This window comes from Epinephelus fuscoguttatus, linkage group LG18, assembly GCF_011397635.1.
Source record: "Epinephelus fuscoguttatus linkage group LG18, E.fuscoguttatus.final_Chr_v1".
Lineage (NCBI taxonomy): Eukaryota > Metazoa > Chordata > Actinopteri > Perciformes > Serranidae > Epinephelus > Epinephelus fuscoguttatus.
This window is the reverse complement of record NC_064769.1, coordinates 11,455,433-11,720,089: the sequence shown is the minus strand read 5'-3', so window position 1 is coordinate 11,720,089 and position 264,657 is coordinate 11,455,433. Positions and strand designations below refer to the sequence as shown.

At 40.4% G+C, this 264,657-nt stretch overlaps 2 protein-coding genes across 2 annotated transcripts; both read right to left on the bottom strand.

Annotated features, from left to right (window-relative positions):
- Window positions 1–6,032: 6,032 nt before the first annotated feature.
- Window positions 6,033–26,865, bottom strand: aif1l (allograft inflammatory factor 1-like). Its single transcript, XM_049604344.1, has 6 exons — window positions 26,712–26,865; window positions 26,469–26,530; window positions 22,613–22,679; window positions 15,306–15,347; window positions 11,601–11,766; window positions 6,033–8,850 (listed from the first exon to the last, which is right to left on the bottom strand). The coding sequence occupies exons 1-6, from the start codon at window positions 26,728–26,730 to the stop codon at window positions 8,763–8,765; spliced, it is 444 nt and encodes a 147-aa protein (XP_049460301.1). The 5' UTR covers window positions 26,731–26,865; the 3' UTR covers window positions 6,033–8,762.
- A 43,022-nt stretch (window positions 26,866–69,887) lies between these two features.
- lamc3 (laminin, gamma 3) lies at window positions 69,888–224,299 on the bottom strand. The gene is made up of 28 exons (XM_049604419.1): window positions 223,719–224,299; window positions 213,368–213,672; window positions 184,063–184,193; window positions 176,438–176,604; window positions 156,860–157,048; window positions 155,668–155,785; window positions 149,160–149,258; window positions 148,157–148,293; window positions 145,300–145,419; window positions 133,582–133,780; window positions 111,866–111,975; window positions 108,661–108,888; window positions 92,666–92,854; window positions 92,111–92,356; window positions 89,396–89,549; window positions 89,153–89,295; window positions 88,814–88,992; window positions 84,916–85,096; window positions 83,589–83,833; window positions 80,382–80,458; window positions 79,910–80,044; window positions 76,694–76,913; window positions 76,081–76,227; window positions 74,126–74,228; window positions 73,076–73,269; window positions 71,189–71,329; window positions 70,972–71,071; window positions 69,888–70,455 (listed from the first exon to the last, which is right to left on the bottom strand). The coding sequence occupies exons 1-28, from the start codon at window positions 224,104–224,106 to the stop codon at window positions 70,193–70,195; spliced, it is 4,908 nt and encodes a 1,635-aa protein (XP_049460376.1). The 5' UTR covers window positions 224,107–224,299; the 3' UTR covers window positions 69,888–70,192.
- Between the last annotated feature and the right edge of the window lie 40,358 nt (window positions 224,300–264,657).

The following is a 264,657-nucleotide window of genomic DNA, read 5'->3' as shown; positions in this document are numbered from 1 at the left end:
TTCAGGTTTTTCTTCAAAGCTACAAATATAAGTCATTGAGACTCCCAGAGAGACTGGGGTGAAAATTGCATGCCCCCCCCCCCACCATAAATTAGTTGTTAGATTTTAAAACTTTGATTTTTGAAAGGTAGGAATTGAAGACGAAATCCTGAGTTGAAAACATCCCAGGTTTTTCACGCCTGTCATGCACGTTGGGAAGTTAGGGCAAACAGTTTATTTTTTGGCAAAACTTTAAATGAGACACATAGAATAATGTGATTTTGATGAAATATCACATTTACAGCTTAGATTTATTTTTTATTTTTTTCCTGATGTAGCCAATGTCCCACATAATGTATTCAAGCAAGGACCATCATAAATTTAAAAATACAAAAACTGTGTTTCAACAGTTTCTGGCTATAATAAGTGGTGTAATTTTGGTGGGTCTAGATATTATCTTTAAAATAAGTGGTAAAATTAATACAAATACAGCCATTTAAAGTTGTAAGCCCCTCCCCTAAGCCAAAATAAAAAAAAAAACACAAGTCCCTTACCCCTGTTTTTGAACCATCCCGTCTCGTCTCATAAATAACGAACAGTGCCTAAGCAGTTGCAAAAATATGACAGGTGCCATGTTGATCACAAAGATGTTCTTGTCCAACCCATTTTGCCACTGAAATGCTAAATCACCTATTTGCTGTCACTAATCAAATTTTATTGTCTTCAACTTAATTGTATCAATCCTTAGATTTGTGAAAAGTTTTGGTCACAAAACTTTGTAAATGTCTTAGGCCCCCCTTTTCATTGTGTTATTGTGTTGTAGTCATTGTGCAATTCCTTCCCCCGATACTATTAGATTCTGTAACCTGATGGGTTCGAAATGCAGTTTTGGGCTCCTATTCATAACTTGGGGATACATTTTGTTATACTATTCTGTGCTATTTCAGGAATCTGCTCATGGTTTGGGAATACAAATGAGAGCGAACATTTGGTAGGATTATTAGAAGTGAGGACATTCACTCTCATCTGCCTCTAGAGACTGAGATTTGCACCACTTTAGTATTCATGGGAACGTCATTTTAAGGCAAATCTGGATATTAAAGTTATTAAATGGAAATATAGAACTAAAGTTAAGAAACTATTCATGATAGAATATGAAACTGATGACATCGATTCCCATGATGCCATTTCATATGTGATCCACACACCTGAAAACTTCTATACACTCGACAGGAAATAGTAAAAGTCAAAGGCAGCTGAGAGTTGTCTAGTGTGAATGATGGTTCTTGAGTTTGACCGGAGCCACTAGTACTGTATCTCATGACTTGGGAGACTGAGAATGGAACAGGTTGTGAATAACAATGAGCTCGTCAGGATGTGAAGAGCTGCTCAGTGACAGTGATGGATGACCAAAGCATCCCAAATCATACCCCAATGCACAACGAAGCACAAGCATCATGTACTTTAAAATATATCCTGAAAAACTGCAAAAATCTTTATTTAATTCTAACCTTAAGTATAACCTTAAATACAGGCTGAACAAATACAGGTTTCACGCTGTCAGTGAGCGATTATTAAAGAAAGAAAGGCCTGGTGAACAGTTACCATGACTCCCTGGAGAGGTCTGGTAGGAATTAACAGTTAGTACCAAAAGTCCTTGTCAGTGACGCTTGGTGTAGGTTTTGTGTCTCTGTGCTTGCTTCATTAAAGAATACTGATCAGACTGAACTTTCTATACATAGTTTTACCATTTTAGGGCACAAGAAGTCATTTAATGCACATACAGCACAGTGGATATAGTTAAGCATGTTTAGCTCTATTTCTGTGCTTATTTATTGAGTGGGAATATTAGAAATGATGGTCAGGAAATGTTTGTCCATGAGTGTGTTTTTATCTCCTCACAGCTCTAACCAGAAACCTGCAGATGGTTGTACCTAAAGTCCTCTCAGTGGCGACCTCTTGTGTTTTTTGTCAATCTTGTCAGCTCTTCTTAGCTGTGAAATAATAAAATGAGTTGCCCAAGATAAGAAAAGCTGCTAACTGACAGTGAATCTGAGGTTTGTGTATTTAAAGTGACCGCATATGTTCTGCTACATTTGCTTGTGCAGTTTGTTTTCAGCATTTACTTTAGGAAGTAGGTAAAGGGTTAAATGACAATTGAAGCTTATCCAAAAAGAAGACACCTTTATCTTAACAACTGTTCATAACAAACAAAAATTGTATGTTAACCAATGGAATGTATTGTCAGAAACTGAATATAATTTGTATATTTTTATATCACAACCTGAAATTAGAATCGTGTTTCATCACCTCAGAATGAGCCATTTATATCTACATAGGTAGCGGGTCCTTGTCAGTGGAGATTGCCATGTTGTACCGCCATGTTTCTACAGTATCTCAGAACAGACAAACCAAATGCTAAGCACTTTCAGCTCCTGGCAATCTGCAGTCCTCATTTTTAGATGCCACTAAATCTCCTCAAATCGTACACACTTTTTTCTGTATTCTGATGAATTTGTGTGCCCTAATTTGTGCCTTTCCTGCATCAAATTATGATGGACAAATGCACATGTTCTAAATGTTGAGGGGGACGTGTCCTGTGTCTCCCTGTGATCTATGCCTATGCTGAAATGATATGCAACAATCATACAGGAGGTATGTGAAGAGTAATTAGTGCTAAAGAATAGAAATTATTTGTTCAAATCTCAGACAGTGAGGGTACATAAACCATCATATACACTAAAATACACTTGCTTTAGATGATATAAATACATATGTGATCTTGAAGAAGCACCTTTTGAATATCTACTCAAAACTTGTAAAAGTGTGACTGTGTTAATAATGTACGAACAAAAGTTTTAGGGTGTGCCTCAAGGTGCAGTATATAATAGTCTTAGCTACAAGGCAACACTGTTTTTAAATGTCCAACAATGTGCTTGGGTGATGCATGTTACACTTGTCACTGTCTGCTGCTTTAGTACATTAACAGCTCAGTAATCGAGGCTTTGTTTTAATAACCCTACATTCAACTCAATAGTGTCTTTCATTATATCATCACTGCCTCCTTTATATACACATCTTTCAGACTCCACATCTTTAGTTTGTATTATAAGCTTTCTGTTTTAAAAAAAAACTAGGTCTTGGACAGAGCCGAGATAATAATGACAAATTCTGGGATGTTCATTCAAGATTACACGTTAATCAATGGAGTGTCCCCTTAAATATATGACACTAAATTGGGCTGTGGTGTGCTTTTATATTTTTATGGCACATACTACTTGAGCAATAGCTTGTGCAATATATCTGGGATTTCTAATCGACCTCAATTTAAACTGACATTTGCTTGTGCTTTTATATTATATATTAATATTATAATTGTATCATAGTTGTCTGGTGATGATGATCTTAATGATCTTTTTTGAATCGCTCCCAGTCCACTACCAGTTTTATGATTCTTGTAACTGATCCTTTGAGTTCCTTATTCACTGTGTAGTTGTGTTGTTTTTGTCTTGCTGTGTTTTTGCGAATGTTTCCTGTTCTCAGGCCTCTCTTGAAAAAGAGATCTTAATCTTAATGAGACTGCCAGATTAAATAAAGATTAAATAAATAAAAATGGAAAAAATGAAAGATGTAATCTTTATTATTGAATTTGGGCTGTTTATATCCAGATATCAATCAGGTCTAATGGCATTCTCAACATTACCAGCCCACCGGCTTATTGTTCCTAGCTGGAAATCCCCCTGCCCTCCATCTCATTCAAGCTGGATTCATGAAATAATAATGTCAAATGTCAAACTACAGAGAGTCAAATGCACAGTCAATGACCCCTTAACAATGTTTGTGTAACAAATGTTGAAAGTACGGTTTCTCGTTTGTCATGAATCCATTTAAGGCAGTGCTTTCCCTCCAGTTTTCTCTTTTTTTTTTCCACTTCCAGCTCACTCATGTCCTGCCTTTGAGCTCCCAGTAGATGGCAGCCTCTATGTAAGACAGCAGATACTAAGGAGGAGGCTGTCCTGTCCTCAAATGCACTGTAGTGATGCATTCACAGTATCCATGTCAGCCAATGAACATTGACGTTCAGTTTCTGATTACTGGTCTTGATTCAGCCATAGTTATAATCAAGATAAATCAAAACAACTCAGTCAATGACATAAAAAAGCACACTGACTGATAATGTACAGAGAAATTAAAAAAAAAGCATTTGAGTGAGAGGGACCAGAGTGAAATGGTCTCAATGTGGCAACACTGCAGCAGAAATTAATGAGGTTTTCTTTTAGCCTGACACACAACTTACATTTTAGATCTGAAAAACTGGATGAAATACAACAAATGTTGCAAAAGAAATCTGATGCTACTTAACTGTAGAAAACACAGTGTAAGCAGCAATTCAGGGTTCAGGCCCTCTCTCGGCCAGCAGATGGAAGCAGCTCAATTGCCAAAAATCGAAGCCACAAGCAGCAGCAAACAGGGTTTCAGCTTCACTAGGCTGAGCAAAGTCACTTCAGTTTAGTTCTGTCTAACGACAACTACACACTTGTCTCGCTATTACAGTGTATGCAGCATTTCACTAACAGCATACTCCAAATCTTGCCATTTGCCCCATCTCTAATTGGAACTGGATGAAACTTGGTCTGTTCGTTCAGAGGTTAATTCCAGTTGTGTCCACTGAGTTTAATCAGGATCTCTCATAGAAACTTGAGTTATGACCTTTTTCCCACTCAGCCCTGCCCTTGACAAGTTTTTTTCAATAATGGCGGCCATGTTTTTTGACCAGTGTTGCTCATTTATGAGAGAAATGTGTATCTCTGTCTCACAAGGCCGTAAACCTATTTTGGTTTTGATTGAGTCAAAATTAAGAAAATCTATTCATATTACTATTTTACATGCTATGCAAATTAGCAAATTAGCTGTCCAAGAGCCTTCTTTGCAGAGCACATTGAGATGTAGATATGTTTCAAATTTTAAGTCAATCAGACTCACATAGGCTCAAAGCTTTAACTTTTTCGACTCTCAATTATGGCGCCACCATCTGGTCTATTCCCTTCACATCTGATGTGAAGCATTAGGACATCATTTTCAGTTATGGTGCCAAGTTTCATGTCTCTAGCTTATTCTAGGTCTCAGTAATTTGAGCAAAGACATTGTATAGCATATAATGCTAACTAGGCCACGCCCACATTCACCAATCATTATCACACTCAAAATGGTTTGGTACACCAAACCAAAACACGTACTGAAGCTATCTACCAAGATTTATGATGACTGGAGAGAGATTTAATGAGTTATGGCCAATTTACTCCTAAGTCCCGCCTTTTGCGAAGACTTCCTCATTGATGGCGGCCATGTTTTTTGCTCAGTTATGATAGAAATATGTCTCTCAGTCCCATAAGCCAGGAAATTTAATGACTGAGTCAAAGTTAAGAAGTGTTTTTACTGTTTTTTTTACATTAAGCAAATTTGCAAAACATCCATCATGGTGGACTTATATGGTCCAGGAGGCTTTTTTGTAGACCACATTGAGCTGTTTATATGTGCCAAGAGGTGCTGACTTTTTAAAATAGCATTTCTGGGCATTAATTATAGCGCCACCATGTTTTGTCTAATATTTCTTGGGGAGCACTTGCACATCATTTCCAGTTATTGGGCCAAGTTCCATAATTCTAGCTCGTTCCAGCTCATGGCAGCTTCAGCCGCGGCATAAGACAACAATAAATAAATAAACCTTACATGTACCCTGAGGTCAGTATCATAATCACTGGCTGGATGCTTAATTTTTTCTTACATGAGCATCCCAGCCGTCCAACTCTATTATTTCTTACACTATGCCCACATAAGCTCCTGGCAGTTTACTACATGCAACGGTGATTATCATTTTAATTACAGAGGTGCTTATTATAATCCTACTGGATCTGCCTGTTAGCATGCTTGTTAAGGTATTGCTTACACTATTCCACACCTGAGCACCTGCTCTCCCACTGACATGTTATCTAGAATGACCTTTAAAGCCAATGAAACAACACCAAACAACAGACTGTTTGCACTGGCAGCTATTGACTTTTTTCATGAAAACATTTTATTGCTCAAGAGTATGTATGCATACAACTGTGTGTACATTAAGAGACATGAAGAGTTAATGAGAAAATATAGAATGAAAGCATTATTACAACATCCAACATGTTGTCACAGCCAAGGATTCACACACTATTTATCTCTGCCTGTGAGTGAACTGGGAGATGATCATGCAAAACTGAGACTGAGATTTTCTCATTTGCTAAACTGATAATTCATGGGTTTTACCTTTGTATTTATCAGCGCTAATAGCTAAGGATGTGTTGGAATGTTATCTCTTAAAACAAATGGATTTTTGTATGATGAAAAACTCCCCCTTTCTTGATAGACTGCCAATCTTTCTAACTATGGTGTTCTGTGTAAGCCAAGGCCACTGACTTAACGTTACAGGGTAACTTTGGTATTTTTCAACCTGGACCCAATTTTCCAGTGTTTTTGTGTCTAAATGAGTAATGGAGACAAGAATTTTTGAGATTGGTCCAGTCATGAGCAATACTGCTGCAGCCTGCAGTAAAATCCTTTTTGCTTCACCAGAAATAGCTCAGAAATTGCTATTGACAACCCTACCAGACTCCATTTAAATAAACTGCAATTCTATTGTTGCAAAATACACTTCATTCAAAGTCAACACAAACAGAATTAAACTCACAAATACCCTCTTGGTTCATCTTTCCACTGTTCGTTTCTGGTTAAACAAAAGGAGTTTGTTGTCAGACATGTAGAATAATAATCTGATCCTATTGGTGGCAAAAATAACCACTTTTTGTGAGCGTAAATTGACAGTGCCCAATTGCCCCAAGTGATGGCATTGCAGCCGGTTTTGCTGCAGTCAGGGTCTTGCTCATACTCAATCAATTTCATAAACCATTCCTCTCATTAGTCATTTAAACACAAAACATGGGAATACAGGGTCCAGGTTGAAAAAAACAAAAAAAACAAACAGTTACTCTTTAAATAGCATTACTGCATCTATGACTTAATCTCTCTCTCAATGTAGTATGTCATCTCCTGCTATTAACATAATAGTGTAATGTGTTCTGAACAAACACTGGCATTTACTAGTGAAATAAAAAAATATTCAACCACAATTTAACACTACTCTATACCTATTAAACTTGTCATTTTTTCACCCAAACTCAAAATTAGTCAAGAGTTTAACGGAGATCTCAATTACAGCAATAAACATTAAAAACTTAACAGGCCAGTGTAAGAAGAATTTTAATTCCTTTGGTGTCTGCAAACAATGTGCATCTTAACAACATTAAAAGATGTAGTACACCTATGAGACTGAAAACAAAATAACATTATAGTTTCAAACATGTTAAGTGGGTTAAAAATACTACAAGTACCAAATTCACAGTAAGTAGCGTGAGTTATGGGAACACTGAGGCACAAATTACAGAATTCACAGGACGATGAACCCAGTTCAACAGAGAGGGATGGTTAGCTGATGAAAAAAGACTAAGAATCAAAGACAAACTGGTAACACATGTATGCATTGCAAGACAAGTACAGGGTAACCTAATCAGTCAAATCATCCCATAAGCAGGTTGCTGGGACATCGACAAATAATAGTAAGAAAAGGGAAACAACTACATTTTAAAAAATCCACCTTGTGAACATCACTCACTCAGAATGTTGTGGAAACACCATATCAATACAATTCAACAAACATCATCAAAACTATCTCACCAAATAAAATTATTTCACGGTTTCTGGAATTAGTAAGCTAAGCGGACTGCTCGAACTGAACACCTGTGTGCACTCCCTCCTTTTTCAATCTGTGTGTTTAAGCTCTACAGTATCTGCATGTTAAGGCACTTGGAAAGAATATGATTGTACTGTGTGTGAGTATATTATGTACATCTGTTACGCTTGTGTGCCTGTAAATCACACTCCTTCCAAAATTAACATGTGCTTAACCTTACAGATCTAAAAATGGAGTCAGATTTGCTGTTCTTGAAGCCGAAACTGAAAGTCCCGTCATCAACATATTCTCTTATTCACTCGCACTAGCTGAGAGAGGAATATTAAAACGCATAGCAGTACAGTCATCTACAAAAAAAAATGCTTTTCCGATTATGAGGTGGCCATGATAACCTAGTTACTGATTCCAGATCAGTATTTTGGCTTTGAGGGCTGATGACTTTGACCCAGAGGAAATGGGCCGGGCCTCTAATCTCTGGCACCTGATCTAAAGCGAGACGTGGACCAAGATTAGCCTGGCAGGAATCCATCCAAGACCACTGAGGACAGTGCAAAAATGTGTTGGAAAAAAATGCTTCTTTTCCTTGTGCTTCTCCAAAAGCATCCTACTCTTAGAATGATAAAAATGAACGCGTCCCAAAAATTAAACAAGGAAAAACAACCTCTGGAGAATTTGGAGTTTTCCCTTAAAATATAACCATGAAACACTTACTACAAAATTGAATTTATCAAGGAGGTTACGTGTACAACTACCAATGCTACATTTCAATTAAAAGGATAAAAGATGAATAAGAATATTCACAGTCAAACATCATTTAGTGAGTTGTGGGGTTCAGTCTTCCAAATGACAAACACCTTGCACACACCGTATATCACAAAATCACATCCTCGATCACTGGTCCCACACTAATACAACACTCCACATGTTAAGAGAATGACTCGATTTCACGCAACCGCCGATGGTCCCTCTGCTTCACAAGCAGTCTGGAGGCTGACACCTAGAGTTAAGGCAGGCTTGCAATGTCCCGCTTTGGAGGGGGTCCTTCTGGCTTGCAGGGAGAGCCATTGGCTTTGTCCTCAAAGATCAAGACTCTGTGGAGAGAGCATTAAATAGCAGTGTGTTAAAATGTAAATTAGGAAGACAGGCGGCAGTAAAAGATAGTAAACAAGAAAAGTATAAACACCACAAGCAGGATGTGTAAGTGAGAAGGGATAATCGGATCCTGCGGGATACAGAGAGCAACACTTAAAGTCAGGGTATGAGCTACAGCTGAGCGGTAAGTGAAAGGAAAGGAATGAAGGGACCACAAAGGGGAGTTAGGGGAATAGTGGTTTAGACTGTAAACAGCAGAGTCAACGATCTGACAGGAGCTATTCAGAGCGAATGCCTGTCTTTAATTTCCTTTTTTGGAAAACTCTGCAAAGCTCCGCTAAGCTCATAAGGAGCAATGATCCTGGCGATGAAACCGGCACTCAGCAACTCAAACTGTGGCACATCTCTCTGGCAACCGCTCACATTCCCCTGTTTCTTGACACTTCTGATATCTGCTGCTCACAGCTGCAGGAATTAGGCATTTTCACGAAAATGACGTTATCCACTTATGTAGGTCAGCAAAAATGATTGAGCTCACGTCCATATATTGTATGAAAGGGTTCCTTCAACTCAAAGCAAGTTAGAATTAAGACTTTTTATGACTTTTGGAATAAAATTGAAGACCAGTATCAAATAAAACATAAAATAATAATCAAGTGGGCGTGATATCGAAACAGACTTGTCATATTAGGTAGGACCATTTTTTAACCATTGAACTCTTTAGCAGAAATGGTGTTGACTTGTTACTGTTCACTAGCACTCGGTAAATACAATAAAACATTGTGGTGGTTGTGTTGTTAATGTGCTAACTGGCTAACTAATGTCTAAAACCTGTCCTGTTGGTCCTCTGGTTTCCGTTGTTTAATGACAAATACAGATTAGTTATTTCCTCTCACGCGGGTGCAGAATGTAAATGCTGGTTGGCTGAGACACAGGCAATGTAAGATGTAGCAACAGCCTTTGTTGCCACTAATTGTTTGATGTTGGTTTGTGTGGTGTGTGTGGGCCTTTACAGTCATCAGTCATCTACTACTGATTAAATGAAATATCCAATAACAAGTCAAATGGCCTGTTTTGTAAATAAATCTTTCACTGCACAGTCAGGACTAACTTGTTGTGACTGCCTCCATTAAAATGAATAATATTTAAGGATGATTTCAGCATATTGCCATGTTAGGCTAATCTGCTCTATATAGACAGAAGAGCTTAAAGTGACTAGCAGACTTAATCTTGTTAATGTGTACAAACCATAGACTGTACAGTGCAACACACAATATATACTCATTTAATCTGTACAAAGATGGAAACATACACGTTTGCACAGTGATATTAAGTGAGTAGGTAGAACTCCTGTGATTATCTTAATTTCATGTAAAAAGTGGAATTAAGTTCTGTGCAAACCGTAAAAACAACAGCTTTGCAGTCAAGATCCCTCACAGCTGTTGCTGCTTGTTAACCAATCACTAGTATAAAATATGAAATCTGTTCGGCCCATCTGCCATTCAAAATCTTGTTTAAACAAATGAGACTGACTGTGCATCCTTGCGCACTTGTGTACTGCACAAACTGGGCCCGATGCGGGGAGCCTGACCTCAATCATTTTCCTCTAATTGTAACTACATCAATTGTTGTCGTGCCAAATGCTTTGAATAACACTATTCTGGAGCTCATTGTATCCCCAACCTCTCCCTCCCCTCTCCTCTCTCGAGAGACAAAAACAGCGGCACACAAGAGAGGCGTTGTAGACCTTTGCAGTTATCAGAGAGTGGGGAGCTGCAGTTGGAAAGGGCGCGATACTCTGTGTAGGTAGATAAACCTTCATCCTGTGACCAGTGTTTCCTTCTATAATCATAACGAGAAATATGTACATACATATTACATGTGCTACAAAATGTTAGTGGCCAGCAAAAGCTAATGATCTGTTCAAACATACCATTCTCCTGGTGAATTTAATTACTAATGTCAGATTTTTCTGGAGTATTAAGAATATCTTACTAGAATGCCACCATGAGGACAAGTGAGGTCGGGTTGAATGAGGTATTTATAAACAGCGGCTGGGGGATTATGGGATACACTTTTGAAAAATGGTTGAGGGCAAAGGAGGAAAAGTTATGCGTTTTCTCTGCTTGGTGTTTTTGGGATTATGAGGATTTGTCTACTGAAGGGTCCAGCCAGCTTAGTCCAGCAGAGCTGACATGCAGCAGCCAATACACTCTTTCTCCTGCAGTCTGACCCACTGCAAGGCTGCTTTAAGGGGCTTACACTGCCGACACTAACCCCTTTCAAAACAGCAGGAAATATGCCACCTTATCCACCAGGGTCTATTGAAAAAATTGCCCATTTAAGGGGAAATAATTTCTATTGAAAGAAGATGAATTCTGTTGACAGTTTCTGTGTTTAAGTCGGTCCCACGTGACTGTCCGTGGTTAATCAGCCTATAATCAGTTACCTAAGCACATGATCCCAGCTCAGGATAAGGATGGGTTGCCTATGGATAGGCTTCATAGATAGGTTTTGGTGCCATGGAGATTAACGACTAATGCAGCATGTGGGTAATGACATCATTGCTAGTCATCCCAGAACCTGATGGATGAAACAATTGGCTGACACAGCATACGATTCATATCCTCCCTCTCAGACATGGGAGCACACATGCCATGAGCCAGCAGGTGATTCATAGACACAGCTAACTGTAAAAACAGGTGAAGGGTCTTGTCACACACACACACACGCACAGAGGTTTACTTACAGTTTGAGCACAGCTGAACGCTTGCCCAGCATCATCTTGACAAAGTCCCTGTAGTTGATAGTGTTGCTGCTGCTGCCGCCCGTCACCTCGACAATCATCTTTTTCAACTCCAAATGGGTCTTGGGCACCCCAAGCTTCTCCATCATCCGCTTCAGACCCATCAAATCTGAGAGAAAGTACATTTGACAATTAGATTCATGCTTAAGAGAGAGAATATGGATTATTTTTATGCATTTGTCAGAGTGTAAGTCTGTATTTCTCACAAAAATAAGTATTTAAGCAACTGGAAGAAACAAGTTAAGGGTCACTCCAACAGTTAAACACATGTTCAGGATACTCATGACAAGCACCACTACTGAGCCTGTTAAAACAGCTGTATAATGTCTTATGCTGCACTGGAGGGAGTTTTACAAAGTCTGAAAAGACAACCCTGATGAGTTATGTCAGTTTGGGACCTATACATTTTAACAGAAAGCCTTCGTTACATATGGTGTAGGGTTTGCAAGATTGGAGCATTTTAGAGGCAAATAGATACTTATGTAAGATGATTTGAGTTACATTATGAGAAAGCCAGGATCCGGTGTGTTCGGAGCTTCACCCATACTAGGGACTGAAAGTCACAGTATCTCAGGTGCTTTTGATTCATCGCAACTAAATTGCTAGAAAATATTCAGGGTTTAACATTAAGAATTTACAGATTGCCTGAGGCAAGTAAAATATTTGCCATGTTGGGCTAGTAAATCTAGGAACTCACTTGCCCGATCAGGCAAGTGGTAAAAAAGATTCAAACACATTGGTCCTCATTTATCAAGATAGCACAGATCCTTGCGCAAAAATCATCTTATGATAGGGTTTGTGTGTGATTCATAAAATCACCAGTGATGTCCAGCCTTCAGTCAGAGTGGAGCCAGGCAGATTCTAGCTGTGATATAGAGCACTTGTCCACATGGCAGCTATACATTTTAAGTGATTAATATGTGGCTGCAAATAAATAGATGTCAGTCAGAATATGGTCTAATCCAAATTCTCCAACTCAGCCAGATTTATAATGCATGCTGACTCAAACTTGTATACATGAGTTGAGACCTGACATGAGAGTTGATCGTGGCCTCTGCTTACATCCACACTGATAAATGCTGAGCTTTGCATTAAACTGACTGTGTGCCCAGTTTTCTGTCATAGGTGTGTTTCATAAATGAGGGCCATTGTTTATATTTGGAGATCATGATGGAGGTAGCTAAAGAGTGAGACATCTTGCTTCCTTCTCATCTCTTTGACAGTTGCACATGTGCAGTACCAATTTGTATTTGTTATTTGATAACTGCTAATAAAAAAATAATATTGTCCACCTTGCTTCTATTCTCCTATCCTATCCTAATTAACTTAATTTCAAATGATGGAGTTTCCAACATCCTTCAATGTAGACCTTTGTATAATTAGGAAATATAGCTAGCAAAATAGGACTCTACAGTTACACTAGCAGATCTGTGAGGCTATACTTAGGCATAGTGTTGCTTTAAGCTAAATGCTAATGACATGATGCTAACATGCTCGCAATGACAATACCAGCATGCTGATCTTTGGCAAGTATAGTGTCTTTACTGCTGTCTCTCTAACTGATACTTCTGTACTGATACTGGCTATTTTGATTGCTTAAGTGTGTTCACACTGAGAAGTTTGGCAAAATGCAGCACACTATGAGTACCCAGATGGGGCACTGGTAAGAAACACAAAGTTGAGCGTGGAACGTTGGACACTTCTCAACCTCAATGGCTGCCATGTTACCTACGTAGCAGAAGGGGCGCGACCAAAAACATGGAGCATTGTACAAATGTAAGTTGAGTTAAACATGTATGGGGCATCGGTGGCTTAGTGGTAGAGCAGGCGCCCCATGTACAAGGCTGTTGCTGCGGCGACCCGGGTTCGAGTCCAGCCTGTGGCCCTTTGCTGCATGTCTCTCTCTCTCTCTCTCTCTCTCTCTCTCTCTCTCTCCCTCCCTCCTTCCCTCCCCTTCACGCTTCACTGTCATGTCAATTAAAGGCAAAAAATGCCCTAAAAAAATATCTTAGCGTTAAACATGTATTTTTAACTACCACTGTACTGTTGTCTCATAGAAGCCATCAGTTTGCTTATTGGGTTGATTCTGCAATAATTTGGTACCACAATCGTTAATGCAAATGCTAACGTTAGCTTCTTAGCTAGCTAACAGCGACACATTTTATCATCAGGCATTGATGTTACATGTGTTGTGATGTAAGCAGGGCATAAAATTAACACCCGCCAAGCACCAATGGCGGGTAAAAAATGAGTTTGGCACGTAAAACAAAAACACACACCCGCCAGTGGCTGATGGAAAATTTTGAATTGCATGTGGGATTTTTATGTGCTTCGACCATTTCTGCCAGCTGTGTCAGACTATTTTGACCCTTGCAGCTTATTGTACGTGTGCCGGGAACGCATGACGTCAGCAACTGGAGCAAGATGTGGCGACACATTCCTGCCGTGAAGCCTCCGCCAGAAAAGAGGAAAAACGAAGATGAACATGTTGGACTTGGACAAGAAGAACAGACAGTTAAACGGAGTACAAATGTCGCATGGCATTTTATTGAAAAATGGAAACTAGACGAGGCTGGCCAGCCGCGGTCATGGCTGACCTACGACCCCCACACCAACACGATGAGAAACACAGAGGACAGGGTTGGATTTTCCTAAAGTTGGATTTTCATACTAAAAACGTAAGGTAATTATTTTTAGTCAAACAAGGCATGATTTTTTTATTTGGCTGGTGAAAAATATGTTTGGCTGGTAAATTTTTGGAGGTCACTAGCCAATGGCAGATGAGGTAAAAAGTTAATTTTACGCCCTGGATGTAAGTTATATTTGGTGTTTTTGCATGTTTGGTTGCAATTTACCGAGCAGACGAAGAAAAGGTGTCAAATCTTGTGACTGTCATTTCCAGTAAGTGCACAACAGCCATCTTTGATTTAGGACAACACTGCCCTGTCAAAATTTGCGCACTACACGAGTAATTGCATAATGTACGCAGTGTACTATATCTAAGTGTACTAATGGAAGTATTTGATTGAAAACACAGCACATGTTCACGTATTAGCATGTGTGTTTATGGCATGCTAACATTTAGAAATGAACACTAAACACAATATTACTATATGGTATTTGGTTCTACAACAACAAAACATTGAACACAAAAAGTTCAGACATCGACAAAGTCCTTAAAATGTATACTCTGGACAGCATCTGTATTTTCATGTCATTGCAATCCATTCAGTAGTTGCTGAAATATACCAGATAAGACCATAGTGGTGGAACAAGCAACTGACATTGCCATCTGCTTTTTAAATCTACTGACGTGGACAAAAAAAACCAAACAAGCTGACATAAAGGACAATTAGCAGCTTCTTTCAGGACCTGCAGACAGACACCAGATCTGCTGTCTGACTCTCACACCACAGTTCGTCTCACATCTGCTCAAGAACTAAAGACCTTTCACACTGGTGTACAGTATGGTTTCACTTTACATACAGGACACAAACATGACACATGAGCCCGTTCGAGCCCCGCACTCACACTGGTCAGACAATACACACAGTATTAATTACTGCTCCCTCATGTCGACACTGACATGGGTCAGCTCACAGTTGTTATCCGGGGTGCAGTTGGTGTGTTAGTGCGACTATTACTCACCAATCTCTCCTTGGTCATTCAGGTCAAACTCTGCGTACTTATCTGCAAAACAAACACACGTGAGAGATCATTAATAACAGCTCACACTAGGGTTACACACAATAGTCGACTATCAAAACCATGAGTCAACACTGTGCATCATTGTAGATGAATTATTCATCTGTGGTTTTAGCATGGTGCATTAATAAAGCAGGTGCAATGCATCTACAGCAGATACGCAGCTGGGGGCGCTGTGGGGAAAAATATGATACATCTCCTGTGATTTATCAACTAGTTGACTTCTTTTTGGGAGTGGTCGATGACCACTAAAATGCAGCAGTCATGAATGTCCTAGCTCACACACCACATCCCGTATATATTTTAACAAACTCCCATCCCCAGCTGGCATCTTACATGTCAGCAAAACTGTTAACACACATGTCTGGTGAGCTCACCGTCTTACACTGTGCTGACAGCTGACCTGGCAGAAGCACAGACAAAAACAGCTGATAATGACAGGTGTGCTTTTGTGTGTGTGTTAAACGTGTCTGTCAGTGGAAAGCAGGCGAGGAAAGGGCAGCTGAGTGGGCTTGACGTGCAAGACGGATTAGAGCGAGGGGGTCAGGAAGTTAAAAGAGAACTTAAAGTTCAAACTCAGCAATCAGGAAAGAAAACAAAGAGGCCTGGGCTGAACGATGTGAGGCTCAGATAAGAGTTTTTCCTCACAGTCACTCACTAAAATAAATCTGGTCCTTCTAGCCTCAAAATATGCAGACAAACCACTGATACTGGCTGAACATATAACATCTATTATCTATTTAGCTACATAGTTATTGAAGCTGTCTCATACCTTTTGCATACCAAACTCAAGACATTTTCACAAACACTGGACTTCCCAAAACAGAGTACCTTTTTATTAACAAAGAGCAATGTACATGCAGTCATTCAAGTTGAAGGAATAGTTTGATAATTTGGAAAAATATGCTTATTCTCTTTCTTACTGAGAATTGGATGAGAGGATCAATACCACTCTCATATCTGCTTGTTAAGTATTAGGTTGGAGCCAGGAGGCAGTTAGCTTAGCTTGGCATAAAGACTAGAAGCAGGGGGCAACCATGGATGTATTAAGACACCTGGATACAGCAATGGTGACGGGCTCCATTCAGTTCTATCAAAGATGCTTAGTGGCGCATGAAGCCAAAATCGCTCTATGACCGCAGTATGAAATTACCCGGACAATCAGCGCTGCTTCCACATCATTGGGCCTGTAGAGCAGGTACACTAGAGACTTATGGCTGCTGAGCATGGCTGAGTGCGGCCAAGTGGCTCCGCTAACTTGAATGCGGATTAAATCATTTAATCTTGCGGCTCTTTTAGACTTTCTAAATGTTACTGAATCAAATGGATTAAATAATGATAGTGGAAGGAGTTGTTTCGTAGGGGTTGTGACGCTCAAAAAATGTATCCACTGATTTATAGATGTTTCTTTCCCAATGTAAGGCCACTATGAAAATTGGCCTCAAAGCCAAGAACACTTCCTGGGGGCAACAGCTAGACTGGTTGTGTCTGATGGTTGAAAAAATAACCCACAGATACAATAGTGTACGAGATCTTCTCATCTAACTCTTTGAAAGAAACTGAATGGGTGTATTTCCTGAATATCAAAGCATTCCTTTAACCACAAATACATTATTTATCACAGAAGACTTGAGTTATTCTATAACGGTACTTTAACGGTACTTTGTACTTTTGACTCTGTAAGTGGATTTGATATAATGTTGAACTATTAAACTCCAACTCAATTAAAAATCCTATTTTCCTTTTAGAGGACGACTCTGGTGTATTACTTTGTCATGTGTTTGCAGTCCATTCATGTTCTTATCCGTAGATACTATTTGACAAATAGTTTGTCTGCAGTTATCAGACCCTTAAATTTAATGCTTTGTAAGACCTCTTTAAAATTATTTTAAACCAAATTTAACACTATTAATTGGACAAATCATCTTTTTCCTCTTCAAGAATCACGGGTAATTATTAGGGCTGTCCCAAATACCATTTTTTAACATTCGGACCTTCGGCAGAATTTGTAACAACTATTCGAATATTCGTTCCCGGGAGACTGGGGGGGCGGTGGCAGCGGACTCCGGGGTTTTTTTTGGACCTAACTGTATTGCGGAGTTTTGCACAGCGGTGACCGGATCTTTGCTCTCAAACCACAAAAAAATGTGATGGCACAACAGTCTCCTTCAGTACATTATTCTATGCTTTCTTTTGATTTTCACATTGGCTAGTCATCCTGTTTAATTTGTCTTCTGATTAAATCGGAACTGTTGAAACAAGTTGTAGGAAGCCTCTGCAAGTAATTGGTTGCTGGCAGACACTCTGTGCTGCAATAAAATGGTTAATCAGCAGTGCTGTGCACTGTAGAGCCAATGCGCTGCTGGTTCTGCCGGCCTGAATAGAATATAATGTCTATAGCCTTACTGTTGTGTACAGCCTTTACAGACTGAGCTGAGTAGTGATGCGTGGGTCGACCCGTAACCCGTGGGACCCGCAAATGGACCTGCGGGTCGGGCAGCAGTGATCATCTGTTAAATCGGTCTGTAAATGATATTTTGACATTAATAGCTATTACTGTCATGGCATCTGAAGGTACTGATGCGTTGAGCAGGTGACAGCCCGTGGCCGTTTTCAAAACACACTTGTGTCACGCATTCCAAAAGAAACTTGTTGAAACTTTAAACAGTAATTTATTGTACAAAACGGGGGAAACAAACGTTGACAAAAACAGTTCCATAATTCATATTAAATTCAAAAGATAACGAAAAAACAGCTACAAGTTAGAGGGAATAGTGATAAAATGGTAAAACTTGGCATTGATCCACAGCCTCAGACGGATGCGCTCAAGCGTGCCTTGCGCACAAGCTCCGTTGGTAGGCTATACTATATTTTCACATTTTTAATAATGCAATTTAAAAGTTTTGATTTTTATTGATAACCTACATTTACCAACAACAAAAAGACTACATTTAGCACAAAAAAAAGAGTAAATTAAAAAACCAATATCGAATACCAAATTTTCATAATAAATACCTACCCATAAAAACGAATATTCGAATATCTGAATATTTGGGTACAGCCCTAGTAATTATTAAGGTATGAATAAGGTTCCATTCAGAGGTAAGTATTATGTAGGAATATGGTAATCAGATTGAGCTAGGTTAATCTACATCTTCCCAAAAGGTAAGTGCAAGTATAAAGTAAAAAGACAGTTAGGTTCAGTGGTTTCAAGGTTTGTAACATCAGAAATGTGAACTATCACGCAGAAGAGCTTGATTCATTTTGACAAAAATACATGGATAATGGACATTAGATAAAAATGTTTTTTGGCAATTAAGACCTCACAAATTCAAATGTAAGAATATTCAATTACTTTTAGGGTCTAAACTGATGATTCAAATTCTGATTCAACCTTTGGGCAGTCCTGGTAAATATTAACGCCTGCATTGTCGTTCACATATAAAAGCTCATTATGAACATCCTACTGAAGCGGCTGCTGCTATGAAAAAAAAAAAGCAGACTTTTCCCGCTTCTTTCTAAATTTCACCATTCTCTTTTGTTCTGAAGACCACTTTAGTCAGATTACACTCTGCTATTTCTGTCTCACACTGGAAGCTCTGTGTGGGAGTGTGCTTGGGGGGTTGAGAGAGAGGACTGTGTTAACTGTGTGAACCCGGGGGAAAAGGAAGGGGACAATGCTAACCCTGTTCATAAACTCTGAGGAGGGGGCCTCCACACACACACACACACACACACACACACACAGAGCAGTTCTTGAGTGGGACACTTGTCGTAGAGCAGCCTGTTGATCATCTGCAGCCACAAAAAATGTCTCTACTGAACAAAACTCGTCTTCAGTGTATCCTCCTGACCTACATTCCTTTAGTAACGGATGTGACACAGTAACAGTGCCATCAAATAACCAGCCATTTTCTTCTTTAACTTAGCTGTTTTTTTGGTCACTCACAGAGAGGTTTGTGGTTTAAGCTCAGTTTAACTTGAGCTTTTGGCAGCTATCATTTGAAGGAACCTTTCCATTGTGAAAACAAACCTTACTGATAAAACAGTGGAAACAGATAATGACTGCCCTTTGGGCAACAGATAAAGAATTTCCTCACTCTTTTAACAGACCCTGACCCTACGGACAGATAAAAGCTTCAGTGCAGACTTGTATTCATCCTAATAACAACTTGATTTCTATGCCCCAAACCTATTTGAAGCATTTTCTCTTTAAGATGTGGGAATATGCAAACAATGTAAAACTTAGATATGAACAGGTTTTTGGATAAGTGCAAATACTGCAGTGCTGACCTGTTCGAGAAAGTGGCTGAAGGAATGAAAGAGGGAGGCTGTGTTTGCAAAGTCCAACAAGTCTGCCACCAGTAGGAAACTTTAAATTAATAACCTGGATATACACAAAGAAGCAAAATGGCACAAGCATCTCCAGCCATATTTTGATGTGATAAACATGTTAGGACAAATTAATGGGAGTATGCACGGTAGGGGTGTAAATCACTACTTTCATCACAATACAATACTGTATTGATTCTTTGGACAACTGTACAATATTTACTGATATCAAAAGTCTGCCACGATACAGTTTCAATTAAATTCAATTAAGGGGCCTGAGTATGAGACATTAGACAATATCAGTAAATATCCTCATTGTCTTTTACTTGGCTGCTTGCCATTGTCTGCCTGGCACTAGGCCACTTGCATTGCTTGAATGTTTAGGGAGCAGGCAAGCTTGGAGGAATATGGTGACAAAGGCCATGGGAATTTCAAAATAAAGCTACATGTTAAAGACTAGACGTATCAATGTTTTCACTTTGCATTGATGTTGATCATTGAATTGATATATTGATCCAGTTCGATGTATTGTTACACCCCTAAATGGGAAATAGAACTATTGGTGAAATATTCATTTTCGTTAGCCACATAAACAGCTTCGTTGTCACTGTCTTTTTCAGAGTAAAGGCAAGAACGGAAATATTTTGCGCATGTAAACACAGACACTGATCGCAGTAAACAGCCATTGATGATAACAGCCCAGCTTCAAACCAACTCTTTAGTGAAATAAGTGTCCATAATTATGGTGATTATCAGACTAACTTCAGACTGGTGTCTGAGCTGCAGAGCAGTGGTAACTTCTTCCCCAAACATCAGGATGGTTTTTTTGTCTCTACATTTATCAACTTGTACAAGTGCAACATTCTCCGCCTTTGTGACGTGCTGCTCTGACTTAGTCTCGCCACCAGACAATCAGAGATCTCCGCTTTCTGATAGTCTGGAGACGTTTCTAAAGTGTGTTTAACACACCGCAGAAAACAGACGGCAACAAAGCAACATTTTTGAAAAGGACACGCCCTCCCGGAAATGTGCGCTTCCCCTTTTCTTGTTCACAAGCAAACACACAGAGAGCTTGAAAATGGATGCGGAGAGATTTAACTCCGTTTTATCAAATGTGTGCTCAGTCCACAAGATTGTGGAAATGAAGGACTTACAGTGACTTTGTTTACAACTTTTAACGCAGTCGGACTATGTTTACGAGCACAAGAGTTCAGCGAGCCACCGAAGGACCGCCCTGCAGATTTACTATTGGTTCTGCAATGTAGGGAGTTTTTTTAAACTCTGAAATTGTATCCGCCCATCAGGGAGAAAAACATCAGTCTTTAGTTGAGCAAAACGTCTAAAGACTGACTTGTGAGTCTAGCTCTGACTAAATACTGCAAAGTGAACATATGCTGCTGAGCTGAAGGCAACATGGCTACAAAGCCACCAATTGCCCACAGTTTCAAAATTACATACATCAATTCCAGCAGCGCACTAGGTGAAGAAATAGAACAAAGTAAAGATATCAGATGGTTAAACAACTGGTGCAAAGACAGTATCTTCACAAAGTACGGGAATGATTAGAGGGAATGTAAAGCACACTCAGGGTGAGATGGTTAGCGGTATTCTCATTTTGGTATTTGTTGTATACACAGGGTAATACTGGTTCTCAGGTTTTTTCTTGTTATTTTTTTTAAATAAATCAAATCAAATCACCCCCCCCCCCGCAAAAAAAAAACCCCCTGAATTTTCAAGATTAAAGTATACATTTATATTTTTAAATTTTGATTTTGACATGAGATATACTATTTGTTTGCATCTTATTTCACCTGTTAGTAAACCACTGCAAACACAAAACTCAAAAAAAAGATAAGAGTTTTTTTTAGGATATTTAGTTAGTGTAATTTCCAGTTTGTTAAGTTGTACTAATATTGCCTGAATCCAGCTTCAATAAGCCTAATATTATCTTTCATAAAAATTTAATGACTGTTCTCCATATTTCAGATGAGGTGGGGCTCCTCCACGGTAAGAAGCTGCAGGAAACACTTATCTCAGTAAAATTATTGTATTACTGTGATAGTTTACAAAGTTATATAAAATCAGTCTTTAAATCATTCTTTTTTGATGGTTGATTTTGTGAGAAACACGTTGACAAGAATTGCTCATATAATAGCTAATCAAAATGACTAATTCAAAACAAGCAAGTCATGTTAAAGTAGGGCATGTTTGTGACTTTTTTTTTGGTCATGATGTGAGTGGTGGGTGGATAAAAGCACCGTGTGTGGATCTCAGCGTCACTGGGACAGTAACAGAAGGGAAACGATGATCCTCTCAGGACCTGGGTGTCAGGTCCCCTTTCTGTTTATATATTACTGCTCCATTTCCTCCAGCGAGCATAGATTGTAACTAGGACACTGGAGCATGTTTCACATTTCAAGACATATGCCCTCTATTCCCACAATCATCCTTATGTTATTCTGCATGGGAAATCACAGGGAAAAAAAGACTCAAGAGTACACTACATGCACTCTGAACACACATGTGATATTTGAGCAATAGGGAGGAGATCTTTGGCAAATCGTGCAATTTTGTTCCCGTGATTTTCTCCCAGTAACAGTGATTTTTTCTATTCTCAGGAGCTATGAGTTTACCCAGCAAAGTTCGGAATATTGTAACAACAAGCAGAGGAACGCCCCAGCACATTCCTCCAAGGCCACTGAGGACTTGGCCTCGCAAACCTCTTAGAAAATATCTGCAGTCTGTCTTTCCCACAGAGAAAAACAAAATGCTAAAGACCCATGTGTGTGGAGACTGCCAACAAATAAACAAATACCGAGGCTCAGACAAAAGCCAGGAAAAAAGGAACACACCCTCAGAAAGACAGCTGAATACTTGCAGATACTGAAAACTACTGAGGGGAGGACTGGTTTGCTTACTTTTGAGACCCTCCAGTTTCTCAGGCAGGTCCTCTTCATCCCTGTATTTCTGGTCTTCCAGGTATTCCTAAGAAGGAGAGAAAGTGATAAACAAACTGAAGGTGATCAGAGAAAAACTGAAACCAATTACATCAGTTTGGAGCTGATTTTGAAACTTTGCTGAGAAAGTTCCAGCAGCGTTACACAACAGACATCAAAGAGGACAGAAGCCCACGCACAAATTAGAGCATTAACTACACTAATCTGATTGTGTTCTGTCAAAAGCATCAAAAACTTCCAACTTGAGAGTGATGACTCATACTCTTAAGATGTTCTGCCCCTGCATTGTCATTACTTATCACTGTGTTTATTAAGTGGAACACCTCGCAAGGGTGTTAAAGGAAAGAGCCTGAAGGGAGCTGTTCTAATGAAATTATAATGACGCAGTCTGCCATGTGGGAGTCAGCTTCAATCGACACGGAGAGAAGAGAGAAAGAGCAAGAAACAGAGAGTGAGGTTGTTCTCTGCATTGACCTCTATGTGTCTGTCAGGCTTGCAATTAAGGGTGAAGAGGATAAACACCACAACTGGATGTTTATCATTGGGGACGGCTGACTCAGACGTGCTGAATCACTACTGCAACCCCCACCCACTCAGGAATGTCCTCTCACAGTCACAGCGTATCTTGCAAGTATGCAAGTATAAAAAGCACCAGAAATACGAGTGTTATCACGACAAAGAATGTTTCACAATAAAGAGGTGAGAAACAGAGATAACTGTATCACCTCTTGCAGAAGGTTCAGATTTTCAGAGTATTTTAGGGCTGTAACTAACAAGTATGTTCATTATGACATTATCAGACAATTTCTTATTCATTGTTTAGTCAGTAATATGTCACATCATGACAGTTACTCAGAGCCCTGGCTGACGTCTTCAGCTTAAAATTCATACATTTTTTCCTATGGTCTAAGACATTCCACAAATTTTAGTAAAACATGAACAACTCTTTCCCAAAAACTAGAGTGCTATAACTCTACTTCATAGACAATGAATTGGGAAAGATGTTAGAATGACACAAGCCCTTTTACACAGAGATTGTGCTTTAGTGCCACTACGAAGTCCCTTATTTATGTCTCCTTTGCACTTTTACACAGAACCAAACAACAGCAGCATCATGCTGCTCCAGTGTGTGATTATAGACCGCATGACAGTATCGCTAAGGCAAAAGATGCATGATGGGCGTGACATGCAACACAACAGCGTCAGTCTCTAGTGTGACATATAGTATAACATTGGCAATGGTTTATAAACCATAACCATAACCTCCTGGACCTCATTGTTTTCCCAATTTGCGGACCTTTTCTGTCAATGTTTTTCTTTCTTGAGTTAGCTGCTAACTGCTATCAGCTTTTTTTTCTGAATTGCCTGCGGTGGGTTGCATGCATAACCTGTTGTTGAAACGTCAAACTCATGCCACCTATGATCCTGTCCTGCCTGCTGTCCCTTTTATACAGGAGTCATTTCAGTGCTGTTACTACCTCCGATGCCACCTTAAGGCAAGACAATTCTGTCTCCCATGCTATATTCTATTAAAAAATAGCAAGGCGGCATAACAGTGTGTAATTTCTGCCTTGAAGAGGCAGCGTAAAAGGAGCTACTGAGAGCACCCCTGAGGAAATGTTTTAGCTGTGTGTATGAATGAAATGCTCTTTAGTACACTAAAACTGTATGTGAGATTTTTAAGCATGTCCGAAACTAGGGCTGCAACTAACGATTATTTTCATTGTCGACTAATCTGTCAATTATTTCTTCGATTAGTCGACTAATCATTTTATCGAAAAATGTGTTAAAATGTTGAAAAATGTCGGTCTGTCTCTTCCAAACCCCAAAATAATGTCATCTAATGTCTTGTTTCATACTCACACCAAAGGGTTTTAGTTCACTGTCATGGGGGAGTGTGTAAAGCTGCCAATATTTGACCATAAGAAGCTGCAATAAGAGTATTTTGGGGTACTTTTACAGTACTTTTCTATGAAAAATTACTCAAACCGATTAGTCAACTACTAAAATAGTCACCGCAGCCCTATCCAAAACCTTAGTATGAAACCAATAGTACATGACTGCATACTATTTCTGGTGAAATATTACAGTACGTAAGCACTACCCCAGCACAAATATGCTATAATGCAATGCGGTAGAGGGCAACGTTCACAACGGTCCACACTTTATGCTTGATGATATCACAAGTTTGAGACTTCTGTGGTTTCTGGGTTTGTGTGTGAGAGAGAGAGAATCTCATGTTCACATACTGATTGGACTTTCTTAGGCCATGGAAACATGTTGAAATTCTTAATTTAGATGGTGTTCCCTTTTAAAGGAACAGTGTGTAATATTTAGGGGAATTTAGCAGTGAGGACTGTAGATTCCAACCAGCTGAAACTTCTCCGGGTTAGGATTCCTTCAGTGTGCACCGACATGGATTTTTTTTTTTCTCTTTTAAACAGAAGCCGAATTACCCGCAGGGATCTCTTCCTCTCCAAAAGGGACCAAATGATTAAAACACTGAATAAAGCATGTTGGTGAAGATTCTCAGTCATCCAGGTCATGATAATCTTAAGTGCTCACCTCCCATCCCATCTTCAGTTCAGAACTGAAGAAGCTTCTTGGATGGGAGATGAAATGTCTTCAAGACTTAAGACCATTTAAGCAGTTTCACATTAAAAATTTGGTGTTTTCCTGCCGCTTTCATATGGGCTCCCATATGGCGGCTGACACAAAAATACGAATGGCCCATCCACAGCCACTGTCTGTTTTGGGCTACTGTGGAAACATGGCAATTTCCGTAGACCAGGACCTCCTCCATGTGTAGAAATAAATGGCTCATTTTAAGGAAACAAAAACACAACAGTTCTTATCATCGGGTAATTGTATTATATTCCTGTTCTAATATATCTCCCTAAATCCTCCATACTGGACCTTTAAAATGTCATGAATTTGGGGCATTTTTACTTAAAAAAAACATTGACTGGTACCTTGTTTATAAGATGAGATTTTCATAGATGAATTCCCACCCTAGATAAATAACATTGCTGGGGTTAAAAGTTCATTCCCACAGCATCCACTTGTGCAAATGCACCCAAGTTATTATAATGTAATGGATGTCAGTGTATAAAAATCCAGGATTTAATCACTGTCCAACTGTTATTTCTAGCCGCTTTAGGAATTAAGGGCCATTTCTCTAATGAACAAATGAGGGATATCAAAAACTAGATAAATCTCCATGGAGGAACAGAGAGTGTTTTCAGCACTGTGCACAGAGATGTGACAGGAGCTCCGGGCTGCCCTCTTGCCGCGACCTGGTTTTCATGTGAGAGCCATGGCAAGCCAACGTAAAGGAGGTAAACAGAGATTATACAGACATCTAGTTAATCTGAGGGAGCTACTACTGAGTTATCTGCCCAGGCGAGGCCTAATGTGAGACAAAGAGCTCATTCAGGCACCTGTTTTCCCGTCGAAACACCAGGCAGAGGGGCCACAATACACGCTTCAAATGCGTTTTGCCATGGCCCAACAGATCGATGTGACCGGGTCGGGAGGGAAACACTCGTGTGTGACAGCATGCAGCCATTCAACAAGTGCCACGAGACTGCAGGGGGAAATCAATAAAACTCATCAACTGCATCGCTATGAGCAACCCCGATAAATACATGTGTGTGTGGCGTTTGGGCGGGATTCATTATCCACAGAAACGCATCAGAGTGGCCGCACGTTCACAAACAAGGCCAACGCCAAGTCAAGTGTGTGCGTGCTCGTTACATTCACATTCCCCTGGGGTGTCGTTAGTCACGCTGACGGCAAATAAAGCCAACATGCGTACCTTGTTTATTTCGTCCAATTTTGTCTTCTGCTGCTCCTTTAACAGTCCAAAGGCTTTCCCTCCTGAGAACAGAAAAGCACGTTAATTTAATAGCAAGCAGGTTAATACCGACACGAGCTTATGTTGGACGGTGGCCGGGGTCGGCCTGCTGATGCTCTATTGTAAAGACTCAAAGCTTTAGCTAGCGGCACACATATGACCGAGAAAATAGACAAAGCATTCCTCTGTGATTAAATTTATTACCTTGTACATTTGTAGGCATCCTGGAATTTATCTGTCGGGAATAAATCCACAAAATGACAAATATCCGAGCCGAGAGGCTGCCGCAACCGTCCACCGGGGCGATACTCCTGTTCTCCGTTACAGATTGGGCTCAGTGGGCCACTTGGTACCGGCGTCAAGACTGACGCAGTAAGAGTGGAGACTTCCGGTCAAGCTTTTCAAAATAAACGATTGACCCCTTTTTACATAACGGCTTTGATGTAGTAGCCTTTCTGTACATATTGAAGGAATGAAGTTGCTGTCGGTGCACTTACACGCAGTTTAAAAAAAACAATCTACAGAAAGACATAAAGAGACACAATAGCTTAAAACAGAGACAACAAATATGAACATATAATAAGGGCCCCAAATGGAGGAGGGCCCCTGAAAAGCCTCAAGTGTTTTTTTCCTCTAAATATTCAGTGCCATAACTAAATTAAAATTGTCTGAATAAATTGGTTGACAGACTGAAAAAAAAAAAAAAATAATAGTGGAAGCTCTCTGAGGCCCCTCTCACCCCTTACAGGCACAGAATAGTTTATTCCGCCCCTGCACCATATTCATCTCTAAATGCAGACAAGTGAGTGCCTCTTAATGTCTTTCCCCCAAATAAGGGAAAAAAGAAAGAAAACAAAAAGAGAAAGAGAAAGAAACTGACTTTGTAAAAAACAAAAATCAAAGCATGCAGGAGAGAGACATTGGTCAGGAGATGAAAGGTGGGGGCCCACAGAGACTGCTTATGCATAGCGCACAGAAGTTGGTGCTATGCCCCTGTCTGTAGTGTTTCTGTAAATTGTGGGGAAAAGGAAAAAAGGAAGGGATAAATATTAAATGGATTAATACATACAACATGCTTTTACAGTGCAGGATGTTGATGTCGAATTGTAGCACACATTGTGTGTTCATGAATAGTACCTTGAGTACATAATTTAAGCAGAGGCTGTGGTTTCTAATAGGGCTGCAACATTATTTTCCCCATTACTGGTTCATCTCTCAATTGAATGGAGTAACTGTTTAGTAAATAAAATGTCAGAAATAGTAATAATAAAAATGGCCATTGCATTTAAGATGCGGTCTTCAGGTAGTTTGTTTTGTTCGACCAACAGTACCAAACCCAAATATAGGCCTATTCAATTAGCAAAAGACAATTTAAGAATCAAAATATGGCAAAGTTGGAACCGTACAATATTTCAAATTTTCCATGATTAAACACAAAGACAGAAATAAGAATGACTTTGGCCAGAGCTTATTTACAAAATCAGGTGACATGTTACTGATGTATTTTACTTTAAATAAGAATTAATTAAGAATATTTTAAGTTTTGTTTTGTTCAAATTTATGTTGCATGTTTCATGTCTTTTTATACTTTGATTAATAAATAGACACATGTTTGAAATAAGTGCTATCATTGTACATGTCACAATTCAAAGCTCATGAAAATACAAGTGAAGTGAACATACTACCTACTGTTTATTTATACAGTTTATTTGTTTATACTTTATTCCTGAATGTATCATATGTCCTCATATGATACTGCAATAGTTGTGAGCACCACAGTGCCAGAATTATTTTGTATCTTTCATCAGTACCTGTCCATTGCCACATTAGAGATGGCTGCCACATTGGACTAAAACAAACAATACATTTCACCTGTGCTTTTAAAAATTCAAAACAAAAAGTGAAGCTTTTATTTTGAATACTGAAACATCTAAAATCCGGTATCACTGTGTAGCGACACTATCCTCCTCATCAGTGAATGATGCTCTGGAGTGAAGTGGGGCGCTTCTTGCTCTCGTGCACCATCATGTGGCCTCAGAGGAGACTGCACACCATGAGGCAGTGAGTCACACGGTATCAGTGGATCTGGATCAACACTTTACTGAGGTAAAAGCATTTCAGTGTGCAGAAATACATTTCCAAACAATAAAAGACAGCCATAGAGCTCATACTCATCTTCCAACAAAATGTGACAATCCACAATTAAAAGTCTCTTTGAGCCTCTTTTCCCGAGCAGTAAATGCCCAATAAACACTGTGATATGATGCCATATGCAACAAAACTGAAATTCATGATCATGTTGCATGCAGATAATTCATATTGTCTTTGTCCAAAGTATTCCATTGTCTGCGTATGATTGGGTGTGAAATAATTACGCCTCAGCTGAGGCTTTATGCCTGTTAATGTGATGTCATTTCAGCCTCATAAAGACCCTCTTGGCTCATACAACAAAACAATTCGGGGATTCATTTGTTTACTGGATGGAGGGAATTTCCAAAGCGTTATGGGATGATATCATGACTGCAGAGCCATTAAGATCCACCTGCTTGTTACAAAGCATAGCCTTGTTAACAGAGCTCTACAATAAAGTGCATACAAGCCTTGTTATACATTTAAAAGACACCTAAAAATAATTTAACATCTAGCCTTATTAGTAATAATTAGATTTCATTTTTTGTTTTCATGATTAGCAGTTATACACGGTGTCCCAAATTACTATATTTAAACCTAATTTATCCCGGTGAAAATAAAATGTAGGCAACACACCATATGAAAAAATGAAGATGCATTATGAGGTGTTTTTTCTCACCATAATGTGAAAAAATACGCAATCTTTCTTGTTTTAAAAGAGCAGTTTATTGACATTGTGAATTATACAGCGATTGTTTTTTAAACATTCTTCCCAAGTCATTATTAATCATGGTCTATTATCGTTTAGAGTTAGTTTGTCGCCCCCTTGCGGTCATTTGTTGTAAATACCTCCAGTTATGTTGCATCCAGATAAAGGCAATCAGGCAGTTCAGCATCACTTTTTCTTTGGGTTACACATGCCTATACATGCAAATACTGCAGAGCTATTATATTTGGTATTAGGGGGAGCTTCCCCTCAGAAGTCATCTTCAGTGTTTTACACGTGTATCTCTGTTTGTCTGTTCTGGATACTCATAGAGATGCAGTTTTATTGCTATTGAGCAGCTAGTGTGTGTACATGTGTAAACTGCATTATGTTTACTTTATACATTTGTAATACATATTTGGATTCCAACAGTATATGTGAGACATTTTCCACACTCTGTTTCAGTTTGTTTTATCAGTAAAATTCAATTAAAACTCACTCTAGCCTCAGGTCTCTATCGGAATATGACTCATACTGGAGCATTAGACAAGCACTGAAAATTAATAATAATACACCTGATAACGGTTTAATTTATGTCTAGTAAATTCCTAGATTTATTAGATTTGAAATTACATGACAGGTTTGCACACAGGCCACTATGTAAGTAAATGTCACCATAAGCAGAAAAATCTTACATGTAACTGTATAATCATCATAATGTTTGTTGTTAGACAGCGACCTCTAATAGCTGTCGTTATTATGACGGGAGCAAAGAAACAAGTCAGGTGACATAGTTTAAAGAGTGACAGTACTGGAGGTGAAATTTGTTTTCCTAGGATGAGTGATGTTCTTACCCTAACTCTAACCAGTCTCACTCCTCATGCATAAACCTCACCAACCCAACCAATGAAGGCAACAAACAGAGGGAGAATAGGACAGGTCATGCCTTCCCCATCCTAGAAAAAAAGGCATTCTTTTGATCCTCTTAGGTGCTGCCACCTTGTGTTGGTGACGTCATTTGGAGCCACAGTCTGCGCAGAAGTGATCGGGGACACAGCCATGATATCAAGGTCCCTCTCATACACCCACCTGACTCAACTGTGACTCAATCACAGCTGTCATTCTCACACACCCTTTTGTAATAGCGTCAAACAAGGAATTCAAACCAAACTTCTCTTAAGTATTAACACTTGAACACACATCAGCATGTTAATCATTTTTGGGAAAAATTTCTTTAACCTGTGCTGCCCCATTCGCTAAAAGGGGAAGAAGGGGACCCAGGTTTATGATCTATACTGCAGGCAGCCACCAGGAAGCCAGATGTTTGTCTTCACTTTTGGGAAGTTGTTATGTCATCCACGTCCTAAATAAATTTGGAGATCAAACTGTCAGCGTTAGTAAGAAACAATTCTCATGCTGTATTTTTTCAGTCAGGGAGCTGTGGTGTTGGTGAGTGATGTCAAATGTTACAGCTTCTCTAACTAAATTGTTGTCATGATGTGTGTGCTAGCTACTATATTATATTATCATATTATAATAAGCCATAAGCCCATATTATTATAATATATTTAATCTTAATAATATGGGTCCTTGACTAAATCACTGAGGCAAACTGAAAGGCAATGTAGCATATGGTCCTATTGGCTTAAGGATATTTAGATAACTATGACAGGCCATATGACTGAGTCCAGCCAATTACAATCAGAGACAAAGTGGTTGTAATGACAATCTGGTTAGCAATAATCATTCAAACCGTCACTTTATTTGAGCTATATGATGCTGGACAGAGCCATGATCTGTTTGGAGACCAATAATGAGGAAAATGAACATGTATATTTAGAAAAAAAAATGTTATGTGTTTTTTTTAAGCATTTTTCAGTCAAAGGTGAAACAGCACAGATATGATGGGTTTTTGTGGGATTTGCCTTGCCCACCAATGCAAAATTGGAATGCTGTCACAATGACATAATGATCCTTCCTTCTTTTTACTTCTTTTTCGTATCCTTGTGAGACACCAAAAGTCAGTGTTGACTTATTTTAACTCATATACATAAGTTAACTTGCATGACTTAACTTTTGTCATGCACACAACGTAGGCTACTTAAAATCCTTCATGTATCCTTCTCTATGTTACGTAATAAAAGTACTTATTTCAACTCAAACAGGTTGTTCTCATGCTTTGTTTGTACATACACCTCTGAAAAGCACAGCACCATATTTCATATGTAACTCATGTAACCAATGCACCAACAGGAGTAAAAAAAAAAGGTGCAGTATTTAGCCCGAAAAAGTCTGTGTGATGAGGCAGGTTGGGGTGGTGGATGGGTCAAACAACACAGGACTTTCCCCCAGGAGACTGGTATTTGGGACCACATGAAACCATGTGAACTTTGAGTTTTTTTAAGGAACATCATCGCAATGTTTCTCTTTTGAAGAAAAAGAAACATGAACTTTATAAGGAGCTACACCTTGTATAAATAAATCAAAACCTACATGGCTGGATGATGTGGGAATTTAATTTGAAAGAACAGACACAGGAAGTGGCCACGCTCAGCAGTCAGACCGGAGTTATGTTAATTTACAAGGCTGGTACCTGCGGTTATTCCACAGGCTAGCTAATAACATGTCGGGCAGGATATCCAAAGTGTGGGATTATTTTGAGAAGGTGAAGGATGAACCCAAGGTGATATGTAAACTCTGCAGGCAACCGTTTGCCTATCATTCGTCGACTACAAACATGACAGATCGTTTGAAATATGGAAGTAGCTACGTGCCCATTAGCCACTTAGCACAATCATTACTGCTTTGCCGACAGCGTCATTAACAGGCCTATATTAATGAAGGTTCATTAGTATGGTTTATATTTCTCTGTAATGTAGCACAGTGTTGACAATGCTACTGATACTATTCTTTCTCACACCTTGAACTCAAACCATTGTGTTGCCCCGCCCAAAATATATCATTTAAAAATTAAATTAATGTTGTAAACATGCAGGTGACTAGTTGACTAATGGCCCTACATGATGACAATTAGTCAACTAGGATAATTCTTAGTTGAGAGCAGCCCTAATTGATAGCGATAACAACTGATAACATCCATTTAATGGGCTATGACTTGAAACAGGTATTTAAAAAAAGGTTAATAGGATCAATTCGCACATTCAAAACGTCTTTGCTATCGGTGCTGAAGCCTAAGTCTAAGTCCTATGTGAAAAAATAGGTCAGCTGTGTCAATGCTATTCTGTTGTTCAGTTTATTGTTGTCATTATTTATATACAGCAGCAGCATACAGTGAATGAAATGTCATTACCCACGAATCCAGGTGCAGTAAAAGCAATGTACTTTACTGTGAATACATATGTGTTTAAAATATATAGAGGCTCACTATAAACACTGTAAAAGAAACACACAAAACAACACACACTATACTCATTAAATAGAACACAATGTCAGCACCATCACAGGACACAAGAAGATGCATTATGCATAACAGCGTATTATATAGTTATCACGGAAGAGGCTGTGTGTGTGTCTGTCTAAAGGATACTTCTCTCAGTGCCACTGAACAGCCACTGCACACTTGATGGGTCTGGTAGAAGCCCTTTTGCTTCAGGTTGATTGGATTTTTTTCCTAATGGGGTTCTCATCTCCAGTGTCTTTGGGGGTGTCATGTTCATTAATTGTTTAATAATGCAGACATTGTGTAAGCCTTTTAAAGTGTTACTGTGGGCTATTCTGCCCTATTAGCCCTTTAAAGATAAGCTCGACTTGTCACTGCTAATTCACAGTTTCAGGGCATACTTGTTATTTTTTAAAGGCGAAACATTTTGGAGTGGTGCAGCCTTACCTGATTCATTAGATGGCAGTCATTTGCATGTGATAATTCAGGAGTAATATTAGAACCACACTTACCAACACCACAATTAAAATTTAACAGCTTTAAACCCAGAGAAAAGATTTTTCTATAAATGGCTTTGCTCCTGTGAATACTCGCACAGAATAATAAGCTAGCTGAGGGCAAGGCCTTTATCAGGACTCAGCACATTTCTGAATTTATTTCTTCAGAAATACGACTTCACAGAAACAAAACAGACCTGGCTTTAGAAAAATATTGTGCAATCGGAAGTCATGTCTCTGTGTGATTATGGAGACATTTTTATTCACATGCTATATTTTATAGTCTGTCAGAAAACAGGCACAGAGGTGTATCTCTTTTCAGTGTGGCTGCACAACAAAACAAAAACGTGTTTTGAGTTTTTTATGGGAGTATACTTGAAAGCCAGTTTATTCAGTTTTCCACAGTGCATTTAGTTTTATTACAGGAGACATTTTTTACACTCTCCATTCTGGTTTACATGAAAAGGTCTACTAGTCTTTATAATAGCTAAAAAGATTAGACTGCATCATATTAATCTACGAGACTCAACTACTGAAGATATCTGCTGGTTTTTTACACTCATTAATTCAGTGCTAGATCATAGGACTGCTGGTTTTAAATAAATCATGACCTTGGTAAAACCACAGACTCGTAGTAAATTGAAGTGACTGCAAAACACTTTCAAATTATAATATGTTGCCCTCCCATTGATTTTCAAGCGATTTCATATTTTTGTTGATGTTGAGAGATGGGCGGCCGACTCACGTTTTCTCCTTGAATATTTGGAAGTACATGTTGCAGACAGTTTGAGTCACTCACTTTTCTGCTTATTCATGATTCAGTCCGATTCTTAGTAGGGGAGAGTGGGGTCAGTTGGAACAGGGGCACAGTTGGGAAAGTGCCTTTTTTTGGCAAGTTAGAAAGCACCTATGCCATTTGCCACACTCAGCCATACCCTCTACACTTTTAACCTCAAATGAGCTCTTCTGACTATTCTCCACATTTCATTCACTGTTTTGAAATCTACAGTGTTAAAGGGCCAGTGTGTAAAATGGGTTGAAAACAGTGACATCAGTGGTCAAATTCTAGATTGCAGGGCTCACTCGCTCACCCCTCCCGTCGGGTAAATGACGGTGGCCTCATAGGGACAAAAAGCCTTGCGCACGAGTTTTTCAGGAGTAGATCTATCTAGCGACGAGGTGAATATTTATTTAGAAATCTAAACCATGTTACGATATTGTAATGAATCCCTCACGAGCAGGAGACCAGAGGAGCGTTCGGGAAAAAGGCCAGTTTATTTGAGCACTCCAAAAACTCCGGTAACACTCCAGGGGGTAAAAGACTCCGTCCCAAACTCTGACTCTTCTAGCGTAACAGACACACTTCATACACACATACTCATTTACCATACTGAGTGGGGACCCCCTCCCCCCTCTGCTCCACCAATCTCCAGCCCGCACACTGACTGACAGTGTAGCCTGTAAACAGAGCTCAGCTGTTTATTTAGCCTAGTGATATCTCCGAACTATAGTCGCTGCAATGGACGACTTTGAATGCGATTTTGAAGAGTTTCTTGTAGCGGACACAGACCCAGAGCCATACCTGTTTGAGCCAGAGCATACAGATGAGGAACTCCATGTGTTTGATGCTGAGCGGGCGAGAAGAGAGGCTGAATGCACACTTTTCCTCGCAGATGACGGTTCGGGTTCATTCTCTCCTGTTGCGTGGTGGCTCGGGCTGCCTTACATACATGGCGGCACAAGATGGCGACCTCTCTAAAGCAAGGCCCTTGCTATATATATATATATATATATATATATATATATATATATATATATATATATATATATAAAAGCATAATTATAAGGCTACGAAAAGCAAACAAATTTTATTTTATAGCGATTATACACTTGTATAAACATATTAATGGGTAGAATATTCAGATTCAGATTCAGATTGACAATAAACCATGCCAAATATTACACACTGGCCCTTTAAAGTGTACTTTTGGCTCTTCTTCATTTTCATTCTACTAAAGCTGATTTTCAGGCCTTTCAGTGGATGCTAGCGTTAGCTGATAGATTTTTTGTCGGTAGCTGCACAGGAGTCCAGAGTGTGTCTGCTCTCCCTGGGATAGTTAGGAGAGTAACCCTGGGGCCACTGGGACACTATTGTTTACAGCTCCTACCTTGTTGCAAATCAATAAAAAGAAGACAAAAACAAGACATAGGTTTTTTTTTCCTTATTGGAATAATTTAATTAACTTGGATTAACCTATAGCCCATGTTCACTTTAAGTCATGTTTAGCCTGAGATTTAAACTGCTAAGATGAATTAATATGTTCATAAATTGTTTTCATGAACTTGGATCATAGCCCATGGTCTCTGTCTTAAGGTACATTTAGCCAATTAAAAGATTTAGAGTGCTAAAATCAATTAATATGTTAATAAAATATTTTTGAATGAACTTGTTTTAGGTGATAGCCCGTGGTCTCTGTTTTAAGGTGTGTTTAACCTACGAAGAGATTTTGACTGCTAAGCTGATTTAATTGGCCTTGTAAAAAAATGCATGAACTTCATATAAACCAACATTTCAAACCCTAAGCATATACTGAATGTGCAGAATTTAACCATTTCACTTTTAACTCTAAAGTTGGTGTTGTTGATATTTATTTTGTGTGTGCAAATTTAGAAAAACAAACTCAATACCCCACATAAACCTACAGTATTGACTACATATAGCCCAGGGTAACTACACTGAGCTGTCACTGAAATAAAGACTAGATGAAAACCAAATTCCATGTCACGGTAATGAATGAAAATTTTTTGCACAAGTGTTTTCTTTTTCTGAAAGAAATGTATGTATGTATTTAAATGTATGAAAATTTGGGAAAATGCACTTTGAAGTTTGGGTTGTGAACTAAAAAACGTGAATCACCTGTATGTGTTTAGAGATCAAATTATTTCAATTATTGTTTATACTAGCATGCTAATTGGAGTAATAGAAGGTTATTTGTGTTAATGCAAAAGTGTCCCACTCAACCCCTCTCTCCCCTATGTAGTGTGTAGTCCCAAAATAAAATATAACTCAGACCAAACAGTATGCAGACTAAATAGGGTAGATCTTTGCGTGTGTTGCTGGACAATATTCTTCAGCGATGCATGATGCATTGCACAAAGGAAACTAAGGTGCTCCTCACAGCTGTACATTTGTATTTTTTGGAACTTGTGGTTGGTGCTGAGACAGCCAGACACTGAAAACAAACAAAAAGTGAAGTTTAATTGGCCTGACAGCACTGTGAGGCTGTATTTACTGCTTAATGCTAACATCAGTATGCTAACATGCTCACAATGACAATGCTAGCATGCTGATGTATAGCAGGTAGGCTATAATAGTTAACATGTTCACCAGATGGATTTAGTGTTCAAGCATGCTAATCCTGGCAAAATGGCAAAGTATCTTATTTGGAACAAATGCAAAACAACAACCAAAACTTAGGAAATGAAGAATAGAGAGATTGTTGGCTTTTCATGAGATTTTTAGATGATAAGAAAATGATACATTAACAGCAGTCTTTCTCTTTAATCTATCAATTTACGACTTGAAGCTTCTGTCTGCTACAGTTCACAGTACGAGACAAGCTCCACAACTGGCGAGTTTCACATGCTCCTTGTTGTTCTTTGAAAGTCCCCCGAGACCCTCAGGTCAGCAATGAACATCTGGTGGTTCAAAGCGTTAACAGAGGGTGAGGACCACAGAGAAAGAGCTGCAGCAGCATGAAGAGACAGCAGAGGCTGGTGTTTCAGTGCAAGAGCCAAGTTTTGAAAAACAGACTAATTGGGTTCGGCAGGCTTTTGTGTGAGGAGGTGGGACATTCTTGTCTGCAGTTTGATGTCATACAGGTTTAGGACAATCAGACCTAATGATCTGACAGAAGGTGGGTGGGAGAGAGAGAGAAGGGCAGGCAGCAAGTGCGCCAGTAGAAATGAGTTTTTAGAGAACAGAGATCTTAGGTCAGCAAAGGTTTCATAAGAATGTAGAAGTGAGAGGAAGGAATCTGGAGGAGAAAATGAGAAGTGAATAGAAGGGGAGGTGAGTATGTTTAACTGGGTTATGATGAGGTGAGAAAAGCAGGGTAGCAGGGAGGGGAGTGAAGACAGGAAAGCACAGTATATATCCTTTAGAAGAAAATCTAATGACTGAAAGTAAAACGATGTACAATGTAAAGAAAATACAGGACCCAATGTGTTGCTGATTTTTGGCAATTAAATCATTATCAGAGCACAGAAGAGCAAGAACTGCGAGTCAAACACACCACATGAGGGCAGCATTGATTCACACCGCTGTTGCCACCACCCTGACAGTGGAGCCATGTTTATACTGAATGCAGTACATTATTTCAAAAGCAGATGGTCGAGGGAATAAATCACAAAATCTTTAAAACATGTAAAAGACCAACAAAAAGTAAGTAAAGGAGAAATCAGGATAAGACTGAAGAACACAGACAAAGAAAAACAATAGTGATACTTCATACATCATAATGGCACCCAAACTTCTTCACCCTATATCTGTTACAGGTGTTTATATGTGGTACCACAGAAGATTAATGTGTAATATAAGCTGAATGCTGAAAACCAAAGAGGTAAATATTCAAGTAAAAGTCAGTGATATTGGCGTCACCAGACTACACTTTGTCATAAGGAGCATAAAGGCAGGCTAATGCTGCAGTAGTCAGCTCTGAGTCTCTTAAGCATATATACTTGATAGAGTAAGAGACTTAGTTCACTAAGTTTCCTGCTGAGCTGCTGAGCTTACAAAGATGAATGTCAGAAAATACAGCTAAATTCTTTTCCTAAATCACATCACAAAATCCACATCAAGTCCATCATAAAATAAAAAAATAAAAAAAATTGAACAGAGGAGAAAAAAAACCCTTTAAGATATTACTCCTTCTCCACCGAAACAGCGTATTTAAAAGATTAGTTTCAACTTCACTTCAAGAGCCTCTGTGATAATATATGCCTATTTATGTTTCACAACTCAACTGTTGAGCATTTCAAGTGTTGAGTGTTGTTGACTGAAGAAAAACAGACTGTTCTCATTTCTCAGCAGATATAGGGTAAATGTACAACAGATAATTAGACTAATTTTCTTAATATCATGTCATTAAGTCCTTCGCTATCAGTAAACAATGCAGGAAATTAACAAATAGGCCTTGCTGTTTAATTAGACAGCAATTAAGTGCTAAACAATGACTGATGCACTGCCTTAAAGTAATTATTAGTGTTACCAATATTCATTAACTCTATCTTTGATTGGATCATGTAATCATTTTAAAGCATGAAATTATGATAATCTAAATCATTATGATGTTGCCACTTATTAAACTGAGCTGGCGAGTGTGCCATCGTATTTTTAGGCTCCAGAGATGGCAATGGCAGTTTGTTGGTTGGCCAATTGGTCCACCACTTTGGTATGGACAGAAATATCTCAACAACTATTGGAATGACTGCCCAAATCATGAAATGTATTAACTTTCTGAGACCTCAGCTTCTGTTCTGTATACATCTTTAATGTCTACTAGCTATTTGGGATCAGTAGGACCTGCTAAGCATAAAAGCAAAACATTGTCTTTGAACAGGAAGTAACTTTGGGGAAAAAAAAAGATTATTTAGAAACTCTGCATGAATTTTCCTTGATCCATACTCCAAGCTAGGAATGACCTTTTGTCTGTGACACCTAAGTGGTCCCAATATCCTCAAATAAGACGATTATAAAAGCTTTTTACTGTTGCTAAAATTGGTAAAATCTGTTGTCATATCAAACTTAAAACATTATTTATCATAAATAAACAAGTTTCAGCCATAAAATGTGATCAGGTTTTGTACCTTGTCCACTTTTGTGTCGGGATCAGCTGCAGACTGACTTGGCAGAGAAGGCTGCCATCTTGTTTTTACATGGATGAGTGTATTGTGCTTTTGCTACCACTAGATGGCACAAAACAGTGTCCTCAAATGAGGACAACAGATCTAAATGAAGTAGAACTAAGTATAAGATGCAGCAAACCCAGAATGTGATGTCCTCATATGAGGATGCAGGGTCCCAGGAGGTTAAGTTACTTGTTCCCAGATGATATACATATATATTATCCAATACTTAAGTTTATGACTAAATACCTGCAAAACTGGTATTCCAACCATCCTTAGGTGTGGACTCATGTCACATGACTTGGACTTGAGTCAGAATCGAGTCACAAATTCGATGACTTTAGACCTGACTTGACAAAACCAAAAAAAGACTTGCAACTTGACTTGGACATGCGCGCTTTAATACTTGATACCTTCCCCCAAACCCAAAGATAAAAAGTATGTTATTTAAAAAGTGTGTAACAAATCATTTCCTGAATCAGCTGACACCACTCATTCTTAGCGGGTCAATATTTAATTCCCCAGATGATCCCCTTTGTTTGCGCTAACTGTGCACCAGTTGGACTACAAAAACTCTGCGGTAGTCGACAAAAATGGAACTGCAGTATGTAAAGTATGACGGTTGAAAATCACACGCGAAGATGTGAGAACTTCCGACAAACTTGTTTTAAATAAATACAAATTTTAAAAACGTGTGTTATCATTACTCTATTGTTAAAATGGCATTTGGTGAAGAGCCAATCATGACTTGTTTAGGACATGAAACTCAAAGTATAGGGACTTGGGACTTGACTTGGGACTTGTCAGTCTTGACTTAAGACTCGAGTGCAAGGACTTGAGACTTACTTTTGACTTGCAAAACAATGACTTGGTCCTACCTCTGGTACTAAATTAGCAAAGGTTAGCATGCTAACAAGCTAAACTAATGGTAAATATTATGCATGCTACACATGGCATGTTAGGACAGCCTCACAGAGCCACTTTAGTGTAATATTATCTCAGTTATAAAATATCCATCCATTCATTCATCCACTTATTTTCTTGCTGCTTGTCCAGGTTAAAGTGACAATTGGAACAGCAGAGCAGCCCTGAAAACCCCATTATGTCAGCTTCTATATAATAATTGTTTATTCTGGCTCCCATCAAAATCATTTATTATGTCTCCATCTCTGCCCTAGAGAGCTCATTTTTCTGCCTCTCTGACAGGATTTCCCATATGCAACGTGTCTTTGTGGGTGTTCTAAACACATGTTTACGGTGGAAATGTCACCAAATATTTGATAAATACATGGCTATTATTACCTTATCAGATTACAGTCTCACACACGTTTATGAACATATTGATGAATTAGGACCATTGCGAAGAGGCTGCAGCTGGACCCGAAGGTCTTTCTGTATGACTCAACCCTTCACCCCATCAAGCAGAGTGAAAGCAGCCACCCTCTGGAAGAATCTTATTTTATCTGCTTGCGTGCGCAATCCGTTGGCCACTTCCCAAAGCTTGTGAGGTGAGTATCAGATTTAAGATTGACCTGTAAAATGAGAGTTTTATTTTGTGCCTCAGCTCCCTGTGCACAACTGCACTCCCATACAAAGTCTCTGTTACTGCAGCCGATGCCCTTAACTGAGGTCAGTCTTGTGATCCTTCTTACCATTCCTTGTGAATAAAGCACCTTTTTGTTCAGGCGTTTCTTGAATTGCAACCTTATCGTGGTGGAGCGGGCGTGTGTCTCTGTGACCCTGGGAGCAATGTTTTCAGGAACATGAGCTCCTGTTAGGGACATCTGAGGAGAAGAGGAGTCTGTGAAGAAAATTGTGCCCAGAATAAACACACCAGGGTTACGGACAGAGATCAGTGACCTCTATAGCTTGAGAGGACAGAGGGGCTAAACGTGCACCACTGTAGACACAAAAATGTTAAAACATTTTCTGTATTTCCTTTCGTCCTTAATTGTAAATCATGCTCAGATTAAAGTCTTTGTCCAAATTGTGACCTTGATTATACACTATGTGCTAATGTTACCATTGTAATGTGCCACCTAGGAGTCGGCTGGCATAATCTGCGTCAGTATAACAGCCAAGATGACCTTGTATGGTCTTGTATGAATTTATTCAACAATTCTCTTGAAAAGAACAGCATGCAAAGAGCATAATACAATGACTGTCCAATGCATTCAAAACAGAAAAGAAAGGCAATGACGGCAGTAAAACCTGAAGGCTTGTTTTTATTGCAGTTCTTTTGAAGATTGTCATTGTACGGTGATCAACAAGCACAGTCATAAAAAGACAGAATACGAGCTTCAGCTAGCGTCACTGTTGTTTTTCCTCTTTAAGTATCTTCTTATTCTTTGTGGAAATTTTTGGTTTCAGTGAAGTTTGTACAAAGCTTTTTGAGTCTGTCCTTCTCCTGTGACACAAGTATCTAAATACCCAAAGAATCATAAAACAGTTTAAGTCCCATGAAAGGAAGAAAAATGAATCCTGAATGAGAGACCTGACACACAATAAGACTAAATTCAAACAAGGACCCCTGAACATCTGCTATTATTTGCTGCCCTCAAGGTAGCCTGCTCCCGGACAGCAATTGTCCAACCACAGCTGAGCAAACATTATGAGGCAGACTAGCTTTTCCAAAAGAAAATGCATGAGGAATGGATTTGATAGTCTGTTTTTTTTTGCTATAAGGTAAGATACACTCATTACGATCTAACTAGCTTACTACCCACAGTAGTAACTAGGGTTGGGCTGATGGACAATGCCATCGTCCATCGGCAGTGGCTGTCAGCATTGACCATTGAGCCCGACTTTGAGATTTAAAAGCTCCCACAACCCCCTGTCCACACCAACATCAGGGCAGAAGTTTGCTGTGGCACTAACGGAATTCATTGAGTGATTAAAAAGTTCTGATTTATCTACCAGATGAATTGTAGGCTGCCAGATAGGCAAAGTGGTACTCTTTTTAGTTTAGGATACAAGCAGCCGAAATGAGTTTCCTCCGTGGGGTGGCTGTGCTCAGCCTTAGAGATAGGGTAAGGAGTTCGGACATCTGGAGAGAGCTCGGAGTAGAGCCGCTGCTCCTTTGGGTCAAAAGGGGTCAGTTAAGATGGTTCAGGCATCTGATCAGGATGTCCCACTGGTCGGAGGCCCTGGGGCAGACCCAGGACACTCTGGAGGGATTACATATCTGATCTGGCCTTGGAACGCCTTGGGGTCCCCCTGGAGGAGCTGGAAAGTGTTGCAGGGGAGAGGGACGTCTGGGGTGCTTTGCATGGCCTACTGCCACTACAACCCGGCCCCAGATAAGCATTTGAAAGTGGATAGATGTATAGACTGTGAAGATTTCAAGCTAAAGTTTAAGTTTATTTGCACATTGTAATATAAAAGAACAGAGAAAAAGTAAAATAAAAACAGTTTACATGTGCAGGTGAGGTAGAAACCCAGAAAGGGCTTTTCATGGTAGGCTACCTCACCTAAAGGGGCGAATAAAATATACATAGATTAAAAAAAGCAACATGATGCAAAGTAAAATGTCAATTAAGACACATATTTTCCACACAATCACCACTACTGAGGAGATATAAACATAAAATCAAGATGTTTAACTGTTGACATCTTCATATGTCAATTCCGCAGACATCGCCCAAACAGAGTTCAACTATTCAGTGTGTAGTGTGACATAAAGCCTACTGTTTGAATAAGAACGTGAGCTTAGCAGAACTCAGAAAGAAATAATAGTCTAATATTACCATATCTTCAGCATGGACTTTATATTTTGGACATGTAGCTTTAGCCTCAGAGTTTTAGTGTTATATCATTTACCATGTATAGCCACAAAGTGTAGCCTACCATATATTTACAAGATTTTCTTTTTTCAGTCGAGTTTGCTGGACACATTAAAACATTTTTAACCAACTCATGGAGCTAATGTTAGCTTAGTTAGCTAGCTAAAGCTGATAAAATCTGCCAGCCAACAGGTGTAATTTTAGCAGAAACTGATGGTTTCTGGTCATCTAAAGTAAGTTTAAATTTATAAAAGCAAAGCATGCACCTGTACAACTATTAGAAAAGAGATTTTTTTTGTGATGTGTGACCATTTACAAGGTCTACAACCCTCACGTACAGTGCATATGAAACAGTACAAATGTGACAACAATATGGAAATTGAGTTGTTTGTACATTTCATTATGCAGCTGAAATAAGGTACCAGAATGAATGGTTTCCACATGGCCACCCTCTCTCCCTCTCAGCTGTGCCCTGACATGCCACTCTCTCCAGCTGCTTGGGCACGCCAGGCAAATAAAGAAAAGATACACATGAGGTGAATAAAAAGGGTAATACCCACTTCAAATGCCACTTCCCACTAATCCCTACATGCACTCAACCTTCACACAGTGAAAGTATACCGCTGACACTTGGACACTGACACTACCCACTCAGCTTTCCGGAACTTTACTATGGAGGAGTAGCAAGAGACTGAAAATGAGATTATTCACTCAGGGAAAAAAAGGAGACAAGACACTGCATCTGTCTGCACTTTAGCCCAGCATATGTCCTTCTCCACAGATACAAGTGCTTTATAAAACCAGTCTCCCATCCAATCAGGTAGCACTGTTGGCTGCTGACTTCAACTATTGAATATGGTCCACAAAAGATCCACCCTCGCTCATCCCCTGCATGATATTCTGTATGATGCACAATCACATTGAAGATTACACGTGTCTCTAACTGTCCCCGTCATTTCTCCATGTCTCTGTTGTCAGGTAAAACCTTCAAAATCATTGGATCAAATCAAAACAAAACAGTAACCTTGTTATAAACTTGATAAGAATGTGTTTTTGATGTCATTTACTAAGTTCTGAAAGGGTTTCATTAACCAAAGTTCTGCATATCCGTCAACATGATGAGGCACAGTGTTTGAAGAAAAAAAATCGAAAGAATTAATTGAGCAAAATGATGCCATTCGAAATGTGCTAATTGTATCAGAGCATCAGAAACTGATAAAGCAAATGATAATGGACTGTGACTGGAGGTGTTGAAACAGAATTTAAATGTGGTGCTGACAGCATGATGTGCAGTTGAGAATTAACTGTGGCTTTGCAATTACCGCAGTGTGAATCCCTTGAAAAGATAGTTACCTATAGACTGAATTAACAGGCGACTGTCTCCTCAACACTGCTGGACCCACCAGTGAATTCATTATTATTACCTCATGGGTCACCTGCAGAGACCTGAGGTAGATCCTTGTTTGATTTAAATATCTGTTCATAAATTTTGGCTGCGAGCTTTAGATCTCACTCCACTGATTTATAATTTATTTTTACAAACCTGATCATTAATCAGGTGGTTGAAAAAATAAAGGCATTTGTGAGGAATATTGAGGTTTGGCATTGCAGGCCTGTGTCTTTGGAGGAAGCTCAGCCACCCTTTGAGCCAATTCATAGTTTCTGTGTCTGCATGTCTGTGAGAGTCCACTTCGGTCCCTGTGACATACACGTCAATATCCATCGATGTCCACAGAGTTTGCACGGACTGATCATGCGGACTTGGCTATAGTAAGCATGCCAACTGTGCATGCTCCAATCTCTTGTTCCACACCCTAGTCCAGTCTACGCCACACCACAGTCAAGCCAGCCACAGCCGCTGCACCATGGTGAAGTTAGTTTACAGCTGGGGCATCGGTGGCTTAGTGGTAGAGCAGGCGCCTCATGTACAAGGCTGTTGCCGCAGCGGCCGGGGTTCGACTCCAGCCTGTGGCCCTTTGCCGCATGTCTCTCCCTCTCTCTCCCCCCTTCACGCTCATCTGTCCTATCGATTAAAGGCTTAAGAATGCCCAAAAAAATTAGTTTACAGCTGTCTGTTTGTCAGATATTCACTCTGGACCTGGCATTGTCTTCTTAGTTTCAGTTTCACCTGACATTGGCAGTAGGAAGACGGTACACTCACTTCCCAGCACTCCTGTTTACTACTGTGGGCTGATGCAGGCCCTCAATTGTACTATGAATAGAATTTCATGTGCGTCAGCGTGTCTACAGGTGCTTTTAGATGTTCAATGAGGAATGTGCGTCTGAGCCTTTAGTTACTGTTGCTACAACTGTCAAGTTCTCTGCATGCAGTTTTATAATGACAATTGTGGCAGATTTATCACAACAAATTCTTAGTAAGTTCTGAAACAATGGGCCTTTGATTTGGACATTAAATCTATTAATTTGCTTGATGTTTTCGTAACACCTGCATTAGCTTGGGGCTGCCTATTGGGGGCAGCGTAAACAAGCTGTAAACACAACACTGACATGTTCCCACCTTTTAAATTGAAATAATGAACTTGTCAGCTCGCAGTTTCTAACATCCAGCAAATATGGAGCAACATTCATTTAGGGTAATGTTTCTGGTGGAAAAAAGTTTTTTTTTTGTAAAAATGTTTTTTGTGAAAATGTCCTTGACTAACAGGCCTACAGGTTAACAAGAAAACTGTATTAAAACAATTAGACATTTGCCTGTTCATTTTTTGTTAAAAAAAACTTTAAAAACCTTAAAAATGTTAAAAGCTTGGAATTCTTAGAAATTGACATGCATTTCATTGCTGAATAACTGTTTTAAACAAATATCACTATTGTGGTTACTTAATTGTTTGTGTTGATATAAGAAGGGATACATTGTTAGGTTCCTTTTTTCTTTTTTCTTCTCTTGCCATTACCTGCAGCTGCTGTGTCAGCCTGATTACTGATAAGTGACACCTGTGTGTGTGATCCATTCACTTTGTTGCTTGCGCACGCTGAGGAAGGGTTTCACCCAAAATGTTCGTGTGGCAATAAACACTATAATTGGAGTGCTGTCCTGTACCTTTTGTACACAATTGGTGGAAAAAAGTCCAATATTCACTCTTCTTTTAGCTCTGTTTTGTTCTCCACCAACTCAACAAAGCACAACAGTTGTCTCTTTCTTCTAAAAGCTCCTACTTGTTCACCCGCTAGTGGCTAACACTGCGTTTCCTGTTTGGTGCTGATGAGATTGATGAGAGTGAACCTAAAAAGTAGCGGGCTGTAAAAATATAACAGTTAGCTAGAAGGGGCAGAAATGCTTCCTTGGGCTGCAGGAAACTGCAAAGTTGGGTGACACTTATCTGGTTCTTCATTATTAGCAACCCCTATCACATTACACGTGAATTTGATGTATTGTTATAAGAATATTGACCATAGCAGCTTTAACTTTCTGACATTACAAAACCTGACTGTCCCGTAGACATTGTACATTTGTCAGAATAAAATTCTTGTTATTATAAATTTGAACAATTAAAGTTCATTGCAGAGTCATGATCATTATAAAAACATTCATTCATTTCTGGTACAAGGTTGAAGGTGTGCTGGAGCCTATCCCAGCTGTCATTAGATGAGAGGCAGGGTACACCTTTGACAGGTTGCCATAGAGATAGGCGACCATCCATGCGCACATTCAAACCAACAGGCAATTGGGAGTAACCAATTAACCTAACATGTATGTCTTTGGATTGGGGGAGGAAGCTGGAGTACCCAGAGAAAATCCATGCTGACACGGGTAGAACATGCAAACTCCGCAGGGCTCCTGCCTGGGTTGGAACCAGGAACCCTTTCGCTGTGAGACAACAGTGCTAACCACTGCACCATGCAACCCTTCATAAATAGAGCTGATGGAAAAATGATTTCTATTCATCAGCAAATACTGAAAGACAAGTACACTCTGTGCACTTCCTCTATTCAGTATGTACAAAATTAAGGAAGACAGCACACATAAAGTTCTCAATCACAGTGAAACACTTCTACAAAAAAGCACCTATTAGTTGTGTAAAACACATAATGAACCAGTTGGGCTTTTGTCTTTTGAAGGCTGAGACCTTCACAGCTCTGCATGGGCTGTCTTTTTCTGAGAAGTGGAGTTATTGAGGCTATACAAGTTCCCCTGACAGCAATAGTCCAGCTAATAAACGCTAGATAACGTAAACTGCACTTACCTGTCGAGGAGAAAAACAACTTGGCTTCAGTTTTCATTCTCTCTAACTCTCTCAGGTTTCTTCCTCTCACAACACAACTTCCAAAGTGTATTGTTGTTTATGACCCAACTCTATCATTGACAATTTGCAAGGCATATACTGGGGGACTCGATACTGAATGCCACTCCATCATATTTTGCATTACAGACATGTCCTTGGGATGGTTTTTCTGAGCCTTTCTAACAGTGGGAATTTTACAACCCAGAAAAATACACTGAGCTTAATATATAAATCACACCATTTCTTTTACTGCTGAAACAGTCCCAGTGAAAACTGTCCATAGAGAGACCCATGGATACATTTTTCAAATAGTATTTTTCTACTTTTTGAGCGCTGAAAAATGGCATCCGTTTCATTGTCACTGCTTTGCCAGATTCAAAACTATCTCCATGGCTAGATTTTACTTGAGGAGAGAAAATATTCTTGTGAATTAACCCTTAAACAAAAAAAAGACACAACAGACAAATTCCAGTCATGATCCAGCCTGCAGTATAGCACTGAGTCAGCCCTCCTCAGGGTGTCTAATGATCTGCTGATGTCTGTCGATTCTGGTAATTGTGCCATTTTATTGTGTTTGACCTCTCTTGCCGCTCTTGACAAGCTGCAATATACTTTTTTCATGCAGTGCCACAAGCATGTGTCATGATTTGCCTCCAATTTATAAGACAGATACATTTCTGTTAGAACTGGAAACTCTTCTCATTCCTTTATGTCTGTGCCGCAGCACACAACACAACATTGCTTATCATCATTTCACTGACTATACACAGCTGTGGGCTTATTTGAAACAGGATGATACTTTGGAGAAAAGATTCAGCTTTGAATGCCAAAAAGTTTCTGTCTAAATGAGAGTCCCTACTGTTTGTGGCCCTTCAGACTCCACTATACTGCTGTGCCTTTGCTCTCAAATGTACAACAGACACCCACTGCCAGCATTGGACAATGAACACTATTTTAAGTAGCAGTTTATACATCAGATATATTGCAAAATAAAAAAAATCGCTCTTGATTAGATTTCTAGAGACAGTTCTTAAAAACTTTGTGTCTTCCCATACATGATTTTAAAGGGACAATTCACCCCAAAATCGATTTGCTATTTATCAGTTCAGATTGTATGCTGTGAGCGTGTTCTCACTCCAAATAACCGCAGCGTTGTCAGTGAACGTCACATCAGACACAGACGCACAGAGGCCCACTTCTTGGCAGTATATGCACCAGGCAGCTGCCAGTAACTAAAATAATATAAATAGCGAGAAACTCCATGTAGGGTGGGTTGGAGGGGAGGTGGATATGTCCAACAAACTCAGGACTTTCACCCGGGAACCCATTTTTTGTTTCCCATGTGAATTTTTAGTCTGAATATGTTTTTTATTTGCCTAAACCTAACTACAGAGTTTTGTTGCCCAAACTTAAGGAAACAAACGCAAAAAACAAATTGTTTTACATACATTGTAAGTTTCTTGGAAAAAAAAAACTGTATGCATGCAGCAGAAACTGTTCACGTCATGTAATAAAGGGAGGTGTATTTTGAAAAGACACAATGCATGTAACAAGAGTAAATTGATGCGCCGTCCCTGAACATCCAAAACTGACGCCGAATGGTCAGTGGTATTTGCCATTCTGGGGTGAGAACATGTTGAAAAAATACATTTGAAAAACTCAACAGCAATGTCTCCTTCCAGATATCATGAGTTGGTTACTCTAGATAATCCACAGACCTTGCTGTGAGCAGTTTCATGTAGGAACTATTTTCTTTATACTGAACTACCGCCACCAACCGTATCACTGCGCAGAAGGAAGCGTAAACTTACTGCTAGCTCATGCCATCAATGTTTACATCTCACGCTGTCACAACGCAAGCCTCTCATCCATGAGTAGATGCACGCTTCCTTTTGCACAGTGATACGGTAGACAGGTGTAGTTCGGTAGGAGGAAAAAACTGCTCACAACAAAGTATGTGGATTATGTTGAGTCACCGGGTCATGATTTCTGGAAAGAGACATTGCTGTTGAGTTTTTCAAATGTTTTTTTTTTTTTCTTTGGTGCTTTGAGCACCACAGGCCGAGTGCCATGTAGTTCCATTATACCGAAGAGAAGACAGACGTCTCTACAGCCGATATCTTCAACACTTGGAAACTCACACCAAAAAAATCTGGACTGATAAATGGCAGTACAATTGAGAAGAAAAATACGTATTTTTAATTTGGGGGTAAACTGTCCCTTTAAGATTTTTGTCACTCTCTATGCCATTATCCTATTAGCTTCTCTTCAGTCTTGTTACAACTTCTTTGATTTTTAGTTCCCATGCCTCTCCGTGTTTATGTTAAGATTTATTAAGATATATTTTACTTGCCAATATATCAAATGCAGAATAATCATGCAAAAGTACATCAGAATTCAGGAAGAGACTAAAGAGCTATTCATTTTGTAGCACTGGCACCCCAAATAAAGGGTGGTAGGTGTAATTTGGCAGCAGAAGACTTGGACAGGGATGATGAGAAACACAACAGCTGCAGGCAGCATCCCATACCGAAAAAAGTGGAGTTTTTATTAACAAAAATAAAAGAGAAGCAGATGCCTAAAACAAACCCCGGGAACTGCAACAAAAACAACTTAAAAGTGAAGTGGAAACAATCACACTCCTTCCAGCGTGCCTCTTTCTCATGAACTACAGAGCACTGACTGGCATTTCACCTTAAAGCCTCATCTAAACTGGGTCGTACCATCTGCTCAGGTGAACATGGGGTGACCTAAACAGGTGTAAGCTTTCACAGAATGAACAAAATGACAAATCAGTTCTTTAAGTGACTGATGACATCTAAATTTAGCTATAAACATACACAAATACATCAAAGTGAACAAACCTCCGTAGAATATCCTCTCAATGCAGAACAGTTTTTCTTCAGGGTTAGACTGTGTCCAGTCGCTCATTTAAAGGTCAAAAAGATACATGTCTGTTTTCAATCATCAGTCTTCCTCGCCACCTGTGCAACATAAATATATGCACTTTAAAAAACCTTTGTTCAATATCCATAATAAAGATAACATACAACAAATTTTATAATTAGCCTCCAACTATGCCTGATCTTTCCCCAGCAGGTGCTTCTGTTTCTAAGACACCTTCAAATGTATTTTAGAGTACAGAAACTCTAGCAGAGAGGGCTGACTAAAAAAGCTGTGCCACCTCTGAGAGTTCCCAAATTTCAAGTGGCTATCACACAAGTGAATCTCTCTCAAGAACAATTATATTTGCATGACTGCTTTTACAAACGAAAAAAAAAGCCCTTTCTCTCTGTGACGTCCATGATATCCTTTATATTTATCGCAGCAACCCCACCGAACTAAAAATGAATTCCATTTAAACTGATGAAAAATAAATGAGAAAATATGCGATAAGAGACAAAGAGCAGTGATAAATCTGTAAAACAGACGTAAACAGCAGGAACAGCGTCTAGACCTTTGCTTTATCGTCTACCTATCTGTTTTAGGGGCTAATTATTACACATCAGTCAGCCTGAGCTTTCGTATTCAAACAATGTGTAAAAGCATATCTATTTTCCACATGAGCTTGAGCAAAGAATAATACAAAAACATGCCAGAATCAAATTCATAATTTGACAGCTCTCTAAGAGAATTTTGAGACCTAAAAAGATTTCAGGCGAGAACAGTTAAAGATATAATTCATGTCATTAGCTTATATCATCATCCACTAAATCTGTGTCCTCACATATTTCTGTATTTAAAGGTTCTCAGTGTTTTGTAGTCTAACTTGCTGATGAATACTTAATAAAGAATCTTTTATAATAATTGGAAATTAGACATACGTTTTAAATACCAAATAACTCCCAAGTTATTGCCTGCACAATTAGTTTTTAATGAAGAAAACTGTTTTTGTGCCTCTAGCCATGGCTGTAGCCCACAGGCATTATGTGTGTGGGTTGTCGGTCTGTCCATCTGCCCATTTCATTTTCGTGAATGCAATATCTCAAGACAGCCTTGAGGGATTTTTTTTTCTTCAAATTTGGCACAAACGTCCATCTGGACTCAACAAAAACTAATTCGATTTTGGTGGTCAAATTCAACTTGTCAAGGTCACTGTGGCCTCATCTGTCTCATTCTCATAACAGTAATATCTCAAGAACTCCTTGAAGGAATTTTCTCAAATTTGACACAAACGTCCACTTGGACTCATGAATGAAGTGATAGAATTTGGTGGTAGATTGTCAAAGGTCAAGGTCACTGTGACCTTATTTCTGTCTCATTCTCATGAAATGCGATATCTCAAGAACTCAGTGAGGGAATCTTCTCAAATTTGGCACAAACATCCACTTAAGCATGCACTGATTAGAATTTAGTGGTCAAAGGTCAAAATCACTGTGGCCTTACAAAACATGTTTTTGGCTATAACTTAAAAATGAATATGCTAATTATGTTAAAATCTCACACAAATGTGTAATGAAATAAAATGACAAAGTGCTGACATTTTATATCTAAAAGGTCAAAGGCCAACATTTTCTGGCCATTACTCAATGTCATAACTCAGTAACAGATGGGGATACATTTGATCTGATACTGAATTGGTGACACTAATCCTGGGAACCCACCTTGAAACTATGCTGATTGTATAGAAGGGAAGATACAGTATATAGGGAAAATGTGTGTGAAGCATTCATGTTTTCATAGGCATGGATCTAAACTGTTACTGCAACTTGACTGGTTTGCAGAGGCATATAACCCCGAGGTTGTGATTCTAGTAAGCTACATTTATTAAGGCATTATGGATGTGTTTTTCTATAGCTAATCTTAAAGCTGCACTAATCTAATGTGTTTTTGTTAATGTGTTAATGTTTTTGTTTAAGTGTGACTCACAGTGACAAACTGTAGATTCTACAGTTTGCTCAGTTAGCCTAACAATTCAACGTCTTTTTAGCTCATTCTTTTGGTTTTAGGGCCTGCAACTAATGTTTTTTGGGTTAACTCTCACCGCTCTCATGAACCCCAATTCCAGACAGCATACTTTATAAGTGAAAATGCACTGATAAACCCACTGCATGCTACCAGTCTAGCATCAGACAGACAAGTTGGTGACTAGCCAGTGAACATAGTGGAGCACAGTAGAGCGGCAGTGGAGCGGCAGTAGCTCAGACTTGGGTTTGGAACCGGAGGGTCACCTGTTCAAGTCCCCATCTGGACCAAAAATATGGAGCGTGGACTGGTAGCTGGAGAGGTGCCAGTTCACTGGGCACTGCTGAGGTGCCCCTGAGTAAGGCACCGAACCCCCCAACTGCTCCGAGCGCCTGTCATGGGCAGCCCCACTCTGACATCTCTCCACTTAGTGCATGTATAGGTCCAGTTTGTGCATGTGTGTTTGGACCTGTGTGTAATTGACAACAGAGTGTAAAATTGAATTTCCCCTCAGGGGGATTAATAAAGTATATAAAATAAATAAATAAAAAAAATTTAGCTGCTAAATAGACAGATATTTCCCTCAGGTGTTGGTGGAGACTGAAACAGAGGTAAAGGAGAGTGAATGTTGGACCAACATTTCCCAGGTGGCCAGAGACATGACTCTTATTGACTGATAATGTGTCTCCTGAATGTGTAAATTGTAAACTGTGTGCTAACATTATTGCCATATCAATTCTATAATGTGATAGTATGTCAGTGTTGTGTTTATAGCTTGTTGTGGTACCCCCAAAGGTCCAAAAAATAAATTCATGGAAGGTTAAGTGCAGAGGCTAGGCCCACTTCATTTTGGCACCATATTTAAGTTGTTTACCACAAAAGATTTTGCCTGATTTTAATATTTTAATCTAAATCCTGTTTCATCTGCCCATTCTTTTTAACATTATTCTCTCTCCACTGAAGACACACTTATCACCTTTCATCAACAACATGGCTTTCATAGTTCATTTGAGCTCCGATAAAGCTTAACAATTCCCAACAGGACCCACAGTACGTTCGTTTTTCAATGAGAAATGCAACAGGACTCAAGACACGAGGTGTGGTTTTAAATGAGGTTACAATTATTTCATCATGCAAAAGCCTTTTCTCTATAGTTTCAACTTGAATGATTCCACATGTTGCAATGCGGGAAGCAGATGTGTTTTCAGTCTTGTCACACCACAGTCTGACTCCTTCATTAATAGGATCATTAATGGCTTTCTAATACATTGAATCATTATATTTAAGGAAACAATATTCATGCTTTTGACAACTCTGTCACTTTGTTCCAGTTTAAAGAGCACACATATATTAACAGTTTGGCACAGATTATCATAGCAGATGATAATTAAACGTGGGTGATTTACTGTGGCATGTGTTGAGTACAGATGCTCTGTGGTATTACTGAGGCATATTGTAGTATTTTTAGTACCATGGCAATAAAACAGTTTTATGAAGCAGAAAAAGTGCTGCAGGATATAGAGATATACCTGACAGAAGGTTTAAAATAATTTCTTAATTTATGCACAAATCACAATGTAGTGATGAATTGAAAAGCAATCACAGTGGCACCCCTGGTCGAAATTTTATTTACTGTGACTAGGTAAGTGAGTAGAAGATGAAGTGATCTCCAAAAGGCATGAAGTTAAGGATGCAAGCAAGATTAGTGTACCATTTGTGTTTTGCACAATTTTAGAGTGAAAAAAGGGTGAAATGAGCACCATGCAAACATTTGGGCACCCCAAGACATTTGAGCTCTCAGACAACTTTCACTCTCAGACCATAATTAGCTTGTTAGGGCTCTTGCGTGTTCACAATCATAGTGAGGAAAGGACAGGTGATGCAAATTTCAAAGCTTTTAAATATTCTGACTCCTTCTTTCAACAGTCAGCAACCATGGGCTCCTCTAAACAGCTGCCTTAGCACTATGAAAACTAAAATAATTGATGCCCACAAAGCAGGAGAAGACCATAAGAAGATAGCAAAGTGCTTTCATGTGGCTGTTTCCTCAGTTCATTGTGTAATTAAGAAATGGCAGTTAAGAAGAGCTGTGGAGGTCAAGTTGAGGTCTGGAAGACCTAGAAAACTTTCTCAGAGAGCTGCTTGTAGGATTGTTAGAAAGGCAAATCAAAAGCCCTGTTTGACTGCAAAAGACCTGCAGAAAGATTTAGCAGACTCTGAAGTGGTGGTGCACTGTGCTACTGTGCAGCGACACCTGTACAAATGTGACTGTCATGGAAGAGTCATCAGAGGAAAACCTGTCCTGGGTCCTCAACACAGAATTCAGTGTCAGAAGTTTGCAAAGGAACATCTACACAAGCCTGATGCTTTTTGGGAACAAGTCCTGTGGACTGATGAAGTTAAAATAAAACTTTTGGACGCAATGAGTGAAGGTATGTTTGGAGAAGAAAGGGTGCAGGATTTTATAAAAAAAAAAAAACACCTGTCCAGCTGTTTAACACGGGGGTGGTTTGATCATGCTTTGGGCTTGTGCTGCAGCCAGTGGCACAGGGAACATTTCACAGGTAGAGGGAAGAATGGATTCAGTTAAATTCCTGCAAACTCTGGAGGCAAACATCACACCTGTAAAAAAGCTGAAGATGAAGAGAGGATGGCTTCTACAACAGGACAATGATCCTAAACACACCTCAAAATCCCCAGTGGACTACCTCAAGAGGCGCAAGCTGAAGGTTTTTCCATGCACCTCACAGTCCCCTGACCTAAACATCATTAAAAATCTGTGGATAATTGGAGATCAAAAAGTTATGTAATTGGAAATGGGATGCAGAGTTCATTAAGTATCTGGGAGTCATACTGCCGAAGGATCTTTCAAAAATGTTTGATCTCAACTATGGACCCCTAAATTCAAAGATAAAATCAGACATACAAAGGTGGAATGATGTTCCCTTTCTAGGTTTGATTTCTCGGATAGAATCAATTAGGTTGAATATCTTGCCAAGACTACTTTACCTCTTCCAGTGTCTGCCAATTTTTAGAATGGGACAGGCGGATATCGAGATTTGTTTGGCGAGGGAAAAAGGCCAGGATTAAATATAGAACTTTGCAATTGAAAAAAGAAAAGGGTGGAATGGGCCTTCCCTACCTAAGAGAGTGTTATCATGCAGCCCAGTTGAGACCATTAATTTGTTTACTCTCACCAATATACACTGCAGGCTGGAAAGATATAGAAGGTACAAGGGTGAAAGGAACACCAGTAGCAGCCCTGCTAACGGATAAGAAATTGCAAGAGGATCTTAGGATTTCAGAGGATCACATGCCTGACATCTTCTTAAAATCCTGGCAGGAAGTAGTAAAAACTTGTAGATTGGAGCACGCATCTAAAATCCTGAGGTGGTGTGCCTACGATTCGGATTTTGAACCAAACAAAAATGATGACAGATTTAAGGGATGGATCCCTAAGGGCTTAACCACCTACTACTAATTTATCCACAAGGGGGCATTCCAGAGATTTGAAGTTCTGCAAAACGAACAAGGGTTGGCAAAAGAGGATTTTTTCAGGTACCTGCAAGTTAGAAGCTATTTTAATCAACACATGAAAGAAGCTTTAGTAAAACTTAACTCAGGCTTCCTGCAGGCATTTTTATCACAGCTTAAGTCCCGGTCTTGCAACAAAATTATATCCAGAATGTACAATGGCATCCAAAAATCAAAACAAGACAGTACAATATATAAAGGAGAAGTGGGAAAAAGAAGGAAAGGCAGTGATCTCGGTGGAGAGTTGGGAAAGAGTGTGTCAGCTACAGTGGAGGTCAACAGGGTCAAACATATGGCGTGAGTTTTGTTGGAAGAACATAGTGAGATTTTTTTATCACACCCATTCAGAAACGACATCAGGGTAATGGTGATTTTTGTTGGAGACTATGTGGCACTAGTGGAGCCAATCACTTTCATATTTTCTGGGACTGCCAGGTTATCAGAAAATTTTGGGAAGAAATCCATAAACATATAACTAATGTAATGGGGATGAATATTACCTTCAACTATGAATCAATGTATTTGGGAGATATTGACTTTCACAATTGGAACAAGAATAATAAAAAAATGCTTTATGTATTATTGGCAGCTAGTAAAAAAACTATCACAAGAAAATGGCTTAAAGTAGAACCACCCACCATTGGGGAATGGATGGATATAGTACAAGAAATTTACATTATGGAAAAACTATCATTTTCCCTAAGAGTACAAAAAGAAAAGTTCTATCGGATTTGGTCCAAATGGACTGAATACACAAAACCTGTAAGATCTGATTTCACTTGAGGCTGTTTGTAATTTGTGACTATCCACTCTTCATTTAAAATACTTTTGTGTGTACCACTTGAATATTCTATGTAAGATTTTTTGTCTGTTTGTTTTATTTGTTTTCACTGTGTGTGAAACTGAGATCCCTCAGGAAGTGAGCTCCCCTGGTTCTGTTCACTGGATACAATACTTGAATGACTTTAAAATAACTTGGAAGAGCAGCATGGAAAGGACACTTGGACTTCACCCTACACAATTACCAAGGGGAATGGGGCGGATAAACCAAGGGAAATGACACTTCTGGGGTCCAGGGAATGATTGCAATGTTGTAAATGAAACTGTAAATATTTGCTTTTCCAAATAAAAAGAAAATTAAAAAAAAAAAAAAAAAAAAAATCTGTGGATAGACCTTAAAAGAGCAGTGCATGTAAAGCGACCCAAGAATCTCACAGAACAAGAGGCCTTTTGCAGGTAAGAATGGGTGAAAATGCCCTAAACAAGAACTGAAAGACTCTTAGCTTGTTACAAAAAGCATTTAGAGGCTGCGATACCTGCCAAAGGGGGCGCTATTAAGTACTGACCACGCAGGGTGCCCGAACTTTTGCTTCAGGCCCTTTTTTGTCATTAAATGACAAAAAAGGAAAAGGGCTTTTACATTTTTTAAAATTTTTAAAAAATGTAAAAGATTGAAATTAAAAAGTAATCTTGCTTAAAATATTGAAGAAATGTGTCATCTTTAACTTCATGCCTTTTGGAAATTAGTTCATCTTTTACTTACAACTATTCACGGTAAGCAAAGTTTTGCCCAGGGGTGCCTTAACTTTTGCATGCCTTTCCCCCCCATTTATGGAAGCTATATGCACTATTGTTAAAGCTACTGAGGATAAATGAATACTTAAAAATCTGTACATCATTTGGGAGAAACATGACACTGCCTACATCCTATTTTGTATCTAACTGTTCTCCAACTGTCTTCATTATTCTGAATCCGTAACACAACGAATGTTGAGTATGACTTAATTTCACTCCTGACACCTTAAAAAAGGCAAAATTGTCTGATGTGACTATTTTACATTTCATAAAGGTAGTTTGGGAATTTTCCAATCCATACCATGATAATCTGAGCTGCTCTTATGGCAAATTAAGGATTAGGCCGACAGAAGAACATTTACTCAATTATATCAGATTTCTTTAGGAAATAACATAGATTCAGGACCTTTGGGAAAACATTTGGACTTGGAGTGCCAGAAGCCACCCCCCTGCTACGCCCCTGCTGCACAAATCCCTCTGCAGTTACTTGTGCTGTTTTTTTTAACCTTTGGTCTCTGACATATTCAAAAGCCATCTGACATTTGTTTTCTCCCCTTTATATGAGCCTGTTTAAACCATTCTCTTTACTTACACAGCGTACTTACGCTCACATTTACAGCCACTGTGTGATTGCTTGATACCAAAGCAAATAACAGGGATAAGCCGCTCCTGGATTCTATTTTTCTGACATAGGGCATGGCAAGGTTTCGAGTGGCAAATATATTTTGAGGGTACAAACATATTTAGTTTCCTCTCCTGAACTCATTTGATGACTAGCTGTGAGGTGGGACAAGAGGCACAGTGGGGGGTGTGTCAGCAACTATCTTTGATGTTAAGGATTTGCACTTGTGTTGCCTGCTCAGGCCATGTCAGGCATCGGCATTCTGTGCAATTTTTTGGAGGATTTACCAGCTTTTTGTGGATTTTAAAACAGCTAATTTGACAACAATGTGTTTTTCTTAAGAAGGAATTATGAAGGTACAATGTTTTCCATTCCTCTAATCTATCCTCAGCACATGGTTGCGAATGACATCCAATGTACTGTGCGACTGCCAGCACGCATCTTGACACACAAGTAGGGGGAATGTGAAGGTAGAAGCACCCTACAGATGATAGATGTTCGAGAGGTCATTTTACCTGGTCATTGAAGACATGAGTGTGAAGCCCGGGCTATCCAAGCTTGCTGCTGGCTTGTGCAGCATTCACATGGGTCAGGCAGACGGTAAATGACAGATAGACAACACCCTCTGGACGACATGGGAAACACAAACAGTCAGATGGAATGGCAGGGTGGCAAAAAGAAAAATGCATGATGATATACAAAGAACAGAATAACATCCATTTACCTCTCTTTCATGCTGCCTGTTGTGGAAAGTGTGCAAAGCCATGAATGAACTAATTACAACTGTTACTGCTGGAAAAAGATGAGCGCACATGTATGCTGCAGAATCTTTCAGAAGGCCACACAAAGTTAAAAGCTAGCCAGATAGCTTGTAAAGCTATTATATCATTACACACTCTACATATTACCTTCCTGGTGATGTGTTGACTGCTGGTCATATGTGAGCTTTTCCTGTAATATCTCAGTAGGATTTCAAGCTGTGATTGTATCATTCTTGGTGCTGTTGCAACAAAATGATTAGTTTCTGTTTGTCCAAATCGCCAAAGTTTTCTCCTTGTGGAGCATGGCAAAAAGTTAAAATATTTCAATTTTGGACAGCAGCGCCATCCACTGTTACCCGTATTCTCTGCTAATTTTATTGTCCTGCTATTGTCCAACAAATTCTCAATCCCAGCTAGTCAAATATAATACACTTAGTTGGTGGCCCTACATGTGAAACTATGACGCTCTAGGTACACGGATGGCATGTCAGTTTATCCTTACTACATGCAAAGTGTCTTTTCAAAATAGACTTTTGCTTATACAGGAAATGTACAGTTTCTACTTGTTAAATGTGTACAGTCTCTTCAAAATAAACTCAAAATGTGGGTAAGAAATGTAATTTTGAGGTTTAGAGAAACCATCATGCTTTGGCTTAAAGGAATACTCTGATGATTTGGGAGTTATGCCCTTTCTCTGTCATTTTCATACTGAGACAACATGATCGATATCTTTTTTGTGTCTGTACGTCCAGTGGCTGGGCCTCAGCGGTTAGCATTGCGGCTTAGCTTAGCGAATACAATTGAAGTCTATAGGGGTCAGTAGCCTACTCGGTAAAACTGAACAAATAAACGTTACAGAAACCCTGAAGCTGGAATTTCTGCACATGCATTTAAAATAAACATGTTTAAACATTAATTCGAAAAACGAGAGTCCTTTTTAGTCGTTTTAAAGATTAGTTTTTGTGGGCTTTTTGCCTTTAATGGATAGGACAGTGTGTGAAATGGGGAGACAGAGAGAGAGTGGGGACTGACACGCAGCAAAGGGTCGCAGGCTGGACTTGAACCTGTGACCGCTGCAGCAAGGCAATGCCTCTGTGCATGGGGTGCCGGCACTATCCACCACGCTACTGACACCCCCTTTTTAGTCATTTTAGAAGAAGTTTGATACACGGAACTATAGTGTGTTTACGCCCTTCGCGGAGGGATACACCGGTGAGCAACAGCTGCAGCTGGCTCTGGGACAAGTATGCTAGGTCACTCGGTAAAAGCAAACAAAGAGACGACACGGACGATATTACTCACTCGACTGAAAGCTGTCCATCGGCTCCTGCAGGCCTGGGGTGTTTTTTTCCAGTTTATCTTAGGAACATGAAAAAATGTTTCAGTCACGCCAGGATTAGTGATTGCTGCAAAGTTTTCAGCAGCTCTACTCCGAGCTCCCTCCGGATGTCCGAGCTCCTTACCCTATCTCTAAGGCTGAGCCCAGCCACCCCACAGAGGTAACTCATTTTGGCTGCTTGTATCCGCGATCTAATTCTTTTGGTCACTACCCAGAGCTCATGACCATAGGTGAGGGTTGGGACGTAGATGGACCAGTAAATCGAAAACTAAATGAAAAATGAAAACAACAGATTATTTCAGGTGGGAACGCATTGCGTAAAATTGTAAATGTAATAATAATACCCAGAATCCTGTTGGTAACGCCTTATATTAATATTATTAATTACTGCTAAAAAGTATTATCTTACTGTAATGCCTTACTTTTGTAATGCATTACCCCCAACACTGGTTACTAACATAATGTACTGCATGTGAAATACATCACATACATCACGTGACACTTGCGTAGCATGCTACACACACAAGCACACTATAAATAACTCGCTGAGTGGCTTCTCAAGTGAAAGTGTTTGACTGATCCACCCAAATTTCAGTTTAAAGGGACAAACCTAAATGTACGAGCAACATTACAAAACTTAGATTTTAGATACAAAACTCTGTGCTCAAGCTCACCTGTTTGAATGACATAATATTTCATAAAACTTTAGCTTTATTAGCTAGCTAGCATAAGCTGATAAAATCTGCCAGAAACAGTTTCAACCGGCAAAAACTGCTTGTTGCCTCTTAGAAATGCCCACAGTACTTTTGTTTATCTCTGCTTGAAATCAAGGACCCATTGCTTTAAAGATTACCACATATTTTGAGGTAAATCTTTCCGGTAAAACTGTAAACTGCATATGAGCTGTGTGATGGAAAACTTCAGACATAACTTAATGAATATATATTGTCAACACTTCCTTCCGACTAATTCTTATAAACAACTGTGTGTAACCTTTACATTAACAGTGCCAAAGATATCCCTCCCAAAAATGAGACCTTTATAAAAAAAACATTTGCATTTGTTGTTGGTGTTATACAAACAAGGAATTCCTCATCTTCAGCACTGACACTAATTGCTTGTGTTTCCAGTCAAACGATAGAGCTGAGCTCATCACAGAACAAAAGATAAAGATGAGGTTTGATGAGCAGGAAGCAACGCTGAAAGACACACATTACAGGGTGGAAGAAACTCTCTCTAACTGTTGATAAAGGTGAGATCATACTGAAGTGAAGTGTTGCTCTGATGCTCTCACGTCTCATCTTGAACTTCCAGTTAACAGCGGCAAACTCAAAACTGTGTGATCCTCTGAGACAAACACATTTGCTTCAGAGTTCTATAGTTGACTGTTTTTTTTTCTCACACTTTTTAACTCCTTTGTTGAGAACTTAAGAGAACAGATGTGTGATGTGTGATGTGAACACATGTATTAGAGACAAAACCCTCTTTCTTTTCCATTGCAGTTGTTCATCGTTTAACTAATTATTCAAGTTCATGTAAGGCTACATTCAGGCTGCAGGCAATTAAGATTTGTTAGACTGTCTGCACTGTTATTTGTAAGTGATCAAATTGGATTTGTGTGTCCAGTTTGTGTATACCACATTGTCGACTCCTCAGTTAAGTTCTAGAGTGTCCAGTACGTCAGATTTTTCTCATCAGCCCTGTTCAACGCTTGGAGGTGAGACAGACTTGTGCACAAAGCTCGGCTGGCAAAGCTACGCTTCAGCAATACAGTACAGAAAAGACACTTTGAAATCTGATTGGACTCACATTTCAAACTATCTCAAAATGTAGTGTAATTACAGTGTGTAAATGCAGATTTTTGCTGTCAAAACTTTTTGAAATCACAATCTGGATATGCCAAACGATGTACTCTCATAGGACGGCTCGTGTGATATCCTATTAAAAAATGAATGCTCAACAGCTCCTACCCTAACAATTAGCGCCCCGTGAATGATGTTACTTCCTTAACATTCAGTTAGATAATTAACATAAAGTTATGGAGGTTAGGTTTAAGAAAAGGAATATGGCGAGGACGTACCTTAAAATGACGCAAAGTACATACCAAAGTTCACACAGTTCTAAACAGGGGAAAGTCCTGGGGAAGGTCCGTGTTTTTGTGAGCCTTCCAAAATCACAACCTGCCTCCTTACAAGAACTCAGGACTGCTTTCTTGTTTACACCTGTCAGTGTATTGGTCATGTGATCGCAGCCTTTCAAAGTACGTGGGATATTAACGGATTTAGGTGCTTTCTTTTATAGGAAAACATACGAATGGTTTGTGAGAACAGCCTGGCCACGTAACAGATTTGGGCTGTCAGTGTGAACAAGGCCTCAATGTTCAAAGAAATTAGCTGAAACTTTTTCCCTATGCTGCAACAATACAATCGTAGTTGTGGTGCTAAAAGGCTGCTCTGAAAATGACTTTACTACGCGTATACATTTAAAATATCTTCAGGCACAATCACTTGTGGTGACATTAGTATATACTAATACTTTTGTGACCTGTAAAACCAGAGAGGAGAAGAGCCTGGACCTGCTGTATGCTAATGTAAAGGACGCATACACCTCCACGTCCCTTCCCCTGCTGGGTAGATCAGATCACAACTTGGTGCTTCTCACCCCCTGCTATGTGCCTCTAGTGAAGAGGCTGCCTGTGACCACAAAGACAGTGAGGGCATGGTCAGAGGACTGCTATGAGACACTGCAGGGCTGTTTTGAGGTGACTGACTGGAATGTACTCTGTGAGCCACATGGAGAGGACATTGATGGGCTTACTGAGTGCATTACAGACTACATTAATTTCTGTGTGGATGGCATTGTCCCAGCAAGGACTGTGCGGTGTTACCCAAATAACAAGCCTTGGGTAACAAAGGACATCAAAGCCATACTCAACCTGAAGAAAAGGGCTTTCAGAGGTGGCGACAGGGAGCAGCTGAGGGACATTCAGAGGGAGCTGAGTGCAAAGATCAATGAGGCTAAGGACGGCTACAGGAGGAAGCTGGAGAGGAAACTCCAGCAGAATAACATGAGCGAGGTCTGGAGTGGTTTGAGGACCATCACCGGTTACAGACCAACTAGCAGTGGAGCTGATGGTAGTGTGGCTAGGGCCAATGAGTTAAATCTGTTCTTCAATAGGTTTGACACTACAGCCCTGGCCCCTGTTGGCTCTCCTGCTGACTGTCTCCAGCCACCACCACTTCTGACCCCCCCTCCTCCTCCTGATAGCACCTCATCCAACTTGGTGAGCCCCTCACACCCATCCCCCACTCCTCACACCACCTCTGGCTCCCATGCTACCTGCCCTCCTCTCACTTTGGACTTCAACTCTCCCCCTCCTCAACCTGCACTCTTTACACCTCTACATGTTAGGAGACAGCTGAGCAAACTCCCCGCTGGTAAGGCTGCAGGCCCTGATGGTGTCAGCCCACGGGTTCTCAGAGCCTGCGCCGAACAACTCTGTGGAGTGCTTCATCGTGTCTTCAAAATGAGCCTGAGCCTCCAGAGGGTCCCTGTGATATGGAAGACGTCCTGCCTCGTTCCAGTGCCAAAGACGCCGCAGCCCAGCGGTCTCTCGGACTACCGACCGGTGGCACTGACGTCACATATCATGAAGACCCTGGAGAGACTCGTCCTTGAGCAGCTCAGGCCTATGGTCAGGCCGCACCTGGATCCCCTCCAGTTCGCCTACCAGCCCCGGATTGGAGTTGAGGATGCCCTCATTTACCTGCTGAACCGCATCTACGCCCACCTGGACAAGCCAGGGAGCACTGTCAGGTCACGTTCTTTGACTTCTACAGTGCTTTCAATCCGCTCAGGCCTGCTCTACTGGGTGTCAAGCTGACGGCGATGCTGGTGAATCCCCCCCTGGTGTCCTGGATTGTGGATTACCTCACTGGCCGACCACAGTACGTGCGCTTACGGCACTGTGTGTCAGACACAGTGGTCAGCAATACCGGGGCTCCACAAGGTACTGTCCTCTCTCCTTTCCTCTTCACCCTTTACACCACGGACTTCAGCTACCAGACAGAGTCTTGTCATCTTCAGAAGTTTTCTGATGACTCTGCTATAGTTGGATGTATCAGCAAGGGTGAGGAGGCTGAATACAGGGCTGTGGTGAATAACTTTGTCTCATGGTGTGAGCTGAACCACCTGCAGCTCAACACAACAAAGACAAAAGAGCTGGTGGTGGATCTGAGGAGAACGAGGACACCAGTGACCCCAGTTTCCATCCTGGGGCATAACGGGACATTGTAGAACACTACAAGTACCTGGGTGTGTTCATAGACAATAATCTGGACTGGACTAAGAACACTGAAGTCCTTTACAAGAAGGGACAGAGCCGCCTCTATTTTCTGAGGAGGCTCCGCTCCTTTAACATCTGCTGGACTATGCTGAGGATGTTTTATGAGTCTGTGGTGGCCAGTGCTATTCTGTTTGCTGTGGTGTGCTGGGGAAGCAGACTGAGAGTAGCCGATGCCAACAGACTCAACAAGCTGATCAGAAAGGCCAGTGACGTTGTGGGGGTGCAGCTGGACCCTTTGACAGCAGTGTCAGACAGGAGGATGCTGTCAAAGGTGCGGGCGATACTTCAGCATGGCTCTCACCCTCTCCACAACGCTCTGGTCGAACTGAGGAGCACCTTCAGCCAGAGACTGATTGCTCCTAAATGCACCACTCATTCTTACCTGTGGCCATTAAACTATACAACTCCTCCCTTTGATTATCGGACTCATTTGGCTATTTATAAAACAAAACACACAATATAATTACTCATTCTTATTTCATTTATAACGCTACAACCTTTTCATTGTATATTGTATATATTTCAGATTGTCTACTTTAATATTTTATTTTATGTTAATGTCTACTTTAATATTTTATCTTATTCTATTTTATTCTAATGTCTACTTTAATATTTTATTTTATTTTATTTTATTTTAATGTCTACTTTAATATTTATTTTATTTATTTCATTGGCTATTTTAGTATCTTATTTATATCTTCATCTTTATCTCTTGTTTCCTTTCATACTGTATTTCTATTTCTACTTTGCACGGAGCATTGGAACAAAAACAATTTCCCCCCGGGGATTAATAAAGTATTCTGAATCTGAATCTGAATACTACATGCTGCCTCTGAATCGAAACCAAAATCAATGGCGGTCTAGCAGGTGATACATCTACTCAGTTATATAAAAGGAACGTTAATGTCTGAGTGAAGCAAAGAGCTGTGAAATGACACTCATCCTGAGTGACTGCCATTGTTGGCAAACATTAAACTGTTGGTGCGCATAACTACGTGCCGAAAACATTGTTAACGAGACGTCCCCAACTTCTCTGTGAACTGTTTTTAAGGTCACCTCCATTAGACCACTGCCTGTGGACATGAAATTACCAAAAACTACAGTATCAGCTAATACTGGACGATCCACTCTCATATTCTTTTACTTCTAAGGTGTAGACCCCATCAGGAAGAACGTTAGAGTATTCACTGCAGTACCAAGCATGAATATTGTAATTAAGTAATGACTTCAAGGACTCTGTGCCATTCTCTATCTCCATATTACCTCTCAACAGTCACGAATTTGGATTTCATTTTCATATGGTAATGACACTCATCTCTCTTTAGCTGCTAAACTGACTGAAAATGACTACTTTTAATTCCTAAAACTTAGAGCTGCATTTATCCACATGATGGATTTCCATGAATGTTCTCCTCTGTGATTATCTTGGTAGAGAGTTGAACAGAGACACTACTGTTTCTTTGACCTTGCACAACATATGGTGCTTCAGCATTAGATGTGTCAGAGGAAAGAAAAACGACATATACAGGTTGTGCACATTTCACTGCTGCTGTGTCAAAAGTTGGAAGCCTACAGATGTAATAAAGTATTTAATTTGAGTAAAGCTTAGCAGTCAGTGTGTGAACCAATATCTTGCACAGCATAATGTTGTGTTTAAATTAATGATAGTTATAGTGGTGCTATTGGAATTAGGTTGACAACAAAGGGAGCACATTATAAAAAGAGGATACTGACTTTACAATGATTTAACTGCAAAGGGCTGTGAAAGGAAAATTTGCTTATTGGTTTTCTTGTCAAGAGTTATGCAGCATTTCCTCTGAATGGTACAGCATGGCTCTACTCAGCTCACACCAAAATTGGTTTTTATTTGTGATAGTACCTGATACTTGCCTGGTACTTTTTTTTGTACCACCTTGGTTGAGGTATGTTGTGCTGAGTTAGAGGGAAGCTTTGGTAATTTTCAACCTGAACCCTATTTTCCCATGTCTTTGTTTCAAAATACGCTGAAAACAGGCAATTGTTCACCGTCAATTTACATCCATTAAAAGTGCTTGTTGTTTCTCCATTGACAGGCTCAGATTGTTGTGAGAAGTGTCTGCTAACATTATGGAAAGGACCCTACAGAGAAATAAAATGTTTTACCTTACCTTTCGCTAATCCGGTCTGTTTGTTATTGTAACCAAGACTCTCTGAAGAAGAAGTCTCATTATGAAATCTCCAAAAGGTGAATTGTTGCAGGCATAACAATGGTGGAAACATTTGTGAGAGTTGGAGAGAGAAGTGAAGAAGGGAACAGTCTGTTGTGTTGGAGTATCGAAAGCATAGCTTAATGTTATTTAAAAGGTTTTCAATGTCCTGGCTAAATATTGGACTGATTTTGATAATGTAGAAGAGTCTGTGAAATTTCAGAACGAGACTTCTGCTTGAGTGAGACTTGATTATACATCATCGAAAGGTAAGGAAAAATGTTTAATTTCAATTTGATAACCTGGAAATCCAGCTGCCCCGCCCCTAGCAAATTTGAATTTGCTTTGCACAGGGATCTGGCCCCGACGAGCAGAGCCCGTTGAATCGCCTATCAGACCAATCAGATCAGTCTATCTGACAGAGGCGGGCTCTGGGCCGGCGTAACATGATGACGACAGCGCTGCACCGTAGGAGTCGAAAAGTAAACAGCCAAGACGGCAGCTGCCGAAGGACCGTGTCCATTCAATTTAGCTTTGGAAGAAACGCTAAGCCAACTACACTTGTGTGCGGCGGCATTTGAAATGCCTCAGTTAGTGCTGCCCCTTGAGTAGGAAAGGTGTATCGGTGAGGGCCAGAGTCAAAATCTTTCTAAATATGAGTCTGGATTTCCAGGCTAACAATTTGAGCCTGTCAGTGGCAAGCACACACATTTTTAATGGACATAAATTAACAGTGCACAATTGTCTGTAGCCTGTTTTGCTGCTGCAGGCTCTTTCAATACTGGACCAGTGTCAAAAATTGTTGTTTCCATTTGTCACTTAGACAGCTAGAATTACCGCCTTGCAATTGTATGCCTTCACAAACCATTCAAGTTGCACTTACAGTTTACATCCATGTCTGTGAAAACATGGTTGCTTCACACACATCTTACCCCCAGCAGCACAGACAGCCTAGAGAATCAGCACAGATTCAAGGTGGGCACCCAAGATTAGAGTCACCAATTCAGTATCTGACAAAATGTCTCCCTTTCTGTTCCTGAGATAACGCACTGAATAAAGGCCAGAAAAGTGGTTTTGCAGAACATCATAATGTCTCGGGGAAGTTGACCTTTTGACCTTTTGGATATAAAATGTCATCACTTCATCATTTCATCCTATTAGACATTTATGTGAAATTCTTTGTTAGTTGTGGCCAGAAATGTGTTTTGTGAGGTCACAGTGACCCTCTTATCATGACATAGGCCAAAAAAAAGAAAGGAAAAAAACAAAAACAAAAAACAAAAACAGGTAGCTTTTGTGATACTATGTTCTGACAGTTGTTTTTCTCTCTTTTCTTTCGCTGGGAGGTTTTGCTGGTGCTTCGTTGTAATTTGCTACATACAATGAAGGGATCCATTATTACACTCACAGCTCTCTCCTTTTAAATGTTATCAACCCTCACACTGTCTGCCACACACTCATAATTTCCATGCACAAATGGTGACAAATAGGTTCCCCATAAAGGTTTTTTCTTTTTTAAATTAAACTAAATTAAATTGCATTTTTTAGCTAGAGTTGCCTCTATTAGGAAATGGGTGTGCATAACATACTGATAAAGTCAATTAAAAATTCATTCATAAGTTTTTGTATAGACCCAGTTGAATATTGCAATAGTAATGTGTGGTTATCACAAAATCCCATGGCACATCTGGACTGGCATCATGGCACACCAGCGTGCCATGACACATCATTTGAGAACCACTGCACTATGCCATACAATTGATGAGGTGCAGGATGCTCCTCTTTTTGGTTGCAATGAAAGAATTCAGCAAGTATCACATTTAAGATGATGTCATGGCAGTTTAAGCTGGTGGCGCTATGAGAATGACACCCAGCATGATGGAGCACTATCCACAGTGGAAAGGAAATAAAAAAAACACTGGTAACAAAAGAGAGTTGAGTCAACCCAAACCATGCAGTGGAAATGAGACATGACATGAGAAGATCGATAAGAATGTCATATCTGTCATTAGCTATGAAGCTAATCAGCAGGTGATTGGCTTAGTGTAGCATAAAGACTTGAAACAGGGGGAAAACAGCGGGCCTGAATCTGTCCAAATGCCACCTACCAGGACCTTTAAAGTGAACTAATTAACATGTTATATATTTTCTGTTTAAGGAGATATAACACTGAACAAAAAAGAAAGTGTTATTATCACCATGAGCCCAACAACCACTGGAGAACACTTCATCACACAGCCCCCCCCCCCTCGTAAAAATCACAGTGTGTGGTTTTAACACTTTCTGTTTTTGCACAGATTATACAAATAATATATAAGGTGTTGATTAGTGAGCCGTAGAAGTTCTGGCAAACAGTCTTTGGGGTGTAGTTTCACCTTTTGCGTACAGACAAAGGAGTGGTATTGATTTTGTTACTTAACTCATAGAAAAAAGCACATATGCATGTTTCCCAAAATGTCAAACTATTCTTTAACAAATCCTCCAGACAGCATCATGCTCACTCATGTACAAAGGTTAACAGTGCAGTATTTTAGCACACAAAAGATGAATGTACTCAACCATTTTGTACCAAAAGAAAATTATTCAAGATGTATGCTAACAGATGTTAATCACACTCTGATGCCAAATTCAATTTTGAAAAATCCACAAACACCATGAATGTTTTCCAAGGATTAAATACATTCAATTTATTGTTTTTGTTTTCTTAGCATTCCTTGAACCATCACCTAAACTTTTTATCAGCTGTGAACAGCTCCTTCATTTCCATTGTGCATTTAACTGTTGTACAATAGTGTTCACTCAGAAGCAGAGATATGTAAGTATGGATAATGGCCCTTTCAAGTATACTTTATAGTGTAATGGTTTCTATGTGAAGGCCTTACACACTCAGAGCATAGTTATAACGAGTAGATGTCTAACTGGGACACACTGATGAGCCTATGTGTCTAAATCTGATTCCTGATCAGTTATTCAGCATTTATAAAAACAGAACCAATGTGCCTCGTACATGATTTTGGTATACCGTCACTTCTAGAGTCACATTCACAATACAAAGATCATTAGCTTTTACATTTTGATCACCAGGAGCCAGACAGTGTGACCAACGCCATGACCCCAAGACAATGGATATTTGATCGTTTGATAGTGACATGGAGAGAAAGAGGGAACCACAAAAACAAGAGAGGTAGACACTGTAAGAATCCCAAACACAGGTTGTGTGCTGCTGAAGCCTGACCTGAACCCAACTGAGGCCGAGGGGACTAATTGTTAATTAAGCCAGGCTGATGAAAAAGAGCTCAAGTGTGAATGAATGTGTCAGTCTGGAGGAGCACTCAGATACACCTTTTACCCCTACAAAGGAAAATCAGCATTATTTTAAACTTGACAGGGCACTCCAGCAGTTCAGAACGGCTGGTTATTATTATTCATGGTGAAATTAAAGTTCTGATGTTGTTGGTAAAAAAAAAAAAAAAAAAAGACAGAGCGGGAGGGGAAAAAAAAAGGAAGATTAGGTATAAATCATGGGAGATAGTGGAGTAGTCTGTGGCTTTTAGTGGGAATGTGTGTGTGTCAGTGTATTGAGTTGTACCTTCGGGCACAGGGTGGAAAGAGGGCAGAATGTAAAAAGCTATAACTGACTTTTTTTTGAGGCAGAATAAAAAATGACCACAGCCCCCTTTATTAACAAAATCCTCCCAGACTTCTCTGATGTTCAGCTGTCTTATCAATGACCCAAACCCTGTCATCTCCAATATCTAGCCTTTACCTGCTCCTGTGGCCTGGGGGCAGAACTGAGGCAGGTTTAAAGCAATGTCCCTGAGACTGTCTCTCTCCTCCCTGATCTCCTGTAAGTCCTGTTCAATGAGGGACATCCGGCTGTGCTGTTCCTTAGCGGCCGAATGCAGCTTCTGGATCTTCGAGCTCAGCGTCGGGCTCTCGACGCTCCCGCGAAGCATGCTCAAGCGGCGCGCTGTCTCGTTCAAGATCCGGTCAAAGCGTTCCAGCGGCACGTTCCCATCTGGTCCGGACACACACGAGGGAGGACAGATGGGAGAAGAGGAAGCCACAGACAGAGGCGTCAGAAGTTTTGCAGATTGTGGTTTGTAAATGGCAGGCCCACACCAGTAATTCAAATGATGGATCAGCCATGTGGACCCTAATTACAGTGATTCGGTCATTATCCTCAACATACCCACCACAAAAGTCTTTCTAGTCAAGTCTACAAATTGTTCAACATATTACACAGGAAATGGGTTTGAATGAATAGGTCATATAACAGCAGGTCAGAAATAAACCGCTGAATTATTTTAACACACTGAAATTTACCCACAAAGGGCTCGGAGAACAGCAGTTATTCTTGCTTTACCACAGGGATAAAAATCTGGAAATATTTCCATGTTAAATGAGGCATGAAAAAGCACAGAGCTCTTTAGTGATCTGACATTTAAGGTATAATGAAGATTTATGAGTTTTATAGATATGGAAGACTAAAAAGGAGCCACGGTAAAAAATAATCTATAAGAGAGTGACTTACCAATTTTGCTGATTAGCTCAGTTAGTGTATCAGAATAGGCCTTTAACTGGAGCTTGGCTGCTTCCATATCTTCCTTTACGTGGGTCAGAGACACCTCAGGCTGCAAATGGAGAAGACACACAATAGAAACAGTCTTTAAAGCTCCGCACAGGAAGCATGGGTCGATATGCATAGATTCTGCTGTTCAAATGTGCATATATATGTCTGTGTTAGGTACCTCTGAGGAGAGCTGGGAGTTGGCTGTGTCAGTTAGCATCTCCTGCTCAGCCAGCTGTTGTAAAGCAGAGTCTATATGGGAGGTCAGGTGAGCAGATGCAGTCCTCGTGTGCTTGGCCTGGGTCAGAATGGCTTTGGATTCCTGCACACAAATGAAGGAGGAATTATAGAACTGAGCAAAGATAAAGGGCAACCAGCTTTTGATAATATTTTGATTACTCACAGAACAAGACTAATGCTGCGTCTCTAATTGGATACTTCTGTACGCAGCTACTTATACTGGCTACTTTGAGGCATGAGTGGGTTCACACAGCTACTGTATGGTGAAATGCAATGTACTATGAGTACCAGGATGCTGAATTCATAACATTCAAATTGAGTGTGAAACATTGAACACCTTTTACCCTCAGTGACTGCCATGTCACCTAGGTAGCGGAGGACTATGACGTTGAACATCTAAGCATCACTACCACTGTGTCAGATAGAAGCCCACACTTTGTTTATTGGGTCAATGCTGTAATACTTTGGTACTGTAAATGATAATGCCAATGCTAACGCAAATGCTAACGTTAGCACATTTTATCATTAAGCACTGACATTTCATTTGTTGTGGTGTAAGCTATACGGTCAAAAGGCCTAAGTTTCATTTGGTGTTTATAAATTATTATTGTTGTCTTCACTGTAGTAGATTTTAGAATTAGATTTGTGGGAAGATGCTTGACAAGTTGTATATATTCGCAAAATGTGGCAGCTATCATTAACGCCGTAGATCAGCTGGTCAATGCATTGCATCCAGTCAATATGAGCCACAGAAATTCATAGATAAAGGCCGAGAAATGTGCTGAGAAAGCATGTTCATTTTTAATACAATAAATAAATAAATAAAAATGCCAAGTGCTCAAACAAGCAGATATAGCAAGAATTTTGGAGAGTGACAACTGTTAGCAAATGTTAGCAATAAATGTTTCATCTGGTTGCAATTTGTCGAGCAGGAGAAGAAAAGCTGAGAGATTTTGTGATCATCATTGGCGTTCATTTGCGTGTATGTTTTTTGCATGCTTAGTGACACCCTATCACTTTGAAGCATTTCTATTTTGAGTATAAAAGGCACAAGATCACCTTGACGCAGACACAAAACAGCCGGTGTAATTAGCTCCTCCTCATCCTAGAAAACACCTTCAAAAACGAGGTGCCATGACAACCACTGTTTTATGGATGACTTATCACCTCAGGGTGTAAGATTTAAGTTGTAACTTCAATCAATCAGTCAAACAATTTTATTTATAAAGCTCAATATCACAAATCACAATTTGCGTCAGAGGGCTTTACAGCATACAACATTCCTCTGTCCTGTGGACCCTCACAGCTGATCAGGAAAAACTCCCCAAGAAACTATTTTGGAACTATTTCAGGTAATGCAACCCTTAAAATGTTTGTAGTGCGTGAACTCTAACCTTAGTTAGTAATTACGGTGAGGCGAGGCTAGGTTTGAACCTAGGCATAACTGGTGGAACTATAGAGTAATGTTTAGCAGGTGTATATAGAAAATGAACTGTGTTTATATGGTGCTTTTATCCCATTCCCATGTGCTCAAGGAGACTTTGGCATGTGGACAGGAGGAGCTGGGTAACGAACCATCAACCCTGCAAGCTAACATTTGTTAATTAGCAATAAACACAAAGTACAGCTGAGGTTGATGGGATTTTCATTAGTTTAGCTGGTATTTGGTTATAAGCAAAGTACTGGATACATTACCAATGATCTCGAAAGTCATTATTACTTATCCTGAGGTGAAACATGGGTGTCGTTACCAAATTTCATGACAATACATCCTATAGTTCTTGAGACATTTCACAAAAAAATAAGATCCACCAATCTGCACACAAACCTTCGCCACAGCATGTGCTGTCTGTTCTGCCTCCTCTGTGGTGTTGCTGGAGTTTTCCAGAGCTGGTTTTAGCATCTTCTCAATATGTGAGACCTTTTTTCTGACATCAGCGAGAACCTTTTCCTCCAGGGGTCTTTCCTTCTTCAGCGCAGCTTTGGTCTGGGCCTGCCGACGGGGCCACTCCCTCACCATGTCTGAATTAAGATTGGAAAAAAGGCAGGTAGTAGGATTAAAGGCCCTGAAAACTTAGTTTGAAAAACCGAGTGTTTCTATATGAAATTAAATAGTCTTTACTAAATAAGTGACATTCAAATTTAAAGTTGGGAAAAAGACATCCAGAGGCAAATCATGATTGTTGCATGGATTTATGGGACATCACATATTTCTTACTGAGCCCTGCCCACTTTAAATCAGTGAGAAGAGCTCAGACAACATCAACAACGATACAGAAATCTGTCATGTGCAGTAAACAAGTGTTCTAACTTTGCGGAAGATATTTGTGTTCACGTAGGACCCCATTATTCATCGTAAAAAGCTCATTAAGAAAAAATGTTTTCAGGGCCTTAAAGACAGATTCAAGGTTGTAGTGAATTATATAAAGTTTGGCTCAAATAGATCATTGTCTGCTGGCTGAACTTTATTTTCATTATTCATCTTCTGCTCATTCTGTGCTACTTTACTATTTCAGTGAAAGTCTGAGAGACAAAATCACTCCAGAGTTTCTTCACGTAAAATTAACAGGCAACATTTCGTTCATGAATTTGACGCTGTAAAATTATAGAAACATTCCACTCCATTACATTTCCACGTAAGCTGCTGCTGCATTCAATACATGACAATTAGGTCAGAGCATTACAATAGTGATGACATATTTATTATAGTAATACTTCAGTCTGTCGCTCTTATGTTTGTTTTCAGTCTCTGCGCCTGACATTTCAATTTGAGTCGAATAATTTAGCTGGATGTTCAACAGACACAACAATGCAAGACAGACAGTGAAGAGAGTGGCAAAGAGAAACAAGATAGAAAGATGGAGAGAAAGAGACTCACACTCTAGTTCTCTGTGCAGGGCGATGGCGTCTGATTCCACCTCTTTCCCTGTCACCACGGACGACAAAGCCACAACCTTTGCCCCTTGAGCATGTGCTTGCAGCTTGAAAAAGAGACACGTAGGATGGGACATGACCTCAGTGGAGCCAAGTGTAGTCAGTGCTTGCAACAACAGATATCAAAGGAAAACTGGTGGGAGGGCAGCACTGAAAAAGTCTACAGCCATGCTAGCGGCTCTGTGAGGCTGCACTTGAGCATAGTGGTGCTTTGAGCTAAATGCTAACAATGACATGCTAACATGCTCACAATGTTCATGCTCACATGCTAGCAGGGATAATTAGAGATGGATCAGAAATGAAAGGGGGGTAGCCATACCCAATTAGGAGACAAGAAATGTAAACCATTTTATACTATTGATGCAGCTTGTAATGTGAGTTTTTTTTTTTTTTTTGGTTATAGAGCATCTTTGGTATAATGTTTACCATGTTCACTGTCTTAATTTCATGCATTAGGATGCTAACATTTGCTAGTTAGCAGAAAACACAAAGTACAGTACAGTACAGTGTGTTAGATTTTGGGGGATATACTGGCAGAAATGGAATAACATATTTTCCGTTTTCATTACTGTATAGTCACCTAAGATTAGTTGTGTTTTCGTTATCGTAGAATGAGCCATTTATATCACATAAGCCTACCAAGCAGGTCCTCTTCCATGGAATCTGCCATTTTGTTTCTATGGTAGCCCAGAATGGACAAATCAAAGTGGCTCTAGATAGGGTCATTGCGTTTTTGCATTGCCCACCACAGTTCCCTACAGGCTTGGCACATGGGAGAAGTTTCAGGTGGTTGCAATCTGCAGCCTTGCCGCTAGATGTCACTAAATCCTACACACTTGACCTTTAAGGCACCGCCACAGTTATTACAATTCATCCGAAGGGGACACAAGCACCTCTAACGGGCAAGGCCAAACTTTTTTGATTATGGGCCATATACAGAAAAAAATATAGGGAGTCACAGGCCAAACAATAGTAAATGCCAAGTTGCAGCTACACAGCAAGAAAAGCCCATTTGCCTTAGAAAATTAATTTTCAATAAAGTTACTATTCTAAACAGTTTAACATTTGACTTTAGAGTAGATTATTGGTGTGCCGACATATTACAAAAAGTATTTCTCTATCTTCCTTCTTTTCAGGTCCACTGCCGTGTTGTTTGAGGTAAATGTATTTTATCGACAAATAATCAATCATTGTAGGTGAAGATGCAGAAGTTGTCTGAGATGACAGTGTCACTGTGTATAAAAAGACTGTGCAATGCACATACAGTGGAAACTATTAGAAATATTGTCAAAACATATTATGTTTTTTTTTGTGTTGTTTTTTTTTTAAAGCTGTTAGCCATTTACAAATGGGCAGAGAGCTGCAGTTAGCCTGTTGAATAATTAGCAACTGCGGCCAACCCTGGTCTATACCAAGCATGAAATTCCATCCAGTATTTGCTGAGATGTTTAATTCAATATTACAAATGTTAGCTTCATGGTGGCACTAGAGGAAAAGTCAGGATTCATCCGCTGGGGACTCTGAATGTCTGTACAAAATGACATGTCAATCAATATAATAGTTGCTAAGATATTTTAGTCTGGACTAAGGCTGCAACTAATAGTTATTTTATTTCTCAATTAATTAATCCGTTGTTTGGTCTTTGGTTTTTCTTAAAAAAAAAGCACTTAAGCAGATTAATTATGGAATTAGTTTGTGATGAATTTAATAGCTGACAACTAATCAGTTATCAATCATTGTAGCTCTAGTCTGGACCAAATCTAATGACCATCAGACTAACACCACCGTCCATAGAGCTGCTAGCATGGATAGCAACAACCTTTACATTAAGCATTAAAAATGAAAATTCAATAAACATTCAAAATATCGAGACATAAAGCAAGATGCTGAAGCAGTCACCTCACTGATGTCATCCACCATCTCCAGTTTCTTATTGGCAGTCTGTTTTAGAGGCTCCACCTCCTCTGTGATCTTACTGATGACATTGTCTTTGGTCTGAATTTGCTGGTCCAGGTCTCCTGTTTGCTTTAGCAGGCCCTCTCCCCACTAAACAAAAAGCAGAAATACACAACTTTAATGCTTTCATTAAAACAGTCCCATTTGGCTTTCTCTATCCGTTTTGCAAAAACATTCTGCCTTTAATCAGCTATTTACAGAGGGCACATTAGCCCATTTCTATGTCATTTTACAATGTTTTGTCTGCTCAGAGATGCTGCAGTGGTTAATCACCCTCCTCTGGAACAACATGTACCCCCGTGAGCAGCAAATCCTGCCAGAATCCTCTCTCCTGTGCCTACTCAGCTTCTCCCTCTGCTTGCCAATTGTTAAATCAAGAAAAAAGAAAAGATGTAGAGTTAACTGCCCACTTTTCAAAAAACTATGTACTTGTATCTGTATATGAGCCTAGTTAAATGTCCCGGAATGGTTTTTAATATAATATGTGCAGCAATAAAACCGGCTCTAATTAGAATAAAGCTTCAAACTCCATTTGTACCCTGCTGTCCACGCTCACCTCTGTTGTATGGTTGGTTGGTTGTGTTTGGTTGCGCTCTGTTTGTTCATGGTCTGGTGATGTGCTGGCATCTGTCACAGCCAGCTGATGTAAAGATGATGTGATGTTACCCAGGGCAAGCTTTAAACCAGCAGCTTCCTCCTCCAGGGCCAGCTGTTTGGCCACTGTCTCGTTCACCTGCACTGTCAGGTTCTCCTTCTGCTGCTGCATTTGTGTTATTCTGAGATGAAAGAAAGAAGCAAAGAAAGAGAGCTGAGAAAAGGTAAATTATAATGCACTGTAATAGTCACTTTTAGGTATCAGGATGTCTTCTGTTCATCTGATTTATTACTGTTAAGGTGATGAAAAGAGATACTATGCTGCAGACTCATTAGAGCCTCACATTTTTCACATCATTCAGTGCATTCAATCTTTAGTTGGAGAACTTTTAAAAAGCATTGTGCTTTGCTATATTGAAATCAATATAAATCCATGAACAAGACAATGCTGCTTGTTATAAGTGAGCAAAGGGGATTAAAAGATAAGGTGACATTGTGCAAAGAAAGCATGATGGATTCATGAAAGGTTTTAAGCACAGTGCGGTAGATGTTAAAGTGCTATTTCTATCACCTCCGCAGCTGTAATGATAGCCAATCTGCTTTGCCTCAACAGAGCAGATACAGAGAAATTCACAGTGTGTCACTCCAGTTTTTTTCAGATCCTATATTAAGCAACAAGCACATGGCGTTCTCATGGGTAGATAAAAATAATTTGTTTTCACAAGAATTTATTTAACATGTTTGGTAGGATGCTGAAAGTTGTTTGTAAGTGTATCAATACAACAATGCAGTACTTCATTACAAGTAAAATAAAGTTTTAGAAAAATGTACCTTAAGGTCCAGTGTGTAGGATTTAGGGGGACATACTGGCAGAAATGCAATCTAACTTAATAAGTATGTTTTCTAAAGTGTATAATTGCTTGAACATAAAAACCCTGTTGTGTCTTGGTACCTTAGAATGAGCTGTTCATATCTACACAGAGAGTGGTTCCTTGCCTACGGAGTCTGCCATGTTTCTACAGTAGCCCAGAAGGGACAAACCAAACACTGGCTGCAGATAGGGGCATTCACATTTTCACTTCAGCCACCGTAGTTAGCAGCCTCTCTCTGACAAGAGTGTAAGAAAAACACAGATTTTTTTTTTTTTTTTTTTTTTACGTGAAAATTATTAGATGATTTATTCATTTTTTTTTTACTGGTTTAAATCACTGGTTCTATTTGTTTTGGAGAGGTGGAGACCTCCTGAACATCTGGATCTTTAGTTATCAGAGAAGAAGGTGAAATCAGATTAGCAGGTGCTAGGCTAGCAGCCTGTCTCTGACCTGCCAAACAGCATCAAAGAAACTATGATTTGTAATGTGAAACTGCTTTATTAAGTGTTTTTTAACGCTTTTAATCACTGAGTCCATTTGTTTTGGAGAGAAAGGGATCTCTGTGGATAATTTGACTTTTGACAAAAATCTCTTGAACAATTAACACTGAAGGAATTCTAACCAGGAGAGGTCAAACAGGCTGTGAAACACTGCTGTTTTTTTTTTCTTCCCTCCGTGTTTAATCTCCTGTTAATAAGAATCTGTGCTGTTGTTAACTTAAAATGAGCCGATTATGATTACATAGGGGGTGGATCTTCGTCTACGGGGATCACCATGTTGCACTGCCATGTTTCTACAGTCGTAGAGTGGACAAATCAAACACTGGCATTGTCTCGTTATCTCATTGGCCACTATAGTTTGCAGCCCCTCCACAATGAGAGCGTTTATAAAAAAGCAACTTTTTAATATCAAACTGCTTTATTAAGTGTTTTTACCAGTTTAAATCACTGGGTTAATTTGTTTTGGAGGGACAGAGACCTCTGGATAATTTGACTCACGGTACTCTGAAGGAATTTTTTATTTTTATTTTTTTAAGATTATTTTTTGGGCTTTTTGCCTTTAACTGACAAAAGTGTTAAATGGGAAGAGAGAGAGAGTGGGGGGATGACATGCAGCAAAGGGTTGCAAGCCGGAATCGAACCTGCGACCGCTGCAGGCGCCGGCACTATCCACTACGCTACCGATGCCCTGCATTGAAGGAATTTTAACGACAAGTTTCAGCTAGTTGAAATCTGCAGTCCCCCTAAATCTTGCACACTGCTCCTTTAAATAAATGTTGTGGAATGAATAGTACAATATTTACCTTTGAAAGTTAGTGGTGTATTAAGTAGAAAGAAAGTGCAACTACCTAGTAAATAATACAGTACTTGAGTAAATCTAATTAGTTTGTTCTCCTGTGATAAAGCCACACACTTTCATAGTGGTATAATAATGTTACACTACTTCTACATTTGCTGCCACTGAATACAAAACAGAGCACAATTGTAAGTCAAAAGTAAACACAAGTCATTTTAAGTGTTCTAACAAATGTTTTTAAACTACTGTTACTGTTATCTGAGGCCTTGTTACACAGGCTTGCTGTCAGTGGCTGGTTGAATTCCTTTTTTTTCTGATTGGATAGCTGTCCTGCCTATAAAATGCATCTGATCTGCTTAAGTACAACACATGGGAAAATATGGGTGGGAAATGCAATTTTATGCAGCCCATCTGTGCATAAACTGCTCAATTCACGTCCTATAAAGTGACACATGCGCGCACACGCACACACACACACACACACACACACACACACACACACACACATGCTATACGTACAGCGTACAGCAGTGCTCCAAAGATTAACAGAACTCTCCTGAACCGAGCTGACTACTGTTAGAAGGGGAGTAATCAATTTTGAGTTCCTCGCTTCCTGCTCTCATCATGGCCACCGGAGGGCTTTTTGCATCATTCTGTCTGGCATTCAGGATAATCCTCAGAGCAATCACACGCTAGGAGATGCAGCGAGCGTGCGGCAAATCCAAGAAAGCAATAGGCTTACAGTGGAGAGAAGCTGTCCCCCTGTGGCTAAATGTCTTACTCCTAAACTCCAATGTGCTTTAAAAGGCTGCTGTGAAGAAGAGGACCTTGAGCTGTAATACAGGGATAGGTGCACTTTGTTAGAAATATACTGTTAAAGCACAATAATCGAGGGAGTCATGCAGCCTGTTGGGATTTTGCAATACGGGATGCTTTATGTGAGCGGGAGACATTCTTTCTGCTTGTGCTTGTCTGGGTGGGCGTGTGTTTGGATTAGTTATTGTGCTCACTGCTCTGTTAGGTTCCTGATGTACTCCTCTGTGGAGTTGTCTTGCAGTAGATCCATCAGGAAACCGAAGGTCTGCTCTGAGGCTCTTACTGCCCTGCTGGCTATGGCCTCAATGCGGTCTGCCGTTTCTCTGTGACTACGAGGGATGTAAAATAAAAAAAGAAAGGAAGACAAAGTGAGAGGAGGAGAAAAAAGGAGAAAGTGAGTAACATAGAATAACAGACCATTACAACTGCCTGAGGAGAGATGAAATGGATTTCAGCATCGACGACTTCCCCTCACTGGCTCTCCAGTTCAGATCTCTGTAACTACCACATAATAACGTTGCATACTCTGAGCAGCTAAGGGCATCGATTCACAGTGGCCTAACCATAATGTCAGTGACAAGCTTAAAGAAGAAAGCAAGGAAACATGGAGTTCATAGGATAACTACAGTGGCCTTCTCTTATAATTGGTCAATTGCCTTGACTTACCTTTTCATTAGGGCCTGTGAGTCATTGACCATAATGTTCCATTTGTTGGGTCCTGACACCACCTCAAAAGGAATGATCTATGAAAAATGGTATAGAGGAAAAGCAGCATATTGAGCAGAGGTGAAAAAACTATTTTTTCGCTTTAAAGAGACTTCAAACTGTTTCAATGTTCAATTAAGTTATGTGAACTATAGTCTCTATCTCATATTTGAGGTAATTTTCACACTATGGCTGACAGGACAGTTTGTTTTTCAACCCAGTGATGTTTGCTCAGAGCATTTTGCCTCTGTGTGAAAGCTGATATTAAAGGTAGTTAATTTAAAGTGGGCCTGTATGAGGTTCTTATCTACAGTCAGTGTATTACCTACAGAAGATGTCGGTCAGCACCTGTGTTTGGAGAAGCAGACAGGAGTACCACCAGGGAAGGTAAGCAATGTACTGGTGTGAATGGAGGTCAGCAGCAAAAGGTATTTTAGCCACTTAAAGGAGCAGTGTGTATTATTCAGTGGCATCTAGCAGTCTGGATTGTAGATTTCAACCAGCTGAAACTTCTCCCATGGGCTAAGAGTAAACTCCTTATTATGATGCCTTTAGTGTTCACTGTTCAGGAGGTTTTTAGCAGGATGGGAACTATCTGCAGAGGTCTCTACTTCTCCAAAACAAATGGACCTGAGGATTTAAACAGGTGAAAAACCCTGAATAAAGCAGTTTAACATCACAAATAAGTGTTTATCTGATGTAATTTTGGCTCATCGCAGACGCCCCTAGCCCAGCACCTGTTAATGTGTGCTCACCTTTTTTCACTACTAACTTTAGATTCAGATGTTCAGGCGATTTTTTCCAGGAGCTAAATTATCCACAGAGGCCTTTTCCTCTCCAAACAAATGGACCCAGTGATTTTAACTGGTAAAAAGCAGTTTCACTTTAAAGAACAAGTGTTTTCCTCTACACTACTCATTGTGAAGAGGCTGCTAACTACAGTGGTTGACATGAAAATGTAGCTGGCCCTGTCTGGAGCCATTGTTTGGTTTGTCCACTCTGGGTTACTGTAAAAAACATGGCGATCTCCGTAGACAAGGCTTTGCTCCCTATATAAATATGAAGGGCTCATTCTAAGGTAACAAAAACACAACAATTCTTATTTTCAGGTGATTATACATTGAAGAAAACATACTTATATTATATTCCATTTCTGCCAATATATCCCTCTAAATCCTACACACTGTGTCTTTAAAATAAGGCCTACCTAAAAAAAAAATCCATATCAGTCTAAGTGGATGCTATATTAAAGAAATCTTCACAGCTGTACCTTGCTGTCAGACAGCCCTTTCCTTTGGCACTACATTTTCTCAACCTTAAAACTTCCATATTCCTCTGCATAACTACAACTGTGCCGTGTAACTGCAGGTCAGCTTTTTGACTTTCAGCGATTGATGAAGAGACAACAAATACAAGAAAATTATAAAAATGATTATGACAGCAATGACAAAATGCAGTTCACTGTGGAGACAAAAGGATACCCTTGGGAATGAGAATATACAGAAGAAGACCTTTTGCAGAGGGAGACCCAGTGGGCTGAAAAAAGAGAGAGAGGAGGCGCTTCTGTGGAAACCGGAGGCCCAGAAAGAGCAGAAGCTAACTGTGAACTGTACATGCATGCTCACAACCCAGCGAGCTACTGCTGCCATAAGTGAGAAACAACTTAAGGATCTTTCTGAATCAGAAGATGCTAGTGCTTTACACTTTACTGGTTGTTTGGTAAGTTGTTTCACTTTTTTGTAGGTATTTATTGTATTTTCACCCGATGACTAAATACAGCAGTGCTCTTTAAAAAAAAGTGTCTGTCTCACGTATTTAGCAGTGGTTTTACATCATCTCAGCAAATGTCGAGTTGTCTCAGTCTTGCAGGCGGAGTTTTTATGTTAGTGCAACAAGCTGCAGCTGCTTTCTTTTTTTGTTTGAACAGCCTGGACAAACCCAAGCACGCACCATCTTTGAAATCTTTAGAAAAGTGAGGTTTTGTCTCGGTCGGATTGTGCAACAGCACTGTCTGACCTTAACAGCTGACCTGTGATGTAATACAGTGCACGCAGTTGCAACAGTTGCGCCTAGGTGCTGTCTTCGGTTGGGAAAATGTAGTGCCAAAGGAGAGGGCTGTCTGATGGCAAAGTAAAGCCGTGGGAGCATGCCAACTATCATCTAGTGTAGTTAATACCGTGACTATGGATAAGTATCTCTTACAGCCCACTTTGAAAAGTACAAACTATCCCTTTAAAATCTGGGCACAGGTTTTTGAATATATATCTCAGTGTAGCTGTTCACTTTGCTGGATTTAGATTGCTTTTCTGGACTGCAGTCGTGGGCAAACCTAAGAATGGTGTCCTGTGGATTGCTTTAATTCTGCAAATAATGAAACACATCTAATGAACCTCTACACTTAAGTATTCAAAAAGGCTCAAAGCAGGGGCATGCGGAAAATAAATCCCCTCAAGTTTTGTCCTGATAAATGTAATGTGTATACAGTCAAATGCAGAATGCTTCCCCGAGTGACATTTAATTTGAGAAAATGCAAATAAAAATGGGAAAACTGAATCAACAATTGACACTCTTGCATTTTTTTTTCTCTTCATTTTGGGTGGCTGCTCTGCTTATTAATATGGAATTAAATTGCTGCTGCTTCAGGCTTACCCGAGTGATAAGGGCTACGGAGGTACAGTGTGTCTGTGCACACAGGCACACAATCGGAAATAGCGAGTTATATATTGGAAAAACAAGCTCTCTCTCATCTCCCAGAAACCTAAATAACATGGCAGCAGTATCCATAATAGATTCCTGCAAAGCATCATGGGGAGGACGTGAAAAAGTTGTTAATTTTAGCGTCCATCAAACATTCTTTGGATTTTCCTTTGGAGGCAGAAATTTGCCAGGTGGAGGGAGGAGGGTGGTGGAGGTGTGAGAAGTATTGTTTTGCTTTGGGGGATCTTTGTGGATCTATACAGAGGAGCTCCACAAAGAGCAGTAAACTGCAGCATCCCATAATAAGGACAAAAAAATCAATCCTGTTACATACAATATAAGCTTGTGGCCTGGGTTAACACTTACACTGTAGCTACCCTCAGCATTTAATGCATAGAATACCTGGAACATATCCTTACTATGTGGACCATTAATACAATGCTGAAGATGAGATAGGTTTGATTTGCCTACCATGTTGTCCAGGTCCAGTGTTGCCTGCTTTAGCTGCGTCTGTGACGCTCTGACCATGAGCGTCGTCTCTGTGAAGGTCTGACACACGCCCCTGCTCCCTTCATCCTTCCTCCTCTCCTTCCCCTCTTCCTCTGTCATGCTGATGCTGCAGTTCAAAGTAGATGTAATGCCATGCAGCTGGGCTAAGAGTGCGCCTGTGGAAGCTTCTAGCAAGGAAAACTGTTTTATGAAGGCCTCCCGCGCTTCTGAAAGAGCAAACGACACAAAACAAAAAAAAACACATTAAGTCCTTGGCAGATTATTTCACCAAGAATATCATTCTTTTGATGCTTTGTAGCTAGAACGCTGTATTTTATCACATCTCTCTAATTTACTGTGTGAATTCTCATCCTTTCTGTCTAACAGTTTATAGTCGGAAAAACCAAAACCTTGTGGGATTCTGGCCAGATGTTAACACTTTTCTCACAGTCTCACTTTGTATTCAATGAAGTCTGACTGATACTAATTAGTACAATATGTCTGGATGTTTGTTGCTTCATTTTGTGACACACTTTGCTTGTCTCTTTGACTCTGTGTCATATAAAATGAGAGATAACAAGTCTGTGTGTGTGCCCCAGTGTGAGCTGTTTGGCCTCTGCGTGCCCGCTCGGTGAGCCTGTCGCTCCCACATACTCATTAAATCATTATTGGGCCACCCAGTGTTGTAAAGAGCATGGCTGGCAACTATACGTGTGTATGTGTGTAAGTATGTGGGTGTTGGGATGGGGAGGTTGTTAGACAACCGTTATCGTGATTGCAACTATAATCATAATAAACCAGGGATTAGAGATGCACCGCCTGTCATATAAATAGTGATTAAGTTGGTCACACGGCGCCTTGTTCTATATTGTTATGATTTGTCTCCATTTGGCCTGTGCAGCTGAGCCTGTAAGCCCTTTCCCCTCCAAAGATAATGAGGATATATCAGCATTGTGTTAAAGTAATTGGGAGAGGTTTGTATTGTTGCCTGCTCCCCGATTTAATCGCTTTGTTGTGTTGTATCTGTAACAGTGTCACACTGAGGAGACGCAGACAGAGCAACAGCCCCTTTGCACAACACCGTGGGTGGTTTCACGTCAAATTTCTTAGCCATGCCTGCTGGTCTCGTATGTACTGATCTGGCATGTTATCATCCCGCAGCCAAAATGTGACACAATCATTACAATGGCGCATAAGCGAGCTTCTCACAAGGCAAAGGCTGCCAAGTGTCTCTTGCGTGACCACATAAGAGACATTAAAAGGAGTGACAGGCCAAGTGGAATTATCTTGGCTTCTTGGCTGCTGTTACCTTGGAAGGCCAGAAAATCCTCCAGAGCATTGGGTAGAGTATCCTCCCTCTGGTGCTCATGCTCATAAAGCCTGGCCATGTGATACTTCAGCAGGTGGTGCTGCTTCCCAAATCTACCTCGGCAATCAAAGTGAGCCAGCAGCTTCTCCAAATCCTGCAGGCGAGTCCTCAGCTTTTCTGCCTGTAATAGCACCCAGATTTATCACTGACAGTGTCAATGAGAATACAGATTTTTGCGAAACCAATAAAACACAGGGCTGTGACGACAACTATCACAACAAAATATATATCCATCCATCCTGTATTTATTTATGCAGACACAGGGATTGAGATAGGACTTTTGATTCTTGGTACACCGTGACATCAAAATGTAGTATTTCAACAAAAGCAATGAATAAATGAATACCAACAACAGGATAAGGATAAAACACGGTTTTCATATCCACATCCACTCACACTATTCTCTGCGTAGCATGTGGCCAGAGGAAGCATTCTAGCAGATAACTGGATTAGACTTCTCAGAGAATGCAAGACCAGGTCTGGAAATGGAATAAAGGTGCTGTGATTGGCACCAATTTGTTGACCCTGGAAGTTAAATGGTCCGGATCTATATAAAAAGGGCCTGCAATCTTTCTGCGATCACACTTTTTTCAAACAAGGAAGCATGCTGCAAGCGTTGCACATGCAGTTTTGAGGTGTGCCCTTTGGTGGAAGATGTATCTGTGATTTACGTGGTAAAAATTAGAAACCAAGGTGTTAATAAATACACATCTAAAGTCCCATCATTTTAGCACCAGGAACAACATTTGCTTTATAATAGTGTGCCTCTCTGCCTTTGAACAAGTACCATACATCTTTCTCAGTATTTCATCCCATTCTTTATTTTGCCTTTATCCAGCATCTTTTTAATATCTTTCTCGATCATCGATCACACATCTCTATCTTTTCCAACCCTCCTCTCTTTGCGCTCTCCGTCCTGTGTGTGTGTGTGAGCTGGAGCAAAATGTGAGCAGAAAGATAGAGGCTAGGAGAGGCAGAAAAGGAGAGCTGGGGGAGACTGAGGAGTAATTGCAGGTGTTCAGAGCAGACAAGACTTGGGATGTTCACTGAATTGCTAACACTGTGGAAATCACGACACGCATTCACACAGGTACAAGCCGACCCAGAGAGAACGCACAGCCACTTTAGGCTGGAACAAGAATATGTATGGAGAAAAGACAGGACTTGTCGGTGGTATTGGATTGGCTTTAGAAGGCAGATCCAGGGACGCGGCACCTTAGCATGCAGACGTGGGTTGCCACAAATCTAAAGGGACAGAAAGAAACTGCACAGCAGATCATTAGGGCAAATGTCTCTTTCTGTTTCACTGCACATCTACTGTTTACTTGCAATCTACAAATACAAAGGCGCCATATGGCTGTCATGAGGGTCTACATAGGCAGGGTGTGCAGGGAGGGGGCTGTGCTATTTCAAGAACAAATTGCACCTCATAACACAACAGCGAGAGCCGAGACAATGTGCAGAACCTTTATATGGATATTTGCAGCAAACACACATTAATAAATGTGAAAAGGAACAATGGAAGATGAAGCAAATAAAGATTCAAAGCAGGCATATAGATACATTTACTCACGCAAGAGTGATACTGACACTTGACTTGAATGTAGTATTTTGTCAAATGTTGCAATCCCCCTTAATGACATCTCAGAGAGAATTACTGCACTTTATTCTACAATTATTTGACATCTGTAGTTTCTTAAGCCTTTGCATTAAAGGCTTTATTTGAGTGCTCAACCTAATGAATTGTTTACTTGATCAAAACAAGATGAACTGACAATTTTGGTGGGTGATTAATTGTTTGAGTCGTTTATTAAGAAAAAATACCAAACATTCACAGGTTCTGCCATCTCAGATTTGAGGAAATAGTGCAGTAGTTAGAGAATTAGCTGGCACCACCTGTAACACAACTTAGACCTTAAAGTAGCTTTGATGAATTACCACCTTTACAACTTGCATTGAAATGCTTTATGGATGATCGGACTGCAATCGGATAGTGCTTGATCCCATGAAAGTTAACATGTGAAATTCACCCAAAATGCATTGAGGATGGATTGAGATGCGATCGGCAAAACCACTTTCAGAGGTAGTAAGGAGCGTGTTGTGACCCCATGGAACACAGGTGCAGATGCAAATGCACTTTGAGTCCCCATACAACAACTACATTGGCGGAAATATGTAACCACACGCAACTGTTCCAAACCAGCGAAGCAGCAGCCATTAGCTAGTTAGCTAAACTACTAGCAAGAAAGCAGCAAGAAAACCTATGGATGTTCAAGACATTTGTGGATGGAGTCAAGACGAAATCAAGTGTCTGCTTTCTATTTGGTGTGACAAAACACGCGAAAATTTGCAAATTCATATTACAACCAAAGCAATGAAGCAATGGCAACGCAAATAGTGGAGAATCAAGTGGAAAATGAAGCCTGCAAGGTAGTACCAAAAACTGCAGTTCGTCATTAGCCACTAAATGCTGGCTCCAGAATCGAGTCAATCCCCACAGGCCCCCATGTGAAAATGCCCACATTTACAGCTGAAATGAACATTTTACAGCCTGGTACAAAAAACTGCTTAGGTCTCTAAAGCTATTTTCACTGTTCACGACAACTGTACAGGGGGTTAAAGTTAATATAACTCACCCGTTTACATTTCAATAAGGCTTAAAGTTATGCATAACTAAAGGCAGGCTGCTTTGAGTGACAGGCTGTCTGCCAATGGAGTCATCAGCTTCTCAGTCAGATCCATCACTCGCTCCTTCACAGCTCTAACCTCTCGTTTAAATATGGTAACATCTGGATAGAGCAGGCGCCCCATGTACAGGGCTGTTGCCGCAGCGGCCGGGGTTCGACTCCAGCCTGTGGCCCTTTGCTGCATGTCTCTCCCTCTCTCTCTCTCCGCCTTTCACACTTCACTATCCTATCAATTAAAGGCAAAAATGCCCTAAAAAACATCTTAAAAAACATAAATAAATATGGTGACATCTGGCTCCAAAACACCAGGGGGGGACGGCCGAAATGTCGAACACAAGGCCTCAAAACAGGAGTTCACAAACCAATGGGTAACGTCGTGGTAGCTTCGTCCATTATTTTAAAAGTCTATGCAGGGGACAGCTACAGAACCTACAGAAAATGAACACCAACTCAGATCTTGTCAGCTATATGGAGTTTTTCAGCTTATTGTTTATGTTTTCTGGCTCACAGCTTCTCTGTTTTGGTTCTCTCAAGCCACACTTTCTAGGTGCATCAGGTGGCTATTTTCATCAAAAACCCTAAAAACCTTGCTGTACACTAGGGGCTTTTGGAGTGCTACTGTGTGCAGTGACCGGAGCTAACATTAAGTTGAACCTCTGAACTGTGGGCTTGTTAAAACACGGTGTCCCCTTTTGAAACTGTACACATTCCAGTAAATACACAAGATGCGATGTGTGGTTGTGGAGGCTTTGAATGAAATGTAATCTAATGTTTAAGGTGACAAATTATGCTTGCTGTTGAGTAAATAGTGAAGTCATGCAAGTAAGTAACTTGCTGCTATCCGTATCTGCTGGATGTGTTAATAGGCCATAGTCTGGTAACAAGTTTATCAACTTAAATGGTTTATTGATATTTCAGTGGCGTGTTCACAGCTTGTTTCTGTTGGCCGTGCCCGAAAAATCGGTAATTGCAGTTTTAAAGCCACTATGCGTAGAATTTGAAAATTCCTCCAAATAGTAGTTCTCTCTCTCTCTCTCTCTCTCTCCCCCTCTCTCTCTCTCTCTCTCACACACACACACACACACACACACACACACACACACACACACACACACACACACACAATCAATCAATCACAACCATGAACTCACCTGTTTCTTGACAAGGCCATAACAAACTGGGCACTCCTCACACTGGTGCGTGGCTCTGTTGTGGAAATAGTTCAACTCACATTTGTCACACTTATAACCCACGAAGCCCTGGCGACAGTGGCAGGTACCGTTACTGTGACACTGCATGGAAGTGGAGCCCATTGGGTCACAGTTACAGGCTGAGAAGGGGACAGAGCATGGCAAGAAGGGAAACGCAACAAGATGGGGGGAGCAGAGGTAAACATTTGAACAGTCAGAAATGCCTTCATGTGTGTATGTATTAGAGGATTAGAGGATGGCACACAGTGCAGTTGTGATGCCTGAAGTAAAGTCCTGCACCTCTGCAACCTCGTGACGAGAATCCAAAGAAGCCCACACGGCAAGAATCACACAGTCTCCCCTCCACTCCTGCACGACACACACACTGGCCTGTGATTGGATGACACGCTATGGATGATGAGCCAATGGGGTTACACTTGCACCTAAGGAAGACAGGAAAGGAAAACGTTTTAATAATAAATTCAGTTCGTGAACTCGGAACGTCAGCAAATCCACCTGGAATTTCACAGGTGATATCAATACCTCTCACATCCTACACCTGGTTGGAGGTTGAAGAAGCCAACTTCACAGTAACTACAATCCCGTCCGGTCACATGACCGAGGCACAGGCAATTTCCTGTCTGAGGGTGGCACTCATTTACATGCCCAGAGGTTCCAGCAGGATTGCAGCTGCACGCTAGAGGAAACAAATAAAGGAATTTCCTTATTAAAACAATAACAATATTACATTACCTGCTCAAATGTTGGTGATGTATCACTTGAGCATGGAGGACTTTTATCGATTTGATTCCAGAGTGCTTGAAGGCAAAATGGAAGAAAATGACAGACAGCACCAGGGAGACCTGTGGATCTCTCTTTGACATTGTTCTGTACAAAATTTAAACCCAGTGTACTGGTAGAACTGAAGTACTATGAGAAAGTCAGAAGATGAACACATCACAGCTCTGACTCTCTGGCTCTCTGTCTGCCTTTGTAGCTTTATTTCAGTGTTCCATTCAATTAGACCTTTTTTAATTCTCCCAACCCAAAGACTTCTCTCTTTTTTTCCTTTCGATATCTTTCTGACTCACAGCCATTTGTTCACCCCATTTTCAGCTTTTGCCTTTCATGACTTAAGAGTGCGACACTTGTCAAATCTGAACTCCTGAATTGATTAGTGGAGTCTATTTGAATGCACCATTTCTGTGTTCCTTGACCCAAGGCCATGTAGTCTTTAATGGGATTTGTCTATCTGACTATTATTTGACTCAACCTTTCCTCTGGTGAACAGAACAATCTGAATCCTAAAAGGTATATTGATGGCATGTCATGCATATCTTTAGTGAGGACCAAGCGGAAACCTTCAAGGTTGAAAAATGAAGCCAATGCAGAAGTGCCAAAAACTGCAGTTCCTCTAATGGCCACTTGAGGCTGACTTAAAAAAAGAGTCAGTCCCAGTAGACTCCAATCCAGCATCCCCATGATCCCCATTATGGTAGAAATAAACATGTTTACAGCCTGGAACAACACACAGCTTTGGCCTCTATAGTTATTTCAACATTCCGAACAACTGTACAGGGGCTGAATCTTTACATAACTCATCTATGTTAATGTTATAAAGGCTTAAATATGCGCATAATGAAAGGTGTGGCTGCTTTGGGTGACAGGCTGCCTAAGAGGCGTCACCACAATTTATGAGTCAGATCCACACCTTGCTTCTCTAGGGCTCCACTTAAGGGTCAATTTAGGAGTCCACAAATCAATAGGATATGTCAATCATATTTTTATAGTCTATGGTTGAGGACACAAGGATTTATAAAGAGCCCCTCCAAACATGTTTTAAGATTAAAAAAAGCTGCTTTGAATAACAATATAATAATAACAATCATGATTTTTTACACAACAGTTCAGTTATCATTACATCTAGTCCTTATCCCTCATTGTAAAACATTAGTCTGTGATGCTGCAAAAACTATTTATACTGGGGGTAAGTGCATTGGTGGCTTCAAGTTTCCATCACATTTGTAAGTTGCACATTGGACTGTGACTGGTTTACAAACTAGCTGTAATGTCACAAATGATGTAATGCTTCATGTGCGCATTTTAAAGAGGAATACCACCTAAATGAAGAATTACAATATGTTATTTCCATGGCCAAGGAAAGCTGAATTAATATTTTTGAGCATGAGCTGCTCTCTCTCAAGAAATCAGAGCAGTAAGTCTCTAACTTGTGAGGTCATTAGGTTTAAAGTCTGGAGTTGCTCCATAGACAGTTAATGGGAGCCTGATTTTGTGGGCTCACAGAAGGTTTTTTTTTTTTTTTAAAGCAAAATTTAATCTAGTGTTCTCAGCTCTGAAACAGAAAATGTACCCATATACTCGGAACATTCCCCTGTGTGCTCCCAGTGTCATCTGGAACATCCTTCACCATTCATTGTCTATGACACAGCTCCAGATATGACATCACAAATTTAAGTTTTTGCACTGTTGTTTTTGGATTTGGGATACAGTTGTTCATGTTTACTAATATTTTGGACTCTACTACGTCCATAGAACTAACTTGCATGAACTATGAAGTTGGGCCTAGTTCCCCTTTAAAGGAATACTTCACCTGCAAAATGACCATTTGTATATCAGCTATTTTTTTTCTTTGCATGCCTGTACGGTGAATGGAGAATCCAAAAAGGGGAACACAATACTTACACAACTTGTGCCGTGTAATCTAAGTCTTCATTTTTCTGTCTGTACCTTCTTGTGAGCAGAGGTGTTAAAAATGCATGTATTTGGGAAGAACTGGGCATCCGACCGGATAAATAAGACTTGGATTATATGGCACGACTTGTATGAGTGTTTATAAATGGATGTTTGTTTTGAAGACTTTTTGTCCTTGTTGGCACTTTGTTCACTGTGGAGGAAGTTTTCTTCATGAATTCAAGGTAACATGCAGTAAATAATTGTTATACAAATGGTCATTCTGCGGGCGAGGTATTCCTTTAAAGTCAGATATAAGGTGAGCACAGAGAAATTTTCCTCCCTCAGCATAAGAATGTGTAAACAGCCTTCAAATGTTAAACTTTTCACATCCATCATTCTGCATAGTGAAGGTCAAACATTCAGGTGAAGTAAGCAAATGTTTTGACAGGATGGGGACTTTAACATTACCTCACAGAAGAATATCTCTCTTTCTGTCCATCTCTGTCAATAAATACTGAATTAACTGACGGGATGTTACCTCACAATCCCGTCCCAGTTACTCACATTTGCACTTTGGCCCAGCTGTCTGGTTCAGGGCATCGCCGTAGAAACCCCGCTGGCAGCGTTGGCAGTGGTCGCCCTCTGTGTGTCCCATGCATTTCAGACATCGGCCGGTGATGTGGTCACATATTCCCACCGCGTTGAAGTCCACGTTGCCATTGCAGTCGCATCTCACACACGGTCGAGCTGCCCCAGATTGTCCCAGGGGGTCACCATAGTAACCATCTTCACACATCTGACAGCGCATCCCTACACCGGGGGAAAGGTGAAAGGAGTGGGCAGGAATTAGATGGATGACTGAGCTGCTGGAGGTCATTCCCGTGTCACCTCAGACTCTTATAATTAAATTAAAACTCTCTCATCAGATGTGTCTGAATCACAGGTGGCACTGTAGAATGACAGCCCCTGCAAATGAGCTGCATTAAAGCCACAGTCTTTTCAGTATCACGCTGTCTGGTGGAAATGTTCTTATCATTTTGTTCTTGACAAAAAGCCCATTATTTACTGTTTGGTACCAAACAAATATATATATTTTTCATTGTTGGTGGTTCATCTCACCTGTCTGTCCTGCAGGGCAGTTGGTACAGACCACCTGTCTTGTCTGCGCAATTTCCACACAGCTGGTACGGTCAGGGCAAGGGCAAGGCTGACAATCACTAGGCGTGCCAATCAAAGCATTGCCATAGTAACCATCCAGGCACTGCTCACAGGTCATCCCAGTGGTGAAGTCGGAGCACTCACACACACCTGAAACAGAGAGAGGAGTGTAACGCTTACGCACTCCTACGACACACACACACACACACACACACACACCTGCTTATATGCGTCATTGTTTTTCACACTTTGGGGTTCGACACAAATAGACCACAGAGGGTGATGTTTACTCCATCGCCAGCAGAGTGCGCTGTGTCGCTGACCATAATTGCAGTCAGTCCATACACACAATCCACTTCACAGCATAAGAAAAAATAAAAAATAAAAAAAACTCCCCACAGCCCACCATGGAGAGCGGAAGACAACTAAATTCACCCTGACTATAATTGCTTTGGGAAATATAAGAGCCAAATGCAGTCTGAAAGACCTTCAAGAAGCAAAGCAATTCCCCCACCAAGTGGGAGAGATTACCAATTCTATGATGTCCTTAAAAACAAACTGTTGTTTCGAAAAGCCGCACAAAAACAACTCGCAGCCTAAGACCACTTAGAGGATTTGCTCATGTGCAACATGTGTCGATATACACGTATATACACCAAATGCTCGGATGGATTCTCCTCAGTTCATTGAGCAGATTTTCCTCCTCATTATGTCAGATTTCAAATCCAGTAAAGTACATGCAGAGCTGATTGATATAACGTGATAATCAGAGAAATTATCTGCAGTCATGGAGGAACTGACATTAAGACTAAGTGTGCTGTATGATGGTAAAATAGCAAAAGGATCCAAAGTAAAATAACCCCGTCTCCTGCTGCAGTTCAGTGACTTGCAGTGGCTCTAACGTCACAGGCTGAGAGGACAGGAGCCACGTGCACCCCCACAGCCTGCTCTGTGTTGCTGCATTCGTGCAACAGTAACTTCTGAAATGAAACAGTGAAAATGTGACATAATACAATGTGGCATTCTAATTTAATAACTGACTGACTAAAGCTCACAGTGGAGCACAGAGTAATAAGTGTTAACATTCTTGGAAAACCACAAATAAAAAAGCAACTGCTAAGATGCTTGCAGAGTTTAATTCATCATAAGATCACTATGAGCAAACCTTCATTAAATTTTAATCAACATTTATGCAGTTTAAATGTAACAAAATAGTATGCAGCTTTTTTTTTTTTTGCTGCAAGGAGATATTTAGCATTCCTGCTGCACTGCATGATAGTTTAGTATTCACTGGGCATCTGTATGTCAGTATAATAATTTGAATCATTTTTTAAATTTCAAAGTTGCTGAAATGACTCCAGCATATGGGTTGATAACAATAATTGCACTGATTTTCTAGAGAACACCAATAAGATCTCGATGCATGGCAAATAATCCGCCGGCGTGCGATTTTACAGAGTCCTCATTAAAATTTCCCATCACTCCCTCATAGCCTACGGTGTGATTCAGCAAGGAGCTCTTTTCGCTGTGCATTTTGAAATCAGCTCACACCACTGAATATTGGAGTAAAGAAATTCTTGCCGCTAGTTATGGGGTCACTGCAACCAATGCCTGCCACTGCTAAATAAAGCCCTGTTAACTTCAGACCTGTAAGTCAAGTATATGAGATAGAATAACGGCTGCAAAGCTAAATTGATCACACAGCCATTAGGGGGAACAATTATCCTGTTGCCCGATGAAGTGTAGACTTCTGGGTAAAAATCATTAGTTCCTCGGCGAGGTGAGGTGAATAATACATGACTTCCAAGCATGTAATGCCAGTCATTTAAACAGAGTATTTAGTAATAATGATTGTTCCTAGCATAAAGAAGTGAATCTTTCTTGAATTTCACAAGGCATTACAATGACACTGATGGTGTGCAGTGTCAATCCCCAATGAGCCATAGTAAATTTAATGGCAGCAGAAAATGTGCTGACTTTACTGAGTGTGAAGATGACTGAGCGTGATATGAGGCAGCAGAGCCACTGAGGGCCTCCTCGACACTATTATCATTCCATCGGCTCCTCAGAAAAGCTAACGGCATGCATCACAAACCGTCGCCGGACGGCGGGCTCGCTCTTCACGTGATATTCCTCATCGTCATGCTAATCATCATTACACCATGACATCCCCGCAGAATAATTTTATCAATGAATCAATGACCGCTCATTCAGCCTTAATGAATTGGGATTTCTGTGAAGCTTCCCCCCGTGGAGCCGCACACTTTGAATCCTTTGACAAATCCACACAATCCCGCTATTCTGCTCTCGCCCTCTTGTACTCCTCCCCTTTCAGCTACGGAGTGGTGCACTTCAGCGCTCTGCTCCCCGCCTAAACTCTGCCTGTCTGTTCTGTGATGGCAAAGCAATATTTCTGTATGGGAAACAAGCAGTCTGGAGTTGTTGTTGTTGTTTTGTTTTTTTTGAAGAGGAGCCCTCCATCATACACAAATTACACTCCAAAGAGCTCCTTTCTACCACTGCTCATTCTACCTGTACCTCATCCTTTTACTCTACTCCTCATTGTACTCTACAGAACACACATCCAGGACTAATGCACTTCATTAAGGAAGCCACTTGTGGAGGGTAGGAATACATTGGAATACATCACTGTATTATAGCCGCAGGGGCACGGGCAGGCACTACAGAATGAATGAAAGACTGGCAGCTTTGCCATCAACCCCCTTTCCACATTTCCCTCATTGAGTGTGTTTATACTCGTGCGTCATTCAGTATTCCTCTCAAACAAAGTGCGACGAGTAGCTCTTACAAAGATAGCGGTTATCATTGTTTGCAGTAGCTTGTAATAGCTTTAACACCAGATGGAGATAGAAACGTGGGAGAGAGAAAATCCAAAGAGAAATGGATTTTAAATAAGTATGTTTTTGTTTAGGCGATGATAAGAGCGCGCCTCTCTTGTGTTATTACATTCTTGCCCCCAGAATCTCATTTATTTACTGACCAAATTGAGTTTCTAAAGATCATTGCGTGTCATTCCGCGCCATCTTGGGAGGTCTCCCTGAAGGAGAAGGGCAATGTGTGGGGTCTCGGATGATGTGTGAGCCCAGAAATACAAGTAAAACAGGTCTCATGAGTTCAAAGCAACATGTGGCCGCGTGAGTTATACGACTGTTTAGGCTACTTTTTTGCTCAAAGCGACAAATGCCTCTCAAGTGATATTGGGAAAAGAATCAGGTCTAAGCTAGAACATAAAATTGCTTTTTTTGCTCCTATTTCTACTCTGCTTTACATAAGCACAACATGGATGTGATGTCAAAAACATGAGCTTTTAAAGACCTCCACATTTTCCAGGAGGCTTGTCTCCTTAGCCCAGTGGAACATTAAAAAGCTTCAGGCAAAGGAAATGTATTTACTAATGCATGTGTGAACTCCCTATTAATGAAGGAGAGAAGGAAACAAAACAGAAAGACAGAGAGAGACAGAGAAAATCCTGTCTGCGGCTCTGAGGCCTCGAGGGTAGAAGTTGGGGGTAAATCTGCTGCGGGACTGTTTGATGGGGATGTTGCTCTCTAATTTAACACAGATATGCTGCCAGCGCCTGCTGCTGCAGATGTGGCTCGTCAGTGGGGTCGGAATGGGTGGACTGCCACAGAGGAGAGAGGGAGGGTGTCGAAGGAGAAGAGGAGGGGTTGTATATATTCCATCCACCCCCATACATAATGTGCACAATACGGATGACCGGGGATATATGTTTTGTCATAGTGTGACTGTGGAAAATAAATGCATCAATTCCTGTTTTGTGTATAGAGGCTGTCAGCCAAATTGTTATGTCCAAGGCCCTGGGGGTATCAGGGATGGGGACTCTAACGGCAGTGGTTGTAGCTCATGCTGTCTCTCTCTGGGTTACCTCATTGTTACAGAGGAGCTGGACAAACGACTTATTGTGTATTTTGCTCAGATCGGATGTCCATTTACTCATGAAACTGATGCAGTAAGATGCAAAATAATCCTCTGAAATTGTGTTTGAACATCTTGCAACTTTGCTCAGCTGGTTTAATAACAAAGGAGAGACACACTGCATTAGGTTTATCTGTCTCCTCTTTTTTTAGCCACGTTAGTGGATGGTAATGTTGACCTGTTTGATGGTCCACCACTTTGGTCCAGACTTAAATATCTTGGCACCAATTAATGAGATTCGCCATGACTTTTTCCACAAACATTCATGGTGCCCAGATGATGAATCCTTTGATCATCCTCTGATTTTTCTTCTGGTGCCATCAAGAGGTTTACATTTGTGGTTTTGAGCTAAATGTTTCCACAACTATTGGATGGACTGCCACAAAATTTGGTACAGACATTGTGTGTCTTGTCTCTATTTTGGTAAATTAATTCCAATCACAATATGAGTATAGGTATGTGGAGAGGGAGACAAAGGAACCAAAAGAAACAGGGATGATTGAAGAGGCACTGGATTATTTATCCCATGTTATCATAGATGCATTATTAACATGACTTCAATATAAAATTCCTGATACCTCTAGTTCCTACCAATGACTGTATTTAAAGATAAATGGGCCAAAAACAAGTCAAAACATCTGGACTGCCCTCAGGTGGCTGGCTGCAGTACAAATCATCAACCCCGTCCCCTCCATGTTAGCAGATGAGACATGAGCTAAGAAATCAAAGTACCGGTCAAATACATTTTTTCTGAAGATGGTTTCTGTCATTTTAGGTGGTTTTCATCATGCTTATGTATGTTTGAGTGTTTTTTTATGTTATAAAAATAAAGTGTTGATGTTATGATCAGCGTTCTGCATGGGTTTAATTTTTAAGACCCGCTCCCAAACCAGAGTTGCCATGTGCCACACTGCCTCTGCCCAGCCATTTGTGCATATGACCATTTAGCTTGCATCCTGACTTCTTGACACGAGAGCTGCAATCCGACCTGAAACTGCCAATCCTGTAATAACGACGTGTTCAAATAATTAAATTAGGCAGCACATTTAAAGTGATAATTTTGGGCCCTCATATACATGTGAAACAAAGATAATATATTTTAAAACGAAGGATATTAAGGAAATACAATTTAGATGATTATTTTCTGCTTATTCTCTTAATATTGAGGAGCACATCTCCACAGTTAATGTGCCTGTTAGTAACGTTCTTGATTGAAGCAGTTCCCATAATCCAGCTGGTGCAGAAGACGACACACAAGATCAGCAGTTAGAGGATTAAAATGTTAAAACACTAAATTAAATTCATATTATTTTAAATATATATTTATCATCCAAACCATATGTTCTTAATTTCACCCAGAACCAAAAAACAGAAATAAAATTAAGACATAATACCATCCGCGAATCCCCGCTTAATGTGGGTCACCCATTTGGTATCCACGGGTACACAACCTGATGCATGGCTCTGGTTATGATTGACAGCTATTTTTGTCAATTGCTGTGTTCAGGATTAATGGTGCTACTCATGTTTGGGGTGAGAACTCTTCCTGATTGCTACTGCACAAACTCTGGCTCCAAATGACATCACCAGCGCAAAATAGCAGCGCCTGTATCCGGAGCATGGTCTCAAAAATCCAGCGCTTGGGCACTGACTTGCAGCATCAGGCACCAATGAAAAACTGCGTCCTTTAACATCAGCATGATACGTAGCCGGTTGCCATTATAGTTTAACGGTGCCCGGTGGCGTCAGGGGACATGGACATGGAAGGACAAAGACAAAAGTTAAGGCGGTAAAAGTCCGGCTGGGGCGGGCAGATGGGTCCAATAAACACTGACTTTTAACTCTGGGAGCGGCGTTTGCGTCCCATAAGATTCTAAAGCCAAACCCTGATCTTTTTCCTAAACCTAACCACATGTTTTTGTTGCCTAAACCCAACCATGTGTATTTTGAAAGAAGACAATGCATGTAACAGGCAGAACTTGACACGGCGTCCCAGAATGTCGACAACCAACGCAACCATACTACCCTTTACGTTGTATGTGGGTGTGGAAAGTCCATGACCAAACGTCAATATGTGATGAGGTCGGAGTGACAATGTATTGGTATCCGGGATATTTTGGCTTAATTTTTGTTCTGTGGGAGGAAGTGGAGACGTGTTGTCCATCTTTATATCCAGTCTTTGGTACCCACATATTGTACTTTGGTGATCCCCATCACTGTGTCAAGATTTCAGTTTGTTCAGTGCTATAGTTTACGACAAAATACCAGCACATTCCAGTCAACCCCAGGTGTGCAAATGCTAACATGCTAATATGCTAAACTGTGACAGTATACATTATACAAGCAAACATCAGCATGTTAAAGCACAGCCTCATAGGCACAGCTATAGACTCTTAGTCCTGTGCAGAGGTTTTCTTTTTATATCTGCCGTTTTTAGACCGAGGAGACTTCCTCATTTTTATTCATTATGGTGATGCACCAGGTTGGTTGTGCTAAGTTTTCCCTGTCTAAACTAATTTCATCAAGGGAAAGGTTGAAACCTTTTCAAATCAGCGATCTCTGACAGTGTGACTGGAAACCAAGGGAGGCAGACAGAGTGTGCACATTGTTTATCTTTCTGTTTATTTTGGTGTAAAATAAATGCACTGGTTGTGAGGAGATAAGTAAAGCATGCTGAATGGGATCAGCAGGAGAAATTACATGGTAAGATTCATTCTAACTGACTACATCTGTTTTTTTTGCTCTTTCTCACTTCCTTCCCCCTTCACTGTCGCTCTTCATATCCCATCACGCTGATACAGGCCAGGCATCTCAGGGCTTAGCCTGCAACAAATGCAGCCCACCAGAGAGATTAGGGGGCAGAATAAGCCAGTGCTAGAGCCGGCTTCACTCTCTATCAGTTTGTCTGCCTCAACTTTCTCCCATAGATTTTCTAACTAATGACCTTAGAGAGCTGAAGATGGCATTTAAGCAGGCATTTGGGAAATGCACGCCCTGGCTTACTCTGTCTCATTCTAAAGCAGCATTTTGTTGGTAAACACTGACTCACAGTATTTTCCATTTTAACCAGGCATTCTAAGGAGTATTGCAATGAGCTGCATATTTGGTCATTTCTTCATCTGTACCCTAATTGATGCAATGAGACAGGCACTCTAGGTGATGGCCTTTATTAGGACCTCTTCAATGTATTTTGCTGCAGGAGCCCCTGGTGGTCCGTTCTCCTTCACAGACCAAGAACAAAAAAAAAAGCTTCCGTTTCCCGACCTGCTCCACCAGACTGCAGTGGGCGTGACATTTAGCTATGCAAAACCACTGTGCATTATTCAAAAATTTGGCCCCGCACAAATGTCATAGTGGGAAACAAGCATACGCTGTTATGAAACAGAGCAAGAAACAGAGAGACCTTATTTATTCTGGGGTTTGTAGAGTGGATGCATGTGCTGCATTCAGGTACTTGTGGTCACCAGAATGCACTAACTATAGCTGGCCTTCTTAATAGCCTCGAGATTAAAGACAGATCCAAAGTAAATGGGGAAACATGATGAATTTGAAGTCAATTGGAAATGATTACTTAAGCCTTAAAGGGATAGTTCTGACTAGTTTGGAGTTTGGAGAAACAGGCTGGAGTCTGACACAGAAGCCAAGCTAGTGTTGTCACGATACCAAAATCTTTCTGTTCTGGTACCAATACCAATATGAATTTCGATACTTTTCGCTACTCTTTGGTACTTTTCCTAAGGAAAAGTCCTTTTGGATACAAACCTTTAGAACAATAAATAGTAGGGGTGTAACGGTACCAAAAAAATCATAAGTACCGGTAAGTACCCCGGTACGGACGTCACGGTTTGGTAACTCAAATGTCCCACCAAGTTTTGTTTCTCTTGTCTTTTTTCACATGCGCCAGCTGCGAATGTTGATACAGGTGTTGTCATAATCACCACTTGTGCAATCTGTGCTCCAATAGGAACAAGAAAGGCGTTTGTGTGCACAATTGAGTAAAATAAATTAACTAAATTAATTAATTGAATCAATTTCAAGTACCGGTATTTTCCAAATGCAGTACAGTACCGCGGTACTATTTTAGTACCGGTATACCGTGCAACACTAAGCCAAGCAATTTATTAATTAACATTACTATCTTTTCTATTTATTGTATGAAATACTAACAGGAGCTAATGAGAAATCAATGCAAATAAACAACTTGGCAAACAAACATTAACAGTAAATAACAAATGGTATATGTGTTTGCAAATTTCATCTTCTTTTTGGTGCCCTGGATGACTTTTGCCTTTTATTTTCTCTAACTTTAATGCTCTCCACTCCAAAGTTCCCTTATCTTCGATTATTTTTGAATAAAATTTTTTGGGGGGCTGTCTTTGTTGCCTATGGAAAGATCTGCCTCTGCACAGCAGCCTGTCTGTGGAGGTGCAGACACTAATAAAGATCACTTTGATCCACATCAAACTAATGATTTTGAGATCATCCAATAGCAAGAATACACAAAGGGATTTTGTGCATGAGCTATTGTGGGGAAAAATGCTCCTTTAACCTAATTAATGAATGAGTTCTCATTAATAATGTGTCACTGATAAGAAGAAGAGAAAATTAATCAAAGTGATTTCCTCTGCTTGGTTCATTAAAACATAAAGAACCAGTGTTGCCTTTGATTGTGTGTTGTTTTTGAACTAATAAAAATTTTAGATTGCAGTTTTGTGCCAAATTAGCTTTATATTGTGTTTTGTATGTTAATTTGATTTTATTGCGTAGCAACATTCTTATGGGTGAGGATAATGGGAAGAGGCACTGAGACAGATGAGGCTGAGGATCTGAATGGTGAGACCTCTCTCGACTCTCCTTTTGAAGCCTTACAGCAGTATTTAAGAAAACATAACCAAGAGTGTTGCCATGCTAAGGTTTGCTAATTAGCACTAAACACAGAGTACAACTGAGGCTGACAGGAATGTCAAATGTAAATTGCTTACACCACTGTACTCTGTATGCTACTGCTAATTGGCTATCTTTGTATGTCCACAGACTTTTGCATTTGTAGGCTTTTATATTTAAATCTCTCATTGGGCTGGTTCCTTCTTGTCTTTGTGCATATGTTTGTAGAAACATAGATCAATATGGCCTTTGCTTTCATAATATTCTACAGATGTTGGTCCCCCGTGCACAGAACAGAATTAGGCAAAACAGCTTTTAAATATGGGTGTGCAGTGCCACTAAATCTCCCTAAATGACACTTCCTTTTTGTAAGTGTTACCGAAATAGTTTAAGGAAATATGGGCCGACCCATTAATGCATCTTAACTTGCATGACATTTGTATTTGTCTGTTTGTGCTTGCTGTTGTTGCCCTCTTGATCAGGTCAGTCCTAAAAAACTATAAACTGTAGTACTTAAATTTTGCTGAGATGGTGCGCACTGGAACAGAAGTTGAGGAATCACAATATTTGTAGATATGGAAGGATGGATATGGATATGGAAGATATTTACCCTCATGGTGGCAGTAGAGAAAAGGTTAAAGGATCACTAAAGTGGCCAGGATTTATCCTCTGTGGACAATGAACATCTATACATATTTTCATGGCCATCCATCCAATGGTTCTTGGGGTATTTCAGTTTGGACCAGAGCAGTGGACCGTTTGATGGACATAATGACATTACATCCCTAGAGCCCCACTGCTGGCATGGCTAAAAAGGAATGGTCCAAATCAAAGCAGCAGAGAGTCAAGACACCCTGACTTTTAGCTCCAAAAAACACCATGATGTAACTAGAAAGTGTATTTTCATCAGACCCAGTGAATGTCTCAGACCTAAGAAAGCTGCCTCTGTACCCACACAGAACATTATACAACTATTTTGGCAGATTAACACTACTCCTCGCAACTGGTAATTAGATTTTGCCCTCTAATTATTTTGTGTTTTTTCATTTTAGACTCATATTAGTCATTTTTGTTCAGACACACAAAAAGATAATCTTCAGATGACATTGTTCTTTGAAGTAAGTATAAGTGTGGTTTACAATGGAGCACTAACACAGGTCTATTAGGAAGCAGGGCTAAGAGAGGAGCTCTAGTTCAGCACCCTAATGCTCAACACCCAGCAGAGACTACAGTGTCGAGAGCATCATGTGTTTCATTTGTTTAAGTGATTAATGAGCGCTCCCCTACAGTGTGGGCTGCAGAGAAAATTGAGTGTCTCCATTTTATCTATGCATTACAATCATCTCTCTCCTTCCTCAACACCCTCCCTCGAGCTTATAAATCATGGCCTCCTCCCAATTTTATGGATGGTGTGTACACAATTAACACAATGTACACACTGTACAGAAGCATGTCTGGGTCAGTGGTACACTGAAACGCCAAAAACTGTGGAAACACATGCGCTACACCCACATTTTTTTTTTTTGTATCTGAAGGACGTATGTTTGACTTCATCAGCCCTGCAGCGCAAGTGCTCGGCAGAAATCGCAATTTGCTCGTTCCACCACAAATATTAACATTTCCAATCTGTTGTGTTGCACTACAGCAAATAGAAGCGACACGACTCAGAGAGTGTTAATAAATCATGATTATGAAGCACCATTGGCTGCAGCTTCCCTCGGCAGCCAGTGAATAAACTCCATCCCAGTTCTGTCTGTGGGCACACCCTGCATGATGATACAAGTCGTTAGGTAATTATACAGCAATTAAGATTCTGATAGGAGAAACAGCAGGTTGGTCCACCCTCCTGGTGACAAATGATGAACAGGGTATCTCTAATCGACTTACTTTGATAGTTCCCCTTGACCTGAACTTATAGATTTATGGGAGAGAGAGTGTGCTGTTTGTTTGCTTCCCTTTTTCTTTTTTTGAAGTAAAGACGAGCCAGCCGGCTGTCAGAAGATGACATGCCATCATCATCGGTTGGAAAAAGAAAGGCTAATTTTAACTAGCTCCCTTTCCTGATAGTCAGCTATTCAACTCAAGTGCTTCGTGCCAAAGGACACAACACACAGGGGATTTTTGATCCATGACTCAGAGGACACATTGCGCTCCATATTTAACACTCATTCATCATTTGCATGGCACTTGTGCCGTGTGAATATTTTTAAAACATCCTGAAAAGCTTGTGTGTGTGTGTGTGTGTGTGTGTGTGTGTGTGTGTGTGTGTGTGTCTTCACAACCTGTGGGGACTTGTCAGGTGTGAACTCTGTTGAGATGCTAAACGCTGCTAAGCTCAACCTGCCGTGCGTAAACTGAACCTGCTTTGATGTTAAACAGTTAAACAGGTTCATTAATAAATTATGGGGGGTTTCTTCCAACAACTCCGAACACAAGTACATTTGTGTTCAGACCGCCCTGAAATCTCTCTCTCCTAGCTCCTGACACTTTTAATCTTTTTAAAGAACAGGAAAAATAAACAGACTTTTCAGTTTTAATCTCACCACTTTTCCTCTAACATCTGCTCTCGGATTCAGGTTGGACTTACTGTTGGCACTTATTCCTACTCTACATTAAAGCACCTACAAATTACACAGAACAGGATGTTGGGTACTATATTAATATAAAGGAAATATGGGGATATATATGGGTATATATACAGGGAGTGGAAACTTGAGGAGTCTGCACAGAAGGGAGTCAAGGGCGCTAAAAACAAAGTCAAGGTGACTAGGGAGAGCAGGTGCAATCCTTGCTGAGAGGAAGAAGGAAGCCAGCAAGAGGCTGACTAGGGAGTCTAGGGAACACGAAGAGGCAGAGAGAACTTGTGTGTGTGTGTGTGTGTGTGTGTGTGTGTGTGTGTGTGTGTGTGTGAGAGAGAGAGAGACATCCAGATTGAGAAGAGACATAAGAGACACAGGAAATCTGCAAGCAAATTAGACATCATTAGCCAAGAGGCAGCTAACAAGTCTAATTAGGGGGGAGGCAGGCAGGCAGTGATACCAGACTTGCTTCCGGACCTCAGACGCACACACACTCATATAAACACACACACAGTCACAAACATAACACACACTCGCAGCCAAAGCTTGAGGCATCTCCTAACTAGGTCAGATCTCTGATACTTTAAGTCTGAGGGTAGGAGGGAGAGATAGAGAGAAAGAGAGAGATTGAGAGAAGATAAAAGATGGAGGGTGGGACCTTGGATGGGAGAGTTGTCTGTTCTTGGTGAGATGGAGACACTGGTTTAAAGCTGCGAGAGTGAGATAGTGTGGAAAAGACTCAGGGAGAAAGAGAGAGAGAAAGAGTGCACATGGTAAACAGACACACACATAAATAACTGCATAGAGGTTGACTTGTTTACACACCCAACAGCTGCTGTTTTACTTCTGTCATTTACGGGACGCTGCGTTTAGCATATGAATCTGAAAGAATACTGCAGCTGCTGTTATTATCTCCCATAAAAATGTCAGGTGCGTTAAGTACACACTCCTAGTTTTAGCTGTTATTATAAAGATTAGTTTTGTGAAATGAGGGTATCGCTGCATTAGCACAGCAATCCAGTTCTCAGTTTGAGTGATAGCTTGCCAATACACCTGAGGGATGACTGAGTTACATTCCCTTGAAGCGATGATGACTGAATGTCAGCTCTGGGAAGACACAGAAAAATGCTTCAGTCGAACAGCCTGCATCTCTCTCTGTTCCCTCTGCTCTTTCAGAGGCACAGTGACAGAAAATATTGTCTCAACAACCTCTGATGATCCCTCATCTCATGTAACGCTGGCTCAGTGCTTCGGAAGAATGGCGCCAATGCCTAACTAGCAACTTGGACCAGCTTAATATTCTATAATACAGTAATATACCAACACATTATTCTGTTTAGCAATGAGCAAAGCTTGTTGCCATGGGCAATACAAATAGTGGTAATAGTTTTGAATGCTGACTTGTGAAATGGTGGGCTTTTAAATCAATTAACGAAGACAATTCTGTCTTACAAACATGATTAAATTGCTTTTTTACATTCTGTTTAATTCTGTGACTCTAAATGCACTACAGATAATGAAACATAATATTGCATCAGACTTTCTTTCTTAACAGTACTTCAGTGATAGTATATTCTGTGATGAGGGGAGGCATAGATTGTATGAAAATAATGGACATGGACACAGCTATGAAGCACTGAGTTTGGCATTCCGGCCATCACCATCTTGATTTTTGGATCCAGAAAAATCCTTTATACAATATAAACAGGTGAGTTCCATAAAAATTCACCCCAGTACAGTTGTCATAAATGAGAAAATTAGCTATAGAGACCAAAACTGTTTTTCTGTGCTAGACTGTAACTATGTTTATTCCTGCTTTAAAATAGGGCATTCTAACATGGGGTCTATGGGGACTGACTCACTTCTGGTAGCCATTCAAAGAACTGCAGTTTTTGGCAACTTATTTTCCTTGTTAGCAAAATGACCAAAATGACATCCCCCTTGGCAACCTGCCATCCCTCCCCGGCCCCCCAGCAGCACAGAACATCGATACAATCAGCACAATTTCAAGATGGGCACCCAAGATTGGTGTCACCAATTCAGTATCTGACCAAATGTCTCCCCTTCTGTTCCTGAGTTCTGATGTAGAGTAACAGCCAGAAAAGTGTTTTTGGAGAATATTATGATGCCCCAGTGAAGGTGACCTTTGTCCCTTTGGATATGAAAATGCCATCACTTCATCATTTTATCCTATTAGACATCTGTGTAAAGCGTTTATGAATTCTTGAGTTATGGCCAAGAACATGTTTTGTGAGGTCACAGGGAGTTTCAGTTCATTGTGAAATCCCAGTTGATGTTTCTGTCAGATTTAAATAAATTATAAGGTGCTCACAAGTTATGAAGTTCACAAGAATGGCATGGACATAGGGATGCATGGATGGATGGACTTTTGTAAGTATTTATGGACAGACGGATTTCCCAAAGACATTATTTCTCAGAGCACAGCTGTTGCTGGCTTGGAGGCATAAAGAATGATCAAAGTGGATGTAGCACAGGCTGAGACATCCTGACTTTTAGTTCTTAATGTGGGTCAAGCTTCAAAAATGCTGGATCCTACACTTCCCATAAGACAACTAGATTAGACAAGATTCTTATGCCTCCCAGTTGGAGAAGCTGCGTATGAAGGCATTGTGTTTTGGGGTTGTCTCACTGTCAGTCCATCCGTCTGTCTGTCCCATTCTTGTGAACGAAGTATCTCAAAATTGCCTTTAGAGAATTTTTTTCAAATTTGGCACAAACATTCACTTGTACTCAACAATAAACTGATTGGATTTAAGTCGTCAAGGTCATTGTGACCTTGCATCCGTGTCATTCTCCTGAAAGCAGTATTTCAGAAACACCTTGATGGAATTTCTTCAAATTTGGTACAAGCTTTCACTTGAACTCAATGATTAACCAATTAGATTTTGGTTCTCAAAGGTCAAGGTCACTATGACCTTGCATCCGTCTCATTTTCATGGACACAATATATCAAGAACACCCTGAGGCAAGGTCTTCAAATTTGGCACAAATGTTCACTTGGACTCAACGATTAACCAATAAGATTATGGTTGTCAAAGGTCAAGGTCACTGAGACCTCACATCCGTCTCATTTTCATGGACACAATATGTCAAGGACACCTTAAGGCACGTTCTTCAAATTCGGCACAAATGCTCTCAATCATGAACTGATTCAAATTTAGCAGTTAAAGGTCAAATGTCAAATTCATTGTGACCTCACAAAACATGTTTTTGGTTATAAGTCAAGAATTGATACTATAATTATGAGAACATTTCACACAAATGTCTACTTGGATACAATGATGAAGTTATGACATTTCATATCCAAAAGGTCAAAGGTCAACTTTATGTGTGACATCATAATGTTTAGCAAAAACACCTTTCTGGGCATTATTCAACATCATATTTCAGGAACAGAAGGAGAGACATCTGGTAAGATACTGAATTGATGCGTGTTAACCATCTTTGTTTTCACAGACATGGAGGCATACAGCCGCAAGGTGATAATATGAGTTCATTATGCAGCATTAATATCATATGTGACGGATCAGAGAGGGAAAAGATTCCCGTGTTCGCTGAAGAGAGACACAAAAAGCTAATTTTCACATTCATAAAATGCAGAATACTGTGTTACTGGATCATTCAGACAGTAGCATACATGTCATTAACACTACTTCTTTCTTCCATTGTTGAATATCTGGCAGCAATATACTGTGGATGAACTTGCACATTCAGAATTTGGACGTTCATATACAACGGCAGACAGTAAATAAAGTGGACTTTGCTTAATAGTTAATAGTGAGTGATTTTGGACACAGTGCTTATCTTTCAAAGTTAACTTTCCACTAAGTATCTGTAGTCTCCTCTAGCCACTATACTTGGGGGTCGCGGGGGGGTTGGAGCCTATCCCAGCTGACATTGGGCGAGAGGCAGGGTACCTTGTACCTACGGACAATTTAGAGTTATCAATTAACCTAATCCCCAATCTGCATGTCTTTGGACTGGGAGGAAGCCGGAGAGAACCCACGCTGACATGGGGAGAACATGCAAACTCCGCACAGAAGTGCTCCCACATCTGGGATCGAACCGGGAACCCTCTTGTTGTGAGGCGAGAGTGCTAACCACCACACCACCGTGCCGTCTTACTTAAGTAATATCACTAGATATATTTTCTTAAAGCTGACAAAGCTCCTCCAAAGCCACGGAAAACATTGTTCAGCTGTCACGGCCTGTGGAGCACTGTGACTAGTAAATCAACAAGTCACAGGGAGGGACTCCACCAGTTTTACATGCTGGTGGAGTCCCTCCCTGTGACTCTCCTTTAAATATCAAACATTCTGCACTTGATTTATGACTTCACTTTTTCAGGCTTTTTTAGGTTTTCTACATGTGCAGATGCCACTGAAACAGAAGCACTGCTAATTGGCTGTCAGTGAAGAGGCACCAAAATCATCATGCCTTACTTGATTTTTTCAAATACACATTTATCATTTCAATACAGGTGTATAAATATGCTGTGAATGTTTCACTTATTACCTGTCTCTGGATGACAGGTTCCATGCTGGTGGCAGTTGCACGGCACACATGCTGAGAAAGGCCCTCTGCTAGGGTTTTCCCGAGTGAATCCTGGGGCACACAGCTCACAAAACTGGCCTTCAAAACCCGGGGGACAGGAACAAGATTCCACCCATGGGGCAGGAGGATACGCTGGACCAGAGGAGATGAAAGCTGAGGTCATGGTTAGCCCCGCGAGCTGCGACGTGTCTGGACAGGAAGGGGAAGAACAGACGGGTAGAACGTCTTGTCATAAAACTGATGCTTGCAATGATCAGTAGTAAACTGATAATTGTTGCCTCGGAGGCCTGTTGAAGTGTTTAGGGCACCTGCTTTTCTCTGGAATTAGGGGTGTGTGTGTGTGTGTGTGTGTGTGTGTGTGCGTGTGTGTTTGTGGATCCCTGTATCTCGTTAAGCAGTAGGTTATTAGCATTTGTTGCAGTGCTGTCCCTCCCTCCCCATCTCATTACAGGTTCTGGCCTGTGTTTACAGTTTACAGTCTGACACGTACCCACACACACACACACACACACACACACACCTACACACACATACATCCACACGCGCACACTATAACAGATTCATCCACCCACATGCCCGTAAATGCCACACTTAATGCTCACTTGCACACACACGTGCGCATGCATGCGCCCACACACGTACACTCGTCACCCGGGGAATCTTTGATATAGCAAATGAATAAATCACTGCAGCATAGCAAGACGAGAAGAAAGGGAGACAGGAGAGTCGGTGGAGGTATGTCAGACGTGCAGTTCCTGTGGGGTTTCAAGATCCCTCTCTCCTCTCATGAATAGTGATGGGGGCAGGCCATCCTGAACCGCATCCCTTTCACCCTGTACTCTCTAAACCACAGCCACAGAACACAAAATTACTTTTGTTCCTGGTCCCATACTGTGTCTGCTCTCACTGAAGACACACAAGATGGATGGATCGCTGGATAGATGGATAAAATATGCTGTACACGCATGACTATGTAGCTTTGTCAGATGAGAAATAAACCATGTGTGAATGGGTGGCTGCATAATGAGGGGAATCTGAGTGGTAGAACCAGAGGAGAGGATGGACCTTGACGTCTAACAAGTCATGATCCAGCCATTCCTTCAGCGGTGATGAAACCCAGTTCATTTGCACCTCTGAGGGATAATCAGTAGGCAAGCCTGTCCTCTTCCCTCTCCATGACTTGCCTTAGCCTCTACCCTTTACTCTCCTCCACCTCCTGAATTCTATTAGCTCGTTCAACGGGGGAAAATGTGCAATTAAAACAATTTTCAGACACTGAACCTTATATTTCACTTAATTAAAAACTCATGCTGTGCAAGTTCTCGCCATCTATCCTCTCTACAAGAAACCCTGTCAGACAAGTCAAGATTTTAATTTCCTCGATTCTAGAATGGCTCACTGCAGCCCCATGGACTATGACAGTTTAGGTCTCTTTAGGTACCTGTGCATTAAATTAAGCCATTGATTTATCATAAACTTCCAATAAGGCTGTGCGTTCTATTCAAAACTCAATTTTTGTGGCAGAGAAAATGAAAGGCCTTTACTGCGACTGCCATCAAAGCCTGCCTTTATAGTTTAAAGACAATACTCTCATTAAAATAATGCAGTTCTGTTAGAAGAGACTCTGCGGTGCAGAGAGAATTTAAAGAATAAAGGAGAATGTGAGAAGGAGAGAGGAGAAAGATGAGAGGACAGCTTTATGGGATTGCAAAATTAAAGTTTGCCGCGCAGCCTGCAGCGATAAGGCACTTCTAACACTGCTTGAGAATGTGTTTGAGACCTAACACAAATCATTAACAGAGTTTCTCCCCTGTGATGTGCAATAGATGCAGCGTAAACTGTGTGCTTGACTTTGTTTGCACGTTCATGTGGGTGGGTGGTTGCAAGAAACAGTTTGATGGAATATGCATGACTGGGCTTCTGTTTCTCTGTGCGCAAACTTCTGTGCGCGTGTGCGAGTTGCACGCGGAACTACACAAGAGTGTGCGTGTCACCACGCCTGTACTGAGCAGCTAATTAAAATGGTGTAAGCAAGTGTGAGAGAGCTGGTGAATTTGGCCAGCTGTTCTGTCTTCTTGGCGCTCTAATCCGCCGTAATGCCTCTCAGATCCTGTCTGTACTTTACAATGCTGACTATCAGATAGAGAGAGAGGAAGGACATGACAAAAATAAGAGGAGGATTTCCAGAACTAGTTACAAACATCTGGGAATAAATGTCCCGTTTCTTGCTGAGCCAGATTTGGAACAGTTGAACTATTCCCTGAATACAAGCAGTGACATTGTTTTAGCAACTATCTTTGGTGCAGCTTTAACTACTTTGTGATGAAAATTTATTTTCAATTTAAGAAAAATATGAATATTTTGCAGTCTTTCTGTGGCACTTTAAATTTAGCTGGTATTACTTGTAATGGCCATGCATTCAGCCACAATATACCATGATGTTTATTTTGTTTTTTTTTTACCATAATGCCTAAATGCTCCCAGATTCATAGTTGTAGGGCCACATCAGACACATACCCCTCAATATTTAGAACATGTGCAGAGAAATAAACGTCTGTGGATAATTCAGCTCCTGGTAAAAACCTTCTGAACATCTGGATCTTAAGTAATCAAGGAATAAAGATGAGCATGCATTAGCAGGTTAGTGACCTGTCTGCGACAAGCTCAACAGCGTCGCAGAAACATTGATTTGTAATGTGAAACTGCTTTATTCTGTGTTTTTTATTGGTTTTAATCACCTGGTCTGTTTGTTTTGAAGAGGAAGAAGCCTCTGATGATAATTTGGCTCCTGGGAAAATAAACTCCTGAACAATGAACACCAAAGGAATTCTAACTGGGAGAATTTTCACCTGGTTGCAATCTGCATTCTTCACCACTAAAAACTAAATCCCCCTCAATCTTACACACTGTTCCTTTAAACACATTTACACCATAGATTAATGCAGAGAGGGCACAGACAGGTGCATAAAAACCAGAGTGCAGGAAATTAAGTATTTGATGTTTAAATTTTCTGGCAAAGGAGCCCCAAACCATCTGTATTATATGTGTCGCCCCCTTTGCTGAGATGAAACCTACGCCCTTGTATAGATGCACACAAAACCATGCTCTCAGGTATGGAAAAAGTCTCTATCTAGTCTAAAATAAATGTGTTAAATGTGACACTTACAGTTCTGTCCTCCAGCATTGCTGATTCTGAGAGCTGTCAGGTTGTAAAGGAGTTGTTGGAACTCAAAGGCAGACAGTGAAGGTTTGAATCTCATCTCATTTTCATGAAGCCTATAAAATGAGAAGACATGGAAACACATCATTCACAGCATGTTTGTGAAGTTTATTCAAATGCTTACAAACTGTGATTAAACACCAAAAACAACACATTTAAAGGTGCAACAAACTAAACTAAATACGTCTGTGTGGCTAATTTATCAACAACTGGAGTGGTTTAAGGGCAATGTAATTGATGTCCACAGCTACCAAGATAAGAAATGCCCTGTCATTTGACTTTTTATGGAAGGCTATCTCCAGCACTACCAGCCGACACGCGCTGTGCGAAGAAAAATGTAAATGTGCTGACATCAACACATATTCAGGGTCTTGATCACTGAGCTTTGCCATCTGCTGAAGGATGTTCTGCAAAGCCAGTCTGCGCAGCTGACATCTGCCTGTTTTACTCCAGGAATCATGCACTCTTTCCATCTTGATGAGAGGTGCTGTGTCAGCTCCACACAGGCAATGTAGTGTTACAAAATTTTCTCCTAGTATCATGTGAAGGTCTCAAAAACGAGGAGCAGCAGCATGACGGAACACATTCACATTATCTTCACGTACAGGTGTAGGAAACACAATTACAGATAACATTTTTCTAATATGTGGTACCTAACCGTTAATAAGTATTCATGAGTTTCTCAGTTTCTAATAAGCCATTAAGTCTGGAGTTACAAATACATGTGTTGATGAATGGATTTTTGTCCAGGTGCTCTGCAGCTCTTTTCCACAAGGAGAAAAGGAAGACGACCAACCAAAGGAAATGTGCAACCCAAAAGTTATTCTCATCAATGGCTAATAATTTATATATATATAGCTATCTTTATACATATCTCTGTAAAGCGTAGCCACATCACTAGCCTGACTCACATTTTCTACAGACATTCACGTTCACGGTCCCCAGAGGATGAACTCCTGATTGGTTAGTGCCAAATTTGGTATCGACATTTGTGTTCCCCTCAGGATGTGACTGTGGTAGATTTAGTGATAATTTACCTTTTCATCTGGCCCAATCATCAGACCGAAAATTTGTGTGTAATACTTTGAGTTATGCCCAGACACCTTAAAAAAATGACATTCCTATCACCCTTGGCTGTATTTTGTGTTTAACATCAGCATGATAACATTTTCATTGGAGCCATGCTAATGTTAGCATTCAAGGCTCAAAGTTGGGGTATACTGAATCAGAAGTAGTGAGTACAACGTCACAATGGCGGGTATTGTTTCCACTTTGTGATACTGTGTTTGTGTCATCATGACAAAATGTGGGAACTACTGCAGAAGCCGTTTTGACTATTTTGCCAGGTGTTTAAATAACTGTCTCTCTGTGGACAGATTTTGTTAATTCAATGGTGTTGCAACCATGCAAGATGCATTCATGAAATTTTACAGCTGTGAAGTTGAGCTGAGTCAAAAGATGGGTGTGGTCTAAGCAAGGGCGCTGGAATTAGGAGTAGGAGGAAGCCACTGACACTGTATTGCAGTTGAAGAGATCCCATCGCAGGATGATCTCTAGTTCCTATGATATGCTGTTGGTCTTGTCAGTCTCAGAAAGCTAAAGAATTGGTCAGACATAGCCCCCCTTCTCCGTTGTCAGACAGATGTTGGCGCAGAGGGTTTACAAAGCTATCTGACCTTCGATAAGTGTTATGACTGTTTATACTAGCCACGTAACTATGGCCTCGTACAGCTGCCATTTTGACTGTAGTCTTGTTTAACTATTAATAAATGCATTTGTTACAACTTATAAACCACATGGTAAAGGGCACCTTATTTGAAAGTGGTACCCAATTATAATATGTGAACCTTGTAATTATAGGCAAGAACCATTAAAGAAGTGCAAAACCTTTAGTTTGTTGACCATATCAACCTAAGTCACGCCTTTCATGTGCAAGTACTTGATGGCCTCTATTTTATTAGGTTAACTGTTCTCAGCACGACACTGACTCACTCTCAAAATGCTTTGTTTTGCGTGTGGCCTCTGTCTCAGCATTCACATTTACACTGTGCACATGAGAACATGTGTGTATGTGTGTGTGTGTGCAGTTCTGGCTTGCGACACAGACTCTCCATTGATGCGGCGGGTCCTTGTTCCTTGGCCTGACATGTAGGCACAGTAATAAAGAGAGGCAATTACAAACTGGGCCTCAAAGCCATGGTAATGGAGCTGGTCAGACAGAGATAAGCAGAGTGTGCATGAAAGTGAACAAACTCCCAGTCATGCTTTCCCTATGGAGCGTCAGTGTCCCTTTTAATCAGCACCAAGCAGAGCGCGGAGAGCCACAGTGTAATTAAGCCCGCTCCGCTGAGGATGAGAGGAGATCATCGGGAGAGAAAAGCCCAAAAGAATACCGGACACACACGCGCATGCATACACTCACACACAAGTACCCTCAGAGTGAGTACAGAGATAGAGATACAAGGTGAGCAAGACAGCAAGACATAAACGGTGTGTGAAGGATGGAGAAAGAGGAACAGAGAAATGATGAGGTACTAGAAAGATAAGTAAGCATGAAAGTGAAAGTGAAGTCAAATTGAAAAACACAAATGGGTTACTCGTGTATGGGGACATGTTATTAGTATATTCCAATAACATATTCTGATTGTGCCAATCGGCGTGTGATTAAAAATAAAACCCAAACATATATATATGCACATACATAAGCATAACTAGTTATCATGGTTGGTTGTAACCCCTTTGTACATGTCGTTACGCCATTCCAAGCATTGTGCACTAGTAAAAGATTGAGGAGTTACTGTAAAGAGTTCACTGAATAGTTCTATGTTTTATTTATTGCATTTACTATCCACCTTTTAGCTTGTCATGCAGCCCAGTAGCCAGAACAAATCATTGGCATTGTATGTTTCTGCAAACCACAGGTGTGTCACATTTTTACGTTTCATACATATCATTAATGTTTCTAAAGTGACATAGTATATAAGCTGACTTTGCTATCACTATGTCTTCCAGTGGCTTTTTAGCTATCAAATGTGGAGATGCATTACTGATCTGAATTGAGCTATCACATTTGACACTTTCAGAATTCTAATAAAATTAGAATATATAATAAAATAAAAAATAATATTGTAACAGCATTTTTTTTATGTGAACCAAAAGTCTACATATACAGTATGCGTGTAACAACAATAACAATGCAGTTTATTTATAGGCACCTTTCAAAGCACTCATGGACAGCTAACAAGACACAGTTAAAAAAAAAACAAACAAAAAAAAAACAAACCGCAATGTGTCCAGACATCATAAAATCAAACAAAGCAGAAATATACAAGATTCATAAATAAAATACTGGGTATAAAATCATAGTCATAAAAATGAGGTATACGATTATCACCATAAAGTCATTATCTGTGCAAAACACAATGTGTTTGTCACCATTTGAGTCAGACTGAATATACCGGCTTTAAAAGGCGGGTTTTCCAATGGGATTTGAAGGTGGAAACAGAATCAATATTGTGATGTCTTCTGGGAGAGATTTCCAAAGGCGGGGGCAGAACGGCTGAAGGCTGTAGACCCTATGGTAGTCAAGCAGGCAGAGGGTGAAGTGAGTTGGATGGCAGAAGAGAATCTGAGAGTACAGGAGTGTGTGTTGATATCGAGGAGTTCAGAAAGATACAAAGGGGTGAGGGTATGAAGGGTCTAAAAGGTGAGAAACAAGATCTTAAAATCGATATGGTATCTTACAGGATGCCAGTGAAGTTCCTGAAGAACAGGAGTGATAGGATCTATGGTGAAAGTTTGGGCAGCTGAATTCTGGACCAACTCAAGTTTGTAAAGACACTTGAGAGAAAGACCAAAGACAGGGATCTGCAAACTTTCTTTTTCTTTTCTTTTTTGTATTTTTCCTCAGCAGCAATTTGTGGAGTTTGGTTAGCGAAGTTGATAACTGATCAGATCAGAGCTGATCAGAACAGATCAATGGATGAGAGGAGCAGCTGCTGCAGAGGCGAGTGAAAGCAAATTTTTAGAACCAGCACATTGAACCGTGAAGTTTCTCTTTAATTGCGCTTGGTGTTCTGCTGCTCCATTTGTAACCATTGTACAGAGTATGCTCTGTGCCCCACAATGTGATGCAATGAATAATCAAACAGCAGTCGAACAATGCACCTCACGAACAGTCCAGCTCCAAAAATAGAAAATCAATATGTGGCATGAGATGTTGATATTGTGGTGGGCTGCCACATATAAATGAATGTAAGGGAAACCCTGCACCCATATTCTTAACCTGGGGGGAAGGGAGAACCATGGTTAAACCTGACTTTTTTATACAATTAATTTTCTCTGGCCGTTGACAATTCCAATGTAGATTTAGTATCTACAAGGAGAACCTCAGTTTTATCATTATTAAGGTTGAGAAAGTTGAATGAGAACCACAATTTAATTTCCAGTAAGCGGTCAGAAAAGGAAATTGGCAGGAAGATTGGGAGTAGGTTTGGTGGACAGATAGAGCTGGGTGTCATCGGCATAGCAGCTGAAATTGGATGCCAAATTTTCTAAACATATGACCAAGAGATAGAAAGTAAATCATAAATCATAGGGGGCCCAAAAAAGAGCCTTGTCGGTAATGTATAAATCTGGAATGTATTTTTTCCCATCAAATGTTCAAACAGCCTTTGTTATACTGAAAAAGTTATTGTAAATTCAAATGAGACAAGAACTGAGTTTTTGGCCAGGGACTGTAATGGTTAATAAATCACAAATACAATACATTGTCACTTCCGACTTGTCAAACACAGCTGCTTGGCCAGTGGCCCTTAACGTCAACTCTCAAGGTACAGCTCCAGCATCAGTGTTGGATGTTGGGGATGGCATGTCAATTTATGTTTGTTATATGCATTGTGTTTTTTCAAAACACAGGAAATGAACAGTGTCAGCTTGTTAAATGCATATGTTGTCTTTTCGAAATAAAGGCAACAAAGGCAGGTGGTTGGATTTAGAAAAAAAAAACATCAGGGCTTGGCTTAAAATAAGTATGTTTGTTACTAATGTAATGTCAACAGACATACGTCACTAGTATGCTATGTAACTAGCACACAATGTTGCTATTAAAAAATCTCAATTCATTTTGGTTTCAAATGAGACACAAACTGGTAAAGTTTGTTCAACCCATCCACCTTCCCTTTTGTCCACTCTATAAAAACTTTATTGCTGTTCACTAGAGCAGTTGCATTGAGTGTCAAAGAATGCCTCTACCTGGTGCATCTCGTCCACGGCTGAAGGGTGCATTGTTGGGGGTGAGACTGAGTTGGAATCATACATTTACCCAGGCACATAATTCCATGTTTTCTTGTTCTGCCCAGTCACCTATGGCAATTTATTTCATTTTGGCAGCAATGAGCCTTCCATTCAATATATTTAGCTGGCCGTGATCTATGATCAAAGTCAGTGAATTTTGAAAACATGACAGAAATGAGCTCAGTGCCAGATGGACCACATGCCGGCATTACTACAAGAGCTATGCTGACTCCTGCAAATTGGCTCATACCTTTTAAAGCCATTCATGAGCAGTTTCCTGAAACACTTATTTTGCCAGGGAAAATAGTGAACAGCTGATCACCTTATGTAGAGCATTTATCAGTTGATTGTAAAAAGAAAAAAAAGAAGAAAAAGTGGCAGAGCATCCGAGCAGTTCCTTATGGCATAAATATTATGCTTACATGCTGCAGACGTACACACACAGCTACAAGCAAGGCAATAAAACCTCCCCGCCTACTGGTTTCAAGGGAACAGAAAGTGAACAGAGGCAACATCAGAGAGAAGAGTGGATGCTACCTTATATAAGCCATTCACCTCCTCCTCTCATCAATCCCCTCCGCTCCAATCCCCACGCTTCCATATATTTTTCCTTCATCTGATTTTAAAATGATCTTTGCAGCAGGTGGGAACACGCAGCCACTTAACAGGTTAACATATTTACCAGCTATGAATGCAGATGCTGTCAGTCAACAGAGATGTGGAGTGTGTGTGTTTCTGCTCATGTTTATGTATGCCTTCACATGCCTTTAGGGAAACACTTGGAAGCACGCACGTTCCCATTTTCGAAACATGATTATTTTTGCATCGGACTGTTGCAAATCACACTGGCAGATGGCCACATGGATTGATGTGTTTGTGTGAAAGCTTAAACTTGCAGAAATTCTTGACATGTTTGAATGTGTGTGCGTGTGTGTGTGTGTGTGTGTGTGTGTGACAGGGAGAGGCAGAAAGAGACAGAGGGAGTAGGGAGGGAACGATATACTGGAGTACGTAGTGAAGTGCATCTGTGCATTTACCTGAGAAGTGTAATGAGATCTGTGGAGAACCTCTCCAGAGAGGAACACTTAATGACAGTCTCTCTGTCCCCCAAGCTCCAGTGCATTTCAGAAAGGGAACCAAAGTGCTTCTTTAGCCAGGGCTCTTAGTGCTAAGGGGAAACTCATTACTAGTGCGCAGACACCAGAGAGAGGCATGGAAATATTGGAGGGTATGAAAAGAGCTGTGTCCCAGTTCAGAGGCAGGATCCTCTGATGGAGCAAGCATAGAAGATGTGTCCTTCTTGACTTGAAAGACCAGACTGAACCTGTGCCTCTGGCCTATAATAAGATTATGGCATTCAAGGGCTCCTTGTCAACTTGTTAAGTCAATAATTTTCAAGTTTATCATTAGGAAGGTGGCATGAAAAGGAACAGTTCACCCCAAAATCAAAAATACATGTTTTCTCTAACCTGCAGTACTATTTGTCAATCTTGATTGTTTTGGTGTGAGCTGCAGAGTGTTTGAGATAACCGAGTCATGATTTCTGTAAAGAAACATTGCTAGTGAGTTTTTCTAACAGTTTTTTTTTTGGCACTTTGAGCACCACAAGCCAAGCACCATGTAGTTCCTTTATATTCCAAATAAGGTAGACATCTCTGCAACTGATATCTCCAGTTATTAGTTAGCAGCTCACACCAAAACAATCTAGACTGATAAACAACACTAAAGGTAAGAGAAAATGTGCATTTTCTATTTGGGGGTGTGTTTAACAAAGTATAAAAACAGTGGTAAAACTGTCATGTGTTTCATTTAAAATCAATACTGTTGTTTACAACTACAGCATCCAGCTCTTAAAACCCACTGTAGGACCTGCCCAGCACCAAATAGCAGATAAACAAAGTTAGTAGCCAAATAGCCAGATATTATAGCATAAATAACCTGGCATAAACTCTTTTAGTGTAAATGACCAGATGACCAGAAGACAGATGACCTCACATGACCCTGATCAAATTTGGATGGGTGAGCAGAAGCAACTGTTCCAGGAACCGGTTATCTGAATAACAGGAAAGGCTTAAAGGGAAATTTCAGTTTATTTCAACCTGTTTCCTATCGTCCTAAATTTGTTTGAAGTGACTAGTGACATAAAAATAATAGTTAGCATGTTAGCCGTTAGCCGAGATACAGCCAGGCTGCATAGTAGCGTCAGACCTGTTAAAATGTAAGTGAACGGACAACCTTCAAGTGCAAAGTTAGTCCACTAAGCAAGCTTTTTTTCCACAAAGACCGCCTCATATCGTTAGGATAAATGTCAGAGAACATATAGAAAACGACATGTAAACGTGTTGTCTTACCTTACCGGTGTGGTGCCATGTTTGTTTACCATCTAGCTCTGCGTTTCAAAGCGCAGCAGAAATATCACAACAAGAAGCAGTGATCTCATACCATGCCTGAAATCTTGCGAGAACGAGCAGCAACAGCTGGAAGGCAGAACTGGACAGTAGCCTGAAAAGTTCATTCATTTATTTTATGAAAGATTTATAGAATAACGGCTGACTTTTTGCCAACTTTGACTTCAACTTTGTGGAGGAGGAATTTGATTGCAGAGTTTGATGGCCGCCCTTATTTATTTGAGCCAGAATACACTGAGGAAGAGCTTCATGAAATTGAAGAACGGAGGAGGAGAGAGAGAGAGAGGCGCAACAGGTAGAGGACGAGAGAGGAGGAATGGCTGCTGGAAGGCTTTAGCTCTGGAGATTGGTGGTGTACCTGTGAATGCTGTGCCCCAGTGCCCACAGAAGAGGAATGCCTCTGTTGCAAGGAATGGGACCGGTTGCAGCCTTATTTTCAAGGTCTGGATGTGACCGAGGACGAGACACCTCCACCTGGAGTAGTATCCAGCTGGGCTTTATCTAGAGCTCGCGAGATATATTTCGGCTGCGCTTTGGAAAGCAGAGCTAGATGGTAAACAAACATGGCACCACACCGGTAAAGTAAGACAACACGTTTACATGTCATTTTCTATATGTTCTCTGACATTTATCCTAACGATATGAGGCGGTCTTTGTGGAAAAAAAGCTTGCTTAGTGGACTAACTTTGCACTTGAAGGTTGCCCGTTCACTTACGTTTTAACAAGTCTGACGCTACCATGCGCCCCGGCTGTATCTAGGCTAACGGCTAACATGCTGACTATTATTTTTATGTCACTAGTCACTTGAAACAAATTTAGGACGATAGGAAACAGGTTGAAATAAACCGAAATTTCCCTCTAAGCTGCTCTTTCCTGTTATTCAGATAACCAGTTCCTGGAACAGCTGCTTCTGCTCGCCCATCCAAATTTGATCAGGGTCATGTGAGGTCATCTGTCTTCTGGTCATCTGGTCATTTACACTAAAAGAGTTTATGTCAGGTTATTTATGCTATAATATCTGGCTATTTGGCTACTAACTTTGTTTATCTGCTATTTGGTGCTGGGCAGGTCCAACGGTGGGTGTGTCAACTGATAATGCTTGTTTGTCAAACACTATAAATTGTCATGATGTACCAATTCTTTGGCTGTCTCACAAGTAAACCTTCAAATGTCAAATCCTATGTGTGTGTGTGTGTGTGTGCGTGTGCGTGTGTGTGTGTGTATGTATCCTGTCTTTATTCCACAACAATATTTCCCTCAGGAGTTAGAGGACACCTAAAGAAAAGTGAATATAAGACTTACAGTCCATTCATCAGATGAAAAGACACAGGGATGCTGATGTTACTCTGTATCTGCTGGATGTGTAAAATGTGTGCTACCAAGTTCACCAAACGAGAATAAAGGGTGATTAATATGCCAATGTTAATGTTTTGCTTGCAGCTTGTTTCTGCTGAAGAAAACAAAACAAAACAAAACAACAATTACAGGTTTAAGACTTGATGTCCAAGTGGCAAACAGTGTACTAGGTTAATGGTAGTGCTGCACGATTTGATAAAAATGTGCAATTGCGATTATGGTCGACAATATCGCGATTTGAGATTACAACATAATTACAATATACAATATAATAAATAAATGGTATCATGAGTCTTTTTGCTTGATTCAGTGTTTCCCCTACATTATATCAGGGGGACACTGACCTGACATGACATAGTTATTGTTATGGACAGACAGTGTGTCAATGACCATCTACAGACTGAGCACAGTCAAACACACTGCTCACACAGCAGCGCAGCACGGAACTGTACACACAGTGGAGCGAGCCTGTGTTGCGTTCAGGCATTGTCACGTAAATGACAAATTCCAGCACGCCATAGCACAACACAGCAGCATGTCAAGTGGGCCGAAACCGAGCAAAATTGCTCAATTTTACATTTGTTATGGAGTCCATGATTTCCCTGTGACACTTACAAATGTTTGCTTAACTGTGCTTGGATGTTGTTTTATGAGGCTCTGGCAGCTTTCAGTTCTCTCTTTGTCTTTAACGTTACACGGCTCGGCTTTCTCTCACATGCACTCTTCCTACTTTTCCCTGTGCTGTCTTGAGTGCTGATATAGATTGGTCATGTTGCCGCGGGACGTGGTGACTTTAACTTTTAAACTTTTACGTAGCATGTCTTTCTGTCCAACATCGCCGTACTTGAATCCAAAGTATCGGCAATGTAATAGACGTTGCGTTTTTTTCACCACCAACTCAGCCTGTTCATGGTTGTGCTCGTGCTCTTCTTCAGCGTATGTGTTGGTCACTGCTGCACGCCGGCTGCAAGCACCAGGATAGCTTGTGGGCGTGATGTCAACAAACTCCACACACTACAGGAGAGGTAGTCACGTTCACAGGCACACACGTTAACATTTATTTACATTATATCGCAAATCGCAGCTTTTTATGTGGTTATGTAATCGCACAGCCTGACATCGCGATTGTGATTAGATTAATCGTGCAGCACTAGTTAATGGTAAGTACTTTATAAAGCAAAGAACAAACATTGAGGTTTATGTATGGTTTCACCTTGCACTGGCTTTATCTACAGTCCACTTTGAGTGTTATCAGTAGCTCATGACCATTTATGTGGAAATACCTGGTGAATAAAATGTAGCTACGTGATATTTCATTTAAACTAGTCAAAGAGGTTTTAAAACCTACAGACATGTGGGGAACTTGAATGTCTGTACCAAATTTCATGGCAATACATCAAAGAGACGTCTTAAAAACCAGGGCTTGACGCTAACTTGTTCCCAAGGAGCACATGTGCTCCTAAGTTGAAAAAGTAAGGAGTGCACAAAGAACTTTAGGGGCACAATGTAAATTGATCAAATAATGTGTTTTCCGTAATAAACGTGATGCAAATAGACATTTACAAGCAAAATCATTTAATGAATTTGTATACAAAATGTACAGAAAGGTAAAATCATCAAGTTTTGAAAAAGTATTGCGATTTAATTTTGTCTTTAATGTTATTATCTTATATATATTATCTTTGCAATATGATTATTGTATATAATGTTATTACTATCCTAAAACATTCTCCAGGTCCTCTGAAACTGAATTATTTCCACCCTGTCCAGCAGCGGTACCGTGGCGAACGGTCCCTAACTGCGGGGAGAACGGAGCAGGCTTCCCCGGAGGTCCATGCTTTTCCCAGTCCCTCTTCTCCGCCACACTTTGACTTATTCCCACCCAGCCGACAGCCTGGCCGTGGAGAACGGTCCCTAACTGCAGGGAGAGGGCTTCCCGGAGGTCCGCCGCTTAACCCGGTCCATCTCCTCCACACTTTGACTTATTTCCATGCTGCTGACAGTGGGACTTATATTCATTGTGCTGACAGCGGCTTGGAAAACCGCCCATAACCGTGTCACACGGGGAAGAGGGAAGCGGGAAGGCGGCTGGAGTTCCTCCAACATTTGCGGTTATATTATCATATTTTTTTATTGACAAAAATATAGGCTGCTTCGACTGATTTTTTTATGCACACATGTGCCCCTAAATATTTTTTACAGTTCGCACACACCTATTTTTAGTTGCAAACGTGAGTGAAATGCTCGCACTGTCGAGTGCTGAAAACATAAGGCCCGTTTCCACTGAAGAAGTTCATGGTACTATTTGGGGGACAGGAACTTTACAGGAATCTCTTCTTACTCCGCTCTCTCAACCACCATGCCTCCACTGAGAGGGTGGAGTAGGTGGAAGGTTCCTGTAAAGTTACCGGGCTTCGGATGTGACCTAATCGTTGCATGACCATTTTGACCGGGGTGATGCAGCAAAGAATAAACAAAACAAACAAAGCTATTTTGTTGCTTTCTGTTGACGTCACATCCCGCCTTAAGTATATCCAATCAGCACCAAGTAAACCCTAAGCCCCACCCAGGAGCTTTTCGGGGCCATTCTGTGTACCTACTCCGAGGCAGGGACTTGTTTAGCCCCTGTAAAAGTTCCGGAACTCTGTCCTTCGGGGGTGGTTCCTGTGGTGGAGACACGCATCAATGGCCCCGGCCCTGTGAAATTACCCCGAAGTTCCTGCCGTGGAAACGGGCCTAATGATCTAAACCTCATCATACTAGAGGAAAAGTCAGGCAATCACCAAAGTTATTGGGAGTTATCCTCTGGGGACCATGAATGTCTGTACAAAATTTCATGGCCAATCATCAAATAGTCTTGACCAAAAGGGTTGACAAACTTACAGCTTATGGACCAGTATTCCCTAGAATGAAATCAGCAGCATTGCTAAACACATACAAACTGTTTACATGCAGAAAATATCTGCATACCTAGCTAATACAGAAGGAGACAGGAGGAGGTTCATTACATCGTACTACCATCACCTTGCCAGTAACACAATCTGTCCCTCTGTCCTATCACCTGAAACTCAAGTTGAAGTGGGTTTCTCTTCTTTTACCCACACTAAAACCAATTTCAACAAGACTGACCTGTCCTTTGTCAAATGTTGTTTTCCAACCAACACAGACAACAGTACAAGTATATTGACTCCTGCCCAAACTGCCAACAATCGGAGTGTGATTCCAGACAGCCAACTGCGGTGTGAGCCCCATCGTCGCAACCAAAACACATTCATGCAGCTTAACTCTTTATAACATCCACCAAGTCAGACCTTTCCTCACTGAGGATTCTGGCCAACTCTTTGCTCATGCTTTAATCATCTCCCATCTGAACTAGGGCTGAATGATACTAGGAAATAATCTTGCATAATAATATCGCAACTGAGATTCATTATGCAATTTTATTAAAGTTACTTATCTTCTGTATTATTCAATATACACAAGCATAAATCAATCAGCATATGAACTACTGTTTTATGGAGGCCAGACCTACATGTTATGAATGAGATGAATCAATGCATAAATTGATAGGAATACCACATATTTATTCAGCAATTGAACTGTAATAACCTTCAATCACTGTAGAATGTTGTAACATCAAGTCTTGTAAGCATGTAATATAATCTTAATGTCTTCACTGAGATAACATCTCAAGAAAGAACAATAAAGCACTGCAGAACAAAAGGCCTGAGAACATTAATATATGAAAAAATAAATATGTATCTTACGGATCTCCAGTCGGTTACACCAACAAATTACACAAAACTATAGCTCAACCACTTTAAAAATATCTAGATAGCTCAAAGTTCAGCCCCTTCACATCATTGAGCAGTTGGAAAGCAAGACATGGGACTTCACTTGGACTTGATGAGCTGCAGCATTTATTCATAGACAAACTGAAACCTACAATGTACATATACTACCACTTGACAACTTCACTGCTAATTTCTCCTCTTCTGTGGCCACACACTCGCTATGCACTGAGCTGTTCCCCAAATGAGCTACACTGTAATAGCTTATGTGCACATGTGGATTGCATTTAAAGGAATACTTCTTCCCCCAAATGACCATTTGTAGGTTGTATCAATTACTCACCCCATGTAACATTGAATACATGGAGAAAATGTTTTTCAGTGAACTAAAAATCCAAAAAATAGTTTAAAAAAAGTTTTAAAGGGTTAGGCTGGATTCACCAAAGTCAAACAACAACACAAACGAAGTAACTTACTGAGGCAGTGGTCGAGCAGCTCCTGTGCTCAGGTAGAATTACTGTTTTTGTCCATGTAGTCTGGCTTTGAAGAGAGAGCACGGATTAAGTTTCGCTCTCCAATCAGTGGAGAGGGCTGTCTGCGTAGTACTGAGCATGTGAGAAAAATGTTTTGTTTTTCTTTTTTTCCCCAACAAATTAAATGTAACACGGGTTGAGTAATTGATAAACAAATGGTCATTTTGGGGGTGAAGGATTCCTTTCAACTGACTGCATGGCGTGACATTTTACAAATTGTTCTTTTCATCTACGCTCTCTCTTTGCATATGTCACATGGAGCATTAGCTCACACACAAGTTGTTTCCGGCCCTCTGGTTGGTTAGAATATGCAACATTAAAAAAGCATTACTTTTAAATCACAGCTTTTGCAATATGAAATCTGCATTCCATTACATTGCAATGTCGGTTTGAATGATATTAATCACCCTAATCTGAATTAGTGCAGCTCCCCACCAGGCAAAGTACAACTTACTCAGAATGCTGTAACCTTCTGTTCCTTCTCTTCAGCTTCTTTAAAATTTAACACATTACTGTTTTTTTCAGATTTCTTTCAGCGGCAACCAACAGCCTGCTGCCCATTGTTACCAAGACTGTAAGAGGTGATCCCACAAGTATGTAGAGGCTCTACAGGACTGTTTTAGGCTAATGGACTGGAACAACCCCTGCGGAGCGCACAGAGAGGACAATGCAGGGCTCCCTGGCTGCATAACATGTCAATTTCCATGTGGACCCTTCAAAGCCATTAAACAGTTTGCCGTTTTCGGCAGTTCTCTTTAAACAAACCCTGGAAAACAAAGAAAATGAAATCCCTGCTTAGGGAAGAAGAGGGCTTCCAGGGCTGGCTACAGGGAGGAAGCGAAGTTGGTCTGCGGGTGTTGAGGAGGAGAATTAAAGATAGAAACACAGGGGCAGAATTGAAGACAAATTGCAACAAAACAGTGTGAAGGAGGTGCTGAGTGGGATGAGAAGGATTACTGGCTCCAAGACGCCAGGCCAAGTGGGGGAAGAGAACAAAAATAGTGTGAATGACTTAAGTCTGTTTTTAACAGGTTGAATGTAGAGACCCGGCCAGCTGCACCCACTCCCCGAAGTTGACGGACCTAATGAGATCTCTCCACAACAGTATGACTGATTACACTCCCGCTTCCCTACAGGCCGTCACACCGGGGATCACCTCTCCAGCCCCAGACACTCCCGCCTCTGGATTGGACACTTTAACATGAAGGGCAAGAAGGGAAAAAAGGCCTGCAGGAGTCCAGAGGAAATTGTTGCAAGGAGAACCAAGTGAAGTGTAATGTGAGATGAAAGAGCTGGTAGAGGATTTCAAGCAGAAAAAGTGGTGGTGGAACAGTCCTACATATAGCTGAAGGTCAATATCAACAAGAAATTGGACTGGTCTGAGAACACAGATGATGAGAGTAGGCTGTTCCCTTCAGGAAGGAACTACATGTACTAGTACAGTCTGCCTTTTTGGTATGTTAGTGAGGCAGAAACGATGAACATCTTGAAAGAAAAGGCAAATTTTGTAACTGGGCTGAAGACAATAGCTCAGGATAAGTTCATCTGTTTTGGGTCTGTTCGGTGGACAAGCTCAAACCAGTTTGATTATATGCAAACAGTCTGAACCTGTATTTTACATTATTGCACATTTTGGCAAATTAAAAAATAGCCTTCATCAGCAACCTGTATTGATGACATCATGGTGCTAAATCCAACTTGTATTACATTAGCAACAAGAGATATAACAATGTGATTAACATGATTGTTTATAAATGGACTAACTGAGCTACGAGTGTCTGACAGGTTAAGAACAATTTACTGCCCAGCCAAGGCTGGCAACATGAAGAGGATCACATTTCAGTAGAGGTGAGAGGGGGAAAGAGTGGCGCATGGTGTGTTTCTTTACTACAAAGTTCATGTGTTTTGTTTTTTTAATGACGAGATGTAACATGGCAGAGTAAGTCTATCCAGAACTGTGTCAATATGGAAACTGTGTCAAATATGGATCTGAAGCAGACAAAAGGATGTCTTAACTGGCTGTGACATGATGCGCCACTTTAACCTGAACTTTTGTCAGACGCCTTGTTGCTATTTATTCCCTTTGCTCACTTTCAAAGCACCACAAAAGATGAGGAATGGCTGATTCATGAAGGTTCATGAGAAATATTACAAGATGCCTTCTTATTTCACTACCAAAAACCAAATACAGTGGCAGGTGGTTGGAGGGAGATTGCCAGGGAGCTGAAAGTTTCTGGTAAATGACCATCACTAATAACAAGCTAAACTACTTGCTGTTGGCTAGATTGTATGTTATTTCCAGTAAATATTGTAATAAAATGTGTTTTCTGTTTCTGCTTTAAAAAGAACAAGCATAAGATAGCTACTTTCCACCATCTTTTAAGTGGGTACGCCTCCAGGCCAATCTTGAGGGTACATCTTATAGACACGTGGTTTGTTTGCATGTCATTGCAGAAGTGCAGTTTTTTTTTTTTTTTGTTAAGGTGTTTTTGGGGCATATTGCCTTTGTTGGACAGGACAGCCAAGCATGAAAGGGAGAGAAAGAGTGAGAGGGGATAACATGCAGCAAAGGCTGGACTCGAACCCAGGCCACTGCAGCAACAGCCTTGTACATGGGGCACCTGCTCTATCCACTAAGCCACCGACGCCCCCAGAACTGCATATTTAATGGATTCATTGTGGACAGAGAGCTCTGTCCATGCAATGTGTCGCAATGTCAAATGCTTGTTTGTTGTTAGGACACGGTATCACTCCACTCAAGAGTGGCTGCTGAGTCAAGTGCAACACCTTGTGTTAAAATTTGGTATGCCAGTCTGATCCAGTGTTTAGCTTGATATCAAACCGGTGTGAAATTTTTTACCCCAGCCCAACTTTAATGTATATTCAAAGAGTTAGTGGTGGCTACAAATGTCAATCTATCCTTTAAAGGTGCTGCATGTAACTTTGGAGCAAGACCATTGATTGTTTAGTCTCACTGCCAAGCCGTCAAACACTGGCGCACTGGATTGGTAGGTGGAATGAACCACCACCCCAAAAGTATTTGATAACCTGGGAATGAGACTTAACAATCAACTGTCTTTCTCTAGAGTTTCTTACAGCACATTAAACTTAACTTCTTGAGTTAGCTTGGAATAAAGAAAATATACTAAAAAAAACCGCAAACAAACACCAGGGCATGATGCCGGAAAAAAAACAAAATGCACGCTGGCATAAGACAGCTCAATCTGCTTTAGTCTCAGTTTCCAAATAGAGATGCTTATCAACTATCTACAACACAAACAAATGATTACAACTGATGCGCGTACATCTTAATATAATCTAACACTAGAGACAGGGAAAACAAGAACAGCAGACTGCCAGCTACGAGTAATGTAAACACCATCAGCTCTGTGTGACAGGAACTGTGTCGCAGCTTGATTTTGATTGCTGCTATCTTTCTAACAATATCCGAACTCTGATTGCTGCAGTATTCAAAAAGGTGCTGTTGCCCTCGAATTACAATACAAACTATTCCTGCCTGCAAGGTCTAAATAAGAATTGTTACACCTTGTCACAAAATACTCGTGGGGAAAAAAAAAACAAACAAAAAAAACATTTGTATGATATTGCTCTGTGAGTTTATATCTATATGTATATTTATATGCTACTGGAAGTGTATGAATGTGATCTGATTACTATAAGAACAAGTGTGCTTTTGCATGTTGGTGTGGGAGGCTTCAGTATGCATTATACCTGAGTGAGTGAAAACTACTCAGACATCTAAAACTGCCACCGTTAACAGCAAAATGCTGCAGCAGGTCAGAGATGATTTCACTCAGAGATTCATGGATAAAAAATGTGGACAAAATATTTAAATCAAATATGAATTGACTATTAGATAGAAAATCCCTCAGTCAAATGCCTGGCAAAGAGGCTCTTAATGCACCTCATGTTTATAAAATGGAGCCTCTACCTGTTCACATTCCAAGGCCGTCAAATACCAACGCTTTGTCACACCCCTCTAGCAATGCAGAGGGCGACCTTTAGGGTATCTTTATGACGCACAGCTCACAGACATAGAGCTGGTTGAGAAAAAAGATCATGTTTCAGGTTAAAGTATGTTTGTTACGTAACGCAACAACATTGTTTTTTTTGTTTCATGCTGGACACAACCTGTGGTCTTCTGGGTGAAAATCTGGTTTTGTTTGACATCTACTTCACCTCTCTCTCACCCGACATGGACTTTCTCAATCTTTATACTATATCAGTTGGGTTTTAGAGTTAGTGGAAAGCTCAGTGCATCATATAATGACGCTAAAGAAGGGCCTCTGGTATTGACATCACACATTGAGGAGTGTGAGGAACTGACTCTATCTGACACCCTGGGAATGAGAATGGGCTGGAGCTCCATGTTAGACACATGAAGTATATGCAGAGCTCTGCACAGCCTGAAGAGCACACATACATACACTGTAATCCCTTTAGGAATACGCTCGCCGAATAAACCTCTACAGTTGATGATAATATGACTGTAACTTCACACTTTTCTGTACCTTCACATGTTCATTCAAACCTGCATTCTTTTAAATGTTATGAGGTGTTTTTACTGCAATAGTGTATATAGATAAATCCTATGTACATGTCTAGATAATATGTGGACAGGCTGAATTTTATACACATATACTGCATTGATATTTAATTCGTTTCACTCATGCTCATATTTTTTTCATAGTCATTTTCACATTTTTGGCCATACACAGTATGTTATTTCAAGTGGGCTGTGTCTGCTACACTTGTCTGCTGTCACTATAATCCACTTAAGCTCTCCTTTCCTTGCTACGACCTGGTCATCCTCCCAATCTGGACCCCCCTCCTTTGCCTCCTGGAGCCTACTACAGGAGTGACCACCCCACTCCAGTCAAAACATCAGACTCCTACAAGGTTCATCTGCTGTAGAAGTACCTTTTATAACCCTCCCTCCACTCACTCTAAACTTCCCCATATTAGTAGTCTAGTGGTCTTTTAAAAAAGAATTACTTTCTTTCTTAGGCACCGTCCACACATATACAGGTTTATCTAAAAATGTAGCTTGTTCTATGCATATTGGCCTTTTGTCCACATGCAACTGCGTTTTAGGTCACTGAAAGCAGACCTTTTGTGAAACTCAATCGATAGTGAAGATTTTCGTTAGTTTTCAGTGTTTATGTGTAGAGAGGGAAAACAGTGTTTGGCTTGTAATGTTAAAGTGTGTGTTATCTCCTTTGTGAGGTGTCACATACAGGGCAACATTTTGTGCAACAGCAGACATAGCCAAAACAGTAAATGGTAAATGGACTTGTACTTCTATAGTACCTTTCTAGTCTTCTGACCACTCAAAGTGCTTTTACACCACAGAGTCACATTCACCTATTCACACATACATTCACATTCTGATGCCTGAGGCCACCATACAGGGTACGACCTGCTACTAATAGTAGTATACATAATAGTGCTGTTTCTAACTTTGCAAACAGGAATAGAGTTTTGCTTCCACTGTATTGGGGAACAGAGGTGTCAGAATGTGCTACAGGCGTCACGGCTCCAGGTCTCTTTGTATTCTGTGTGTGGTTTTAGATTTAGGATTATTTCACCGCCTTTTGGTTTGGCATGCTCTTGACAGTGTTTTAATTGTGTTTTTGCATTTTCATTGGGATGGAAACATTTTTTTTTCTAAAAGTGTTTGTTTGGACTTCGGACTGTTTGGGGGTACAAAGGAGGGAAAAACCCTGTTTTTAAAAATGCCTTTGTACATGTAGACTGGGACTTATATTTGCCGGTTTTCAGTCATGCTAGTGCCATGGCTCTCGAGATGGTTGGTCAATCAGTCCATCGCTTTGGTCCAGACTAGGCTTTTGCTTTTTTCCAACTGGTTTGATTTTAAGCCAAATATCTAACCGAACTGATATATCAAATTATACACCTAATTTTACCACTGGGGGTCTCATTTAAGCTATTTTTCCCAATAAAAGCCCATTATAGGTGTAATGTGCTTCCAATTCATTAGGTGGTGGTAATGCTGTATTAACCGCCAATACACACAAGGTTACAGAAGAAGAAGCAGAAGGACACTTCTCTCTCTTGCAGCAGCAGACAGCTGAGCGGAGCTGTGGAGTCGCAGTCCGCGCAGCCTCTGAGACAAACTAAACAAAACACTTGTAGGCTCCTAGCCTGAGTGTCAGACTGAAGCTCCCAGAACCTTCAGTCCGACATGGCTTCCATTGAAGGCGATTTACAAGGGGGAGGGAATTTGATTTTTTCCCTAACCAATCAGTAGAGATCAACGACTCACCCAGAATCTGACGTCATTAGTATTCATGCATCGGGGGTGCCGAGCATTGCCCAAGCGAGCATTGCCCGTTTAAAATGTCTCCATCGTCGTGCACACCCAGCTGCATCGCCGTTAAATCCAGTTAGCAGCTTCCTTAATTTGGTCCTCCATTAACACGAGTAGCGGCAAAATACCTCGATAGCATCGTTAATGTGGTCTGTAGGATCGGTAGCGGTCGCCATTGTTGCTATCCTCACCAGTTACCCACCGGCATACAGCTTGACATCAGCGTGGCGCTGATTGGCTAATCGCTAGACCCCCGGTATTCATTGGTCCATCCAGCGTTTGGACGAGATAAATTGCAAATTCATTGAAGTATGCCAGACCAGAGATGCAAGCCTACTCAGTTGAGTGGGCGGGGTCTATGGTCTGGAACCAGGCTAGTAGGCTCCTCCATAAACCTTATTAAGTTGTCATAATGCATGTTACAATGCAAGTTAAGTTGAATATAGTCCCTTGACACATCGCCGATGTGAAAAGGCCCCCCCCTTTTTGATGTAAATTAAACTGGGTGGAGCTCTACCGGACCGAACCGCTTAAACTGGAAATCGGCACAAGCCTAGTCCATGCTGAAATGTTTCGACAACAATCTGATAGATTGCCATAAAATTTGGTAAAGACATTCAAGTTCCCTAGAGGAAGAGTCCTACAGGCTTTGCTGATTCTTAGGTGACTCTAGAAATAGCGCTTCCAGCAGGTCAGTCAGTGAAAAACCTCAATACCTAGTTGATGGATTTTTTTTTTTTTTTTTTTTTAAGATATTTTTTGGGGCATTTTCAAGCCTTTAATTGATAGGACAGACAAGCGTGAAAGGGGGAGAGAGAGAGGGAGTGACATGCAGCACAGGGCTACAGGCTGGAGTCGAACCCGGGCCGCTGCGGCAACAGCCTTGTACATGGGGCGCCTGCTCTACCACTAAGCCACCGACGCCCCACCTAGTTGATGGATTGGTACGAAATTTTGTTCAGCTATTCATGGTCGCCACAAAGCCTCAAGAAGGTTGACATTTGTGGTTTTGAATAGTGTCTCACAACCATTGGATAGATGTCCATGAAATTTAGTACACAGTTTATTATTACCTTGGGGTTTCTTTATTTTTTCTTCGAGTAGCATCATCAGGCCAAAATTTGTTGTACTTTTTGCCAGCCATGACAACATCACTGGCTGGTATTGTTTTCACTTTGTGTGTGTGTGTGTGATCAGGGTATATCGTGGTCCTGGTGACACCAGTTGTAGCAGGAACTATGTCTGTCTGTCTGTGGACAGAGATAGAGTCACAAAAAATTACAGGTGTATAGTTGAGATAAGGCTAAATTAAAAAATGGGCATGGTCCAAGCATGGGAAAGGCAGTGGGGCAGGGGCCATAGCCCCCCAACTTTATATCCCTGGCTGACATTTGTTTTAAGTTTGTAAGTCTGACCCCCTTTCTGTCACTTTTTCTGTACTCTTGGTGACTTTTGTGTCATTCAACACATTTCTGCTCACATCTCAAGTCACTCCAGGTGAAACCATCTGCTAAATGTATAAAATGTAAAAATGAAAATGCAATGCTGCCTCTCTGTACCTGCCAGATCTACATGACAGCCAGCGCATGGGGGAGCTGGCTCATCACCACATTCATATCCTGACATTCTGCTGGGACCATGACAGCACAGTCAATGTAGGTGAGCTGTAGTCTGTGCATGGGTGTCCTGGATAGTCTGTACTCTGCGGACTCTATATATATTGTAACAAGAAACAAGGCAGGCAACAGGGACATGCATAGATGCAGAGAAAAACAAACATCCCGACAACCATACTTACGCACACATTGAGGCAAATGCTTTGGTATTTTCCACAGAGACTCAAGTTCAACAGTAACAAAAAAAAAAAAAAAAAAAAAAGCATGTGCACAGACTAACAAACTGACAGCCCCATGCTGCATCCTTGTACCTGACAATGAAGGAGTGCCGAGGTGTGAGGCTGGGGTCATGGTCAAGCACTGGTGTGGGTGAAAGGTCAGCAGACAGGGTGACTCCAGAGCCTTGGAGGAGCAAGGTGACGTGGTTGGGGAGCAGCGCGGTGGTCTCAGAGGTGAAGGTGATGGAGAGGAGCTGGCTGTAGCTGTAGACTTGATGACCCAGGAATTTCCCTAGTGGGTGGGCAGAGGTTGGATGTTAGAGAGGTGAGCGGAGTCAGCTTTATTATTGAAGTCTCAGTCAGCTCTCTGCCGTCAACGCAGTAAACACAGAGATGGATTTTTGTTTGTGCAAATGTGTTGTGGTGGAATCTGAATTACTCTTTATCTTTGTGTATATATTTAAAAAATATTCTGCCTGTTCTTATCTCTTTCAGTCTGTGTGTGTGCGTGTGTGTGTGCTTGTGTGTGTGTGTGTGTGTGTGTGTGTGTGTGCGTGTGTGTCAGGGCAGAGGGGTACAGGCTTTTTGAGCCCATATGGAGCACTGCAGGAGTCTATGTGTAATTACCCACCCTCTCATCTCTGGCTCATTATAGCACATTAACAGGACTTCAAAGATCTTAGCCACCACTAGACAAACCCCATCCTCTCCACTGCCAACTTCCAAAACTGGCTAAAGGAAAAACACTCAAGTTGTACTTTTGATATATAAAAATAGGCAGAAGTCTTCCCGTCCCTCACTATGGATATGAAAGATGTAAACAACACATGCTATTGTAGAACGCCTTGCACCAGTTATGCTCTCAAAATGAAAAAATCATAACAATTTTTAGAAAAACAAAACAAAACAAAAAACAACCATGCTGCCATTCTGGACCAGCTCTGGGTGAGTGAGTGGGCAAAACTGACAGGTTGCACGCTTGGTTGCCACCTTGTTTTTGAGCGTAATCGTGTGTGAAGTACATCCTGAGCTCTTGTGAGGGTTGGGAAGGCTAAGGACTTGAGTGGGTGATTTTGCTTGCGAGGTGCCTCTGGCGTCATTCGGAGCAATTCAACTGTCTGATCATTTGATATCTTCTCAACCGACAGCCCCCTTTTATCATCTCTGCCGGGCCCTTCTGTACATCTGCAGCCCACTCTTGGTGTGTTTTTATCTGACCTGTAACACTTTTGTAAGGCTCCGCTTTTAGACACCCTAATTGATGTTTTTGCCTGCTGTCGGTAATGTATTACTCAGTGATGTGTTAAAGTAATTAGTTAAAGTAATACATTATTACTTATTTTAAAGTAAGAAGCAATGCAATTAGTATTTCAATTAAGTCTAAACTGTTTTTCTTCTTTCATAATTTAATGCATTTCATGGTCCAATGAATAATGCTATTTGCTTTACCTATCATTCATTTGGTTTATTATATTATATTGTTATATTACTAGTCTTGCTGTATCTTTCCAGCTACTATGCAGCGACACTTGCTTGTTGTTCAGCTCCAATTTTTCATGCGTTCAAGTGACACATTACTGTGTCTTTCGTTTTTCTAATAAGCTGCAAGCTTTCACAAACAAGAAAACAAACTCAAGAAGTTGAGCTTTATTCACATTCTTCCATGAAACAACACACTCTCCCTCCATAGCTGTTAAAACAATTCAGTTTTAATGAGAGGATACATGAATAAAGGAAGCGTAACACACTGCGTTATTTATATTTATTATTCAACACTATGCTATCAGTATTTGTAGGAAATGGAAAAACAGGCAATGATTGAAGAGGAAAGGCTTCAATTACATGACCAATCAATAGCACTTTCTGTTCCAAGGCCAATAAGGCATCATTCATGTCAATTTGACTTTAGAATCGATAGAAATAGATAATTACAGCCAATCAGGAGCAGGGGGAGTGGCTAAACAACCACCAGTCACTGCCAATGAAGACAAAAGGCCTTCTCAAGTAAAATGAGCTGCCACAGAGCTCAATGTAGTTTCAGGATCAATACATATTGAAATCAGCCAGTCTGGAAAAGAAACGACTCTTAGATTGAATCCATCACCAATTAGACAGGAACGCCTTCAATGAGCCCTCTCACATCTAAACATCTTAACCAGAGGAAAAACAACCAATGTGGGTGAGAGGTCTAAATGAAATTACAGATCAATACACACTGCTGAGTCCAACAAGGCACCACTCATACCAGTGCAAATACAGACACAGACATAGAAGACTGAATAGACAACTTGTAGTGTTAAAATTGCATGCTCAAATATAAAAATAGGATTTCTTTAAGTTCCTGTAACGTGCTGTCTACAGTTTTCAAAGGCACTTCACTCCTAAAATGCTTTAGCCAACTTTATTGTTACAAAAGTTTGTAGAATGCACATAGAATTATATTGATTTTATTTAAATTTTTTCATTTGGCAGACAATGATTAAGGATGATGATTAAAATGAGCCGCCATAAAGACTGGCCAGTGTTGCCAAATGTACGATAATTATTGTATTTGCATGATAATTTTGCCCCATGTACGATGTAAGACTAATAATGCTAAAAGTGCTATAATACAAAATAATTTAACCATTTTGCGAGGCTTAGAATTAGTTGTTGGTTTTAGTTTGAGCTGTCTCATTTTGGCTGATTTCCCAACAATCAGGACAGCAAAAAAATGGATCCTAAATCTGTATTTATGCACCTCTCATCACATGACCTCTGTCACCCTAACCATGCTAGGTGTAGGCTATGATAAACGTGATAAACAGTGGTGTAGTGGTAGTAGATGGGGTGTGTATACTAGGGATGTGCGTGATTAATCATTCGCCCCCTTGCTAGTCGACACCAGAAATATTAGTTGGTCAATCCAATTAGTGTTTTATTCATGTAAAAGGCCACTTAACTGTCATGCAGCCGCCCTCCACTAGTGGGAGCTACAGAACTGTCAGACAGCAGCTCCCCTCCCCATGGTAATGCTCGAGTAGACTGGAGTTTTAAAACAGCACGGTGGGAAATAAGAGAGATGTGGTCTCTCACAAAACCAGTGTGGTTTGGCAGTACTTGGATTTAGAAAATGAAAATAACGTAGCATGTAGGCTGTGTCAGAAAGAATGACATATAATCACTCAACTGGAGCAATACGTAACCGAAGTTGCTTTTTAGATGAGTCATGTAGTCCTGATTAAAATGTTCTTTTAGTCAACAGGGAAATTAGTCACCTGGAACATCCCTAATGTATACTATTAGGTAAATGGGTAGGGTACAGAGGAGGAAGTGGGTAAACTGTTCTTTATATTCCAGTGGCTTTTTGGCTGATTTACTGTAAACAGACAGAAAAAGAGGTGGGTAATATATGTATAACTTCACCTACCCTCAACTACACCACTGCTTGTGAGCATGGCTGTCTGTCTTGAGCTGTGTCTGAGTCAAGTTCTTTTAAGTGCAGAAGTAAGGCGAGATATTTATTTAATTAGCTTAGCTTATTGCCTAGGTTTCCATGCTGAATATAAACAGGCTTCCAGTTGTGCTGTCTTGTAAATTAATTTTGTACTAGGCTATTACAAAAATTGTCAGAGTGATGGACTTAAGGACTCATACCCCCCTCTGCGCATCCTAGCAACTCCAGCTTGCTTTGAAAAAATAAATAAATAAATAAATAAATAAATAAATAAATAAAAATGTGGGTAGATTTGTAGGTGTGTCAAAAGTCATTTAAATATGTGTTTTGTAAAATTACACATTTTGCATATTTATAGATACTTTAATTCTATAAACAGCCTCTTGTACCATGCACCATTTCCAATCTTGAAAAACTGAGGCCTGCACTCAGTGTGTTCAAGAAATGCAGTGAGGAGAACGGTAAATGTTGTGAGAGAGAAATAGGGAACTGATAAATGATTAAGTGTGTGCCAAGACCTAAAAAAAGAAAACTGAAGTGTGGAAAAATTAAATGACCAAGTGAAAGATAAATAGATAAATAACAGCTTAAAACAACAAAAGTTTTTATTATTTGACTGACTGAATTATTTATTGATGTACTCAGTTGTATTTTTCACTTTTCTGATAACATTTAGTTGACTCTTGTAAGTTTCTGATCTCCATACAGTGCAAGGGTGTAGGTTTTGTTTGGGGGTCCTCTGCCAGATAATTTTGGGGTATCAAACACTTAATTTTCGGCATTAAAGTGATTTTATATGCACCAATTTGTGCATTTTCTGCATTATTTATGGTGTAGATGTCAAAATAAAAGTCCTCTGCTACTTCATGTTTTTATTGGAGTGGGGAGATGAAAAATGTACTTTATAATATTGAGCAGGACGTGTCTTCCGTGTTCCTCCCAAAATCTACACCTATGACACAGAATCTTATACCTTTTCTATAAGGCGCTGTATATTTGTAATTTTATTTACTTTGGTCTGTACAGTCAGTCAGTCACACACACACACACACACACACACACACACACACACCATACCCATTGCAACAGAATAGCATCCTCCAGATGATCATTGTTCCATTAAGTTTGTAAGTGAGAATAGTCCCAGCAGAGCTACTATTTTGGGGGAACAGAGAAGAGGCAATTACCTACATTTAGGAAGTGACGCTCTATAATAATGAGTAATGTAAGAAACTCATGTTCACAGAAAATAAAAGTCAACAGATATTACTTTTGAAATGATTAATAGGAAATATATACTGCACATTCCTTGCATAACGGTGGGTAATGAGCCCAGTAATACTGTTGTGTGACTAAGCTAATATTCTCTCCTAAAGTGCTCCCTTATGGTTGTGAGTGGTTATGTTTCAGATGGAGCTTGCTGGCCATTATTCTGCTGGGGTCTGATTTGCGTCAGTGTGGTTCCTGGTAGTTTTTTCTCTGTCTGTGAGGACTGAGGTACCAAAGCATAATTACTCATAACCCTAATAGACCATCCAGCAATGGACCCACTGGCGGGCCCCTCTCCAAAGCAATGAATCACTATAAAAAACAATGAAAGGATTATTCATGTGTAAGCCTAATCTGCTGTCTGTGTATTTCCATGGATTTATATTCATTATTTTATCTCATATGACAAATTGGAGAGAATTAAAAAGTTTAGCAATCTCTAAACACCACAGCATGCAGGCTGCACATACATGAGGATGTCTTCCTTCCCTCAATAATTAGATTCACATTTACTTTTTAACACTCAGTGCAAAATTTCAACCATAAGGGGAGCCATTAATCAGTTGGTCAGTTTTGCTGACTGATAAATCATCAAGTTATTCCTTAAAGGAACAATCTGAGATTTTCGGAAATACGCCTCCTTTTTTGCTTGTTGAGAGTTTGAGAAGATCAATACCACTCTCATGTCTAAGACTGATACCGATCTCAGGGTTCCCACACCTTGTTAAACATCAAATCTAATGACTTTTCAAGGACTTTCCAGGCCCATTCAGGGACCCACTAGTTTGAGACATAGATCAAAGCTAATTACTATTACAACACTGAGACTTTTTATGAGAGCTGGCAGTCTCTACTGAAGCTCACAGCCAATAATTAAAAAGATACAGAGGCCTGAATGTGTGAACACTTCTTAATTGTGCTGTGTTACAGTGATGGCAGAGTATGTTGTCTCTTGCCTTCTCTAAGACAGCACAGCAAAATATTACATTGTGTAAGTTGATCCATAGAGAGTGTCTATCAATGCCAATGTATGTCTATTTTCAAAAACTTTCACAGCCTCAATTTTTACCAAATTCACAAACTTTCAAGGATTTCAAGGACTTGTTGAAACCCTGCAATCGTTGCATCTAATTCTTGGCAGGAAAGCAAATTTACTGTTCAATAAAGTGTCAAAGTAGTCCTTTAAAGGTCCAGTCTGTGGGATTCGGGCGATACATAGGCAGAAATGGAACATAATATAATGAGTATGTTTTCTTAAGTGTATAGTCACCTGAAAATAACAATCATCATGCTTATGCTACCTTAGAATGAGCTGTTTATATCTACATAGGGAGCGGACCCTCGTCCATGTTGTTAGTAGTGTTGCTCTATGTTTCTACAGCAGCCCAGAACAGACAAACCAAACACCAGCGCTAGATAGGGCCATTTTTACGTCAGCTGGCATATTCAGCAGCCCCATGACATTTAGTGTTGGGAAAAACACTGATATTTTAACATGAAACTGTTTAAGTTAGTGTTTTTATCGGTTTAAATCACTGGGTCAGTTTGTTTTGACTAGGAAGATACCTCTGTAGATAGTTCAGCTCCTGGTTAAAACCTCCTGGACGTCTAGATTGTAAGTTCTCAGAGGAAAAAGGTAAGCACACATTGGCAGGTGCTGGGCTGAACAGCGTCAGAGAGACTGATTGAAACTGCTTTGTTTCAAGATTCACTGGTTGCAGTCTGCAGTCCTCACCTCTACGTGCCAATGAATCCTACACCTTATTCCTTTAAGCAAAATTACCAAACATGCTCTGGTTTGGGCTTCTCCAATTTAAGGACTTGTGTTTATCATTACATTTAACATCTGTAGGTTTTGGACTGTCGGTCAGACATAACAAGCTGTTTTAAGATGTCAACTTGGGCTCTAGAAACTGATAGACAAAACTATTCATAGAAAAAATATCAACAGATCAATTGCTAATAGAAATAATCAATGCAGTCCTGGGTCAGTAAACCAAACATATGTGAGGCATGTATTTTAATCAACAACTTAAAAAAACAGAATGGAAAAAAAGCAAAGCTTTAACACGTGCAGCTCCATTTGGTTTCTATGACTCTGTCAGAATGATCTGAAGTCCGCTGACTGTGCTGCTGCTGACACTCTGCCAGGAACACATAAAGCCACCATCACAACAAGTGATAGATTCCCCTATAACTTTTGGGGAACCACGGAGGAGCTGACGATCAATCAGGAGGTTTAGACTTTGCTCCAACCAAATTAAATCAACTCAATTTCAATTAAATCACAGCCGCCTCGCACAAACACAAGTCCCACTGAGGCTTTAACATCGACCACCACTCAGACAGTTCAGGGGCAAAGGTTGGATGGACAAACTTTAAACTTTTAAACAGGTCCCACACTGTCAAGACACAGAGTCTAACACTAAACTGCACTGCCTGCAGGTGCAGTAGACGTGATCTGAAACCCAATTACATGAAAAGAAGAGAGTTCCATTCATATTCAAGGAGGCTTTTAAAGCAATATGCACCGCATGTGGATATGCAGCCTGGTACACATACACACTGACTATAGCTATACAACCAATAGAGATTATTGATATTAGACATGAAAAGAATATCACAGAAATAAAACTTATTATTTGAAAAAAAATCAACACAATCAAACAAATTTGCTTGAGCCTTCGGTGTCTACACCACAGTGTCAAAACTGTGGTTTAAAATGGATGAGATTGCAATACCTTTTTGACAAAGTGTTGTTGTCGGTCTGAACAGCCTTAAGACCTCAGTATGCTCAGACAAACTGCTCAACAGATCCTCTACCGCTGTCTGAAATCCACTTATCCCGATGGAATTGGTGGGACTGTGTCCGGCAATTTTTGTAACTTCCTGAAACAGGCAACCTTAGGCCCCAGTCACACTGAGACGCAATGCTACAGGCGCTGCCACTTCAAAAAAACCTTGGCAAGGCGCACTGAGCAAAACAGCATGTTACACCAGCAGAGCTGCGTGCACAATCGCACAATCAAATGTGAAAAAAACCCCCACACAAACTGACCCATAATCTTCCCTATGCTCCATCTCGCTCTCTCCCTCAAAGACAGTGACCAACATACAACTATCATGACGTGAGATATGGTTCCCTCTTCTCTCTCACATACTCTGCAGCTCTATTACAGTCCAACAGCTAACTGGCTAGTAAGCTTGCCAATGTACTGGCATGGTAAACAGCATTATACTCACCACGATTCACCTGGCTGCTTATGCAACTCCATGCATGCATTAGCTCATAAGTTTTTGAATGATGGGGTGACCTTCACTGTAAACACCACTAGTATTGACCTTTTGACTACATTTGCCTATGTCCAAATGTTCCTACCACATCTATCTTGCTTCTTGGTTGTTCTGACTGGCCGACTGGGCAAAGCGTGACATTAAAGAGCTGTCCTGTGAAAAGTTAAGAATATTTGAATTTCTACTGCCCTGACACACCAAGCCAACAGTTGGCCGTTGGTCAATGTCAGGCCGTCAATGAGTGTCTGTTGGCTGAGTAGTTGCAGTGTTGCCTGCACTGTTGGCCCTTGTTGGCTCATGTTGGCTTTTTTTCAGTCAATGCAGAATGTTGAATCGATGTCAGAGATGGTGAAACCCATTGGTGATTGAAAGAATTCTGGTTGGCAGTGCCGCTCTGTGCACGAGAAGAGAAACATAAGTGAGGAAAGGAAACAAATGGCTAAATCAAGAGGGTGTACAATCAGAACCAATTTGTTGATTTTGGTAAGATTATGTTTTTAGCCGTTGAGCTATTTAGAAGAAACGGTCCGTGAGTGTTTATGTTATTGTTCACTAGCACATGGTAAATATCCATTGTTCTTTCAACATCTGGTTGTGTTGTTGATGGGCTAACTGGTTAACTAGCCACTTGAATCCTTCCTGCTGTTGCTGTTCTTTCATATGCATCTAAAAACTGCAAGTAAAACCTGAAGCGCGGCGCAACAGAGAAGCACATGCCAGGCACGGTATACAATAGAAAAACAATGGTTTTGATTGCGGCACGTTTCTCGCAATGCATGTACTGTGATCAGGGCCTAGCAGTCACACATGCAGTGATTGGTCATGTGTTTGGAGGTGAAGAAAGTAGGCATGATTTGAATTTCTCCCTCAAGCTCTCTTTCTATTACCTCCTTTACTTTTTGAGTAGTGCAACTACATGAATTAGAATGAAGGGACTGCGTGAAAAATTTCTTGTGTTAAGACAACAGAATGCACAAAAGATACAGAGCTCTTGGAGAGAGATTGGGGAGGCAGTGGGATGCAGCCCGGAGGAAGATATGATGGCACGCTTCTCACCAGGCCTCTGAGTGTAGCCATTTGGAATGGGTATCAACACTTTTACCTTAAGATGTGGTCAGACACGTACCACTGAGTTTGTTTCAAGCATACTGAATTCTTTACTCTCAGTCTCACTCAAGCACTCCTTCACCTTCTAAGTTAGTTGACTTTCTCTCTGTGTCTCTTCCTTTGCACTCCTTGTTCCCTGTTTTTGCTCTCTCTATCTCCCCTCTCAGTTTTCTCATCTCCCTTTGCAACATCTCCTTTCTGTTTTGCTTATGCTTCCAGATGACAAGGCCACCAGACTGGGTTACATGCAGACCTGGGCACAGGTAGTGCTCAGGTTGTATGAGGCTCTTAGCTGCAAATGCTGCTTGAATCAGAGTGACAGGTAGCCTGAAGCTGCACTCGTGGAGTTTTGCTCTCCTTACTCTCTCTTCCGCTCCTCAGCTGAACACAAGGGCAGCCATATGCTACTCCCTCGCCTTCTACTAGAGGGTTATTTCATTAAAATTCTGTCCTTTCCCCCCCTCCCTTCTTCTCCTTTATTTTCCTTTTCTTGTCTCCCTGCTGCTTCGGGCTTAGCAGGTTGGCTTGCGCTGCAGATATGAAAAGGATCAACATTGCAAGCTACTCAACAGATGGCTGTTAGGACTTATGTTAGATGATGTCCCCTTCAGCATGAAATGCCGCTCAGCCAAGAGAGCTGCAGTTACTGTCCAGCAGATTCAAGTGGTGACCACAGTTGTTGGAGGCAGGTCAAAGCAACTGTTTAGGGAGGTACTTCATGTTTGTCTATGATAGTTCCTGGCAGCTGCGCTCAAGTGTTCAGTCTGTTAAGTCACCGGGGGGACTTGAACTCCGCCTGTGTCAACTGTCAAGCAGATGTCCAGGATCAGGAGGAGGACAAGTGGCATTGCACATGTTTCAGAGGGGAACTGTGCCCTCAAGTGCCCACATGCACACATGTCTACCCACATAAATATATGACTTGGGCACTTGACGTACTAGTAGTGAAAAGAAAATAGGTGAGAGGACAATTGAAGAGGTTTACAGAAATGAAACGTTTTCATGCAAGTGAAAAGGAAGGAGCAATTTTGTTGTACTGACTGGGCCGGTCATTTGACAATCTGGGGTGAAGAAATGAAGAGGAGAAAGGAGTGAAGGCATAAGTGCCATGCTGGCCTGATTGTCATGGGGGACTCAGGAAACTCAAGTGATATTCTTTCTCTCTCTCTTTTTCTTTCATGATATCTCAAACTCTCCCTGTCTGGTCCAACAACTCCTTGTCAGGCACTATTGCGAGAATATCAGTGATGTCTTGTCCTCTGTAGCATCGGCTGATATTTCTGGAGCTGGGTGAGCTCCCAAACACTCGTCTCTCTCGACGAATTCAATAAAAAAAAAAAAAAGCCGATGATTGAATCCTGTCCCTCGTGTGACAGCTGAAGCCCGAGACAAACTACGGTGACAAATACATTCGTGGGAATCACAGAAATTGCATTTCGTATGATGTTTGACGCGGACTTGTCACTCAGAATTATCTCGTACTTTGGTGAAGAACACAGTGGAGGGATTTCCGCGCAAATATAAATTAAAAGTAAGAAGAGCAGAGACAGTGGCAAAGAGAGAGAATTCCAGAACTGCTTCCAAGGCCGCTGCCACTCCGCTCTAATCTTTAAAGTAACTGTACACACGCAGCATGGCTATGAAAAAAGGGCGAGAGAAAATGAGATCATTAATAGGGATGGCAAGGCAATAGATTTGTGCATTTATTATGTGGAGAAACAACATAAACAAGCACTGCGCGAAGTAGATAAGCAGGCTGCCACAAAGCTGCTCTCGGCCAGCTGGGCCACTAATCTGTGTGCTGTGGCCTACAGAGACGTCACTATAGGCCGTGTGAAGATGAAAAGCAACTTTAAAAGACACCATTAACTATGTACAGTTATAATTACACATACATATGGCAAAGCATGCAAGCATTCATGAAGGACTTATCTATATGTCTTGTATACACACACTCACAACTTGCACATCCATGACTTATGTGTGCATTCATAATGACATTTTACAAATTATGCCTGACCACCAGGCTTTGTCACATCCCGCTGTAAGCATTTCATCTTTCTAAAAAAAGATGCCTCCAAATGGAGTCCTTTTCTGTGATCACGCATTTTGGGCATTAAACCTCCAGGACGCGGAGTTAATGGGATTGCTCCTGTTTTGCCTCCGGCTGTGGGGCTGCAGAGTGGCTGGAGGGGCTGCGGGTTGATGCCTAGAACCGACTTAGTGGAGACAAGAAGAAACCAAGCCAATTTTCACTTTGTTGCCTCTCCAGCATGGCCAAGACATCCAATTCCATCAGGCCTTTGCTGCTGGGGCGGCTGATAGAAATGGGCCCTAAGTCCTGTAGCTGGGCCAGCTTATTCCCTTATCTCCTAATGGCTCTGATAACGGATTGGGGGAAATGGTGTCAGAATAACTGCCGCATGACCCGTTGCCAAAGACCCTGATTAATCTCACTAAGGAACAACAGGAACAAGATATGGGTATTAAGGATGCTCTTCTAACACTAATATCATTTACATATTTGCTGGAAGAGCAACAACTGGAGGATTTATTATCTAATAACGTAAATGTCAAACAATACTAAAACAGCTTCCTGCAACCTTATTGTAGTTTACTGGAACCTACCCATTTGACCCTACCGGAGGTATCGACGTGTCCTCATGGATGAACTTGAATCTCTATTATTTTGCGTTCTGACTCACCAGGGGCTTTATAAAAGCCGATGTCTTCCTCGGTAAGAGGCAGCAGGTAGACTTCACCTTCCTTCCACAGCAGGGGGTACTCCTGCCCTCCAGAGAACTCTCCCAACCAGCCGTCCTGATCTGGAGATAAAAGAAAACATTTTAGAACATGAATCATAGCTATTCTCCTCTGCATCACAGGCTGTCAGGAGATATTTGGATAAAACTAGTGTTCACAGAGACTTTAAACCAGAGGTCATCACACATTTGTCCAAGGGCTAGACTTTTTCTAGCAGACACTGTGGAGGCCAGAGTTTCGAATTAAAAAGAAAAAAAAATTAAACCTAATATTTGCTTTATAATAATTAAATAAATATATTGTTAAATAATAAAATAAAATTATTTTAAGAAATAAAATGTTCAAAAAGAGCATGTGACTGCTCTTGCATGAAGATATACAGGACGCATTCCATTTATAAAAATGGCAAATCGTTTCAGCTCCACCTATCCAGACCCAACTTGCAAACAGCCGAGGGACAGAGAGAGGTGAAGAGGAGGTGGAAGGTCGACTATTTCTGTAAGTTATTCATCTCAGGCTAATCATTAAATACAATAATCCTGATAACTGTCTTGTCTCCCTGCAGGAAGACGATACCGGATATACCAGAAAAGCACTGACAGGCTCAGGAGGAGTCTCCTCTCTCAGGCCACAAGGATCCCAGATGAAGACACTGTCTAAGACTGCCCAATCTCTATTCATTACTCTGTCTTTTTTTAATGAACAAACTGAAGGCACTGACAGATTACATTTTACTTGAACTATATTTTATGTGATTTCATGTGACAAATAAATTTACTGATAATTGATACCCTGTGATATTTTTCTATAAGGTTATCAAAAGCCGCCGTGTGCATCATTTCTACTTATTAATAATAAGCTGAGAGGTGGATTTATAACATATTTAGTACCTATAGGTGGGACACCCACATTTAGGAACATCTGGGACTGGTAAATCATTCCCAGTAAAATTATTTCCGTGTCAATTGTTTTGGGGTTGCTTTAATATAGGAAGCAAAAAAAATGCTGGATATCATAAGTACTGGAACACATTTTTTTTCCCACCTCACATTTTCTGAATTCACCCATTCTCTATGAGCCAGAGGCCTTGGCCGGCCGTATGTGGCCTGCAGGCCGCAAGTCGACAATCACTAAATGTTTGAGTTCTTAAAGGAGATGTGTTGAGATTATTTTTCCATTACTTTTATTTTATCTGTGATCAACAGAGGAAAAAAAAAACAACTGTACACAGTGGCCCTGAGAAACTCAACACACGGCAAAGAAACGTGCTACAAATACAGAAAACACAAAGAAACTCAGAAATCCTGTAAGCTGCACAGAACAAAACAGTGTCACAAAGTTACTAAACAATGTTTCCAGGTGACAGTAAAAAAAGTGATGAACATGAACATGATGAATTCGAGTTCTTGACATGGCCTTGGATGAAACAGGCTACATTAGCCTGCACATACACTATATATACTGTATATATACACCTGAGGCTTGTATTACAAAGCAGGATTTGGGGTTAGTGAGGTAACTAAAAAGTTAAATCTGGATTTTCAGTACTATGAAGCTGGTTCTTTTTTTACCAGGATAAATCACTGTGGTAACTGACGCCAGGGCCACACTGCCCGCGGAAGCGCAGCGCACCAAAATTCTCGCGCGCGCCGGAGCACCTCCGTTCACATCAGACGCGCATTTCTCCACGCCGTCGACAAGCGATTCTGCTCCCAGCTCTTGTTTTTCACTGCCTGGTTTGTCAGATTCGCTCGCGGCTCGCGCAGAAAATAGACCAGATGCCGAACTGATCGCTGCAAATCGTGAGCCTGCCGCGGAGCTTCCCGGCGCGGCGCGGCCAGTGTGGACGACACAGTCGGTTAACATGGGCGCCGAAAGGAAACTGCCTTCTCTTCTCGGCGCTTTGAGGCTATTCGCGGCGCTTCCGCGGGCGGTGTGGCCCTAGCGTTATGCTGAACAGCTCCAGAGCAGGTTAAGGTCAGTCGAATCATTTCATTGTTTCATGGCTCTATTTCTACTGGTTTTAAAACAGATCTTCTATAAAAGGGAATTATCATTTACAACTAAACACATGATTTTAGCAGTATTTTAACTTGTGAAGTTTATTTCAGTTTGCAGTGAGAGCTGACAGTGTTGCTGTCTTTACAGTGCTCTGATTCTATCACTGCAGCTCGAAATAGCATCTAAAACATGCAATCAGAATGTTACAACTGAAATATTCTTCAAACTCATTCTCCAACATCATTGGCAGGCAGTCAACTTTAGTGCACTCCTGTTTTTTTCAGTGTTCTCTCAATTAGGTATTGTTTTGTGTGTTTGCAGCTTCTTTCGTTACGCTGCAGGTGTTGTAAAAACAGTGAGGGAGTTTTATTCTTTGGAGCATTTATAAATGCTATGCATGCTATGCATGCAATCTGATGAAGATGACTTTTGTATATTTGTCTGACTTTTCTTAAGTTGCAGTGTGTTGGACTTGCAGGGCCACTTTAACTGTGAAGGAGCCAGCGATAGCATAAAGACAAATTTTCATTTGCCCTCCCTGGCTCCCTAAAAACAAAATAAAACAACATATATCATAAAGTTGATATACAGAAAGAAATATAGCAACAGGCACAATGCAGTACAGTACACATTCACCAATAAATTATAGCACAATGAAATACATTACGAAAAATGAAGAGGGTGCAAATTCAGAGAGAACAAAGTAAACATCGTTGGTCTTGTTAATTTTAGCTGGGTAAAAACAATCCCACAGTAACAAGGGAACCTCATTAATGGTGGGCGTGTCTCAGACAATACCTTCGATGAAGTCAGAAGTGATGTTGACAGCAGCATAGTGATTGGATGAGGAGCAGGCCAGTGAGTGGCCAAAGCAGAAACACGCCTGGCAGCCTGCCGGGTTCACTTGTTGTAGGTTGAAAAAGCCTGGCTTGCATCTGTAGGCGCACACACACACATACCCACATCCATAAAAAGTTATCAACATCCACACACTGTGCGTGCACCTCACTGCAGCTATTATAACGCATCCTTGCCGTAGTGCTATTCTTACTAATCTCTTTAAGTTGTACTCAGCGCAGCCATCAGGATGCTGGTTGCTGCAAGCCGCAGTGTTACAGAAGAAGGGACCAAACGGAGCTCAGCTGCAAGGACCCTGAGCTCTGACCTACAGACACTATCTGGCATATGGGTGGGACAGGAACACCGCTAAAAATCAGCCACTAGACTAGTCACATTACACAGGAGAGGGGCCTGCTCAACGAGCCGTGAAATCAGCAAAAAAAGTCAACAAACAGGGAGCACAGAATTATTCAATAGTCTGAGACCTGGGGCTGTGTGTATTGCTAATGTCACAGTGAGTTTATCTGTTTGATCCTGTGTCCCAGAGGAACAAGACAGAAACAGACAGGGGGAAGCTGCAGAGACTGGGTTATTGACATGTTGTAACAGTCAGGTTCACTGTCAGAGTAGTCAAAATGACAGATAGCCCCAAAACTTGGAGCAATTTTTAGACAAATTATTCTTTAAGCTTTAGAATTCTGGTGCAGAGGATGTGCTGACCTGTCTGCTGGATGTAATGCACTCATATTGTACAACAAGTATTATCATTACCAATATATCTAGGAATGATAACATAAATGTTTTGTCCTTAAAATCAAGACATTAAAGATCAGCCACTATCAAAAAAACACTATTTCCTGTACATAAATTGATGAATGGTATGCTTCAGTTGTTCCACTGTGGAGGACTACAACAGTTGCCTAGGTAACCATGAGTCGCGTGCGCAAATACGTGAACACACCTGTCACAGCTCTGTCCTTCGACGTTTGGCTTACAGTGACAACGTCCATCCAGAGGAGAGCAGTCATCCACACTTCCGCTGGGGTCACACTCACACTGCCTATAGATGACAAATGATGTGAAGAAAGATTTGAGTCCCCTGCAAATAACGGACATGTGTGTGGGAGAGAACACATTGCTGAGAAAGAAGGAGCAAGGATTTTAAAGATGAGGACAATGTAATAACTTCCCTGATGTCCATTCTCTATTCGCTTGCCCCCTTTCACATCCCAGATGGTCTAATACACAAAAGCTACCATGGAAACAGTGGGGTGTCTTGCTCAAGGACGCCTCAACAACAGGGATACTTGTCTTAGGCCTTGAACCCGGGCCTTACGTAATAACTCGTCGACCCTGTGAATGTTTTTTTGGAAGCACCACTCTCATTCAGACAGCACAACAAGTGTCCTTGCCACACACCATCAAAAGTGAGATGCTTGATTTAGTGCACAACCTATTACTGAACTTAATAGGCTGCGTAAACAACACTGATAAAAGTAAGCGAGGTGTGTGGGTCAGCAGTGACTTGAAGAATATCAAAATGTGTTTGATCACCTTCATTGATTGATCACTTCTGCTTGAAACTGTAACGCAGAATCTATTTTTTTTAATGAGGCGCTATTACAAATAATTCAATTATCCCAAGGCAAACCGTCTCTACTTGTTTCTGCTCCACTGGTCTGAGTAATTCACACCTCAACTGAACAGCCTGATTTTGCTGCATGAATGACAGTGTGTGTGTGTCTGCACACATGCACACGTGTTCATGCAAATGTGTATTAATAGAATTTTGTCTCTGAGAACAATCCAAATTAAGGGTCAAGTCTAATAGTGTTATCCTCTTCTGATTTATGAATTTGTTATTTGCAAAACTTGTGATATTCAATAAAGGAAATGAGTTTCAAGGGTTGTTAATCATTAATGGTTTTCAATAAAGCCTCCTTTATCTTGAGCCTTACTTTAAATCTACATTAACTGCTGCTGTTTGTGGGCAGCAGAAACAAGCTGTAAACACAACACTGGCATATTATAACTTCTTCAGTTGATATGACAAACATGTTAGCAAGCAGTTCCCTTTGCATCTTCCAGATATGGAGCAGCATTAGCATTCTTAATATGTTTTTTTTTTTCGAATGTAAGTCTAATATCTAACCCCATTTTAGCTCTAATTTGGTCTCCACCAGCTCCGTAGAAAAATATCTGGCTCTTTATCTTAAGCTAAAATCTTCTTTGGCTACTTAATGTTCCATTATACTCGCCAAGTAGTCACTAACCTGGTCTTATTTTTTCCAGAAACAGATGAGAGCCGTCAAACTGAACCTAAACAGTAGAGCTGAGGGAACATGCAGAGTTGCTGCACTGTCATTTGAACTATTGTTCATACAAAGATATTGATTGTAGCAGCTTTAAAGGAGCTTTATATGACAGTCAGAGTATTAACATAGCAGCATACAACTATATAGATATAGTGGAGTAATGACATCCTGTGCAGAGAATGAAGTCATGCTCCCACTGTATGTGTTGTAATCTGAGTGTCCTGTTCTTTGTGTTAGCCAGCGCGTGTAAATTCCCTGTGCATCCCAATGGCAATCTGATCACTGCCACTCAGCGGTTATCGCTGATATCAGGATAGCATCGTTGTGGAACTATACCCAGCAAGCATTTTTTGGTTTAAAAAACGTCTAATAGCCGTCTACATGAAGACCTGACGTCTAGGCTAAATCACGGCTGAATTTGTGCTGTCAGTAAAAATTTGGTAGAAGTCTAACCATCGTCAAAGTGTAGACGTCATCAATTATACGGCTATGTAGAGACCATGTCCAAAAAATGGAGATAAACATATTTTAATTACTGTTGACTCTCCATACGTGATTGAATATCATACCGCACGCCATCTGCAATGGCGAAAACTACATTTAATGAATTTCAAAATTAAATCGGCTAGATTTGGGTTACATGTAGCTAGACTAAATTGGAGCTAAATATAGCCAATACGTTTAAATCATGACTATTGCTTGCTGGGTAGGTCTTCCCTCCAGTTTCTCCCTGGTTTATACTATTAACTTTGTCTGTACTGTTGCTGTTGTTAGCATTGTTTATGCTGTTAGCACTGTTAGCTGCTAGCCTAACCATTAGCTACTAGCTGCAGTTATCGCTGATATCTGGACAATATCATTGCGTAAGTGTAGCACCTAACCTCCAGTTCCCCCCTGCTTAACACCGTTTGTTCTGATGCACTGTTGCTGTTATTAGCACTGTTTGTGCAGTTAGCACCATTAGCTACTAGCCTAACTGTTAGCTGCTGGCTGCGGTTATCGCAGATATCAGAACAGCGTTGTTGTGGAAGTGTAGTGGCTACTCTCCAGTTTCAGACAACCTCTGAATCTTAGATATGCTCTGAATATCTTTTAGAGCTACTTTAAAGTCACAAGAATAAATATTCAAATTGTCAAAATCTAAACCTGAATTTCTCATGGTAGTTAACTGCCCGTTGTCACAGTGTTCACAGTTAGATGTTAAACAACAATGTTAACACCAAACAGTCATTGATATTCGATTCAACACTATCACAACTTAGCATTCCCTTAGCAGGTAGAGGGGGTCAGGGAGAGCCAGGATAGACTTGTTATGAATATGAATACTAGAACATACTTCTCCTACGCACGCACACACATATGCACCATCATATACTGCATACTTAGCAGGAGAGCGCTCAGGTCAGAGAAAGTTGGAATGTGCTTTTCATCATCAAAATGTATGTAGCTGGTCAATGCATCTTCAATCTACAACAAAGGATGTTTAAAAAAAAAAGTGTGTGAGTGTGCAAACCTTCAAAAGTAAATCAGTCTCAAATCTTAGAGATGAAAGCAACTCTGTGTATCTTAAAATCAATTAAACCCACTGAGCTTATTCTTGTGGCAAACTGAAATCAGAGCTAAGTACAAACGTAGTAAAACAATACTTCAATGGATGCATTCATTATGTTCTTATTTGGTGCTCCATCCCAATTATAAGGGAGAAGAATTGTAATCAGCCATCAATCTAACAGATCCTTTTCCAATCAGAGATCAGTTTGTCTCTGCAAGAAAACACCAAACAAAATCTCTTAACATAAATAAACAGAAGGATTTATTGAATACACACTAAATAATTCAATGTCATGATTAAAGCAAAACACTAATTAGCTAGTATTACTGCATTGAATTATGAATGATCTATAATTGCCTATTAATAAATAGTCTGTGACAGTAAAACAGGATTATGGATGTTTTGGTTCATGAACCAGATTAACATGGGACAATGTTATGCAAAACTAAACAACACTAACCTTTCCTAACTAAAGCATTATGCATTCAACGGTCTTTAGAAGAGAGCAGGGACGTTTCTGAGGCTAAGTTTGTCCTTGGGGTTGGCTGCAGCTGAAGCTGTTCTCTAAGTTTCTGAAGGCAGTGAGGCTGGATCCGGTCACCATAGTAACAGATGGAGGAGACCGCATGGTCTCTGGCTTGGTTCTTCAAACACCAGGTCTTTTTCTCTTGGTCAAGACGGCTGGCCGACCAACCAAAACACTGACCATGTGTGGGGAATTTCATATTTTCTGGGCTTGGGTCACCATGAGGCTGGATATTTACAATGTTTCCCTTTCCAATTCAACTGGAAAGGGAAACATTGCCTTGTTGAAAGGTAGATTCTTGATATTGGATCAGATAAAGAAGAATTGAATCAATCAGGCCACAAGGTTGATCTTATTTCAGGCTCTTTATTTATTGTGTTGGTCAGACACAAGATGAAGATGAAGTACACCTGCAGTCTGCACTGCAAGAAATGCAGACCCCACGTTTAGTAGTACAATACATGGAAATTACACATTACAAGATCATGTATAATGTCTTGGTTCCAGGTGAAAAACAAGTTCAAGTGTTAAATCACATGGTTTGGCTTCTCTCTGCCTCAACTCACATATCTGTAACAGGACCCAGGGTTCATTACTTCTTTGCTGGCCTCCCTCTAGCTAACCAAAGGAACCTGCTGGATCTCTATACGTCAACGAGTGCTCCCAAGCAACAAAGTTACACAAACCTAAAAAACGGTATATAAATGGTATAAACTAATCCCTCCAGCATCTCATAGGCTGATTTTTGAATTGTTGCGGCCTGAAATGCCTGATTTCATGGCAGCTTTTCTCAAAAATCACAATGAATGTTGAGATGTGTATCGGCATTGTTTTACAATGAGTTAGAATCTATTTGTGATGGTAGCGGGGTGGGGCCAGCAACAGCTGATCGTCGCCAGTAAGCTGTTGATGCTGTGTGATGCAGTGCTGGAGAATCATCCCTGTTAGAGGCTCTCCTCCTACTTTCCCTGCCTGGTTAGCACAAGCTAGTGCACACATGCACACTTGGATCACATGTGATCTCATCACTTTTTTAAGAGATGTTTCTATTAGTCAATTTGCAGTAAAATTGTGGTGACTGGACAACATTACAAGGTCACACAGAATTCACTGCGATTGGCTGAATTTGTGTTAACTGTTGTGATCGCAACATTGCAGAATCCTGAAAGGACTGATAAAAAGATTTACATGAAATGATATGATATGAATACAAGAGCATATGGAATATGACTACCTGATATTATCATTACAAAGATCCACCATCCACTTGTGCTCCAATCATTTATGACGCACTCCTTAAACCTGCAATGGCTAACTTCTGGCTACAGTTTCTTATCCTTCTTACACACCAACCACGTTTGGAGTCATGTGTCAGGCAGCTTGATCACTCTATGTCCAGTATTCACTTTTCGTTAGTGGTAGTTTTGGTTGCCACCAACTCTTGAGGGAAATATCTAGCTCTTTAGCCACCAAATGCTCAAGAATGTTCGCCAGGTAGTAGGGCTGGGCGATATGACCAAAATCTCATATCCTGATATAGGTCATTTCATATCCCGATAACGATACCTATCCCGATATAGCACATTTTAATGCAATGAATAAAAAGTTGTGTTATGTTCTAAAGCACAAACATGGCCACACCCCCACACACCTCTGTATGTACAGGCTGTACTCCAAATGATGAAAAATATTGCTGTAAAAAGTGTAATTTGCATCGCAACAATATAAACAACAGAGCAAAATATGAAACGATAGATATTTTTCTCTCATCACACGATATATATCGTCACATCGCACAGCCCTACCAGGTAGTCAGGCTGGGTATCAATTCTCAATACCTTTGAGGTATCGATCGAAATAATCCAATACTAAGTGGAATTGAAACTCCTCCAGTCAAGCATTCAATCTTTTTTGTACCCACATCTAGGAAAACATGAATATTTGTACGGTTTTGCTTGCAGCAAATCACTGGAGGTGTTCTTTGATTTTATGCAACATGTGATTGGCCGACTACTGCTGCAGCTACAACCCACACAGTCTGTGGTGTGGTTAGGTCTTGCGCGGTGTAACGGAATTGACAGTTCAGCGTGCTGAGATGCTGAAAAATGTTGACAAGTAGGCTATACTACATGCCTGTGGCGTCCGCTGGCATTTATGTAGGCCTAAGTGAATGCGTCAATTCACTTGATGGGCATCGAACAAAGTAGAAAAAAATGAAGGTATCAAATGAAGTACTCTATTGGTATTGCTACTACTTTATTAAGAGTACTGGTATCGGTACTGATATTGTAATTTTTTAAACAATACCCAGCCCTTCCAGGTAGTTGCTATTTTTATCTGACATTTGGATCTGGTTTTGTGTGATCCAAGACTTAACTAATGTAATACTGCTTCATGAAATGCAGACAAACATTTCATGTTGAAACCATAAAGCCATGATTGATCAGACTGTGATAAACATCAACACTGTCCTACTGCCATCAGATAATATGCATAAAATGGACATGATTGATAGTAAAGATATAATAGCATTGATTAAACAGTTGAATATATGTGTATAAAGCATAAAGACCACAAGGGGTAGAAGGCAGTGACACGTTGGAATGACTATGATTGAAATATTTGTTGAAATCTTGATTAAACTGAGTGTTGATTTTCTTTTTTCCCCCAACTTCATATTTCCATGTGGAAAATTACAGCGCTCTGGGTTGACTTGCTTTTTAGAATGGCTGTTAGCAGTACGGTACTGTACAGCACATCCTGGTACTAGCTGATAAGAAGGTCACTAATTCACAGTGGTGTCACATAGAGAAATGAGAATCCTCTTGTTTACGGCTGCTTTGTAGTTTGATAAATTCAGGCTTGGGGAAGTGAGATGGTATAACTGCAAAAGAGGGAAGATTTATGAAACAAAGTCTGTGTCTGTGGTACCTGTTTATTTCTTTTAACCCCTTCTCTCTTTTACAGGCATATGTTTTTACCATTTATTTAACTATCCTTTCAATATTTGCATTGTTTTTGTGACTTTCATGCATCAATATGTCTGTGCGTCTGTGTTTACGACTGTGTTGCTCACCTGCAGCCACCAGGGCCGAGCGAGTGAAAGCCAGCCCGACATGTGTCACACTTCTCCCCTGTCACGCCAACTCGACACGCACACCTTCCTTCTACATCACACTGCAGACTCACTGAACCTGGGAGGGACAGCAGATGGATCAGTGGGGAAAAAAACAAAACAGCAACGACAAAAAAAAACAAAAAACAACAGAATGAAAAAGGTACAGAGAGAAAGAGGACAAAAGGGAAACATTTAGAAATATTTCCAAGAAAATGGGGGGAACAAAACTTCAGAATCCATAAATTTCATTGGTGAATTACATGAATTGGATCAATATATCATTAACAATTTGTCATGTCAGGGATAACTGAATACCCGTTATTGAATTCTGTTCAAAGCCCCCCCCCCCAAGGATGATGAGCTTGAAAGAGCAGGATATAACCTTGCAACCACACTGTAGCTGACATACTGTAGCTGCAGTTAATGGTGAAAAAAGACCAGCTGGGGTGAAGCGGACATGAGAGAAAAGGAAGCCTGATGGAGTCTGCTATAACCTTTCATCAATATAATGGACTCCAACAACTCTGCAATCACCTTACACTATCTAGGAAATGTAGAGGAAAAGATTGCTGATGTATATGTTCATTTCATCCTCTGGCTCTCTCTCTTTACCCCGATGATGGTGTAATTAAGAGCCCAAACATTTAATGTCTCTCCACCCTAAAATTAGACTGTGTTTAATGAGTCTCTTCATTGATAACGTTCTGTGAGTCGACCGGATCGATTTACAACAGCAGGGCTGAGTGAAGTCATGGATTTCTTTAATGGTCATTTGGGAAGCTGAAGCGCGGGTAAATCTGATATGATGTGCAAGACATGAGATGAACAAGATTCTATGAATTATGTACCAGAAAAGACTCCACTCTTAGGCAAGTTGAGTAGTCGATGAGTTAGAGTAATGTAATGTTATTAATGATTTAAAAACATTTGCAAAAAATTTGCAAAAATTAATCTCATGAGTCCTCTTTCTCTGTAGCTAAATCTCACTTATGGCGCCTTATTGTGTCAACACAGCTGTCCAATTTGAACATAACTAAATTTTCTCATGCCAGGGAAGACAAAAACAGTGAGCAATAATATTTGCGTGGATTACAATGAGGGGTTTTAAGTTCTTATCAAAACAAGTACGGGCTTTGTATCTGCAGTTTACCATTAATATTGCAGTTGCAAGGTAGGCAGGGCTCTTCAGCAGATTTCCTGTAGTGGTTCTCTCTGCAGCGCTCACAATGGGGCCCATCCGTGTTGTCTCTGCAGCTCAGGCAGCGCCCCCCACTGCCGGTGCTTCGGTACTGCTCCACGTCAAACACGCACTCGTCTGACCTCCCACTGCAGTTACACTCTGCGGGCGAGGGAAAGAAAGCAAGAAAGAGAAAGAGCAAGAGGTCAAGTGAGGAGAGACGTGAAGAACGAGGAAAGAGCAGTCACAGGGGAAGGAGTGGGCAGAGGAGGCAACAAGGTAAAAAGAGAGAGGACAGAAATAGACGGAGGAGAGAGACAGAGGGAGGGTATATGTGTGAGAGATTATGTGTTCTGGGATTGGATCATAATTTAGAGGCTCGCTGCTAATCTCATTTCACACAGGCCTAATGAGGAGCCAATCGGCTGTCAGGGGGCACTTAGATAACAGTAATTCATGTTTATACAAGAGCAAATTACTCAGCTGATAACACACCATCACAGCTCTCATACCCCTCACATCAAATCCCTCCTTAGTTTACCAGTTACCCTGAGGGGGGATTTAGGTGAAATTGCCCATTTTATTATGAATCAAGCTCTCTGTTGTGCTGGCAATAACCATATGATTATTCCTTCCTGTTAATCAGGAGTCTCAGCAGTGTTCACCTTATTTCAAAGATAAAAAATGATCACCAGTTGCTTCAAAACCCAACACGTAACAAACTTGGGATCGATGAATAAAAACTTTTAATTTTTTAAAAAGATTAAAAGAGAGCTCTCGGTTTCATTTGGGTCTAACTAATGTTACATTCATGAAATCATCAGTATTATCAGTAAATGAGACTTCATCATTGCTGTTTAAACTTGCAATCATTCTTTTTTGTCTACTTAGGCTCAGCGTAACAAGCTAAAAAGACACCATTGACATTTTATCACCTCAGAAAGTTGATACAGCTAACATGTTAGCAAAGGGTTAGTAAACACGTCCAGCCTACAAGAAGCAACATTCATTGGGGTTGTGATTCTGACTACCTGACAATACCCCAATATTAACTCTCCTTCTAGCTCTGTTTGGTCCTCACCATCCTCTGAGGGAAATATCTGGCTCTTTAGATGCTAAATGCTCCTCTATGTTCACCAGCTACACACTAACTTTGTCTGTTGGAGGTTAGCCTCTACCAAAAGAGAAGACATACCTACTGTAATAGGAACAAGAAATGTTCCTCCCAGTAAATCTAAAGTAGCCTAATTAAACTTTATTTGACTTTAACTTCTGCACCATTTCGTTTAATGTCTATGTCTTTGATTCTCTCTAATGTGTGTTTTATCTTTTATACATTTTACATAGAACCATCTGGGTTTCATTTAGAGTTGGGGTGTGTGAAACCCACATCTTCACAGTGAGGACAGTACCTGTTAAGTTTCAGTCAGTTTAGCTTTTGTCAGTCATCAGAGCTAAGCTAAGCTGTGCATTGTGAGTAAATATTGTAGGTCCTGAGCTTTATAAACACACATTTGCATGTATACGTGCAGAATCTGTAGGCAACAGGACACCATTTTGATATCAGAGGCAGTCTAATTTCCATTTGTAGACTGAGTTGTATTGATCAATCACATTTGACCACCGAATAAACAGCAGCGTGGAGAGGCGGAATGTACTGGCTAAAATGCAAGCTTGGAACCCATGGCCTATCGTCTGACCACATTTTATCTTTGTATTCGCTTTCTTAAAAATATGTATCTGTATTCATATGCAGATATCTCTTTATGAAGATTAGCCGAAATAGGATGTCTTGGCCCACGAATTCACTTGCTACACAAGTTCTTCCAAAATACTGGCTGTTGCCACCAGAGGCTTATCATAGTTAGACCAGTAGCTGTAATGTGCCAAGATAAGGCTCCACACAAGTAAGGATAAGATAAGATACACCTTTGTTGATCCCACAATTGAGAAATTCCAGTGTTACAGCAGTCAGGGGGAAAGAGTCAAACTAAAGATTTCAATATTTAGAAACTTAAAAAACTAGGCATGCAGAAAAAAGTACAAAAGATACAAGAAACAGCAATAAATAATAACAATAATGATAACGAGCAGTGGATAAAAAAAAGTGAGCAATGGATTAAAGTGAACATATTTAGTTCAAGTGAATACTGAATGTGCAAATGATACTGAATGTGCAAATAAATTAAAAAAAAAGATTGTTTAAGTCCAAATTGTGGACTGGCTGCTTGTGAAACTGCAATGTTTCATCTTCTGTTCCTAGATGTGGTAAAATGAGATTAAACTTGTAGCTGTGGATGGTTTAAAGCCACCTTTGATGGTGCTGTGAGTCAAAAAAGTTATGTAACAAATTACTTTGTTACCTAACTACAATTTTCCAATGGGATGTATTAGTAATTAATTTGTTTTTCAAGTAACATATCCAACACTGTGTACAGCAGGTTTATCTGGGCTTTTTCACTGAAAAAGATGCCTTGTGTGTGTGAAAACAGCCGCTGATGAGAGTGGCAAGACTGATCCCTAATATTAAAGATGTCACTGTAAAACCAAAACAATGAGCTGATAGATGGTAAAACAACTCACAGAGCAGAGGGGAACTGCAGAGTTGGGTGATAATTCTCTGTAGGTTCTTTACTACAAGCTACTACTTTGGGAATTCCAACCCAATCAAAATAATAAATGCTGGCATTAAACATTTCTGCAAACCACGGACATGTAACATTTATAATTATGCAGCGGATATGCTGAAGCTTTATGTTTCAACAATGCTGTAGTTAGCATGTGGTTACATGTAGTGTAAGCACAAAACCTTTTTGGTTATGGCTGGGAAAAGATGGTATTTTTGATTAAAACACCTGCTTTTGGTGTCACAAATGCTGCTGGATGTTCTGTGAGGTCTTTGTCTTGAAGATGTGTCATAGCAGCTGTCTCACCATCCACCATCCCCTTCACCTCCCACTTACAAAGCCAGCTCATATACAAGTAATCAGATCTATATCTGTCACTGATATCATGTGAATGAAATTTACACAGGTAACATATGTGTGGTTTGCAGAAATGTACAATGCCAACATTTGTTCTGGCGACGAGGCTGGGAATTTGACCCATTGTTAAAATAAAAATATTGACTGGTGCAGCTTTAAGCATCCATCCTGCAATTAGAATTCTGATGGATGGAAGAAATGATACCGTAGGAGCCTTTGCACAGCTCGGAGTGGCCTTTTAAACACAACATGCATCTCTGAGTAATGCTGAGTCCCTTGTTATCACATTTGCAGTCCCTCTGCTCACAGGGCAACAGAATCTGACAAAAACTGACACTCCACATCGAGAGTCGCTGCAGCATGACTCAGTTCTGATTGGCACTGGTGGGCAACCAGAGCACAAATACTACCAGCTGGCTCTACCTGTCAGCTCCCATCCACTCTGTCTTTATAGTGCCAGCTAGTGGTGCAGCCACTACTGTTAGGATTAACTGATAGCTAGGTGGCATTTCTTTCAACAGCCTGAGCCTCTTATTGCATTTTCTTCAGTCTTACATATTCACGTTGACTCAGATGTAAGATTTCATGTTCCCCATGATGTTATCATAGATGAACGTTGTTACTCCCAGGCTATCCTCAAAAAGTTAACAATTATTTCAAAATGATGTTTTACTCACATATCTTCAAGACTATCAATAGGTTATGTCAAAAGTTACTTAATTTGTGAACTGAAGCAAGGAAAATGAGTTTGAGTAATTATGGTCCTTCATCCTGAAATGAGCTTCAGGGCAAACTGAACATCTGGCTTCCCATCCCTCTCAGCAAGTTCAAAAGTATATTTGCTAATGTTTTAATTACTTGCTGCTCCTGTTTCAGTTATTATTAAGCTTTTGTTGTTACTGTTTTTAATTGGTTATTTGTATCTGCAATGAAAATAGGAACATGACTGAAATTAGTTTGGATCATTTCCAACTATTTGTTGACTCTGTCTTTTATCATGTTGAACATTATCATGTTGAACATTAGCAGCAGAAAAAAATATCAGTGTTGATGCCATATTGGCCTTGTCAACCTCTTATCTTGAATGAAGAGACATCAAACCATTAAACACACTATAATAAGCATGTTAAAATGCATATTTTCCATTTAGGTAAAGGAGTGAACAATTAGTGTAACACAACAGTTTAAAGGTGGTGTATGTGGGATGAATTTTGCCATTAGCAGTGCACACAGCATGGCAGAGGGAAACTGAGACACTCAAAGCTGTTTTTCGACAGATGCAGCACAAAGACCTGTATGCAGCTTTACACGGCCTGTGTTTGGCCATCTTGACCGCATTTAGGTCTCCCCGCCCACAACCACCTCTTTAATGTGCTTCCCTCCATTCTGTCCTGGAGACCACACAGCCTGTGCATCACTGCCACTGTGGAGGCTCCACACAAGTAAGGAGGCACACTTAGCTCCACACTCAGTATGAACACAATAGTGCACAAAGGACTTTTTCTAGTGATTGATGGAGCCACCTCCTCAAACACTATGCCTCACACATTTTTGGGATGAGAAATCTGCAGGATTACAACAGAAAGACTTTTGAATACAACACCATGGGGTGACGGCCTGCAGCCTCCTCAGCTATAAATTCTATTTTTCTCAATTACATAGACACAGGAATATGTGGTAGTTGCATTTCTTGCTAAGGTGAACAAGTAAAGAAACTGAAATATGACTTTAGTTCATGGCTTCATGTAAGGTCTGGTAGAGTTTAAGTTTGATATGTATGTACGGTTGCTGTCTCCTAGGAGCTATGTTTATATACTGCTTATTTGCAAAGGTGGCACTTCCTCAACTTGAAATACTGTTGACAGAAGACATAATGCAGATAAGATTATATTTGGCAAAAGAAAGTAGTAGTATCTGTACTGTAATTTATGGGAGGTAGGTTTGATGTTAATGGTGACAACCTGTGAAAGCCGTCTGGTATGAGTCACTTTACTTGTTTCATAAAAAGGGCTGGGTATCATTTAAGAAATATCAGTACCCTTAAAGTGATGGTGATACCAATGAAGTACTTTATTTGATACCTTTTTTTCTGCTTTATTCAATACCCATCATGTGAATGGAAGCATTTAGTTAACTACTTAAATTATTTTATTACTTTGAAATGTTTTGGTGGTATTTCAGCATGCTGAACTGCCAACTCCATCATATACACCACACTTGGCTTTATCAGACCACAAAATGTATGGGTCGCAGTTGCTGCGGCAGTGGGCCAATTACATGTTAAATTAAAGTAACGACTGTGGTGACTGTCTGCGAGCAAACCCTACAAATAGTCATTTGTAGAAGTCTTGATACTAGTTGTTACTAGGACTTTTTGGTCGATATCTTAAGGCCCAGAAACTCCAAACCAACATCAAAGAAATAGTGGCTACAAAGGTGGACTGTTACTTTGCCTCCTGTTGCCTGTGTCTCAGCCAAAATGTTGTGCTTGAACCCACTGCAAAAACTACAGCCGTGGCCAACTAGCACATATTCTCCATACCAGCAGGTGGTGGTAGTCTGTATTCATTATTCAAAGTGGAAACTGGAAGACCAACAGGGCAGATTCAAGATGCTAGTTAGCCAGTTAGCACGTTAACAACTCAACCAGATGTTGAAAGAACAAAAGATATTTATGTGCTAACATGTGAAGTACCAATCAGAGTGATTTCACTCATCGATGGACTCCGCCTTATCCAACTCTAATTCAACATGAAACATTTGGCTGAAAACAGCCAAAAGGGGCCAACGTGTGACAACAACAGGGGACACAATGCAAAAACCAGGGACACTCACCAACGGCCTAACATCGACCAATGGCCAACCACTGGCTTTGTGTGTTAGGGCCTTTGAAGGTATCAAGTACTGCTACCAAGCCCTACTCATACAAGTGGTTGATTGGTTACAGTGGTTAGTAAGGGTGCTTTCAGACCAAGAGTTCAGTTGCTTTGGTCTGAATCAGGGACTAATTTTGTTACAAAGTTGCATAATTGCCTAGAGTTGGTCCCTGTTCTCATGGCTGCATTTACAGGTGGACCAGAAAAAATGCCTGTGCAAGAAAGCTGCTCTTCCAGGAAGTAACAAAACGTTGAAGATGAGTACATTTGGAAGATAAACACAACACTTTCTAATGTCACAATGGAGGGACAACTACACTGGTTGATTTTAGCACTGGTCATTGTGTACTATATTGCTTGCATTGTTAATTTTAGACAGTTAAACAGTTTGAAAATGAGGCCCAGCTTCAGCTAGAAAACAGTGTTTTGATGCATTGGATGCCCTCTGGGACTGTAACATACTCTTGCTTGTTTAACCCAAACAATGTATAATGTGACTGCAGTTGGTTTGGATCGAGGTCAAAACATGCTCTCACCACAAACAAACTGCACCAGAGTTTGTTTGTAACCGGACCGAGACCACCTCTTCAAGAAGGTCTCGCTCTCTGTTTTGGTGCGCACTGTGTTCACACCTGCCCAAATGAACTGTACTTAGGGGGCAAACGAACTTGGGTTTGACTGAACCGAACCAAACAGGTGTGACAGCACCCTAAGTCACCAAGCCAAGAATCCTAAACTATCCCAATCACCCCTCTCTACAGATCCTGTGCAACTTCCACTGTAAAAAACTTGCTGCATTGTCTCTGTGGGTAAAGAAGTGCCCCAGTGCCTTCAGTGACTGTGAGCCAGTAGCACTAACCTCTCTTGACAGGCCGGGACTGCAGCACTTCAGACTCCTGCTGAGGGCTTTCAAGGACTCTTTGATTTGCATATCATGCCCATATAAGCGTGGATGTTGCCCTAATATTGCTCCTTGGGGCTTTGTCTCGTGGAGATTAGCGTGGACACATAGTGAGAGCCATGTTCATTCTAGCTAAATAAACTCAGTTGTAGCATTATGCAAAATTAGGTCATGGAGATGCAATGTTGTAAATTCAAGGTTGATTTCCTTCTTCTGATAATAGAAGTGTTGTTGATTAACTTGTGTCAGTATCAATCTGAGTGTTAGAAGATGTTTGATCAAAGATAGTCTTCGCACTATAAAAACAGAAATCAGTTCCTGTGATGCAAATACTTCCTGAACTAGTCTCCAAATGACATAATGCCATACATGAAAAGATATGTAAATCAATAAAAGGATGAAATACTAACAACACTTTATGGAACCCAGGTTATGTATAAGCTGGTACACTGAGACCAAACTATGAATGTTTAATTTTGTTATAGGTGATGGCAAAATGCCTGAAATTACAGAAGTGCAGTGGTTAATGAATTATAAAGTTAGCATGAAAAAAAAATGTCAGTGACAAACAAGCTGAACTAACTTTATCCTGACGGAATGGTGAATCTCAGCACTCTGTGCATCAGCCATCTTTCAGCAGCAGGGCATAGTTTTTGGAGGCTAAAGGAATTTGCCACCTCACCTGCATGAGAGGTGATGCAATTCACCTCCTTATTGTCTTGTGCCCTTTATATGAATAATTTCTTAGTATTGTTGCAGAATGCATTGTAGAGAGGGACCACAGTCCCTGCAGGCACAATAATTTCTCATTTTTACATCTAATTTGCTGGACGAATGAGATGTCAAATAGCCCAGAGAGCAGAACACCAACAGTGATAACAAATCAGTCTATGAGGGATCATGCTGCACACCTATCTGTATGACCTTCAGTGCACTGTTACAGACAAATCAGACCTCTACCTCACCCCCACGCTACTGCGCCTGTTACCTTTGTGCGTAGGTGAAGATATGAATGTTTGATAAGAGGTTTTGCAAAAATGCAGGATTTGAAAACAAAATCAGCCCAGTTGTCCATCAAACATTGCTTACCACACCACAGGGTTTCTCAAGTCCCCTGACTGTAAAATCCTCATAATTTCCTCTCCACTCATGCCAAAGCAGGGCTTGACGCTAACCTTTTTCCCAAGGAGCACATGTGCTCCTAAGTTGAAAAAGTAAGGAGAGCACAAAGAACTTCAGGGGCACATTGTAAATTGATCAAATAATGTGTTTTCCATAATAAACGTGATGCAAATAGACATTTACAAGCAAAATCATTTAATGAATTTGTGTACAGAATGTACAGAAAGGTAAAATCATCAAGTTTTGAAACAGTATTGAAATTTAAATTTTGTCTTTAATGTTATTATCTTATATATATTATCTTTGCAATATGATTGTCTTATATAATGTTTTTACTATAAAACATTCTCCAGGTCCTCTGAAAGTCTGCAGGACTTATTTCCACCCTGTCCAGCAGCGGTACCGTGGCGAACAGTCCCTAACTGCGGGGAGAACGGAGCAGGCTTCCCCGGAGGTCCGCTGCTTTTCCTGGTCCCTCTTCTCTGCCACAATTTGACTTATTCCCACCCAGCCGACAGCCTGGCTGTGGAGAACGGTCCCTAACTGCGGGGAGAACGGAGCAGGCTTTCCTGGAGGTCCGCCGCTTAACCCGGTCCGTCTCCTCCGCCACACTTTGACTTATTTCCACCCTGCCGACAGTGGGACTTAAATTCATTGTGCCGACAGTGGCTTGGAAAACCGCCCATAACTGTGGGAATGGGGAAGAGGGAAGAGGGAAGGCGGCTGGAGTTCCTCCAACATTTGCGGTTATCCTATTTTTTTACTGACAAAAATATAGGCTGCTTCGGCTGATTTTTTTATGCGCACATGTGCCCCTAAATATTTTTTACAGTTCGCACACACCTATTTTTAGTCGCAAATGTGAGTGAAATGCTCGCACTGTCGAGCGCTGCAAAGGAATGTGTAATGGCAGTGTTTGCAATGATACAAACAAAATGAGAGGGAGCGTATCTATGTTTCCAGGGTTCTATGTTTCCCTTCCCTTTTTGTGTAAGTGGGGAACATAGAAGCTTTTTTGCAGGGTTAAGTGGGGAACATAGAACCCTGGAAACAAAGGCATTACCCCAAATGAGACCATTCATTTTAGAAATGTTTTAATCTTTAACCTTAGTTTTGCTTTATTACAGCAAAAAGTCAAAAGTGTGTTATATATTGCTTTTATTTTAATGTGGCTGACTTCATGTATAATAGAAGCAGGTCGACATTTTGGGAATAAACACTTATTCGCTTTCTCACCAGGAGTTAAATCAGACTGATATCAGTCTTTATGTTATGTATGAAATTAGATCAAAGCAACAGTTAGCTTAGTTTAGCATGAAGACTGAAAGAGGGGAACATCGAGCTTTGGTTGATGGTATCTTTGGTGAATGGGTGAAATAGCAGCAAATTGCAATGCTTTGTCTTCCAGGCTGTAAGTGCCATCCATTTACCGTTTACATATGATTATAGTGCACTTTCCATTCTGACTCCCTGTGACCTGCAGGTATTCCACTACATGGAGCGCAATTGTGATGCTGATCATGTGGGCGCAACCATGTGACAGCTGAGGTGGAAAGGACTCAGCAGGAAATTAAGTGGAAGGATGCTGACAGGTTTCAATTTGCATTTCGGGAGGGAAACATCAGATTTCTATATCACTGCAAATGTTTGCACTATGATCAATGTTCAGTTTGCCCTGTGTTTAGAGTTTGCGCAGAGTATTTTTTAATAATCTTGTGGGACTGATAATAAAAAATTGACAGTTTCCTTTGTGTTTGGGATTTTGTACCATCTTAAAGGAATAGTTCAGATCTTTTGAAGTGGACCTATATGAAATAGTTATCCATGGTCAGTGTGTTACATACAGTAGATGTCAGTCAGCATGCTCTCATTTCGGAGAAGCAGGCAGAAGTACTGACACAGAAGGTAAGCAATGTGCTCCTGTGAAGGCGTCAGCAATAAATCATATTTTAGCCACCAAAAAAAAAATCCCAAGAGAAAGAAAAAAAAATCTTTCAAGTATACAATATTTTCAGAAAAATTTCATTGCTTTATATTGCCACAGACAACTCTTTCTGATAATCAAGCCACCAGACTCCATTGACAAAAACAGTAATTTAAGCACGCTTTTCTAACGCTGCCTTGATCAATTAGTTAGTTTGTGTTATCATGTGACTGGAGAATCTGAACTAAATCTTTTAAATGCCAAAATCAAACAATAACACAAACAAAATAACTGATCGAGGCAGCAGTAGGGGTAGACCAATAGTTCAGGGATATTAAAACACTGTTTTCCTCAATTGAGTCTGGCTTTGAGGATATCGATATAATGGCTTCAGTTCTCTGTTGGAAATTCCTGTTTGACAGCAAGGTAAAGTGCTGAAAATACTTTGTTGCTGACCTCTCCACAGCAGTACACTGCTTAGACTCCAGTCTCCTTCTCCAAACTGAGGGTGTGCCAACAGACATCTACTGTATGTAATACACTGACACTGATAAGTACCTCATACAACCCCACTTCATAAGATTTAAACTGTCCCTTTAAGGTAGCACATTTGGCATATATCAATTTTGCATACATGCAGACATGACTAATTTAATATCAGAATGATTGGGGTTTCTGTGCTTTTGCCCAGCAGACCAACAGCAGGAATATCATATATGCTAACTTTACTTCAGAGCTAACGTCATGTAATCTGGGTTCACATCATCACCGCTATAGCTGCCTTTTTTCACCTCTGAAATGTATTTTAACTGGTGTCCAGCAAGTTGCTGTATTTCTAAATTCTAAAAAATCTCCATGTGTCTGTCATCATGGCATTTCAGCATTTAGTTTTCTACCTACCTGCTGCTTGGCTGTTTGTAAATGGGTTAGGGTTAGTCATGTACAAGTATTTAATAAAATGTCTGCTTTGTACAAGAGCGCTTAGGGTTCAGTGGTAGATCAAATGTTTTTTCTTTTATTGTCCTAAATAACTACCAGCTAAAATATGAGTTCACAAAGCAAACACAAGAAACCACAACAAAAATACAAGAGAAGATTAAACAGAATTTTAGGCTTAAATCTTCTATATCTATCACATTTCTCACCAGGAGTACAACCAGAGGCTTAGATGATAAGTAGCTGCACTATTACGAGTGTACTATTGATATTCAAAAAAATGATCACAGTCTCCCAGCTACAACCGCAGCCTTCAACCTGAAATCAGTGGCAAGAAAGGATTTAAAGTGTCTTCTTACTGGAACAGCCTCAGGCTAAGCCGATGACAACATCAAACAAACAACGGAAATCATGAAGACCCGCAGCAACCTGCTCGGGCTGTAAGTGGTTTCAGCCGGGGAGAGTCTTGATGATAATGACATCCCATTTCACCTCCAATATGCACACATAAACACACACACCACCTTTGCATATTTCTTCACACCTATTTTTACAACCACAAAGCAAAAAAACAAAAAAAAATATCAGCAGTCCAATACCAAGTTTTGATAAACAACCTCTACTGATCATGAAATGACCAATAAAAACACTCAGGCACGTTCACATAACGCTGAGACACTCACAGAAAAAGTCCCCCTGAAGCTTCCATCTACCACCTGCTACTACTGTTCACACAGTAACAATAGCAAAGATAGCTGTAATAATCACACTGCTGTTTGTCGTTTTGCTCTTTGAAAGAAGTTTGAAATCTGAAGCAATAATAAATGTCTTAAATTACAATAACTGAAACTGACATGCAGGTTTATGTAGCGAGTAGAGAACTACTATATTAGACTTGCTTTTTTATCCGGAAGACAGAATAAACAGCCACAGAACAGATATATGAAGGAGCCATACTGCATCAGTAAAGTAGGTTGGTATTGTGTCATAGTATGTGGGAGGACTATGCTAATTTCCCTAATTGACCAAAACATCATACTAATGCACTCCATCAAGGGTCACCAATGGGGTTACTTTAACGTGTTTGAATTATGGTGTTTGTTCACTTCTTTTTCAGGCATTCTGGTTGATAGAGATTGTCATTTCCCTGATGCTACATTATGTTATCTTGTTCTAACACGCAGAACCTTTGAGAAATGTGACACATGATTCATATAATTTGCACACATGTGCAAATACCCAAACACACTGCACTGATTGAGATAAACACACATTATATAAACAGTGTGCTGTGACTGGATTTTGCAGGATGTCTGTATGTGATATGACGCTGCAAGTTAATTATCTGAAATGAGATAGGTATAAATTTGAGTGGTATGTTTCAGATCCTCGCAGTTAGGTTTACTGCATGCAGTATCAGACGGGCATGATAAAGAGAATTCACAGTTTAAGAGGCAAAAAAGACAGATTCAGGATTCAGGAAATCAGCAGCTTATTAACTGTTTGTCACTTTGTGTTTACTTTGTAAAGTTCATCTTTTATCATAATTATTTTCTTATTCTTGGGCTCCATGGTTTCCTAAGCCCCAAAAGGTCAAGAGTCTGTTATAGTTTATCCTCCCTTTTAAAAGATTAGCTGCTAAAATATTGCTTGAAAGAGACACTTGACATTTTTGCCAGATTTGTAGGAAATTGTCGGCTTCTATCAGCAGTGATAGCAGTCATTGTAAATAGCCAACATAATTACAATCCACTTTTCAAAATGTCTTTTTTGTGCCTCAGTAATTGGAGTCGATGTTGCAAAGTGTTTGTGAATTAGCTGCTGCCTCTTATTTGCATGAGTGCGCCATATACATAACTATATTTCTGTCAGGTTCTATTGTTGTCATAACCTTGTTCTCTTATTCCGTGATTAAATTTTGCTATTTGGCCTGTATTCACTGTTTTTGTCTTTCTCATATTGTCATGTTCCTGTTTTGTCTTGCAATAAAAAAAGGGTTCTGTTGTTGTTGTGCTGTCAATTGTTGCTTCACTGTGCTCGAGTGCAAGGTTCTGAAAACTTGCTGTTATAACAGTTATAGTTTTCATATTACAGTTTTGATCATTTTAGCTTTTGCGTGTACTGTATTAGTATGTAAAACAATATATATGTCCACACTACTGAGGATGTGCAAAATATGCAAATAAGCTCTACATTCGCTTTGACTGATACTGTTATTTTTCTTGGGAGAACAGTTCGTAACACTGATATTTTCACAGTGAATGCAGGTTCAGAAAGAGAAAAAAGTTTAAAAAATAGCTGTTATTTTGCAATACTTAAAAAAAGAACTGTGACCATAACTAATTAACGGAGCTAGGTGCAAGCCAGAGTAATAGTGGGTTGTGTTCATTTGTGTTTAAGTGTTGTTGCTTATTTGAGCTTGCTCCTTATTAGTCTCCTATCTCTCTAGTTTGTCCTGTTGCAGCATCTGTCCCTAAGCCTGGTCCCTCTGCCCCTCCCCTCCTCTCATACAATTCTAAATAGCGCAATTAAAGGAGATTCTTCAGATTCTTCGCAAACAATGTCCGTGACTAAGTCGGCAAAATATGGAAAAACTAGAATTTCCACAGTTGTATGCTTCTGCGCACTAGTCAAGTTGCATTTACAGTTTGCATCCATGTTTGTTTGTGTAGACATGGATGCCTCACACACATCTTCCCCCAGCAGCAAAGAAGATCTATACAATCAACACAGTTTGAAGGTGGACACCCACGGTTGGTGTCACCAATTCAGTCTCTGACCAAACGTCTCTCCTTCTGTTCCTGAGATATGATGCTGAGTATATGGCCAGAAAATTGTTTTTGCAGAACATTATAATGTCAAAGTGAAGTTGACCTTTGGATATAAAATGACATCAGTTCAAAAGTGGGAATTAGAAATGAACACAATAATTTCAGATGAAAAGTGGGAGCTGTCATGTAGAGAGGGACATAAGATAACAAACAGCCCCACTTGGAAGGAATTCGAATGGAAAGTTAAGACGAGTTTTATTAGGATGCCTCTTATTTCTACAAAATTCGGGGGCAACTCGAATCATTGCTGGAGGGGCTGTGGCCTAGTGTGAGACCATAAACATATATTCTGGGAATGCCCAAAACTATCAGGATATTGGAAAGACATAGAAAATGAGATTAAAAAAAAAAAATTAAATATAGAAGTGCCATTAGAACCATCTTACTTTTTATTAGGCATATTGCCAGAAAATCTAGAAAACAATAATCAGATATTGTTATTGAGAATTCTTCTTTTAGTGGCCAAAAAGATGATCACAGTCTCCTGGCTGAAGCTGCGACCCCCACAGTGACACAATGGAGGGAGAGGATTAAGGATGTTTACTACATGGAAAACATTACAGCAAGGTTACAGCTAAAAACAGAGGTATTCTTGTCTAAATGGTCACCAATTATTTCTTTTCTTTCCCTCTGACCAGTATAGTCCAAGTGGAAGGGAGAATGATGTTCCTATTTTTCTTCCCATTTAAATGTGAACAATTTTATTTATTTCTCTCTCTCTCTCTCTCTCTCTCTCTCTCATTCCCTCTTCAAATAATGGATATATGGACAATGGATGTATGGATAACGGACATATGGATATTGATGGAAGGCCAAAACCCATGGATAGACCCTTAACATTTATACATTTATGCCTGTACTACTGTAATTGTCTGAAAAGCTGATTGTACTGTACAACTGCACTTGACAAAAGGAAATAAAATAAGTTCAATAAAAAAAGACATCACTTCATCATTGCGCATTTGTGTGAAGTTTTGTCATAATTACCGTATGAATTATTGAGTCACAGTGACCTTGACCTTTGACCATCAAAATCTAATGAGTTTATCACTGAATCCAAAGTGGACATTTGTGCCAAATTTGAAAAAATTCCCCTCATTTCTTGAAATATCTCGCTCACGAGAATGTGACGTACAGACGGACAATCTGAAAACATAATGCCTCCGGCCACGGCTATCACTGGCACAGAGGCATGAAAAATTCAAAAAGGGTTGAAAAAAGAGAGTGGACCAAAAGACTGGATTCAACCTCATGTTAGTGATAATTCAAAGGCAGTGTGCAGATTCTGTAAGTGTGACATACGTGCACATCATGTAGATCTTGGTCAACATGCCAGGGGGGTCATCAAGGTACTTCTTTTGGGCTTGTTTCCATGGACCTGGTTACTTATACAAAACTAGAAAGATTTGCATCAAGAAAAATAAAACTATTAAGCTTTTGATTATATTCTAATCACTGTTTACTGATTGTCTTCAGATGCTTGGTTATAGATCTGACAGTTAAATATAAAAGGTATGTGACACACAAGACCTCCCTGCTGCTGTGTTCATCTATATGGATTTTTATGGATTTTTCCAGGTCAAAACCGATTCATAACAAAACTTGCACATCATTCAAATTCATCAAGTGTACTGAAGCAAATTAATGCATACTCTAAAAATAACACCATACATTAATTCTTCTTTTTAAGTTTGCACCTTACCCCTTCTACCTTATTTCCGAGCAGTCTGAAATTACATGCAGCCAAAGCAGTCTCACACTGCAAGTGGTGCTGCTGCTGCTCCCCAAATGTGATTATCATGTATAAAACAGTGTCAGCCCCCCTTGAGCCCACATATGTTTCACACCCTAGACCTCTGACAGCTCAGCCTGCATTTGTTAGCATGAAGACATCTCTACCATAACTAGCAAGCAAAGGGGCGGGACCATCTTGACACTGTTTCACCTCTTGGTAGTAACAAACGTGAACAAAATAACAGTGTGTATACACTCACTGCATGCAGTTTTTACTGGTGCAACAAATGCACAGCAAAATACATTATCTCAACAAGTAGGGACACAACATAAAAGACGAATTGTGCCAAATGTAAAATGCCATAATAAAGGAACAGTGTGTAAGATTTAGGGGGATTTAGTGGCATCTAGCGGTGCAGACTGCAGATTGCAACCAGCTGAAACTTCTCTTGTTATAAATTCCTTCAGTGTTCATTGTTCAGGAGGTTTTTGCCAGGGCCTGAATTATCAGCAGAGGTCTCTTTCTCTCCAAAACAGTCCAGGCGATCTAAACCAGTAAAAACACTGAGTAAAGCAGTTTCACATTAAAAATCAGTCTTTCTCCGACACTATCCAGCATTGTCTTGCTCAGCATGTATTAAAAAAAAAAAAAAAAAAAAAAAAAAAATCAGTGTTTTTCTGATGCTCTAATCGTGGAGGAGTTGCCGGAGATGGTGGCTGATGCAAAACTGTGAAAACAACAAATGAGAATGACGCTGTTTAGAGCCACTGTCTGGTTTGTCCGCTCTGGGCTACTATAGAAATATGGCAGTGCAACATGGCAGACTTTGACTACGAGGACACTTAATTAAAAAAAAAAATATTTTCAGGTGAGTATACACAAAAGAAAACATACTTATGTTATATTCCATTTCCCCTAAGTCCTACACACTGGACCTTTGAGTGAATTTTGAGATGATCTTATAAAGCAATGTGTTTCAAAAACTGTATTGCAACTTTTCATTTTTGCTCAGTGTTTTACAATCCTTCTCCTTGTTTCTTTTCTGGTTTAGGTTGCATTTTGTTTAAAAGGTAATTATCCTTAAAGCCTTTTTATATGAACGGATTAATCAAAAACATAACAATGCAAAATCTCTTTGAGATTTGGGAACTGTTCTAGCCTTGGGATCACACAGGATCATGATCTCATCTCATCTAATTTCTATTTTTTATGTTCTTTAGAAATTATTTAGTTCAGTTTCCATCTTATTTCTTTGTGTATTTAGTGCATTCAACTTCCCTTGATGCAAATTTTCCAATAAATGTCAGCAGTGTATAAAAATATGTCACGGACAGAATATTATGGCGGTTGTTCAAGTCCCTGACAGGAAATATAAAAGGTTGGTGGGGCAAACTAAAGCAAAATGAGTGTTGTGCCAGATAGAAATGTGCAATTACACTGAGCATTCATTATTATGTTTCCACAATCTGTGTCTCTTTTATATGGTGTGTTTATTTATTAATATACAGCATTGATTAAGTTGGGTGCAGTACTCTATTCAAGACGCCATCTGCTTGGAACCAAGAGTAAGAGTAATTAAAACAAGCTTGCTGCTTAATAGAATTCAGCGAAAAACAAATACAATTTGCGAGCCACTCTCCTCTATCCTTTTATCCCTCAGCCAATTACATTTCATCCTCAACAGCATTCACAAAAAGTGTACAGTATGATGAGCCAAACCTGATAATACTCATGCTAATTCATATGCACAGAAGCTCTGACGCAGGGACGCCTGCAAACATATGGGCACATGCACAATGCATGTGTAGCTGCAGCTGAAGAAGCTGATCTGAATATGCACACATCTTCCAAGGATCCAATACTGAAAGACTTAACAATGCAGGCATGTTTAAAATAGATTAATCAAAGTCAATCAAAAATGTATTCAATTACTGTGTGTTTTTGCTCTAAAAGTGAGATGTGGTGGCAGGGGAACAGTTAAATGCTGTATGAAGCTGGGTTCACATAATAACATACCATTCAATGTACAGCATAGTGACAATTAATAAATATTGACTTCTGTGAATACTTGATTGCAGGGTTTGAAATTAGCACCTGCCACATGCTGGTCGTTGGCATTGGCCATTTAAAGTGTCAGGCCATCCACCACTTTGACAGATGCACAGAACATAAAGATGTGTTTAGTAGGGCAGCTGGTTAGGTAGAGATACCCATTTGAAAGATGCTTTCAACTGCTATATAAAAGCAAGCCTACTGGTTGTAGACGTTCACGGAATTCTAGTCAGTGACAATCAATGAACAGTAGTGGACACGCACACATACATACATACATACATGCCCACTCAATACTGTATCGAATTCCCCTGTGACCTACATGTTAATCTTCTCTAAAGGAAAAGCACAGTGTGTAGTGAGTGTGTGGTTGAGCCAGAGAGAACGAGAGATGGTGGATGCACTCAGAGCAGACAGGTGTTGGTGATCTGGGCAGAGAGGAAATTAGCAGTAAAGTTAACTCATGTAAGTAAATTTATAGTTCAGGTTTTTGTTTCTCCATGAATAAACACTGCAGCTCCTCTAGACCCAAGTTAACTTCAACTGTAACAGACTGTAATATTATGCTGTCTCCTACGACTGCTACCTTTGGTATATTTCCAGCTCCAGGTGATTCCAGTCTCCCTGCTCACTTACAAAATGTCTCTGCCTTTTCCTCTCTATTAGCCAGCCGTTCAATTCCGTTTAAATGGAAGGTTGTAACAGCTTCATCACACAGCAAGTGGATCAAAGATGTGATGCAGAACATCAAGCTGGAAAAAAATCAGATGCATCCTCAAGAGCTCTGTTAAGACATTTCAGAAAACCTGGAACCCACTGATAGAGGTGGGACCAAGTCATTGTTTTGTAAGTCACAAGTAAGTCTCAAGTTTTTGCATTAAAGCCCCGACCTGCATGTTTTGTATACTGCAAATCGTTTTTTTTTTTTTGACCATGGCCTAGTTTTTGTGTGCTAACATAATGATCTTAGGTATCATTTTTTCCAGCTGGTGCACTGTAACTTCATGTTAGTTCTCTATGGTTCTCTCTTGCAACTTGATTGCTGTTGCATTGGTTCAAACAAAGTGAATCTGGGGAATTAAGTGTCTACTTGCTGGGAATGAATAGCATTCATTGATTCAGGAATAAAAGAAAATGAACTGAATCATGGAAGACTTTTAAAGCAACATTCTTTTTATTCTTTGGGCTTGGTGGAAAGTATCAAGCATTTTCAAGTCGAAAGGCTTAAGTCCAAGTGAAGTCATGAATCGTTGGTGTTGAAGTCCAAGTCCAGTTACAAGTCCTTTTTTGATTTTATCAAGTTGAGTCTAAAGTCATCATCATTTATGACGTGGGTCTGACTCAAGTCAAAGTCATGTGACTTGAGTCCACACCTCTGCCCATTGATAAACTATGTGAAAGTCTACCTGAACTCATACATCTACAGGTGGCCTGTCCTGTATGTGCTTCAATACTTGCTGGGTTTTTGTTTGTTTCTGTTTTTTTGCGATCTGTCTGGTTCTATTCCAGTTTTCTTACTATTTCTGTACAAATCTGTACCTTGAGAATGATAGCTTATGTTCGTGTATTGCCTGATAAATGGAAAAATCTCCATTTTTTGTTTCTTTGTTGTTCCAGGCTAAATATTCTCTATATGAATCAAAGGTATTGATAGTATTTTTGCATTCATGTCTGCATAAGCATTTATACAATACCCTCCCACGCCCGAAAAACAAGGTTCTCCCGAAAGCCTTGGTGTAATTCAAACAATGGAATATACCATGCATGTAATTTTTTTTTTTTTTTTTGCATATTACCTTTTTTTTGCCAGCAGTCTTTACATGAAATGTTTAAATGATCAAAATGTTATTCTGTCAATTAGCACATACATTTCGAAAGTGGTGTTTGAATCGCAGATACTTAGGTGCCTGCCAGAGTGGCAAGTAGTGAAAAAAGTTCATTTCAGACCCTGCTTGTTTGCCATACTGATTGTCAACATCTTACCCCTCACAAAACAAATCCAAAAGCTGCACGAAAGGGAAATCAACGCCTTAAGATATGTCTGAGGTTGATGTAAGGTGGCGCACTGACGGATTGTATGGGACCTTTGACAGCCTGGACTTGTCACTTGAATTCAACACCTCCCTGCGGATTCTTCAGGAGGCTGCACCTGGTGGGTTTGTGACAGAGAAAGGGAAGACAGCTACTCACTCAGACACTCATTGGCGGAGTCCCCAGTGGCCCGGGCCCAGGGTCTGTCCTGGTAAAAGGGGTGACATCTCTGGCAGTCATCTCCCACCGTGTGATGTTGGCAGGAACAGACCAAGCCCTGATGTTCCCCCTCTATGCACTCGCTGGCGTGACCGTTACACTTACATCTGAGGGTAGCACAGACAGATTGTTATGTAAAAGACACAAGTACAACTTTTCCTGTACACATTCCCTCTCTTGCTTTCTCTGCTTCTCCTCACTGACTCAAAATACTTATGCACACAGTGAATGGACTAAAAGGTAGAGGGGAGGGCAAAGTGAGAGGGTATTTCCACTGTGAAGAGTTGTCACTTCTTATTATCTTTCATGGGCATAAACATGGTTTGAGATGAGGTGGGGTTTTCATTCCCTTTCAGCAACTGCACTGTTTAAGTGTGCACTCAATGCTAATACACTCACACTATCTGAGAGTGTATGAAACAGCAACAAGCATGTATCTCTGCAAGTATTAGTTTGTGCCTTTGTGTTAAATGTACATGCCTATATTTACCATCTTTTTGTGTGCACACCATCTTCAAGTAAGTGTATAAAAAATAGATAAGTAAATAATCATGAGATAAACAGGATTCATTAAGTCCATTTTCAAAACAAGACAGCTAATATCTGCTAATTTCCTCTCCCCCTGCATTTGGAAAGCCTATCATTTCCTCTGAAGCACAGTGGCAGCTACGCCCTCCTGTGTGTAATATTTCCTGGCAGTGTCGTCGGGTTTTGTCAAGTGGCTGTGATAGGGGACGGGGACTTGTCGCTGAGTGGCAGGCTCTGTCAAATTTAGCCAGCTGTCCCGGATCCAGACGTATGCTTGCCTGAGGCTCAGACCCAGTTATTTCTGTTGTCGCTGAGACGACAACAACCTAGTAGCTCCAAAGTGCTTCCAATCCACATATCAGATCTTTCTGCTAGAGTAGACATGAGCCGCTCGGCGATAATTCTAACTGAATATGTTATGAGGGAGCTGACCTGAACTGTACAGGCAGCATATGTGTGTTTCAAAAAGTAATAAAATGTTATAGCAGAATGAAAAAAATGCATAAACAGCATTTTTTAATATACATGTGGATTGTTGCCACCACCCTTGTAGCACTTTTATTTTCGTAGCAGTCCACCTTGGGTTACGGTTGCAGTGATATGCTATATAAATCAAGAGGAATCTTTTACAGCAGCTGTGAGTAGCACCGGCCGACTTGGCGAGGTAAACTCATACAGAAAGTGCAAGGCTAACATGTTGTCATGTGGCTCTCTCCCCCAGGTGTTGTGGCATTGGTGGGTAATTTGTCCTGTCGCTGCAGTGATCCTAAGTGTTTATGACATGTGTCAGATCAAATTTATATTCCGCATGAAGGCTTCATCTCAACTACTTAATCGTCCACTTCTATCCAAAGCGCCAAGGTGCAACATGGTCCTTGGCACCACGTCCTCTTTCATTACTTTGGGTAATAAACCAAAAGAAGTAGAAGGAGGATGGAGAGTTATCCTGGTTCATTTTCAGCTGATGGCAACCTGACAGATGGCAAGGCATTTTTTTGTTGCAGGGTGAGGTGTTGATTGCTTGTCTTGCTTTAGAAACTTATAGCATCCGTGTGTTACAAAACGCCTTTCCCCTGAAAATGACATTCATAAACTACATGTGTGTTGAATTATACTATCACGGTAGGTAACACTGCCTTGGGTGACTATAGGTATGAGACAATTAAATTATATGCTTCTGAAGTCCGTTTTTACCAAATTTAAGACTGATTTTTGAACAAGTAAAATTTTTCTTGATCAAGCATCGCAAGGAAGTACAAAGCTCAGTAGTGTATATATCTATAAACACACACACACACACACACATATATATATATATATATTTATGTGTGTGAGTATATATGTATGTATGTGTGTGTGTATATATATATATATATATATACACACACACACACACACACACACACACACACACATATATATATATATATATTTATGTGTGTGAGTATATATGTATGTATGTGTGTGTGTATATATATATATATATATATATATACACACACACACACACACACACACACACACACACACACATATATATATATATATATATATTTTTGTTCAAATGTAAATGTAAATAAAAGCTGAGAAATATTTTTTTCCACAATGATGCCTCTTGTACAATGTCTTATTATCTAGGGGTATGAATAATTTCGGGCTTGATGTATATAAGGGCTGTAAAAAGCACCAAGAAATTGAGTTTGAATATTTTCGAATTAATTTAGTAGAGTTCGAACAATATTCAAATTTATTATTATTAATTTTTTTTATTATTATTTTTTATTTATTTTACAAGAAAATACAAAAAATAAGATGCTTATTGCTGGCGCAATATGAACGTGACACTTGGATGAAAACATCTGTTCTGACCTCACTGAAGTGCCAGGTATGACCAACTTCTGCTTCGCTATCTGAGCAATATTTGGATACTTCAGTGCACCTGTAGGTTTCCTGCACAAGAGTGGATCCTGGTCGGTGCGTAGTGGTGTCTCATTCTGGTAACGTTTCATCTCTTCTTCAAAAAGGGTAGGCAGGGAGACAGCAGGTGCAACACTCTCCCTCTATGCCTCCCCGAACATGGCACACATCGCGGACAGCACAGTGGATGGTGTTGGCGCAGCGGGCTCCTCCGTCGGCGCCTCTCCCTCCGTCTCTCCACCCTTCTCTGGCGCGGCTTGTGCGCGAGCCATCTCCACCCGAACGGGATTTGCCATGATATACAACATTATTAATAGTATTGTAATGAACTGGGACACATTACTGTTATGTGTGTTATAAATAAGAGAGATTTAGCCCAGATCCTGTACTGTTAAGTTGAAGTACTGATATTTCCGAGTGTTAGTGAAATAGTTAAAGTTCTGGTTTTCCTGAGTGTCTGTGAACGCGTCTCGTGAGTGAGATGCTGCAGCGAGCGGGTAGGTGTGTGTTTCTCTCCTCTGAAGACAAGACGGCGGCACTTGTGTGGATAGTGAACTTTTCTGATAGGCTTTAGTTGTTTTGGCGTGGCTACTGCCCACAGTAGCCTGTGTTACAATCAGAAATAAATCGCCCTCTAAACCTGCATTAATTATTAATGATATTCGAATTATCAAATTTAGGTTCGAACTTATAAAAAAATATATATATTCGAATATATTTCGAAGTTTGATTTTTTTTTGACAGCCCTAATATATATATATACACACACACACACATATACAGTACAGGCCAAAAGTTTGGACACACCTTCTCATTCAAAGCATTTTCTTTATTTTCATGACTATTTACATTGTAGATTCTCACTGAAGGCATCGAAACTATGAATGAACACATGTGGAGTTATGTACTTAGCAAAAAAAGGTGAAATAACTGAAAACATGTTTTATATTCTAGTTTCTTCAAAATAGCCACCCTTTGCTCTGATTACTGCTTTGCACACTCTTGGCATTCTCTCGATGAGCTTCAAGAGGTAGTCACCTGAAATGGTTTCCACTTCACAGGTGTGCCTTATCAGGGTTAATTAGTGGAATTTCTTGCTTTATCAATGGGGTTGGGACCATCAGTTGTGTTGTGCAGAAGTCAGGTTAATACACAGCCGACAGCCCTATTGGACAACTGTTAAAATTCATATTATGGCAAGAACCAATCAGCTAACTAAAGAAAAACGAGTGGCCATCATTACTTTAAGAAATGAAGGTCAGTCAGTCCGGAAAATTGCAAAAACTTTAAATGTGTTCCCAAGTGGAGTCGCAAAAACCATCAAGCGCTACAACGAAACTGGCACACATGAGGACCGACCCAGGAAAGGAAGACCAAGAGTCACCTCTGCTTCTGAGGATAAGTTCATCCGAGTCACCAGCCTCAGAAATCGCAAGTTAACAGCAGCTCAGATCAGAGACCAGATGAATGCCACACAGAGTTCTAGCAGCAGACCCATCTCTAGAACAACTGTTAAGAGGAGACTGCGTGAATCAGGCCTTCATGGTCAAATAGCTGCTAGGAAACCACTGCTAAGGAGAGGCAACAAGCAGAAGAGATTTGTTTGGGCCAAGAAACACAAGGAATGGACTTTAGACCAATGGAAATCTGTGCTTTGGTCTGATGAGTCCAAATTTGAGATCTTTGGTTCCAACCGCCGTGTCTTTGTGAGGCCTTGAAAAGGTGAGCGGATGGATTCCACATGCCTGGTTCCCACTGTGAAGCATGGAGGAGGAGGTGTGATGGTGTGGGGTGTTTTGCTGGTGACACTGTTGGGGATTTATTCAAAATTGAAGGCACACTGAACCAGCATGGCTACCACAGCATCCTGCAGCGACATGCCATCCCATCCGGTTTGCGTTTAGTTGGACGATCATTTATTTTTCAACAAGACAATGACCCCAAACACACCTCCAGGCTGTGTAAGGGCTATTTGACCAAGAAGGAGAGTGATGGAGTGCTGCGGCAGATGACCTGGCCTCCACAGTCACCGGACCTGAACTCAATCGAGATGGTTTGGGGTGAGCTAGACCGCAGAGTGAAGGCAAAGGGGCCAACAAGTGCTAAACACCTCTGGGAACTCCTTCAAGACTGTTGGAAAACCATTTCAGGTGACTACCTCTTGAAGCTCATCGAGAGAATGCCAAGAGTGTGCAAAGCAGCAATCAGAGCAAAGGGTGGCTATTTTGAAGAAACTAGAATATAAAACATGTTTTCAGTTATTTCACCTTTTTTGTTAAGTACATAACTCCACATGTGTTCATTCATAGTTTTGATGCCTTCAGTGAGAATCTACAATGTAAATAGTCATGAAAATAAAGAAAACGCATTGAATGAGAAGGTGTGTCCAAACTTTTGGCCTGTACTGTATGTATGTATATACACACACACACTGAACAAAAATATAAACGCAACACTTCTGTTTTTGCTCCCATTTTTCATGAGCTGAACTCAAAGATCTAAAACATTTTCTATACACACAAAAGACCATTTCTCACAAATATTGTTCACAAATCTGTCTAAAATCTGTGTTAGTGAGCACTTCTCCTTTGCCGAGATAATCCATCCCACCTCACAGGTGTGGCATATCAAGATGCTGATTAGACAGCATGATTATTGCACAGGTGTGCCTTCGGCTGGCCACAATAAAAGGCCACTCTAAAATTTTCAGTTTTATCACACAGCACAATGCCACAGATGTCGCAAGTTTTGAGGGAGCGTGCAATTGGCATGCTGACTGCAGGAATGCCCACCAGAGCTGTTGCCCGTGAATTGAATGTTCATTTCTCTACCATAAGCCATCTCCAAAGGCGTTTCAGACAATTTGGCAGTACATCCAACCGGCCTCACAACCGCAGACCACACGTAACCACACCAGCCCAGGACCTCCACATCCAGGATGTTCACCTCCAAGATCGTCTGAGATCAGCCACCCAGACAGCTGCTGCAACAATCGGTCTGCATAACCAAAGAATTTCTGCACAAACTGTCAGAAACCGTCTCAGGAAAGCTCATCTGCATGCTCGTCGTCCTCATCGGGGTCTCGACCTGACTGCAGTTCGTTGTCGTAACCGATGTGAGTTGGCAAATGCTCACATTCGATGGCGTCTGGCACGCTGGAGAGGTGTTCTCTTCATGGATGAATCCCGGTTTTCACTGTTCAGGGCAGATGGCAGACAGCGTGTGTGGCGTCGTGTGGGTGAGCAGTTTGCTGATGTCAACGTTGTGGATCGAGTGGCCCATGGTGGCGGTGGGGTTATAGTATGGGCAGGCGTATGTTATGGACAACGAACACAGGTGCATTTTATTGATGGCATTTTGAATGCACAGAGATACCGTGACAAGATCCTGAGGCCCATTGTTGTGCCATTCATCCACGACCATCACCTCATGTTGCAGCATGATAATGCACGGCCCCATTTTGCAAGGATCTGTACACAATTCCTGGAAGCTGAAAACATCCCAATTCTTGCATGGCCGGCATACTCACCGGACATGTCACCCATTGAGCATGTTTGGGATGCTCTGGATCGGTGTATACGACAGCGTATTCCAGTTCCTGCCAATATCCAGCAGCTTCGCACAGCCATTGAAGAGGAGTGGACCAACATTCCACAGGCCACAATCAACAACCTGATCAACTCGATGCGAAGGAGATGTGTTGCACTGCGTGAGGCAAATGGTGGTCACACCAGATACTGACTGGTTTTCTGACCCCCCTAGACCCCCCCCAATAAAGCAAAACTACACATTTCAGAGTGGCCTTTTATTGTGGCCAGCCTAAGGCACACCTGTGCAATAATCATGCTGTCTAATCAGCATCTTGATATGCCACACCTGTGAGGTGGGATGGATTATCTCGGCAAAGGAGAAGTGCTCACTAACACAGATTTTAGACAGATTTGTGAACAATATTTGTGAGAAATGGTCTTTTGTGTGTATAGAAAATGTTTTAGATCTTTGAGTTCAGCTCATGAAAAATGGGAGCAAAAACAGAAGTGTTGCGTTTATATTTTTGTTCAGTGTATATGTATAGTCCTGTGCAGAGGTAGGTTTTATGTAGGAATATGGTTATCAGAGTGAGTGAGGTTATTCTACATTTTACCAACAGGTAAGTGCAAGTATAGAGTAATAAGACATAAGATTTCTAACATCAGAATTGTTAATAATGGAAAAGACCTCTGCGGATAATTTGGCTCCCAGTAAATACCTCCTGATAATGAACACTGAGGGAATTCTAACCAGGAATTCAAGCTTGGCACATGAGAGAAGTTTCAGCTGCTTGCAAGCTGCAATCCTCTAAATCCTGCAGATTGTTCCTTTAAGACCTCACAAATTCAAATTCAAGACCAATCAATGACTTTTAAGGCTTAATGTTTGTAAAATTGAATTTAAGACATTTAAGACTTAATAAGAACATGATGACACCTTGTGTTATTTATAAACACAAAAGAGAAATTTTACTTGAAGCATGTCTGCAAAGTGTTCACTGCAAATGTTAGATGTTCATTCTTAATCTGTCTGAAAAGATTCTGGTATTTTTCAATTCTGAAAAAGGTCAAAGCCAACTTGAAGCACCAGATGGGATGTGATGAATTTTTCAGTATTTAACCACAACAATAATATTCCCCAAACCTTGACCTTTTTTTTTTTACAAGCCTATTTCTATTATGTGAGATGTGGGACATAAACCCTATGCTCTGGCGTCAAAATATGTTGCTTTGTACTCCCAACCGCCCACCCCTACCTCCTCAGGCAGCAGTTGTGTTTCCTCCAAAATATATTTGGCAAAGCCAATTATTATATAAATGCATTTTGTAATAGACAGGGTTTGTGTTCCTTTATGTTTGAGATAGCTAGAAGCTGGAAATTCAAAATTATTTGAGCAAAAAACACAATGGCACAAAGGAAATACATTTGGACATCACAACGCTTTTGAGTCTCTCCTGGAATTTTGGCTCAGTTTCATGGGACAGAGCTCAAGGTTAAACCCTAAAGTGAATAACTGAAACACTTCAGAAATAGTGTTGGCTATGCAGTGTGACATTATCCTAGATGGCAAGTTTTCTGGTGTCTCTTACCTGCCACCCACAGAGAAATCAGAGATGGCATAGAAGTACGAGCGCAACACTTTGGCATCCTTAAAGAATTCATCTCCAAAGGTGTTGAGCCTGTCCAAGGAGATGAGCAGGTCAGTGGCTGTCACCCATTCCTGGAAAAGTAAAAAAGGCAGGGAAGAAGAAAGGACCAACAGGGTGAGAGAGATGTTAGAATACACCTTTTGATGTTGTCCACTTCAGTCAGTGTGTTGGCTGCTGCCACAAAGCAGACAGAAAGTAAGATGGAGAAGAACACCAACTGGGCCTTAGTTGAGAGAGGCAAGAGGTGCAAAGATACCCAAGACAGCAAAAGTTGACAGAGCAAAGAAAAGAAGTTGAAATTGGAGAGTTGGTGGATCAAGGAGACAGGTGTGATGGTGTAACGGCAGGGGAGAGAGCAGATGTAATGGGGAGATAATGAGTATGGTGCAGAAAATTGAGTTAATGTCAGAAAGAGGGGTGAAGAAAGAAGGGGATTAATGGAGACAAAAGCTGAAATATGAAAAAAACATGAGAGAAGAGACAACACTGCAGCACTACTTCAGTATAATGGATGGTGCGTGGCAAAGCTCCCATCCCTGATATGATTTAAGCTCCTCTGTTTGAGCCCACTGCAAAGGTAAAGACAGGATGAAGCAAGAGTGGGAGAAGAAAGTGAAGAGGGATAACACGAGCAGACAAAAAGCAAACGGGAAGTGCAATAGTGGGGTGGAAGATAAAAGTGAGGCCAGGTAAAGGGAGAACAAATGACATGAGGAATCTCATACGCGTGAAGAGAACCAACTTTAAAACAAATAGCTGAAGAAAAACTTTCTGTCTGTTTCTTGGCTGGTTTGGGACTCTGTGGCAGTCCTGAAAAAGCCTGTAATGCTGTACGTTTTGAAGCTTCTCCCCAGGGGTGTCTTTGAAGTGTGGCAATGGGAGAAAAGGATATTGGAGCGGATGGGCCTCAGACTAAAAACGTGTGAGGAGTTCATTCATTCATGTTTTTCTCAGGCACTACAGCTTGTCTTTGTAGTGTTAAAGCCCATCAGATAGTACCTCCTGAATAGAACTGGGTTTAGCCTGTTGTAGCCTATGAAATGGTAAAAAGTACAAATTGTGTTTACTTTACAAATCATGTTTACCTTGTTTTCCTGTCATCATTTTTTAAAGCATACAGCATATATCATATCACATCTTCGCCATGCTCGCAGCATGAACCTAGCAGATTTTGTACAGACATTCATGTTCCCCGGAGGATGAATTCTATTGACTTTGTTTATCCCCTGATTTTATCTATTGCATGTTGACATTTTTAGCTTTTTGTGAATTATGACAACTATTTGACAACTATTGGATGTATTTTTATGTAATTTGGTACAGATATCCATGGAGCCCAGAGGATAATTCCTAATCACTTTGGTGATAACTAATAGGTTGAACTATAATGATAAATCTGGTAAATAGGGCCTTCTTTGCGTCACAATTATAGCATAGCTGTGCTTGATCTTTAGTGCTAATTATCAAATGTTAGCATGCTAACATGCTAAACTAAAGTAGTGAACATTCTACATAATTAATGTCAATATGTAATGGTGTGATCCATTTGCACTGGGAAGTGGGATTTCTGTGTTTCCAGGAGGAAATTTCAACTGAATCACCCCTGAAGTCAGATTTCCAGCCCAGAAAGTCAGATGAACCTCAGCAACCCTGACCTCAAAATCCAACATGGCTGCCCCGCACATCAACAGCAGTGAAAGCTATAGTAACACACCATTTATTAGCACTTCTGCCTATTTGTGTCTCATTAAAACAGTTATACACACAGTACTGTCCAACTACCATCTGTGGACATGTCGCTACAGTGTGTCTATGTGCAAAATACAGTGTAATGCATTTTTATCAACTGGTATTGCTAACAATGGCTAGCCTGGTTTTGTTAGGTTTTCTTGGTTGTCCGACTTGTACTGGAACGCAATCAACTTGGTGTAACGTCAATCCCTGCTCCAACTTCAACGTGACCTTAACACGATCAACTCGGTGTGACGTCTATCCCAGCTCCAACCTCCAGTATCAGGGGTATATGGAATGCAGCATAAACATTGTCACTGTGAACATTTTAGCATGCCCACATTGGATGTTGCTGGAGGCACCACTGCGTCTCAGTGCAGCTTCACAGATGTTTGTTATTTAATGTTATTGTAAAGTTACAGCAGATCATGAACATGCATTTGAAACTGTTAACACTGCAACAAGCAAACATGGCTCATTTGGCGGCCAACTCTGATGTTAAATTTTGTGTTGGAGCAAAGCAAAACACAACAATACAGAAAAACAGTCCCTGTTGTCAATTGCATTGTCATGAAATAACAAGATCAAAAACAATGAGTTTTCGTGGATTATCAATGCCAAGGAGAAAGGAATGTACAGTAGCTGCCTGAAAGTTATAAAGTCAGACTAAACAGGGTACAGGACAACAGGATTTTAATTAACTAAAAACATGAGAATAACTGGTAAAGGTACAGTGCCCTCCAAAAGTATTGGAACAGTGAGTCCAATTCGTTTACTTTTGTTGTAGACTGAAAATATTTGGGTTTGACATCAAAAGATGAATATGAGACAAGAGATCAACATTTCAGCTTTTATTTCCAGGTATTTACATCTGGATCTGATACACAACTTAGAAGATAGCATTATTTGTAATGGAACACAAAATTTTTAGGTGAGCAAAAGTATTGGAACATATAAACTTAAAATAAATTAAAGTTAATGAGACTTAATATTTAGTTGCAAATCCTTTGCTTTCAATAACTGCATCAAACCTGTGACCCATTGACATCACCAAACTTTTGCATTCTTCTTTTGTGATGCTTTTCCAGGCTTTCACTGCAGCCTCTTTCAGTTGTTGTTTGTTTTGGGGGGTTACTCCCTTCAGTCAGTCAGAGACTGACTTGGCCAGTCTAAAACCTTCCACTTCTTGCCCCTGATGAACTCCTTTGTTGTTTTGGCAGTGTGTTTTGGGTTGTTATCTTGCTGCATGATGAAGGATCTCCCAATCAGTTTGGTTGCATCTTTCTTTAAATTAGCAGACAAAATGTTTCTGTAGACTTCTGAGTTCATTTTGCTGCTGCCATCATGTGTTACATCATCAATGAAGATGAAAGAGCCCGTCCCAGAAGAAGCCATGCAAGCCCAAGCCATGACATTACCTCCACCGTGTTTCACAGATGAGCTTGTATGTTTGGGATCATGAGCAGATCCTTTCTTTCTCCAAACTTTCGCCTTTCCGTCACTTTGGAAAAATCTTTGTCTCATCAGTCCATAAAACTTTTTCCCAGAATTTTTGAGGCTCATCTCAGTACCTTTTGGCAAATTCCAGCCTGGCCTTCCTATTCTTCTTCCTAATGAGTGGTTTGCATCTCCTGGTGTAGCCTCTGTACTTTTGTTCATGAAGTCTTCTGCCAACAGTAGATTGTGATACCTTCACTCCTGCCCTCTGGAGGTTGTTGCTGATGTCACTAACAGTTGTTTTAGGGTCTTTCTTTACAGCTCTCACAATGTTTCTGTCATCAACTGCTGATGTTTTCCTTGGTCTACCTGTTCGACGTCTGTTGCTTAGTACACCAGTGGTTTCTTTCTTCTTCAGGACATTCCAAATGGCTGTACTGGCTACGGCCAATGTTTGTGCAATGGCTCTGATTGATTATCTATCTTCTCTCAGATTCACAATTGCTTCATTTTCACCCATAGACAGCTCTCTGGTTTTCATGTTGGTTCCACCTCTAAATGCAGTCTGCACAGGCAAAATCTATTGTAACCAATCTGAAACTGAGCTCAGACATTCAGTGCTATTTATTGTTTGAATAATCAATGTAATTGGGAGACACGTGGGCATCAAAACACACCTGTCAGTGACATGTTCCAATACTTTTGCTCACATGAAAAATGGGGGGGTTCAAACAAAAGGTGCTATCTTCTAAGTTGTATATCAGATCCAGATGTAAATACCTGGAAATAAAAGCTGAAATGTTGATCTCTTGTCCCATATTCATCTTTTGATGTCAAACCCAAATATTTTCAGTCTACAACAAAAATAAAGGAATTGGCCTCACTGTTCCAATACTTTTGGAGGGCACTGTATATATCATAGACTGTATAGAAGAAGTCGATGTTGCCAGTTAGTGAGTTTGGCATTTTGGTTGCTGCCATGTTGGAGCCATGTTTAGACAAGAGGGTGGAGCACTGAAGGAGAGAGGGGTGGATCCAACTGAGAACCTGAGCACATTGGTGTAGTAACAGCTTGCCAGTCACGAGGTAGCCACACCCAAAACCATGCCCTGCATTACTGTCTATTTCACCCTCCATAAGACCATCATTTCCAAAATGAACGTCATGTTTTGTTGAAGAAAACTTGAAGCTAGCACATAAGACCAGAAAACCATTAGTTAAATGTTTACAAAGGTTAAAAAAAAAATCAAGTGAAAATGATTTCTTTTCATAGACTTCTAAACAATTGATTTTTTTTTTTGCAACCAGTGGAGTTGCCCCCTGCTGGCTATTAGAGGGAATGCAGATTTAAGGCACTTCAAAACCGGTGTCACTTTTAAGACCAGGAGATTACCCCTTCATATTCACAGTAAACTGTATAGTCGCTATCGAGGACTGAGATAACACGTTGTTAATTTTCTAGCTTCATAAAAGTTAAGATATAAAAAACAAACACACAAAAAAAACATTACTCTTTGTCCAGCAAGTGAGGAAACCGGCTTAATTGGTTAGCAAGAAATAAAACAAAGATGACACTACTGATCCCTCTGAGGCTCTCTTCACAGATACCTAATATGATCTCTCTCAGCTGAAAATAGCCTGAGCAGCACTGCAGTAAACTTTTAGAACTAAGTTATCTTTAAAAGAGCTGCGTCTTAGGGGCTTTCTTCTGCTGTCAGCATGACCACCATCCTCCTGTCTCAAAGGACAAAGTCCTGGGATTCAGACCACCTGCCTGGTCTGTGCCTGGAGTCACAAGAGACATACTGCTGAGGCACAAAGAGGTCATAGCCCCTTATTGGAACATCTGGTGCGAATATGCTACACATGTGTTCCTGATTGGTTTAACCCTTACGTGGGTGGTGTCAGCACAACTACTGGACCTCAGTGCCACCCGTTGGTTAGACTTGCCAGTAAATTTTCTTTGTCAGTAAAAAGAGGAGATTTCAGAGTGGAGTTTGGTGTGCTCAGCAATGTGCAATTAGTGGCACAGTGTATAAAAATCTCTAACAGGTGATTTTAAAGCAAGGAGACATATTTTTATTTTAACTAGGCCAGCTGGTGACTCCCTTTCAGCAAAAATTTTGACTGTACTGCAGTTGTAACTCATCGGACCATTAGTGTTCTTACCTGAAATGCCCTCTCTCTTTACCCTATACCTCTCCCTTTATTTTCCTTTCTCTTCCTCTGCCAGCCTTATCTCTGCACTCTCCCGCTAGCTGGAGTGCACTTCAGGATTTCCCAGACAGTTCTGTGCCTTAGCAGCCTATTGAGGGCTATACAGTAGAGCTGTTATTTTGTAGTAACCGTAACTACACTGTTGCAAAATTGAGTGCAGTTGGCTGGCGCAGTATTGTTCCGGCCCTCGCTTATCGACTTTGGCCCTGCTTGACACGACTTTACTGGCTAATGGGGTTTGGAAGACACTGGATAACCCTGATGCAATGCAGTTGCCAGGGAAAACAGATGCTCACTCTTTACTTTGTTTTATACTATCTGGACATGACGTGATTTTCATCACGGTTTATGAGAGGTGAGCTGTAGAGTTTGAAATGGGAAACTCAATGTAACAATTTAAGATAAATGAAGGGCAGGAAGGTTGAGAAAGTGGAGAGGGAAGGGAAACTTTGCATTTCATGTCACATAGTGGGCTGTCACTGGGGCATGGGCGAGGATCTCAAGGTGCTGGATGCACGGGGGTATGCCAAACACTGTTCATCTGCACACTCTGCTCACAATGCAATGACACAGAACAAGTTGAAAATTGACAAAGTTTCCCTTAAACTTAATACATAGGAGAAAGGAAATGTTTCTTGTCCTGAGCAACATGCTTACAAAACACAATTTATTTTTGATTGCTCACTTCTTCTACCTTGTCATTTATTTTGTATTGTCTTGTGATGGGTTATTTCAGAGCCTGCTCTCCTGTCACATAGTGAAATAAGCATTATGGGCCTCATTCAACAACCATTCTTAAGAGGAAATGTCTGCTTAAAACCCACTTACACAGTTTTCTCAAAGACTTGGAGATTTACTGATGTTTTCTACTTGGGATTTGTTCTCCTCTCAAGACCACTATTACACATATTTTATGCTGACATGTTTGAGACTGATCATGCTAAAAAATATCACTGCTGGTTCGGGCGGGCAGTACAAAACGTGACGAAGATGCAGTCTGTGAAAGTTATTAATAACTTATAGAAACACTGCATGACAGTGTCCACCTTCTCTCCCCATCTCTCGGTTTCTCTGTAAACACATGCACAGCTGTGGCTCTCATCTTTGTCCTCAGTTCTGACAACTGTGCTGGAATAATGCATAACGTTTGCGATTTGCAGGTCGGGTGGTTGATTGAGGTGTATATTTAGCACCAAACGCATCTTTTTTGGTTTTATTTGGTTATTAGATATCCCCGTTTTATATTGCCTTCTGATGTACCAAAATATGGCAGCTTGTTTGGCATTCACTGCAGAGGTTCCTCCTCTTCAAAACAGAAAGGTTTTTTATGTTTGGAGTCTGGTGCTCCACCCTCTTTAGACTTTTGCTTGGGCATTCTTGACTTAATTCTCTCTTCTTCTACTTATGCTTCCTTTTCTCTGTGTGTACAATGCCCCACAGTCTCATGCCCTTTCAATATGGATTTGCAGGGAGTTTACCGCTGCTAATTAGGATAACCTGGCACATGCTGTCAACTTAGAATTACAACAACATAGTTGTGAAAAATCATGTCATTTAGGACCACATCATGAATCTGACTTACTTTTCATAGGACCTTTCTTCAGTAAAAACTTGAGAATAAAATTAGAAAGGTATTATGGGATGAGGCCCAATGTCTCCTTATGTTGTCATAATGATAATACATGTCTCATGCCCCGTAAGTAAGGTCTTCAACCAGTAAAGGAATTACATAAAGGCCACATAAATGGAAACTGGTAGCTGTATGACAGAAAAACAAATGGGCAAAATGTTGTAGTTTGCACCTAAAAGATGAAAGATAGTTGACTAAAGATTAAAAAGCTAAATGTGCCCTCCACCCAGATATTTGTTCAGTTATTTCAATATATTCTGTCTGCCTTTAAAGGAATACTTCACCCCCCAGAATGACCATTTGTAAATCCTAAGTCATGCAGTGTTACTTCAAATTTGTAGGGAAAACTTTGGTTTTCTCACATGCCTCCACAGAAAAGGCAGACATATTGATTTATTGAATGATTGGGGAGTTGGCAAGTTTTACAGCTGTAAAACTAGATCAAAACATTTGTTAACAAACTCACACAACATGTGCGGCATAATCCAAGTCTCACTTATCTAGACGTATGCTCAGTACCTCCCAAAAACATGCATTTTCACTAAAAAACCTTAGTATTTAAAACTGAATGGAAAGCGAAACTTGTTTTCTAAGTCAGACTCCAAAATTAAGATTTTTTTATGGCAGAAAATGCATGTATATGGGTTAGACCTGGTGTCTAGTTAATCAATAAATCAATATGTTTGCTGTTTTCCCCAGAAGCATGTGAGAAAAATGTATTCAAAGTGAATTCAAAGTAATAGCATGAACAAATGATTTAAAAATAGCAATTTTGTGAGGTATTCCTATAAGTTATTAGAAAGAGGTTTTTATGTCTTCATAATTTTTATGTGATCAAATCTCAAGTAAAATTCAGAATTTCCAAAAAATAACAAGAAAAGGACATGATGGACATGATCTGCCCTTTTGTTAAATATGAAACAAATAATTAGCTCAAACTGATGATGGTTAATGTTAAAATGCATGAGATTCAGGCCTCCTTTAATGAGGGGCCATTTGGAGCACTGGCACTGCATCGCTACTGTGTCCAACATCCAGCTCTCATGCTTTAACACACACATTGATGATAAAATGTTTTTGTTAGCATTTTAAAGTTCTTACGCACCATAAAAGCAAAAACTCTTCCATTTATCATCAAGCGCAAGACCATTATCATATGGAAGAGTTATTAGCTATGCTTGGTAGAACAGTGCTAACTGTGTAAGGAAAAGCAGACATAGTTCCAAATATCACTTACTGCGTTGAAAGGAAGCAGTTTCTTAGGGTTAATTAGTAGTCAGCCCATTACGTATTATTTGTGCAAAGCACAGCAAAAGCTTAATTAACTTTGATTCTCGCTCCCTTGGAATTTAGGCTCACAATGCTACAATGATGCTGACTTAGGGATAGGATAAAGCGTTGAGAGTGGCAGTGAGCCAGTCCTTTGCTTGAGACAATAAAGGTCTAATGACCAAATGAGCAGGTGCACATAGGACACATACTGTACATGGCCGCACACAGCAAAGTTTTTAACGATATCAAACATTTTAGAGGACATCTCTGCTCAGGGGCTTATAACCTTCACCCTCACTCTCTTGTCTCTTTCCCTCTGTCTGTCTCTACCCTTTTTTTTCATTGCCATGTCTGTCTCCTTCCCCTTCTCCCCTTTCTCTGTTTCAGTCTGTTTCCTTGAACTCTAAAACCTCTGGCTGCAGGCAATGACGGGAAAGAGAGCAGTGTCCCTCATTCCAAAGTTAATAACTTTTTAATTTAATTGCTTAAGTTCACTGTGCCCTCAATATGTATTTTTCCCCTTTTACTCATTGTCATTCAACACTGGAGCTCCAATTTGCCACACAGCTTTCTAGAGAGAGAGGAAGAGAGAGAGGGAGAAGTTGGACTGGTGGCAAGAGAGACAGACAAACCGTTTTAATGGATGACTGAACAAATTAAATTAGAATTCAAAAAGCAGCTTTCATCTTCTGCGTGATTATTGAAAAAAAGAGAGCTTTACAAACTTGACAACAGAGCCCTCTTTGAAGTAAGCCATTACTTTAGAGAAAACATCTAAATGCTGTGGTACAAGGTGAGCGTTGTTTACTCCACATTAAAATCATTTGGCAATGAAAACAACACATTAGATCACTGGTATAACACATAACACTACGCGTATGCAGATGACATATACATAAGACTAAAACACCTGTGCATTTAAGAGTCACCAGATATTTGTGTGTGTGTGTGTGTGTGTGTGTGTGTGTGTGCTTTGACCTCTCAAAATGACAAGGGGATATATTTTAAAAGCAGCAGATGAAGCGTGTGAAGTCTCTATATTGAAACTACGCGCTCCTCAGACTGAGGCACAAGCGTTAAATCTGCAAAGGGATTAAAATGCTAATAAAACAGGCAGGATGCAATTCCTGTTTTAAGCCTCATGAAATATGCATGCTTCTGTATGCGCCATATGCAGAGGAAATGGCATACTGACATGTCACAGTGAGGAACAGGGATCATTTTATGCTCTGTTGACAATCTGTATGTAAAGACTGGAGTTTTAACCCCCCTGACACAAATGCCAAATCTTAATCTCACTGCAAGAAAAGCCAATTGATAAATGAGATATCTATGAATAGAAATTCTTAAAATGATTTGTCCACAGTTTTATCTGCCACTGAGACATTTTCAAAATATATGTTTATCAGATAAGTGGCTCTTTTACAGTCCCGATTTAATCGTCTTTATGTGCAACTACACCTCAAGACTTTTTTAAGACTACTCATTAATGCCAATATTGAATTTAAAATGCGTCCTTTTTCTGTGCAGTGTCAGTCAGACAGACAAAATATGGTAGACTGTGGCCTCTTTTGTACCTCCGGGGTATGATTTTAATGCATTAGCTGGATCACTGCTCATGTCTATAGAAATGCAATATTGCTACAAACAATGCTGAGAAAAAAAAAAACAAAAACTGGGCAGTGAATGCTCGGGGCATTTACTCTGATTACATCAACTTCATGAAAAACACATTTTGCCCGAGCAACAACATTCAGAAAATCACAGACGGAGGTTTGTTTCAGAGATGTGTTTTCATAGAGGCTAAGCAGTGATTACAATCACAGCACTGACATTTTTCCTAATTCTCTTCCGCTTGCGAAAGAGCTCCTTGGGGTCTTTGAAGAATATAAGAGTTCAATCCCAGACAACTAACTGCAGGGTATTTTTTTTTTTACCTCTATATGACATGAAAAAGGTCAACTCCTAACAGGGACAATGTGAGGTCATCATATGTGGTTCACTGAAAGTAGAAAAGACTCATAAAAGGTACTTAAATGTGACACGTAGCCACATTTAACATTAGCCATACAGAAACCTCCCAGTCAGCAAATATCACCTGCATGTGGCAATATAATCACATTCACATAAGGTCTGACTTAAATAAGAAGCAAGTGGAGATGAGGGTCATCTTCAGGGAGTGGGATTGCTTTAAGTGTGCTATTTAGCAAGATTGCCAGACTCATAGATCACAACATGTGCACTTTATGTGTGGATACATCACATGACATGTGAACATAATAACTGGCAGGGTGCTCTCCCCCAAAAAATGGCCGGACTGGTCGACTGTGCAAGCAGCTTATCATGACCCTCTTACGTTTATTGTAAGGCGGCACTTTCTAGTGGCGGCAGTAATTATTACAGGCGCAGAGAACGAAGTGATGGGATGTAATATAAAAAGTGACAAAGTCTGTGCAATGTTGTATAAGGATGGAAGAAGTCCCTATGGGGTTGTTGAGAGGGGTGGTGGATGGTCAACAAGTACAGTGTCAGAACCACTCCTTGTTCGTCCAAGGCTTCTTTTCCAAATATGTCCCATCTGGCTCCAAAAATCCAAGATGGTGACAGCAAAATTGCTGAACTTGAGGTTTCAATACGACAGTCCACAAATCAAATCAATGGGGGACGTCACGGTGGCTATGTCCATTATTATATACAGCCTATGGGTAGTACTGTTTGTACCAGGTTTGCCAACGCACTTTAGACTGTTAGCATGTTAATATTTGCTAAATCTCACTTAACACAAAATAAAACTATGGCTGTTTCTCAATACCAGGGGTCCGTCCCAAGTCTCTTAAATTACTGCTAGTTATCTTACCTAGCTGACTTTGCTAGCTGTTTAGCCCCTCCCACCTAGGAAAAAATGTGAGGAACGTGTGGTTCTGGACATGAGCAGCTGCAAATTAAAAAGCCACACATCACTGACAGTCCGTTGAACAACCCAACGGGTTGTGAATGAAATAAACTTAATTACAACATGACAGTCTTGCACGAAATATCATTAACGTTACTCTTTGTAGTCACGTAGGCATGTGAATTACGGTGTTTCGTTGCAAAGAATGCATGTAACGGGTAGCCTACACTTGTGCTGTTTCTCCGCAATCTCGTTCAAATGAGCCAGATGTAGGGGGCGGGTATTTATACGTCATGGCGTTCAGCTGAAAAACTCTTCCAGATAGGAAGCTCTCGACCATCCTAGCTCGTAGCTGCTTAAAGCTTGCTGCTAGCTCCTAGCGCTAGCTCCTTGCTGCACAAATAAGAGACTTGGGACGGCCTAGAAGATGGCGGACCTCGAACGACTTCTGGTTCAAGTGAGGAGCTAGCAGTAGCACTATAAAATACTTGGGATGCACCCCAAGTACGCCAAGTTCAGACTTGCGCACTTCGGAGTTCAGACTTGGCAAGTTCAACTCTGGAGTACAAACTCCCAAGGATGGCTGCCATTGCCGCTGGTCCGTGAGAAAGGCATTCTGGGATACTTGGCTGTCAAAGTCCACACAAGTCACCTCCCGATGCATCCCCGATGGAACGGGCAGACCAAGTTCACATCCGGGCATTTGGACTGTACTTGGCTGGATGCGGACTTTGATTGGAACAGTACTTGGGCTGCGACTGATGACATTCAAGTCCACAAAAACACAAGTACAGGCAAGAACGCAGATTGAGAAACGGCTCTTAACTGATGCAAATGCCATTATATATGTCATTCTACCCTGCAATAATCCAATCTGTTCCTTGTACATCCATCACTGTGTGATTTAGATCAGTCAGGAAACGGGCAGGTACTGTAACATCACTGCAGACCCTTCACACCCTGGACACAACCTGGGTGAAATTTTCTCCCCTCTGGTGGGCGCTACAGAACACGTCAAAACAGCAACACACAAGAGCAGTTTCTGCCTGCAGGCCATCTCCATGATGAGCACTTAACACCAGTCACATAGTGTCAGGAACAATCCCTGTGCAATAACCCTATTACACCAAGCACCCACGCTACCAGTCAATTATAGATTTTTATAGTTTAAATATGCACTGTAAACATGTAAATATGTCAAACATAACCTAAGCATGCTGTTCACACTGTATACTCATATCCACCTACCTTGTGTATATAAAGCAACCTGCTTGCATTTTTCATGCTATATTTATTTCAGCACCATTTGCACTACTGTCCTTCTGTTTTTCACACACATTGTGTTGTTGTTGTTTTTACATTTTCATCTGTTCAATGTAGTCAAGTGTTTACCTTGTTCAGCTTAATTGTCCTTGTTTATAGCTGTATGTCTGTTTCTGTGTATGTGCATTGACAGCAACATAAGAATGGAGTCAAATTCTTTATTCATACTTGTCCAATAACGCTGGTTCTGATTAGATTTGCAGATAATAAAGCAATGGAAGCAGAGGAAAAGTCATAAGGGTTCATTGAGTGGGAACCATTAATGTTTGTACAAAATTTTGTTCTAATCCATCCTGCAGATGCTGAGAAGTAAAATTCTGACCTGCTGGTGGTGCTACAGGAAACATCAGGGAACCACAAACTTCTGCAGATAGCTGGTATTGACTACCCTGGAAATCCAGAGTTCTTGCGAGAGCACAATTTGAATTTGCTCGGCGAGTCACTCTGGCAATCAGTAATGATGCTCATTACCTATGCCCATGAAACCGAGCTGCACCAATCACATCGGTGTATCTGATATAAGCGGGCCAGAGGCGAGCTAAACAGATGACGACAGCGCTGTAACGACGAAGTCCGGAATCAGTCAGTAAACATTGCAAGATGGCTACGGGTGAACACCAGTTGTCTGAAACGGCTTTGGCCACTACAATTAACGAGTTAGACTTGGCTTTTTCTCTAAAAGAGGAATAGAAGACGGCGCTCAAGTCTTTCCTTTGCAAGAAGGACGTTTTTGCTGTTTTGCCGATTGGATACGGCAAGAGTCTAATCTACCAGTTAGCTCCGCTGGTAGCTAAGCATATACGTCACCCCGTGTATTGTTCTGATTGGTCGTAGTGTTATCCAATTGCGTGCAGTGATATTTACAAATGCATGCTTGGTGCTGCCCCTCAAGTTGGGCCATTTTCATTACTCATGGCCAGACCCTAAATCTTTCTAGATTTGGGTCTGGATTTCCAGGCTAGGTATTGACAGCATAGTGGACAGAATTACAGTAACCACACTGACAGTGGTCTCTGAAGGTTACATATGATAGAAAATGCTCATGTTAATGGTTTTTCAACATAAATGTGTGTCCTCATGTGTCAGAGACCAGCAGCATGAACAGCAGGTCAAACTTGCAGCTCCAAATGTCATCCTATGGGGTTCGTGTGTCATGAAACCACCTCCTGCTAGGTGACTATCTCCTCCCTTACCACTTGTTCTACTACACGTGTGACATTGCCCCCTCCTGCCTAACACAGCTGTTCAGGTGGGCTTTACCACCAGCCTCTAATGTCCGTGCAAAGTCAGCAGCAAAAGCGCTGGAAAGGACAGGACCCACCTGTCCTGGAAATCCCTGCAGCCAAAAATGCTGAATTCCAGAGCAGCCTGCGGTGGTGTGGTGACGCTATCTGAAATCAGCTGGATGGATCTAAAAGGGAACAAACTAGGCTGCAGGCTTCCAAATGGAAAGTAAAATATGGACACCTGATTAACAAACTATTTGGTGTTTTAATTGTCTTATTGTTTGTTCCTAATATATCTTATATATATGATGCTAAAAGATACTTGTTTAAAGAAATCCAGAAATCTTCTCAGTATTTACATTATATAAGAAAATACAAATAAGCTTGCGTGTATTTCCCTCCCTGCCCTCTCTTCCCTCCTTTTCACATACTTGATCTTTTATTCAAGAAATAGTGCTGTTGTGGGAATGATACTTTTGCGTACTGCTCTCAACCCTGACTCTTGTATTGAGTTGCCCATTTGTTGGCTAGTATTTGTAGCTCAAACGGGAACCAGTATGCCACCATTAAGAGGAGTAGGCCCCACCATCCCTTTTTGACGATTCACTGCGTGGAAAAGAATATTCTCTTACAATCCACCGGCTTTATTTGTACATCAAAGAGGATGGCTGATGTGTTTTTGTCTTTGCTCACTACACCCATCTGTGCCATCACCCTTAAAGTAGAGGGGGAATGAGCGTTTTAATGAAAGAAATGGTGCAATTGATCCGCCTTTTATTCTAATGGGAGAACAGATCACAGTCAATTATGGGTCTTCTCATCTTGTTGTTTAAGAGGAAGGCAGAGCGAGGGAGGAGTGAAGAAGAGGGGCTGTTTGGCAGGTCTGTTGAGAGATTTGCCAGCCAATCTATGTATTCTTGGCTTATATTGATCCCCCACAGCTTTATAATCAGTGGGTCGATGTCATCCAAAGCATACTGAAATACAGCCAACAGCACCATTAGTAGCCAGTTTTTAATGTAACTAAGGGCCCCTTACTGATCACCCAACCCCCCTTATATCTTCTTTTAACATGGCCTCACCATGAAAATAAAAACATCTGAAGGATCAATAGGTTAATGAGAAATGACAACATTCCCTGTTGCTATGAAAGGTTATTCAAGCTTTACTTTAAAAACTGTGATGGGTAAGGGGAAAAAAATACCCGATCATAGACTGACTAAAAAAAAACAACAAAAAAACAGGAAAAATGTGGCATGTATATTTCCGTACATTAATTACAATCAACAGAAGCCAAGGATGGATTACTGAATGGGTTACCAGCACAGGGGCCAATGTGTCACGGGCCCCCCCTTGCATTCTCTTGCAAAATGTCACTCAAATTAACATATACCAACCAGGAAGAGACTCAAAATGACCACAAGGAGACACAAAAAAACAAAAAAGAGATGTGAAGGAACTGCAAAAATGGGCGTAACAACCACAGAGATACACTAACCAACTACAAAGAGACAAAAAACCTCCACAGGAAACACGCAATGACAAAAATATTCATAGAATCACCTCAAAGACACCCAAAATTATGTCAGTAAGACACAAAATTACGAGACCTGAATGACTACTAAAAGATAATGAACAACCACAAGGACACACAAAACAACTAGGACACAAAGTGAACATAAAAAAAGACACATAACCACAAAAATAGCTTAATAACTACAAAGAGATGCAAAATCACCAAATAGTCTTTGTGTCTTGCTCCTCTGTGGGAGAGGTGTTGGTGCCCTTTGTATCTCTGTGGGGCCCATTGTCTCATAATCTGCCCATAACAGGAGCAATCACAGCCTTAAAAGGTCCAGTGTGTAGGATTTAGGGGCATCTATTGGCAAAATTGGAATTTAATTATTCATAAGTTTGTTTTCATTTGTGTATAATCACCTGAAACGAAGAATTGTTGTGTTTTTATTACCTTAGAATGAGCTGTTTATATCTACACACAGAGCAGGTTGTCTTCAACAAAGTCTGCCATGTTGCTCATAGGCCAGAACAAACAAAGCAAACTCTGGCTCGAGATAGGGCCATTCGCGTGTTTCATGTTATCACCGCCGTATTTCTCCTCCATGCTTGGTACATGAAAGAGTTTCGGTTCTGCAACCTCACCACTAGATGCCACTAAATCTAAACGCTGGACCTTTAAGTTGTTGAAACTGTACATTAAGTTGTAGCTGCAGAGATGGCAACTCCACTTAAGAGTATATAATACTGTATTAAAGTTTAATAATAACAATGATAAGAATCATAATGTTATATATATATATATATTAGTGTTTACTTTTTTCAGTAGACATATCAAGTTGTTCGGAACTGAAATAATTTTTTCTCTCTACATAATTATTTGTGTAAAAGCAGTTTTACTATGTGAAATCTGAGTTTTTATAGTGATCTCAATTATTTTACATACAAAAAATAAATTATCCAACACTTTATGGCAGTAACTCATGTTACTGTATTTTGCAGTTTACCACAGGAAAGATGTGATGTTCTTGGATGGATAGTATTACATTATGTTTCATGTAGAAGTGAATCTTTCTGAGAACTACAACCTATAGAACAATATTAGCTAGAGGTGGACACGTGTTTGCAAAATCTAGTTATTTTTCACAGACTGAGTACTGTTGAGCTTTCCCCACACACTAACTAATTCATTAATTGATTGATTTTTCCATACATAAAACAACAGGAATTATCACAGAGATGTTGACTGAGGAACAAACACCAAATCAAAAGCCGGCTTTGCTGCTCCTCATTCAGAGAGTAAACGCTGTGATGCTGCTGACCTGGACAAGCAGAGACAGGGACAAGCTGGAGCTGTGGACAGACACCTGGGAATCAAGCCCACTGAGATAAACAAACAGACTGAAGACTTTGGATGAGTCCTCTGAAGTGTAAAAACCAAAACCAGCTCAATAGACTGAGTCATAAGGGTGTTTACTAGAACAGTGTTGCAACTTTCAGAAGCCAGAACAAGAAGATTCGGTGGTTTGCTGAAATGGAAGTGCTTTTAGGTCCACTGAAAACTCTAATTTAAAGTCACTTAAGTCTATCACAGGTTCAACAGGTATTAAAGTGCCCTTTCTTCTATTGAATGATTGTGGGTTTTACTTTTTGGTACAATATATGCTACTGTAGATTGCCAAAGAGAAACCTACAGGTACAACAGTAAATACAACAGTCATGTCAAAAGCTTAGTGTTGGGGTCAGAACCCATCGACTATTGGTCTGATGATGATAAGCCTCTGGGGGCAATGGCCACTATTTCGGGAGATTGGGTGTAGTAAGCAGATATCCAGGCCAACACTTATTGTTCCATATGTTGGTCACTTTGGCTCATCTCTATAAACAGATATGCCAATAAATGCAAATTAAAAAACAGCTAATATAAAGCTAAGTCATCGTCAGACAACAGCCAATGGGTTCCAAGCTTGCATTTTGGCCAATGTGTTCTACCTCTCCACAAGAACTGTTTAAACACCCTCAAACGAAATATGTAAATACGACTTGGACTACAAATGGATTACAAACTGATACCAGAACTCTTCCAATACCAAAATTGTTTCCCATTACCTACAGATTCTGCATACAGTATACTGATATCTGGTTATTGATATCTGTTTATAAAGATTAGGGCCAACATGAATAGTATCACTGGGGATTCTTTACAGTTCTTTGCAGATTCAGTGCCCCCTTAGTGTTAACTAGAGAGTCTACAGATATGCTAGCTGCTCTGTAGGACTGTACTAAAGGCAAAGCAGTGCTTTGAGCTACATGCTAACATCAACATACTAATATGCCAACCCAATTGCTAGAAAAAAAGTCGGCATTGCATATTTCTGCAAACCACAGATACGTTACATTTGCATGTTATTATATTAACCCCATGGTGATGGTACTGGAAGAAAGCCAGAGGATCACTAAGGTCATCATGTAGGAACCATGGATATCTGTTCAAATTTTGTGCAAATTTCAGTCTGGACCAATATGTTGGACCAAGCAACTGACACTGCCATTCTTTGAACTACGCCACAAGTGTGGTTAAAATACTTTTCACACATCGAGGTCCTTTTTCTGGATTCTATCATATTACACCCGAGGTGTGATCAAAAAAACTGCACCTAACAAGTGATTTACTCTCATGATGAGCTGTGTGACTCATATGCCTAAAACCAAAAATGTCCTTCTCTTGTTTTACACCTTCCAGTGTACAAAATGTAATGGGATGAATGAAATGTGTTGTGGCTAGAATTACACGCCACCTCCACTGAATTATGTGACTGCAGCACAAACATTTTTCCTGAAACAGCTTAGCATAACCAGTGGCGCCCCCAGATATTTTTCATCTGGGCGGCCAGATAGGGTTACTGAAAATCCTGGTAGCACACCAAAACTAAAAAGCAAAAATAAAATTCAGGACTTCAATTATGCTGTTAATGTTTATAGACTAGTCGAAAACTATGAGAAATGGGGAGAGTTAAGGAATTGCACACTGATATATTTTGGTTTCTGATATTACAGTTCATATCACTGATATGCATAGACTAATACCGGTAGTTTTAAACCTTTGAGTTCCACAACAATCCTGTTTTAATGTAAATGTATCTATACATATTAGGCCATTCACTGTTCTTCAAAAAGATAATCATTTGTAAGGAACAAGACATTTATTGGCAACAAGCCTTCTCAAGTCTAGGGGAGATTTATGGGTACCGATAGAACCCATTTTCATTCAGATTTCTTGAAGTGAAACTTCAAAGGATCTATTTTCATATTGGCCATGCCAGCTGTTCCCTCACCAAAACTTACCCTAACTTTGGAGCATTACTTAGCCCCCTTCCTGACATGGTATACCACATGGTCAGTAGCAATGGATGCCTTAGGTTATCTAGTTTCACAAGACACCACTACCTCCCCCGCCCCCCTTCTAGGGCACCACAGAGTGTAAACAAGTAACACAACTTCAATTAAATGACATTAAGGCAAGTTTTCTGACAAAGAAAAAACAGACAACTGAAATTTTGCAAAAAAAGTCCAATAATAGCACAAATTTTCTTTTCTTCCATGACTTTTAACTTAATCCGGGACATTACATATTAAGGTAAGTGTCCAGCACCCTGACCACGTTGTCTTTTCTTCCCATTGCGCTATTGTCGACACTCAGACTACCTGTTTCTACCCATGCCTCCTTCCCATAAACCTTAGTCCCTTAATTCCTTAATCCCACATAATCCTTTCATGGTGGGAAGATGTATTTCTCGCTCTGTTCATGCATGGAGCATGTATTTCCAACTGAAAACATAAGGCTCACTTTACAAAATTTCAGCAGACCAGGCTCAATCCTGTAATGTCCTACAAACCTAGACTCCAGTTTGCTATTGTCCCAGCCTGCCACAATTATATAACAGATAGATAGAGAAGCCAAAATAGCACAGTGGTAAAAGACTAGTGTGAAGGGATTAATCAGAAAAGGACAGTTAAATAATCTCTGAACTAGGAAATCAGGGTGCTGATACCTTTTCTTGTAAGTATTTTATAACTGCTGTCTTGCAAAAACAATGTAGAACTACTAAGTGCAGGAGGCAAAGCAAAGTGATACACACTGTGCAGGGAGAAAGAGGATGATGCAAGAAACATCCTTGTGCTTTGTGGAAACTTCTAGAGAGGTCTTTTCTTTGCAGTAGGTTAAGTGGCTATCGCTAAGCCATATAAATGTTTTTTTTTAATTCACTCTCCTTTCCTTGAGAATCTCTGGACTTGCAGCTCAGAGACCAAATCCAGTTCTGCGTACAGATTCCTTTTTCATGCGGCTGTATGTCGCCTTACTGACAGTAGCCTGCCACACAATGTGCACAACCCATAGCAACACTAAAGTTAATCCAATGGTGCATTTCATTTCTATTTTCACTCGTTGTAGAAGCAAGGGGACCTCACGTAGCAGCGATGAGGAGAAAATGTCTTTATCCTCCTCCTCGGTGCAGCTTAGTGTATGCTTGAGAGCTGATGTGACTTCACCACTGCTGTCTTTCCATCCTCCATCTTTTCCCAGTTTGAAATGGGATCACTCTTGAGGAAAGCTGCCTCTTTCTACTCTGTAGGAGGCTGCAGAGATGTCACCCATTCAAAGTGCCATGGTTGATGGGAGGGGAGGTTTTATGAGAAGACAGCATCCGGCACAGAGAGCATGTGTGTGTTAGGGTGGCAGGGGGGTGGGGTAAAGGTATGTGTGCAGGCAGAAACACCATATGTAGCCCTAAGGGCTTGTCAGCTCTATCACCCTGACGTGCTTTTGAAATCATACATCTTAGGGAGGTTTAAGAGTGCAAATAAAACAATGGCAGCATCACAATAAATCCTTATCTTCAGTTACTATTAGAATAAGCTCAGCATTTTGGTTAAAGCACTTTTTTAAGATTAATTTGCTTTTAGCCATCATGTCACAACTTAACTTTAAAATCTAACCTCTATAAATAAATGACAGCTTTTATTCACAAACTAATTATAATTTATTTAAGGGAATGAATTTAAAAAAAAAATGCAAAATGCCATTTCTCTGCTCTGAGTCAGGCTTCAGTTTGTTTCAGCAGTTTTTCACTGAATGTTACAATTCAATATTTGAAACACAGTACGTTTCAAGATGAGTTTCAAAAGATCAAGCTGAGAGAAATTGGGAGTCATGTGTGCTATGGCTAAATCATCTTTAAAGGTCCAGTGTGCAGGATTTTGGAGGACATATTGGCAGAAATGGGATATAATATAGCAAGTATGTTTTCTTTTATGAAAAATCCTGAAAATAAGAACCATGTTTTCATTACCTTAGAATAAGCAGTATATACAGGGTTCGACATAACCCATGGCCCGATGGCCCGGGGCCAATCAAAAAGTATGTCGGGCAAGTTGACTGACAAGTCACAGGCCCACTCGGGCCAGTTATGCTGTAAGGCTTTTTTTTGTCAGGGGAACAACTCCAGCGGATTTTTATCCCACTTTTCTCAAGCCTTCAGTGGATTTATTGGGCTTTTTGGCCAAAGGTGCCCTCACCTTTGCTCATGCATTGAAACACCGGAGGAGGGGGAAACGTGCTGGTGCGCTTGTGCGTCTCCACCAACTCGGACACGGCACACCGCTGCCATGCAGGTATATTTCTCTCCAACAAGCGCTCGCTGGCCAGTAAACTGGATGAACTTCAGCTACTGATGGTGAAAAACGGAGACTTTTCTACATCTACAGTTTTGTGCTTCACGGAGATGTAGCTGTGTGGATCGATACTGGACTCTGCGCTGCAGCTGGCAGGCTTCCAGCTCTTGAGAGGATCGTAACACGGAACTCTCCAGCAAAACTAAAGGTGGAGGTATCTGTTTTTACACTAACAGTGGCTGGTGTAATGACGTGACAGTGATCCAGCAGCAATTCTCTCCTGATCTGGAATCTTTTTTTCATCAACTGTAAACCTTTTTACTCCCCCCGTGAGTTTGCTTCATTCATTCTGGTCGGTGTTTACATCCCACCACAGGCCAACACGCAGGAGGTAGGCTACAGCGCACGCTCGCTGACCAGATAGGCTACTGTGTGTGGAGCGGACTTCTTATTGTCAGTTATTGTCCTTGGCGACTTTATCAAAGGTAACCTCACCCATGAACTCCCCAAATACAAACAGTTTATAAAATGTCCGACCAGAGAGAAGAATATCGTGGATCACTGTTAGGCCTACACAACTGTTAACAACGCCTATCACGCCGTCCCCCGCGCTGCACTGGGCCACTCTGACCACAACACTGTCCACCTGATTCCCTCATACAGGCAGAAGTTAAAGCTCTGTAAACCTGTTGTGAGGTCATCTAAGAAGTGGATGAGTACACAGAGGCTGTGACATCATACATCAGCTTCTGCGAGGACTGCTGTATATACCATCACGCACTACGATGAGGTATAATGGAGTTAAATGAAATGAAGTTAAATTAAATGAAGTTTTATAGACATTTTCTCTCTCTCTCTCTCTTTTTTTACTTGGGCCAGTAAGAATATACAAGGGGCCAGTAAAACTCTGAACTACTGGCCCGGGGGGCCAGTGGGGAAAAAATGTTATGTTGAACACTGAGATATCTATGTAAGGAGAGGGTCCTCATTTATAGGAATTGCTCTGTTCATTGCCATGTTTCAACAGCCGCCCAGAAAGGACAAACCAGACACTGGCTCTAGATAGGGCCATTCACATTTTCGCATCAGCCACTGTACATTAAAAGGCCCATCTGCGACAATCAGCATTGGAAAAACAATGATTTGTAACTTGAAAAAGGTTCATTCAGTGTTTTAACTGGTTTAAATCTGTTTGTTTTGGAGAGGAAGAGACTTCTGCGGATAATTCGGCAACCAGTAAAAACCTCCTGATGATCTGGATCTTAGGTTATCAGACAAAAAAGGTTAGTACACATTAGCAGGTGGTAGGTCAGTCGCCTGTCTTCGACATGCCAAAGAGCGTGGGAGAAACACTGATTTAAAACGTAAAACCATGATTCAGTGTTTTTACAGGTTTTAATAATCTGGTCCATTTGTTTTGGAGGAGAAGATAATGTAGATAATTCGGCTCCCAATAAAAACCACCTGAACAATGAACATGGAAGGAATTCCCAATAGGAGAAGTATCAGCTAGCTTCAATCTGCAATCCTCACCACCAGTCACCACTCAACCCCCCTAAATCTTACACACTGGACCTTTAAATGGATTTTTAAGAGTCATACAAAGTGAACTGTGAAAATACAGACAGGCAGAGCAACGCACATCCTCCAAAAATCCCTTCATGGTTACTTTATTAAGGCTGTATTCACACCTGTGGCTCGTTTGCTTTGTTCCGATTCAGAGGCTGAATCGATACAATGTTTGCATATTTAATTTGGGTCGTTTGTGTTCACAAGGCAAAATTCTGTAGCGGAACAAAGTTGTAAACAAACGCCATGTGCGGAGCAGCTGTTCTCTCATTGGTCAGAAATCCCGGAAGGAAAATGCCGGGGAAAAACAGCAACAATGGAGCACAAACAGCGTGTGTGGCTAGTTTGTTTTTGCGCGTTTCTGTGGGTAATATACCAGTGTTATCTGCATGAAGAAAATATCCACTACTACCGGGAATCCAGACTGCGCATGGAAAATAATGTTTTACTCCATCTACTAAGAAGAAGACGTGCCGCATCAAGGAATCGCCGGCGAAGATGGGCTCTGATGGGTGCACTGTCTGCACATCACATACTCACACGACACTACAGACGGTGCATCAGGTAAGCTTCTTCTTCTTCTTCTTCTTCTGTTTGTTTTGGTTGACGGTTGGCAGCCGGGTGCGTCACTGCGCCCCTCTGTTGGAGGATGAACCGCAGTTATGAGTCAGTTGTGTCGGTTGCTGTGTCGGTTGTGTTCTCACAGCAAACGAACCGCTACAGGTGTCGAATGGAAGCGGTCCGAGACCACCTCTTCTAGGCGATCTCGGACCGCTTGTTTTGTTCCGCTACCAAGTGCGATTGCTGCGTTCACATATGTCCAAACGAACCGATCTTTTGGGGAAACGCTCCCTGTTCCGGAACAAACAGACAGGTGTGAATACGCCCTAAGTTTTGGAAGATGGTTTTTTTCTTTGGGAACGGGCTATGCTTGTGCAGGCTTACACTGCATATCCTCCACACATCCTCCAAAAACCACCCCACTCTTCTTATTTAATGATGTGGAGGAGGACAGCTTCCTTTACAGAGGTGGTAGTCTTGTATTGCCAGACCTATTTCCTCACGACATTTTAGGAGAAAGGTCAGGCAGAAGAACATGTTATTATTAGATAACATGAAGAGGCCACGTCTGCGGACTGATCGTCATGGCATATGGTTCCTGAAATAAATTAAGATTACTATCGAACCTGTATGTCCACTACAGGGTAGGATTTTTTATTGTTGTTGTAGTAGAGACAGGGAATAAAAATAGCAACTTGCAGATAGTACTGTAGGGGACAGTGGAAAGGAAGCAAAATGCAGAGTGAAAACACTCGGGCAGTGGGAGGCCGAGATGTCTACATCCTAGTTATGGATGTGAAAGTGGGACTTTTACTGAGAAACAAAAACTTTTTGAATGAGGTTTATTCATCATGGTCGCTCCTACTGGGGTCATTTACATGACACATGACAGCAAATACTGACTTTTTGAGATTTTTGGGAAACATAATGAGGAAGTTGTATAATAATTAGCCAGAATCCATTCCTTTGTCCTGCAAGATCCATTTTTGCAATACAGTATCTGCTCATAGTAGCTAAAGCATGATTGATGTTTTTTATGCTTATTTTTAAGCACTCAAAGCATGCGGTTAAGGTTAGGGAAAGACCATGTCCGTGGTTAATACTGAAAACCCCCACAGTGAACTGAAGCATAAAACGGTCTTAACTTTATCAATATTTAACCAAAACCATGATCTTTCTCCAACCTTACCTGAAGTGCCTTTGTTGCCTGAATCTAATCACACGCAGAGCTCGGGATGCAAACCCCCATCTCCGACCACATCCCAATAGGGTTTGAGCATCACAAGGTTGAAACTTCCTTCCCTTGAAAAATTATGCCACTGAACGTAATCTAGGAAGTGATTTCCTTTCATTATGAATGTATTCAGCAAATTAACAATATATAAACTGAACTTCTAGAGCTTTCTTGGGTTATGAGGCCTTAAAGAAAACTCTGGTATTTTTTCATGCGCACCCTATTTTCCTATGTTTTTGTGTCTAAGTGTCTCCTGGGAACAACAGTTTTTGAAATGGGTTCAGCATTGAAGGCTGCAGCCAGCAGTGGCAACACAGACTGCGATGTAACCACCGGGGTCATGTGCATCCCGTCAGTATACGTCCATTAAAAATGCTTTGTTTTGCCACTAACAGGCTCAGATAGTTAACATGAGTGTCTTATAACACTATAGAAAGGACCCTACAGAAATTAAACATTTTCTGTGCATTAAGCTTTTTCTGATCTGTTTTGTGTCTGGGTTTTGCTTGTTCTGAAATCTTGACTTTTGACTTCTTCACATTGTCAAAATCAGCTAAATATTCAGCCATCTATATAGATAAGCATAACATAGTAATATATTACTTATTGCTTTTTTTAAAAGTAATATTACTCTACTTATTACTAGCTGCCAAAAGTAATTTGTCACACTAATGTTACTCACTATATTACTTTTCGTTGCACCTCACAAATTAGTAATTGTGTTCTTTTTCCTTGAAATTCAGACTTCACATGTGCTCCTCTGTGAGGTGTATTTCCTGGAGCTTTCCTTTGTTGTGCTGGCGGTCATAGTAGGTGTTTCAGAGTGGGGGGGGTTTGGGGTCATGTTTTCACAGTGGAAAGAATCTTAGTAGCGCTAAAGTTACTTGGAACAATCATATTCTTGTCATCTTTCCTCCTGACAAAATCAAAGTAATGAGAATATTTACAGCTATCTAAGGTAAGCGTTTCCATCTTCCAAACTAGCTCGCTGCTTTGTGACATGCATGCACAGCTCAACGATTACAAAAATGAATCCGATGTTGTGATGTTGTATTTCAAGTCAGTCGGGCGGCGACAACAAAATTAACATTGTAATGAGCTATTTGGTTTTGGAGTAACTGCAAAATTATTATTGAAAATTTATCAGTAATTAGAAAAAGTAATAATACTGTTTAAGATTTGTTCAGAAAAAAAGTAAGGTCTCATTCAGGTGAATTTTTCACTTGACTGTTTGTTTTCCCTTACACTTTGTATGCAGTGGTGCCACCTGCACAATTCACTTTTTATTCTGCCTGAATACACAATTAGATTTTAAGGTTAAAACAAAGAAAATTAAATATCAGCAGCAGTCACCAAAGGTGCTAGACAACATCCTTCACAAGGCATTTGAGTACAAAAGAAGTTGCTCCTAGTGATAAATTCTAAGAAAGAAGAGTTAAGACTAGGTCATAAGGTGAAAAACTTTTAAGAGTAGTGAAGAGAACTTTTAAGGGGCCTCAGAGTTCCTTAAGTAGAGGAAAAAGGGCTGAATGACAAAGAGGAAGGAGAAATATCCTCCAAACGCTGGATGACAGGGAGTAAATGAAATGCTACAGATTAGATCAAGCAGGGATGATGTCTGTGGTCGATGGCATTAGAGATATTCTCACCTCTGCCACCCAATGCAATAACAATATAACGCCAGAAATGAAAGTGATCACAACACGAAGATATTTGGCAACTGGAAAGATTCAACAGTGCAGCAGTGATGACCTGTGTCTGTCTCAACCTTACATCAGCAGTGATCATACTAACAATGACACATTCGGTTTTATATTACAACCCAGTTTACAGAATTTCCACTTGGTATCTGCACTTTGCACGTTCGCAAAAAGACAACCAATCAAATCTGTTAAAACAATGTGTAGGTAAAAGTTTCTGTCACAAGTTGCCCTGAGAACTTTCCTAAATCACTCTTAAGCTAAGACTCCTTGCAAGAAATTTTTAGGCTAAGTTAGTGAGCTCTCTGAGAGTCTTGTCAGAATTAGGGATGCACCGAATATTCGGTAACCCAATATATGTGGCCGAATATTGCAAAAAAACACACATTCAGTATTCGGTAGAATAAGTGAAAAGCAAGGCTGAATAATAGCAGCGCGTTTTGATAACGCAATCAAACAGCGTGCGGTGACGGACGGAGTAAAATGTCGGCAGTGTGGCGATATTTTACTCCGTCCGTCACCGCACTCGCATTTGCGACTAAAAATTTTGTGCGAGCAAAATAAATCATTCAGCAGGCTGTGTGAGTACAGATTTCAACCAGCAGCAGAAACGAAAGGTGAATCCCGCCGGTTGTGGGATGAACGGGGGTCACAGACACAGACAGGAATGTATTCCTGTCAAATGCAGCAGCCATAGTGCTTCGCAGCGCAAGATAAGGCTTACCGGCGACGGAGAAGTCTGGCTACAATAATTTCCTCTTCTTGGCGTCATGACTGCCCAAAAGTACCTGGACAACTGAGCCGTGGCGGCACACAGGTATGTGACATGTCAGAGGAGAAACGAGCCGTTCACATTTCTCTCTTTGTGGCAGATAATGGTCCACAAACCTCATTGCACTTTAGGGACCGTTCGTTACTTATGAAGGGGCTGTTCTTGTCAGGGGAGGAGGGTGGCTGTTTGATTTTTATTTATTTATTTATTTTGATCCCCCCTATGTTAATCACTTACTGATGCTGTTTTTGAAGTATGAATAAGTCAATAAGTAATTTATTCCTTTGAAATATCATTGATGTATTACAGAAAAGTGATTTATCTTTTTATAAATGACAAAAGGCACATCTGCCTCATTTTCGCTGTGGTATCGTGATACTACTCAGAACCATGATATTTTCACTGGTATCGTACCGTCGGTCCCAACACTAATCTGGAGGGGGTTCATCTGTAAAAACTAACGAAAAACTAAATAACGGCATTCGGTATTCAGTACTCAGTATTCGGCCAAGTGTTTAAATTTATTTGGCTTCGGCCACAAATTTTCATTTCGGTGCATCCCTAGTCAGAATGTTTGTGAATACGGCTCTTGATCTACTTTTTCTGGCCACATATACATGTTTCAGCTGCTTAGAAATGGAGGTATTATTATCACTGTATATATCATTATGATATATCCTCCTTCAGTAGATGGTCGGATCTGCTCTAATTAGCGAGCTTACTTAATTTGTTTTGACAAGGTTACTTTCACTGTTATGTAAATATTTTGGTTGATTATAAGATACTGTAAGCAATGCTGAGACCTGGAAATACACAAAGATTCACACACACGACAGCTAAGATCCTCAGTAATTAAAAACCAGAAAAGTCTCTTCAAGTTTTTCCCTAAAGTAAGCAGCCATGCAGAGCACATGCTTGGACAGATGCACGCATGCATACTCACAGCCCTGCCGAAGGAAAAGGAGTGGCTGCATTAAGGGCTTTATTTACTCATTTTTAGGCACGCTTTACTATGCCCGCCCCTCCCAGGCTCTCCCCCAAGAGGCTGCCATTAATTCAGCACAGCCCTCTCAAAGCTTCATCAATGTTAATCAGAGCTAAGCATAACATTAGATTCCCCTCAGCTACTTTGAAAAAAGGCTTGTAGGCGTATGTATATGTGTACAGCTACGGTATGTTTGTTTGTGTAAAAGTGTATGCTTAAGGAGGTGGCCCAGAAACATCAGTTACACCGCACTGTTGCAACATGCTGTCTATGTTTTGTGTATACAGGTAAATAATGACCCTTTCTTGAAGAAAATTGTTCACATTGTCAAACCAGAGGTTTTTTTGGAAAAAAATGTTGGAAAGGTCAGCACTAGCAGGATCTAACATCCATTACGAGTTGGCAGCAAGGTTTTGAAATGTAATGCACTAAAGAGAAGAAAATTAAATCATTAAAAATAAGTAAACAGTCAAATGTTTTTCATGTTGAATCTACATAAAACATTTGTCTCTTCTGAAAAATATATGTTTTGAATTTGTTTGGGGTTTTTTTTTACGCTTTCTTCTTGCATATTGCCAAAGTCAAAATCTGTATTACTTAATTAAAGGGACATTTTAATACCAAATTAAGAATACATGTATTTCCTCTTACCTCTAGATTGTTTTGGTGTGAGTGTTGAAGATATCGGCTATAAGATGCCTGCCTTCTCTCCAGTATAATGGAACTACACGGCACTTGGGTTGTGGTGCTCAATGTGCCAAAAAAAACCCCAACAAAAAACATATGTAATCTCAACAGCAATGTCTTTCCAGAAATCATGACCCTTTTACTCAAGATAATTCATAGACCTTGCTGTGAGCAGTTTCATATAGGAATTATTTTTCTTTTTATCAAACTACACCCACTATCCCTGTAAACACTAAAAAGGAAGTGCGCATCTAGCTAACTTAGCACCACTAAGCTAGCTAACATCACAGCGCAGCTAAGGAGAACAACATTAATGTTTAAATCTCGTGCTGTCACGAGCATGAGCCTCTTGTTCATGAGTACTTGCACGCTTCTTTCTGCGCAGTGATACAGTTGGCAAGTGTAGCTTGGTAGAAAGAAAATAGTTCCTACATGAAACTGCTCACAACAACTGGAAAGAGAAATTGCTGATGAGTTTTTCAGATGTTGTGTTTTGGAACTGTAAGTACAAGTTGAGTGCTATCTAGTTCTGCTATACTGGAGAGAAGACAAATATCTCTATGGCCGATATCTCCAACTAGGCAACACACACCAAAATAATCACGATAAATAGCATCACAGGTAAGACGAGAAATATATGTATTTTTGATTTTGGGCTGAACGGTCCCTTTAAGTGTGTGACTGCTTTCTTGTTAGTTGTGCTTGTTCTGAAAAATCCCTTTGAGCGGAGCCAATAATATCCATGTCGACCAAAATATGTGAAAAAACAGAATCATAGTCATAATATATATACAAGCCCCTCAACAAAATGTGCCCTTACCTGCAACACTACGCTTTGGTCAAAGTTGTATGCGCTAGGCCTTCCCTCTAGGGTGGAGAAAGCCACGTTTCCTCCAGTGAGGGGAGAGATATCACTGAACTCATCTGTACATAAAGCAGTCTGCTCATCATCCCCTGGGCGAATGAAACCCTTGGCATTCTTCCCATAGGTCTTCTTACAAGAAGCGCTGTAATACTGGTAAGGCAACCAGGGCCCATCCTCTTCTGTGCGCTTGTAGATGGCGAAGCTCTCCGGCCGACTGGTGTAGAATTTCAACCGTATATAGGTTATTTCAAAAGCCTTCCCTGTGGAACACAGATATGATTAGCTCTGAATGGGATCATTGAAAGAATTACTGTTAGAACTAGATCCATTGTAGTTACACACTTAGATCAGGGCTGGTTACGTAAGAGACAAATACTGTGGGGTGATAGTTTAGGGCCCAGGAGCAAATGGGGGAAAAAGACATAATTGCATTATAGACAGAAGGAAAACAATGGGGGATAGGCTTAATTTCCCGTGCCTCTATGCAGGGTAAATGAATGTCATTCCCGCAGGAGTAGAAGAATACCCAGGATTATTTTCTCATTATCCAGATTATAATAGGCCCCAGAAGTGAAACATAGGTCAAAGGGAAAGAGACAAAAACGTCTTTTTTTTTTTTTCTCCTTTAACGTTAGATGAGGCCAGTGAGTGCAAAATCACATTAGGGAAATCCGCCTGTATGTCGAATCAATGGTTCAAATGTAGTCTGATGCAATGTTTAAGGTGCGACATGAAAGCTACAGATCCAATCAATAGAAAAGTGATTGGTCAAACATGCAAAACACTAATGAGTGTCATGAGAGGCTGAGTAAGGCATAGAATTAAACATATCATTGACTTACTGATATATCTAAGCCAAGGTTTTAGAGGTACATCAGTCATTTGGTGGCATGGGGAGAAACAGATAAAGAAAAGTGAGACTTTTCAAAGATTTGTATTCCCCCTAAAAACAGTGATTCGACTTCAATCTGTGAAAAAAGGGAAAATGGGTTTCAGAGCACAATCTCATCTGGAGGAAGATCCGCAGCAAACGAGGAGATATACCGTACTCAGATTTCCATTTGAGTTGGTGCTGGGGGATTTAGCAGATCCCACTAAGGTGCGCTGTAATTGGTGTTGCATTGTAACTGAAGAAATGTCTGTAAAGTAATTTTTGAAGGTGCATAATAAGTAGACAGATGAGTCTCACAGGTACATGTTTAATTAAATGAGAGGAAAGGTTAGGAAGGAATGCATTTTGGCACCTTTTTTTTTTTTGCATATTGCATACTCAGAATTAATGGTTGCTTCATAATGTTTCCTGTGTGGAAAACTGCAGTGCGAAAGGCACTGATTTGCAACTGCTGTTCTTATTTGGTTTTGTTGGAAAGTTGACATCCTCTTGCCTAATCTCAGAGCAAACAGAGAATCAATGCTTCTTTTTGATTGAGTGGTGTCATTTCGGCCCATTGTTTACTCACTGTGGACACTTCAAACAATAATCTTGGAGCCATATCAGGGAGGCTTGCAGAGTTATATTTCCTGAATATGAACACACGCTCACAATTTGCCAAATGTTGTGCAGCATTACAGGGGATTAACTGGGCAGACACAAACTGAAGTCATATTGAGACCACAGTGAGAAGTAACATGTAAAAACTCTTTTAACAGGCTACTCATTGCACTCTTGGGCATTTTTTTTCTACATCATTAGATACTAAGTCTTTGCAGCTCTGCACATTCATAGAAGGATGCCATCCACTGGTACAGCCATAATGACATCTGTTGCTTTTTTTCTGCCAAGTCAGATCTAGGCATCTCTGTCTCTTGTCTCTGCAGCAATCTCTAATGGTATCTTTCCTTAAGGAGGCCTAAGATCATTTAGCTTTCATTTACTCCCTGCATGAGGTGAGCTCGGCCCTGCTGGGACTGAGGCAAAAACATAAAAGAGGCAGAAGATGAAACATTTGTTGGATATCCCCTGTGATGAAATGCACACTAATTGCAAAGGATATTTGTATGTTGTTATGCATAATGTTTAATGATTCGTGATCCATCGTCTTTCAGGAATGCAAACTTTATGTATTCATTAAAGTTTATGTAGGCACAACAGAAAGGGGGCTTAGCTATTGGATCTTTACCAAACAAAGTGACGCATATAACAGAAAATATCTATGGATAAAACACACCCTAAGATAGAAGTCACACATTTAGGTCCAATCCTATTTCTTATTTTTACACCTACACCTTGTTTTTGTGTGCCATCTTGTCCCTTGGGACAGAGGCACAAGGCATAGTGGTTGAAATCTCCCCACCCAAAAAATGGGACAACCCTTCAAGACCCTACTATGTCATTTGTAGTCACTAATGCTGCCATTTATGAAAACAGGCACAGCAAACATTAAACAGGTGTTGACGGACATTGTGAACATGCCATCTTCTGCTGTGGTGATTTCTCTTGCGTGGGCTATAGAGTGCAGCAGGGAGTTGGCCAAGTTAACATGGCCAATGGGAAATTGTAGACAATCAGTTCTGGGAAAACAAAAGTTTCTGATAAGTACATTTTTTGTTCAGCAAGATAATCTTCACAAATGAAGACCACTTTGATTATTTTTTTAACCCTAAATGCAACTGCCAGAAGTTAAAACAAACATTATGCTATAAACAATTCACACCGTGGTTGGATGACTTCAACGTCGCCACCACAACAAGGCTGTAAGACTGTGTTCGGCGTGATAACATTCTGTAGTCTCATTTTTTTTTTTTTTTTTTTTTAAAACATATTTTTGGGGGCTATGTAGCCTTTAATGTATAGGACAGACAAGCGTGAAGGGGGAGAGAGAGAGGGGGGGTGACATGCAGCAAAGGGTCACAGGCTGGAGTCGAACCCGGGACGCTGCGGCAACAGCCTTGTACATGGGGCGCCTGCTCTACCACTAAGCCATCAGCGCCCCCATTCTGTAGTCTCATTTAGCTACTTTTTTGCAACAGTCTATTTTTAAGATGCATAAAATTTAGGATTGGGGTATATTTTCTGTCAAAGAACAAATGTGAAAGTCTCTTAAGCTTCTCACCAAAAACCCACTGACTTCAAGATGATGGACACGTTGTCCCTAAAATGTTCTAGGTCTTAGGACTCATTCCAGCACCACTCTATCTTTTGAGGTTGTCACGACACTAACCATTTGTTCAGAACTTAGGTTTTATGATACAGATGGATCAAACAAGTCATTAAATAAAACAAAGAAGACTGCTTCATTTCCAGATCACTAGAATTACTCTCTGTGCTAAAGTTAGCAACCCATGCTCCTCCCCTGCTAGTCTGCACTGTTATTGGAGGAGGGATAACAAGGAAATTCCAGGTGTCAAATGACATTAGGGGAGCGCAACATGGAAATATATAAAAATGTGGGACTGTCATGCACAAATTAGCATCAACTATGCAACATTTAGCTAGCTCGGTACCAAGACATTGGCATACTAGCAATTTATTGTGCTTGTTAGAAAGAAAAGGACCATAATCCATATAAATGGCATTAAACTACTCAGAATTTTTAAATCCTTATTAACAAAAAGAAAAAAAAAAAGTTTCTTTTGTTGCTTGTAGAGCCATTTTGCCGATGATTTCTCTTTACACTAGGTTTGGAGTGATCCTCTGAAAAACCTCCATTTGGAATGCCATATAGCCCTAACGCTTTGGTCCATCCCTCTATCCCAACAAGAATCAGGACACCCTGCCCCTATACGTGGACATGCAAAACCGAGGGGTTAGTGCCAAGTGGTAGGGACAAGGGGTGTTTTGGGATTGGGCCTTATTCTTACAGTTTACCCAGTTCAGTTGGAAGCAGAAGGTCTTTGAGCGGTGAAAATTAAGACAAGTTTGAAAACACAGTAAAACAGCCTGGTGTGACTTTACGGGGCTGATCCAGAATCTTGCGTCACTACAAATCCAACCAAAGCTGTTCATGTTGTGCACAGACACAGTAATAAAAATACTATTAGGAAGCAGACTTTGAGAGTAAAGGCTAGGAACTGCAGAAATACAGCGTCTGACCCTACACTGAGTCATTAGTGTCAACGTAACCCAGCTGCTCTGGATTGAGACAGGCTGAGACTAAACTCACCACAAGTACTGTAGACTCAATATTTACAATCTATTTACTCCAAGCTGAGGTTTTTTTTTTGTGATCAGCAAAGACACGGATGAGCAGATTTATCTTGTAATCATGCTGCGTCTCAAAGTTTCAAATGAAATAGAAAAGAACAGGCTCTTATGTAGAAATGTGTCTCATACACACGCCAATAATCTGGCTGTGAGAGCGTCATGCCAACTGTGGCAGACTTTTATCATTGTTTTACATCTGAAACAGGATGTTGCTCGGCTTTAACGGCACAGAATGAGAACCAGCTGCAGACATCAATGTGTGCAGTTGGAATGTGTGTGTGTGTGTGTGTGTGTATCTCACCAAGTCTTTGTGGGAAAAACCTGACCCCAATTCCTTACCAGTAAACCGCCCAGCGTTTTCTTTTTTCTCCCCCCTTTCTTCCTCATTATGTTTTGTTTACTCCCCTTGAAGCAGCCAGACTCCCCCTCTTCTTTCTACTCTTCCTCAGAACCACTCTGACCTGGCTGCAATATGTGTCCCCACGTCCTACTGCTGTGTTTATCATCCCAGCATTTGCCTGTATATCCTTCAGAGAGAGCCTGTTTTGTTTGGAGAGGCAAAAGAAAACAGTAATGTCGAAGACACCCCCCACCGGCAACCCAGATGGATCACAGAGCGTTCATATGGACCAAAGGGATGCCACACATACAAAATTTAGGGATTCTCAGTGACATCAAATTGTATGTTGTAATCATCCTTTAAAAATGGTAGAATAATTCAAAAGCATCAGCTCTAGAGAAACACATGTTTGGGAGTAGTGCAGAAAGGGGCAAAAGGTCAATTTAGTCTGAGGGAGACAGACATGTGGGTGTTGGGATTGTTTGAACAACAACAAACCCTCCAGACAACGCCGAACATACCTCTGCAGCACAGAATATGCCGCCTTTTTTCCAGGAAAAGAACTAGCCTGAGATTACAAACAACAAAGCCTCAAAACACAGCCAGACATCTACTTGCTATTGGAAATCAATATTCTCCATTTGATAGAGGCACTTCTTGCTTTCAGAGCATGTGATTTATCAGTTCGTCTATGGTCAAAGCGCTGACATTTTCAGCGTCTGTCATCATGTTGCCCCTGTCTCTTGTTCCTTTGAAGAAGAGCTTTTTGAAGGGGATCACCCACTCCACCTACAGAGGAGGAGTTAGGAGATCTGGTGTGTCAAGGAAATTTCTAGTTTTGAAAAGGAACCGTCTTTGCTGACTGATTGCTGGAAGTCTAAATACACAAATAGGCTATACACAGAGGATATATGTAGACCTAATTACAGTGACTCTAACCTTAAGTATAGTGACTGTAATCAATGGTGACACACAGAATAGAGAACGTGAAGCTGATATCATGCGTTTTTTGTTTTTCTTTCGGACAATGGGGGCCATCTCGTAAGGACTGTGCTGTTTTATCTGTGCATGCGAAAGTCTCAACCTGAAGTTTCCCTCGTCTCTTTATAATTATAGTTATAGTTTATAGGCTTGTTTGAGGTGAGCCAGGCTTGCGCAGATTCGATCACTTTTGTGTCCAACTTCATCCCAACTTGCTCTGACGTATTACAAAAGTGGACTGTCATAACCTCACGATAGCGAGGCAGCCGCAGTTTTTAGAGTTACTCTCCATTAACTGCAAGACCCAGAGCATGATGGGGAAACACCGGGCTCTCACCTGATCTACTGTAACATCTGATTGGTTTAGATGCTGACTCAACATATGACGTTTTAGATAAAGTTTTCATTTTTGTTAAATTTCAAAATTTATTTGTCTGATTTGAAAGTTTATTCTGTAAACAGAAAACACGTGGTGAAGTTTAGTTGTCAGTGACTAAATGCATTCATTATAAACTATATGTAGTCTACTATATATTAACATTGGACTGTTTTAATTGTTGAAGTATTTAGCAACACAAAGATTTGTGGTCAGTGGGATGTGAGCATTCTTAAGATAATATCTGTACAGATGTAAAGCCCTGTCCACATCTGACTGATCTTTAATGAAAGTTGTTGTCTTGGTTTTTCTTTTTCCTCTAAAATGAGTAACCTAATAGTCAGACACAATTTATTTAGCCTGTGTAGTTGAGGGGACAGGTCTGCTCTGCAGTAGCCAACTGATAGGATGCTGATTTACATGAGAATTCATGTAAAATGGAGGTTGAACCATGAACAGAAACTACAGATCGCCTTTAAAGCATTTTAATCACTCAGTCTATCATTACTGAAACAATTGGAGACTGAGAACAAACTGATATATGGGTCTGAACACATTTTTAATAAATACTCATCATATCGGACAGGATGTGAGTGTATCTATGACTTCCTGTACGGACTGAAGGCTGCTGGAAAATGTCACTGACAAACGTCACTGCAACCTTTTATCACCGCCGCCTGCACTCGTCCACTTTACAGGCCAAGCTCATCTCGAACGGGCCTAATATCTTTTAACATCTTTACCATTGTTTTAAATTCCGTTTTAAACTTTACTGATTTGGTTAACTCTCAACAGAGAGTCTAAAACACGCACACAGTATGCCACATCAACGTAAGACAGACTGGGCTACTAGCTAACGGCATTAGCTGACGTTGCTAACATTAGCTAGTTAACATGGTGTAGCATTTCGCAGCTAACAGCTAAAGAGCTATTTCCTTCAGGAGTTAGTGGACGCTACAAAATAACGCCGAAAAGAAATATTGGTGAAGATGTATATTGGACTTACATTCGCCAGGTGGCCAGAAACGTGACTCCAAAGAAATGATAATGTCGCTCCGTGTCTGCCTGGAAGTGTAAACCGTATGCAATCAAGTTCACCTGTGACTTCAAATGTGATGATTCCTCTGTGTTGTGTTTACAGTTTGTTTTCGCTGCCCCCATGTGGCCAAAAATGTTATTGCAGGTTTATTATGATATTTAACTGCTACCAGTTAAATTGCTACAACTGATCTAGTTACTTTTTAAATTTCAAATTGTCCCCTACATGTGACCTATGTCTTGATTCTTAGAGGACAGCTGAACAGGGTCCAGTCCACAAACAGTATGATTATTATCCATCCATTCACAATTTGTATCCACGTATCCAGAGAAGGTGGAGTTTATCCTAGCACACACTGAGCAAAATCCAAGTACAACCTGGACAGATCACCATTCTACCTCAAGGTAACAGATTCTCCCTCATATTTACACTTATGGGTGACTTTGAGTTGTCAGTCGAAGATGGGGAAAAAATTCCTATGTAGGACTGTTTTTCTGCCAACACGTGAGCACATTGTGTAAGCAATTTATTATCAACCGACATACATTTCCATTCAATTGCATCACTTTGAGAAAAATGAGAAAAACAAAGGAACATTATTCACTGTGATGGATCACCTCATCTATTTAGCAAGTGCCAATTATCTGGAAGTTGATTTTAATACTGTCAAGTTTTCCAAAGACATGCTACAGCTTTATGTTGAATACAGGCAGAGTTGAATTTAATGAATAGTTTGACATTTTGGGAAATGTACTCATTCAATTTCTTGCCTTCTTAGATAAGAAGATTGATAACCCGACAACGTATGCTGTTTGTCATTTGCAGAGCCAGAGGAGAGTTTAACCAAAGAGAGACAGATTAAACAGTGTGGGAAATGCTGATTTGAATCTTTAACTGAGAATAAATTTAATTTGTTAGATGTACTTGTTACAAAAATATTATTTTTCCATTAGTATTTAATTAGTATTAATTCAGTTTTATAATGAAAAGGGGGCCCACAGCAATATTCTTCAAGGGGGCCCAAATTCCTGTGTACGCTCTTGCTGAGACCCTTTGTGACACACCCACCCACACACGCGCACACACACACACACACACACACACACACACACACACACACACACACACACAGAGCTCAGCAAATAAATGGAAGTGGGAAAGGTAATTTCATAGAAAGATTTGTATTAATGCTTTGTAACATTAATCGCCACAATTTAATTCAGTTAAAGTGACAAATGTGCTCTGTTACTTTATTTCAGCAGTTTTGCACAGCATGGTAATGGGATAATGATGCTAATGGCTCAAGCTGGTCTCATAAAATTTTGTGAAATGAGGAATGTCTTCAAAGGCAAATATGTACGCAGTGTACAATAAGTGAGTCAAATGCATTTGCTCAAAGGAAAAGAGTGTGTGAAGAAAGCAACCCTAAAAATTTGTATTAGTAACACAGGAATAATACAGCGTGGTAAAGGTGGTGCATGGTTATATATTTGCTTTGAACTGTGAAGACCCAGGTTCTGTTCCAAGTGAAGTGAAGTATAATTATTTAAGCTGATGGGATTTCACATTTTACCACAAACAAACCCCAACCTTAAACATTTATCTGACCCGATCTTACATTTACCAGCCTATCTTTATGCTAACCAAGGAATAGTTGGCCCAGATATGTTATGTGCAGATCAGTAACTATTATTTGAGCTTTTCAAGTGCTGCACAAGAGAAACAAATGAAACTACTGTGACAGAATCCACTTCATGCTCGAGAAACATTTTGTTTACATAATTTGTGCCAACAACAAGTCATTTGTCTTCAAGAGTTTGTGTAATTTCACAAAATATTATGAGATATTGCAGTTATTATCCACTTCTTTCCCCCAAATCATTATGCCGCCCTTTTCACACACTTCCTCAACAATGCATTTGTGCCTTTTCCTGTGTTAAAAGATTTATTAGCACTAACTCCTAATCAAATGTTGCACAAGTTCCAAAAAATCTCTTGGCTTCTTAATATGTTGCTGGTCTAAATTGATCCTGTTGTTTTGATATTTAGCTGTAATTTGTTGGATACACTTGAGCTTTGACTGTAATTGTGTTTACTATAGGTGAATGTTTCAAAAACTCCAAAAGCTAAACTTAGTTTAAAACACATTTCTGAGTGATTTCTCTCCAAAAGTTTTGTAAAACTTTCTCCAGAGTAAAGGGGTAATGTGCATAATGCAAAGAGACAGTAGACCTGCTGACCAAGTCCTGGCTTGGCTGGGGAATTAATGACATATACCTCCCTTGAAAGTCAGGGTATCTTTTGAATTCTAGATGTATTTTATACCTAGCTAACTTCAGTTGGTCCACTTTTCCTTATCAATGTCTTATTTCTGCCAAACTTACTGACATTTCCTGGAATCTCTCTGAAAAATATAATAAACAGTATATTTGTTGTGGTAAGTCCTTACAATCGCTGACATGAAAACACTAAAGTGAGCCTGTAGCAAAAGATTAATGCTGAATTTGTAATGCAATACAATGTGGAATGTGGATTCCAAGCTAAAATGATTACATAAAGCTTGATTTCTGGCCCTGGCCTGGTCCAAATCGTGCTGGAAACGTGTCTCTGAGAGCTGTGTGTCTTGGCCCAAATCAAACCTTAAAAAAAAGAAGAACCCTGAGTTGTGACTGTATTATAGCAGCCAGATTCGGATGGGTTCATCACTAATACTCCATGGTTGTACGTGGGCTGAATGTAAACATAGGCCAACACCGAACCATCAATCAGTTGCTATCGAGGCATGTCTGATGCAAGTGTGTGTCCTCGTCATCCACTTTAAATCCGACCAAATTCTCAGACATGCCCTTGTGGCTATGTGCTAACAAACACTCCAAGTCTAAGCCATGTCTGGGCCAAAGTGTTCTTTATGAAGACAGCTCAAAGCTGGGACTGAATAATACAAATCATGTGTTGTTAAGCGCAGCTGTTTTGTATTAAAGATTTCCCCATCAGAGGGCTCACAGTGCAGAAAATAATGCATCATGATACTTGCTGCACAGAAAAGAAAGGTGGAAAAAGTGATGAAACCTCGACTCAACTGGTGTGAGGTCGACTAACATGCATTGATCTGAAATTCCCTCACCACACTCTTAACACTGGAAACCATCTGCATTCAGCAGAGCGCTAAATCTATTACTGATATTCATATTCTATTCCTGGACATAGCAAATGCAGTGCACACATGAAAAGCTTTCAAGCACTTTAAAGTGAAATGGGACATTATATACAACATTACAGGAACAGACACCATAATTGAACCCTGAGGACACACATGCTTGACCTAGATCACTCAGCCTGGCCGCAAAGTACACTGAAAGTTGAGGAAAGTCAAACCAAAGAATTCTGGGGTCAGATAGAATGAAGGATCTGCTGCTGTGCTCTTACCGAGGTGCAGGGTGAGGTTGACAGAATTGGGGTGCTGGATACCATAGTACATGGACTGGCTCTGCCACCATGTGGGTTCCTCGTTCCTGTTGAAGTCTGTCAGGAGGCTGGCGTTGTGGCTCAGCTCTGGGTCCAAGGCGTCACAGAAGTGGCATGAGCGCGTCGAACCGGTCTGCATGCAGTAGTCCTCACGTGGGGAACCGCATACATTGGATGCCACCACAGTGCGATTGAAGGCAATGTTTTCAAACTTGGGCATGCAACGGCTTTGGGTGCCTTCCTCATCATAGCAGGAGTCCATTGCGGCCCAAACATAGAGGTGTCTGCATGGGTAAAGAGAGAGCAGAAGGGCCAGGAGGAGAGAGCTCACAGAACAGGATGCATCCATGTTTACAGGTAGTTAAAATTACATTTACACCTCACACACTAACTTTCACATTCATGCACTCTGTTGCAAAAACGCATGAAGACCCTGACTTGAGAGAAGTAATCCAACATCAAACACTGAGTCCAGACTGAGAGCTTTGTTTGTCTACTCTCTCTGCTCTGCCTGTGGTGAGTCTCCAACATATGTTCTCCCTCTGTGGAGTGGAATGAAGTTTGTGCAGGAACTCCTCTCATCAGGGGTAGCATGAGACAGACAGGAGGGATAGGGGTGGGGGCTGGAGGGTAAAACAGTCCATAAAAACTTCTCCACCTGCTGGTCAACACAAGCACTGCACAACCATTAGCCTCAGATGTAAAGCAGACCTGGGTAAAAGAATCTCATTTGACCAGAAAAACACTGAAACAACTTTAAATAATAGTGCAGCGAGGTTGTTACACCTCTGGGCATTGAGGTTGTGAGTGCCGAAGCACCTGCATTCACCATTTACAGGAATGCACAATATCATCGATATGGTGATAAATGTACTTGGCGGTAGGCCCCACAGCAGGACATTGTGGTAAATGCTGACTGTAGTGATTCACAGTGGAAGACTAGAGGTGCTAAAACTGTCTGGAATATTTCAGCAGGCACGGGTCGTCTCCATAAAGGGATGTCGCTCAGGGGAGTTCTGTGACCTAAAGGGACAATTTATTTATAAAAATTAAGGAGTGAAAGATCGGCACTGCTTTTTCAGCAAGGCACTCAAGGCCCAGCCACCATGAAAAGTGAGAACTGGTTTGCATATCCCTGTAATTCATACTGACTGCCTGGAGTCCTATGTAAGCCATCCGTCAGTGTTTGATTGGACTCAGCCATGAATTAAAAGGCTGGGAAACTATGACATGGAATTGTAAGTTTTCACAGTCACTAAAATAGACAGATTACCTATTGGTGGGGATGCTAGTGTGTTTAATATTCTAAGTGTTTGCAGTTACCCCCTTTGTACACATTTCCTCATTGATGATGAGATCCAGGACTGTGTAACCCAGTGGTTCTCAAATTGTTGCAGTAATGTGCCCTCTGACCAGTGCAAAACATTTTTGATAGAAAGAAACAAGCATATACTGTATAAAGAGGTACAATTCAGTATTGCCTCATTAGTGTTTGATTCACTAAACAACAACCTTGAAACTCTTAAAAGTTTAATTTCAAATGTTTAGAATCCATCATTAAATTCATGGCGAACCAATTTTTTGTCATCATGCAATAATACGAAGGCGCCATTGTAGATGCAATGAACTGCATCTTTTTGATTGCCCTCACAATTTAGTGATGTAGCTATTTTACGAATCATCCATGACTGATATTTTTTAATCTAAAATTTAAAACTAGAAAAGTACACTCAGAAGAGTACAGATCTCTGACAGGCAGCCCCGTCTAGCTTTGGAGAAGCGTCTCAGAAACGAATAAAAAATACACACCTCGTCTATTTTTCATGGAGCCCCGGCACACTGCACAGAGCAGTTCAATTTCTCCTGCTAACAGGCGCTGTATGTGAGAGATGGCTACAATGTAATTATGCGGAAATATGTATTTTTAATGACTAAAACACAATTACAATCTTTGATCCATGTCATTCACTTTGATTAACAGTATTAACTTCGCCTGTAGGGTACAGCACAACAAAGTAAAAACAATAATAAACTATATAGTATATATATGGTAGAAGCACAAATATTAAGGAAAAATGACCACAAAATCTGCAAGTATACAAAATTTGTCCGGCAAAAAATTCTCCGTTTCTGAAATGCTCTTGCTGTGGTATGACACAGTTCGGCAGATGGAACTAAACTGGGTGGCAGGCGGACCCCTGTAGAATTATCCCTCTCAGCTTCCTAACATTCAAAGTTGTGCAAAGCTAGCAAAAAATGGTGACAAAATCATCCCGTATTATGACTTGCTTTAGTTAGTTTACCTTAATATATCAGGTATGGGATTAATCTGCAGATGCTCCGGTTCAAAATGAAACCAAACTTATCTATGGATGTCACTTTTTGAGCCACGACAAAGGGCAAAATGTAGCCTGCAACAGACAAGGCAAGGCTTTTTATAATTAGCAGAGCCACTTTATCAGCTGGTTAAGAGGGGTGAGGAGTCGGCACTTAACAGTCAATGGTGGTCAATAAAATGGTTTTTCAACAATTGTGAATCACCACAACCACATGAGTTCCTTGAGCATACAGTCATAAATGTGCACACAAAATATGAGGCTGATTGGTCCAGTAGTTTGCAAGATTAGCCAGATAGCCAGACAGATACTCACACTCGCACAAATCCAATGCTGGAAAAAAACAACAAAAAAACAACAACAACAACAACAACAAAAAAAAAAACAAGACGTTGTGGTGGTGTTGTGTCACCAACAGTTTTAATCACTTGATGGTCAGCTGGACCAGTTTTGTCCAGTCTCAATTGTGTACCCGCTTATTGTCCAGTGGTAACATTGATTGTAAGCACAACATTCAGTATGTAAAAAATGAATGTTCAGTTGTGCTCATTCAGTTGTGGTAATAGTCACATTGTTCCTTCACTGGGATTTTTTTTTGCTGTCAGGATGTGTGTTTGTATCAAAATAAAGACAGGTAGTTAACTTTGTTAATTTAGACACTTAGAGAAATAGTGAGGGTGTGTACATTGTATATGTGTGTGTTTGAGTGCGCTTACTCTACAACACAGCACCAACTACAGTGTCAAAGTGGAATGACAAGTCCCACAAGTGTCAGGTCCAACAAGTGGCTGTGGAGATGTGTAATGCTTTGCACTCTAATGTTCTGTCTATAAATGATTGTACTGTTGCTGAATCCCATTAGAAATTTGGCACAATAATAAAGGAAACCAGTGAACATTTAAAATAAAAGAGCAAATCAGCACATTTTAACTAATGATCGGATCAGTGTCGACAAGGGAGTGTTTGAAATGAAGAAAACGGAGAAAAGGAAGAACAACAAAAGAAAGTAATGTGAAGGCAGATAGCATGAGACAGAGCGAGACAGGTAGTGTGGACAGACACGTTTAGATGCTGTACATTTATGATCCCTGTGGGATTTACGGCAAAGTCTTTCCCATATCTCCTTGTGATTGCCTTGATTTATTGTGGCTCTATCAGTACTCAGGCAGGGACATTGTAAAAAGGACCACATCAATTTGCACTGAAATCCTCTGCTGGCTTTGGATGAGAGCAGGCTTGGCGTCAAATCTGTGTGGCTGTATGTGGATCAGCCATTATGATGAAGAATCTAATGCCTCTGCAAACAGACATTTTATTCATCAAGCACGTTCATTATTATACCACCTGCATGCCATGTGCAGTATGTGAGAACACAACTGTTGCTTGAGATGACAACATGTTTAAACAATATGCAAATAGAGAATCGTAGGCACCAAGCGAGGGAGTGAGATGTGGGAAAATGTTATTATACATCAGCAGTGCAGTTTTTCTTGAGGGCAGCTGCAGATGAGTTGGCCTGTCTTGGTCTGTTGAATCAGGATAATACTGCAGAATTCATCTGCAGAGAATATTTCTGACATTACCTGTGACACATCCTGGAAGCTGGAGAATCAAATTCTTAAAAAAAAAAAAAAAAAAAAAAAAAAAATTCAGTCAACAGACAGAGTCGTATTCTTGACTTCAAAATTGTGGCCGGTATGTGAGCTGGCTGAATGAGCTCAGCATGGGGCCTGCAGAAACTAGCGGGAAAGTCTGCAAAGCACCCAAGGGTATACTATTGCCTAGGACCCCCTACTGTTCTCTAACCATCCAGACAAGTCAACCACATGCTTTCATGTGATGCAGGAAGAGAAGATAGACCACACACTCAGAGCACGAGACTCAGCTTGTCAAAAATCCATCTGCTGACTTCGTTCAAAGTATCTCTCTTTCAAAGTCACATGTCAAATATCAGCTGCAGGGCTTCAATGCAGAAACGTACATTGTGTATACATGTACTTGCAGTTTTTGCAGTATCTGTGAACAGTGCCAGATCTAGCACATTCAGCACCCAAGGCAACCCCAACCCCCTCCTCCCCCACTCTCATTTTTCTTTTGCCTTTTCATTTTCTCTCAGTCTAGTGTAATAATTCTTATCTCCAAATACACAAAACCCATCAGTGCTATAGCAAGTAGCAAGTTCTGACTGTGATGATCACTCACTGGTACCCCTATGATTGGTCTCACGTAACCAGACCTGTCTCCACAGTGCTGTGTCAGCACTAGACAAAGGTCTGGAATCACTGATTTTGTTCTGCTTTCGTGAAACCCCACTCTGGTCTGTATTTGTTTCTTTGAGCCAATTGCAGTTTTCTACGAAAGAGCGACAGTGCTCTTGCAAAATAGTGTCAGGGTTGAATTTGTTTTGACGGAACTTTTGCAAATGGGGAGTCAAGCACTGTTATCAAAATGGCTCCAGAAAAGGAAACACCACAAACAACATCAACAATCGTATGTCACTCTGTCATATGTCACTTATGCTTAAACTGATAAAAAAGACAAACAAAATTGGATAACACATGCCCTAGAGGTGAAGCCTGACACTGGAGGAGCTCACTAGACTTGTAAAAGACACAGACGGTTTGCTGGTTGTATGTGGCTCTAGCAGAACATTATAACAATAAAGTTACAGAAGCTTGACTGGTACATTGTTGAAGTCATTGTCACTGGCGTGTGGTGATGCCTGAATTAAACGATGTGGCAAATCAACGCCAACTGGCCATGTCAAAAAATCGATCAGCATCAGGCATGAGAATCCTGTAAGATGGAGTCTGGGTTTTTCCACGCTGCGTTCATGAGTTGTTTTATTTGTTGCAGATCTTTACAACAATTCACCAAAAGAATAAAGCAGGTGTGCCTCATTCTCGGAACCCATCGGCTGTATTCAGCATCTGACTTCTGGCAGATGGTGATACAGCCTCTGGGGGCAACCCCTGATTTTTTGGCATTCCGGTTTGATTTGGGTGGAGGAGGTGAATTTCCGTTTCCAACTTCCGTTTATATATATATGCCGAACCATTGCCATGTATTCAGAGTTTGCAGTGAGTGACGCCAATTATATTAGTTCACCGCATGGACCGTTTAACCTGGCAACAACTGCAGCTGGCTCAAACCCGATTGGTCAATATCACACGGACTGCAAACAGCCTACAACCGGAAACCAGGGCTCTTCCGCTCTTCTTCCTGAGGCAAGATCTCCGGGGTTTGCCTACAGACTCTACATTCACTGAATGTAGAGTCTAGGTGTGCCTTATTGCACGTGCAAGTCTTAGTCAAAATGTGCCATTTGCAGCATCTAGGTTGTTAACTCTGAGTTTGTTGTTGTTTTCTGTGGCGAAGGGATTTGGAAACCGTAACATGAAGATAGCAAAAGGAATGGAGGATGTTGGCCGAAAGCTGTGGCCCAATGATCAAGATCAAGGTCAAGATCAATATTAACTTTATTGTCCCACAAAGTGAGAAATTTGTCAGCTCCTCAACTTTGCTCCTCAAGGAGCAGACATTATAGAGAAGCATGGAAGGCAGAGATGGTCTGTCTGTTCTTCTCCAAAGTCTCTGTTGTACTCCACCACATCTCCACGCCTCTTCTGCATCTGTCCCCCATAGCTCCCCGCTGGATTTTGGGCCAGCAGTTCCCTCGGTAGCTGGGGGGCAGGTGTGTGGCTCAGGCAGAGGCAGGAGTTGGTCTCGGGTGTAGCACAGGAGCTCTGCTGACATAGTGTCCCAGTGTCGAGTGGATTATTGCAAGCCAGACAATAAAGTTCAAAAGCAATACCTCTCAGCAAGAACAGCATTGCATTGCACTAGTTGTGCACCGTGTTGGGGTTATGCACTATAGAGTAAAAAGTTCAAAGATGACCCACATGAACAAAAGCATTGAAACAAAACAGAAACGATGAGGCAGCAGCAGAGCAGCGCCACTGGAAGTCAGGCAGGTTTATAGCCACAATCTACATCCGGTGAGTCAGACTACCCTACCCAAGACCAAGCGTTAGCATAAGATCTTCGAATCTTTTTTCCCTTACGTTTAATTTGAAATTGAGAGAGTGGGATGGGGGTGAGGAGGTGGTTTGGCACCCCACCTCTGGGTAGCTGCCTGTGTTGCCTATTGAGATCTGCTACTGTATCTGAATCAGTGTCACAGTTGTATTACTAAGGACTTCATGTTCTAGCTTTAGAAAACTCCCTCTAGTCATTTCCTCTTCAGCTCAGAAAAGGGAGGTATCCCAATGGAAACTGATACATATCTTTTTAGGGCATTTAAGGAAACAAATGGGTTTGCAGCCGTCCGGCTGGCTCCGGTCAGACTTGGCCATGATTTGTGTTTACTAAAGCAAAGCCAGCTTCTTTTGAATCCCTGCCTAAGCCAGTGATCAGACAAAGTGTTTGACTGTTATGATATGCTCGTCCCAGCCTTTCTGCAACTAAATGTGAATATGGACAGAATATTAATTTCCAAAGGAGTTTGTTTAAAATGAGATTATTGTCAGTCTGTTTAAACTTCAGACAGATTTCTTATCATCTGTTCTCTCTGCTTTAACCCTTAAGTTTTCTGTCCTTTGTTTTCCTTTCCACTCACATCTTTCTCCCCCTGCACCATGTAATACTTCAAACTCCCCTCTGCCCTCCCACATTCTCTACTCATTTTCCTGGTGCATCTTGCCTCTCATTCTTGTCTCCCCCTCCCGCAGATCCTTTAGCCTCCACCTGCCACCCACCCCTTTCATGCTGCAGATTGGTGCAGCTGGCTGTCACGATGTGAAGCTTGTTGCACCGAGACTAGCAGGTATGGCCTCCTTTTCATGATGACACAATGTCGTAGCGATGAGTAACGCTTTCAAACAGTGATTTGATGTCACAGCTGTCAGTGCTTCGCTTAGCAATGCAGGAGGCGGCTGCCATATCCCCGCAGGGAAAGCGTTATCTGACAAACTAATGAGCGCTGCACAACCGCAACGTCGTCACAAAAAATTTCCCGGCATCACACACCTTCATGAAAGTCCTCTCTAGCCTGACAAAACTGTATCACATTCATACATAACAACTCTGTTCATACTGTATGATGTTTTGGTGGCAACATTGTTACATATGAAGCTAAAATGTTCACACGCATGTGACAAAATAAGATGTGCCTACAAATTTTTCGCTTAGCCGGTTATTGTGAATGGAACAGGAATATAAAACACAGGTGGTAAAGGATAACATGGGGCATTTTTTTTAAGGTTTTTGTTCATCATGGTTGACTGTGACCACAAATTATCAGTGTACTTGTCAGTGGGCGATCATTAATACCTTGTGTGGCACTTTGAGAGTTTATTTAAAGATGTTAGATGATGTCTAAGGCCCTGTTTATACCTAGTATTAACATGCGTCTTGGGTGATTCAATCACAAGTGGACAGCTCTAACAACAACCAGATACTTTGTGATCTGATCACTCAAACCGCTTGTCGAGCTGGTCTGGGATGCAGTTTATCTCATATCTTTTGTCGTGTAAACTGATTTGATGACAGCACAACGCTCAATAACTTGCCCAATTTGAGTGTCCCATTTTGCCCTAGACGTGCTGACAGTGATGCTGTATCAGAACAACAGCTAACATGACTAGCAGGCATGCTAGCCTGCAGCTAGCAAGAGTGTTGACATAATAACTGTGCATGGGGCCCTTTGACCTTCTAGTAAAAGTGATGTACTGTAGGTAGCAATGAAATCTGAACACAAGTGGTCAGCTGGAGATGCATGGTAGATTATTTAATGTCTTATTAACATGCATGTTAATAATATTTGCCAGGTGTAAACAGGCTCTAGGTCAGCACAGCGCTGTGTTAATATGACTCTATTTGAAGTGTTGCTATTTTTGCACTATAATGGAATCCCTACTGAGTCTTTACATAGTTGAAATTTGACCACTTGATTGTTGTGTTACAGATAAACTCCTCACATGATCAGTTGCTAACAACTGTGGCCGCCATGCTGCTCTATGGTGTCAATATACACTTATACAGCTCAAAAGTCACATCTCATACAACTAGCAGTAAACCATGCAAACACATTTTACTAAAATATTTGGATCATATTTTAAAATTTTTGTGGTGCACAAAAATCGATTACCCGCAGAGTAATATAAACAGTCTGCAGACTAAAATTATTACAAATTATATAAAGTGATAACAAAAGCAGCCTGTCAAGCTATAGCTGGCTTGCTAAGCTAGCTAGCTTGACCCACTGGGGCTCACATGCTGTGTGGTCCAATACTCATACTATCATACTAATATAGTATGCCAAAATACCAGGATGTTCTACTACATCTGGTCTGATTTTGCAGCAGGCTATGCAAGACAACATGCTTTTCTGGCTATTCTGACCCACAGTTCTTTGTGCAGCAGGCGATACGTCACATTGACTGAGCCGCAGACAGATGACGGCTTGACAGCTGTCAAGAAGTCGCAATGACAGATGATGGTGCATTCAAGTAACTGAAGACCAGTTGAATAGTAATAATAGGAGTATTGGTTGTTTCAGGGAACAAAATAATCATAAATATTTCAAACAACAAAAGGACATAACTATAAAAATAACAGTGACAGAGAAATGCAGATGTAATTTCACTGTCACAAACATAATATTAGAGTCTATGATCTGTGCAGTTATAACTTTAGTTTAATTTCACACATTTCAGAGTAACAACAGTCGAGCTCTCCGGGTTGATCTCTGTCTCTGGCGGACTCCGTAATCAGTGTTTGTTTTATCTCGATTAAACGGATATAAAAGCAAGAGGGTCAAAGTTATGTGTAATGTTATGAGACAGTAGTATGTCGCGATTGTGTGCATACTGTATGCAGTACTTTAAGGGCAGCTGCCGTACCTACTAAAAGTAAAAAGGAAAGATGGTGCGATTCAGAATGCATCCACGGAGCTATCTATTCTCTTTTCCTCCTTTATTGGAAAGTTAGAAATTTGCAAGTTGATGGTGGAAATTCGCTAGTTGAAATTGACACAGAACATTTAAAATGTTTAGCAGACAAAGACAAATGAAACCACATATTTATCACACACAGGTCTTTGTGAAGTACCTCAGGTGATCTGTGTTGGGGTTCAATCCCACGCCTCCAGGTCTCCAGCTGGCTTCCTTGACCGCTGGACTGTCTTCACAGCTGATCAACACAAAGAACCAGAGAGAGAAAGAAAATCAGATTGAAACTGCAGGAAGTTCAATTTGATAAACCTGCAGAGGGCCAAATTTTATAGACTGGAACTTGTTCACACTGAAGCATGCTAACATTGGAACAAAGTCACACTGAAACCTCTTAACATCCCAAAAACTGAGCAAAACAACTCCTGAGACCAGATAGCTTATCTGGTAAAGAAAGTGCTTTATAGGCAAATGATTTGGGGTTCAAATCCCTCCTTGTCTGTTTATGTTTTCCTTCTGTTAACTCTCAGAGGACTGTTTCATGAAGGTTTCTCTTATTTTGAAAGCCTGTCTTGAGTCAAACAAACTGAACTGTGGTCAGTCTGTTTCATGAAGACACTCTGTGCTGATAAGTTCATTGAAATGTCTCAGAGGAGGAAAACTGTCTTAACTGTTTTGTTCTTCTTGTAGGGTGAAGAGTATAAGCATTTCATTATTTGATTTGAAAAATCAAAGTCCCTCCAAGGGATTGTTACCACTTGAAAATAATAATAATAAAAAAAAATCCTATAGGAAAGATAGGATTGGCTCAAATCAAATTTACTGAAAATACAGTAATACATGCCACTATCTAGTGTCGAATTTCTAATATCCCTTTAAAAATTGTCTCGTATGTACTCCCTTTATACCTTTTAGTATACCCAGCATTATCTTAGTATTAATATATCATATCATATAATAGTCACATACATTTTTCTCCAGCTATTCTACATTGAGCTTTTGACATTTTTCTCATATGACGTCAATATAAATGTATATAGTGTGGACTGTCAGTCTGTGCGTGCTGCTGCTCAGAGTCTCTTCAGATAACAAGGGATTGATTTATCTGCCAGTCACAGGTGCTGCTGCAGCAGCCAAAGCTCGACAGACTGGGTAGAATATTCATAAAACACTCACATCAGGGTCACCGCACACAGGCCAGTGTTAAAGGCCTTTACTACCAGTTCACCACCGTGAAACTAGAGGCCATGCAAGGCTATAATCCACATAGTCATCTGCCAAACGGCAACAACATCAGCATCAACAAGGAGAGAGCATGCCACGGGCTGAATTTATCAATAGATTTACTCACAACAAAAAAAATACGATCCTCAATGTCAACCATTTGTCTACGGAATGAATAAAATCAGCACTATCAGCTTGTTAACTATAGCTAGCAAAATAAAAAGTGCAACCAGAAATCCACCACACTAAACTTTTTTTCTGGTATTTTCACTCACATGCACAGAGAAACATAAGGGCAGGTGTTGTGCTATGTGCAAATTCTCTGCCACATGCCTAAGAATTAGAGAAGTGCCTCCAAAAAAGGCTGTTAGAAGAACTTCAGCAGGAATGAAATCGTTGAACAGAAATACTGCATTAAAAAGGTTAATGAAGTAAAAGTATGTACAATCACAAATATATTTTAGCATTAAAAATAAAAGTACTGAATGCAAAAAAACATTTTTCTGTTAACTGATTAAGCGAGTAAGTGTTTTTTTTTTTTAGCTGCACTTGTATTTTCTTATATGGTTTGTGTGCAAATAGTCTTAATTTGTAAAGTAATTAAAGAAGGTGGAGTAGAGGTAGAACGTAGCGTGAGATTGAAATACTCAAGTAATGAAAAAATAACTTATGTTTCCTTGTAGTGGACAAAGAATTTTTGGACTGTGAAAAAATGTTTTTTTTTTTCTTATCTTGGTAGGAATGCTTTTAACCACTTGTAAAATTTCCTCTTACCTAACAGAAGAGCTAAATCGTTGGTGAATTCCAGAAATCAGAAAGTACTCACAAAATAAGGATGGATAGGATCAGGAATGAGAAGGGACAGCTCATGTTAGATGTTTTGGAGATAAAGTCAGAGAGGCCAGACTGAGATGGTTTGGACATGTTCAGAGGAGGGATAGTGAATGTATTGGTAGAAGGATGCTGAGGTTGGAACTACCAGGCAAGAGGCCTACAGGAAGACCAAAGAGGAGATTTATGGATGTAGAGAAAGAGGACATGAAGTCAGGTGGTGTGAGAGAAGAGGATGCAGAGGATAGGGTTAGATGGAGGCAGATGATTCGCTGTGGCGACCCCTACAGGGAACAGCTAAAAGAAGAAGAAGATTAAGAACAAATCATGAATACAAACACAAATAAGAAGTCATTTGTTCATGTAATGCATCCTGCTGTCCAGGGTCATGAACTTAAGTATACTGCATCACTGACCTTTATCACAGATCTTAAGTACTAGTCCATACCCACTGAGTGCACACTTGCCCACGTACAGTTTCACATGGTGTGTGTTTGGGATACAGGTCATAGGAAATCACAGATTAAATAGTCAACTGAACCCATTAAGAAGAGCGGTGTATTCAGACAGAGTTGTTGTGAATTTGATAGTACGATTGCTTTATTGAAAGTACAGTAGTACCATTGCCAATAGTGGGATAGTTAGTGGGCTAAAACTGTACATTAGTAGTTGAGGTAGCACGTTGAAAGGCAGATAGTTAAAGTGTTTATATGTTGTACTGACTTAAAAGGGGGGCACACTGGTAGAATGACTGACTGTCAGTTTCCATGATTATGTACAGCATACCATACCATGACTTAGTCATACCAAAAATTAGAAAAAAACAACAACATTTGGCCGCAGGGGGAGCCACAGCAATCGTCGCATTTTAGCCATTTTTAAGCATTTTTCTGTTGTTATAGCACCACCCAGTTGCCAATTACAGTTACATTTCTCCAGTCACCTTGAGGTGTCCTGTTCTACATATCTACCAAGTTTAATAAAAATCTATATGGCGGTTAGGCCTAGATACGAAATTAGCTCTCTAGTGCCCCCATTTTGTTTGACGGGGTCAATAATGGAGGGGTCCCCTCAGATTATGTGTGGTCATATGCCTACAAAGTTGCGTGGTGATCGGTGAAACCCTTGAGATGTTATACACCTTTATGTGATGAGCCACGCCCTCCCCAATATTCATTGCCTTATAGAAGCTCAGTTTTAGTAAGTTTTCCAACTTTTGCCAAGAGGGAACTTTAGATATTGGTCCCTAGATTATGTTCACCGAGTTTCATGCAGATCGGTCAAACTTCCTAGGAAGAGATCGATTTGAAGTGTTTTTCAAAAAATTCAAAATGGCGGAAAATCTATATAACCAGAAGTTATGGGTTCTTGGCAAAATTGTTCCTCATGAGGAGAGGCATCTCTGTGCAAAGTTTCATGTCTCTACGACATATGGGGCATGAGATATGCCCATTCAAAGTTTGCAATTTCAATCGGTTGCTATAGCGCCCCCCTTTGGCCAATTGATGTAATATTGCTTCATTCGCATCCTCCCATGACCCTCTACCACTGTGCCAAATTTCACATGGATTGACCAAGTCAGTGAGGAGAAAAACATGGAACAGACACACAGACACACACACACACACACACACACACACACACACAGACAAAAAGAGCTTGTCATTATATAGTAAGATAAGCCTTAGCTCACCAAATGGAGCATTACATCATGAGAGGGAAGAAGTGTATGTCCAACAATGCAGCCGAAACCAATTGTTCACATGTAGGTGTCAGACAGGCACAAATATGTCAACAACCAAAGCTATAACTAACGGATGACTGGACATTAATTAAGATAATGGTGTTCTTTTGGCATCCGAAATAATGGATGCCCGTTAAAAAAGAGTTCAGGGAGTCAAAAAATGTTGGCGGTGTAAGCACAGTCACAATCATCTGTCATGTTCACTCTCAGCCAAATGATAAAAAAAAAATTAGATTTGATTTCGTACAAAAAAATTCATACATAAAAATGATTTTTGATGTGGGTGTTCCAGTGAGTAAAACACAGGAATGCTTTCAAGCTGTCACAATGAGACGTCCATGCTTCTGCTTCTTCTGATATGATGTGACTATGAAAAAGACGAGCTGCAAGCCAAGTAAACAAGTGTGGGCAATGCTAAGGAATGCTAAAAAAAGGGCCATTATCACTGAGACTTGATAACAGTTCAGTCAGTGCTATTTAAAGAGGTGTAACAGCAGTGCAGAGTGTTGAAGCGTTGAAATGACATGCTTTATCTGCTTTTTTGGATTTGACTGGTTGTGATGGGGGTGATCCTTGGGGTGTGTAGGGGATGAGCAGCACTTGGATCAGCTTACAGTGCGGTTGTACTCAAAGCTCTGTGGTGATTAAGTCACAAAATTTCACACAAACGTAACACAAAAAAAGGACACAATGCCATGCACGCCCCTATGGCAGATAAAATGTGATGAAGAGATGTCCTTCCAGTGGAGCAAACGCAATGCAGTGCCACAAAGGCTGCCCTTTATTTGATTTTTTAGTGCCACTGCCCTCCAGGCAGAGTCTGCCACCATCACAGGTACACCCTAGTTTGTAATATAAAAGGACCTTAACTTTACATTTAAGGTGCAAAGTCAGACGGTTACTCCACATTTGTGGGGGCTCATCCCAGATTTCAACTTAATAAATGGATAAATTAATGGATTATGCTATATCAAAGGGTTTTAATTGGGTATCTCCTTCAAAAACACAAACAATGAAGAGATTTAAACCCACAATCTTAAGACAATGAAACTCACTCATTACCAGCTGAGCTAGTATCTGGACTCACTGTGCACAGATTTCAGTGTGGGCAGCTTTTAGTGTGAATCTGTTCTAATGTGAGCATGTTTTAGTGTGAACAGGTTTCAGTCTGTAGACTTTGTTCCTCTGCAGGTTGATGAAGGTCAGCTTTCTGCAGATTCAGTCTGATTTTCTTTCTCTCTGTAGTTCTTTGTGTTGATCGGCCGTGAAGATGGTCCAGTAGTGAAGGACACTGACTGCAGACCTGGAGAAGTGGGATCACACACCATGACTCAGAAGACCTGAGGTAAGTTAAACAGGAGTGTGTGTGAAGAATATGTGTATGGGTTGTTGTCGACTAAAAGTTTCCCTATGTTTTGCATCGATTTCAACTTTCGAATTTCACCTTGCATCTTACCCAGTTATGATGATCTCACAAAGATTTTTACATTCACCAGTGTTTTCTTTTAGGGATTTGTTCTTGGGTGAGAACAGAATCTCTGCACACTCAAGAGCACACTTACACACATTCTAGTGCTGACTGGTTTATGCAAAAAAAAAAAAAGAAAAGAAAAGAAAAGGGGTAATTGTGTTTTCCCTCGATTCTGCAGTTGTATAAAATTGTGGGATTTAAATATCTAATATTTTTAGTAATTATTATGACTAGTCCATACCCATTGGTAGCTTTGTCACCTTCTACCTATGCCAGTCCTCAATGCCTTTGTGCAGTTTCACATAGATTGACCACGTCAGTGAGTAGATAAACATGGGACAGACAGAATGACTGACTGACAGAATGACACACTGACAGTTTCCGTGATTATGTACAGCATACCATACCATGACTTAGTCATACAACAAATTAGAAAAAACAAACATTCAGCCACAGGGGGAGCCGCAGCAATCGTCGCATTTTAGCCATTTTTAAGCATTTTTCTGTTGTTATAGTGCCACCCAGTTGCCAATTAGAGTTAAATTTCTCCAGTCACCTTGAGGTGTCCTGTTCTACATATCTACCAAGTTTAGTAAAAATCTATATGGCGGTTAGGCCTAGATAAGAAATTAGCTCTCTAGCGCCCCCATTTTGTTTGATGGGGTCAATAATGGAGGGGTCCCCTCAGATTATGTGTGGTCATATGCCTACAAAGTTGCGTGGTGATCGGTGAAACCCTTGAGATGTTATACACTTTTATGTGATGAGCCACGCCCTCCGCAATATTCATTGCCTTATAGAAGCTCAGTTTTAGTAAGTTTTCCAACTTTTGCCAAGAGGGAACTTTAGATATTGGTCCCTAGATTATGTTCACCGAGTTTCATGCAGATCGGTCAAACTTCCTAGGAAGAGATCGATTTGAAGTGTTTTTCAAAAAATTCAAAATGGCGGAAAATCTATATAACTGGAAGTGATGGGTTCTTGAGGCAAATTTGTTCCTCATGAGGAGAGGCATCTCTGTGCAAAGTTTCATGTCTCTACGACATACGGGGCATGAGATATGCCCATTCAAAGTTTGCAATTTCAATCGGTTGCTATAGCGCCCCCCTTTGGCCAATTGATGTAATATTGCTTCATTCGCATCCTCCCATGTCATTATATAGTAAGATAGTTTGATTACTTTCCAAAGCATTGTGTTTTTTTTAAAAAAATAAACTCTGCACTAACACTTCAATTCACATCAGTTACATTAATTGGGAACCATGCCATCTTAATTAGTGATTGATCATGCTTTTTATGGGCCCAAAGTAGGCCTGTTTTTACACCCAATGCATCATTTACTGCTGCTGCAAGATGCTGCAGATCATGCCCTCTTTCACGACCATGTAGATCTATTTGCAGAGAGTGACGAGGCCCCCTCCAGTGGTCAGTGTCTCTCTTCTGTGTTTAGCAACATTATTTTTTGGCTTCAGATTTAAATTTGAACCTTAGACTAACTCAGTTGTACACCCTCCTCTAGATACAGTGTTCACTGTAGTAGTGATAGCAGCCCATGCATCTTCTTTTTTTGTGTTATTTTATATCAACAACTGATGCCACTAAATATGACAGCTCTTTTGGCCATACTTCCTGCAGAACAACACTTGAGAATTTTATTTTTATTTTTGGAGTCCAGTGCTCTACCCTCTTCAGACTTTTGTTTGGGAAGTCTTTGCTTGATTCTCTCAACTTCTCGATTTAATTTCTGTGTGTGGACACAGCCCAGCAGTCTAACGCCATTTTATGTGGATTGGCGGGGAGTTTATGCTATTAGGATCAACTGGCGCTTTCATCTTATGAAGACAGTGGAATTCATCATTACAAGAACACAGGTGCGAACAATTCAGAAGTTTAAGAGCATGCCATAAATCTGACATAGACTTTTCATAGGACCTTCCTCAAGAACAAACAAACAAAGAAAAAACAAGAAAACCTTGCACTCTGCCTCAGCTTGTTGACTTCAAGCTCCCCCCAGTGTATTTTTGCGTCTTTATGATATTTCGAGTTTTTCTCAGTCATGTCCCGACAATATTGCTTACCCACACTGTTCGCCAATTTTTTAAAATTTTTTTTTTGTTTGACAAATGACCTTATTTTGTGCTCAAAGTTAAAGTAAAAAGGAGGTTGTTGCTAAAACCGGAAGGTGACATCTACAAGTCACATGTCATCCTCCAAGCTTGTGCAGGTGACTGGTATAAATATCATACATTCGCTAGAAGCTAGTCAGGCTTATAGCCTTAGATATCCCTTTCTGTGTAGATGTGTCCTCCATGTAAATTTAGTGCGTTGTTTATTTTCATAATGGCATTTGCAGCCTATGTTTGGTGAACGGCTGCAAGTAACACACTGCATTACACAAAATCCCACCGGCAAAAATAGGACAACACATGACTGTCTGTCTCACTCGCTCTCTACTTTCTCAAGGTCACAGCGCACCAAGGTCAACCGTCTGAAATGCAGCTGTGGGATGTGTTGAAAGTTTGCACCATCCACCAGCAGCTGCGGCCCCCAGCAGACACTGGGAAGAGCACAACTTTCAGTCAAAAAGTTGAAAATTCCTGTTACAATAACAAAAAAAAAAAAAGAAATCACACTACTGCTCAGGGCAGTGTCACTGCTGAGCTGAGGCGAGAGCAACCAATACACCACCAAAACATCCCATCCACTCCGTTTCAAACAGCAGACCTCAGCAACAAGTCTATCCTCTCTGCAATGCACCATGGCCGGCTTGGGACGGTGCAGCTTCCTGCTGCAGATGCAGCCAGATGGTGCCTCCTCAATACGGAACTGACGGCTGCAGCGTGAAGAGACGATAAAGAAAAGAGCAAATGACAGACAGATTTGGTGTGTTGAGCTAACTGTTATCTTATTAGTGCTCTGATTAACAGTAAATTCATCAGGTAAGTGCCATATTGCTGTTTCCCAGTAGCTGCAATCTTGTTTTTATAATAATGGATTGACGTGATGCATTTTTCATCCAACACCGTCAGTTGGCACCTCTGTTGGCTGTCACCGAGTCGCACACTGAAACTCCAAACTCATGTCAAACTGATCACCGAAGCATTGATTGCAGAGGCTGATAACTGCTGGCAATACTAAATATACAGCCGTAAACTTGCAGAAAGAGTGTGAGATGTTTTACCTTAAACTTGGCATTTCCTCCTGCAGTTTAAGTGCACAACCACCCACTGCCTTATTAAAATCCAGGGCTCAGTCAGATTGCTATATACTAATAGCTAATTATGCACTCTGAGCTAAGCAGGCAGGATGATTTCTTTTAGGGAAAAATGAACATTTTCCACCCTTTACTTTTGCAATTTGTGCAGTTTATAGCACAAAAACAACTTTTCCTGATGATCTCCTCATTAGCTGTCAGTCATTCTGGTTTGTTTTCTACCCCCTGATGCCATTCTTGCAAACCCGTCTATACAGTTAATAATCCTTGTGATGCTCTGTTACTTAAACAGTTTGGGGTTTGGCTTGTGTGAGGGATGGTGACATCAGGTTAGTCTCTCTGTGTTAGCTTGGCACAGGGGCTGAAGGTGCGAGGAGATGATCAACACTGCCTAGAAGATATTTATTGACATGCTGTCTCTTCTTAGCTGGCCAGCTAATGTTAGCCATACAGGTATACATTCAAGGATCATCTATCTTTGCTCAGAGCTGGAGGGAGGATGAACCCCTGGCTTTACTGTGAGGACCAGACTTCTCTGGAGAACTGCTGTGGTCAGTCACTGGGGTTAACGTTAAGCTAGCTGTTGATAGTCAGCAAATACTGTACCTCTAAAACCTGGGCCACGCTGAACCATAATGTCTTGTCCATTGCTACAGGAGTTAGAAGTACAAAACATGGGACATTTTTCAAGTAACTTGCCAAACTGTAGAAGCAAATAAGAGACAAAAGCATTTGAATTCCAACAGCCACCGAATACTTAACTTTGAAAATGAAACACCACTGAATTCATAGCAAAACCATGTGTCTGAATTTATTTGTTCTGAGTTCACCCCTTTGAAATCAAAATGTAAAATTTCTTGATTTGCTAATGTCAAACCCTGATTATTTTTCTAACATACATTATTAAATGTTGACAAATTCAGATACAAAAATTCAAGTTTCAGAATTTCATGAATTAGATTTAGGTTGTTCAATTTTGATTGGTAAAATTTAGCTCCAAAAATTAAAGTAAAAAAAATAAATAAATAAAAAATCAAATAGTGATAACTAGGAAATGCAGGTAGCCTGGATGTTGCTATTTGAAATTTGTCATCTGGATTTTTTGGGTCTAAATTTTACTAATCAAATTCGACTAATTTTTTCCTTTGCAAATCAAGAAATTTCATATTTTATTTAAAAGTTTAGAAAAAATAAATTCAGATACAGTTTTCAGAGTAAAAATATTCCAATTCAGTGGTGTTTAAATGTTAATATTAAGTATTCAGTGGCATTTAAAATACAAATACTATAGTATTTGTATTTTAATTGTTTCCACACCCAACTTGCTAGGGTGGGAAACACTCTGAGGACGTTTGATGGGCAGGTGAGAGAAGCAGGGTCTGAAATTACAGGAGATTTTTTTAATGTATGCCAGTAACGCTGGAGGTGTTTATAAACCGCGACACATGGGTTGGAAATAGCCACAGTTATCTTTTATTTTAAGTACGCTATATATGCTATTTGCTGTCTGTATGTGACTTGTCTATTCTGACTTAAATAGTGCTTATCTACAGCTGAATGTATTTAATGAGCTCCATAAAGCTTAAACCTCTGACTGTAAACCCTCCATTAGTGGAACAGCAGACTGAATTTTAAGCTAGGTCATCAGATGCATTGCTCAGTGGGACTCAGATAAAATTTTTTAGTAAAGTTTGGATTCACACATTTTTGTACATTTGACTTGTGTCAATAAGCGGGGCTTTTTTCATCACTGCTACTAACTGTACTATTGATTTCACAGGAACATGTTGCAACCATCCAAATGTTGGCAGTGCATTGCAGAAGCCTTGCACCCTTAACTGTCTGTCTGCCCAGTATAACTCACCCCACTTTGATGCTCTATATAGTGTTAGTTCACACTGTGTCTTTCTTCCAGGGTGATTTGTCAGCTTCCAAGGCTGATACGAAAAGAATTTGCCATTACAGCGTTGGCAACACAAAACCGAATAAGCCTATCGATTTAGAGACTGCTCTCCAAAACAGTTTCAAAGATTCCTAAGACCTGCAAACATGGTAATATGACACTTTTGCACAGGGGTGCCATCGAGGGGAGAAATCATTTGAATGATTTAGGGGGCCCAGAGCTGGACAGAGGCCCTGTAACAAACCAGGGATTGTAGATATTTATTGTGTCTGAGCTGTTGCTAAGCTGTTGTCAGAGGCCCAGAATTTGCAGCTTCGCCTCGGCTCTTGCATCATACCTTCTGTTTTCTTCTTTCTTTCTTTACTTAAATGGACAGCATGGAAAGCCACGTTTTCTTATCTCTCCGTCCACCCATCTTCTTGAAACCACCAGTTTTTTCATTCTCAAACATCGTCGGGTTTAGTAATTAGTTGACTGTTGATTAAAAAAGGGCTTTAGAGAGAAAGGAGAGATCCGGCAATTACCCAGCATATTAATCCCCTTCAATGGCTTCATTAGAATGCTCCACGCACCCTGGTTTCAAGTTTTACATTTAAATTTGACTCTGAGATTTTTACACTGCAATTTGCACTTTTAATTTGTGCCTCCCATAATTGGACAGAGCTGGTTTGTGCTTGAGTTGGTTTGTAAGTGGAACCAATGCTCTGCCCTCCTATTTGTGTGTGACTGACTGTGGGACTGCACAGGTTTGAAAAGGAAGGGGACAAACTACTTTTATGCTGCATACCAAAGCTCATTCTCCATATTCTTAATTTCCTCCCCTCACTACCGCTATGCTACTTTCCTAGAGGCAGGGGTCCACCCTGGAAAGGATGAAAGGAAGGAGTAGAACAAAGGAAAGGATGGGTAAGGGGGGAAGGTGGTTGATGTGCTAATCCATCATTTAAAGTGTAACTTAAGTAGTTTTTCAACCTGGATCTTATTTTCCCATGTTTTTGTGTCTAAGAGACTAATGGGAACAACAACTTCTGAAACTGGTCCAGTATTGAGCAGACCAGTACAGCTGGCAGTAGCCTAACAGGCTGTAATGTAACCACTCTTGGCATTTGTGCGCTGTCAATTTATATCCACTAAAAGTGTTGGATTGTGGTTGTTCAGATTGTCATTCTAAGAGTCTGACAACATTATGGAAAGGATCCCACAGAGATAGACCATGTTGTCAAAGAGTAGGCTCCTTTTAGTTTAACCAGAAACAGCTCTGAAATCACCATCTCCAAACTGACCAGACTCCATTTAAATTCACCCCGATTTTAGCACGCATATCTAACTGAGTGAGTTAAAGGTTTATTGCAACCAAAGTTGGTGGTTGTTGGAATAGTGGAAATGTGAACCAAGATGTTTTTTGTGAGTTCTATAATCTATTTGTTGACTTTGAAGGAAATCTGTTTTACAGTGATAGAATTGATGTTTATTTAAATGGAGTCCGTGGATTCGGTGACAGTGACTTTACCAAAAGGGTCTATGTTTGTTATAAGAGTCCTTTACATTATATTGTCAGATACTTAGAACAAGACGCAGAGCCTGTCAGTGGCAAAACAAGCACTTTTAGTGGACATTAATCAATGGTGCACAAATGCCTCAAGCTACATTACGGCCTGTTTCATTGTTGCGGACTGTAGTGCTCTCTCTTAAAACAGGACCAATTTCAAAAATTGTTGACTCCATTAGTCACGTAGACACAAAAACATAACAAAATAGCATCTAGGTTGAAACATACTTGAGTTACCCTTTACCCTGATATGGTTTTTCCATTAACAAGTTTGATTACCTTGTGTAAAAGTCTTGAAAGCACATCCACTCCTTCTCCCTCATTGAAAACCCCAGAGCATATTCATTTGCAAAAATATTGTTAATTTACTGCACATTATATGAGCAACAATAAAATACCCAAAATGGTGGCCTTAAATTCCAAAACAACAAACAAGGTGAAAGCAAATGCTTGTCCTCCTTTTAATTTTATTCGTTATCAGGGCACTTAGAAAATGAATCAGCAATCTCAATCACCTTGGGTACAGGAAAAAACAAGTATTCAAATCATCATCCATGTTTTTTAAAAAGCTTGGTTTTTGGTCTGGTACAGCAATAAGAGCCTTCAAATGACCTCCAGGAGAGGATGGCCCCAGAGAAGAAGGATCCTTTAGCTGCCCCAGAGCTGTGGCTCTGAGGAACAAAAAAAGCTAGTTTAAGATTCAAGATTCAGTACTTCATTGCCATATCAACATGACTGATTTGAATATGTACTTGTGAGCTCATTTAAACTTTTATACAAAAAAGTTTCTATTGTATTCAATAAAAATGTCATTATATCCTGACAGTAGGACATGAAATTCTGATGTAAAAAAAAAAAAAAGTTCCTCTGCATCCTTGCACTGCTTTTCACGACATAAGCAAAAATCCACTTCGACTAAATGAAACCAACCAATCAGAGCTGAGGAGACTCTAACGCAGCCGTTAGTCATGTCAACCACTGCTCTGAATTGCGGTCAAACTGTCAAACTAGGCAGTGCTGATCAAATATGCATCAAGATTCTGTCACTGCATTGCCTATTTCTCCCCTTAATGTTTTCAAAAACATGTTTTAGTGTACTGTTTAGCTGTAAAATGAGAAAGTGTGCTCCTGCCAGTGGACTTTGCTTTGTTTTGGCTTGACTATTTTCAACGTGGAGGTAGAAGTAGAATTAAAAAATAGTAAAAGATAAACAGGTTTTTTTTCTTTCATCTGTAGATGATGGCACCCTAAGCATTCGCCTATACTGCTTATGCCACGGCCAACCGTGGCATAAGCAGCCTACCTGTAATACATTCATCAAATGAAACTCATCCATTGAGATTACAAGTAAGGTGGTGACACTAATATTGATCTGTGACACACGGAGGAATAGCGTGACTTTTCACATTGTTGCTGCTGATTTGTATTCTTAAAGCTTCTTCAAGTATCTACAGGCAATATGTATGGTATTCTCGGGAGAAAGAGCAAAAACACACGAGGCTGATTATCATCCAGTACTGCACCCATAACTAATGGAGTATGTCTAGTGTCGCAGGTGATCATGATTCATACATGATTAAAAGTTAGGCCTACAGCTGTTTGGAGGTGTTCTGTAAATCATATGTTGAACTTTGTTTTTCAAGTAGCTTACTTCTGTCGGCTCTCCTTTTATCCCTGCTCATCTTTCATGTATTCATTTACATTATTTGAGGTTCTTGTTTGTGCTCCTATCTACCCACACACAGTATTTACACACATACAGCCTTATACACACATTCAGGCAGGGAGACCAGGTCATTAATTTAATAGCTATTCCACCTGAGACGAATGGAAAAGGGGACTGTGGGTGCTTATGTTCAATCTTTGCAAATTTGACCTCAGTGGTATGTGACTGCAGCCCACCCACACATGCAGTTAATCCACACACACCATTACACACACTCCTTACCTCCATCCTTTGCACTTTTTTTTCTCCATCTCTCCCCTTCCCACACTGTATGCACATACAGTGTACACAAGCACGCAAACACACAAGGCACATACTCACACACAAGGCTGCACCTTAAGGCTAACAGAGTCTGCTTAATGGAGTTAGTGATATATCCATTGGGTGCTCTGCTCAGTTAAAAGTCAGTGGAGGGAGGAAAGGAAGCAGGCCGGGAGGAGGTGGGGATAGTGAAAGGCTAGAGGCTGGAGAGAAAACTGCGACACAAGGGGACAGGACATATGGATGCAGAAGAAAAGGTGTGTGTGGGGGGTGGGGGTGTGAACAATAGGTGCAAATGACAGCATTAATCCCACATCAGGGCTATCACTGAAGGGTGAGAAGGTGGATGTGTAAACAAGGCCACGGAGGTGCTCTGAATAATGTGAAGATCTCAGCGGGCCTCTTCTGCCCAGTGTTATTTTTTAGTATTCTATCAGCAGGTTTTTATTATGACACAAGCCAGAGATGAAAAGACACAGAAAGTGAGAGGAGAAAATTATTCTGCCTGCTACTGGCTTCATCCAATGTCCAGCCTGCCTGTAAGTGAGACTGCCTGAGCTCTGAGCCTGAACTGTATGGAGGATTAGAGCTTAGAAGCATAAATTAAAGCACTGAAATGACTGAAATGTCCCATTTACATCTGAGTGGTGCAACTTAATGATCATTTCAAACTAAGAAGTGAGGGATTATCACTAGGAAGCATTAGTCTTAATGTCCAGGCTGTTGTTATTCCTTTCCATGTGTTGATATGCACCCTCTGATTCCCACAGGCCTAGTTCATAATGACATTATAGTGGAGGCCATTTGTCAGCTAATGGTTTTCCTTATTGACCTCTCCAAGGCTTATCTCAGTGTGATGGCTGTGATCACTCCCGCGGCGAGGAGCTGTGGTGTCCACCCGCTAATTTTCCTCTTTTCCTCATACAACTGTCCTATATTTCTCACTATTTCCTCCTGAAATTTTGTTCTGCATGGTTGACCTGACACGGTTTGGTCTGGGCACATCTCCAGTCTCTCCCTCCATCCCCCGCTGCTTAGTGAAAGAATATGTGTGTGTATCAGCCAGTCTACATCTGCATGTGTACATGTTACACAAACAGCGTGTTTTGGAAAAGCCTGAGGTGTGATTAATAACTCGAAGGTGATAATGCATGCAGATGTTCCTACGTGCTGGTGTAATCAAACCAGGCTTGGACTGGCAATCTGGCAATTCTGGCAATGCCTGATGGGCCAGCACACCTAGTTGGCTGCAAGGCCACCAAGCGCAATGTGTGAAAAAAAGGACCTGCCAGTCATGGTCCACTTGACGTTGGAACATCTGATTAGGGGTTACATGGTCCCAGAATTGTTAAAAAGCTAGCCAAACTGTAAGGCAGGTGTAGTATTCCCATGTTTTGATTAATCTGAGGGCACAAATTAAATAATTAAATACTTTTGAGAGTGCACAAGCCAAGTCATTCATTACAGCCACCACCTGTTTAAGGCACCTGTCCTTGGTTGTAGATCGCTATGAACAGTAATCCCGAGCTCTATAATTGGTAGGAGGCATGGTTTTCACATAAGTGGGAGACATCTGAAGAGAATATTTAGTGTACCCTGCAGTCCCTTCACTATACTATCCAATGCAAGGAGACTACTTGCTGGGAGGAGTCTCAGGAGACAGTCCTTCAGTTAATGGCTGCAGCAGCTCTGCAGTGGTTCTTACCTGAATAACTGCAGCAACAGAAAGTTTGCTGATACTGGACTGCCCCAACTCCCAGCAAACTTTCTGTTGCTGCTGTTACACAAGTTAGACCCAAGCGGCAACTGCAGGGGCTGAAAAATGAAGCTAATGCTACACTGGCTAAAGCTGCAGTTCCTCAGATGGCCACTTGAGGCTGGCTTCCCCATAATGCTCCTTTTCAAGCTACTGTTAGCTGTCATGTTTTGAGTGACCTGTGTGAGTGCAGTTTTCATGGGAATGCTGTCAAGGCTTTTGTCATGTGGAAGTGGGCGTGGTTTCATAGCCACCAGATTAGAGAACAATTTATAATGACAGTTTTCCCTTGTGCTACATATTCTCTTGTCTCTTACTTGTATAAAAAATGTGCCTATTGCGAAGTACTTATTTAATGTCTTTAGATTTAAGGTCAATTTCAAAATACAATTCAATGAACTTCTCCCACCAGTGTGTGCTCTCGATGGTTGAGGTGGTTTTAATGGTGCCAAATTGCCCAGACTGACCTTTTTTTTTTCCAAATGAAAAAGTTTTGTGAGATTTCACAAAAAAACATCTTTGTTTTGTTTTGTTTTTCAGCCTTTGATTGTGATGTCCCCTCCCCGGGCTGTGCAATTCTGTTTGCTTCTTGCCATGTATTTTAGTTTGACCCAAGGAACTCTTGACAGAAAGTTTCAGTTTGCACTACATACACTTACATGTCACCTCCTCTGTAAACCGCACATGAATGCACCCTGCACTCTGTAGTGAAATGAAATACTAACACTAAGGGACACAAGGGGGTTTTACATTACTTTTTAAATGCATGTGCAAACTAAAAAATAAAACATTTTGTATATGTGTTGAAGTGAAGCTGCCCAAGATATTTTAATTCCCATAGAAACCTGGCTCAGTGCCATGCTTCAGCTGAAAACATAACAACTGCTTAATATAGCCTACCTTGTTTATATGTAACAGGAAAGGTAGAGGAGGTGGTGTATTGATTTATGTAAAGTGCTGCTTTATTGCACGTCTGCTTAACTCTTCAGTGCCTAATTAATGTGACTCTATGTTCTAAATACTGGTGTTAAAGAGAATGGTCACATCACTGCTATTGGTATCAACCCCTTCCCAAGCACTGCAGTAAGTGATTCTCTAGAGGAGATTAGAACTTAATGGTAAATGTATGCACCTCTAAGCTGCTTATAATGGGTGACCTTAACTTTACTGGTTCTCCACCATCTCAGGCAAGCTTAAAGAGCTCAGTCTTGTAATAAGTAAATGTATATCAGCTGACACCTAAACCAACCAGACCAAATATGACAATATGACATGATCTAAAACATCATTTTGATCTGTATACCAGTGACTGCATCACTGTAGTTTGTGTCAGAAAAGGCAGAAACATCAAAAGTCAAGCAATATCTATTATAAAAACAAATTTCGAACACTGTAAAGACCAAGATACCATCCCAACTTGGAAAAAAATTCTCATAATACATATCTAGAATACTTGCATTTTTAGGTGTCCATCAAGGATCGAAGTTAGGTCCTGTGCTATTTTCTCTAAATATAAGTAATACTTGTCAACTTCAACACTGTAATATTCATTTTCATGCTGACGACACAATCTTCTATGCTTTTGAATGAACACTAAAGAAGGCCCCTCTCAGGTTACAGTCTACCTTTGATGACCCAGTTACTTCAAAATTTGAATGATGGTTCGATTAATATACTACAGCTGTATAAAGGCATATGTTGGCAACTACATAAGTCACGACTGTGGTAGTTAATAAGAGACATAAGTATTTTACATGTGACAACCAGTGAATATTAAGTAGCGCATTAAAAACGCCACTGAATTAATTGTGTTGAAATATTTTACTTTGAAAACCATGTATCTCAGTTTAGTTGTGAACTGACTCTTTGAAAATTAAATTTTTCTGATTTGTAGTTTCAAAAGCTGATTTCAATGTATTTTTCAATCTTCACAAAATTCTGATCAATGAATTCAAGTTTTAGGAAAAAAAAAGATTTTTGACTTGAATTTCTATATCTAAACTTGACCTATCAAATGTGACTGTGTACTTGAATTTTTTTTTCAACTTTAATATTTAGATCTGAATTTGACCAGATTGAGCAACTTGAATCTATTTTTTGACACTTAAATTTTGAATCTGAAACACTGAATAAAATAAATTTAAATTCAATTTTTGAAATTGCAAAAAAAAAAAAAACCCAACAAAATAAATTATTAGGTGAACTCAAAAAAAAAAAAATCAGATACATGGTTTTCAAAGTACAATATTTCACTGCTATGAATTTGGTGGTTAAATTCCAATCTTAAGTATCCAGTGGCTTTTAAAATTGAAATATATATGCCTCTTATTTGCTTCCATACACAATAAACATCTTGTTCCTAAGATAAAATTATTATAACAGAACAAATAAAAATAAAAAGCATCCAGAAGTTAGAGGCGCTAATTGCTCTAAATGTCTCTGAAATTTTACAAGCTGTTATTTTTATGTTTGTGATTGTGTTGATTAGTATTTTTATGCACTGTGCTTGTTTTGTTTGATTTAATCATCTGAGTTGTGCTCTGAGGTGTGTTTTGTTTTCTTCTTTCTTTCTTTCTTTCTTTCTTTCTTTCTTTCTTTCTTTCTTTCAGAATAAATAAAATTAAAATTAAAAATCTACAAGGAGGGACCTTTAACCTGGAAATCCACACTGGGGCAGAATTTACATATGCTCTATGATGACCTCTGAGATCTATAAACAAGCAAAGCTGTCTCCCAGAATTAAAATAAACTGTATTGACTTAGAAGAAAACTCTTTGGAGTCACGCCACTGGAGTTAGCATATCTCAAACCCATTGTACATCAGTAATAAATAAGAAGGGACTAACGTGGACCCAGCTGGAGAAGATGACCCAAGACAGACGAGGGTGGAAACGTTTCATCAATGGCTTATGTTCCCTAAGGAATACAAAGGCCTAACTAACTACTAATTGTACATCAGTGGCAGATTTTGGACCAGTGTAATCTCCACCACCATCATCCATATATCAAATGAGGCATTATTATTTTGATGATAGTTGTTCAACACATTTAGAGTTGAAGACTTCATGTCAAGGTGCTATTAAGTTCTGGTGTCTCGTAGTGTTCCGTGATTTGTACTCAGTGACCTGCATAAATTCCATAATTTATAGACAAAGTTAAGAAATAACCTTTACCCCAACAATTTCACTGTTTTACCTGTAAGAAAATAAGATGCCCCTCGACTCAGTCTTGTGTCTGCCATTAGAGAGACCTGAGATAAATGTAAAATACTTGTGCAAGTAAATATTTTATTTTTACAGTAAAGTAATTCATTTCACACACTGACATTTCACAGCCCAGCTCAAAGAGAATCTCTTTGAAACCTGTATGTCAGTATTGTGTCGACTCATGTAGTCTGTGGGTGTTGTGGGTGTCGTGGGTGTTTTTTTAGCCGGTGCAAACTTTGCATGAGTGTATTGTGTAAAAGCACACTTGTGATGATCTAAGCACTTCTGTAGCTTGAATCATTAAGGATGCTGCAGTGTACCATAGGAAAAAGTCATCCTGAACTCAACTGGAGGACAGCACATGCCTCAGCATATATCAGTGTGTATCCTCGTTCTTGGCCATCGACAGTAATTCATTATTATTCCACCCTGCTGTACTCCCCATTCCTTCGCTTCATCCGTCTCTTTCTGACTAATCAGGTTGTACACCCTCACCTTTTCCTTCATTCAGAACATAACCTATTATGTAAATTATGTATTTTGTGTGTGTATTATACTCATCCAAATATAGCATACGAAGAGCCCTGACCCTGGTGAACACACCCCTAATGTTTCTGTGGTGAAACTATAATTAATTGACTGTTTTTTTATATGCCCAAGGGATTCAGGTGTCAATCAATTTAATCCAAAATTGTATTAAGCCACAGCTGTTTGTGATAATAATCACACACTCAGGTCATAATATATATGCTTTAAAAACTCTATCAGCTGTTATTGTATACCCTCATAGGCGGCGATGGGGGCTGACTCTGGTGTTGCATCTTATTTGTGAGTGATGGGTGTCTGGACAATCATTCTTCTGCTGACCTCATTTAATTCAAGTCAGTTTTATTTATACACCCCGCTATCAGAAATTGCATAAAAAGCTTTTGTGTGTACAAAATAAAACAAAATTAGAATACAGAAAATAACAATCTTATCCGTCTCACTTGGAGAAGTAATAGTGGTGCCAGTATTTAACTGACACTGTCTCGTCATGAAAGTATTTTCTAGCTTTGACGTTTTTGCAAGATTTTGCCATGGCAAGCTTAAAAGGACAACCACCACGACTGAAACGTATGCTGAGACAGCCTTTGCCTTTAAGCCCAGACTTAAATCACCTGAACTTCACAAGGCCTAATAGGTAGCCTTCAGTGCCAAGTACAATGGTAAAAAATGGCTGTTTCACAGATTGAAGTTTTGTACTGAGTTGCCACTGCTGCGTTTCGAGAGTGAGGGCGAAGGGAAAGCTTTAAAACGGCAAAGATCTAAAACAGGGATTGAAGCAGTCATACTAACTACCTCTCACACTAACTACGTAGATGATGAGTCAAATGGTAACCAGGTACAACGCTCTCCGGAGGAGGCAGAGGAACAAAGGAGTTGAATCAGAGTTCGAGAGTGAAGCAACACAGCCGGTTAAATGGCCCGAGCAAACAGGATGAGAAATGCACACTTATCTAATATTGATGTCATACTTTACATTAAGTATGAAGGCAGAGTGCATCTCTTCTTCATCCTACCATGCTGAGATTGAACTATTTTTATTTTGCAGTATTTTATTTTTGCAGTTACTTCATAGTAATTTCCATCAGTGTGAGCAGTTGGCACTTGGAATTTTTCTGTTTCTTTACAGATAGTCTCTTTATAGGAGTGGAACGACATGTGGACAATTATTTTTATATTTAGTGCAACTTTCAGATACTGTCTGATCCTATCAATTATCTATTATGTTCAAATAACATAGATTCATCCTATGCATGTAGAAATAATCTTATTGCACTGTGGAGTTCAGGTATGTTACATTACTGGTATCAGAAGTATAGATAATTGTTAGTGGGGACATCTGTTGAGTTTGCACATAGTGGTGATCTGGGAGAGCCATCCACATTATTTGCTTCCTTTGCCGAGGTTTGGCAGGGCCATGGATGACTTAACTTGAGACAAACATCTCAAGTAGTCAATACGATAGATAATTGACACTTCCCTCCTTCCCTCAGTCATCAACAATGAACCCTTCCTACACTTGACTGAACAGATGCACCACTCAACGGGCTGTCACCGTTCTTTCCCTCCAGTTTCCAAACTACCTGCACATAAACACGGCGGCTGTTCTGGACACATTAGATTTCTTCCTAAATCTTTTCCTGAATAAATGTCAGGTGATGAAAAATGCTATTCAGCCATGCTTACAGGTCACATCTACAGTGGCTAATTTAAAAAGCTTTTAGTCATGTTAAATATATAGCCACTCTGAATAGAGAAGCTCCCCTCATAATCCCAGTGAGACCATGAGACAGGCACACAGTGAATGTGTCTACCTGTCTCATGGTCTTTATATTTGAAATGGTACACTATGCATGGCACCACATTGTTTGTCTCAGCTCTGACGTGGGCTCTCATATAACTGAGTGCTGCCATCGCACAAAGTAGTATCGCACAAAGAATAGAAATGTTGTGTATATCAAATCTGGGTTATTTATGGCCAAAGTACATGGGGCACGCACATGATGCATCACATAGTCAGAGCTGGGTTTTTTACCTACTTCACAGACTCCATCTTTGTAGCATGTGATTGCTGTCAGCTTCACTGTCTGCATATTGAATTTTGCCAAGTGATAATGCAGTTGGTTATGCAGGGTTGGAGGTGTAGGCTACTTGAACTGATACTGAATTAATTAGCTGAATATTTCTAACTACAGGAGTAGTTTGCCTTGATGCTTCACATCCATTTTTTTAAAAAATAAATAAATCTCAAATCTCAAAACAGATTGTAATTATTTTTTACACATTTTTTTGTAGTTTTTGTCTGCTGCGTTGCGTGACGCTTCCATGGTCATTGTAGCAGCTTCAGTTAATTATAATGGACGCAGTCTGCTGCTGGCGTGCTATGGCAGATGTGCCGTGCTGCATTCATGTCCCATGTATTCCAGTTGTTGCGTGTTTTATCCCTGCGATAAAGTTGCAACTCTCTGCCATGTTACTGTAAAAGAACAGTTCAACACTTTGGGATACACAGTTTGCTTCTTTGTCAAGAGTAAAGGCACACTTTGCACACTGAGTCCATTTTTTAAAATCCATCATCCGAAAAAAATATGATTCTGATGTGTTTTATTGTTCTATTCATTGCGAAAATTTGCAATACATGACAAAATGAAGAGACAAATTTCCCCACTTGCCTCTCTCTAGCGGAGTTACTTTTCTGGCTCTTATCACTTCCTCCTTGTCTTGCATTTGGCACCTCCTCCTTTTCATCATCACCCACCTGAATATTACTATCTGACCTTTTAAAAGTAGCTATCTGAGTCATAAAATGATTCTGTGCACCCCCTTCCTCTGTCTGTGTTCCTCTGCCGCCATATTTTCTTCACTGATTCCTGGCTGAACAACTCTCTAAAGGCTTCTGACGGATGCGAAAAATGTACAGTGTGCAAAAGCCTTAAGTTGAGAAGGTCAATAACACTGTATGATAAATAAGTGACTCGAGCCGGCGGGAAATTAGCTTAGCTTAGCATAAAACTGGAAACAAGGGGAAACAGTTAGTGTGGCTCTGTCCAAAGTTGTTAGTTAGAAGTATTACTAAGCTTTAGATGTGCTGGTATGAAGACGTTTCAAGCTTTGGACAGAACCAGGCCTGCTATCTCTCTCTTCTTTCAGTCTTTATGCTAAGCTATTCCATGCTTTTTATTCATTTCCTCAAATGGATTGCCACTACCATCAAGTTCTAAACATGCAAAACGTGAGAACGTATGCATTTTTCCATGGTCTTTATTCATACAGCAGCCCAGGTATTATGCATTTAAATGCAGACCATGTGGACTCCACCACATTAGCTGCTTGGAATGCAGGACACATGAACATTCACAGTTGGGCAGAAACAGCAATGTACATTAATTGCATATTGAGGCTTTAAAATGAAGTACATTATTATGGTGCTGAATAGTTCAACTGCTGTAAAGTTCAACTGAGACAATTAAGTGCCATATGTTCCTGAAGGATGTGTTGCTGCATAGGCATAATATATTCATTCTTTCCTCCCTTATTTTTTTCCTTCCCCATTCCCACTGAGTGTGAGCGGGTAAAGGAGTGGAAGGCCAGCACACTTATGTGGGATTAAAGAAGCGCTGCGTGTCCTCGCTGCTATTGCCCTCTTTCACACACTAAGGCTTTATAGCATATTTTCACTCTTGCCTTGCTCTCTTTCTAATGATTCCAATCCTATCATCTCTCTCTCTCTCTGTCTGTGCCCCACCACCAAGGCCTTACTGTCTCAGTTCAACAATCTCTGCCTTTCTTTTAGTTCACAATCTCCCTGTGTCCTTAATGTTTTCCTTTCCTCCTCTCCTTTTTATTTCCTTCCTCTCTCCCTTCCCTCTTCAATTCACTCCTCTCATCTCCCGCTGTAGCCCCCCACTGCTCCTGTGCTCTCAGGTTGTCAGATAAAGGTGAGGATCTTCTTAAGAATGCTTGGCTCTGCTTTTCTCCTTCTTTGGGATTTTTTCCCCTCATTTTTAGTTTTTCATCGCCATCCTCCAACTATAGAATTTTCTTTTTGAGCTCTGGTGGTGGCATTTCTGATTGGGCTTCAGCAAGGAAGGAGATCTTTGCAGTGAGTGACCTTTGTGGATTTCTAAAGCTCATTATTCCTCATTGGACTCAGTTGTGGCGCTGTGGGGAGTGGCGCAAGTGTAGTGACAGCTGCTGCTGGGCCAGTGCGGATCCTGGTGAATCGTTTCTTCCTCTTTCCACTTTTTTTTCTCTCACTCTCATTCAATCTTGCTCTCATTCTCTTCTCCTCCTCTGCTTCTCCTTCTGACCTTTTTTTTCAGTCATTTTGCCAACTTTCTCTGTACTTCCATCCCACAAAACCCTTTTTATGTCTTTGTTCCATTCTCTCCTGCCACTAAGCTTGGCTAACTCAAAAATGGCTCAGATGGAAATGTCATAATCACTTATTCCACTTTACATATTCACATTTGCTGTTACAATTTTTATGGTGTGCACTCTGATTGCATCTAGAAAGGACACCCTTTAAACCCATTAGTAGGCTAACAGGCCTTGGATCATGTTGTTTCGAAAACCTTTTTTTTAAATTTTGTTTTGCAGTTCCATCCTACATTTCACATGTGACTAAGGGCTGGATAGAGTTTAACACTGTAGAGCAGGAAAGCATGTTTCAGACACTAATTTTATGATTTATCTCACTTTCACTAACACAATCAACTTCAACTAATTCATACATGCCTAGATGTGAGTTTATTTGCACTGATCAAAAGAACTGAAAATGTGTGTGAGTAATGCATAGAAATAGAATGAATAGAAAGGACGTTGAACTTTTTGCTGGGTGCCGTGTTATTGTTTCCCAAGATTCCAAAGCTCAGTTAGTCCAAAAAATGGCCCATTGGACTGAGAACCCATTTCTCTTATCCCAAAAACAAACAGCCATTGCTCCGAAGTCCCATTTCTCTGAAAATGCAGGCTCTCTGCAGCTAGTTTCAGTTTCACTGGCATTTAAGTCACCGATACTGGGTGCTTTTACCAATCCTTCATGGCATTTCCCAGCAGTGTTTGAGTCACAACCTGGGGTCTTTTTCACCGACCCACCCTTGCTTTTCCAGCAACTTTTGTGTTTTTTTTTGTACCTAAACCTTACCACAGGTTAATGACAACGCTGTTGACAAATGTAACATATCTGTGGTTAACAAAAAATGTTACATGGCAATTGGATTGTCTCAGTGCAGGGAGTTTTTGAAGAAATGGGATGTTGGAGCAATGGAATTTTGGTCCATTGGGAAATTAGTCGGACTAATAAGGCTTTGTAATTTTGATATTTTTTGCTTTTTTTTTTTTTTTTTTTTTTGCCTTTGGTCAATGGGATGGCTGTTGGCTTTGGGGGGCGACCTGCGGAGGGGTGGTGTGAGTTGGAATCGAGCTCGCTTGTTGTGGCAAGGACAAAGCCTTTGTACCTGCTCTACCAGGTGAGCTAATGGTCACCCCGGCTTTGGAATTTCAGGCTGTCGGAACAATGGGCAGTCCCTGTTTGCTGTGGTCATTTGACTAGTTCAACAGGAAATGACGACATCAAAAGACACGTCAGTGGGGCCATAGATTGTGTCACACTCGTTACTTTGAAAATTTCACTTCAACCTGCTGTTATAAAGATATGTTTTTGAAAAAGCAATTGTTACATGTTTCCCTGATGTTGTTGTTTTTTTGCCATTAATTGTTACAAGTTTGTTGAAACATGATTTAATGTTATTGTAGCTGCTTTAGAAGAAATAGTGAGTGTTTCTGCTCAGGGGACAGCCTACGGGTAGAAAGAGATAGTAGGGATAAGGATTCAATTCCACCAAACCACAGTTAGTGATTGTTGGAATGGTTGACTAACTAACTAGACAGCTTTGGTGAGTTTTATTTTGTTTCTGTTGACTGTGTGTTTTGAGTTAACAAAGCAGCTAATGTTGGTCTCAGTTCAATGAAAGAGAAAAACTTGGATTGGTATATGGCTTTATTTTTTCTGTTTCATTAGGAGTCCTCTTTTGTGAGCTTTTTTGTTTATTTATTTGATACGTTCATAGCCCCCACTTGAACACGTCTCCAGGCTGAAACCACAGCCTTAACCACCATTCTCAATAGGTAACGTCGTAATTCAGCAGTCCTCAATTCCTTTCTAATGGCAAGAAAACTGAGAAGTTGCACAATAAACACCTTACTATGCTTTGTACCACTCTGTTGTTCGCTTTGTCATCACTGCAAAATCTCACTTCAATGAATTTGCAACTTGCCGCAAGCTGGTTTGTCTATATATAGGGAGTGAGTTGCCCTATGTCAGCAGTAGTAATGGCAGTGAAACATATACAAATAACTGCCACTGTGACCATCCTGCTATGTTGATTTGAATGGGAATGTTCATTCTACTGTTTCTATAAAAACGTGTATCCAGAAGGATATCTTAACATTTGAGATTTGGAAAGGCTGGTAAAAAACAGGAATTAAATTCTGTTTCAGGGTTATAATGTAGAGGAAGAGGTAGGGCAGAAAAACAGGAAGCAGTTACAGGATATTGGCCTGTACTGGGTCGAGAATATATCCCATCAGAACTAATTCATGTCTGACACAACCTTGTTGATATAAAATACACAGCGAAGTGTGATTTTGCAGTGCATTTGCAGTCTTGTGGATGGTCTTTGCTTGCAGGCCTACAGCATATCAACAAGGAATATATGACAAATAACATGATGTGAGCATTGGAAATAGGTCCCCAACCCGCCAACACAGGAGCCAAACCATTTGTCAAGTCAATAAGTGTGTGTTTTGAATTGTGATTAACCGTGTAGATATGCATTATGAGTGCACACAACATACCCTTGGCTGTCCTTCTGGTCTGTATTGACTCACTGATAGTCTTAATAGGAGGTGTGTTTTTACTGAAAAATAGATACACTCTGCTACTTCAGCCTGATGCACACAAAATTTGATCTAAAGTGACTAAACTAGGTTGAGCACCTTTGAGTACAGAGACTTCAAATAAGACACCTTTATTTTTAAAGGCACAGTTCACCCCCAAATCAAAAATACATTACTCTGGATTGTTTTGATGTGAGTTGCAGAGTGTTGGAGATATCGGCAGTAGAGATGTCAGCCTTGAGAAATAATATACTCAACAGCAATGTCTCTTTTCAGAAATCATGACCTGGTTATTTAAGATAATCCACAGACCTTGTTGTGAGCAGTTTCATGTTGGAACTATTTTCCTTTTACCAAAGTACACCGGCCAACCATATCACAGTGCAGAAGGAAATGCCTACTCATGGATGAGAAGCTTGTGCTCGCTACAGTGCCAGATATAAATGTTAATGGTGTCTTAGGCTGAACTGTAACATTAACCAGCTCAATGATGCTAGGTGAGCGAGCAGTAGATGCACGTTTTCTTCAGGAGAAAGACAATACTCCCCACATGAAACTGCTCACAACAAGGTCTGTGGATATCTTGAGTTACTGGTCATGATTTCTAGAAAGAGATATGGCTGTTGAGTTTTTAAAATGTACTTTTTTTTACACTTTTTTTTCTGAGCACCACAAGCTGAGTGCCATCTGATTTCATTATCGAGAGAAGGCAGACATCTCTATGGCCAAATCTCCTTCACTTGACAACTCACACCCAAACAATCTACACTGATAAATAGCACCACAGGTAGGAGAAAAAACATTTTTTTTAATTTTTTTTTATTTCAGGGCAAACCAATCGTATTGTGCTGTGATGATAAAACATAATTACCCACAGTACCTTTTAGGGCAGTCAAGAAACCGAACAGCCTTGCCACAAGAGACAGGCCGCATCTTTACCTTTTTGGAAAAAGTGAAAGGTGTAGATGTACTGTATAAGATGCATGTTTGTGGGGCAGCTGTGGCTCAGAGTGGGTCGTCCACTAGTTGGAAATTCAGCAGTTTGATCCCCAGGTCCTCCAGCCTGCGTGTCGAAGCATCCTTGGGCAAGGTACTGAACCCCAAATTGCTCCTGATGGCTGTTCCATTGGTGTGTGAATGCCAGTGAATGGTTACTGATTAGCAGGTGGCACCTTGAATGCTAGCCTCGGCCACCAGTGTACAAATGTGTGTGTGAATGAGTGAATGTTACATGTAGTGTGAGTGGTCAGAAGACTAGACAAATGCTTTCAAAGTGTAGTCCATTTACCATTTGTGTTTTTTTTTTGGTTTTTTTTGTTTTTTTTTACATGTGTTTTCAGCAGGTTTTATATTATTCATTTGATTTATTCAGATCTACAGGAGACATTGATTATAAAAAAAACTGCTAGTTCATAATTTTGACTTCAGCAGTATGCTCCTATAATAAAATGAAACATGGAGAAGTTTAACAATGCCAACTGAAATTAAATAAAATAAATGGAGCTTATTACGCAATCAGTTAAGTTTATTAAAAGCATTAAAAAGCATTTAAAGCCCTCATTTTGCTTGCACTGTGATATTCCTTAGCCTCGGGCTTAGCTTGCAGATATTTTATTAGCAAAGACAATTTGGCTTCACTTGCATCCTTGGCAACAAACTAGTCTAATGAATCTGCCTCATCACACCTACATATCTTAAAGATGAAATAGAATTGCTGCGATTTTGCAAGAGAGTATTCACTTAATTACAGGTTTGGTCAAATGACAGTTTCTGGCCTCATTACTGACATAGCCTGGGTTTGGCTGTTTCACGCATTGCGGACATTAATGAGCAGAAAACTATGCGTAGGATGACATTCTTTGATGTATAATGAGCATGTGTTAGCAGTGGCGCTGACACACCAAGTACAGGTGCTGAAGTTATAACATAAATTCCAAACCTTATTTAAACCCTGTCTAATGGACAGTAGCTATATGTTTCAGTCCTCTGCAAGTGTATGTTAGTGCACCAGCTCAAGGATGTTTAAATCACAGTGTAGTCCATATGGGTATATCTGTAAAGATAAATTAAAGCAACATAACATATTTGTTTCTGTTGGCAGTAAATGACCTTGGTAAACATCCTCCATATATTCAGTGCTATATAAGGTCAACAGTATTGTGCAATGGCGAATCATATTTCCAATGTCTGTTTTGTCTACCCACATGAAGGGGCTAGTGATTCAAAGGTCAACATGACGGATATTGGGGAGCATGCATGAATAAATAATACCCTGTATGTTGTATTCAGAGGGTAAGTGCAGTCACTTTGGACAGACACTGCTGATTAAATTTTCATGTAGTTTGTACAGACACCTCTAGGATCCTTCTACCAGATGGTTGAGATGCGGGTTTTAATAAAGAAGCTGTTTCCAGTGGAATCAATAAGAGCTCTAGTCTCCACACAACACAGCACAGCACCTGGGGAAGAAGTCCCACTGCAGAAAACAGCAGCTTGCCTCACTCCTCGACATGCTCGGCAGATTCTGGCATGTAAGTACAGCAGCTGTAATTGCAAGTCATTGAGATTCATTAGCCGGTTTCCTTCCACAACAGCACAAAATCCATACAGAAGTGCCCTTTTGGTGATTGTGCCCCCCCCCCCCTCCAGTCTTACACCAAATGACTTTGATGGATGAATATGTTCAGATAGAGTTCACGCATGTTTACCACTGTACTGTTGCATGAACCACATGGCCAATTGACACTGTCCTGAGCATAGTACTGTTAGCAATGATTACCTTGAGAGTGCACGTAGGATTAATCAGACATAATTGAGACATTGTGGTGAAGGAGGCACCATTAAGTTAAATGGGTGATGATCCTTAGGATCACCTGTTCTGTTTGCCAGATAATTAGTCTCAGTTGCAACCAGGCTGCACTTATTCTCAATGTGGATTAACACCAAGGTGTCAACCTACATTTTTTCTGATAGTCAGCAGGGGGTGACTGATAGTTGGCTGCCCGTCTATGTTGGGCCTTCAGTGAGCGTCCGTGGTCCTCGTCGGTGTGGTGTGTCCTGCACTGTTGGCCCTCGTCAGTACTAGTAGGTTGTTTTCCGGCTAATGAATCTCAACAACTCAACATGTTGAATCAGTGTCAGTGACTATGAAGCTCCACTCTGACTGGCAGTTCAGCTCAGCGCACGAGAAGAGAACCAGACGTGAGGAAAGTAAACAAAGAGCTGAAGTCAAGGGGGAGTGAGACCAAGGCAAACTTGTTACATAAGGGAAAATTATCTTTCTTTAGTCACTGAGCTCTTAAGCAGAAACATAAGCAAGCTAAAAATCGCGCCTACCACCAGTAAGACAAAACCCAACAACGAATGGTTATTTGAACCCTGCTACAACTTTATAATGTAATGGATAAATATAAGGCCAAACATAGCAATCTGATCATGGACTGATGGGTAGGTATTGTGGGAGAGTCAAGTAGCTGGTTGGTGGTTCATGTAGCTGCTCAAGCCACAGCTATACCTACTTCAAACTTAATGCTTCAAATTGATAGTCCACAAACAAATGGTTGATGTCACGGTGGCTAGGTCCACTTCTTTTGTACAATCTATTATCAGCACTTTGTGCAGATATAATGCTCAAAACCAGTGTCAAAGGTGTGATTAGTAGGTTATTTAGGTGTGAATGCTCATGTCTGTCTTGGTATCTGGACTTTGATGTTGTAGGGTGAAAACCATCTTGCTGTGTTGCTTCAGCCACGAAACAATTAGATCTCAAGTGCAATTTCGAGATCGAAGAGATCTAATTGCTCTACTAGACAGAAACAGTTTACAGTAGTTGACTTGTCGTCCTATTTCTATAAACGCTGTTTCATGAATATTAGACAAATTACCATGTGCATTTGCTTCTGGCAGATCCAATTTGTTTCTCAAATCTGACCTTTAGGACTGACTGTCCACATGGTAATTTGCAAGCAGTCAAGTTGAATTGTCTGTGAAGGCATCAACTGCATTTGTTGCCGTGGTAACAAGATAGGCACATGTATGTCTGGTGTGTCGAATACATGATGAAAAAGACAACAGCTGCAGGCTACAAGAAGAATGGAGATGTGTCCTTTTGCATGTTATTCTGCAGAAATATTCATTGCACTGTCATAGATAACTGCACTCGGTATAAAGTCAAAGTGAATTAGTTTACACTCTGCATATGACACAAATCACATTTGGGTGGATGCCAGTTGGAACATGGACTAAGGCATACTTAAATGGATTTTAGTTTATATTCAAGCCCAAATCACTTGAGTATCCATGCATTAAATACCACTTGTGCAAAATGAAATAAAATGTACATATTACTAAGGTGGGGTATTGTTTGGGTTTTTGATTCATATTTATTCCAGACTGACATATCTCAACAACTGCTGGATGGATTGCCATGGAATTTTGTACACGCATTCCTGGTCCCCAGACGATGAATCCTACTGACTGTCCTTCTCTTGACATTTTTGTTTCAAAGAGAAATGTCTACTATTGGCTGGATTGCCATGAAATGTGGTACAGACATTCATGGCAATCAGAAAATGGATTTCAGTGACTTTGGTGATCCCCTGACGTTTTCATTCATCAAGTCAAAATTCTAATTTATCTGAGGATGGCCGAAATGTGTCAGCAATGATATTTTAGTAGAAGCTCTACATGCACTGATTGGTTTGGTGGTGTGCCACCTTTTTTTCCACTTTTAAACTTATGACCCATCATCCTCAGCTTTACTTTGACTTTAGTGCTGATGAGTAAATCCTAGTGCCCAACCTGTTCTCCTTCCAACGTCATTAAGTATAAAGGCTTTGTCATACCCCTTGGCGTTAATAGAAATGCACAGGGCACCCTTTGGCGTATCTATGTGACCCACAGCTTAAAACAAATTGTAACACATTGTTATTTTTGTCAAATGGCTGCATATAGGTTAAGGCCACAAAACTACAAAAAAGGAAGTTGTTGTTGGTTAAAATAAGTACTTTAGTCACATGATGTAAATTGACGTAAATATGTCACGTGATAAATATGTAACTTAATGTTGAAACAATCACCTGGGTCCAGACCTTTGTTATCTGCCCACTCTACTGAGTTTGAGTTGACTGATGCATCTGGCATTGTGACATTAAGCAGCCGTTTCTCAGTTAAGACAAAAACAACCAATGAGTCAGTGGGACTCAATTAGCCAACCAGTGCCACAAGTGGGACTAAGGCCATTATCTAGCTGTTGACAAGAGTAGTTTATTTTTTACTTCACTC

Bases quoted from the DNA above. Each gene is read 5' to 3' on its own strand.
- lamc3 (XM_049604419.1), bottom strand. From the start codon at position 224,106: ATGGATGCATCCTGTTCTGTGAGCTCTCTCCTCCTGGCCCTTCTGCTC. The intron at 213,673-223,718 runs GTAAGAGCACAG...TGTGTTCCACAG, and splicing joins CAACCTCACCCTGCACCTCG to GGAAGGCTTTTGAAATAACC. The intron at 89,296-89,395 runs GTATTGATATCA...TGTCTTCCTTAG, and splicing joins CCAGGTGTAGGATGTGAGAG to GTGCAAGTGTAACCCCATTG.
- aif1l (XM_049604344.1), bottom strand. The intron at 22,680-26,468 runs GTACGCATGTTG...TCTCCTTCTTAG, and splicing joins AATTGGACGAAATAAACAAG to GAATACCTGGAAGACCAGAA. The intron at 11,767-15,305 runs GTGAGTAATAGT...ACTTTCTCTCAG, and splicing joins GAATGACCAAGGAGAGATTG to ATTTGATGGGTCTGAAGCGG.